Source organism: Dipodomys spectabilis, unplaced genomic scaffold, assembly GCF_019054845.1.
Source record: "Dipodomys spectabilis isolate Male_0828 unplaced genomic scaffold, ASM1905484v1 ptg000061l, whole genome shotgun sequence".
Classification (NCBI taxonomy): domain Eukaryota; kingdom Metazoa; phylum Chordata; class Mammalia; order Rodentia; family Heteromyidae; genus Dipodomys; species Dipodomys spectabilis.
The window spans coordinates 615259-903616 of record NW_024870738.1 but is presented as its reverse complement, the minus strand read 5'-3'; the positions used below and the strand labels follow the sequence as shown (position 1 = coordinate 903616).

Here is a 288358-nt window from a genome sequence, read left to right as displayed (position 1 = left end):
TCAATATTGTCCTCATAAAGACAGAAATTTACAAGAACAATATCATTGGCTGGGCTTTTTAATTATTACTCACTTGCAATCTAGGGCCTACCTTTCTGTTGTCTGTTGGAAAGGTTCCGAAGTGGTTGAAGACAGGATTGTTGATGCAGTAAGTTCCAGAATCTTTGGGTAAGAGCTTGGAAAAAGGCAGATCCACCTGCACCACTCCATCAACTGGTCTTGGAGTGGAACCTGAGAATTGATATGTCTAACAAGTGTACAGATGACACTGATGCTGCTGTTTTGAAGACCACAATTTATAGCACTGGTTTAACATAAGGATGAATGGCTACAATGCCTCCTAGTTTCAGAGAAGAGAGTGAAAGATGATAGATAGGATGGCCGCACCGCCGATAGTGACCAAGGGAGTGAAAAGTCCAATGGCCTCATCTAAGGCAGAAATGAAATAATGGTGGGTTGTTTTTCCCCTTTGGACCATCTGGGAAACTTGTCTGCTAACATTTAGATTTCAGGAACTATTGACTTCTTAAAACTAGCTCAATCCTCTCTCGTGAATACAGTCAACTTGTTAACCATGCAGCTGCATGACCCTCGGGGGCCTGATGAACAGATTTGTTCGCTGTGTTCTCAGGACTTGGGTTTCCAGTTCCCGTGCACACCCTGGAGAATTTACTAATGTTGTCTGCATGTTCACACCTCACTGTCCCTGGTCACTTGCCTGTGCAGTGAGGCAGTTTTTAAATTTTGAGTGACAAAGCCACACGAGGCTCCATGGAGTCAGGCTATGGCAAAGTCAGACCTTTGGGCATTAGCTCACAGTGTCCCTAAGAGCCAAATCAACTTTGCTCCCTCTCTCATGACGAGAAACACCATGTGTCTGGCAGCCTCGGTCTGTAATTTTATTGGTGTACCATGTTCAGATCAGAATACTAATGAGAGAGACAGAAGTGATTTCTTGTCCTAGCTCAATCAGAACTGACCGTTCTGTCTGTGGTGAACAACTCTTGGGGCATCTTTAGTCTAGAATTTCTGGGTCCATAAAAAGAGAATACAAATGGTAGGGGATTCTTAAAGGTTCTCTACTATGGTGGTGTTATAGACTGTTTGGCTGTAATATTTTTAAAGCATAGTTTAAAATATGTGTAAAGGGAATTTTTGAAAAGGAGTAAGTATACAATTACCGTATAGACCAGAAGTCAATGTTTCTTGGGTATTTCTCCTAAAGAAATGAAACATGCACACACAAAAAAATTGTGCACCAATTTCCATAGATTCTTTACTCATGTTAGCCTAAACCCAGAAATGTACCAAATGTTCTTCAATAAAATGAGGGATTAAGCAAACTATTGTACATCTTTTCAGTATAGTATTATGGAGCAATAAAAGAGGATGAACCATTGATATTTGTGGTAATATGGATGAATCTCCAGAAAAGTATTCTAAGTGAAAAAAGTCAATGCCAAAAGGTTATATACTGTATGATTTCATTTACATGCACTATTGAGATGATAAAACAAATTTGAATGAAGAACATATTAGTAGTTGCCTGAGCAGAGGGATGGGGAGACAGATGAAGGTAGCTATAGCTCTAAAAGGGCAACGCAAAAATTCTTTCGGTAATAGAACTAAACACACAGTGCACACACAGCACTAGTAAAATGGAAAATGTGAATGATGTTGGTAGATTGTGTCAATTGCATATTCTGGTTGTGATATTGTACTATAGTTTTACAGAATGTTACCAAATACATTCAAATAGAGAGATGCTTTGCAAAGAGGATAGGGGGGATTTGCTGTATTATAAAACGATATATGAATCTCCAGTTATATTGATAAAAAATCCTATTGAAAGGTTTTCTTTTGTTTGAGGCTTGTTTATTTTTTGTTTCTATACTACTACAGGTCAAATCCAGGGCCTCATGTAAGCTAGGAAAGGAAAAGAGAGTTCTTTTTTTAAGTACAAAACTAATTACAAGGCCAGGTACCAGTGGCTCATGCCTGTAATCCTAGCTACAGAGACTGAGATCTGAGATTCACAGTTCAATGCCAGCCTAGGCAGAAAGGTCCATGAGATGCTTATCTCCAATTAACCAGCAAAAAGCTGGAAGTGAGCTGTGAATCAAGTGGTAGGCTGCCAACTTTGAGGGGGAAAAAAAGCTAAGAGATAGGGCCTAAGCCCTGAGTTTAAGTTTCAGTACCAATCCATAAAAAAAGGAATAGCATTATTTGGTGATTTAAAAAAAAACTTGGTATTAACATGATTTTCATTGTCAAGCCATATTCTATACTATTCACTAATTATCCATGAGTTTTCTGACATTAAACTGTCTAACACTTAAGATAAATAAACTAAAATGTGACCCTCTATAACAGGGATCTCTATAGAAGGGATTGGTAAACGATGGCTTGCCCACTAAGTCCAGGTCTCTGCCTGCTTTTGTGTGACCCATAAACTAAGAAGAGTTCTTAGATCTTTTTCATTTGAAGAACTATTTTATGCTAAGTAAAATTCTGTAAAATTCAAACTTCCATTTCCATAAGGACAAGTTTACTGGAACACAAAGACACTATTCGTTTTTTTCTATTACAGCATAATACTCTCTTCATTTGACATTATTGTCGCTAGCAAATTTCATGCTATAGCAGTAGAGCTGAGTAGTTGCAGCATGAAGGCTAAACTATTCACCACCTAATTCTTTAGCAGAAACTGTTTGCCTCCTTCTGCACCTAGAGGGCCTCCCATTGTCACTTGGGTTTCCTAAGGTAGCCTGACGAATGATTATCCGCAATGCTAACAGCTCACAGCATAAACCCCACAGGAAAATATCCTAACTGTCGCTGCCTAAATCAGTACCATGTGTCTTGGACTGTTTTGCTTGTATACTCTGCCCTTCTGGCATCATCCTCATAAACTCAATTCATGGGTGTCTGCCTATGGAGCAAGAGAGCAGGTGTTTCTTATGGAACACAAGAAAAAAAATGAGGTCTGAGAACAAGACAGAATGGGGCCAAAATCAAATCATCATTTGGGAATTAGCCAGCTATGTAACCTGGGCAAGTTATGCATGTTTCTAGATTTTTAGAAAAATGAAGATAAAATTACTCAGTTGCAGGATGCAATGTTCAGAGGACACAATGAACCCATACATCAAATCCTGTCATGTGTACTACTTAGCAAATGTTAACTCCAGTACAGAAGGCCCCTCATTGCTCTGGTTTTGTTTCTGGTCTCTGTAATTCCCATCCCTCTAGCTAACTCTGGAATCTACAAAGACACATTGGGAGCCTTGTGCAAATATTTCTCCACCTCTATTTTTGCTATTTCTCTGAGTCTATAGAATCTCTCTTTTTTTTTTCAAACTAGTCTATCTCCCTGCTGTTCAGATCTCTCCATCAAGAGACCCAAGTGGAGGCTCTGGCATAATGGAATATAAATCAAATCTATTTTTCAATTATAGAGTGAAATATGACTTCAATTCTGAGAGAAACCTGCAGATTGATGAGATCCCAGTCGGCTGGGCACTAGGCTCCAGGCCTAGGCCAATTCACATTTGAAAATGGTTCTGGCCCTTCACACTGAAATCCTGTAGTCCAAAGGAAACATAAAGCAGACTGATTTCCCTGTGCATCATACATAACCTTCAACTAAAAGTGCTCTTGATTATGGCTAACTCTCCAGCCACACTGTTTCATTAGGGACTTGTGTCTGCTTGGGCCTGGCCTTTCACAGCATGTCAAAGGCAGATAGGGTTCCATGCTGTACATTCTCAGCCAAGGACATAAGATCCATTCTCAGACAGCTTCTCCCACCTGGGCCAGGCCGAAGAACCAAGATCAAAGTCATATTCCAGGATGCCATGATAGAAACACATTTGGACAACTGGAGTTTGAGATCTCTATATTTACACATCTCCCCAGTGGAGAAGAGTGTGATTTGTTCATAATTTTGAAATATCATAACATTAGAAATGTGTAGCTTTTTTACTCTAATGTTTAAAGGGCTTAGAAGTCATCATCTCTGCCTCCTCAACAAGAAAACAGCGGAGTAAACCGAAAAACAATGTCTCATCCTAAATCCACCGGGAAGTTAAGGCAAGACTAACTTTTGTCCCCAAGCTGGACAAATCCACACTACAAATCAGTTTACCTGAAGCAAGAGCTAGTAAGCCCAGTAGCCAATAAGAACATTTAAGTGGTAACTTTGATGAATTGCTGGTAGCCCAATGTTTGAATTTAAAACAACAGGGAACCCCATAAGTGTGGCCCCAACACTTCCATGAATTTATCTAAGATGCCCTCCATACCTACAACAGATTCTCATAGTAAAGATCAGAGAACATTCAGCTAGCATGGGGGAAAGGGAAAAATAGGAACTTAGAAACACAAAACAAACAATTTTTAAATAAACCCAGAGCATTGATCACCAAAGAATATTCCAGGGCCTTATTGACTTGGGGACAGAGGAAATTCCCCATCTCTAGCCCTCTGTCGTTTTTTTTTCCTCTCTCACCTAAGTCAAACAGAAAAATCTGAGAAGTACTCATCAAGGTCACTGTCCAGAGACATAGGCAGAATGAAAGAGGAAGGCTTAATCATGGGATTACAGAATGCTTCTCCTTCCACCCTGCCCACAACAGTAGGGCTCTTGTATAATGACAGTGTATTACAGGTGATATAACTTTAATGCTCAAGCTGTATTTATGAAGGTGTTTCTAAGGAAACATCTGACAACAATGGGAAGGGCAAGGATGCTTAAGGAAACCAAAGCCTCTGACACAGCTAATAGCAAACAGTAAACATAACCCAATTCCAAGTTACATCTTCATAAAACCCATACTAATGAACTATCTACTTCAGCTCCTAGAACTAGTTACAGATACCCAGATCTAAAGCCTCCCCTCCCCCCCCCCCCGCCCTGCAAAAAACATTCTAGAACATTCTAGAAGGCAAGAAAGAAAAAACACAATCTTGAAATGAGAGCCTCTCAATTTCACTCAGCTTGCTTGCTCCTGGCTAGGGCTCCAGCCTTCATCTCCACCTCCAGTCCAGCTGTTTTGGCATTTAATTAGAGATGGACTCTTGCCAACGTTTTTTATCCAGGCTGGCTTCAAACCTTGAGCCTCTCATCTCAAACTCCTAAATAGCTAGGATTGTAGGAGTCAGCTACTGATATCCAGCTAGAAGTCATGTTTAACTACAAATTGAGTTTTGGCTCTCATTTTCAAGCTATTAAACATACTACTACTAGTAAATATAATTGGTCCTGAATTTCCTTTATCTAAGTCTTCACTATTCCTTTATTTAAAAATAAAAGCACTGTAATAATAGGAAATTGCCTAACCGAAAGAATTATACTTAGACTAAATGGAGCTATCCTAACCACAATTCTTTGGGTTAGACATTTCCATTTATTATAGTGCTTTTATTTTTAAATCCTAGCCACTCAAAGTGGTTCCTGACTGAATGACTTAATCATCCTCTGGTTTCAAATCTCAATTTAAGGTTGATATACTCTAATTCCAGCCTGGGTGATATCTAAAATTCTCATCACTCAATATGTACTTATTCTTTGTTCATTTACATTAACTTATTACAGTTCACTATTATATGCCAATACACAATCCAGTTTGGTTTATGCATTCGCAGAAGCCAAGGCATTAGACCTAGGAGGTAATTTACCTGTGTGAGGGGTATGGAGGCATCCATCAACTGAAAACTAGCCTCATTATCTTTCATGGGTCTCACACGGGTGGTTTCCATGAGACAGATCAGTTATATCTACCTAGCCTTTCTCTGTTGCCCATTGCTCCATAACCAATAGCTCCAATCATTAATTTTAAATAATACACATTTCTTATCTCATAGAAGACCTAAAATCTGGACGCAGCTTAACTGTGCCCCAGGCTCACAATGTAGCAAGGCTGTAATCACTGTGTCCTCAGAGTCTGCCAGAGGCTGGATTGGTGAATGTGCCCTGCAGCTTGCTTGTATGAGGGGTGTCAGGATTCAGTTCCCTGAGGAATTTTGGGCTGAGGACACTTGCTGCTTGTTGCTGAACAGCCACCCTCAGTTCCTAAGCCCGTGGGCCTCGAACACGCCAGCTCACATCATCAGACAACTAAGGCGACAGTCTGTTCACAGAATAGATGTCACAGTCTTTATTGATTAAACACATAACATATTCCCCCCTCAATGTGGCCGCACTATTAATAAGAAGGAAGGCACTTCAGGAGTTATGGATCCAGGAAATAAACAACTATTTAGAGCCACCTTAGAAGTATCTACCATAGCAATTATGGTGGCTTGAAGGGCAGCATAATTAAGTAACTGTTGTGCCTGGTTAATCAGGATGACTAGAAAACCAAAAAATCCTTCTTATTTCTTCCCTTCTCTTCTCACCCCTATCTTCAGAAATATGAATGAGACCTTAATAAACCTAGAGAGTTAAAACTGTTCTTCACCATCCAGTGGGCTAGTGACTCCAAAAACAGTAGACTCTTTCCTTCCTCTTTCTAGATCAAAGTAGAAGCTCCCAAAACCAAATTGAATGGCACAGGCAAGGTTGAGTGACAAATCACAGTTGTAAATTGTTGTTGTGAAGTTGTGTATATAATGATTTGATGGCATTTAAAGAATTCCGATGCAAAATTCCAGAGGCTATAAAGCAAGAGGTGTTTGAATGCAAGAGACAAGCATAATCAAGATGTGAACCTAGTGGGGAACTGAGCAAAAAGAGGAATCCTGCAGGGACACATTTTGGGGACGCTTCAGAGAGTAATTGCTTTAGATGCCGAATATGAGTTCACTGTATAGGCCTCAAACGCAGATGGAACATCTCCATCAGCAAAGCCCACTGCAAATGCAATGTAAGCCTTAATCACAAAACAGACTCCTGTTTCTGAACAGAATTTGCAGCTTTCCTACTGTACTTAAAGGCACTTTCAAAGGTCTGCTCCCTATTCCCTGCCTGTTCTTTGTCCATTAAAGAACTGGTAGAGCAAAGAGCAATTAAGACAAGTCTAGAGAAGGAAATAAGTTTGACCATACTGCACTGGGAAGAACTGAAAAGCAGAGCATTGATTTTTTTCATCTTTACTTATCACATAGGGAAACATATACAATGAAAACTTTGTCAGAAATACTACTATTGTCCCATGAGTCCCTTAATATCTTTTGTCTCTCAACCATGTCCGAGTTCACATTAGAACATGGGGGAAAAAAAAACAACAAACCATCCACCCACTGCGGGATCTGCTTTTAGTGATGCTATATTCTCCGTGTCCTCTCAGCTGTCTGTCTTGAGATGATGACTTGCTCTTCTCGATGGAATGAGAAAAGGACCAGCTATGATGTTTTGTGACAAGGCTTGCTTTAATGGGCTAGGGACATAGTTCAGGTAGAGAGTGCTTGCCTAGCATGTGCAAGGCGCCCTGGGTTCCATCCCAAGCACTGAAGAAAAAAAAAAAGATTGATTTCAAAGCCAGTTTCAGTGCCTTGCCGGCCACATAACTTCAGCAAATAAGTTAACCTCAGAATAAAATGGGAGACAGAGGGGCTGGGAAGAAGGCTCAGTGGTAGAATGCTTGCCTTGCATGCATGAGGCCCTGGGTTCGATTCCTCAGCACACATAAGCAGAAAAAGCCAGAAGTGACGCTGTGGCTCAAGTGGTAGAGCGCTCAGCTTGAGCTGAAGAGCTGAGGGACAGCGCCCAGACCCAGACTTCAGGCCCCACAACCGGCCAAAAAAAGGGGAGGGGGGAGACATAGCATCTTCCTTGTTAGGTGAAAAAGAGGTAAGTAAAATCATGTAAATAGCAGCTTTCATTTGTCATAGGCATGTAAATGACTTGGCTCATTATGTAACGAGTTGATATTGAGATTGAAGATAACAAATGTATTGTGTGTTGTCCCACAGATAGACAGACACGCCAAGGTCCTGCTGTCATCATACTAGCTAAACAGTTCACTTTTACAAGGCAGGTGCTAGTAGCTTACTCCTGTAATTCTAGCTACTCAGGAGGCTGAGACATGAAGAATCAAGGCTCAAAGCCATCCTGGGCAGAAAAGTCAGCAAGACTCCATCACCAATTAAGCAGCAAAATATCTGGAGGCATGAGTCAAGTGGTAGAGCCCCAGTCATGAGCCAGTGAGCTGAGGAAGCACCCATCCCTGAGTCCAAGTCCCCCTGCCACAGGCCAAAAACATCACTTCTGGAGTTATTCTACATTTGCAAATAGCAGACAGAATATGGTGAATTCATACGCTTCCAACACATTCACTATATTCTAGTTTGAATATATTTATTTTAGATTACACTCAGATTTTTGCAAGGACGGTATATTGACACCTGTACTTTCATTTCATGGAAGGTACAACACACTTTATCCAAAGTGTACTCAAGTAATTAATTTTCTTGACTTAATGATTACCAGATGCGCATCACACATGATCACTTATTGGAGAAATTGCATGAAATTTGTTTGGAAAACATTTAGGCTCCTTCTCATAAGCTGAGTCTCTCTAATGTCACACCCAAATCACTATTGAAGGATGTTTAAATTGTCATTAATGAAAACTCTAAAGCCCCCTTCGAGCACTGGAATGAGGGCTCAGTCTTTTCCCACACCCAATTTATAGTGAACCACACTGTTCTCAGGAAAGACTCTGAGGTTCAATCCCGTGTCAAGGATGAGATACATTCTTTCCAGCCAATCACCCTGAACAGGGCCTCAGTTAGCTCCTAAAAAAATTAGAAAAGCCAAGGTATTAAGTAGATTACAAGGTGAAGGTTACAAATAGAGGAGTTAGACAAGACCACAAGTTGGATTAAGATGGACTATGTCAACTGATTCTCTTGCCCAAGGCAAGTCATAAACCCATCAGAAAAAAAATCACAAAAATAATACTAGTAGACCTTTGATCCCTCTGAAAACAAATTGCAAATTACAAATTATATCATTCATGCCACAAGATCATCTGGCATAAAATCAGTAATCCTACCCAGGTGCCAGTAGCTCACATCTGTAATCCTAGCTAGTCAGAAGGCTGAGATCGAGGATTGTGATTCAAAGCCAGTCCAGGCAGGAAAATCCACGAAATTCTTATCTGCAATTAATGACAAAAAAAAAAAACCCCTAGAAGTAGAGTTGTAGCTCAAACTTTGAGCACAAAAGCTCAGGGACTGTGTCCAGGCCCTGAGTTCAAGCCTCAGGACTGGCAAAAAATAATCAGTAATCTTAAAATATTATAAAAGGAGTTGACATTGGGAATATAGCTCAGTGTAGATTTATTTATCATGCATAAAGCAACACATAGTATGTGTTATATATTACATATAATATATATATATATTATGATATTCTGTGAAAGCAAACAAAATTATATGGTACTATGACTATGTCACAGAAGTGTGTTACACTGTCTAGCTTAATATCACATAATCGCTATGATTGTCAACAGCTTTTTAATGCACTTTTCCATTAAAATCAATTACGCCTGGGCAAATAATAAAATTTATAGAAACCCTGAAGGAAAACTTTTTCTAAAACTATGTCATCTTTACAAGAGAAAGTTGATGAAAATTTATGTTAGATTTCTTGCTTATTCTTCCTTCCTACCTAGTGCCTCTTGGTGAACAAACTTGCAGCCCCATTCCTCCTTGGGAAAACAATGTGTAGAGATTTGGTTGATGGCCTTTACTTAGTAAAGGCAGATAAGAAGTTTTATGGGTAGTGAGATTTTGACTTGGAGGCTTTGCTCTTGGATTATTACCAAGACAAGGGAATCAGGCAGTTGGAACACATTTTCTTTAGGTTGTCTTTATAGACTTTTTATAGATTTTTGCTGATTAATGGCCCATTTGGAATTGTAAAATCTTTAAAGCTCATACTAGATCTAGTTCTGATCTCTCTGTTGTTATTCTAAACATATTGTCATTAATGTTAGTTAGCATAAGCTTCAAACTAAAACCAGCTCTTTTTTTCCCCTTTTAAAGAACTCTGTAGAAATATTGTGATCTTTAAATATTTGGTTTGAAACAAGTTTTAAAATTGTGCCACTAATTACAAATAATGCCCAGTCTCAGAAGCAATTATTTATGGATCCTAGCTGTTTAAGAAAAGTAGAATCTTGGCATTCAGTATGTGGTGAGGGAATAAAACATTGCAGTGCATTTTAGAGAGTCTTCCTGTAAGTGCAATCCTGGCCTTGAGGCTTTGCAGCAAGATGATGAGCAATACCCAGGGCTCAAACACACCAACAAATGTTAATGAGACATTAACTATACATTCCAGATTGGTATGTTTATAGTGTCTAAAAAAAGAAAAGGTGTCAGCATATGTGGAAAGGGAAAGAGAGAATATTACCTGACCTTTTTTTCCCCTTACTTTTTGAATACTACATTGTCTTGAGCAGTAGTTTTGAGGTGGGGTGGTTGTGCCCTCCACCGTTTATTGAGTGATGTTTGGAGACAATTCTCAGTTGTGACAGGTGCAGAGGACTATAATCTGGCATCTTGTGGGAAGAAGCCAACGGTGCTATGATTTGCAGGTCAGCCTGTACAAGTGACTTCCTTCATTTGAAATGTCAATAGTACTAATGCTGAGAAATGATACTCTATAATTGTCACTAAGTCCATGGAAAATACTCATTCTGGGAAAACGGGGAGGGTGGGGATGTTTTCACTGGCTCAGTATGTGTGTGAATTTAGAAAAGGTCAAGGGTTTGACATTTTTCACCTTTGAGTCTCTTAATGGAGCAATTATTTTTTTTCAAAGATTAATAAGGAATTAAAAAAAAACAGGTATGAGCTGAATTAATAATGAAGTCATGTCTCTTCTTGTGTCTTGATCTACTTCCAAAGAAAAAAGAAAGGAAATCACCCACAGACCGAAAGTAACACTTACTTTGTGCTTGGATTAATTAAACAGAAAGAGAATGGTTATTAATATTAAGGAAGGGTTGTATCCATGTCTTAAGTAATGGTTATTGCTATTAAGGAAGGGTTGTGTCCATGTCTTAATTCGCGATTTCCCCAAAATGCATAGCTCTCTGGGCAGCCAGTTGGTTGGTCTGAGGGCTGTGCAAACTGTCATCTTACCTTTTAATTTATAGGGTGTGTCACCTTCAGTCACTCAGTTCAAGTTCTTTAGCAAGTGAAACTGTTAACTGGTTTCTACACGACGGTTGCTCTTATGTTGGAAGCAGCTGGTTTCTCTTAAATGTCTGTGCCTATGTTTGCTACATTTCTATGACAATGTATTCACGCCAATATAATTATGACTGCATTAACACTTGCCCTGTAAACCACATGATTCAGGGGTTTATGAGGAGGTAATAAAAACTTACTTCAAGCGGAAACTTGTCTCAGGGTGGGGGCAGCTGTAAATGGTCAGTGTTGGTTAGGGCTTTCTGAAGTTTGTGGTCATTAGTCCTATTTATTGGTTACTTCTTTGTAGAGCCAAAACTATGCGCTATGGAATTTAGATCTTTAATCATTTAGCAAAACACAGGACCTTTGCCAAGTTTCACTGGCACTCATTACTTCTTTCAGCCAATAGTTGGGTGCCTACAATGGGCCAGGGGCAGGTGAACAACACATAACTTGTGCTTTCTTAATGCTCATCCTCTAGGAGAGCAGAAGGAGGCAGGAAGGGAAGCAGGAGAAGGGAGCAAGAGGGCAAGGGAAGAGAAGGAGCAGAAGAAACCAGAAACCGGGCACAAAGGATTAAAGGAAAGAGGGGAGGGAAATGTCAGATGGCAAGAGTGAGGGATTAAGCGGGAGTGAATTAGCACCAAAGATGAGCTCTCTGTGGGAGGGGAGCATGTGTAGGACATTCCCTGCAGAGACATTTTGCCAGGATCAGCCCCCAAGACTCAGTGGGCTCACAGGCCGTGGGTTGGTACAGGAAGGGCAACGCAGTGTGTGCTAGCCAGCGTAACCAGGACATCCAAGCCTTCCTAAACTCGGAAGGATGCAGATTCGCCTTTTAAGCAGGGGAGCGGCCCATATGAGTTAGAAATAGCTCTGTGGGCAGGAAAGAGAGCAGTTAGACCAGTTGGGAGGCTATTGTTGAAATCCAGATGGTGGCATTGTAAACGTGTTTGCAGGGCCTCCTACGCAGCTCCTTCCGGGGACAGAAGACAGCTGAGGAATGTCTAGGGAGCACAGACTGTCCCCTTCCCCCTGCCAGAAGCCCCTCCTGCTTTACATGGGAGGTCAGGAAGGATGGAGGAAAGAGAGAGGCCTTTATTAGCTATCAATCTGCTCCTCTGGCAAATAGGCTTTATAGAGCAAGACCTGCAGAACTATGTTAAATGCCAGCCATGTCTGGGAAGCTCCAAGCTCAGGACTATGAAAATCTGCTCTTCAGATAGGACAACTTCCCGTGACTACTCTCCATAGATGTGCAAAGGCCACAGATTACCTTTAAATTGCTCTCAAGACATGAAAAGGTGTGTGTGTGTGTGTGTGTGTGTGTGTGTGTGTGTTTGCATATTTGCCAGTACCAAGGTATTAACTCAGGCCTTCGTGCTTGATAGTTGGGCATCTACCACTTGAGCCACTCCCTTTTTGCTTTTTAGTTATTTTGAGGATAGAATCTCATGTTTTTGCTCAGGCCAGCCTGGTCCATGATCCAACTTACACTTCCCATGGGATGACAGAAGTGTACTCTCATGCCCAGCTTATTGGTTGAGATGGGGTCTCAGTAACTTTTTGTTCTTATTGGGCTTGACCCAAGATCCTCCCTGAGTCCACTTCATGAGTAGCTGACATTATAGGTGTAGACTTTTGCACCCAGTTCCATTTGTGTATGAGTCAAATAGAGCATTTCTACTTTCTGAAATAATTTTTGTTGCTCTTCAGTTTTTATCTTTTTAGATTTTTCTGTTTTCCTTCCCACTTGTGTACAACTGTTACTATAAATCGCCTCAAGTTGCCTTCCAGAAAGATGGTACCAAGTCATTGTGTGACAATGTCTCATTCCCTTTTGATAAAATTCAAATGCAACTTATATACCATAACAGCTATCCTTTTAATGTGTCTGCAGTTCGTTGGTTTTTTTTAGTATATTCACAGAGTTCTGCAAGCATCACTACTAATTCAAAGCATTTGCATCACTCTCCAAAGAAATTTGGTGCCAGTAGCAGTCATTCCCCATTTCCTCCTTTCCCACAGCCTGCGATAACCACCAATCTGCCTCCTGTCTCTATGGACTCACCTCGTCTGGACATTTCATATAAATGGAATAGTGCAATATGTGGTCTTTCCAGCCTGGCTTCTCTCACTTAGCATAATGATTTCAAGGTTCATCCATGTGATAACTAACTACCTCGTATTTCTGAGCTATATATTGATATACATTCAAAACAGGATTTTATTGCATAGTATCTATAGACAGTAGGGGAAAATTGAGCCAATGAATTTACAAGAGCAAAATGGAGAAGGTTAAGTTCTGCTGGTCAAAGATTTTTTTTGTCTTTTCTTTTTTGGTACTGGGGATTGAACCCAGGACGTTGCACTTGCTAGGCAAGCGCTTTACCACTGAGCCACATCCCAGCCCATTGGTCAAACATTTTTGATGTGTCGGCTTTACCTTAGTACATCTTCCAAGTAGAATATTCTCCTCTTAGTACCACTATAGTGTTACCATATTGGTCTTATTTTTCCCATTTGTTATGGAATTATCTCACTTGTTCTTAGTTCATTTTTTTCCCTCTCTCCTTCTCTATAGTCTAGTGAAGGACTGACAAACTAGCCCAATCTGGCTTGCCCCCTATTTTTGTAAGTGAAGTTAGATGGCGGTGTCCATTCATCTACATGTTAGCCACAGCTGTTTTTATATTACCTAACAAGGTTTAGTCCTGGCAACAGAAGTCATGTGTTCACAAAGCTGAAAATTTTCCCTATATTGCCCTTTATGTAACAAAAGTTCACTGATCTCAGATCTAATGTCTCAGTGAGGACAGGGTGCCTCAGTTTTTCTTTGGTTCTAATCACAATGATTTATGACTCATTGTGACTTCTCTGGGCTGAAGCATTGCATTCATAAAACCATGGAAATGACGAAAGTAATACAAAAATCTTTTTTCCTCTATACAGGAGGGTAAAAAAAATATTGTTTCAAGGGAAAAAAGATGTTAGAATATTTCCTAATATTCTAAGATTGTTGGTGAATGTAACTGTTACCTTGAGAATTATAAATGTCAAGCTGTAACCACACATACACACACACACACACACACACACACACACACACACACACACACACAGAGGCCACCCAGTGGTGCACATATGCATATCAAACCTGACAGTGGGTAAATTACTTATGCCTTCTTGAACTCAGGAATTTGTAGATTCCTCAGGAGCTCTAGCTACAAGCTTTGGAGATCAGTGCACTTGAACAGACCATTATGATCAGGACCTACATGTCTGGAGTTTTATAGTAAAACCAGACAATTTTCATGTCATTGCTTCTTCCCCTGCTAATGCCAATTGTATCCTTTTAGCTGGACTGAGATACTACCCTAAACTAACCTGTTTGGCTTGTATATGGCTTCTTTCCTCTCTTCCATGATTGTGAAAGGCAACAGACTTTAAAGTCACATTAACCATCATGTTTCCTGAATGAAGTTGAAAAATTGTCTTGTTGTCAGGTGCCCGTGGCTCACGCCTGTAATCCTAGCTACTCAGAAGCCTGAGATCTGAGGATCACAGTTCAAAGCCAGCCTGGGCAGAAAAGTCCATGAGACTCTTATCTCCAGTGAACCACCAGAATACTGGAAGTGGAGCTGTGGCTCAGTGGTAGAGCGCTGACCTTGAGCAAAAAAAAAAAAATCCCAGAGACAGCACCCAGGCCCCAGCTCAAGCCTCATGACCAAAACAATAAAAAAAATGATTTTGTTTAATTGTCTTATTTCCTGATGTATCTCTTAGACAGCTTCCCCTTTTAATAGTAAGTTCCTTCTTAAGTCCAGCATACCCCTGGCTCTTATTTCTCACGTGATTCCTTCTCTTTGTGACTTATCTTCACATGAGTCTGTGAGCCTTAGACAGAAAACACTATTTCCTTTTCATGCCTGTATTCTCAATGTTCAAGGAAAGAATGCGGTACAAATAAGATGCTGAACAAAGGTTAGTTGAGCTGTGCATATGGGTCCTTAAAGCCTCAAACATTCTCTTGCACCTATGCTGTTTTTCACCCCTAATTTCCTCACATTAACAATGCTTTTTAATAATGTCTGACCTCATGAATAATTCAGTTGCCTGTCTTCAGAGATGATATTGCCTCCCCTTTTATCCATCAATTCAGCTGTCATCAGCAAAATAGCCATGATCCTGTGGAATACATACAATGGTGTCAGGTGAGGTGCAGATATTAAATAATCAAAACATGAACTCATTCAGCCATTTATTAAACTTGATAAGGACTCAGAGGAAAAATGTTTGGGTGTATGAAAGAATCCATGTGAAGGAAAAACTGAAGTCGATTGAGAAATATGAGCGTCAGGGTGCTGACTGGAAACAAAATGCACTTCATCTATGATGAAGGGGCTACTTCCAGAGGTGACGGATGGATTAAGGGAACCCAGGGGAGATCCTGGCTTACCCAGAGACTAGTGAGAGCTAAAGGCACAAAGGGACAAAATAGGGCACTAAGCCTTAATGAGAACTGGAGTTCTGGTGCTACTGGGAAGGTGTCCAACCCAGAATGGCACCACAGTGGGAAAGATTGGGGGTACAGCTGGGCCATTAGTCTGCAGCTTCAACTCTTTTCCTGATGCCTCCCAGTGGCCAATCACAATGCAGAGCCAGCCAGCAATGGTGATGGAGCCACACAACAGCACAGACCAAAGGAGAGAAGGGTTGGAGCAGATAAGGAAGCAGAAAAGGAAATGGAAATGAAGGAAAGCTGTTCTAGGGGTGTGCTGTTGACAGGATGAGATGTATCAGAAGGGTTCAGTGGTCAGGAGAGGAGCTTTTCAGTTAGAGAAGACAGGCTGTGCAAGGTCTCCAGGCTCGGCAAGGAACTCTGGGATGACAGTGGCTGAAACAGTGAACAAGATGGGGATGAGTGGAGGTGGGGTCCGTGTCATGGACATCTGGTGATTACAACCAGTTGAAGTGCTAATCCCATTGCATTTGGGGTCTGGTGGAGTGGATTGAGCAGGAGACAACCTGATGGCAGTGTATAGCAGGCAACAGAGAGCAAAATGATGCGGTTGAGTCAAGGGTTGGATAGAAGAATAGAGAATCTCACACTCTGCATAAGTATTATTCCTAACTCACCTCTAGCTAAGTTATACCTTGGCTTTATGTCACAGACAGGTATAAAATAAGATTAGAGCACTTATTCAGGACCAGATAGCTTCATACTTTGACTTTCCTCTGTTTCTTGGAATTGTAAATTCCTCCATCTAGTTTAACAGGCACTAACTTCTTCATTCAAAATTGGAAAGGGCCAGACACTGGTGGTTCACGTCTGTAATCCTAGCTACTCAGGAATCTGAGATCTGAAGATCCCAGTTTGATGCCAGCCATGTGGCAGGCAAATCTGAGAGACTCTTTTCTCCAGTTAAACAACAAAAAGCCAGGTGTGGCTCAAGTGGTAGAGCACCAGCCTTGATCCAGCAAGGGATTCTTTGCCTTTGCAAAATATTTCTGTACACCCTGATACTGTTGCATCTTGATACTGGCTCTTTGCTCTGGAGAACTCATCCATTATAGGAAGTTTAACACTAGTTTCCCAGGTCTCTGTTATTAGATGCAAATAGCATTCACATACCCAATTGTTGCAACCACCAGATACAGTGCTGTTGAACACTCCTGGGCATCTCAGTGGTCTGTGCATCTTAGCATACACATTGCCATTGTTTTACTGTCTGCCACATATAATTCTCATGTTGGACCTCTTTCTATTGAGGCTCCCTTCCTACAAGGATGATGGCTCCTTCTCTCCAACCCCATATCTTCCACACATAATAAAAAATATACTAAGGGATCAATAGAGATTTATGGAAAAGTGAATGGACCTTATATGTTCTAAAACCATGAAAACTGAATTAGGATTTAAGGCGATTTAAGTCTTCTCTCACTAATGCCTCTTCTAATCAAGGAAAAGATCATGTGAAAAAGTGTGGGGGCAAGTTACTGGAAAGCCCTCAGACTGCAAATATGCTACTATTTCACATATAATTCAAATAAACCGTTAATTGTGTAGGTTGCATTGTTGAAGTTCTCTAGTCAGATTCAGCTCTTCAGTTTATCCGATCTGGATCTCTGTGACTTGAGGGAATATAATAACTAACCTAAGAGCTTCAGAATCAGAATCTGGGTCAAATTCTGGCTGTGCCATATACACCCTGGATACTGTCAGCCACGTGCTTAAAACATGACTCTTCCCCATTCCTCTCTCATCTGTAAGGTGGCAATGGGGTGGCCGCTCTCACTGTTAAGTTCACAAGTGTCACCATGAATGTAAACTGCCATTTCTAGATTGTAAAGTATTGCCGAAGTATTCATTGCCATTAGTGAGAGTAAATCAGAGATCATTAGGAAAGCTTGTTTCATTCTCATTGTGTTTTCCTTAAAAATGTGGTTACTAACTTGCTCTAGGTACACACTTTACCAGAAAAATTCTTCATTAAGAAAAAAAATGGTCTCTCCTTAAATAGGATGCTTTTTATTTTCTTAAAATAATTCTTACTGGTAGTTACAAGTAGTTTATGAAATCATTCTTGTTATAAAACATTCACTAGTTTACACCTGTAATCCTAGCTACTAACAAGGCTGAGATCTGAGGAAATGTGGTTCAAAGCCAGTTAGGGCAGGAAATTCCATGTGGCTCTTATCTCCAATTTACTGCCAAAAAAGAGCTGGAAGTGGAGCTCTGGCTCAAGTAGTAGAACACTCGCCTTGAGCACAAAAGCTCAGGAGAAGTGCTCAGGCCTACAGTTTATACCCCTGACCTGGTACACACAAACACAAAAAAATTCAGCTAGCAAAAATATATGAAGCCAATTATGAAAATATATCTCCCATTGCCCCTTCTACCCTTGTTTTCTAAGGGAAACAGGTTTAAGTGTTTGGAGTTCAAATTCTTTTACTATGTTTAACACATATTTACTTCACTTTAACCTAACTAAGAATCTATAGTTTATACTCCGATGTCTTTTTCTCAGTCTTAAGTGAGGGTCATTATGTTCTAATAATTGATAGATTGTTGAAATTATCTTCTTAGACTTACCAGTCTATATTTTGTCAATGTTCAGTGTGTACCATAATCCTGCATGTTCTCCAACCTTCTTAGGACAGATGAAGACAAATCTTAAATGTGTCACCTGTGGACTTTCAGAGTTCTTTCTTCAATCACATACTCTTCCACTGTGGTGCCAGCAGACTACCTAAGCTTTTTGAAAACCTGATTGGTAAGAGGTGTTGGCATCAATGGTCATGAGTGAGTTTCCATAATGAAGGGCCCACAGAAAATTCTCAATTGTATTTGACATTCCACTTTTCAAAGTTAATATGAATGCTGCCATTGCCCATTGTTGGATAGGTGCATGCAATTCCCATTCACTTGTGTGTGGAGGCATTGTCAAGTATACGTTCTCTGCCGTGCTGAGTTTGTGAGTCAGTATGGGTATGTAATCCCTATAAAACTATAATGAGGTTTACTACATTGATGGCAGAATATACTTAATTATTAACTATCTTAATGTTTGGTTTGGTGTGGTTAACTTCATGTATTTTAATTTTATAGCTATGTAAAAATGAGATCAAGTATAAAACTGAAATAAACCAAAAGCAGTTGCATTTTCTTCTCCCCTTTTCTGTTCAAATAAGTATGATGATTTTTTAATGTGTAGCAAAATATCAATCCATTCAAAAGTGTAAGATCCTTCATGAAATTGATGGGGAAAATGCTTTTATTGAATAAGAAACCATTTCTGCCAATAGGAGTGCCATCAACAAATGCTATAAGTCTGTTTTTAATTTCACATTTAGTTAAGGAACAATTCAGATGGAGGTAGAGAATTGCCAAAGGAAAATGCTTTCCTGCTGCTAAAGAAATGATGAGGCAGGCACTGGGTTTATTTTTATAGCAATGTGTTTTGATCCTGTGACAAATGTTTCACCATGGCTTTAACATTTTTCCTATTCTAAACTAAACTGTGTATGTTAACATTCTGATCTGTCTCAACTTCTAAGAACACTAAGATATATTGTTGGTGTTGAGGACTTTCTCTCTGGTTTCCTGTACATTTAATTCAGTTTCAAGGTTATTGAGTGTCTCCCATTTACAAAGTACAAGATAGTTGGTGTCTAATTAAACCAACAGCCCTCTGTCTGGGTAGAGATGAACCCATTTCTAAGTAACCGAATTACAAAGAAGGGAAGGTTGATAAAGAAACTAGAAAAATGCTGGAAAAGCAAACAAGTTGAAACATCATTTGAAATAAGGAGGAAACTAGAAGTCTCCTTGGAAGAGATAAAAATAGAGACTTACATTGGGAGACAGGTGACATTTAATAGATGCTATGAAAGTGCTGGGGTTGGGAAGCAACTATTCTTAGATGAGCTGAAAAGCTTGAAACGCAGCACCGAGATGGCCCAGTGGCTGTTGGTTGAAGGGTACAGTGTGGGAATCAGGCCTCTGCTGTCCACGATGGCAGTCATTAGCCATGTGTGACTATTAAGAATTATATCCAATAAAAGAAAGCTAACAGTTTCCGTTCTTAAGTCACACTAGCAAATTTTCAAGTGCATAATAGCCACAGGGAGTTATGAGGGAGGGGGGAAGGAATGGTTGATAATCAGTGAATCTCAAAGTTTAGCACACCTGGAGGGCTCTTTTTTAAAACACAAGATTCCCAGGACCCTCTCATCAGTAGGACTGGACAGAACCTGAAATTCTGCGTTTCTCCCAAGCTCCTTCCCCAGTGATGCTGAGGCTGGCCAGACTATGGATTTTGAGCCTCCACATTGTGGAACATTGAATCACAAGTGGATACTGCGGACACTCAGAAGTGGACTCAACTTTTCCATGTATTGTATGTTGACATACAGACTTTCAGCAGTAAAAATGAATGATGAGAGAAAGGGGTTAAGCTTACTTAAGAAATTTAAAGCTATATGAGTAGATTCAATAGGTGTATACAGATGCATTTCAGTAAATGTAACAGAACCAATATAGGGAGGAAAAGAGGAAAGAATGGTAAGGAAGGCTTCTAAATGCTCACTCCCTCCACGGAACCACAACCATTGTAGTCTGAGTACCACTTTGACAATCCTGTTTGTAATCATAATTCCTCAGTGCTTTGGACCAAGTAAATGGTATAATCTAAGGAATAGAAAGAGAAATATGTCAGTGTAGAGAAGAAAGGGTGCTGCCCACGCTGAGGAAACCACTTCCAAGGCCATGGCAAATTCTAGGCAGAAAGAACAAAGGCAGCACACAGGGGAAGTCAGATGCCAACCAAGAATGTTGAGGTCATAGAATCTACAGGACTGCACAAATAATTGGGCGTGCAATGTGAGGAAGAGGAGAGATTAAGAGATGACATGGAAATGTCAATCCTGAGCAGCTGGACGGATAGTGATGGATGGGATTAACCAAATTAGGAAATATAAGAAGCCCTGACTCACTCTACACCGCCGTGCAGATGAAATCGCTTCTGTGATTCTGAAAATCAGTTTTATGCTTCACTCATCTGTGTGGTTTTTTGGGGATCTTAGCAGACTCTTGTTTCAGGGGCATATTGTATATGTCATTTTTACACACATCAGGGGGAAAGTATCACATTGAGTAAATGACTCATGCACAGCTTATTTATCTGTGAGAGGAGCCTTGGAAATGGCACATACAAACAGTGTGCAAGCAACTCAACATAGTAGGGAAGGCATTGTACTCCTTGAAGCTTTAGGAGTAGTCCAGACTTCTCCAAACACCTTGGGAATTTTATGAAACAACCGAGTCTCTTGGTATTTGGAAACTGTATTGTGTTTTATACATGTAAAATCACATCTCCAAGAACAATGAATAACACTTGGAATAAGTTGGCCAGTTACCCAAAAGAATATCCTAAATATCTTTTGTTTCTGTGTGGAAGGCTAATAATGGAATTGATTACATAAGTGCTATTTTAAACCTACTAATGCAATTAGTGGAATTGCCTTTGGATTTGACAAGAGTTGTGAAATATTGGGATTCCCCAATATTTTATTATTTGTTATTTTAATAACAGTAAAGACATATCATTTGATATACACTAGAAAGACTCTGGGAAATATCCTCACATCACTAAAAGGAATTTGATGGTTTTCTTTCTTGTTCAATACCCATAACACATCTTATCAGATTTAAAACTAAAAACAGTAATGTGAGCTGTCCTGCTTTAATTTGGGCATCCTAATGAAGATGGTGGCTTTCAAGGGGAATCACTGTATATCGTAGGGTATGTACTGGGGGTGTCCTCTCCTTAGCTGTTCCGGAAAAGTCCCATAATTCCAAGCAAGGAGATTTTATTTCCAGATATAACTTTTGATCCTTATACTTAAAAAAAAAAACTAGAAAAGCCAGACAATAGTAGCTCACACCTGTCATCCTAGCTACTCATGAGGCTGAGATCTAAGGATCACAGTCCAAAGCCAGCCCAGGCAGGAAAGTCTGTGAGACTCTTATCTCTTCCAAACTACTAAAATGCCAGACGTAGAGTGATGGCTCAAGTGACAGAGTGCTAGTCTCAGGCAAAAAGAAAGTAGCTGTTAGGAGAGGAATACCAAGGTACACTTCCCTGGGTCTCTGGTTACAGAAAATAATATTTATCAAAATGAGCTTCAGGAAACAACTAGAGGGTTTTTTTTCTTCTTCTTTTCTTTTTTTCTTGTTTGTCTTGGGGGGAGAATAAGGAGGATACAAAATGGAGGTACGTAGGGTGAAAAAAACACGCAGTAGAAACTATGTTGATATGGACTATATAATTTGTGTAGAGACAGGAGGGAAAAATTGTGAGAGACCAAAAGAAGGTGTAATATTGTCTAAAAAGGAATGTACTTATTATCTGACTTATGAAACAATAACTCTTCTGTACAGTACCTTTATAATAAGAATTTTTATAAAAAGGTCAGGGATAGAACCCAGGCCCTGAGCCCTAAGACAAACAACAAGTAGAAAATACATGGTTTACTTTCTACGTCATTGAAAAGTCATATGTCCACAAACTAAAGATTTGATATTCTTCTAATTTATCTTGATTAACTCAAGCAAAAACATGATCTGGTTTTTTTTTTTCTGATTCATTTAGGCCATTGCAAACCTGCATCTTCAGCTTAAACTGCATACCCAACCCGATACAGACCGACAGAGGTCTAGAAAGCCATTGCCTGATCTTTCATTCAGCTTCCTTTGAGACTAGTTCAATTTATTGCTTCTCTCTTCCTAATTTTTTCTTTAAAATGTTCATATCTAAAATGAATATTTGAATAAGTTGTTGAGTTTAGGTCCTAAAATACATTTAAAAGCTTGATCTCTCTGATTAGAGCCAGTTGCTTTTTACTTCTGTCTGATGCTCACTGCATTTCATGAAAACACCATCTTGGGCTGGGAAGGTGGCTTAGTAGTAGAGTGCTTGCCTTGAATGCATGAGGCCCTGGGTTTGATTCCTTAGCACCACATAAGTAGAAAAACCGGGAAGTGGAGCTATGGCTCAAGTGGGAGAGCATTAGCCTTGAGCTGAAGAGCTGAGGGACCGCGCCCAGGCCCAGAGTTCAGGCCCCATGACCGAAAAAATTTTTTCAATTAAAAAAATAAAACACCATCTCTACTTTCCATTGTCTTCATCCCTCTTACCACCAGAGCCTTGCTGATGGATAAAAATTAATAGGATAAATTGTGAAAAGCACAAGATTATTTGCTCATTTGCTCAGTTAATTGGCAATTGAGAGTTGAGCTTGTGTTACATATTCATATTAAACACATGAATGAGGAAGGGCTCTTTCAAAATGATCATTTTAAGTTTAATTTTATTGTCAAGGTCATGTGCAGAGGGGTCACAGTTACATAAGTAAGGTAGTGGGTACATTTCTTGTTGAACTTGTTACCCTTTCCCCCATTTTTCTCCCATTTTCCCTCCACCCAGTTGTACAGATCACTTCCAACATAGCGTCTTGTGAGTATCGCTGCTGCATTGGTTCCCCCTTGTCCTTTGTCTCACCATTTTGTTGTTCCCCTTCCCTTCCCTAGTTCAGACACATGTATATACCATACCCAGGGTACCAAAATCACATACAGTGATGAGGGATAAGCCATAGGGGGAAAAATACAAAAGAAACAAGAAATCAGGTAGTACATTAAAAACAACAACAGAGAAAAACCTCTTGTGTCCATGTGTTGGAGCTCATTTCACTTAGCATGATCTTAGGTGGTCATATGTACATAGCTATTGAGCTATTCTGCTCATGTGCTAGGATTATCCTAGACATATGCTAATTATTACATTCTCAAACTGAGGATTCCTGAGAACTGAGTTTGTATCCAGCAATTTCTCCTCCTTATTGTCACAATCCCAAACCAAGTCTCTGTATATCTCTTATCTCAGTAAATGTTCCTCCACTAAGTCAGCCAATGACACTGGAGACTTCCAAATGGTCTCTCACTCCTGCTGTATACTGGACATTACTCAGGTCCCATAGGATCACCACTAGAACAGTTAGTACAATCTTTTCATCTCCATCATCATGGTCTTGATTTAGGCTCTTGACTTTTCTACCCTGAAACCATAAAACACTCCTGTCCAAATGTGCTCTCTTGCCTCCGCTCTCCTATTTGGATGGAATTTCAGATTCTCTGTTTCCAAATTTCATACCTCACTGTTTCCCAACCCCATTGATCCTGCATGATCATGCTTTTGTGACTTTGCTTCTAGTTTCCCATCTGTCCGTGGTGGCTTTCTCCCTTGCCTGCCTGCCAGACTTTACTCAGGCTCCAAGGGCTGTCTCCAATCCCCAGGCCTGCCACACTTCCTCACATGCTCACCAACAGGGAATCCCTAGAGGATGTGCTAGCACGGCGCTACATATTTATAAATACAAGGGCACTCACCACAGTTCTGTTTATATGAATTGCTCTGTCTAAGTGATAAGTTTCACAAAGATAAGATAAGGTCTTAAGTAACTTCTGGAGTCAGATTCCAACTCAATGAAGCCTTTCCTCTCTCCCTAGATGAACTTTACAGCCCCTTTTTCCAGGGTCCCATTGTTCCTTATTGCCACATTTCTTTTTCCTAGAAAAAGTGTCACTACATAGCATTTGCCCTAACACACATGAATATATTTCCTATAGATTTTGGACAGAAAGAATCACATACTTTTCTGTCTACATATTTCCCAGACAGAAGAGCACAGTGGATGGCACATAGATACTAGCAGCATAATGTATACAGCTTGAATAACTCATTGGAAATGAATAAATAAGCTGGTAAAGCAGGTGCTACATTTTCTGTCTGGAAATGCCTAATTTGTGTGTGTGTGTGTGTGTGTGTGTGTGTGTGTGTGTGTCTATGTGTGTTTGAGCCATGTCTCCAGCCTGGCTTTTTGCTGGTTATTTTTGGAGATGGAACTCAGACTTTTCTGTCTGAGCTGGTTTCAAACCTTGATCCTCTAGATCTCAGCCTCTTGAGTAGCGAGGATGACAAATGTAAGCCACTATCACCCAGATTAACTGTTTGTTTCTTTGCTTCATTATCTCCCAGGGTACAAAATAAGCTGAAGTCAGAGTTTGTTTCATTTCTTATAAGCTAACCCCCCAAATAGAATCTCTAACACTTTAGTGGTGTAATAATTGTGTGTGATTGAGCTTGACACTCTTTTTTGAATCACTGTTGCAATAATTTAATTCAAATAAAATGAAATAAAAATTTAGTTTGGGTAGTAGGACTGGCATTGTAACTACTGGAACAGACATCAAACCTAAGCTCTGTCTGGACTCTGTGACTAACGTGTTCAACTTGCCCTAAGGTTAATCAATTAACTATTTAGAACTTCTGGGATTTCAATTTGACAGTGTGCCTGTCCTTACCACATTATATGGTCACAATCCAACAGGATAGTTGAAGAACATCTTGAAGGAATGCATGAACTGCCATTTGAGTGCAATTTATTGCTATGATTCTACCTCGAACAAAGTGCTTTGCTCTGTTTTGTAGGTTAAGGCTCTTAGGCCGTATTCATGAGATGGAGAGGGATTGAGGGCAGGCAGACTACGAGAGGGATGGAGCTACTCTCCTGTTTCATAGCTATATTTTCAAAAGATAATAAGTTTTCTCCATCGTTACTTGACAGGAGTGTGTTGTCATTGCTGTTTGTTTAGAAACAATGTTGAAGAAACTTTGAAGCTATCACTGACTGTGTGTACTGCCTCAGACAGATAAACCTACATCAAGCAGAAGAGGAGCTGGAATTATGACCCTTTAGCAAAGAAAATAAGTGCTGTTAGCCAAGCACTGGTAGCTCACGCCTGTAATCCTAACTACTCAGGAGGCTGAGATCTGAGGACCATGGTTCAAAGCCAGCCTTGGCAGAAAAGTCCATGAGACTCTTATCTCAATCAATCAATCAATTAATCCTACTTAGAAAAAGCTGGAAGTGGTACTATGGCTCAAGTGGTAGAGCACTGGCCTTAAGCACAAAGAGGCCCAGGGACAGTGCCCAGGCCCTGAGTTCATTTGAAATCAACCAGACAATATTAGAAATCACTAAAACTGGTTTCCAGGGTCTTTGGGGTTTTGTGGCATTTTGTTGATTAAAAAAGGATTTTCTTTATAGGACCCTTATACTTACTAATCTGTTACCAGACTTTTTGGCATTTTTTAGGATTCTTCAAGTCTCCTTAGTTTACTTGCAGAAAACACATAGTAGCCATTAAAATCCAACACTCTACTAAAGTGATTAAACTTACAAGTAGGTAAAATCAGTAAATCTGACTTCTTGGAAAATTAGCTTTTGTTGTTATTCCCCTTGCCCAATGCTAGGGAGATACAGTGTATTCTAAGCTTATACCATGTAATATGAATCTTAAGACAGTCAGAGCCACTTTTCACAATTTAAGAATAGATCAAAAGAAATAATTATGATAAAAATGAAAGATATAAAGATTTAGACTAGCTGTGTAGATTAATTTTCTCTCAAAAGGAACATGAATATCTGGCACATCATTGATGAAAAGATCATTTCTCCTTGGTTTTCAAACTGATTGGCTGTCTGCATAAACACTCACCTTGAACACTTTAGTCACAAGACTATGCCATATTTTTTCCATGTGACCTTCCAAAGGCTAGAGTCCTTTGCGTACCTTCTTAATGTGGTCAAATGAGGCCCCTGGTATAGGTGCTAGAACGGCCTTCTGCCTTGCAAATCTTTTCTCTGAGATTTGCCCAGTGTGAGGTCTAAAGTGCAAATGATCCCAGACATCTCATAGAACAAAGAACCCCACAACATGGCGTTCCCCTCACAGGGAGGAAGCCAGGGAACGAAGGTGCTGTCTGAAGCTGGGCCTCGAACACCACGTAAAGTTGAAGTAAGAAATCTGAAAAATGGGATAGAGTATTCCATGAATGGATTCCATCTTAAGATCCTTCTTCATAACCCCAAATTCACTATTTTTAGTGTGTTTGCACATTAATTCATTAGCAATGGCAGGTCTCAGGGAAGAGAAGAAGGCGGGCCTTGGCCGACTCGTTGCCATAGTGATGACATTTGAGCTTCTTTGGAGTGGTGAATCTGATTAGACTGCTCAGCATTTTCCTTCATTACACAGGAAAAAAAAACAGATACTTCCTAAAAAAGACTATTTTCACATGTGTTTATATTTAATTAAATGTAACTATTTTGTGCCAACTCATAGATGGAAATGACAGGACAGTCAAGACTTCCTTCTATCATCTCAGCTAAGAGTTTACACAAAAATTACTTTGCTCTAATGCCATAACAAATTGCAATACAAGCCAGAGAGTAGAAACAAGCGACACGCTTCATGCTAGAGTAGTCGTAACTCAATTATTTTTGCCTCCTCCTGTCTAGGCCTTATGGAGCTTCATTGTAAAGCTTCAGTGTCTCCATATATTTGCCTTGTTACATTGGCAAGCTCGGAGTTAATCTCTATTGAAAAGAACAGGAATAGAAAACCAAAAATGAGGAATTTGAATGTGATCTTTATTTGCACACAAATGTATTTGTTGATGGTCTAGCCAAATGCAAGACATTTGGGGTTTCTTTTGGCTTCTTTGAAAGAAAGGGGAAACTAGGCCCCATTGAAAATGCGAGTTGAAAAAAGCCTTGCCACCCTGGGTTTCCAAGGGCAGGCATCTGACAGGGACTCCCAGTTAGAGGGAAGATGAGGACAGCCAGCGCTTGCTTCTGCCTTGTCTCTTACAAATGCCTTTGTTAGATGGCCTTGGTTGGATAACACATTTAAGCAAATAGTCAGTAGATGGCGCTATTTGGTTTCGTGCTAAATTGAGCGCCTCCGTGTGGTGTGTGTGTGTGTGTGTGTGTGTGTGTGTGTGTGTGTGTGTGTGTGTGTGTGTGTGTGTGTGAGAGAGAGAGAGAGAGAGAGAGAGAGAGAGAGAGAGAGAGAGAGAGAGAGAGAAGGGGGGGTTGCCTCTTATTTTCAGCTTACTAGCCTATCAAAAGGGCTGTCTTAATACCAGTTCCAGCTGTTATAGTGTCAACATGGGTTATGTAGGTATAGGAAAGGAAAGGAAAATAATAATAGCCCTCTTTTAACAGCTGCTTGACATGATATTGTATAACATGGGCTTGTTACCATTTGAAACTTTGAAAATGGTAGAAAATTGAGGAGAAAGCAGATTCCATGCCTTCGTGGTCTCCTCAGAAATATGTTCTGTCCATATACTGTTCTTATCAGCTGAAATGGGGGAGAAGGGCATTATTTAAGATTTTCAGGTGTTACTCCATAAAACTTGGCAAATATTGTGAGATAAACCCTAAAAATTAACAGTGGGGACAGGATGCATGAGTGAACCTACCGGAAGCACCCTAACATGACACTCTGGATAGCAATTTGGCATAGTTCCCAGGGAAGCAGTCATAGCTATTTCTCCCTTCCAGGGAAGGCCTCCTTATCTGGAAGGGAAGAGGATGAAGATGGCAATCTCTAATGTTTCTCCTAGAACCATTCTGGATAATTGAAGTCCAAGGCAAAGGTTGATAGTCAACACTATTGCCGAACCTGCCTAGGGTCACAAAGTCCTTTGTGGTTTGTCCTTTGTAGCTAAATGGAGCACACAGAGTTGTCTCCAGATCCTATGTGGTTTGAAATCCAGTGATACGCGATAACAAAGTCATGCCAGATGCTGTGTCCTCAGTGATCCTACTGTACATTTCTACTATTTCTTGATTGCTAAAAGATAAGGTTGGCTATTCTTGATAAATGTTTAATGCCATACAACACATATTTCCTTTTTTCTTTTTTCTGTTTCCTTCTTGGTAGGAAGGAATATTTATATAGGCTTTAAATGGGTATTAATTTATTGAAGTTATAAAATCAAAATATCCTTCAAACTTTTAAGTTCAGTTTATGTCTCATTTTTCTGCTCATAACTGTATTATCTTTTTTGTATAGATGAAGAACAAATCCTTTACAGAGGGTTTTCATTAACATTGAATCCAGTTGAGTTAAACAACCTAAACTAAACAATTGCTTTCATAACTTAATTAGCTAAAAATTCCTTCTACATTCTAATCTATACATATAAGAACACTAGGTTCAGTTTTTGTTTAACTGTTTAAATATCTATCAAATTCACAAAATACAATTTCAGCATACAAAAATCTCCTTAGTAACTTAAACAATTTTTATAAATCTAATAAATGTATCCATTTATTTAATAAATGTGTATATTTAATTGCATTACTGTTTAAATTGTAAATACTTCAGCTTATTACCATTACAACCTTTAAATATTTAGACTTTTGCCACTTAAACTTTCAAATATTTTATGCATTAAATATTTTAAATATCCATAGTCATTTAAAGAATAGAAAAGTCACTTGAAGAATCCAATATTATTTACCAAACAACCCAATCCTGTTAAACTTTCCAACTTACAATCACAAGGCTAAAATGAATTTCGCATTTAAAACTGGACTCAAAAGGCTAATAAATATAATTACTTCACAAAAATTTGTTGATTAAACGAATATGCCCATTTTCTAGTGTGCCAACATCTTTTCAATACTGAAAATGTTCCCAGTCACTTACCCAGATTGTCCCTATGATTATGAAATGTATTCCTACATTTAAAACAAAAGAATTGATGGATGAAATTCTGAAATCTTCCCTCACCCCTGGGCCAGGCTTCACACTTGTCCTGGGCCTCAAAGCTGGAGGATCCATAGAAGCCTCCTATATATCCTGTACTGACGGGATGACTGTAGGGGATGTGCACGTGTGCATGCGTGCACACATGTACACACACACACACCTATTATGGTCGTGGTATAGGTCTGGAATCCTAGCACTTGGGAGGCTGAGGCAGAAGGATTCCATATTTGGGGCCAGCCTGGGCTACATAGGAAGAACTTGTTTTTTAAAAAAATGTCTCTAAGCTGGGTGCCTATAATCTTAGCTCATCGGGACGCTGAGGTCTGAGGATCATGGTTCAAAGCCAGCTCAGGCAGGAAAGTCCATGAGACTTTTATCTCCAATAAACTACCCTTCAAAAAGCCAGAAGAGGAGCTTAAGTGTCTCAAAGGGTAGAGTGCTTAGCCTTAAACAAATAAAAAAGAAACTCAGGGACAGTGCCAGGGCCCTCAGTTCAAAGCACAGGACAGGAAAAAAAATGTCTCTAGACATTTCCTGATGTCCCTAGGTAGCAAAGTCACCCCCTTACACACATTCATACGTACATTTGGGGACCCATGGCTTAGGGTGACCAGTTGTCCACCTAAAATAGAGGCAAAGCAGTGGGGATATCTGTGATTTGGTTGGTTCTTTATAGTCTGGCTCATCAATGTCTTCACGTCTGCTCTCTCCTGCCTTCCCCCAGTGCCTGCACATGCTTGACTGAATGTCCCCTCACGACACTTTGCTTCTAGTAGCTGGACTTATCTCAATCAGTTTTTGGTTCACCTTTATTTTCTCAGTCTTGGTCTTTCCACGCTCAGGACATTAGGCAGCATACTTTCTAGGCAAAAGAGTTCTGTAACCACTTTTAGCTTCTTATGAACAATTGTTACTCAAATTCTGTTTTGAAAGAATATCTATTTACATAAGGTATGGTGGAGTAAGCTTTTTGTAAGCTGTTTTTGGGGGCTTGGAGGGTTGAGGAGTTGCCAGTTCTGGGGCTTGAACTCAGGGCTTGAGCACTGTCTCTGGGCCTCTTTGTGCTCAAGGCTAATGTTCTACCACTTGAGCCACAGTGCCACTTCTGGTTTATTTGAGTGGTTTATTGGAGATCAGAGTCTCACGAACTTTCCTGACCTGGCTGGCTTTGAACCACAATCCTCATATCGCAGCCTCCTGAGTAGCTGGGATTACAGGTGTGAGCCACTGGTGCCCAGCTTAAGTTTGTAATTGTTGTTATGAAGGAGATGTACAGAGAGGTTAGAGTTATGTAAGTCAGGTAATAAGTGCATTTCTTTTGGGACTATGTCACCCTTCCTGCAGTGTCTCCCAGTTTTTCCCTCCCATCCCCACCACAGGTTGTATAGTCCATTTCAGCACAGTGTCCAGTGAGTACCACTGCTGCATTTTTCCCTCCAATTCTGTGCCGTCCTTACCCTCCCAAAGGCAGGTAAATGAACATACACAACAAAAAGAAAAGAAAAGAAAGCAAAAACATCAAAAAGGAAACAAACCACTTGTTTCCACTTCCTGGAGTTCATTTTGATAAATATTCTCCTGTATGAGTCGATGCATGAAGATATTGTACTTTTCTATTCCTCTCCTAAGAGTATCCTCCTTTGGTAGGAGTAAACTTGTAACACTATAGAAATTTTAACAACATGAAGTAAGCTTTTAACACCATAGTGGTTTCTATATATGCTGGTTTAACCTAGCACTGCAGTTTCTCATGGATTTCCTGACTCTTTTTTCTTTACACTAACAATGATCAATTGGAATTTTCAAAAGCTCACATTGGTGACATTTTTGTCTGTAATGGTTTGAAACCAAAAATCATCAAAAATCTTGGCAGTAAACGAAAATAGTCTTAAAACTGAGAATATAGACAGGCTCCAAGATGAAAGGGACCCTCGGACTTAATCAATCACATGCTGTGCATAAATCATGTCTTCTTAAAGGCAGGGAGATACTGCATCTTGACTCACAAGAGGCCTCTCTTGTGCGGACTAGCTTTATCTTGGAAGCCCCTCCCCCTTTGAAACTAAGTACAGATGAAATTACACGATAAAATCAGCATCACACTGTGAGATTGCTGAAACTCATCTTGGTAAATGAAACATTTTTAATGACGGAAACCTGGAAAAATTTCATCCGGACCTAGTTCACTCTGTAGCGGGCTTGATTCTATCATGGGGTCTTCATGAACCATTCACCAACATCTGCACACCAAATTGAACTTGCACACAAACACTTCCTCAGCATGTCCCAACATCTGGAGGAGTGTGAACCAGGAAAATGTACATGCCTTTCCCGAACGTGTTTCTTCTGAACTGAGTGTGTTAGTTAGCCAGGAATCATAGGGTGTACCACAGTGATTACTGAGCTTGTGCAAAAGCCTGTTAACATGATCAGAGTTAAATTAGCCAGCCCAGCACTGGTGGCTCACGCCTGTCATCCTATATACTACTGGAGAGGGTGAGATCTGAGGATCATGGTTCAAAGCCAACCTACTGAGGAAAGTCCATGAGACTCTTTATCTCCAATTAACCACTAAGAAACCAGAAGTAAAGCTGTGGCTCAAAGAGGTAGAGTACAATAGCCTTACGCAAAAGAACAGCTCAGGGACAGTATTCAGGCCCTGAGTTCAATCCCCACAACTGACCAAAAACAAAAAAACAATGGCATTAACCAACACCTTTGTGACGAGCTTTCAGAAGCCAAGGTAAGGTACCACATGAAAGTCCTTGGGAAAAATAGTATTCCTGATGATTGTTATTTAGGAAGAAAAAAAAAGTGCATAGTGTTGAATGTGCTCACTACCAAAATAGGATGACATAGCATGACTAGAAGAAGTATTATTACATTGCTGCCACGGAGACCCAGTGTTGATCTAATGGTATGACAGAATGAATATCTTTAACAGAACAATTGAAAATAAAATTTATACAAGTCATTATGTCGAAGAACGAACTTTACAACTTTGGAGGGGGATAGGGGGAGGATATGAAGGGATGGGAAGGGGAAACAAAGGAGGAGGCTACAATGCTTGCTAAGAAATGTACTCATTATCTTGCCCATGTAATTGTAACCCCTCTGTACAGTATTTTCACAATAAAAAAAAAGAAAAGAAAGAAAAGAAAATTGAAACAGCCTTTCAAACAGAATTTATTCTAAGAAACTCTGTCCTGTAAAGATTGGGAAACTGGACCATGAGAGCAGCTATAGTGAAGAAAACCTAGCCACTTGGTTTTCCTGCATTGAACTTAACTGAATTCGAGAGTTAATGGTGTGGCAAGTGATAGATAGAGCACCAGCTGCAAGCCAAGGAGCTGAGCAGACTTGAGGCTGAGTGTAAGCTATAGTACTGGAAGGGGAAAAAGAAGACTTTAAATATTTCAAAGGCAAGTTCAAGAAATATGTACAGGTTGTACAGACAAAATACTAAAAGAAACTTTAGTATGGCTTGTATTATATTAACATCATCATAGTTTTGGGCTAATAGTTTATTATTCATACCAGCTGTTTGAAATCTATAATTCACCTATTTTGTATACAATGTACTATTGGAACACAGCCATGTAAATTTGCTTACATATTATCTGTGGTTGCATTTATACTGCAACAGCAGAATTGCATACTTGTGATAGAGATCTCGTGGCCAAAAAAGCAGAAAATAAAGACTATCTGGCCCTTTTGAGAAAATGTTTGCAAACTCCTGGCAAAATCATTAGCCATTCCTTTCCAAATTTTGATTGCTCGTGCAACTACAATAGAAAGGAAAGTAAACACTCTGTTGTTGTCATTGCTTTATCTGCCAAGGATTATAGTTTATATTAGAAAACCTTTATGAAGGACAGGGCAAGAAAGAGAGCATGCATTATTTAAGGAAGACATTTAGTGATCCGGTGTGCCTGATATTCTTTCCAAAGAACTCTGTGTTGGCAAATTTGTCCATAGCATGAAACTTGTGTTGAGGACAGTATAAATAGATCCCTGGGACTTACCATTTTTGGTAAATCATCCCTTCTGGGCCCTAGGCAAAAAAGAATGGCACACTTTATACTCGAGTTTTTCAAGAAGACCTGAGGCATGGAAAAGAGAGGAGCTATGTAAGTGAAACCATAAGAAAATGAGTTAAAAAATGAAAAGAAGACATTAAGAAATAAAATACAAATAATGATTCGAGTAGAAATAGATTTTTCTCTTGCACATTGTACTGAACAAAAATAATAGCTAACGTATATTGTTCTACCACTTGCTGGGAAAATTATGTACTCTACCCATTGCTTCTACTCTTCAAGCAAAGTATTAGAGTTTTGTTTTATGTAAAATTGAAAAATGATGAAACTTCCTCCTCTTTATAAATATAGAACCATCTGCCTGAATTTTGAACCAGTCTATTTCTATTAGAATGTACATAAGAATATATTGAGTAATACAAATGTATAGTTATATCAAATTTAAAACTAAGATCATCAAATGGACCACCATGAATCAGTGCTATAAATGAAATCTTCATAATAGTGATTTAATGACATCTCAGTTCATACCATATAACAAACCACCTCCCTGTAGTGGGGGTTTAGAAGGACTATCATTTATTACATCTCCCAAATCTGTCAATCTTCTGGAAGCTCTCTAATCTGGGGTTGGCTAGAGAAGAGCTCTGCTCTAAATGCCTGTCAGTCAGCAGACAAGCCCAGGCAGATCTTTCTCATGCTAATAGCAAAGCTGAAGACAAGTGGAAACACACCAGTCCTCTTGAAGGCTAAGGCTCAGGATTGTCTAGTGTCACTTCTGCTCCATTCCCAAGCTAGTCACATGACCAAGTCAAGAATCAGAGAAGTATACCTTGCTCAGAAACTGGCAAAAGGCTGGGAGTACTTGGACAGGGAGAGATGAAGAATTGGGGTCAAGCTTCCATTAATCAATTTGATTGACATTAGAGGTATTGTGAATGTTGCAGGTTTGGATTAGCTGAAAGCCAATGCTAGAATTGGATATTTTCCATTGAAATTACCTTGCTACCAAGGAAGCAGCCAATTATTGTTCTGCACCAAGAATTCATGAGAGCAACGTGGCTATGTGTAAGATCGTGGCAGACATTACTGGGTTGGGCCTTTTTCTACCATCTGAGTCCTGTTTTATGCTGAGTAGAGCTCTGATTGACAATAGCCAGCACCACGGATGCATTTCATCAGAGAAGATGACAGTCTATAAGATTGTGTAGATACCTGGCTGAGTACAACATCACTGATTAAATAATTAAATAGTTACTAGTTAGAGAAAGCCATACCTTCTTCATCAATTGAAAATTTGATAGTGCACAGAATGAAGGAACTGAACACAAGATGTAAATAATTAGACTCTTGTAACAATTAACTTAGAGTATTAGTCTGAATTTTGGTAAAAGAAAGTGTCTCCTTGCCATCTGTTTTTCTAAGTGAGGGATAATGGTTGATCTTGGTTATATGATAAAATCATAACTGTGCTCCATTCTCAGACACTTAGAGTCACGAAGAGAAATATAAGTGATTGTGAAGCTGAGACAATTTACGTTAAGGCAGGAGGTATTGATTGGTATAAATAACCTGTAGATTGTACTCACGCTGGGAGAGCAAGCAAGGCAGTTGTGGGCTTTTCTCAATGATTAACAGACATTTACTTAGAGCTAGGTAAACAGCTTTTGTGTCGCAGCAAGTCTTCTTTGTGTTTTGGAGGGTTTTTTTGGACAAGCCAAAGACAACTCCATACTCATATTTCCCTTTCCCAAAATAAAACAGCTGCAAATGCCTACTTGTAAGGGTTGTCTGTGGAAGCTGGATAAACAGGAAATGGAACCATTTCATTTTCTTGGATAGCTAAGAAAATGGAAGTCACTTTGCAGTATGGGGCTGAAGAATGTAAATGAGTTTCCATTCTGGGAGATAAAACCCAGCTAAGCAATAACAGAAGGAAAAGAGAACATGAATGAGCCTAGTATTTGCAGTAACCATTGTGGTGACAATGGTACAACACCCCCCTACCTCCCCTTCCTCTCCCCCCTCTCCCCCCCTCCCCCACAATTCATCAAAGGCAGTGTGTGCTTTTATTTCCTCCTAAAGAAAACCCTTCACCTGCCTCTGGCTGCACCGAGTATTGATCAATAGTCGAGAAGGTGGTAAATTGGATCAGATTGCTGAGGAAAAGTGCACCCCAGAAGGGTCTGAGGATGTCACCAAGGCTGTATGGACCTGGAAAGGGAGGTTTGTGTGAACCTGGCAACCATGCACAAGAGAACACGACGCAGAGCTGCTTTCCTTGGGAATTTCTTTTAATCTGAAACCCCTCCTTGCCTACCTATAGGAAGCAGATGCATCCAATTGTTTGGAATCAGGTTTTTTGTTTTTTTTTTTTTATCAGTCATGGGGCTTGAACTCTGGACCTGGGCACTGTTCCTCAGCTCTTCAGCTCAAGGCTAGCACTCTACCACTTGAGCCACAGCACCACTCCTGGTTTTCTGGTGGTTAATTGGAGATAAGAGTCTCACAGAGTTTGCTGCCCAGGCTGGCTTTGAACCACGATCCTCAGATCTCAACCTCCTGAGTAGCTAGGATTACAGGCGTGAGCCACCAGCGCCCAGCTTGGAATCACTTTTTTTTATATGCCAGTACTAGAGCTTGAACTCGAAGAGGAGGGGCCAGGCATGGTCTCATAACTTTTTTACTCAAGGCTACCACTTGAGCCAGCCTCCACTTCTAGTGGAGGTTTTGTTGGTTAATTAGAGAGAAGAGTCTCACAGACTTTCCAGTCCTAGCTGGCTTGGAACTGAGATATTTAGATCTCAGCCTCCTCCGTAGCTAGAATTACAGGCATGAGCCACCAGCTGGGATAATTTTTATTACATCTGTCTTGAAGCTGTGCTTTACAATCATGCACACACCTTTAATGCTTGGCAGTAAGTGCTGAGTTGTTCTTGAAGAGAGGAGCTGACAATGGAGACGTGTTCCCCTCTAATGAGTGCAGAGATTTGCGTGTGACGTAAGCAGTGCCATACAGGACAAGAGCAGTTTAAGAGGAAAGAGGGTGCACAGGGGAGGTGCAGAGAAAGTTTGCTTAAGAAAACTGAAATAGAAGGATGGAAGGGAAGGAGGTCAGATTACCAGAAGTGCTCCTTAACTCAGATAACGTTAAAAAGCAGTTGGTGTGTCTCTGGGATCTTGTTTTGAACCCCTTCCCACTGAAGGGGAAAGCAGGAACATAGACTTAGTATTTCCCCTCGCCTAATTGAGCACCCACCCAGCATTGCCAACATTTCCTCCATCTCCTTCAAATAGAAAGCATTATGCAAAATGGGATCAGAGCACACACTTAGGAGAAAATGTCTTTGGAGACTCATTCAATAGTAATATCTTCTTAGATATCTCCCAAGAGAAATTGCTAGAAAGATTACAAGAGTTCAGGCATACCTTTATAAGTGTATAATCTGAATAATGTATATGTGTTTTGCCAATTCCCCTTGAAAAAGAGTATTTTCTTTCTCAAAAACTACTGAGAAATAGGCCAGATGCTGGTGGCTCATGCCTGTAATCTTAGCTACTCAGGAGACTGAGATCTGAGGATCGCAGTTCAAAGCCAACCTGGGCAGGAAAGCCTCTGAGGCTCTTATCTCCAGACTACCAAAAATAAAAAAAAATCCAGGACTGGGAAGGTGGCTCAGTGGTAGAGTGCTTGCCTTGCATGCATGAAGCCCTGGGTTTGATTCCTCAGCACCACATAAGCATTAAAAAAAAAAAAAATGCCGGAAGTGGTGCTATGGCTCAAATGGTAGAGCGCTAGCCTTGAGCTGAAAAGCTGAGGGACAGTGCCTAGGTCCAGAGTTCAGGCCCCATGACTGGACCCAAAAAAAAAATCCAGAAGTGGAGCTGTGGCTCAAGTTGTAGAGTGTTAGTCTTGAGCACAAAAAGCTCAGGAATAGTCCCAAGGCCCTGAGTTCAAGCCCCAGGACCAACCAGCACACACACTCACACACACACACACACACACACACACACACACGCACACACACACACACACACACACACACACACACACAGTAGCTACTGAGAAAGAAAGAAGTCTTTTATAGGTCCAAATGGGATGTTACCTTGCAAGAACATCTGTAATCATTTGCCTGTCAGTGCAAAATTAATTAACGCTGCACAGATTTTAAATAGTTTACTTCATCTGCTTGCTATATAGATATAATTTATTATTTACATTCTTTAAATTTTTGCAGCTTTTCTTAAAGCTTGAGAACAAGATGGTAAATCAATTTTAATTATACTTGGAGGAGAATGACATAGCAAAAATCACTGTTTATAAAGATGGTTTTCAAGAACTGTGGAGGGCTGGAGGTGTGGCTTAAGTAGTAGAGTGTCAGCCTGGCAAGCCCAAGACCCTGAGTTCAAACCCCCATACCACTAGGGAGAAGGAGGAAGAGGATCAATGGGAAGACATCGAGTTATTTTGAGTCCTTTTTATTAATGGCATAGATTCACAGAGGATATGGAGAACAAAAAAGCTTCATACCTTGCTTTGATAGACAAACTGGTCCATAATGCGAAGGAGGAAGTAAATTATTAGGACAGTCAATGTATCGCAATATGGTTTAAAACCATCACCAGCTATATAAAATTTTGAGTGGCCCTCTCTAAATTATTCTGTACTTAAATTATTCTTTCTTCTACATTTTAAGTTGGTTAAAGAGAATCCCTTTTTTTCAAAGTAACTGCATTGTTCAAAATAGCATACTTGAGCAGAACAGTTATTTCTTCATTTTGATCAAGTTCCATTTCCTGCTGCAAAATAGAATCCAAGAAAAAGAACAACCAGCTTAAACTCAGTAATACTGTCCTTTAAAAAGTAATAGTTCACATGGAAAGTTTCAATAATTAAAAAGTTCTTTTCTAGTGACATAGTTTCAAAAATACTTAATTTTACCCCCAAAAATGACTTATAAAAATTCCCCACACTTCTTGGAACTATACATGTATAAACCTCAACAACTGCAGCAATTATTCATTGTAGTTTTTTATTGCTGAGACAACTTTTTTAAGGCATTCCATCCCATTGATCTTGCATACGGAGATCATTTAAGCCCGTCTCTGGAAAATTTGTCTAATGGATGCTGTCGATATTTTCCTGATGTCAGTGTTAGAAACTGCTAACATTTACCACCTCCAATATTTACCTCTCACTTCACTACCACTGTTTTTGTGCCAGTACTGAGACTTAAACATAGGGCCTAGGCCCTGTCCCTTAGCTTTTTCACTCAAGGCTGACACTCTACCGCTTGAGCCATTCTCCATTTCTGGCTTTTTGGTGGTTAATTGGAAATAAGAGTGTCATGTTCTTTCCTAGGCAGCTGACTTCAAGCCTTGATCTTCAGATTTTAGCCTCCTGAGTAATTAGATTATAGGTATAAGCCACCAGTGCCTGGTCTCACTATCACTTTGATGTGTAAGTACCAGGCATACACATTCACTATGAGAGAGCATCATTTTGATTTGTAGCTCAGTAATCTCAATTCTGTAAACCTAAATCATGCTTGTAAATGCAATCTGTAGGTCACCAGTAACACTTAAACTTTAGAAATAGAACTATTTAAAATAAGTTTGGGTCCTACATACATTTCCTGAGGTCTGAAAACATGGCTAGCAATCTGTTTTAACAAGCCCTCTAGCTGTGGGAGTGTGAATTCAAGTTTGGGGGCCCCATGCTAGGATACCTGGGTACCCACAGGGAGTAAAGCAAGCACTGTGAGACAGAGACCCTGAATTCTCTGGGTATGCCAGGCAAAGACGTGATTCTCATTTAAGGAACTGCAAGAAGGGAGTGGTTTTCACACTGAGTGCTAAGGACTACAAAGAGGTAGCCTGACCATGCTGTCTGGATCTGACAATCTGCCTATACAAGGCAATCTTGCCCTTCTGGTCAATGTGGTTTTTAGCTAAAATTCCATATTTGCCACTTGAGTTTTCACCCCTTAACAGGAAGGCAAGGCTTCACACACGATCCATTCTTTTTCTCGGCCAAGGGTGTTTTCTTCCCAGAGAAAAATAGCATTGCCTCAAATGCACACTGCCCTGTTTGGCCCATTCTTTCTTTGTCTGTGTCTGCATGCATGTATCTCCCCCTTTGGATGTACGCAGAAATGACTGGATGCATGGCCTTGACCCACGCTTGTGTGTGTGACTTCACGTGGGAGGAATGTCCGTGATCTCAGGCTCCTGTTTCCTAAGCGAGGGAGTTGCAGCAGAAGCTCCCAAAGGCCCCTCCCTGCCTGGAAGCGCTCCGAGTCTGCAGTCCCTACATGTTTGCACTTGTCATCTGTTATTCTGTATATGATTTAGCACATTAATTAGATAAAATCAATCTTATTACTCGGTTCAAAATGTTCTCCCCAGGATGAAAAACTCCTTTATGAAGTTCCACTTTGTTCCAAACATGCAATGCCTTGACTTTTCTTTAATTTCACTGCTCATTTGCGTAAGATTGCATTGCACTTATCACCACATAGTCTGCGAATGTTATTTGAAAACAATTGCATAAATAAAGAGCATGAGATTTTCTCCTCTCCTCCCCAAGAGTTCAAGTGCTGTGTGTACTATAGAAACTTTCTGTTGTACTGGTGGCTGTTTGCTATTCACCGTTAATTTTGCTTCTCTGAGGACATATGTATGCCTGGGGCATATATACAGAAACACAACTGTGTCCTAGATAGCGTATTCATTCATATGTTAACTTAGTATCATGTCACTGAGAAAATTTGGGACAAATGCATATCCCAGAGTTTTATAAAGCATACCACCTTTGTTCTTGCTTCCTTGGAAAGTTATAAGCATGTGGGTGAACAAGCATGGCAAGCATCTAGTACTAGCAAATAAAACATGAAGCCATCTCCCTGGCTCCAGTTTGTCCCACCTCCATATTGTCCTTCAATTTCTTTCCTTCGATGGCCTGGCTGTATTAGTCTGAAATCGCCAGACCTCTTTCTCCATTAACTGAGCTCTTCCTCGTGTGTCTAGCTCTCTGAGAATTCTAAAGAGATGTGCTCCACACAGCAGTCCCTGGTGTCCACTGGTAAATTGTTGACATTCTTTCTCGCTGAAGAAGGCCGCCTTGCTCCACATTTATTAGTTCATCTGGAATTCCACAGCTGCCACCTGAGCTTTTATGCTGTTGATAAGGCCCCCTGGCTTAGGAGGTGGTGGGATGCTGTTTAGCCATGTGAGCTCTGGCTTTTACCAAATGTCTTTGCCATGAGTCAGGGGTAAATCTGTTTTTTCTCTCGTGCTCCATGTGAAATGACAGAAAACTGCCCTACCTACATGAGACAGAACATCATTTGCCTTTTACTTCGTTGGGTTTTCAAATTCATTTTCCCCTGCTCCTTGTCAGGCTACTTGCTATCTCCAACTAGCAACTCCAGAACAAAAGCTATATCAAAATCTGTACAGTGGGCACATAGTCTTCTTTGCATTATTGTATCAGGGAGGAAAATAAATTGTTCTCTACAGTCTTCTCTCTGAGTCTCTTTTACTGTTCTGTAGCCCAATGAGAGACCTGGTTGGGGTCACATTGCTTCTTACTCATTTCTCCAGAGTGTTTCTGTTTGAATCAGCAGTCTACAAACTTCAACTATAACCCACCTTGTACCCAGTTAAATAGGGTTTCCCTTTGCATTTTCATGCTTATTCTCTTGTATCTATGTCATTTTTCCATGACATTTTTATACTTCCTACAATGTCTGTGGCATAATACTTTCAGAATGAGTAACCACCTGGTAAAATCACATATATCTTTTATTTTTTTTTTTTTGGTCCGGTCGTGGGGCCTGATCTCTGGGCCTGGGCGCTGTCCCTCAGCTCTTCAGCTCAAGGCTAGCGCTCTACCACTTGAGCCACAGCACCACTTCCGGCTTTTTTTCTTTTTGCTTATGTGGTGCTGAGGAATCGAACCCAGGGCCTCAGGCATGCAAGGAAAGCGCTCTACCACTGAGCCACCTTCCCAGCCCCCACATATCTTAAAATCAGCTGAGCATGGGTGGCTCGTACTAGTAATTCTGAAAACTCAGGAGGCTGAGATCTGAGGATCATGGTTCAAAGCCAGCCTGGGCAGGCAAGTCTGTGAGACTCTTATCTCCAGTTGATCCCCCAAAAGATGGAAATGGAGCTGTGGCTCAAATGGTACCGCACCAGCCTTGAGCACAAAAGGTCAAGGAGAGTACCCAGGCCCTGAGTTCAAATCCCAAAACTGGCACCAAAAAAATCAAACTAATAAGAAAAAAATGCTGTAGGGGGTGGCATAAAAACAACATATTTACATATTTAGAGTCAACTTCTTGAAATTTGACTACCTGGAAAAAATTTAAATAGGAATTATGTTTGATGTATTCTGTAACTAAATTCTAAATTTTTGGGGAGGGGGTCTCGTCATGGGGCCTAAACTCTGGGCCTGGGTGCTGTCCCTCAGCTCTCAAGGCTAGCGCTCTACCACTTGAGCCACAACACCACTTCTGGCTTTTTTTTCCTGCTTATGTGATGCTGAGGAATTGAACCCAGGGCCTCATGCATGCAAGGCAAGTGCTCTACCACTGAGCCACCTTCCCAGCCCCTAAATTCTAAATTTTGAATAATGAGACCTTTGTGGTGATGGGAACTTCCAAGGCAAACACTTCCTAGACTGGCCATGAAGAAAGTAGCCCTGGCCACGCATTTGCGGCTCACGCCTGTCATCCTAGCTACTCAGGAGGCTGACATCTGAGGATCACAGTTCAAAGACAGCCCAGGCAGGAAAGTCTGTGAGACTCTTATCTCCAATTAACCACCAGAAAACCAGAAGTGGCGCTGTGGCTCAAAGCAGTAGAGTGCTCGCCTTGAGCAAAAGAGCTGAGGGACAGCGCCCAGGTCAAGCCCCAGTGGGTCCAGCAGGCCCTGCACCCTTCAGTGAGGTGAACTTTATCCTCTTCAAATTACAATTTATTCTGGAAGTAATAATTTTTTTGAAAAACATGATAAAGAGGAAAGGTTTTATTAATCTCAGCCTCTCTCTGTTTGAAAATTATCTTCTTTATCAAAGATAAAGGAAATCATGTGATCTCATCTTCCCCAGCTCCTTACTCGTGTCTATTAAGACAATTTGGTATGAATAGACATCAGAGAACACACCTGACATCAAACTGTCTCTAGTTCAGCCACATATCTCCTTAGGAATTCAACACTCAGGCAGATATTTCATATTCCCTCATCACACACAAAGAAAAAAATAAAAACAAAACTCAACTACTCTGTTCTCTCACGGTTTTGACAACCTAAATACCTCTTTAAACAATCTCCATATGTTTATGCACATTAAGCTATGACTATACCACTTGTGTAGCTTTTCAGGAGATTTGCAACAGATCTAGAGGATTTAGATTTCTTACTTGGACATTTAACAACTCCTACTAAGGTTATATGGCATAAAGCTTTGAAAGACTTTGCTTAGGCAAAATTTCTTAGTTTCTTCATAATTGTGATTGTTACAAGAGTATTACCAAAAAGTTGTTTAACATTTTCTTTAGAATCCAATTTGCTATTCAGTAATAGATCCACTCGTATTTTCTAAATGTGACTTCGTATGGGACACAAAACAAAAACACTTTTACAAATTGTGAGTTTTCTACAAATTGATTTTCAAATCCATGCAGAAAAACAGGTCTTTCAGACTAGGTCATTTTTAGAACTTTTGAAACAGGGCTATCTTTTCCCAACATGATATTTTTTTCCTAGAAGATGCTTTAGCACCTTTCATTTCAATGCTTTTTTTAAATATGTGCCTTGGATATGTCTAAAGAACAGTCCTTGAAAACAGAGTCACCTTATTTATAAATTCAATTCTCTTTCCATTCAGATGAGGAACTTTATCCTTCCTCAGGGCATATATTTAATAACCATTAATGAAATCTGAAATTATATATGAGCACCCGAGACCCAAATTTGCTACTCATTTTTTTTCCAGTGGAAATTTCATAAGGGCTTTGGCATGGGAACACAGCAGGCATTTAAGGCAGATGGAATAATATGGTTGGCCACAAGAGCTCCAAAGGAATCCTCACAGTTTATAATCCATAACTTGCTTACTAGGGAAGGCCACCTTTTCAGCCAAATGAACACAGGGCGTACTGGTACACTCCTCTATTCCATACCCAACTCACCGCTGCTCTGCACTCCTGTGATTCCCATAGATTAGCACGTGAAAGCTAGGGGCTCAGCACTCACCGGTTTCATCTTTTACAATTTCCGTTTCCACACAACCTGCCCTATTCCCAGTCCCCAGCCCCATAACATTATAGAAGCCATTTGAGCAAATGCCAGATTGAACAAGCACCTGGGAGAGGGGACGGTCTTATAGCGGAAGCATGTCCACACTACTGTTTGTGGACCAGACACTGTCATGTGGAAGGTGATTTAGGGACCAGGGCGAGGCAAGTGGTCTGGGAATTCAGAGGTGTTGTGGTGAGCATTTTAGAGAAGAGTCCTTTCAAGATATTCTTCTGGAGAGAAGAGTGGCGTGGAGCGGGGGAGGGGGGCTGGTCAAGACTTTAAGAAGTGATGTTAATGAGTAAAGAGCAGAAAAACCTGTCTTCACTTGATGAGCTATGCTATAAAATAATACCCTACTTGCTTACCAGTTTGCTTACAGGAGGTAGAAGACTCTAGACACCCTTTAGAAGATGTCTAGCAATTGGTTCTCACGGGCCTCTGGGTGAAGGGTGTGCTTGGAAGGAGGCTGGAGCGCAGCCTTCGGCATGCTACGCGTGCTGCTTCTCTCTTACGATGCTCGCAACAGCTCTGTGACGCGGGTAGTATGATTATCTCATTTTTCAAGGTGTCCAGTTGAAGCACAAGAACTCAGGCTAATCTACCCAAGGTATCATAGCTTAGAAGAGGACACTAGGATTTGAAGTAGATAGAATAAGCCAGAAACTCACTCTTGACCCTGACACTGTACTTAGCATTGGCATCTTTAGAGAAAAAAGACTGTTTCCAAACTCTGGTGGTCTGTGAAGCACAGTCCCCTGCAAGAGAAGCGAGCTGGCCTCCTATGACTCCAGGAAAGGAGTGGACACAGGGAGGCCGAGCGTTTCTTTACAAGCCTTGGGAGCAAGTAGAAAGAGCAAAAGCTGACAGTGATCAACCATGGGATCTGAAATTTCCTTTTTAAAAAATTGTTTTTCAAGAAGCCAAGCACTGGGGCTCACACCTGTAATCCCAGCTACTCAGGAAGCTGAGATCTAAGAATTGTGGTTCAAAGCCAGCCCAGGCAGGAAAGGTCATGAGATTCTTATCTGCAATAAACCACCAAAAAACCGGAAGTGGCGCTGTGGCTCAAGTGTTAGAGAGTTTGCCCTGAGCAGAAGAGCTGAGGGACAGCACCCAGGTACTTTCTGATGAGGTCATAATATCACAATCAGTCATGACTACAATACTGAGGACACAATGCTGACTGCATCCTAAGTCATGGGCTTCTCCCCTCAGCAAAGGTGTGTCCACAAACACGCTCCAAATCAACACTCACATACTCTCGGATATGAGTAATCCCAAATGTACACCTACAACTCCAACTTTTCATGCTCAGTAAGTCTAAAGAAGGACTAGGATTTAAAAGTGATACTGGCTTACTCAGCAACCAGATTTTGATATTGACAGTCAAGAATTTATAATAGCTGGGCACCAGTGGCTTATACCTGTAATCCTAGCTACTCAGGAAGGCTGAAATCTGAAGATGGTTGTTCAAAGCCAGCCTGGGCAGGAAAGTCTATAACATTCTCATCTCCAAGAAACCACAAAAATCTGGAAGTGAAGCTGTGGTTTGATTGGTAGAATGTTAGCCTTGAACACAAAAATGTTTGGGGACAGTGTTGAGGCCCTGTGTTCAAGCTGCAGTATCAGCAAAAAAATAAATAAATAATGAATAAATAAATAAATAAAAATAAAGAAAAGAATGGCTCAGAACTTGGCAGTAGTGACTTCTAGGACTCATCTGATTTGTATATATCAAGGTCATTCCTTTTTTGGTTGTTCTTTTGTTTGGTTGTTCGTGTGTGTGTGTGTGTGTGTGTGTGTGTGTGTGTGTATAAATCAGACTGGCCTTGATCTCACAATTCTCCTGCCTCTTCTTCCCAAGTGCTAGACAGAGTATGCCACCGTGCTCAACAATAGAAGATTTTCCTAATCTCACAAAAGTTTGAAAACCTCTATGATTTGAGGCAGAAGTGTAGTATGTTGGGACACACAGTTTTCTAGCAGGGATCCAGATGGCAGTCCATTTCAGGAGAATCATCCAGGTGCTTATTCAAAATGGAGGCTGTTGGGCCCCTTTTCAGATTTGGTAGAAGTTGAATCTGTGGAGTGTGGTCCAAACATGTAGCTGTGCATGAAATGAATCAGAGGACTAAGCTGCTTTGGGAACAAGTCTGTAGGATATTACTCTGGAAGAGTTCTGGAGATAAACAGCCTAACTTATCTTTACTCATCTCTTTGGTCACTTTGGTTTGACCATCTCTGACCTTCACAACGCTGCTCCTCTTTCTTCAAGTTCTGTGCAGACTGTACTGAGCACATAAATTGCCCTGTTAAGATACCCATTGTGACTTAGCAGGGTTGAGGCAGGGCTGTGATTTCTACCAAGCTCCCAGGAGATGCCACCACTGGTGGCCCAGGGGCTGCACTGCCAGTAGCAACCCACTATGCTGCTTATCCTCAGACTCACCTTGTTCTAGTGATGGCATATCTGTCTGAACCCCTTATGATTTTCTTCTACATAATGTCTTCAGTTTAGTTATGTCTTAGAGATAAAGCCTTTGTAGGTCCTTTTAATCATCAAAGAAGCTGGGTACCAGTGGCTCACACCTGGACTCCTAGCTATTTACAGGCTGAGATCTGAGGATCACGGTTCAAAGCCAGCCCAGGCATTAAAATCCATAAGCCTCTTATCTACAATTAACCACCCCAAATCCACAAGTAGAGCTGTGGCTCAAGTGGTAGAGTAGTAGCCTTGATCAACAAAGCTCAAGGGCAGCACCCAAGCCCTCAGGACCAGCACACAACAAATAATCATAAATACATTAAATAAAATAGAAAAATAATGAACATCAAAGAACAGCCTCCTTGATGGAAATTTCAGAAATGGTTGAAAGAGAGAATGGGATGATAGCGCGCTACTAACAAGCCATTTCTGGCAATGAAAATAGGCAACATTTTCCATGTTAAATGTTGCTTTTATGCTTCATTACGATGGTTCCAAAGCCTTCCAGAAGAATTTTCTTGGAAGAAATGAGAAGTATGCATCTCCCGGTACACCTCCAAGGGCTGATTGCAGAGGAGCTGTAGGCAAAAAGGAGGTCCTTGCAATTGTAGCAAAGATGTACCGGCCTTGTTATATAGTCCCTGTCTATGCCTCCCATTCCCCGATGGTGCTAACGTAGTGTCCAGGGTTTCTCTGGCACAGATTTAATTAATGAGGCCTTAAGTACTAGAGGTCAGACCCCTGCCTAGCTTCCAGGGCCCCATTTATTGCACGCTGCAAAGGAGGCCATTCTTCTTGTAGATGACATCACATCCATGATAACCCACTCATACACTGGTAACCTTGAAATGGACTCTACATCTCCCTGAACCCTACTTTGTTTTCCATTCGTTCACTTAACTGTAATGATTATAGTTCCCACTGGCTTTCAGGCCTAAGTTTATTCATCAGAGTCCATTTTTCAGGTAATGGCTACCGAACATTATAGTTGGCTCATATAAATTAAGAGGAAAGTTTGTCTTGATGTAAAGTCATCAATAACCTACAAATATGAACGTGTTCATGGATCAGACTTTTCTCTGAGTTGTTCAGTATGAGTGCATAAATCTTTAATGTTCGCTACAGCCAATGGCACTCTCTTGACTTGCTTGCTGTTCTATTTCAGAGTACACAAATGCACCTAGTAGATCAAAGGTGAGTTTTCACATTTAATTGTTTTCTTATCCCAGGAGAATATGCCAGAAATTGAATGTGGACCTGAGACAGTGGCATTCTGGCCGTGTTGCCAGTGCAGGCTTTGTGTCTGTGCATTGTGACAGCCTACTAGATGGGATGGGGCCAGAGAACAACAGGGCTGCAGGAGGGAGGCCCTGCGGACAGCAAGCAAGAGAGAGGCCAACTGGTGAAAGAAACTAGAGCCAGTTGTCAATGGAAATATATTAGCCAGAGCAGCAAGACTGTATAACCTCCTAATGATGTGGGCCACTGAAATCTCATGAACCATCATCATCTCCAGCTCATTAAATGGATCCCAGAAGCTTAAAATTTGGTACGCCTAAAAGAAAAATCCTCGTTCCCTTGCAAGATCAGGCCTCGTTGTTTTTAGCTTGTGGTTTTGAGGGAGTATAGATATTACATGAGGAATTTTTAGGAAGTGTGGGCAGATCTTAAATGCACAAGCATGCTTTCTCATAAAAGAAGTCTCACAAAAGAAATATATAATGGGTAGATTTCAGACACATGCAACAGGGAACTCAATGAGACAGAAAGACTTCCACACAGAAATAAGTGAGGCCAATAGAAAAATTTCGCACACATATACAATATAAAATAGCACCTACCAGGTAAATGGTGAATTGTATCTGTAATAAATGAATAGATCAAGACAATATTGCATTTGCGGTTACAAAAAGTCCTAAGAGTGTTTAATGACTACCTCAAAGTCAAACAAGCTAGACTTGTGAGGGGGGAAAATGACAGCATGTGAAAGAATGATGCAAATGGATTTAAAAGGCACCAGCCACATTTGCTTTGCTTATGATCCATACGCCTTGCTTGGAAGATGAAAATTCAGGTATCATTTAAATGAGGATGACTGGTGACTGCAAGAGATGCTGTCCCCTGAGATTGGAATGAATAATGGGCTGTGAATGGTTTTGAATCCTCTGACTGACAGATTTCTAAAGAACTCACAGCCCACTTGGCACTATGTTCATTCTCAGTCTCATGCTACTCATCATCATCAGCTCGGTCCTCAACTGCTTATTTCCTTTCCTTCCCTTTCTTTCTTCTTTTGGAAGAGAGAATGATAGAGATTGAGCCCAGTTCCTCTGGTACATTGTGAGTGGGGGCTGTGCCATGCAGTTATGCATCAAGTCCTCAAGTAGTATGAAGTCTTTACAATGTTCTTTATTCTTGCAGGCTCTACTCTATCACATCCACCCTTCACCTCGATCCCAGGCTCAGCCACTAGACACAGAGGCTGAGTGTCAAACTCGCAGCCTCCGCAGCCCTCGAGGCCCGCCTCCTTCAACAAAAGCCAGACATCAACAGCACAGACAGTGGCAACCACAGCTGTCCCCCATGCCTTTCGTTCCCTCTTTCCTCCATCCTTCCTTGCCCATAGCACATCAAGTTATTTACACTTAGCAAGTAATGGCTTGTCTAGAGAGTGAAGGGAATCAGATTTCTTACTAAAGAATTTTTTTTGTCAGTTGTGGGGCTTGAACTCAGGAGTTGAGCCGTGTCCTTGAACTTCTCTGCTCAAGGCTAGCACTCTACCACTTTGAGCCACTGTACCACTTCTGGTTTTCTGGTGGATAATTGGAGATAAGAGTCTCACAGACTGTCCTGTCTGGGCTGGCTTTGAACCACAATCCTCAGATCTTAGCCTCCTCAGTAGCTAAGATTCTAGACATGAGACACAAGACCCTGGCAAGAAATATTTTTAATAATCCATGTAGAATTGACAGTGAGATCCAAGATGCCTACTCACAAAACCAATTTTTCTCTGCCACTCAAAGAAAATATTAGTAATTATCCTATACATTCTCTAGCTGGATAGCATGTATGTATGTCAGTAGTGAGCTCTGCTCATTCCAAACAGAACAAACTCAATTTCATTGCTTCCGAAGCAATGTTCTTGGGAATGCTTCTGTCCAGCACTTTTCTTCTTGCTGTTTTCATTTACCTGGATGAACACTAGGGATTCGTTGTCACTGAGGATGAGTCTGCGTAGAGGTTAGGCTATCTGGGCTATTCCACAGCTTGCTTCAGTGAGCCGGGTGGGTGGAGGATGTGTGGCGTCAGTGTGCTCAGCGGCAGGGCGTCACTTTGCAAGTGCCCTGTGCTCCCTTGCCTCCATCCTTCTTTTCATTTTTTGGTCCATGGTGGGTCTGGAACCTAGGGCTTGGGTGCTGTTCCTGAGCTATTTCTGGAAGTTGTTGGACTTGAAATCAGGGCCTAGGGACTGTCCCTGAGCTTTTTTGCTCAAGGCTAGCACTTTATCACTTTGAACTACAGCTCATCTTCCTATATTGTGGTGGTTAATTGGTGATAAGAGTCTCATTGACTTTTCTACCTCGCCTGGATTTGAACCATGATCCTCAGATCTCAGCTTCCTAAGTAGTTAGGCTGACAGATGTGAACTACCAGCACAAGTCGCTTTCCTCCATTCTTTTTTTTTTTCCCCCTTCTGGGGCTTGAACTCTGGGCCTGAGCACCATCCCTAAGCTCTTCAGCTCAAGGCAAGTGCTCTACCACTTGAGTCACAGTGCCACTTCAGGTTTTCTGTTGGTTCATTGGAGATAAGAGTCTCATGGACATTCCTGCCTGGGCTGGCTGTGAATGGAGATCCTCAGAACTCAGCCTCCTAAGTAGCAAGGATTACAGGTATGAGCCACAAGCTCTTTCCTCCATTCTTTATGTGCTGTTTTACAGAGGCTTAGTGACAAATGGAGTGAGAAGTGACTCTTCCAAGAGCTTCTTCATCTAAGCATGAGAAAGAAAGAATGGTATTCCCTTGTTCCACGGTAATAATGTGAACATTTAATAACATCCTCTCTCCCAGGACCTGCTCTAAAGTCTTTACGTGTGCTTCCTCCGCTACTTGTCATTGAGATCTTTGGTAGGATACCACTTAGCAAAGCCTTAACAAACGAGGCCTTGCCAAAGGCTTATTACTCTACATTTTATTCTCATTTTCATTACAGATAGTATATATATACATATACATATATATAATTGTATACATAATTGTGTATACAGGAAATATATATTCTTTAAGTAGTTGTACAAAGGGGTTCAGTTCAACAAATCAGTTTAGTAGTACAATGCATCTTCAGCAATGTCACCCCTTTCTCTTCCATCCCTCCCAACCCTACCCATCCCCTCAGTTTTCCTAGCTCCATTTTTGCATATACACATTGAATAGATGACTGCATTTACCTAAAAATCCCAATGGCAGGATTTGGGCCAGCCTGGTCACAGAATCATTTCCCACACACTAAATCAATTCACTATAACTTTTAAGTGGGTAGATGCGGTGGGGTGCTGGGATTCTGATCGGTAGTGTCCTTTAGAGCCATACATTGGCTTGAATTTTCTCCAAAATAAACAGAGAGGCTCGGTGCTAGATTTTTTTTAAGGAGCAGTGCTGGGCGCCAGTGGCTCACACCTGTAATACTAGTTCCTCAGGAGGCTGAGATACGAGGATCACAGTTCAAAGCCAGCCCAGGCAGGAAAGTCCATGATACTCTTATCTCCAATGAACCACCAGAAAACCAGAAGTGGCGTTGTGGCTCAAGTGGTAGAGTGCTCATCTTGAGCTGAAGAGCTCAGGGACAGCACCCAGGCCCTGAGTTCATGCCCCACAACCGACAAAAATACAAATAGAGCTGTAGTTCAAAGTGGTAGAGCACCAAGACATGAGCAAAAAAGTTCAGGGACAGCTCTTAGGCCCTAAGTTCAAGCCCCACATCCCACTAAAAAAAGAAAAGGGAGCAGTGCTGGCCTACAACACAAGCATTTCTCAAGGTAGTCTACCCCTGTCAAACATGGTTAGTGCTGTAAGACTTAAGGAGAATATGTAACTTACCCCAAGATCACCATATGGAATGATCAGGACTTGAACCCAGGGTAGCCAGATCCCAGACACTGCATTCTGGATTTCTGGGCAGCACCGATCATGCCAGTAGCACCATCTATCTATTTTGTACCTATACGGGGCCAGTTCACTCAGTTGGTCCAAGTTACTATCCTTCTCCTTTGATAGGGTAATTAAGCCAGGGACTGTAGTTGACTCTGAGTTCTGATAGGAAAACTCACAGGACCTAGGTCCTTCAAAGAAGGGCTATTGGCTACCAGGTGCACAAGTAGCAGAAAGACAGTAAACCATTCCAAATTCCATCCACCTTCTTTACTAGTAGAAAGCAACCCAAAGCTTGCATTGGCCCCAGGGTGCCTCTAGCTGCTGCTTTAGCATGGAAAGGGCCTCTTTCATTTCCCTTTCCAGGGCTTCTTACATTTGTCCTAACAAGACTGTCTTCCTTTTCATTGTACCCGCCGCAGTGGCCCCTGCCGAGCTGCTGGCTGATGTTATCTGGGCTCACACCCACTCTGGCCATTAATAAGTGGCAGCCTGTGTTCAGTTGCATGTTTCTTAGCAACCACCATGCTCCATGTCCTATGCTTTCAATTGTGTCTTCCTTCTTTAACCTAAGGGGCAAATTTACTAAGAAATGAACCCCTGCCTTCTCAGATTTCTAAGCCATAGAAACCAGAAAATTGGCAATGATCACATTTACAGGCTCTCAAAATAATGAGCGATTTCAGCACAGGGGAAGCAGAATTCTTGCTCCCCATATTGGCTTTGTAAACGCACACGCGATTTTCAGCATGTGTGAACTCATCCTTGGGGAAATTGATTTAAACTGAGATTCTTCGTAAGATCAAACACATCTACTGTGTCGTAACTTGCTGAAGTGCTAAACATGCATTGAAGCCTAAACATTTAAAAATATGAAGAAGACAGCTTTCTCACAAGTGTGTATCCCAAACAGGCCCATCCGTTCATATGGTACGCACCGCGCATGGCTCTGCTTGAAAAGATGGGGTTTTTTTTTCCCAAGACAGATGCTTCATTTCTCACAGGAAGCCAAATGCTTGCTTGGTCTTCCTCCATGTATATGTGAATAAATAGCTCCACACCCCTCACCCTAAATGCAGTCGTTAAGAACAAAGGCTAGAATTCTTCCTCCCACAAAACTTGGACTCTTGGCTTTCATTTCTAATAATCTGGTTTGGTTTGCTTTTATTTTGCATTTTTAATGCTGCTGTTTTATATTTATCTTTGGCTTCTGAGTCTTCTGTCCATCATGACCACATTTGCCTTGATTCAATCTCATTTTGTTTATAGCTAGAGCCATTGAGATGGCTCATACGCACACACATTCGGGAAGCTGTGAAATAGTTTATCATGGGGCATTCCTAACACAGATCACACCGATGGTCACAAGCCCAAGAACCAGGCTCTGTAATGCCTCATGTTCCTTCTAAGCCGCAGTGGTATTCTTATGTCTAGACAGTCTGTTCTCTAGAACAGATGACCGTAATTGAATATGTCAGTTTGCAAGGAAGACTTGCTTCTAATAAGCTTTTAATTCCGAGTAACAGAATTTAGCAAAATGCAAAGACGGCACATTGTTTAAAGAAGGGCTTTTGGAATGGATATTTTTGGCTTGGCTCTAATAAACTGTTGTATAACCTTTCCTCTAAACTCATCTGAAAAGACCAGAAAAGTCAAGTTCACCTCATTTGTTTGAAATCCCCCAACAGGCTTATCTGGAGACCAAATATTCAAACACACTTGGTTTCCGTTCATTTGATAGGTTGGAGCTAAGGCGTTAGTCATCTGGGCTGCCAAAATCAACCAATTGTTCCAATGACTAGAGATTTGAAATGCAGCAGGCCACTTAGGTTACAATGGGGACATGAAGATCTCATGGACTTGTAAAGAAAATGGTTCTTTTTTTTCCTTCTCAGAATAATTTGTAATTATGTGACAAACTCAAAACACTGGGATAGACTACCTTGCCCTCTGGATATTTAAGCCATGATTTCTCATTTTACCATCAAACATGGTTTTGTTAGGATACTAACAAAGAACATTTGAGCAAAATAGATTTTGTTTGATTAGCTGTTAGAAGGGGTAAATTACACCTTCTTCAATAAACACATGATGCTTTGGGTAGATCACAAGACAAATATGCAGAAAAGGAATTTGGGGGCTAGGCTGGAGTTTGAACTCAGGGCTATGAACTTGCTAGGCAAGCACTCTGCCACTTAAGCCACACCCCCATGCCTTTCTTGGTTTAGTTATCTTTTGGATAAAAGCTCTCATTTATGTCTAGTCTATCCTGGACTTCTATGCTCCTGGCTATGCCTTCTTTTTTTCCAGTCCTGGGGCTTGAACTCTGGGCCTGGGTGCTGTTCCTGAACGTTTGTGCCTTCTACCTAGCACTCTACCACTTGAGCCACATTTCCACTTATGGGTTTTGGTGGTTAACTGAAGCTAAGAGTCTCACAGACTTTCTGCCCGGGCTGGCTTTGAACTGCATCCTTAGTTCTCAGACTCTTGAGTAGTTATGATTACAGGCATGAGCCTATGCCTTCTGAGTAACTAGACAGATTTGTTGGGTCACACCCAACTTGTTGGTTGAGATAAATATGTTACTAACATTTGTCCTAGGTTTGCCTGAACAGCAATTCTTCTAATCCCTGCCCTGGGCAGGGATTCTTATGAGACAGAGTCTTGGTATATAACCTAGGCCTGCCTTGAACTCATGATTCTCCTGCTGTAACCTCTCCACTGCTAGCATTATAGGCATAGACCACAATCTTTGATTTGAAAGGGGATTTTTAAAATGTAGCGTGATTTCATTCAGATTCTTTTGTTGATCTTTTCATCTTCACACCCCCATTTATTCATCTTGCAATTTTCTGGCCACAATTTTGAACTTCAAGTAAAAGGAGAGGTAAAATATAGATATCTTCTATCTGTTGTTATAACTTCAAGATCTCTAGATCCGGCTGGCATCAATGTAATCCTTGCTACTCAGGAGGCTGAGATCTGAGGACTGTGGTTTTGAGGCCGGCCCAGGGAGGAAAATCTGTGAGACTTTTAATCTCTAATTAGCAAGCAAAAAGCCAGAAGTAGAGCTATGGCTGCACTGGTAGAGTGTCAGCCTTGAGCAAAAAACCTAAGGGACAGTGCTCAGGCTCTGAGCTTAAGCCCCAATACTCACACATGTGTATACACACCATACACACACACACACACACACACACAAGATCTCCAGATCTGAGACATTAATCTTCAGACCTTATATGACATCAGGTGTGATAAGAAACACATGAGGGAAAGGAGAAAGAGGAAATTGAGCCACATGGGGATGTAGAAAAGACGGGCACTACCATACCAACTTGAACAGAAAAGGAGAAAAAGGCAACAAGCTGGAAGACTGAGGCCTCCATAGCAATTTCATCTTATTCCAAAGTATTTGGGTTTTGTTGTTGTTTTGTTTTGTTTTGTTTTTGTCAGTCATGGGGCTTGACCTCTGGTCCTGGGCGCTGTCCCTAAGCTCTTCAGCTCAAGGCTGATACTCTACCACTTGAGCCACAGCACCACTTCTGATTTTCTGGTGGTTCATTGGAGATAAAAGCCTCACGGACCTTCCTGCCTGGGGTAGCTTTGAACTGTGATCCTCAGATCTCAGCCTCCTGTGTAGCTTGGATTACAGGTGTGAGCCACTGGCGCCCAGCTTGTTGTTTTAAAGAGCTTTATAATACCATAACATGTTATTGTTATTCTTCTATATAGATCTAGTTTTAGCCACTTATTCCTCCAGATAGGCCATTTAGTTGTTACATTATATATTATTATAAAGTTATTTTAAAAAAACTTTTCAAGAATGACAAAACACTCTATTTCCTAAATCACATATCACTTGTTAGTTTTTGCTTCTGAAATCTCCTTTCTTCAGGAGATATGATTTTTTTCATGACTCACTTTACAAGTTGCTCCTTTGGTTGACTATCTCCCTCCCTCCACCATGGAATTCATTTCTTGCTTGGTTTTATTTTCTAGTGTTCCTATGAAAAAGCTCAGCAAATTATGAACAGTTATATCCTTCCCTCATTGGACAGACTTGAAACAATTGCCTTCCCATGTAGCTTTTTGTGTTTTTCTCTTGTGTGTGTGTGTTGTTATTGTTGTTGTTGTTGTTGGTCATGGGGCTTGCACTCTGGTCCTGGGCACTGTCCCTGAGTTCTTCAGCTCAAGGCTAACGGTCTACCACTTGAACCACAACACCACTTCTAGTTTTCTAGTGGTTAATTGGGGTAAGTGTCTCACAGACTCTCCTGCCCAGACTGGTTTAGAACCTCAATCCTCAGATCTCAGCCTCCTGAGTAGCTAGGATTACAGGCATGAGCCACTGCCACTGCCGCCCAGCCTTGTAGCATTTTTTTCTAATGCCTTGAAATGAATCTGTAGCTAACCCTGAGTAAAGTCTGAAGTGCCATATCAGCATAATGTCATAGTGTCCATCAATTGAATTTTCTCTTTTTTTTTGCTTCATATGCCATATTGCGTGTCAAATTCTTGAAAAGAAAAAGAAGAAAATGTAACAATAGTATGACTATAGAACTCTTTTTCACTTATGTGCCAAAATCACCAAAGATTTATTTTCAAGTACGTAAGCATATGTATAAACATTTTCTAGATCAATATATCTTCTTGGATTGCAATTCAGAGCCTTTCTTGACAGGAGGTCAATACCCACATGGAAAGTGTTGAAAGTATTCAAAACAGATGCGACCCATCTCTAAGTGTTTATCTCTGCCTCTTTTTTTGCTGAGTTCTCAAAGGTGGCTATATGCTCAGCAAAGAAAGTCTACAGCCAGGGCCAGTGGCTCATGCCTATAATCCTAGTTACATAAGAGACTAAATCTGAGGATCACAGTTCAAAGCAGCCCAGGTAGGTAAGTTTGGAGACTCTTATCTCCAATTAACCACCAGAGAACTAGAAGTGGTACTGTGGCTCAACATGGTAGAACACTAGCTTTGGATAAAAAAGCTCAGAGATAAAACCCAAGCCCTGAGTTCAAGACCCACGATGAGCAAAAAGAGAGAGAAGGGGTGAGAAGGGAGGGAAAGTTAAAGTATTTCTTGTTATTTCCTCTGCTTAAGCCTTCTTCATGGCTTGCCTGAAATTCATATTGAACTGGGTGCCCATATGAGTGTATGCTATGTCTAATCATTGTACCCATGATGCTCAGTGACAGCCTGGAGAAAGGAGGCCTAGATGAAGAGTCCTGTTAGCAGAGTCCCAGTTTTTGGTTTTTCTGCCTGGGTCTTACTCCTTCCTGGCCTCTGCTCAACAATGATAGTGCTGTGCTACCACAAGTAAAGCTCGCCTAGGACCTTAGGAGGTGGAATAAGTACTGCTGTGGATGCTTCTACTTTCAGATTACAATTTCCGTGTCTGTAGGAGCCCTCCCTGGCTTTAATATAGCCTTTCCTGTTGGGTGACCTATTCTCTTTTCTCTCTTCTGTATTCATCTTCTTCTGCCCACCCTGAGCAACTTCCTTCCCCTCTATTCCTCCATTTCTCCTTTCTCCTTTTCTTTCAGATTCTTTTTGTTGTTGTTGTCGGTCATGGGGTCTGAACTCTGGACCTGGGCGCTGTCCCTCAGCTCTTCAGCTCAAGGCAAGCACTCTACCACTTGAGCCACAGCACCACTTCTGGCTTTTTCTGCTTATGTGGTGCTGAGGAATTGAACCCAGGGCCTCATGCATGCGAGGCAAGCGCTCTACCACTGAGCCACCTTCCCAGCCCTCAAATTCTTTTATTCTTCCCTTGTTCTTTCTTGATCCCTTCTCCATCCCCTTCCACAATCATCTTTTCTTCCTCTCCTCCTATCTGCCTCCTGCATCTCCATAGTTGTCACACTCAGAGGTAGTGGGACATTTGCCCTTCCAGGCTCTGCTCTTGGCCACCATGGCACATTGGCTTAAGTTTATACTCCACACCTGCTTAATGGGGCCACAAGTTCCATCCAGAGCACAGGAGATTGAAGGGTACAAAGGAACACTGAATTTTTTTGGGGGGGAGGGTCTGGTCGTGGGGCCTGAACTCTGGGCCTGGGCGCTGTCCCTCAGCTCTTCAGCTCAAGGCTAGCGCTCTACCACTTGAGCCACAGCACTACTTCCGGCTTTTTTCCTTTTGCTTATGTGGTGCTGAGGAATCGAACCCAGGGCCTCAGGCATGCAAGACAAGCACTCTACCACTGAGCCACCTTCCCAGCCCAGGAACACCGAATATTGAGTGCATGAATCCTGTATATAGTGAGGGCCTTGCATACAAAAGATCTGGTGTATATGTATGCTGCATTTTGCTTGCCTGTACGGAAACCAGTTTCGCAAGAGTTCTGAGAAAGCCGGCAATCACTCTTTTCCTTAGAGCTTATGGTTGTTCCTAAGCAAAATTTTGAAGGGATCAAAGTAAGGTTTTCATGAGCTCTTCCCAACTCCTTTTTGAAAATGAAAAACAATATTCTAACACTCCTTATTTCCCAAATCCAGACAGGAAATAGAGAGGATTTTGAAACAGGAATATACATGTGTATTTGTGTGGGAATACATACACATGATATAAATATAATAGCTATATAAATGTATGTGCTCCCAAAATACTTATATGTGTGTGAACAGTATCTCAGTATGAATCAATATTGTACACATACACTCAAAAATACTCTAGAGCCCATAGTACTATTCAAAGACTTGATTAGATAAGGAAAGTGTTTATTATTATGAGCAGTATTTAGGGAGAAGGAAGAAGGAAATTGGAAGTTTCTGATTTTATTTAAAGATAATATGTTTTGTCTTTGTTTAAGTTTAAATTTAAGCAACTTCATTTAAAAAGATATCTTAACTAGCTGCTACAATTAAATGAGAAAAGAAATGAGCCACAACTCAAAAATCCTTCAGTTAGTATCAAGGAAGGGAAGGCCAATTTATCAATAGTAAAAATGAAAGAAAGAGGGGGGGGGAAGAAACATACCACAAACCTCAGAATGGAAAAGTATGGAAATTTTTTCATAAGTGTACCATGTCCACATGTCAGAGTGTCCCTTCCACTGTTGGCTATGAATCCCCGGGGGCGAAGACAGCCTGATGACCTTGAGAACAGCATGTGTAAGAAACCATATGTTTGGTTCTCCTTAGGGGGGAGGGCGAGTTGCAGCCTTGAACAAGAAAAACATGGCCAAGGAACGTCACTGGCAAGATGTTTCTTTCTGCTCTTCGCAAATAAATCCTTAAAATCTAGACATTCCAAAGTGTGTTTTACAAGCAGACCCTCCCATCTAGCCCCAAAACATGCTCTGATCACATGTGAGAATACTAATTGAAGACAATGATGTTGCAGGAAGAATATCACCATTCCCTTTTTGACAACTGAGTTGATTTGCAGTGTTCTATGGGAAGGTTAGAGGATAGTATAACAAAGCACACTCATAAGATACCGCAGAAATCATAAATAAGCTGGATGCTTGTGGCTCACGCCTGTCATCCCAGCTACTCAGGAGGCTGCGATCTGAGGATCATGTTTAAATGCCAGCCCAGGCAGGAAAGTCTGTGAGACTCTTATCTCCAATGGACCACCAGAAAACCAAAAGTGGAGCAGTGGCTCAAAGTGGTAGAGTGCTTGCTTTGAGCAAAAAAGCTTAAGGACAACTCCCAGGCCCTGACTTCAAGCCTCACAACTGATAAAAAAAAAATCATAAATAAATGTATGAATTATTTGCAGGAGCTCATTGTCTTTAATAGCAGTCTCATCAAGTTCCCTAGGTCTATTTCCACCCATGTACATAAATCCTATTGTATTTGATAGATTTCTTGGGACTGGGGAATAGAAGAGAAGCATTATTAGAAAAAAGTGGCTTTTATTAATAGTTGATCCCTGAGCTTTATCTGTGTTAAATTTCCGATAAGCAGATAGTGACTGGCATATCAAAAATAAAAGAAAGATACAGCCACAGTCATTTCTCAAAGGGTCTAGGAATTGCCAAAACTTGTTAATTGTGGTAAATCTGATTTTTTAAAAAGTGAATTTCACAGATTCCAAGTACACGGTTGAAGAAGGTGTATGTGTGTGTTTGTGTGTGTGTGTTGGTCCTGGGGCTTGAACTCAGGGCCTGGGCACTGTCCCTAAACTTTTTTGCTCAAGGCTGGTGCTCTACCACTTGAGCCACTGCAGCTGTACTTCTAACTTTTTTAGGGTTAATTGGAGATCAGAGTTTTACAGACTTCCCTGCCCAGGCTGGCTTTGAACTTTGATCCTCATATCTCAGCCTCTGAGTAGGTAGGATTACGGCATGAGCCACCAGTTCCCAGCTGAAAAGTTTTAAAGAGCATATATATATATATATATATATATATATATATATATATATATATATATATTAACATGTCTCTGTTATTTCCCCTGGATAAATAACCTAGAGTAGAATTTGTAGGTCACAGAATAGGTATATATAAATATCAGAAATTACAAAACAGCACTGGGAGCCAGTGGCTCACATCTGTAATCCTAGCTACACAAGAGGCTGAGATCTAAGGATTGCAGTTCAAAGCCAGACTGGGCAGGAAAGTCTGTGAGACTCTTATCTCCAATTAATCACCAGAAAACCGGCAGTAAAGCTGTGGCTCAAAGTGGTAGAACATTGAGTGGAAGAGCTTAGTTTCAGCACCCAAGCCCTGAGTTCAAGCCCTACACCCGACCCCCAAAAAAATTACAAAGCAGGTTTTCAAAGTTCCTGTACCATTTTACACTCTCACCAGCAATGTATGAGAATTATTGAGGTAACTTCACATCCTCACCAACATTTGATGATGTTAGCTCTTTTATTCACTATTCCAATGAGTATAGAATGGTATTGTTGTGGTTTTCATTTACATGTCCCTCACCAACAATGATGGTGAAAATGTTGGTAATTTATATGTGAATTTTTTCACACATCTTGCTCATTTTTATTAGGTTAATTCTGTTTTTATTATTGAATTTTAGGAGTGCTTTATGTATTTTAGATCCAAGTCCTATATCAGATGCGTATAACCAAGTTTTTCCCATGTTCTCCCAGATTCATATCTTGCCCTTTAATTTTTGACGAGAACTTTTAATTTATATGGAGTACAATTTTTAATTTTTATGTTTACTACTCCGCGTTCTCTTTGAAAGTGTCGCCTGTCATAGAGATATAAGATGTTGCCTATGAGTTTTTCTAAAACCTTTGTAGTTTTGGCTTTCAAGTTTATGTTTATAATCTGTCTCAGATTAATGACTGTTTAGTGTGAAACACAAGTCAAGGTTCACTTTTTCTAGCACTATTTGTTGAAAGGACTATTTCCGTGTTCAATCATCTTCACCTCCTCCATTTTGGAAAGAGTTTATATCAAATTGGCACTCTTTCTTTTCTCTTTCTATGGATGGTAACAGTCACTAGTAAAAACCTCTGGTGTTTTCTTTGGGGGAAGAATTTTCAGTTTAATTCAATTTCTTTAATAAATGTAAGACTAATGTTATTTTGTATCTTATCCTGGGGCTATTTGGTTAATATGCATTTGCCTACAAATTTATCTCTTCAAACAAAGTTGTAAAAATCATTGGCAAAATAAATTTATTTTATTATTTCTTTGATACCCATAGAATTTCTCAGAATATCTTACTCTCCTATTTCTGATAGAAATGATTTATACTTCTTTCCCTTCAATGCTAAGCATTTATGAATTTTGATATGTTGAGCTTTCATTTTGCATTCAGTTGAAATTTTTTTCTAGTTCTTATGATCTCTTCTTTTACTCATTAATTAGTTTAGAGTGTGTTATTTTATTTTTCAAATATCTGGAACTTTATGCCTGTTTTTTTCCTATTTGCTTTATCTTTGCTTAAAAAGAGGTATGAGGGCTAGGAATGTGGCTTAATGGTAGAGTGCTTTCCCTGAGTTCGATTCCTCAGTACCACATAAACAACAAATAATAAACATAAATAAATAGCACCATAATACTATGAGTAGCCAAATTTTTAAAAAGAGGTATGAAAACCTGCAATTACTATCATGGACTAGTCTTTTTCTCCTTTAATCTTGTCATCATTTGTTTTGACTCTCTACTAGATACCCACACATTGCTTATTCCTATTCTATCTTCTTGATAATGTCCCCTTGTGTAATTCTGAAAATGTTCTACTTGTTTCTGGAAATATTCATTGACTAACTTATCTGACATTAGTAGCCCTGCCAGTTATTCTTGTGTTGAATATTAGCATGATATATCTCCTTCTATCTTCTTACATTAAATCTGTTTTTCTCATTCTACTTAAAAGTTCATGTCTTAAATAGATTCTGTGGGCAGGTAGAGATTAGCAGAAGTGGAGGGGGATGCCACGGAGGAGAATAAAGAAGATTGAATACTGTCAAAACAGACTATTGACAACTATGGAAACAGAACAAAGAAATCTGCTGGGGACACTATTTGTTAGTCTGAAGGGTGCAGGGTGCATGATAGAGGGGGCAAAATTGTTAACATGTGGAGGTGTAACTATGAAAGCCCCTCCCCCACAAAACGGATATAAGCCAAAAAAAAAAAAGGTAATCTCTTGTATCCATCAGAAATTAAAGTTTGGGTTTTCTTTTCAATACTTGGGTTTGAACTCAGGGTTTTGGGTCTGTTAAGCTCTACACCACCTGAACCATGCTTCTAGCCCTTAATTACATTGTGTTTTGATGTTTATCTAGTCTGACACTCTCTGCCTCTGATGTATAGTACTTGGTCCCTTTATACTTAATGCAATGGCTGGTATTGCTAGGATATGATCTACTACCGCCCTACTTTTTTTTTTTGGTCAATCATGGGACTTGAACTCAGGGCCTGGGCCATTGTCCCTGAGCTCTTTTGCTCAAAGCCAGCATTCTACCACTTTGAGCTCCAGCTCTACTTCCCATTTTCTGGTGGTTCATTGGAGGTAAGAGTCTCACAGACTTTCATGTCTAGGCTGGTTTTGAACTGGACCCCACAGATCCCAGCCTCCTGAGGAGCTAGACATGATTCATCAGTGCCTGGTTGTCCCTACTTGTTTTTTTTTGTTTGTTTGTTTGTATTTTTTTACTCAACTCTGTTTTAGATGCTTTCTTACCTTGCTATTGCCTTCTTTGGGGACAAAAAAAATAGTTACAAATAACTATATATTTTATTTTTATTTTAAATATTTTCAAGATTTGAATGCAATGCTTTTCTTGTACTGTTGTCTGGTTGGCTTATTATATACATTCAAGTTAAGTTAATTATATGTAATGAATTTTAGTATTCAAGGACAATAATAATAGTAGACTAATTGTTATTCTGATTTCAACCGGACTTAAATTTATCTAGACTCACAAAATGGTGTGATTTTTTTTCTCTTAAAAGTCTGATCAAAAAGCATAGCTATTTGTAAACATTCCCAATCTTTGATCTGAGCATCAGTTGCTTCTGTTTGATTTTCTTATAAAAGCAAAGCTTTTTGAGATTAAATCTCAGTTGTTATTTGCATACATTTCCACGTCCTCATTTTGTTCTTACTGTTCATAGATTATGTTATTTAAATGTTCAAATATTAGATGTCAATATTTATATTCAAATCTATGTCCTAACTAACTTCATATAAAATATATATGAGGATAGCTGGATTACACTATGTTAAATGGAAAATCTGACTATTTTTCATCTTTAGAAACATGTAGAATCTCTAAATTCCCTGTCTGCAAATGAAGGAAGTCCTATTATAATATCTATTTTGATAATTTTAAATTGTTCATGTATAAATCCAACGACCTTTAGACAAGTTGGGGTTTTGAAATTAACAGCTTGACATGAACATGTGAGTGATTTAAAGGAGCACGTTATTTTATTGATAATCTCAGCTACCTTTCTGCAAACTAGATTGCAATAACATCTGGATGAGGTTTCATTTTTATAGGTTCATTTATAAAATTCAAAGTTTACGCATTGAAGTTTTCAGTGGGCACACAAAGAAAACCACATTTCCCTTTGCAGAGAGTTGGAGAATGGCATGTATTTAGATAGACACAATAATTGCTTTACTTTTTAGAGCTTCCACCACCCCCCTCCCCCGCCCCAGTTTATTTTCCCTTCATACTCATGACTTAAGTAAGGATTAGCATTCAGTTGCCAAGGTTTAAGAATGCACGGTTGATCTACTGGAGCAGCCATGGTTTGGGAATTTTAATTTGGGCAGCCTCTGGTTTAACAGGACAAAGAGCAAGGAAGGTGATAGCATGCCTGGGAGCCTGCTGCTCTTAGAAATGTGACCCTGTCCTTTCAAGCAGTTCCCAGTTTGTCTGCAGGAGCAAGCCATGAGGACACAGGAAAGCAGTCAGGAGAGGACAGTGAGTGAACACGGATGACAGAAGTGTCTGTGCCACCCATTCATTAGGGACTCACAAAGGGGCATAGAAATTGTGGGCTTTTGTGGGGATGGAGAGCCCCATATCAAATGTCTGTGGGGTAATTTAATTACATGGGCATGGTAGGAATGACACAGTGGTTACATTAATAAACTGAAGCATTAAAGAATAATAGCCCAGTTATTGCTGAATTATGGGAAACACGCTGCCTATTCATTCCTGGTGATGTTAGAAGGGAGAAGGAGGGGGCTTCCCACTTTGCACTTGCAATGCATAAAGGAAACAGTCTCTTGCCTCTCCAGACCTGTGGAAAATCGGGTGCAGCGGAGGGCCCGAAGTCATGCCCAATAGCATAAATCTCGCTTTGTATAAGATGCTTAAAATATCATAAGCTAAGTCTGTTTTTATGGTGCTAAATAAAATTGACTTGGGCCAGACATAGTAATGAGTATGTGTTATACAAACATCTTGAAAGAGCCTTTCCAACAGATTTCAGTCCTGATAATCACCATTCGTTGTCCTGGGCCTCTTGTTAATAGAATCCATTTTATGCGATCATAGACTACTATCGTACTATGGTAGTAGCTTAAAAGAAGCAGCCTGCCATTGAATTGAAGCTAAAGTCATTTTTCATTTTCGCTCATACCTCCTGGCAGCTTGGAGGAAGATGCTGCTTTGCCCTTCTGCAGAAGCAGTGCGTATCACAGTGCGTATCAGGGTCATAGCGCTCCTCGAGAAACGCTTCTTAAACTCTGCCAATATTGTTCCAAACCTATGTTGAGGAAGGGAAAAGGAGGGGAAGGGATGTGTGAAATGTGATCTCGGGGCTGGGAAGGTGGCTCAGTGGTAGAGTGCTTGCCTTGCATGCATGAGGCCCTGGGTTCCATTCCTCAGCACCACATAAGCAGAAAAAGCTGGAAGTGGTGCTGTGGCTCAAGTGGTAGAGCGCTAGCCTTGAGCTGAAGAGCTGAGGGACAGCACCCAGGCCCACAGTTAAGGCCCCATGACCACCACCAACAACAACAAAAAGATGTAAACTCTGCTTTCAGATTCCAGTAGAGGAGTACATTGCTCAGCAATGAACTTTCTCCTATTTAATTCCTGAAAAATCTCTTTGTCTTGTAATTTGAATTTCTTCATAAGACTTTTTAATAAAAGAAATGTTAATTTGAAATATCCATCCTACCTCTAAAATTCTTTGAGCCAATGAATTATGAAAAGTTTGTTTCTTGGGCTGGGAATGTGGCTTAGTGGTAGAGTGCTTGCCTAGCATGCATGAAGCCCCAGGTTTGATTCCTCAGTACCACATTCACAGAAAAAGCCGGAAGTGGGGCTGTGGCTCAAGTGGTAGAGCACAAAGAGGCTCAGGGACAGTGCCCAGGCCCTGAATCCAAGCCCCAGGACTGGCGCAAAAGACACAGTAGATAGTGCATTTGTATAGAAACAAGTTATAATGTATGCAGAATGTCCCTGGAAAGCCATAATGCGATAATATAAATTCTATCCTGTGCTTTGGCCTGGTAGGAAAATCTTCTGCATTTCAAGTTTGAAAACTAGAATGATACCTGCAAGTGCCCATGGCTCATGCCTGTAATCTTAACTACTCAGAAGGCTTGTGATTTAAAGCCAACCCAGATGAAAAAATCTCAGAGATTCTTATCTCCAGTTAACCAGCAAAAAGCCAGAAGTAGAGGTATGGCTCAAGTGGTAGAGTATCAGCCTTGAGTGTGAAAGCTAAGGGACAGCATCCATGCCCGAGTTCAAGCACCAGTACCAACACACACACACACACACACACACACACACACACACACACACACACACACATCTAGAGTGGTATGCATTCATAGACAAAGTACCAAGTTGCAGTGTTTCTGACTACATATGGAAAGCCACACATTTCCCAGAGGAAGCCAACACTACTTATTGTTCCAGAAGTCACCTCCATGAAAATTCTTGTGTATGCCGATCCTGGGGCTCGAACTTGAGGACTCACTCAGCACTGTTCCTGAGCTTTTGTGCTTAAGGCTATCACTCTACCATTTGAGCCACAGATCTACTTCCGGCTAATTGGAGATAAATGGTTCATGGACTTTACTGACCAGACAGGCTTTGAACTGCTATCCTCAGATCTCAGCCTCCTTAGCAACTAGGATTACCGCCATGAGCCACTGGTACCCAGCTCATAAAGATTCTTTAGATCAGTGGTTCTCAATGAGTGTGGATAAAAGCATCATGTGAAGGCTTGTTGAAACGCTGATGGCTGGGCGCAGTCCCAGGGCTGAGTCACTAGAGCTGTGCCAGAGTCTGAGAGTCTCCATTTCTAACCACTGCCTGCTGCTGACCCTTATCCAGGGGCCATTTTGAGAAGGACTGTTTTAGGTCATCTGAAAAACAATGCGCACTGGAGTCTGGGGGGGGGGGTTCAGGGATCACAAAGTTACCTCTAATTTATCAGTTAAGACAAATTTTCTTGTAATTTCTGTTTTTAAGTTAAAAAATATGTGTTGATTGAGTATGGCTTACGAACCAGCCACTGTCCTGAAAAATAGGCACTCGGCTGCCAGAAAGGCAGATAGGGGTCTACATTTCTGAGCCCCTTCTCACTTAAGACTGATTTGCTTTCCGTTCTCACCCATACATGTTACTAGTCCTACAAAGGCCAGAGTTGAGAAGCAGTAAGGATCAAAATAGAAGCACTGGGCAGTGTGGCATGGCATGAATGGATGTGACTGCAGACAGGGTTTTGCTTCAGCTCTTCTGAGCATTCCGTCGGGATTAAGCAGTAGCCTGGTACCACTGGAGACTTGTAGCCCTTCCCAGTATCACTTCATCATGTGTTCTGGGCAAGAGGAATCCAAGTGTTGCCAAGAGGAAGAAGAATCCAAGTTTTGCCCATTGGCTCCCGTGAAGCCACAAGCTGCAGAAAAGGATTAGTCAGCAGCTCCTGGCTCCCTGGCCCACACCAACCACAGTTTGGCCACCAAAAAATGTGGGTCAGCAAGTTGCCAGTGCCGAAGCCTGGTGGTTATGATGACCAGAATCCTCATCTTAGAAACATGTGATGCGGCCCTGTTGTTAAGATGGGGAAGGAGGGCAAAGGTCAGCCCTTGCTGTTCTTGGCCCTGCTTCTGTTATGCCATCGTGTCCTGAAGCCAACTACTGCTTACACAATTTTATTTTTCTCTCGTAAATCCTGCCACACAGTGGTTTCATTCAACGAGGCCTGGCTATAATTTTTAGTGTGTTGTACCTATTATTCTGTTCTCCCTTTCTCTCAGAAAAAGAAACTCTCAATTTTATATTGCAAACTGAGCAACTAAAAATCCTTCACCTTTCGTCATAATCAGAGTTATAAAGCATCTAATGTTAGCAATGTGTCCTTTTTCTGCTGGGATCTTGTCACATATGAAAAATGTGCATTAAACCAGAAGCCAGTGGCTCAAGCCTGTCATCCTAGCTACTCAGGAGACTTATACCTAAGGATGGAGGCTCAAAGCCAGCCCAGGCAGGAAAGTCCAACTAACTAAAAAATTGCTGCAAGTACAGCTGTGACTAAGTGGTGGAGTGCTAGCCTTGAGCACAAAAGCTCAGAGGCCGCACCAGGCCCAGAGTTCAAGCCCCAGGACAGGCAAAAAAAATGTGCCAGGCACTGGGAGCTCACGCCTGTAATCCTAGCTACTCAGGAGGCTGAGATCTGAGGCTGGTGGTTCAAAGCCAGCCCAGGCAGGAAAGGCCCTGAGACTCTCACCCCAATAAACCACTCAGAAAACAGAAGTGGTGCTGTGGCTCAAAGTGGTAGAGCTCTAGCTTTGAGCAAAAAGAGCTGAGGGACAGTGCCCAAGCCCTGAGTTCAAGCTCCACGATTGACCAAAAATGTGCTTTAAACATTTATTGTTTTATCCTTATGGGAATCAGGATGTTGGCTTTTAAAATAATATAGAAGATTTCTATTAATTATATTTTATGGGGAGTGCCAAAAATCCATTTGTAAAGAACAATAATGCTCCTTGGTTGAAATCTAGAGAGAATCCGCTTTCTTATTCTCATCAAAGCAACTAGTAAAATCTATCTTGAATGAGGTAAGGCTAAAAGAAAAAAATCTCAGAATATATTATTTATTATATGCCTTGTTTACATAGCTTTATCCACATAGGCTTAAAAACACATCATGGCTGGGCACCAATGGCTCATGCCTATAATCCTAGCTACTGAGGAGGCTGAGATCTGAGAATCACAGTTCAAAGCCAGCCTGGGCCAGAAAGTTCATGAGACAATCTCCACTAAACTACTCAAAAAAGCTAAAAGGGAAGCTGTGGTTCAAGTGGTAGAGTGCTAGCCTTAAGAAAAAAAAAAGAGGAGAACAACTTAGAGAAAGTACCAGAACTGGTACAAAACCAAAAAACAAACATGGATTTTTTTTAAGTTTCTATGTTATTGCTTTAGGAATGAGACAAGTTAAGTTGTAGAAATTTAGAGTATATTAAGCGTAACCATATCCTGGTACTGATGGCTCATGCCTGTAATCCTAGCTACTCAGGAGACTGAGATCTGAAGATAGCTGGTCAACACCAGCCTGGACAGGAAAGTCTGTGAGACTCTTATCTCCATTAAACAACCAGAAAACCGGAAGTGGCGCTATAGCTCAAGTGGTAGAGTACTCGCCTTGAGCTGAAGAGCTGAGGGACAGTGCCTTAGTCCAGAGTTCAAGCCCATGACTGACAAAAAAACAAAAAGAGTAACCATACAATAGTGTAGAGAAGAAAATATGGTTGAGTCCTTTGCAAAGATCAAAGCACATTAACCCAAGCAGGACACGTGGTTATGTTCACTAATGTACAAACCTTTTAAAATTCATTCTTAAGTTAAGAAATATCAAATCAAAAAAATTCATTCATATGTTAAGGAATAGTAAAACATGGCCAATATCACTTTACATTCATTTTTAACTGTATACATTCAGCCTTTTCCCCTTATAAGTAGAATACTTTTCTAATTTTTCCATCAGGCCATAGAAAATACTATGGTTTTCTTCAAAACCTAGTCTCTGCCGAGGAGTGTTTGCTGGCCAAGCGCTTGTGGAAATGAAGAGCTGAGATCTTGACCTCTGCGCACAAAGAACTAGAGCTTTCCACTGACTGGAGCCTCATTTTATTCATGGTGCTTCTTTAGAGCCCTGAAGCTAACACAGTTGGATTTCTAGATAGCTCTTTGCCACCCTCAGTGTCTCAGTGACATCATCCCTGGGGGGGGGGGGGGGGGAATGCTTGCTTTCCTTTCCTTCCTTCCTTCCTTCCTTCCTTCCTTCCTTCCTTCCTTCCTTCCTTCCTTCCTTCCTTCCTTCCTTTCTTTCTTTCTTTCTTTCTTTCTTTCTCTCTCTCTCTCTTTCTTTCTTTCTCTGTCTTTCGATGATGTGACTGACCCACTTTGCAGAAGAAATGTGCCCTGACACGTACGCAATGCTATAGGTTTCAGGCCCACTGTGAAACGATAACATAATAGATCAACTGCCTTACAAAATGAATACCCCACTGGCTTCGCATGACATCTTGAATGAAGCTGCCAGAGAGGCTCGCACGCTGAACCTGCCTGCTGATTTGGGGCGATTATTCCTCTGGCTTGATGATCTATAACATGGCAGGCATATAGTGTACAAATCAATCTTCCAAAAACTTACATGATTTTCCCCATGGAAGACCTTTGTAAGAATAAAAGAGCTCTGGAATCATGCAAAGGAATCTTCAAAAGCAACTGAGGTGACTAAGAAAAACAGTCCAACCACAGGGTGAAACAGATGGCAAACAGAAAAGCTCATCTGTGTATTTTCCTTGTTTTTCTGTTTTCCTACACAGCAATGTGTACTAAAGAAATCTTCCTGAACGTCTCAGCTCAAGTAACACCCCATTTATGAGGCATCTAGGGGGTTTTTCAGCAGGAAAAGCTTTTGCTCTCATCTCCTGAACTAGGGTATCCTGGCCTCGTATTGAATTAATCAGCTGCCCTCGCTGGTTATTTCCAAGCATGTCTTATCTCCTTTCTGAGACTGTAATCTCCTCCAATACAAGTATAAGACTGTCTTCCCTAGAAATCCCAACATCTCACTCAGTGCTCAGAAGCAACATGCTGGCTAAGCAGATGTAGAACACGAGTACTTAATGTAGTGAACGTGGTGAAAAATCAAACTGTAGGATTCTTTGTTTAGAAATGAATAAGATTTTCAAGATGGTGACAGCTTTACATTAAACTAAGCGCAAAGCCCTTCGTGAGGCACTGTACAAGTTCATACAGCTCATACCTATGAAGCTGCCCTCACGTATGAATAAATGAATGAATGAATGAATGAATGAATTTTAATTCATCCATGATTCACTTAACCAACCAAAGCCATAGTCTTTCACTATGTAGTTATAGTTTGAGTCTAAAAATAGAGAAAAATGATAAGCAGAAGCCAGTGTGTGTGTGTGTGTGTGTGTGTGTGTGTGTGTGTGTGTGTGTGTGTGTGTGTGTGTGTACGCACATGCAAGTGCCCTGGTACAGGGTCTTGACATCAGGGCCTGAGCTTTTTGATACCTAACTGGAGATAAAAGTCTCAAGGACATTCCTGCCCAGGCAGACTTTGAACCATGATCCTCAAATCTTAACATCCTGAGTAAGATTACAGATGAGGCCTGACAACATTTTTTTTAATTCTTTGGAGCAATTACATCTTGTCCATTTCAATGAAATAGACATTGCTTTAATTGTATTGAATAGATTATTACACACCATTGAAGGTAGTTCAGCCAACAGTGCATTTGTTGTTGCTGTGGATTTCTTTTACTAGAAGTCTGATCAGCAGGAAGTGCATGCCCACGGCCTCCTCCTTACTGGCCCTTTGTTATTTTTAGCCACTTGAAGTTATGGGCAGTTTAAAGATTGCAGCTGTAGACCCAGATCTGTGGTAAAGAGGTAAAGGAATGACACCTTTAATATATACTTCTCCTGAATTTTCTCAAACCGCTATTTTAAATTAAATTTTGACCATACTGCGTATTTCAAAGGGGGCTCGAGTGTCAGTGTGACATGCGCTTTTTTGAGATTTTAAAATCATAAAGCAGGATGTCATGGTTGGGGGGGGGGGTCCGCTCTGTAACACCCTTCTTGAGTGGGGCTTGTTTATGCAAATCAGTGAGAGAAGGGCTTTATGAAAGGAAAATGAAGGGGCATATTTTTCCCTGAAAGAAAAAACCCAACTCAGCCACTGGAAATGTGGTCTTGTCCAGATAGTGAGAAAATAATTGCCTCCAGGTTTGATGAAGGCTTTATAGCACTAACATTTTAAGAGGAAATACAGCTGGTTTCAGATTCCACTGTCAACTCGAAATCAAGCTAATTTCATGTGGTTTGGGGTTTTGCAACTCTTTTTGCAGAGCACTTGTTGGGACTTTTTGTTCCAGCAGCATCCTTAAGACCCGCTCCCCACCCTTCCACCTCATTCCTGGAGATTCAGTAGAAAATTTACTGGGCAGCATTACTGATTCATCCCACCAGAGGGCACTATTAAACCTCCGTCAATACTGGAGGTACTTGGACCTTCAGCAAACCCATCAACGGTTGTTTAGATCTTCAGTGTGGGATGCAATATCTCTCTAATAAAAACAGATAGTAATAATAATAAATCTAGCCACAATGAGAAAGTTCTAATCCTCAGAAGCAGCAGTTTCTTCAGGTGTAACAAGGGATCCTAGTGTCAGTCCTTGCTATGGGGATTTGTGCCTGGAACATGGAATGCCAAGATTGATTTGGAATAGGTGTTGGACTGCCTTACCCCCTTTTCTTCTTATCCATTTTCCGAGCTATTTTTCCATTCATCTCGGGGACTGCTTCTCTGTTGAAGTACATACATGCATAAACTTAGTGTAACAAGCTAAATGTAATTTTCCTCTCAAAAGCTGATATTCATTAACCTCGAGAATGAAATGACAGGATATTTCTCAAGCTACTTTGCTACTTTCATAGCTACGTTGGTTGGGGAGAATAATTGACTAATTTGTGCCTTTGATTTTCTTTTCTTCTGCCTGAATGGTCATTTGTGTCCTTGGGGACTCTCTAAAGATTGATCGTGGCTAGTTGATTAACAATAAATAAGTGGTCAGAATTGCTAAATATGCAAAGTATATAATGCATCCCTGGGGTATTTTTGAGAGCTAAAATCCAATAATTTACCATGCGTTTCTAGTAGCCACATGCACACAGATGGGGTAAGTTAATAAGGCAGCACTTTTGACTTGCCAAAAGAAAATTATTAGAGCTAGGAGCTTCAAAGAAATTTATGTCTCCTGGCTTCCCGTGTCTGGATAAGCTGCAGCATCTCTTATGTGATTTTTACCCATCCCTATGCTTACTTTGAAAATTATACTTGGCATAGAATAACATGGTTTCCTTAACCATATATTTACTCAGAAGTATAAGGAGATGGCCAAAGAACTATGTGGGTGGCAATTTGGAGATATTTCTACAGTGAGCTTGCACCTTGGAGAAGAAAGTATTCTTTTCTTTGTTTTTTGTTTGTTTGTTTGTTTTTCTTTTTGTCAGTCATGGGGCTTGAACTTAGGGCCTGGATGCTGTCCCTGAGTTTATTCGCTCAAGGCTAGCACCCTACCACCAGGAGCCACAGCACCACTTCCATTTTTTGAGTGGTTCATTGGAGATAAGAGTCTCATGGACTTTCCTGCCTGGGCTGGCTTTGAACCACGATCCTCAGATTTCAATGTCCTGAGTAGCTAGGATTACAGGCGTGAACTGCTAGCACCTAGCAGAAAATATTCTTCTTTAATCATACATTTTTTGACTTTCTAGAAAGACAAAAATTTAGACTTAATCCCTTTGTCCAAGTAAACCGTTCTTAGATTTTGCTGGCATTGTTTGTTAAGGCTTCTTTTTGTCTCCATGATCATTACATTTTGCTTTGTGCCTTGAATATATTTTGATTGGTGAATGTTGTGAAAATATTAGCAGAAACACATTATATCAGACCTTATATTAATTTATCAGAATTTAAAAACACAAAAATCTTTTATCTCTGTTATTATTCATCTCTGTAAATATGGTATTGGATTAATTGCTCTTTAATTCACACTGCAAAGGCTCTTCTGTGTAGATATCCATATCAACTCATGTGTACACATTTATATAGAAAATATCCTACTTTATGCAAGAAAATCCCTTAACACTTAACTTCATTTTATGAAAAACCCAGCTTTCTATTACACTCTAATAAAATCTTTTCTTCACAAATAGCAATATGTACAGTACACAAAAGAGAATTTTGTGTCTTGATTAGAATGAAATTAGAACAACCATCATGTTCTTAAAAGTGTCGTATGTTAGTGGTACAGGGTTTTTTTTTAAGCTTGACATTGTACGTATTTTCAACTAATTGCTTTGGTCATTATTTGATTTTCCTTTTGTCTGATAATATTGTTCCCTTATGTTAACGTTTTGGCAGGCTTCTTGGATATAAAATATTTTCAAGCTCAACCAGACATTGCTTCATTTTCATTCCTTTTTCATTATGTTTGGAGTATTATCAAACGAGGCTATTGGCATATTTCATGTGGCTTACTTTTATCCATTCTAGCTATAAGCATGAGACACAGTTAAATCAGCAACATCATTAATGCTATTGAAACAAGATCCTGCTAGAATGTTCTAGAGCTAATGAACAGAAATAGAGCTCATGGAAAAATTTAAAGAGGCTGTACTACATAAGATCAGCAACTGCCAAAACTGAATCTGTGGTATTCCTTTAAGAGGAAATGTTGATTTTTATCACAAAGACATTGTGAGATATATAGGCTTCCAGGCTCATTAGCCACAAAACTAGGGAGGCATCTTTCTGGGAAGAAAGGTCTTCCATGCCGTCTCCCATTTGGCTCCAACCAGGGTTTGGCTTTTGGCTTTGCCTCCAGGAAGATAATCTGCTCCAGGGGCCTGAAATGCTGGTATGGTCATGGAAGTTTCTGATTGCAAGGGTTCCTGACAAAAGGAGGCTTTCATCCCAACCCTTCAGGGTTTTTTTTAAGCTTCTTCTTTCTTCTTTCTCTTCTTCTTGTTGTGGGGCTTGAATTCAGAGCTTGGGTGTTCCCCCTGAGTCTTGGTGCTCAAGGCTAGCGCTCTTATCACTTTGAGCTACAGCTCCACTTCCAGCTTTCTGGTGGTTAATTGGAGATAAGAGTCTCTCAAGGACTTTTCTGCCCAGGCTGGCTTCAAACTGCCATCCTCAGATCTCAGCCTCCTGAGTAGCTAGGATTACAGGCATGAGCCTCCAGCACCCAGCCTCCTCCTCCTCCTCCTCCTTCTTCTTCTTGTTCTATTTCTACTTTCTTCCTTTTTCCCTCTCTTCCTCCTCCTCCTCCTGCTGCTGCTGCTCCTTCTCCTCCTCCTCCTTTCCTTCTGCCAGTACTTGGGATTGAACTCAGGGCCTGGGCACTGTTCCTGAGCTTGTGCTCTACCATTTGGGTAACACCTCCACTTCCAACTTTTTGGTAAGTTAATTAGAAATGTGTCTCTTGGATTTGAGTGGCCAGGCTTGCATTGAACCAGGATCCCGTGATCTCAGCCTTGTGAGTTGCTAGGCATAAGCTCCCAGCTCCCAGCTCCTCTTTCTTGCTAAGAAGAGAAATACCTAAGAAGAAGAACGGACCATTCAAAATCAATGCAATTTTATCATGGCTCACCAGAGACATAGCCACAGTCCCTAAACTCCTAACACACCTATTGTATATACGTGGGGTCTGGATGGCTGGGGAGCATTTTAAGGATACTTCACGTCATGTACACTTCATTGTGCTTTATTAATTTATACTTCTTGGAGTGGTTTGTTTGACTTTAGGAATCATTGTTAAAGCCCCAAACATTAAAGAGGTCTGCAAAAGACCTAAAAGCAGTTTGAAACTCACGAACATCTTCTGGGCCTAGGGAGAGCTCAGAAGTTCTTCTCACTAATTGAAAAGCTATTGAGAGCTCTTTAACGCATACAGAAAACCCTCATGAATTGACTGGCTTTCCTTGACAAGACCCCTGCTTATCCTGGCTTCTTACAGCACCACGTATGAGCTTGTTAACACAACGCAGGGTGTAAGAAAGAGAGGAAGGCCCCAAAAGGCTGTACTGCTCCCCAATGCACTCTGTAGCCCTGGGGCTGAGGAGGTGAGGGTGGGGCACAGCACGGGGAGAAGAGCAAGAGGTCCTTAATGAGTTGTGCAGGAAGCTGAGGATGGCATATGGCTACTTTATGTCTCCCACAGTTACAGTGATGGAATTTCTCATCTGCCATGAGAATTTGTGTCACTTCCAGATGCCAAAGCATCTGCAAAGGGAAGATTGCAAGTTGGGGTGGTGGAATTTTTCATGATATTTCCATAGGTGATAGACAAGTGCAAAAGAGAAACAATGAGATTGTTACACGCGCATGCATGCCACTGTTGTGATCACTGTATGTTCCATGCCTGAGCACGATACATGGATTTGCCAGAAGGTGAAGTGGTAGAGCACTAGCCTTGAGCAAAAGAAACCTAGGGACAGCACCTAGGCCCTGAGTTTAAATAACCCCAGGACCGCCACAGAAAAAAAAAATGCTGCCCAATAATATATTTACTAATTTCTATAAATTACAGATTACATAACTAATTAATTTATGTAACTTATTAATTAATATAATACAGTATGATCTTATTCCCCCCCCCCCGCCTTGAAAGAGGACATAGTATCAATTGCTTCTTATTTCAGTGTAACCTCTGGGAAAAATAAAGCCACTGGCTATATAAAATAGGCCACACACTTCTAGAAAGAAAGGCTGGACCCTCCCATTCTTCTAAACTACTGAGCAGAAAACATTGGTTCCAGCAGCCACCTACTTGCATTGAGCTTTTTTTTTGGCTGCCTCCCGACCTACCCATCAATGAACCAAGCCCCAGCTGAATTTCCTGCCCCAGGAATTCTCTTATTGCCAGCAACAAGTTCCCACACCTGTAATAACAATTGACCATGAACGTTGGACCGCCAGGTAGCTTCTTTCCCCACAGGCTCCAGACACATAATCTTCCCCAATGGTTAGGCCCATAAATTTGGGGCAGTTAAATGGAGCTGTCTCATTTAGAAGTGAATAATCTCTTTTAAAAAAAAATAATAAAGAAGAAGAATCTGCTGTCTTCCTCTCCCCCCACATCCTCCCGCTCCCTCCTCCCACCTTCTCCAGATTTGCTTACTTTTTCACTTCCTTTCCTAAAGTTTGTCTTCTGAATAGTCACCATCGCAATGAAAGCTGGGGATACGGAGTTAGAATAAAGTAAGGAAGTTTGAACTGGCTCTTCAGACCTGTCACAAGAGGATTACAGCTTCCAAAATGTCATGCCATCCCAAACTGGGCAGGGTTCAGAAGAAAGAGCCCACTGATAGTTAATAAATAGCATGTGGATTTTGTACTGTGTAAGTGAATCCACTTGTATAAATTTGGACTGGAGTTTAAATTTCAGTGGGTGACAACTATGATGGTGGTCAGAATTTGCTAACTGCCTCTGGCTGCCTTCACTCAAATAATTTCCATCCACTTCTAGACACTTGTCAAGTCACCAGATTTTTTTTTCTTAGACAAATGAGCCAAAAAGGGTAATACTCTCCTCCCTTGCCAGAAGCCTGCTCTTTGTCTCCTCCAGATACAGAAAGACCTGAAACTCTATCATATCAGCCATCAGATCATTGCCACGTGATGTTTCTAACCATGGAAAAGGAAAGATGCCATCAGCTAACAACTTATGTTTTAGAAGGCAGTAATGAAGATATATCATATTTTCTATGTGCTGGTCCTGGGACTCAAACTCTAGGGCCTGGGTGGCTGTCCTTGAGCTACTTTTGCTCAGGATTAGTTTTGGAGGTAAGAGTCTCATGGACTTTGCTGCCAGGGCTGGCTTTGAGCCTTGATCCTCAGATCTCAGCCTCCTGAATAGCTAGGGTTACTGGTGTGAGCCACGGGCACCCAGCTGGATCTCCCTTTTTAAAAAATTATCGTTGCTATTGTTATGCATAGTACAATTATTGGACAATGCCAGCTTTCTGGTTAAAAACTTGAGAGTTTAAAACTCTCCATGCTCATGTTGGAAATCAAAATGTTGGAGATTTTGAATTCCTTAGAAATAATACCCTTTACATGTTTCCCCATGAGATTTATTATAGGATTTCTCAGCAGAATATATCTTACTTTACACTACAGGCCTATTCTTAGAAAGCTAAACCTTAAAGTTAACACTTAAGAAACTGCCATTTTTTTATCAAAATGGTCACATGACTATTTTGTATCATTCAATCTAAATAACTGAAAGCAAGTTTTATAAGCCAAAGTGTTTTTCACTGGCTTGAAGGAAAATGTACTAGCTATTGCATTTTTATAATGACTATCGGGGTATAGCGTGTATTCTCTTTGCAAATGATGGATAATTTGTCCCTCTGATTCCTTGTTCTATTTGCTTAATGTGGAATATACCCATTATTTCTGAATGGAGAAGAGGAAAGAGAGTATTGGTGTATTTCAAATGAAAGGTAGCACGTTCTTCTAAAATGCCTTGGGGGGTTGGAAGAATCAACCTCTTTTTTTTTTTTTTTGGCCAGTCCTTGGGCCTAGGCACTGTCCCTGAGCTTCTTTTGCTCAAGACTAGTGCTGTACCACTTGAGCCACCATGCCACTTCCAGCTTTTTCTGTGTGTGTGGTTCTTAGGAATTGAACCCAGGGCTTCATGCATGCTAGACAAGCACTCTATATCATTAAGCCACAATCCCAGCTCCAGGTCAACCTCTTAGTTGTACCTTTATATTCTTTTTCTCCAGAATTTTTGATGTCTCTCTTATAAGAGTCAATTACAGTTAAGTGGCCTATGGAGAAATTAACCAATGAGTGGCAATACCAATGGCTAGCCTTTGTCCTTTTAGCCTGCTAATCTCTCTGCTCTGAACTTCCATGAGCTTGGAAGGAGAGAGGAGCAATGGGAATATGGTGGTGGAGTTGAATTTTTTCAATATACACTTGATTTTTTTCCATATATACTGTGTGTATATACACATATATATGGAGCTATGACAATGAAACTCCTTCACATTACAAATGGATGTTAACTCAAAAAATTTAAGTGTATGTGAGCTTTAATTTTTTTAATTAAAAAACTTAGAAAAATTGATTCATAGCCAAACTTATATGCAGAATGTACTCAGACTGCTCAGGAGTAAAAGTTATTTTGTTGCCACTCAGTTAATTCTTTTTACTTACTGGTTAAAATAAAACATGAATTATTTATACATGTCTAAACCACCAGCCCACATTTCACTCCCCCAATAATAAAATTACTTTCATAGAATATATATTTTACATAACTGATTCATGTTAAATTGTTGGCGTACATTACCCATTCGGTTTTGTGATTTGAATAAATACTAGAAAAACTGAACCTAATTTATTCATCTTTATCAGGAAGATGATCAGATAATTTCTACTAACCATTTAACCATTAGCTGATTTATGATTATATTGCTTTATTCAATAGTAAGGTCTTGACATTGAAAGATTCATTCACATAGCTCTAGAAACATAGTGCATTTATTTAAACCACACTTGACTCATGGTATATAAATAATCTCCCCCAAACCATATTAATTTCCCAAAGGGAATATTAAATGCTAAATAACTTCACAGATTGGAAGCAGTCCTGTCTCTGCCTTCGTTTTAGATATAATCAAAAATGATGACATTGTAGCTAGCTTATTTTTAATAATTCACACATTGAGAGCAAAAGAAAATATTACACCATTGCTGGGGGACATGAACTCCAGACTGCCAAGCACATTCTCTTCTCTTAATAAATGATAATGGGCTGACCACATCATGTTGTCTGCCATGGATTAAGAATGTGTCTGTTTATAATGAAGCTATAAATTAGCATAGCATTTTATTCTCCACAGATCAGATATATACAGTGGATAGAATCCTTAGGAAGAATATAGCTCATATATCTTTTATTAGTATTCCTCAAATCTTTTTTGTCAGTCACGAAGCTTGAACTCAGAGCCTGGGCACTGTCCCTGAGCCCTTCTGCTTAAGGGTAGTACTCTACCACTTTGAGTCACAGCTCCACTTCTGGTTTTCTGGTGGTTAATTGGAGATAAGAGTCTCACAGACTTTTTTGCCTGGGATGGCTTTGAACCATGATCCTCTAATCTCAGCCTCCTGAGTAGCTAATATTACAGGTGTGAGCCACCAGTACCCAGCCTCAAAAATATATCTGAAGTATATAATATCCTGATTTTATAAAGCACAAATTGGACAATGCATGGCTTCTTGGTCAATGAAAATGATTTTCACTGTGTTGGCAAAGTAAGTAACTAGATGTTCACTAAAGAACTCTCCATTCCTTTCTGGATATACAACTCGATTCCTTATGCCAGTTCCCCTGTGTGTTTATTGATGGTCCTATGAGCCTGAGTTCTTGCCAATGGAATATTAGTATTTGAGTCATGGGCTCTAAAATTTCATTAGCGTCTATACATTCTTTTTTCCTCTTTACCGTGATAAAGGCAAAAACTTCCATATGTTTAAAGGAGGGCAGAGATGTATTTCTGTTCATGAATCTCTGGGTAGAGGGGACCTTCCCAAAGTCCTGAAAAGCCAGGATTATCTGTGTGGGACTGTTCATGAACAAGAAACAAATTTTCATGGTGTAAATTTTGGATTACAATAGTTAACTTGCAAATACTAGAAATATGAGCATGTTGAATGTAGCAAGCTTTGATTCTAGCCTCCTCCAAATCACTGCTCTCCTTATCTACCCAATTATGACCCTACACTTAGTCTCAGCTGTGTATCATCAACCCTTCTGTCTTTATAATGATTGTTTTTGTGCTGGGAGCTGCTGGCTCACACCTGTCATCCTAGCTACTCAGAAGGCTAAGATCTGAAGATTGTAGTTCAAAGCCTGCCCAGGCAGGAAAGGATATGAGACTCTTATCTCCAATTCACCACTAGAAAACCAGAAGTGGCGCTGTAGCTCAAGTGGTAGAGCCTTGAGCAAAAGAGCTCAGGGGCAGTGCCTAGGCCCCAAGTTCAAGCCCCACAACCAACAAACATTTTTAAAATAATTCTATTTTTGGAGCTGGTCCTGTAGCTTGAACTCAGGGTGTTCCTGAGCTCTTTTTGCTTAAGGCTAGTGCTCTACTATTTGAGCCGCAGCTCACTTTCAGCTTTTTGGTGGTTCATTGGGAGAGAAGAGTCTCATGAACTTTCCTGAGGTATGAATTTTGAAACAAAAGAAACTAGATACTAAAAATGCTATGCATCCTATCCAACATCACAGAGCTACTGAGAGGCACAGACAATATAGGAATCACGAGACAACAAAGCCCAGATCCTCTCCATCAGAACACATCCATTTCATGAAACTCCTGAAATCTCACCATCTTCCATAAAAATCAGCAGTGTGAACCAGGCACTGGTGGCTTACATCCACAGTCCTAGCTACTCAGGAGGATCTTAGTTTGAAGCCAGCTTTGGTACAAAAGTCTAAGAGACTCCCATTTCCAATTAACCAGCGACAATCCAGACTGGAAGCATGTGGGTGCAAGTGCCCTAAGTTCACCCCCAGTACCAGAAAAATAAAATCAGCAGTGTGTGAACTTATGTACTTTGGCTTTACAAAGCTCTTTTTGTGTGATATTGACAATGCTTTCTGAGTAAGGTGGGAATAACCCACTTTCGAGAACTTTCATCTAACGTCTGATATACTGGGACCAATACATTCAGCAAGTTTCAGATTTACTGGTCCTATGTTGTGTCTTTCTTTGAAAATCAAAGTTGCAATAAGATTTACTACAAAGGAGGAATGCCACATGTGGCTACTCTGTTTTACCTAGTGGATGTTAAGCTTTTTGTAATCATATACTTTATACTGTTCTCTGTGGCAGAATACGCTCTGAGCCAAGAAGTATGTGTGTGTTTCACAGCAAACCTACCACCGTAGTGCGTTAGGTATACTGGGAGAAATCAATTTACTCATGCACATACAGTTTTTACACTCCTCACAACTATTAAGTTGCCAAAAAAAACCCCACCCAAACATACAACTTCAGAAGACCATAAAAATTACATTGACTTCATAGTAACAAAGAGATTTAATTAAGTCTCAAATTTCCTATTAAACCTTGTCCAACATCCTTCTATCAGTTAGCAAGATTTAGGAAATTAATTGTAATGATGTTTTGAAAATTGAAACACAAAACAAAATCCTAAGGGAAAGAAGGCTACATGATTTCAATGTTTCTTTTTTTTTCTCATACATTTTGTGAATTTAATTGAGCAGTTCATCTCATTTTTTAAGTGACTTGTACAATGACATTTAGTTTTGTTGTAACTTTTACTGCTGTTTTTCATGCACTATACCCGCTTGCATGGTTCAGAAAAAGCAAATCACAGCAACATTTAGAAGAGTCTAGGGGCCCATAAAGGCTAAAGAGGCAAAGTTCCTGGTGATTGGAGGGGTGGGAAGCCATTTTGAATGTGGTCAGTTACTTTTCTACCTTGATACTAACCCCTACACGGGAGCAGGATGAGCTCCCTGGGTTCTTGTTGAACTGTGTTTTTCTTTAGAAAAAAAATTCATAGGGAAACTTTGCCTTGCTACTGACATAAGTGAAGCTTAAAGCTCCATGTCATTTTAAAAGGTCACAATTAAGTAAAAGAGCTAAAATATAAGCAGGAAAGATTTTTACAACCACTTCAAAACACTGAGATGACAAACTGGGCATTGGTGGCTTGTGCCTATAACCCTCAGGAGGGTTATATCTGAGGATTTTGGTTCAAAGTCAATCTGGGCAGACTTTTATCTCCAATTAACCAGGGGGTAAAAAAGCTGGAAGTGATGGTATGGCTCAAGTCATAGAGTACTAACCTTGAATAAGAAAAGCCAAGCAACAACTTGAGGCTCTTGAGTTTAAGCCATAGTATTAGCACACACAATCACACACACACACACACACACACACACACACACACACACACACACAGTGCTGGATAGATCCCTGCACCCACCAGACAAAACGCTGCCTAGCAAAAGGGGCAGGACTAGGTACTTTGTTATATGTTGCTTTAAAATCACCATTCACATCTTCTTATGAAATTGGTATCATATGGTTTGGGTTTTGGTGAACAGGCAATAACTAGTCTATTGGCAACAATAATTATAGCAGTTATCCAAGAGATGTTTTGACAATAGATTTGGTTTAGTGATTTATGCTGAGATAAATCTTAGTCTCACTCATTAGACTTTACAGATGAAACTGCTGAGTTGCTGATTATGCATTGATTTTGAAAGAAAAGAGAACTATTTTGAACTTTTTGCTATACTTTTCAGTCGTCTTCTCCCACTTCTTAGTCTTTTTCGTATGGGAAGAAAAGGCCCAAAGCACCTTAAAATCTGATATATAACTCTATGAATTGTTGCTTGTGTTTATGTTGCAAAAGGATGTACTAAACATTGTTTCTACTGGGCACCAATGGTTCATGTCTGTAATCTTAGCTACTCAGGAGGCTGAGCTCTGATAGTCACGATTTAAAGCCAGCCTAGGCAGCAAAGTCTATGAGTATCTTACCTCCAAATAACTGCCAAAAAGCAGCCAATAGAGCAGCTATGGCTTAAGTGGTAGAGCACTAACCTTCAGCAAAAAATCTCAGGGACAATGCCTACACCCTGAATACAAGCCCCAGGACCAGCACCAAAAAAATTAAAAAAAAAAAAAAGAAAGAAAGAAAAATAAAAAGACTCTCTTCAATAGTTAAAAATCTGACTTTAGATATAATGTTTATATCTTACGATTGCTGAGTGAAAATGCATACACTGGTAGCTAAATGCCATATTTAATTATTTGGATACTATAAACTACAATGTTAGCAAGAAATATAACATTTAAAGATTATAATGAGCCCAGCACCAGTGGCTCACTCCTGTAATCCCAGCTGCTCAGGAGGCTGAGATCTGAGGATCGTGGTTTAAAGCCAGCCCAGGCAGGAAAGACTGTGAGACTCTTTATCTCCAATAAACTACCAGAAAACCAAAAGTGACGCTATGGCTCAAGTGGTAGAGTGCTAGCCTTGATCTGAAGAGCTGAGGGACAGCGCCCAGGCCCAGAGTTCAAGCCCCATGACTAACAAAAAAGAAAAAAAAGATTATAATGATACTGGTTGCATAATTTTATTACTTTTTTTTTCTTTTTGAGTTCTAGCAACCTTTGTGCTTAATCCAGGACTCTGATCTAGTGACAGTTTCAACTACAGTATTTATTTACAATACTAAATTATGCTCTTCATTATATTAGCCAATTCTGAGACTACTATCACAAAATACTACAGACTGGGTGGCTTAAACAACCGAATTCACTCTTTAACTATTCTAGAAGCTGAGAAGACCAGGATTGCGGTGTCTACTGACTCAGTTTCTGGTCATGGCTTCACAGGGCCTTTCTTGTGCATGTCCATTACACTGAAGCCAAAAGCTCTCTCATGTTGCCTCTTATAAGGACACTAATACTATGAGATCAGGGCCACATCCTTATATCTTCATTTAGCATTAATAATTTTCATTTAATCCTATCTTTAAATACAGCCACATTGGGAGTTAGGACTTGGACACAAAAATTTTGGAGAGACACAAATATTCAATCTGTAATATTGTTTACTTCCAAATATAACAAAACTGTCCAATAGAAATTTTATAGCTATAAACTCACTTTCCTGGTGGTTAAATGAGCATTGGAAAAGAATTTGCATTGGCATAAACATGAATTGGCCTACAAGACAAAATACAGTAGCATTGATATCATTCACTCATGGATTCTGATAGCCATATGTACCTAAAGGCAAACAAATACAGTAAGTTGGATGTCTTGATGCATATGTGATTCAAATTATTAAAATGATATTTTCATCTGATCACTTTCCTTTGTCTAATAAAACTATTCATCAGACTCAGTTGGGGGAAGATGTTTCTTTCTGAATAGATTCACCACAAATTTTCAAGGCATACTATAATAAACATTCTTCTCAGAAAAAAACTATTTCAACCCAGAACTCTTGACAGCTTCATTTTCAGGCCAGTCAGCTAGGATGAAAATTGAGCTGCCCAACGAGAGTTGGCAAAATAGTTTACACGCTGTAATTAAAAAAAAGGGAAATTTCTAAACCACAGTCATCTTCATTGCTAATATGAGCAACCAAATGTTATTTCCAGTGGATTTTTTATTTCCTCATTCTTGGCAAGCTGGTACAATTCTGTGCAGTTGAGAACCAAAATTTTTCTTTGAGATAGAAATGTTCCTGTATTAAATATGAGCAGTATAAGTATCCAATGTATTTACTACATATATTATATATTCTATACAGAATCCTAAATTTGATTTTTTGGTGCTGGTCCTGGGGCTTGAAATTGGGGCGTGAGTGCTGTTCCTGAGCTTTTTTGCTCAAAATCAGTGCTCTACTACTTGAACCACAGCTCTACTTGGCTTTTTTTGGTGACTAACTGGAAATAAGAGTCTCATAGACTTTCTTATCCAGAGTGACTTCAAACCATGATTCTCAGATCTCAGTCTCCTGAGTAGCCAGGATTATAGGCATGAGCCAATGGTGCCCAGTGATTATTTTTTGAATACTTAGCTTTATACCTTAAGTTAAAAAAAACTCCTAGCAACTATGTACTTCTGGCATATTCCATGTGGTCAATTTTATTTACTTATACAATTGGAAAATGACTTTATTGCAACCATGTTGAAAAGCTATGCCAAGGTATGAGATTTTCTTACATGGAAATTTTTATGTGAATAGATAACTTCATTTTGTGATTTTCTTTTTTGGTTCTGGTGACAAAATATGGCTTTAAAGGCATACCTCAGCCAAGTGCTAATGGCTCATGCCTGTAATTCTAGTTACTCAGGAGGCAAAAATCTGAGGATTGCAGTTTGAAGGCAGCCTGGACAGGAAAGTTTGTGAGACTCTTATCTCCAATTAATCACAGAAAAAGCCAGAAGTGGCACTGTGGCTCAAGTGGTAGAGGGCTAGACTTAAGCAAAAAGGAGCTCAGGGGCAGAACCCAAGCCCAGAGTTCAAGCACCAGGACTGGCACAAAAAAAACATTTTTTTAATGAAAAAAAGACATAGTTCAAAGATCTTGATAGAAAATCACATGCAAACCTTTGGACTAGAAATCTATGCAGGTGAACTATCATAATAAACTAGTAATGTCCCCTTGTCTTCAATATTAAAGTTAGAATAGCTGCTTGGTATTGGTACACAAAGTAATTCATCAATGACTTCCAGATGTTTTACTTTTTAAACTGCGGCCACATCACCTGAACCTCCCCCTTCTCCTTCTTCTTCTTTAAACCGAACAAAGTTTAAATTCAGAACTCCAAATGAAACATTCTCGTGTTCCATTGCTAATACACCAGTCTCCCAATGGTGTCACTGTGTGTTTCAAAACAGACAAGGAGAATCTCAAGGGATGCTGAGAAAGTGGGAGAGGCCACCTATTCATTTTATATCCCTAAACATGAGACAGGGGTGCTTGGCAAACTTTGACCACTGCCTCTTGTATATATGTCAGTGTTACACAAAGGCTAAGATGCCTTTTGAATAGGTGGACCATTTTTTTTGCACATTTTTCTGGGTTTGATTAACCAGCCTTGAGTTGCAAGTAGAAGTAAGATCCTGAAGCTGATCTCACTAAGATGTAAGTGCCTACGGAGAGAATAACACTTCATCACTAATGGGATTCGCACTTTGTTAAAAAATAGTCCTGTTGCTCTAACCTTTGCTTGCATCAACAGCGGCTGCTTTAGAGGACGTATTTGCTTTTCCTCTTGCCTGTGAGGTTCTATTATTCTCTTTTTCCAGTTTAATAGTCTGCTTGATGTGGAACTTTTTGTTTAAAAAGGTTTCCAGCTTTGCATTCTCAGTGGTTTATATCCAGTATTGCAAGTTACTGTTTTTTCCCCCAAGATGAAATGTACAAGGTCCACACTAGCCTCCAACTTGCTATGTAGCGCAGGCTGGCTTCAACTTGTGATTCTCCTGTTGCTGCCTACCAAGTACTAACATTCCAGGTGTGTGCCACCATACCATGTTGCTTGTAAGCTAGAAAGCTCTAAAGTCATCTAAAGAAATTACTTAGAAATCACTTTCAGTCTTCAAAATCTGAAGAGAAATTTATTTGCAGTTGGCTTTCAAATAGCACTGAAATCATACAAATTCATTTTACCCACTGATGTTACAAAATATTACCATTGCACATATTGACTTCACACAGAGCCGCAGTGGCCTGTCTTTAGTCGAAAATATTCATTAGCTTGTCAGGCGCTGGGGGCTCATGCCTGTAATCCTAGCTACTCTGGAGGCTGAAATCTGAGGATCTCAGTTCAAACCCAGCTTGGGCAGGAAAGTCCATGAGACTCCTATTTCCAATGAACCACCAGAAAACTGGAAGTGGTGCTATGGCTCAAAGTTGTAGAGTTCTAGTCATGAGCAAGAAAGCTCAAGGACAGCACCAGGCCCCACTGACTAAATATATATATATATATACACACACACACACACACATACATATATAAATAAATATATATATATTACATACACACATACATACATGCATATATTAATTAGCATTTAATTCTGTCTTTCCAAGGCAAATCTGGTTCTTTCTCTAAAATGTCTCAAAGCTGCCTCCTTCTCTCTCTATACCACCAAACCTCTTAATCTATCATTTAAAATATTTAAAATCATGCCATCCTAAATGTACATTTTACAAATTCCTATTTATTCTACCTTTATACTAGTACTTTGCATAGTTCATGACATACAAATATATAAAATATATTAAATATAAGGAAAATTATTTTTAAATGTGCTATGTCATAGCATGACTTAACTTTTCAACTACATTATGGTTAAACTTTATTAAAACACTAAGATAAAAAACACTAAGGTACCTGAAGTGGTGCTGTGGCTCGAGTGGTAGAGTACTAGCCTTGACCTGAAGAGCTGAGGGACAGCGTTCAGCCCCAGAGTTCAAGCCCCAGAACCGACAGAAAAAAAGCCCCACTAAGATAGGTACTTTTCCTAGTTTGCATATAATCTATTTACCAGTACCTGTCCATTAACATTGCAGACTCTATCATTTTAATCAAAATATTCCAAATACAGTCCAGGAATTTTAAGGAACTGTCTAGATTCTTTCCCAGTATGCAAAGTGTAGACAGGTACAGGAAAAGGGCATATAATTTACATGTATGTCAGGGACCTCAGAGAAACTTAAATGAAAACCCCCAAAATGTGTTAGACCCAAAGGTTTATGTGCCATTTTAACAAAAAGATGAGAAATTGTGGAAAAGTGTCAAAACCAAGTAAAAGGCTTTTAGATAGAGGTGGTACACTGTGGGAAGGTAGATGTATAAGGAGAACTAATATAGGACAGAGGTTATTTCAAACAAGTTTATGAAAATTTGTCAATACCATCTCCAGTGACAAAAGTTAGCTTCTCTACTTAGTACAAGAGAATGAAAGGGGATAAAGGATAGAAATCTCTCTGTCTCTGTCCTTCTTCTTCTTCTTCTTCTTCTCCTCCTCCTCCTCCTCCTCCTCCTCCTCCTCCTCCTCCTCCTCCTCCTCCTTCTCTTCCTTCTCCTCTTCTTCCTTCTCCTCCTCTTCTTCCTCCTCCTCTTCCTCTTCCTCCTCTTCCTCCTCCTTCTCCTTTCTCTTCCTCCTCCTCCTCTTCCTCATCCTCTTCCTATCCTCCTCATCTTTCTCCTCCTCCTCCTCCGCCTCCTCCTCCTCCTCCTCCTCTTCCTCCTTCTCCACTTCTTCCTCTTCTTCATGATCCTGGATGCTGCTCCTGAGCTTCTTTTGTTCAAGGCTAGCACTCTCAGGGACTTTCCAATATTATCTTTAGCTCAAAACATTCCTTAAGCCAAAGAGGCATATTATGAGATGGCATATTTTGATTCTGTCCAGTGGGGTATGATTGGAGAAGGGAGAAGTAGAAACAATGAGGAGTCTCTCTCTCTCTCTCTCTCTCTCCTCTCTCTCTCCCTCTCCTTCTCTCTCTATCTCTCTTTCACACACACACACACACACACACACACACACACACACACACACACACACACACTGTGTGCTCCACTGACCCAATAGTGAATAGCTGTTAGTAAACACACACACACACACACACACACACACACACACACACGCACACACACACAAACAGAATGGCCATGTGTATTCAGCCTACCTTACTCTCACATGTGTGCATTCTACTCAGAATCATGAGCTTATCAAGATATGAATTGTGCATTTCAATCTATTTGTAGAAAATGAACACAAGTTGTGACTGACATTTTCTTTGATGCGAAGGTGAACGGGCATGGGTGTTATAGACTCTCATTTTGGCTTCTTCTCTGGTTTTCCTGTGTTCTGGGCAGCTGTCACCCCATATCTGAATATCAACATGTGACCAGTTTACAGTCCCTACAGCCCATGGCTGAAATCTCAGCCTGCCTGATAGGGTCATAACTCAGTGAAAATGTATCTTTCTATGGTTGTTCAACTTTAGAAAGATCTTTGAATACACAAGAAGAGTATACATCAGAGTATTGAAGGATAAGAAATGACTGAGGAAGCTAGGCGCTGGTGGCTTGCACCAAGCTACTCAGGAGGCTGAGATCTGAGGATCGCAGTTCAAAGCCAGCCCAACCAGGAAACTCCGTGAGAGTCTTATCTCCAATAAACCACCAGAAAATCGGAAGTGGCGCTATGGCTCAAGTGGTAGAGCGCTAGCCTTGAGCAAAAGGAGCTCAGAGACAACGCCTTGAATTCAAGCCCATCACTGAGAAAAAAAAAAAAAGGGAAATATACACATCAGTAGTCTGAAGTGTGTGTGTGTGTGTGTGCGCGTGTGTGTGTGTGCGTGCGTGTGTGTGTGTGTGTGTGTGTGTGTGTGTGTGTGTGTAAATGGTGCAGCGAAGGCATTGCATCAGCGCTTCCCATCAGAGTTAAATGGGGTGATTTCATCCCCAGGGATGGCAAACTCTGGAGACATTGGTTGCTCTTCACAACTGGAATGTGAGTAATGCTACTGGCATCCAGTGGGTACAGGCCTGGGGTGCTCCTAAACATAATGCACAAAACAGGCCCAAACATCAGCAGCTTGGGGATGGCGAAATCCTGCGTTAGATCACCCTGTACCACATGGCAGTGTGGAGCCAACCATGCCTCCCAGCCACAGCTCCAAAAACAAACCATTGCTGCCAGATACTTTGAATGAGACCAAAACCTTCCATCAATGGTCTTGTGTGTTTTTAAACAACCACATTGAATCAAAAGCAAAGATACTTGATCCATACATTTATTTCTTTTTATTAGATTCCTTTACAGTGTGGAATTTTGATGGAAGAAATGTCATCACCAATGAGTGGACCTGGGCATTTATTTATAAATCATTTTCTTCTCTCTTTATTCTGAGGGCTTCTGACTAATTGGGAAAATTCTTATCCTCCATTCCCCAGCTCCAAGCTTCTGTGGGTTTCTCTCTGGCTTTATTTGGAGCAACTTGAGAATGTTGATCTTTGGATGGATTATTAAGGAACTATTAAGAGCTGGCAGTGGTGTCCCTTTACAGAACAAAGTCAGCATCGTCACCTACTAAGAGCAGCCCTGTGAATCCTTTGTTTCTAATTTTTTGGAGAGAGTAACAAAGTATTGTAATTTTTAGCAAAACCACTCTGATAGATTTCTGGGTTAAAAGAAATCTCTAGCCAGGTGCTGGTGGCTCATGCCTGTAATCCTAGCTATTCAGCAGGCTGAAAATTGAGAATCACGGTTCAAACCCAGCCTTAGCAGGAACATCTGTGAGACTCTTATGTCCAATTAACCATCAAAAACAGAAGTAGATTTGTGGCTCAAGTGGTAGAGCACTAGCCTTGAGCCCAAAAGCTCAGAGATAACATCCAGGTCCTGAGATCAAACCCTAGGACCAGCATATGCATAAAAAAGGAATCTCTAATCTCTCTACTTTTTTGTTTTACAGATGGTATGAATGGTACTAAGATCCTAAAGATTTTGTTGAGGTGCTGGAAAGGTTCTAAAACTGAATTTCAGTGATGTTTGAATTACTTGGTAAACTTTCTAAAAGTCATTAAAGTATGGAGTTTCATGTTATATAAAATTGGTCATCCTGGGGACTGAGCGCAGGGCCTTGTGCATCTTAGGCCTACATTATACCACTTAGCAGCATCCCCAACCCCCTTTATTTTGAGATGTGGTCTTTCTAAATTGCCCAGGCTGGCCTTAAGCTTATGTTCCTCCTGTTCCCCAACTTCCTCCTCCCCTAATAGGTATGAGTCACTATGCCCAGGGAGTCATTTTACCTCAACAAAAATTGTTAAGGATTCCACTGGGGGGCCAGTGGCTCACACCTGTAATCCTAGTTACTCAGAAGGCTGAGATCTGAGGATCAAGTTTCCAAAACCAGCCTGAGCAGCAAAGTCCATGACACTTTTATCTCCAATTAATCACAGAAAAAGTCCGAAGTGATGCTGTGGCTCAAGTGGTAGAGCACTAGCTTCGAGCAAAAGGAGCTCAGGGTCAGCCACAGGCCCAGAGTTCAAACTCCAGGAATGGCACAAAAATATGGTTGAAGATTCCAAAGCAGTAACTCTTAAATATATCATATAAATATGTGCACACTTGCACTAATAACACAGCTTTTTTTAGTGGTTAATTGGAGATAAGAGTCTCACAGACTTTCCTACTTACCAGTGCCTGGCTTAACATTATCTTTATATCTCCATTCTTATACATTGAGCATTTCTTACTCAAAGTAATAAGCTTACAAACTAAAAAAACTATTATTTGGAAAGATTAAGTGCAGTTCATCTCCACAGAGCATGTCCTGGTCTTCCAGATTGGCTGGATCTTGGAGGTCAACACTCCAACAGCATGTGTGATATAATTAAATACTTGCATGTGAGAGATTAATGTTACAAATGAATAATTTGATTGTTAGATGAATAAAGTGCTGTGTGTGTGTGTCTGTGTGTATGTGTGTGTGTGTGTGTGTGTGTGTGTCAAGTGAATAATGAGAGAAGATCCAAATTCACAAAGGCCTGGAACCCTTAGTTCCCAGAAACAAGAGGGGTTGTGTTGATTGGGGTTGTTAGCGATGCTGCATTAGGAGTGGAAGGGAACGTGCAGCGGAGCTTTTGTTTCTAGCGCACTGGCGCTGACTTTATCCTTGTATTCTTTCAGAGGCACTCAGCGACCTTTTAAGGTCAAGTAATACTTTAGTATAAACTATTAGAGATTTCATTTGGAAATCAAAGGAAGGACGTGCCTACAATTGAATATAGCATGCTGAAGTTAACTAAAAGTGGATTATTGCTAAGTTGTTAGAATTCAGTGGAAATCTACTCTTTTTAGTGTCACACAAATGATTCTTGTTAGTTCGTGGCTGTTTAATCCCTTCCCATCAGTCTTCAAATTGGACACTCAGTTATAATGTAACCCTACACTCAAATGTCCCAGGTCAGCTGGACACTGGTGGCTCACGCCTGTTATCCTAGCTACTCAGGACACTGAGATCTGAGGATCATGGTTCAAAGCCAGCCTGGGCAAGAAAGACTGTGAGACTCTTCTCTCCAATGTTATACCCAAAAATTGCAAGTGGAGCTGTGGCTGGTAGAGTGATAGCCTTGAGCAAAAAAAGATCAGGGCCAGCACCCAAGCCCTGAGTTCAAGTCCCAGAACTGGCAAAATATATTTGTTTAATTCCCTTAGATCATTGTTTCTAACATCTTGGTTAAATAGCACTTTCAAAGTTAGCAACTTTGCTTCCCAAAATAAATAGTATTTTAATGTTTTTTAAATATTAATATTCAAGGAAAAGGTACAACTAGCTCAACATAATACATTACATGTACACCATAGTGCTTTTCAGTTCTCCTTCAGGCTACATCTCACTGCTTTGGTGACTTAACTGTTAATTTATTATTATTATCCTTACCTAGATAGGACTAGGTTGGAGTCAAACTATATTTATTTTAATGAGATACCTTTTTACTTATTTATTTATTTTTGAGATAATCTCACTAGATAATCCAGGCACACTGGAACTTTCAGTCCTCCTACCTCAGTTCCCTAAGAGCTAGAATTAGAGATGTTCCCCTACAACGCCCACATTGTTGTTGTTGTAGTCGTGTGTCTCCTGTCGTCCTCTCCTCCTCCTCCTCCTCCTCCTCCTCCTCCTCCTCAACAAAAGCATTTTTCTTCCTCAAACAAAAGCATTTTTCTGGGTGCCAGTGGCTCACACCTGTAATCCCAGTTACTCAGGAGACTGAGATCTGATAATCATAGTACAAAGCCAGCCCAGACAAGAAAAGTGAAGAGAATCTTATTTCCAATCAATCACCAAAAAGCCAGAAGTGGGATTATTGCTGAAGTGGTAGAGCACTGGCCTTGAATGAAAAAGTTAAAGAGATAGCATCCAAACCCAAACCCTGAATTCAAACCCTAGTACTGACACATACAAAAATTACACTTTATGTTGCTAGTGGTATTTTGTTATCACAAATGAAAAAGAAAGTTCTTGTTTTTAAATTCCTTAGATACTTTAGATACTTTGCATCAACTTAAATTCTTGGGACTAGCTAAGTAATAAAATCTTCTAACAAATAATAAAAGGACAATGCACTTTGCCAGGGAACATTCTAATTAGCTTTCAATTATCTGAAAAAAAATTAGGTCAATCTTTTTGACAGTCAACTCAGGTTTTTGTCCTCTGAGGTTTGTTTGGAAATAACTTAGACTTTTTTATGCATGCTCATTATAACAATATTATGAACTCGTTGTCCCTTCACAGAACTGTTACCAATCTTAACATTTTGGTGTAGCTTCTCACGAATACAAAATAAAATAAAGACTTATTGAACAAATGTTGAGTGTATTGAGAATCAGAGTTACTTCTAAAACATGGAACCATATTTGCTACTTTGTCAACTCAACATTTACTGGCCATTCGAATGCTCTTCCTGTCACTTCATTTGGATCTGCTTTATTATTTCCATGGATCCATAATTATGGCAGATTGTTCTTTCTAAAATGGTAACAAGCTGGGCACTGGTGTAATCTTAGCTACTCAGGAGGCTGAGATCTGAGGATCAAGGTTAGATTATCTCTAATAAACAACTTAGAAAAAGCCAGAAGTGGCACTGTGGCTCAAGTGGAAGAGCACTAGCCTTAAGCAAAAGAAGCTCAGGAACAACTCCTAGACCCTGACTGGCAAAAAAGAAAATGGTGACAACAAACTTTCCATTCACACAACGTACTCTTGGAAACTTGTCTCACCAGGAATGAAATCAATGTCTCTTTACTGAGAGCTTGGGTCAAATCTGGAAGATATGACACTATATAAGTTCTAATAGAATTTTTTTTTTTTAGTCAATCATGGGGCCTGGGTACTGTCCCTCAGCTCTTCAGCTCAAGGCTAGTGCTCTACCACTTGAGCCACAGCACCACTTCCGGCTTTTTCTGCTTATGTGGTGCTGAGGAATTGAACCCAGGGCCTCATGCATGCAAGGCAAGCACAACTGGGACCATGAACCTCCTACGTAACATATTTACCACAGAGTTGAAATTACAAACAAGTGGCACCGTTCCTAGCTTGTTTGTTGAGGATCTCACTAACTAGTTTTGCTTGGGTTGCTCTCTAACCACAATCCTCCCTTTTCTGCCTCCTTGGGTAACTTCCTTATTTCCCCCAGCTCATTGACCTCTTTGGTACTTGGTTTTCACTACATGGTCTTTTTTTTTTTCAATTAAAAAAATGTTATGCTAGTCATAGGGCTTGAACTCAGGGCCTGAGTGCTGTCCCTGGGTTCTTTTGCTTAAGGTTAGTACTCTAGTGCTTACAGCTCTACTTCTGGGATTTGGGTGCTTAACTGTAGATAAGAGTCTCACAGACTTTCCTGCTGGGGCTGACTTTGAACTGTGATCCTCAGATCTCATCCTCCTGAGTAGCTGGAATTACAGGCATGGGCCACCAGTGCCTGGCTACATTGTGCACGTTAATACACAGAAATCTCACATCTTTTCTGCAGTCCCATAATTATTTCCTAGGTAGATAAACCACAAATCATATGAGCCTACAGTTTCTATTATATTGAGCACACACATATGTATACACACATCTATATCTATATTTGTATCTATATGATTTCATTATGTAATCTTGAAGGAGTCCAGGCAGGACTTCCACATACTGTTCTCTTCCCTCAGTCTCTTGAATGCCACCACACCCAACTACATGTGACTGCTATCCTGGTGATTGTGTGGAATAGCAGCTAGAAAGGGGAATTGCTAACAAAAGGGTCCATGCATTTGCAAATTTGCTACAGACTGTGAAAGTCCCTCCCGATTTGTAATAGCTACCCTCACCAGCGACCTATGCCAGTGTGTGTTCTCACAGATCTCACTAATGGTATTTGGTTTAGGATCTTTGAGTTTAGTCCATGCACTTAGATAAGGAAGGATACCTCACTGTAGTTTTCATTTGTATTGATTTTATTACAAGTGATAAAGAGCACCTTTTGATAATTTACATTTAATGATATGTCTTCAGTCTGGGAAGTGTTTTTCTCTTAAGCTCTTCAGCTCAAGGCTAGCGCTCTACCACTTGAGCCACAGTGCCACTTCCGGCTTTTTCTGCTTATGTGGTGCTAAGGAATGGAACCCAGGGCCTCATGCATGCAAGGCAAACACTCTACCACTGAGCCACCTTTCCAGGCCTTTCTCTTTTTAAAGGTTACCATTTATTGCACATGAAGTAGACTGGCCATGTGCTCTAGTGGGTCGTGACTTCTTTTCATGTGGCTTATGCTGGTCAGTGCTTGTATTTTTACCATGCAAAAAAATTTTAGACACATAGGTACATATATAAATATACAAGTGTGTATATATATATGTATGTATATATGAGAGATACACTTATATACAATCAACATACATATATGTAATTTAAATATCTTCTGGACTTTTTACCCTCCTTGTGCTGAACATCTGAAAAGAATATTAAATGAGGGCTGGGAATGTGGCTTAGTAGTAGAATGCTGGCCTAGCATGCATGAGGCCCTGGGTTCGATTCCTCAGTACCACATAAACAAAACAAGCTAGAAGTGGAGCTGTGGCTCAAGTGGTAGAGTGCTAGCCTTGAGCAAAAAGAAGATCAGGGACAGTGCCCAGGTCCTGAGTTCAAGCCCCAGGACTGGCCAAAAAAAAATAGATGAAAAAATAAAGATGAGGAGAAGAATTATAAAGATATTAGGGATTTTGTTTACAGATATGTTTGTGTCAAATGAATTTGCCAAGTATTATTTCAAGTGTTAACATATTTAAAATAAGGATGGCATGTACCAGAACAGAGAATAAAGGAAACATGCAATAGAACAACACTGCTAAGTTAATTCAAGAGTACTACTTTATAATAAGGAAAACAAAAATCTTTTACAATCAGGGAAAAATATGAAGCTAGGCCCTATTGGCTCACACCTGTAATCTTAACTAATCAGGAGACAGATCAATGTTCAAACCCTGCTCAGGCAGGAAAGTGTGTGAGATTCTTTGTTGTTGTTGTTGTCAGTTGTGGGGCTTGAATTCAGGAGCTACAAGCACCACTTCTGGTTTTTGAGTGGTTCATTGGTGATAAGAGTCTCACAGGTACTTTTCTCCAGGGCTGGCTTCAAACTGTGATCCTCAGATCTCATCCTCGTGAGTACGTAGGATTAGAGGCCTGAGCCACCCTTGCCCAGTTTTTGTGGACATTCTTATCTCCAATTAACTCACAAAAAGCTGGAAGTGGAGCTGGGACTCAAATGGTAGTGCTCTAGCATTGCAAAACTGCTCAAGGATAGCACCCAGGGCCTGAGTTCAAGCCCCAGGACCTGCACACACCCAGGTACACACACACACACACACACACACACACACACACACACACAAATATGCTAATAAATGCATTCCAGTAAGTCAGAAAGTCTTTATATGCATATGTTAAATATCTTTGCAGTTGGTTACATATATTTGATCATAAGATCTCTTAAATTGCAGGTCACTGGAAGATATAAGTAGTAATACAAAATTGGTAGTAATACAAAAATACCCCTTTTAATAGGAATGCTACCAGATTATACCCTTTTAGCATATTGAGTTCTGTGGGGTTTTTCATCCCAGTGCATCCATACCTCATCTAATTTCCAGTTCCCCAGCAGAGGAAAGCCAGAAAGTCGAAGTTAAGAAGGACAGATAAGTTATAGCATTTGCTGTACACCCTGTTTGTGCTAATGAGAGAACATTGTTGCCAAGCACGGGATAGTTGTATTTTTTTTTCTTTTTTCTTTCTTTTTTGTCAGGGAGGAGAGCCAGGATGGGGTCTGGGGCAGGAGTGGAGACAAAACTGTGATGTCACAAATTGCTTTTGTCTCTTGGAAAACTCATCCATCAAACCGTCACCTCGGATTCTATGCAAGGTCACTATGGAAAGGGGCGGCATGGCCAGTTGGGGCATTGTGAAGTATTAGTATGTCGTCCAGAACTAGCGGTGTGAAGGCGATTCATTTGGTTTCAAAGGCCCAGTAGCGTGCTGTTGAACACAGGCGCTAAAGCACAGCGCGGCTCCTTAGAAATAATCACTCCAAAGCAAACAGCCTTCATTGCAAACTGTAGAACCGTGCCATCTGCCCGGCTCCCGTGTCTGTGCCTTATTCCTTTTGGGGTTTCAAATGACATAGTAAAAAGGTAAGTGTTCTCTTCAAAAGCCTGAGGCGGGGGAAGAGTGGGATTTCCCATTACTGGTAGTGTATCAGAAATGGACGTAAGATGTTTGCTTTTCCGTTAGAAAGAGCTGTGAATGTGCCAGGCGTGGGTAGATCTGCAGGTGAAGGCGTGTCTCCTGGCCTGGGAAGGGAAGAATAAGGTAAACTTTATGCCTTACAACTTAGCCCTCTGCTTTTCTTTCGTATTTTAAAGATGAGCTTTGGAAAAGACGGCGCTCTGTCAAAACGTCCCTCCTGACTGTGTTTGCGCGTGTAGCTGCACCTACACGCACATCCTCATGTTTGCTAGTCGCCTTTCTCACGTGGCTTTTGAATTTCCCCTGTTAAGACAGGTCTCAAAAGAGCAGCTGCGGTCCGCGGTGCAGGTCTCTTAAAGGGCCAGGCGGGCGAGGGCACGTTCTAGCTGAGGAAGTCCTGCACTCGCGTGGAATCTCTGTGCTCTGAGAAGGGGCGTTCAGGGGTGAAAACCTCAGGAAGTTCGAAGCCGAGGCGTTGCTTTTGCATCTTTACGAGACACAAGGCACACAAGACAGAATTCGGGGTTCACCTCGGTGCCTGTCATCTCCCCGAAGCTCCCTGGGACTGCGAGTTCCAGGCCCTGAGCCATGCTGAGAGTTGAGTTCGAAGCCCGGTAGCTATGAACGGGAGCCCCCCCAACCCCATCCCCGCCCCGCGTCCCCACCCTCCCCGCGGGCGGCCCAGCTCCCCGGGAGAGATGCGTTGGCAGAAGTCTTCTTCGGGTCTGCGCTGCTGTGCCTGGCGAGAGGATTAGACGGCAGGAGTGGGCTTTGTGAGCCAAAGCCTAGGGGAGGTTGCTGGGGAGAAAGCAAACAGAGGCCAGGACGGCCTCGGCTCTCCCGGTCCCTTCCCTCCAGTGGCGCTGAGACCTCCACTTGCCCGGCGTGCAGCCCCGGGGAGTTGCCCTTCGTCCACCTTGGCGAGAAGCGGTAAGGCTCTCCTTTCTCTTCTTGCTGCGATCGCCGATTGCCGATTGCCGTTTGCAAGGCTGGGGCTGGGAGGAAGGGAAATGCTTTCGCGATTCTGGGGACACCCTGCATTGTCTCTCGCCAGCACGGCAGGAAACGCGCCGCTGCCTACACAAAGGGCCAGGGGGTCTGAGAGCACTTGTACTTTGCCCCGAACTTGGTGAGCATCACTGATGAGTAATGGACGAAAGCGAAATGCATGCTCACCCCCACGAAGAGACGGGCGCCCCCCTCCCACCCCGTTATAATGCATTTACCTACGGGATGACCACATTTGAAAGCATTTCCATCTAAATTGGATATGTTTGGGGGAAGGTGAGAGAAAAACCAGGGCTTTCTGGAAACTTCCTGATCATGTTTCCTGTGAGGATGTGTTTTACTGTTGAATGGTTCACCTGTGTTGTGAGTGGGGCAGGGCTGTGTGGAGCAGAAGCGTAGCTAATAACCTGAGTAGTCCCAGGAGTGAGCGTCACACCCCCCTCCCCAGCCCCCGGGCCAGGGGAGCTTCCTACGAAAGTAAAGAAAATGGAATTGGGAGGTAGTAGTGAAGAACTTCCTATCCTGCGTTGGTTACACAGCGAGTCCTCGCAGGAAAGAAATGAGCAGCCTGCAACCTGCCTGCGGCGTGGAAGGAAGGCTCAGCACGCCTTCCCTCGGGCATTCGCCAACAACTAGCAGCTCTCGCAGCCTCACCTGGCAAAGGGGGCTTGGATTCCCTTCCCGCAGCCTGTTGTTTTCGAGAATTAACATTGGTATTGCTGCAAGTGTGCATTTGTGCGAATTAGCACATCATTGGTGCTATTTATAGATACTATTTCAATGGGAGTGCGCAGGCATATCGTTTCATTATATCCTGGGAAACTTGAGTCTGAAGAGTTCAGAAATATAGTACTTTAGCTGGATGCAAATGATACAAGTCTTTCTGAAGAGTGTGTTCAGAGGCTGGGTGTGACCTGCCAGGCTGCTCCAGAAGTTTCTCCCAGTAGCTGCAAGCAAATTCCTCACAACTCTGCCCACCCCTCCCCCACCACAGGACAGGGTGATAATCTTTGTTATTGATTCCTGAGAAAGTTTGGGTGCTGCCTAAGGTAGGATCTCTGCATTTCTCCCTTATCAGAATAAAACTAAAATCCTTCCTGTGTGCAAAGTTCTGATACTAGGTATTTTCTTTCTAAACTTAACACGTACCAACGAATCCACTTTGCATTGTGGTTCAATCTGCCCATCATGCAAATACTGATCAAGTAAAATAAACTAATTACCCAGTTCCACAACTTTGACTTCAACTGAAACTAGGTCCATGCAGGTCTTCTCTTACTTAGTTCTGTAATCTTAAAATGCTCTGAGTTTTACAATATTTCAAATTGTGAAAATGTGTGCCACTTAATAACACACTGGGGGTCTTTTGAAAGTATATAACTATATATAACTCTTCAAATAAATTTCTTTGCATACATAGTAATATGAAAGCCTAAAAATAGACTTTCTTTAAAATGAGCTAATTATTTGCCTAAGGTATCTTTTGCAAAAAAGAAAACGAAAAAGTAGAAAGGAGTCGATTCCCTTTCTATTTTGGTTTTCCTTCATCTATCAAACCAAAAAATGCTAATCCAACCAAATGAGTTTATCTTGGCCTTTAGGAGTTGTTTACAGAATTCTGGCAGTTAATGGGAAGGTTCTGATGTGAGATAACCGTTAATCAATTTAACTGTGAAGGGCGAAGGTGCCTAGGAGGTTAGCAGGTTTTGGTCAATGTCATTCTCTGTTCTCTGCCCCAGACTCTTTGCAATTTCAAAGACTATTTACCTTCATAATATTTGAGCCCAAGAGCATAGAGCTTATTAGAATTGATTTTCTTTCCAGATTGATATTTTAAAATCCTTTGGCTGGCCGTTTTTCACGACTGCCTCCTGAGATTTTCATCCATCTGACAGATATGTATTGAGTCTCTGTGTATTGGTGTCACATTGCGGTCCACATTTGTTATGCAAGATGAAGACATTGTTTAGCTGGGGCTGCCGCTGCACGGAGAGCCACGGCCAGAAGCAAAGACCCCCAACTTTCACTATTTTACCAATTGTTTGCCTGCTTGAGAGGCTCAGCTGCAAATGTGCTTTCAGCAATAACCACAACAAAATGATTCCTTTTGAATTATTGATACATTAAAGTGTATGACTGACCACTTCAAACCTGAGAGTTGAGTTGAGTTCATCAATAATCCTTCCACATTGCACACTAAGTTCTGTGTGTTATTCTCATTGCTGGGCATTTGAATAATTCAGAAGAAAGGATTCTTGTGAATTAATCTGGCCATTGTATTAGTTGGAAGTATGGATCAAAACCTTGCAGCCAGCTTGATCTTTATCACTTACAAATTACATTCCTTTTCATTTTTCCCAAGTATTTGAATGTATTGGGGTATGGTTACATGATGCTATATCCCACGGTACATATCCACAGAATAGCAATAGGAAAAATGCATCCTGGGAAAGAAATATTTCTTCCACTCTCCATGTACCAGACATTTCCTTGAGTCCTTTACTAACATGTTATCACTTACTTATCTGGACAACACTGAAGAACACTTTCTTTTTTGTTTGTGTCATCCTGGAGCTTGACCTCAGGGCCTGGGCAATATCCCTGACCTTTTGCTCAAGCCTAGCACTCTGCCTCTGAAAACACAGCTCCACTTTCACCTTTGTGGTAGTTAATTGGAGATGAGAATCTCACAGACTTTCTTGTCAGGGCTGGCTTCCAACCTTGATCCTCAGATCTCAGCCTCCTGAGTAGCTAGGATTACAGACGGGAACCACTGATGCCCAGCTCAAGGGTGTTTAAAAAACAAACATCTGTGGCTCATACCTGTAATCCTAGCATCTCAGGAGGCTGAGATCTGAAGATTGCAGTTTGAAGCCAGCCCAGGTAGGAAAGCCCAAGATCAATCTTCAATTAATCACCAAAAGAGCTAGAAGTGGAGCTGTTGCTTCAGTGGTAAAGCACTAACCTTGAGAAGAAGAAAAAAAAAAGCTCAGGGACATTCCCTAAGCCATGTGTTCAAGTCCTAGAACTGGCTTACCAAAAAAATCAAGATGTTTAGAGGCTCTACAGTAGAATCCAGTTCCTGCTTTTATAGCTTGTAGAAGTCACCAGCATTCCTTGAGTCATGCCCCTTTGCTCTCGGCTTCCTTTGTCACATTGTCTTCTCTGACTCTCATTCTTCTTCCTCCATCTTTCCATTATAGGGACCTCTATTATTATCTCAAACCCACCAAGGCAAACTAAGGAAAACTTCCCATTTCAACATCAACGAATTGAGGATTAGGATGTGGATGCCTTGGGGATGAGTGTTATTTTGACTACCAAACATTTTTTTCCACATTTTTTTAATGTACTTGATATTTATTTATCCCATGATCTTATTGGCAGTAGGTGGCGATGGAAAGATTTCAACTGAAACATTTCAAAAGATGAAATAATTGTGTTTCCAAGTTAGAAAGCTCACTGCGAGAGCACTATGGAGATAGAGGCCCAACTAAGATGCCACATGGTATGGGAGAGCAAGGTCAAGAACATGACTTGTCACAGAATCTGTCAAGGAAAACACAAGGAAGAATTTGAGAGACATTAAAGGTAGTGCATTGGGTTGAGCACCATTGACTCATTCCTGTAATTCCTGTAATCCTAGCTACTCAGGAGGCTGAGATTTGAGGATTGGGATGTGCAACCCACCCTCACATGAATGCCTGTGAGACTCTTATCTCCAATTAAGTGCCAAACAATCCAGAAGTGGAAGTATCGCTCAAGTGGTAGAGCTCTAGCCTTGAGCAAAAAATGCTCAAGGACTGCACCCAGGCCCTGAGTTCAAGCTCCAAGACCAGCACAAAAATAAAATGAAATGAGTACAGAATGGCTGAGTGAAACAAATTTGTCACACGGATCACCAGGGTGGAAAATGGGGAGAGAGAAAGGATGGATAATTCTGAGATGTGTGTATGCTGCTCTTAGAGCTGGGGATATAATACTGCCTAGAAACATCCCTTCTTTCAAGTAGCCCAAAAACCCATTGGTGATGGTACTGAGACAAGTAGTAGTAATGACTCTTGTTTATTGTATTTCTTTTTTTTTTAATTTAATTTAATTTTATTTGTGAACATACTGTACAGAGGGGTTACAATTACATGGGCAGGATAATGCGTACATTTCTTACCAAGCATTGCAGCCTCCTCCTTTGGTTTACCCTTCACATCCCTTCCCAGCCTCCCCCCTCCCCCCCACCCAATCCTTCTCCTTCTCCCCCCTCCCCCTCCCCCCCCCACCGACGTTGTAAAGCTCGTTTTGGACATGACAACTTGTACTTCTCATTGTTGCAACAGGTCCACCTGTATCCTTAAACAACTGGTTTTTCCCCATCTCCTCCACAAGTTATACTGACATCAAATATAGTGAAAGCAGGGGTTATACTGTGGGGGAGGGACATACAAAGCAACAAAGAGATAATCTTATAAATGCGTTAGAAACACATGCATGAAAGAAAAAAACATTAAAATACATATCTAAGGGTTCATTTTCCTAACATCACATTATCTGACCTTTTCCGCTTGACTCATACATATACTAGATATTGCAAATAAGGGAAACCTTGGGACCTATGTTTCTTTGGGCCTGGCTTACTTCACTTAATATAATTTTTTCCAAGTTTTTCCATTTCCTAACAAATGGGTCAATGTCATTCTTTGTGATGGAGGCATAGAATTCCATTGTGTATATATACCACATTTTCTTGATCCATTCATCTACTGAGGAGCATCTGGGTTGGTTCCATTGTTTATTGTATTTCATGAACATTACAATAGTCTAAATATCAACAACCTTAGACAGGTACTTCTCATTATCATCCCATTTTCAGATGAATAAAACTGAGGCAAAGAAGGCTTAAGTAATTGGCCCTGGGTTAACCTAATTTGCAGGAGGAGAGAAGGAACTTGAAGTCAAGCATCCTGGCTCCAGGGTTCATGGTTTGAAGCCTTCTTGTCTACTCTCTTAGTAATCTACCAAGTATACTTTTATATATTCGCACTATCTGGCTATTTCCAAAGATGGCGTTTAAGAACAGCAACTACTGTTGTCAGGATGAACTGCAAATATCTCTGAGGCATATTCCTGTAGGCTTCTGGTCATCATAGGGTGAGATCCATGATGCAGCATTTGTCATAGAACGTTAGAGTGGAGCTAAAGGCAAAATTTTAGAGAGAACTCTTTATTTCTTTGCTCTCAAAGAACTGATATCCATCCATACTGAGAGAAAAGCATATTGCCATCATGAAGAATACATTATCAAAAACTAAACGGTTCCAGATCCTGTGGATGTGTGAGTGAGAATGTCATCTTTTTCTACGAGGGAGGGAGGAAGCAAGAGCAAGGCCATGCGAAGGTCAAGATGATGGGCTGCAGAAACCTTCTCTCCTGTCACTGAGCCACCCAACCTGCCATGCGCTTGCCATGAGTTCTCCCCACAACTGCTCATGGCAAAGCTATAAGGTAACAGCAGAGTGAAATCTGAAGCCCGGGTTCTCTCTCTCTGCTATGTATGGGTTTAAAGAATGTTGGATTCAACACGCCAAACAGAACCTCCACATCACAACATCTTTGAAAAGCTTCAGGAATCTTAAAGTGATGTGTACACTTCTTTTAAGGTCTTGATATCCCCAACATGCTTGTTCTTCATTACTATCAGTCACTAACTGCTGGGTGCAGTTGCCTGGTGTGTGTAAAGGTTTGACTCTCACTCAATGTAGGTGGTCCCTGGAAAGGTAATCCTTGCCAAGAAAGACATATGTAAACTTCATTTTTATCTTCATTAAAATTTTCTATAATCTTTGTAGAAGCTTTAGTGGGTAATTCTAAAACATTTGCCTGTGGGCTCTAAAACATAAACCCCTCCAGTAATTATTAGGTAATAATCTCCTTACCAGATGATATTACTGATTGGAATATGGTAGGGGGTTGTTATTTTATAGCTAACTCACCAGGAAGGTATAAGACCTTGCCAGTTAAATTTGTCTTTAATTTATGTACCAGAAAGATTTAGATTTGCTTAACCTTTTCTACTGAACATATATTTAACAAACAGTTGTTTGTTATCTACAGTGTGTTGAGAGCACATCTGATTCTATTTATTGCTTGAAATTCTTGTAGAAAGTGCCTTATTCCAAAGAACAGCATAGCCACATCTGAATGTCTGGCTTCTGTCCCTTAGCCTAGTACTCTTAATCGACTTAGCCAAGACAGGTGTTCCAAGTCCCTAGGGAGGACTCTGTGACCTTTCTCATCTGGAGCAGCAAACCAGATTCTGGCCAATAACCAAATGACCAAAGGAAGGAACATGTGGTGGGCAGTTATCTATATGTTATCCAAACCAGTATTCGTATTTATCAGGATAATCTGCAGCTTGCTTTAATGTTAGCAAGAAAATTTCAAAGTCTACTTGTTGAAAAGATCGTTATCTGAAACCGTATAATTTGCTTCTAAGTGAGAAATCTTAAAGCTATGAGGTTGACCCAACAGCTTGCCAAGCACTTCCTGAGAGATTTTCGTTCAACATGGCATCTGTTCAGGTTTACCACTGCTTACCTACATATGGGTGAAACATTTTCTGTGAACCTTCCAAATACTCTGACCCTACCTTGACTTCCCCCAAAAGTCAGGACAAGAAAAGGACACACTTAGAATAATCATCCCAGAGCATCTGACCCCATGTTCAACACTTAGAGAAGATTATTATTAGTTTTAATACTATAATATATTTAATATTTAGATAATTAAATAATAATTAAATAACTAATCATTAATATTTAAATATATATTTAATAATATATAATTACTGAGAGTTGCCTTTGGGCATGGGGAAATCACATTTAAAATAATGTTTTCAATGATAGATTGTCTACAGAATGATGTTATCATGCAAACTTACTGGTGATATTTAATGGTGAGAAATGGGTACCAAATTTGAAAGGAAAATTTTGTTCAGTGGATTCATATGTTAGAAAATGAGAAATCTCCTGATGTGTCTTCCATTTGAAAAAGAAGTTAAAAACCCACTGTTGAAACTTATACAAATACAGTTACCAATAAGCCAATAAGACATACAAGTAGTCTGAGCCTTGAAATAGAAATTACTTAACACAATCAATTCCCAACACAAAGATATCTCGGATACCTTTATATCACAATAGCATTGCATCATTCTTCCTTATAGTTCTGTACCACAAGGATCAATTAATTTATTTTTTTCAAACTCGTATTAAGGTGATGAACAAATTTAATTTCAATGTATATGCATATAACTTTATATGCACAGGGGCCTGAAGCTATAGCATGCACAGGCTCACTCCCTAAATTTTATTTGATAATATCTGTCCTGTGCCATGTAACAAGAGGAAACATTCTTGAACTTCTTAAACGCTCTGTCTCTGTTAATGGCATGTACTCTGCCCTGATTGTGATGCATCGTATAGATCCAAGAAAAGTAGAGGAACTTGGAATGTTATAGGGACACAGTAGGCCTTTAAGCTCCCTAAATTTATATTAAAGTGTTTCACAAGTAGATTTGTTTACTAAATGTAAGCAGAAGGACTGTAAAAATATTAATCTATATTAGAATGATGTGATCATTTATAATGTAAAATCTAAGGAGAACTTGATGGTGAATCCTAAGTCTTTAAATGATGTGGGGAATAACAACAGGCTTGCAAAAGCAGGCAGCTGCCACAACTCTGTCTAAAACCCCATTTCTGGAAAGGGTGGTCACACAGTGATGTAGCCAATGGTTGCAAAAATAAAAAGTTTCTGTCCCAAGATATCCAATTGGTGAATTCTAGAGCTCAAGCTGTTTTTCCCTAAAGCCACATGCACTATATCCTCTACCTTTGGAATTGGAATAACTATTTCCTGATTTATAAATTTAATGACTTCTATATTATGGAATCGTTCAGTGAATAGAAAGAATTCTAGGAGCTTCATTTCCTACAATTATTGGAGGACTGTTGCTTTTAATTCCATTTGAATGCATGCTACGGAATAGTTGAGCTTAATCCATGGCATCTCGGTTATTCTTCATGGGTGAGTTCCAGTTCTTTTGGTGATAGAACTAAAAGCTCACAAGATGCTGTGTATCAGCAATGAAACAATTAGTCTTTGAGAAGCTGTGAGGAAATTACTCAAGCACTGAATTAATCATTGTGGTTGCGGTTCCCTCTTCACAAATGCCAGTTTTCCAAAAGGACTCCCTCCAGCTACCTTTGTTCCTGGTGTTCTTATTAAAGATGTAAAATTTCATAAAACTTGAGTAAAACATGATGAAATCTCTTTTTGTGCAGTACAACTGGTGTTTTTTCCAGACATGTATTTCCATAATTAAACATCCTAAAATACAAATCCCATTATTATTTGTTATGTCTAGTCAGTAATTAGACCTCAGCTGGTAGGGCAATTTCAGAACAGAGTTTACCAATTTACATACTAATCCAGCAAAGTCTGATGGGACATGATTAGCATAGATTCAGTCAACATCTTAATTAGCCCTCATCCCAGCATGCACTGTGAGGTGCTCTACCCCACCCCCACCCCTGTGGGTCTTGTTTAGCTGACTTTTTGTTTCCTTCAACAAATTCCCACTCTTCAAACTATTTTTTCAAGAATATTTTTTCGAAAAATGATCCCATCTCAAAGTAATCTGCCAAAGAAGACATTTTATGTAAAGCCTTAGATTGGAGAAATATGGCCAAGCAAGTGATACATGACTAAGGCCACAGAGTATATATTCTCTTAGAATGTTAGACGATACTCACTGCACCCCCCCAACTCTTCAACTCTAAGATATCAAGTCTTTAAAGTAGCTTATACATGTGAGCATCTTGTCTGTTTCCTAAGACCACCAGAAAAGAATATTCCTTATGCCTGTTCATGATCAGGAGCTCACTGCATTTATTTACCAACTATCACAGCATGCTATTTCTCACACCTCACTGAAACCTTTCACAAAGCCTTGCCTTTCTCTACGTCACAGGAGAACGGATAGTCACCTATGAAAAGCTCTTCATCTAGTCGAGGACCATGATTAAATGATCTCCTTAACCTTCTTCAGGTTGAATTTTTCCAGCTCTCTGACTCTTTGCTTTAAAGTCCCTTTTCTAAACCCTTTGATCTTTGTGGTTTTCCTCTGAACTCTTTCCAGCTTCTCCACACCCCTTTTTAATTGTGGCCCACAGATCTAGACAGAGTACCTTTGAAATAGTTTGAATGGCTAGACTTCCTGAGGAGAAATATCCAGTACTCCCGTGTATTTCCATCGTCAGTTTACTTTTAGAAAGATGTGCTTGTGAGAAGCTGCCTGTCTTTGCTTATTCTCCTATTTCACAAAATATTAATTTGATTTTTCTACTGGTATGCCATTTCGTAACCCAGACAGGATTTCTTCTGTTTGCTTTATTGATTTATTCTATTTTATTTTGCAGTTTATCAAGGGCATTTTGAGTTTCAATTTCAGTTTACCAGGCAATAAAATACTGCTATCTCCAGCTAAGACTTGAAACAAATTGCAAGCTCAATTTGGGCATTGCCAATGAATTCTAACACAATCCAAGAGAGTGCAGACCTCCATGGTGTCTGGGAAGGTCCCAGAGGAATATCAGTTGCCAACACCTTCAATCCATGGACTCATTTCTCTTTCCGGCCCTCTCCTACCCTGCTTCTTTTTTTAATCATGGGGCTTAAACTCAGGGCCTGGGCTATGTCCATGAGCTCCTTTGTTCAACACTAGAGCTCTACAACCTTGAGCCACAACACCTCTTCCGATTTTGGGGTGGTTCATTGGAAAGAAGAATCTCAAACTTTCCTGCCCAAGCTGGCTTTGAACCATTGCCCTCAGATCTCAGCTTCCTGAGTATCTAGGATTATACGCATGAGCCACTGGCACCCAGCTTCTTCCTGCTTTTGAGATCTGTGCTGTTCATTTCCTATTTAACTTTTTCTCCTTTTTTTCCTTTGGGCTCATTCTTTCTCCCTTTTCCTGTCTTCTATTATCAATACCTTTCAGCTATCATTACATTGTTCTTCTGTTAAAAAAATTCATCTGGTGGGGCTGGGAAGGTGGCTCAGTGGTAGAGTGCTTGCCTTGCATGCATGAGGCCCTGGGTTCGATTCCTCAGCACCACATAAGCAAAAAGAAAAAAGCCGGAAGTGGCGCTGTGGCTCAAGTGGCAGAGCGCTAGCCTTGAGCTGAAGAGCTGAGGGACAGCGTGCAGGCCCAGAGTTCAGGCCCCACGACCGGACCAAAAAAAAAAAATTCATCTGGTTATTGGAGTTGAGTGACATAGGGAGAGGCAATAGAATAAGAAAAACATCCTGAACAATTTTCCTTTCTAGCTTCATTCTAGCATAGTTGAAATCAGGCCATGCAGGTGACAGATAAGAGCAGGTAAAAGTACTGATGGGTACTGCAAAAATCAAAGTGAAGAAGTCAAATTGGCTACTGCAGCCCTTGCAGCTCAATAGGGTCAGGTCATGAAACATTCACTCTCTTGTAGCTCATCCCTTCTGGACCACACAAAAAGAGCTTGTCAAGATGTTTCTGGGTTTATGTGTCAAAGCAGATACTTGGACTCACCTGCGGATTTTTTCCTTAATGCGTCAGATACTAGGCATGTGTTTTAAAATCCAGGATGTGTTTCAGCTTGCCTTAAAAGCCAGGTTCTGAATTGATCTGAGGTTGAAGAATCCTTGAGATTATAAAAGGTGTATTCATAAGAGCTTGGAGATTTAAAACATAGTGTGCATCTGTGAGCAAGAAACAAGTGTGAGGGCCTTGGCATGGATAACTATTTTTTTTAATGCATGTGTGCCAGTACTGAGGCTTGAACTGCAGGCCTAGGTGCTATTCCTGAGCTTTTGTGCTCAAGGTTAGTGCTGTACCACTTGAGCACAGCTCCACTTTTTCAGCTTTTTGGAAGATAGAAGTCTCATTGGAGATAAGACTGTCAGGCCTGGGCTAGCTTTGAACTTCGATCTTCAGATCTCAGCTTCCTGAGTTTCTAGGATTATGGGCATGACCCAGCTGGCATGGATATCTTTATAGCCCAAAATATCTCTTATTGTGGAGAATTGTAAAAGGAGTTCACACACCCTGTACTATGGCCCCAGTTCTCCAGAAGCTAATGATAGGAGATTAGATGCCAGGGATGGACTTGAGAGGCTTTGTTTGTCTGGTTAATTGATTTGATATATAAGCTTGGTACAATCTGAAGTTCTAAATTTTTTCACCAATAAGCAATATAGAATCGATAAGCCCATCTTGAATTCTTCTGCTTCTGCCTTCTTTTCTTCTTCTTCTCCTCCTCCTCCTCCTCTCCCTACTCCTCCTTCTTTCTTCCATTTTTCTTTTGTTGTAGTTGTTGTTGTTGCTGGTCCTGAGGTTTGAACTCAGGGTCTAGGTGCTATCCTTTGAGCTTCTTTTGCTTAAGGCTAGCATTCTGCCACTTGAGCCACAGCTCTCCTTCCTGCTTTTTTTTTTTGTTGTTTGGTTGTGGGGCTTGACCTTAGGGCCTGGGCACTGTCCCTGAGCCTCTTTGTGCTCAAGGCTAGTACTCTACCACTTGAGCCACAGTGCCACTTCGAATTTTTGAGTGCTTTATTGGAGATAAGAGTCTCATGGACTTTTCTGCCTGGGCTGGCTTTGAACCACAATCCTCTGATCTCAGCCTCCTGAGTAGCTAGGATGACAGGCATGAGCCACCAGCGGCCAGCTTACTTCCTGCTTTTTCATAGTTGATTGGAGATAAAAGTCTCATGGACTTTTCTCCTGCCCCAGCTGGCTTTGAATCACTATCCTGAGATCACAGACTCCTGAATAGTTAGGATTGCAGGCCTGAGCTACTGAGTAGTAATCAAATTTTTCTTCTTTTCTATACTAATTCTTAATGGCTTTTCTGAAATCATGAAGTAACTACACTCTCTCACCTTTTACCTTTTATCAAAAGTGTGTGAGAAGGTACTTTGAATACTGGTAACTGCCAGTTACGTCAGAGTAGCCTTCTGAGCTCAAGTTAAGAAATGGGATTATTATTATTATTATACAGCTTCTTTGGAAAGAGTCTGTCAGTTCTTCAAAAATTTAAAGACAGAATAAACCAGCAGTTTTACTTCTAGATATTTACCCAAGAAAAGCGATGAGTGTGCATCATAGCCAAAATGTAGAAGCATCTGAAATGTTTATCAAACTGATGAGTGCATAAATATAATGTCATATAGTCACACAATATGCTGCTTCAGTCTTCAAAAGTAACATCATGCTGATAAATTATGCGAAGCAAAATAAACCAGTCACAAAAATATCACATATTGTATGATTCCATTTATATGAAGTATCCAGAGTAGGCACATCCACAGAGATATAAAATAAATTAGTAGCTGGGCACCAGTGCCTTACACCTGCAATCTCAGCTACTTAGGCAGCTGAGATCTAAGGATCATAGTTCAAAGACAGTGCCGGCAGGAAAGTCCATGAGGCTCTTATCTCCAATTAACCACCAGAAAACCAGAAGTATAGCTGTGGTTCAAAGTGGTAGAGTTTTAGCCTTGAGCAAAAGAGCTCAGGGACAGCACGCAAGCCTTGAGTTCAAGCCCTTGACTGACAAAAAAAATTTTTTTAAACCCATAAAAATCAAAACAGATTAGTGACCATAAGAATAAGGGGCTGTGCGTGGAGGAATGGAAAATAGGGAGTGACTGTTAATAGGTCCAATGTATGTTGCTTTATTAAGGGGATGAAGCTGTTCTAAAATTAGATTGTGATTGGCATTTGCACAACCCTGGGAATATACTTAAAATCCTATAATTGTAAACACTAAGTGGGATAATTTTGTGGTACATAGAGCATATCTGAATTAAGCTGGTTAAAATAAAGATCATCATACAGAACCAAGTGTGCCTAGGTCATTCACACAATGCATGTCATTCTTTATACACACACACACACACACACACACACACACACACACACACCTTCTGTCATTTTGTAAACTTTTTCTCTAAATGGTACTACTGGAAATATATATGAATGCAAACCAAATGCCAGTGGCTCATGCCTGTAATCCTAGCTACTCAGGAGGTTGAGATCTGGGAATTATAGTCCAAAGTCAGCCTGGGTAGAAAAGTCTGTGAGACCTTTATCTCCTGTTAACCACCAAAAAGCCCAAAGTAGAGCTGTGACCCCAGTGGTAAAACACTAGACTTGAGCACAAAAGCTCAAAGATAGCACCTAAGCCTTGAGTTCAAGCCCCAGGACCATAATTAAAAAAAAAAGAAAATTCCAACATAGTAACTGGTTGTGAGGTAGTGTAACATGATAACTGTGTTGTGTAACATGGTAGTATAGGCTAAAATGAATATCTAGAACCAGAGTAGAATCTGGGCTTTAATCCCTATTCTCATCCGTAGTACAAGGCCAGGCCAAAGACTGGGCATTTTTGGAAGTTAGCTGTTTGTTCTCTCAGAGAGACTAAATGGTAGTGACCTCTAGAAAACTCAGAGAATTGTGTTAGGATAAAAGTATGAGTGGCTTATACCTAGAATCTAGCTGATCAGGAGGCTGAGATCTGAAGATCTGGTTCTGAGTTAGCCCAGGCAGGAAAGTCCAAGAGATGCTTATCTAATCACCAGAAAACCAGAAGTGGAGCTTTGGCTCAAGCAGTAAAGCACTAGCCTTAAGCAAAAATGCTCAGGGACAGTACCCAGCCAGGCCCCGAATTCAAGCCCCAAGACCATCACAGAAAAAAATCAACCAACCAAACAATAAAACAAAAAACAGTTGTATGTATGCTCTGATAGCCTCTTGAAAGAATGCCATCGAAAGGCAAAAAAAAATGCTACATATACAGCAGTATGTATTATAAAAATTGAATATATATGTATTTAACATGCTAATCTTGAAGTTGAATTAGAAGATTCCTATGGTTCTCTTAATCCTGATATTATGTGATTGTATATTCACCTCCCACCACACATATATTCACAAACACACAATCACACTGAGATGAAATATTAATGGACATTGATAAGCATTTTGGCTTGTGATGTTTTATATTTTTAATCTCTGAATTTCTTTTATTTTGGGGAGGAATGTAAAACTGTTTTCTAACTATAGGAAAAAATTCAAAAACAAAAAAAGGTTTAAATCAAGAGGTTCACTTATGCCACCAGATTTATGGGAATTGTAAGTATTGTTTTAATAACTCCTGCAAAAGCATCTAGATCAGTGAAAGCAAATAGATTGTGATTCATAGTTATATACTGACTTTTTTTTGCAAAAAGATTTAAAATGGAAAAGAAATAGAATTTTCACTGAGAAAGTCCCAGACAATTCTGGGGAGAATGTCATATAGTTCTGTAATAATAATTTTCTAGGCTCCACATGAGCAGCACATTCCTTTACAAATAATAAAAGTAGATGTTTATTAGGTACCAAAAATAGATTTTTGAGTAGCTGAAGACATGGCTCAAGTGGCAGAGTGCCTGCCTAGCGAGCATGTGGTTCTAAGTTCAACCCCTAGTACTGACCAAAAAATAGAATTTTACAATAACTTATGTTCTTAGAAGTAGTTTGCAAAGCTACTACAGATAGTTCCTATGCAGCATCCCTGAACCTTCCACCACAGATTTCCTTGATCGTAACCATAGTATATTGCCAAAAGTAGGAAACTGGCATTGATACAATACTGTCAAAATCCAATTTTTGTAGCGGTGAAAATGTCCTTTAGAAATTGGGCTGTAAATTAACACAGCATTTCAAATCTCAAGTAACACAATTCAAAGTGTGTATTTACTTGGTTAGGGCTTTTATTATTTAAGAGTATAATTTAATTCTTCATGTGAACAAATATTGCCTTAAATGTGTTTTTTTTTAATTGTGGGCATTGAAATCTAAATAATACTGCATTTTATCTCCTATTTCTATCCCCAAATACTAATAAGCTCCATTTAAAACTGCGTTACCATTTTTAACTCTGCAATGCTTTCAAACAACACTTAGATGATTAAATCAGATTCTCATTGTTTTCTTGAGGTAGCAGCATTATGAAAATGTATTCAGCATATTTTGTTTCTGTAATTATGTCTAATCAGTTTGAATTGATCCTGTAGCAAAATACTTAATTAAAAACACATATTTGAGATATCAATGGGAAACAAAGGCTAAGCCCTCCTAGTTTGCTTCTGAGGAACGGAAGCTGATAGAGTCTCAATATTAGACAAACCCAACAGCCTGGGGTGGAAATGTGTTTTTAGGTAGAAAATGTAAAACTTCTATAGAAATACCCTGGCCTTAAAACAAAACAAAAAGGGGGGGGGGCTTCATCATTTATTTTATTTTCCCCCTGCAGAATCGGTTCTGAAAGATGTGGACATCTCAGAAATGGCTCCAAGGGCCAGTTCCAGGCACTCAGGGAGTAAGGCTTTGGGATTTAACCCCCCCACACACACACACATACACACACACACACACACACACACACACACACACACACACACACAACCTTCCCATGCCGTGTAAATGGCATGTGTCAATGGGAGAAAGGCCCCAGCCCTGTGGTGAAGGAGCAGGCTCTGCCTCGGCCACTTCCTTTGTGTCCTCATCATTTACATGACTTAAACACAACAATGTGCTCTCCAGTCAATAGCCCAAGATGCTTTGCCATAGCAACAGTTGCAGAATGCGGCGCAGCCTCTGTGGTGTCCGCCTGACATAGAAAAGCGCCCTAAAGAACCGCTCCTTATGAATATGCTCCGAAGTTTCTTTCTCCTGTTAGGACTTGTTTCAGATTCCCCTGGGCTTAGGTTTTCTGTCCCCGGCCCATCTTTCCTCTGCTCCGTGAGAAGGAGCTTTGTGTAAAGTGGGGAGGGACACCGCTGAGAGGTCAAAGGGTGGAAATCCAAACTTGGCTATGATGGAAATGGAATTCTTGAGAACATTCTCCGAAAACTATTAGCACTGCCCAGGAAATCGTGTAAAACTCAGGAATGTAATATACATCCTGAAGTCATTGTGGCTTTCCTTGAAGCTAGAGAGTCAATGGTCTTTTTTAAGTGTTTGCACTTTTTGATTCTTTCTATCACATCTCAATATGTACATCTACCACAACTCACTTTAGGCGATCTGAAGGAAATGAACTCCACATTCAATATTCGTTTCCAAAAGAAACCACACATGTGTTAGCAAACCTGGGAGTAAGCGCCAGTATTTCCCTCCCCTTTCAGTTATTTCCTAACAAGATATATTTTTCCTGTTAAGAAAGTAGCAACCCACCCCACCCCCAGGTCCTTTTTTGAGCAATAATACCCAAAGTGTAAATTCAATACAGTTGTTCTAGTAAGAAGAAAAAAAATCACTGCTGCAAATATAATAGAGAAGAAAAACAAAGAATTTTAATGATCAATGATAGCAATTATACTGTAGTTTGCTATGCAACATTACAAAGAATCTTTACTTTTAGGAGATAATTACAAGACTTGTAGTTTGTGTGGATGGGGTGAGCAAGGAAATTTTTCCCTTTGTGATTCTGATGTTTTCTAATGGCATCTGGGCAATGGGGGCCCCTTTCCTTATCTCTGGTCCCCTTGCTGATTTCTTAGTAAGTCTCCATCTCATGACACGGAGTGCCTATAGTGATAGATGAGACTCTAAATCTGTGCACCTGACTCCATAGTAATCTATAAATTAGTGATGAGCTGGTAATAAAACAATCCTAAATGTCCCTGCTTCCCAGGGAGCCACAGACCTCAGGGGTCACCAAGCAATGAAAGATCAAACTGGACTCACCAGTGAAAACACATTTAATTATTTACACACATCAGCATCTGCCACTGGTCTAATTTGAATGCAGAGATCCTTTGTTTGCTCCATTAATAGATCGATTTTTTTTTTCTCTGAAGACTAAGTTTTGTGGCATTCTTGTTCAGGACAAAAGGAGCTATATAGACAGGGTCAAATTTTATGCACATGTAATATAAAGAAACGAATGCTGGCTATTACAAGTGATGTTTTAAGGAGTTTTGCACAATGTACAGGGTGTAGGAGGGTGCAAAGTGAGAGAGAAGGAGGGGGAGGCAAACAATTTTCATTTTCTCATCTCATTCTGGTAAAGACAAACTAATTTAAACCAAGCTGGGTTAAAGACCCATGGGACTTCTCTGCCAAAGTTTCATCGATACCATCAAGGAGTGGCTTCTGCTGTTGTCAGGTGACTCCTCTGCCACTTGCCCAAGTGCCACAAGTGCCACAGGGCTGCTGAGTTCCATTGCACAAAGTTTGGGCCCTTTATTATAGACAGCTTATATGTGAATGTGCATGTTGTGAGAAGCAAGCACATCTTCCTGGGTTGGGGTGCCTCTACTATTTAAACTACTCAAAAAAAAAAAAAAAACCAACTAGATAGGCCCAGTTCTTTTGTGAGCCTCGGGGAAAGAATAAAACAAAATCTTTATTTTTGTATGTTCTGTTATTTTCAAAGGTTTTTACAGTCCAAGAGAGCTGCCACTTGAATGCTGTGGATTTGGTGAGCCTGTAGCTCAACAATGGGGAAATTTCATTAAGCTGAGCCAAAGCTAATTTTGAAGCAGTTCTAAGACGTTCCCTATTAAGAAGAGAGGATTTGATTCTCTATCCTTCCTTTCATGCTTGAGGAATCTCAGAAGCATTGACAAAGCAATGGCTGCAGTACTGGCTGCAAGCAAAGGAAGCCGTATTCAAATGGTTAGCATTGCCTTCCAGATGACAAAATTGCTAGTTTTTCTTAGCTCATCATTGAGAACTATTAAGATTTTTTTCACTCTCTGTTAGAAGAATAGGTCCCAGATTCCCCCCCCCAGCCCTTTCAGATGCCTAGATTGCTCACTGTTCCAAGAGATAGCGAATCAACATGTGTAATATTTAATTTGTATGCACAAGTCAAGACTTATAATTTTCTGGACCACACAGAATCTCTATGCACGTTTTGGATCTAATCTCTGCTTTTGTACTAATTCCAAAAAAGTCAATGAAGGCTGAAGGCAGTTGGCAATAGAACTAACCTATTTCAACTCTGTAGTTTAGCCTACAATCAAAAAATGTCAATATTTCATAAATATTTGAATGTAGTTATTAGAACACCCTCGAGCTATCTTTTTAAGTTGTACCGTGTGTTTAGATAAATAACCATCTTGAAGCATCCTTCTCTAATAAAAGTCCGAAAATACAATGCTTAACTAGCCCTACATTATAAAAAATTAAATTCTACACGTTTATTGCCCTATGAATACTGGGCAAAATGATGAATGCCTACATTAGAAATGAATTAGGTTATGACCTGAAATTTCCCTTGTATTCATTCTTGGTTCAGTTGCTATCAGGAAATGTTCTCAGAGGGTGAGTTGGGCAGCATAGCAGCTATTAATCTATTCATCATCTGCGTGTCTGGTTCTAATCATCATCATTACTATGCTGCTTTTCCTCCTAAATTATTATCACCACTTTCATAGATCTCGCTCCTGTCACATAAGACATTATATGAGCGTGTTATGGCCTTTGTTTAGGTTTTCCTGGATACAGAACATGAGACAAAATGTTAAGGCCTTGTAATTTATGTAGGAGTGAGAGATAGAGAAATTGAGGAAACCGGTCAAGAATGTATTATCAAATAAGTTATCACTCATTATGGGCAAATGGAGCCTAATGGTGAAAGCCAGTAGAACATAAACTCCTCAGAGCTACCTCAGCTCAGGACAGAGGAGCCAGGTTGTTTATACACTGCAATTTGTCCAGGACTTTTGGTCTGGTATGAGCAAGCAAATTTGGCTCAGTCCCAGAAAAACAAAAACAAAACCACCTCTCTGGTAGAAAGAGGTAGGTAGAGACTGGCAATTGGACATTGGGATATGGGACATAGAAATGGAAAGGGTTATGAGCAGAACATTAGTCAGTTTGGCAAATACCATAGAGAACCCATTTCATTATCTGTAGCCCCAAAGGCAACATACTCCACAAGTCCCTGGGCCAACCTTGCCAATGTTCTTCCAGTAAGAACACACACACTTTCTGATGAACTGTCTTAAAACTTGTCATGGAAGCCAGGCCCTGGGGGCGCATGCCTCATAATCCTAGCTACTCAGGAGGCTGAGATCTGAGGATCACAGTCCGAAGCCAACCTGGGCCGGAAAATCCATGAAACTCTTATCTCTAATTAACCACCAGAAAACCAGAAGTGGAACTGTGGCTCAAAGTGGTAAAGCTCTCAGCCTTGAGCCAAAACAGCTCAGGGACAGTGCCTAGGTCTTGAGCTCAAGCTCCAGAACTAACCCCAAGAGCCACTTGTCTATTTTGACTGCACAATTTGTCATCTGGATATGAGAGCTCAAAATCACTCCCTGGCCTCTGAGGCCCAGAGGATAAAGAAGGGCATGGGAATGAATGGAATGCCACAGGGCAGCTCCGAGCGAGTCCCAATCCAGGGAGGAAACTGGACGTTGGCATTTGGCAGGTAAATAGCTCTCCTATTCGCAGAATAAGGCAGTAGGAACAGCAATTAGTGGACAGACAATCACATCATCAAACTGGTAACATTGAAAAGAGACAACAGGAAGTAGCAGGTACAGGTCGTGGCTAAAGCCATGGGAAAAGGTTCTATCCCGGCAGAGGAGAGCATGGAGAGGAGGAAGAAGATCCTTTGGCAATCTATGAGGACAAAACTCAAGTGGCAAGGTAATAGAGAGGCTAGAAAGGGAAGTTTGGGGTTCAAGGTCATAACTCAAATCACAGAATGAACAAGAAGCTCTGTGATTTGAGTTAGGACTTTGTTACTCCCGAATGACCAAAAGGACATCTGTTTTGTTTTAGTAACAAATGGAAAGTCTGTTTGTATTTGATGCATGAGAGGAGTGAATTGGCTATCCAGTGCCACATATAAACAACCACTGTAAAGTTCGTGGCTAACAGCAGCAGTGTTTACGTCACGCTGGATATAGTGGCACACAGCTCTAATCACAGCAGTCAAGAGGCTGAGGTAGGAGGATCTTCAATCTGAGGCTAGCCTGGTCTCTGTGATAAAACTCTTGTCTTCAAAGAGAAGCAAAACAAGGAAAGGAGAGAGGGAAGAAATCCTTAGCTCCTGATTTTATGGCTTAGCAATTCCTTGAAGTCATCAGGGCGATTGTGCTGGAAGCCTGCAATGGCGTGGAGTCACGTGCGGCAGACCACCCCGGGGGCTGGGTGGTCTGGGAAGCATCAGCTGAGGTGCATCAGTGTGGTGTAACTCGTCTCTGTTCTACCTGGTTGCTCACTCTCCAGATGTCCAGCTGCGACCCCTTTAAATGTTAGTGAAAAATTCTGGGCAGTGTAAGAAAGCAAGTTCTAAAGCACAAGCACTATTTTTGGTTTTTGTGGGGTTTTGGTTGTTGTTGGTGGTGGTGTTGGTCCTGGGGCTTGAACTCAGGGCTGGATGCTGTTTCTGAGCTTTTCCCACTCAAGGCTAGTGCTCTACCACTTTGAGCCATAGCGCCACTTTCTGTTTTCTGGTGGTTCGTGGGAGATAAGAGTCTCACAGACTTAATTTGCCCAGGCTGGTTTTGAACCATGATCCTTAGATCTCAATCTCCAGAATAGCTAGGATTACAGGTGTAAGCCACTAGAGCTTGGCTAGTATGGGGTTTTGTTTTAAGACTGTTATTATGTAACCTAGGCTACTTAATGGCTGCTTCTCACTTCCTCTTCTTCTCTGAGAGAAAAGATACTGTCTTTCCTTAGGCCCCATTAAGAGAATTCTGAGGATGAAGCTGGTTACACTAGCGTGGACATTGGAGGATGAAGATGGATGGTTTTTGTTCAACTTCTGTGATGAGAGACCAGGCCAGTGTTTTTCTTTGCCTTTTGCTGGCTTGATTTCCATGTTTCTCAGATTCCATCTTTTTACTTTTCTCTCATTTTGTTTTTCTGTAACACATCCTGAAAATGGAAAGGTAATTTTCTCTGAGATCTTGTGTATCCATTTTTATATACTCTAACTTCTAGGAAAATTGATCTCAGCATGCAATTTGACAGAATTTGCCTCAATTTTAGCTCTCAACTTTTATTTCCTTGTTTAAGAAGTTCTGTTCACTTTTTTAATTTCTAGGAGACTTTTCTGATTTTTTTGGAACATATTCTTCTGCCACCCTGATCTGATTTCATGGAATATTTTCTCCCATGTCTTATTCTGAAAATATTATTTTAAGTATTTATTAAATTTTTCATCTACATTTAGAGTTTCCTCTTATTTTCTTATTTCTACTTCTTTTGTCTATACTTTTCAAAGTGCCTTTTGGAAAACATACTTACATTTTTCCAATGTTGCATTTTGGTATAATTTTAAACAATATTTGCAAGAATAATATAAAGAATACCATATATTCTTTTTTTTTTTACCACTTGCTTTATTTGTTTAATCAGTTCACTGAAAATACTGATAGTGCCAAAATTTAATTTGTAATTTATGCTTTAAAATTTTTATTGTTATTATAAAACTGATATAGAGAGGTTGTAGTTCTATATTCTCTTTATTTGCATTCCTCAATTGTTTATATTTCCCCCTAAGTTTTATAATCTTATGTAAAATAGATCATCTTTTTCCTTACTTCTGAAAATTAATATTTTAATGTATATTTCCTCAAAGCCAAGACATTCACTTATAAAGCCACAGTCAAAAAAGTTTTACATTAGGCTGGAGATGCAACTCAGTGGTAGAGTACCTAGCATGCACAAGGCCCTAGGTTCTATTCTCAGCACCAGAAAGGAAGGAAGGGAAGGAGGGAGGGAAGGAGGAAGGAAGACCATCCAGTTTCTTCTTGCTTGTTACCATACCTGTATCTGTATCTAAGTATAATTATATTAAGCAGTATATCTAAATGTCCTACTTAAAGATTCAGTTGACCCAGTTGAAATTCCATCTTTGCTAGAGCTCTCTCTTCTGAGAGTAATTTCTGTCCTTTCTCTAATTCTGCATGTAAAATATGGTTTCCGCAAATATGTGTTGTCTGAACGAATGTAGAAATGATATATAGATATTTCTTATGCTTAACAGTGGGGTTAAATTTAGGAGGTTATGAAGATTTTTATTAAAATATTAGTAGACAGTTCTATTAAATATGCTATTTGGCAGGAACTAATTACAAATTACAAATTGGGGTGATTTTTTTTTTTTTGCATTCTTGTAGAGTAAAGCCTTAAAAAGTATCTCTGGGAAACACTTTGTTTTCCAAAAAAGACATTAGATTTCAGCAAAAGGCTCCCATCAAGTCAATAGTATTTCCCATTGCCCAATTCACATTAAAAATTACAATGACCTCAGTGGATCACAGTGGCACATGCTTGCAATGCCAGCACTTGGGAGGCTGAGGCAGAGGATAATGAGTTCAAGGTGAGCCTAAGCCACAAAGTAAGATGCAGTGTCAAAAAAAGTGACATCAGCTTGACAATAAAATTAAATAAAAAAAATATAAAGGTATTATAAATGCTATGTGCTAATTCATTGTAAGGTATTGATCTCTGTCTGACTTTTGAAAAATTAAATAATAAGAATTGTACTTTGTTTTTGGAATGAAGCAAATTAAAAATAAATTCTTGGAAGGATGATATGAATTAGAAATAAAAATCACAAGTAAAGAACAAAATAAAAAAAAATTATAATGGCAGCTTGGGTTCTTTAGAAAGGAGTAGAATCTTTATCTTTTTGATTGCTTATATTGAAATTATTTTCACTGAGAGGTTGCTATAAATATAGGACGAGTCACAAAGCAGAAACCATGTCAACATTAGTGGGCACACACACATTTAATGTGATCCAACCAGGATAGGTGCTTCTCTCCTCTGGCATTTTCCCATGACCTCCCATCTTCCTTTAAGACAGCCTTGACAGAAAGGAAAAAACGCAGAGATCATGTTAAAAACTACAGGAAGCTGGGTACTAGTGGCTACACCTGTAATCCTAGCTACTCAGGAGACTGAGATCTGAGGATCATGGTTCAAAGCCAAGCTGGGCAGGAAAGTCCATGAGACTGTGACCTCTAATTAACCACCGGAAAGCCAGAAATGGCACTGTGGTTCAAAGTGGTAGAGTGCTAGCCTTGAGCAAAAGAGCTCAAGGACAGTGCCTAGGCCCTGAGTTTAAGCCCCATGACTGATAGAAAACAAAACAAAACACAACTACAGAAGAAAATTAGATGTCTAGACCATGCTTGAGAAAAGACCAAAAAAATGGAAAAAGAAAAATGTATAAAAGAAATGTATAAATGTCTCAGGACATCATTTTCTTCACAGACAGTGTATTTAGTAGATATTTGGTGCATGTAATACCTACTTGGAGTGCCACACACATGGTCTACAGAGAGTAGTTGCTTAGCTTCCCTGGAAAGAATTTTCTCAGAAATTTTGCAAACTTTAATATTTTGAAATAATTTCTCATATTTATTTTCATGTAGATTTTGAACTAGCTTTCTTAATTATTAATCTGTGTTTCCCTTTTGAAATGGAACGCTAGAGGCATGAGTGAAAAGGAGATCATTGTAAATTTAAGTAAGTCTTACTAATTTTTTTTTGTCAGTCGTGGGGCTTGAACTCTGGGGCTGGATGCTGTCCCTCAGCTCTTCAGCTCAAGGCGAGCACTCTACCACTTGAGCCACAGCGCCACTTCTAGCTTTCTGGTGGTTTATTGGAGATAAGAACTTTAAGGACATACCTGGCCTGGCTTTGAACTGTGATCCTCAGACCTCAGCCTCCAGAGTAGCTAGGATGACAGGTCTGAGCTACCAGCCCCTGGCTTAAATTTTTTAATAAAATAAAATTATTCAATGTCCATCAAGTAGACAGTCTGAAGATTTGTTCTCAATATGGTATGACTAGACGGGCATATTCAAATGTCACAGGAATGTGACACTGGAAGAGGGCAGCAGAATCACATGGGTTCAAAATAAGAAGTAGGCCATTTGCAGACTTCCTTACTTTTTCTCACATCCCAGAACTCAGTCACATGATCACAGCCTATGGGGGAAGCTGAGTAACACAGGATCTTCCTGTGTTTGCAGAAAGAAAAAACCTAACAGGATACATGGCATTGACTGCCCATAGCAGCCTTGTAATGTAATAGTTCTGTAAATTCTTGTGCATTTACAATCTCAGTGGAGGTAGATACTATTTGAATTCTGTTTAGCAGGTGAAAACAACAATGGAAGATTTGGTATGCTAAAGGGCCTTTTTCACCTTGTATCACTCATCTTATTTTCCTTTTCTCACCATATTAAGTATGACTTTTGGTTGGGAAAGCAGACATTTCAAAGTACTATAGTTCACCTTTTTTGATTACATATTTTAGTTGGTTGATTTTTGTGGCTTGAATAACACAGATTTTTCACACAGACAAAAAAATCCAAACACAATTACAGAATTAATTAATTACTTGGCATAGGGGTGTCATTAAGAACCCTGGTATGTGTCCATTTTCAATCTTGATATATATCAAGCAAGTGACTCGAGGATGGTTGCCCAGCTCCAGGCATCATCTCATCAGGATCCATATAAATATAGACTTATTCTTCACACACACACACACACACACACACACACACACACACACACACACACACACACACACACACACAGAGAAACAGAGACAGAGTCAGAGACAGAGAGAGACAGCTTTTTTCTTAATTATCAAAACTATTATAGAATACTACTACAGATTCTTCTATCTTATTAGTCAAATGTAGAGTCATTCTACACAAACACAGAGAGAGAGAGAGAGAGAGAGAGACAGCTTTTTCTTAATTAGGTATCAAAACTTTTGTAGACTCTTACTACAGACTCTTCTATTTTGTTGGTCAAAATTGATTTCCAAGTCAGCTCTTCAACCACTGGCAAAAGCCATTGGGATTACTATATCTGGCCAATCCCAGTTCATCCCTTGGTGCTGGAAGAAAAAGTACTTTCCCCAGTATATTACTGCCTTCGATCTTTTAGATCTTGTTCATCCAAGGGGATGCAGTGGCAATAGTTCTTAGATGGTCAACAAGCAGAGACTGCCACAAATACACTCTCATCGTTTAATAAGTATTCAGCATGGGCCATAAGAAGCTCTAGAACAGGCATTTCAATCGAAAGATTTCAAAGCTGCTCAAAAAAACTTTAGAAATTATTTTATTTAACCCTCTCACTTAACAAATAGGTACTAGCTCTTGAAGAGATGGGATTAAATTTTTTCAGGTAATACAACTAAATAAAAACAGAGGTAGAAGTAGACTGCTTTTTGTGAGAACCAGTATGGCATATATCTATTCATGTCATTGTCTTCCAGTCAATTGATTACTAAATACAGTATGATAGGTTTTCATTTCTGTTTTGTTTTTTATTGCATAAATGATTAACTCGTTGAGGACAAAGAACATCTTACTAGTGGTGGCTGTCTGGTGCCTACCACAATATCTTATTATACAAAAATAGTTGTTTTCACAGTGTTTAGCTGGTGGTCCATATTAGTAGTTGGTTCCATTTAACTCTTAGAACAGCCCTGGAGGTAGGGAATGAAACTAATGCAAGGGAGTTTAGAGACTTCTTTCTGATCACCAAAGCTTCATGATCACTGAGGCACTGGAACAATACCATAGCTACAAAAATACAAATTAAAGTCAAGCAGTGGTGCCTCATGCCTGTAATCCTGGCTAGTTAGGAGGCTGAGATCTCAGGATTGTGGTTTGAAGTTGGCCCCAGCAATAAAGTTCCTGAGACACTTATCTCCAATTAACCACCAAAAAGCTAGAAATGTCATTGTGGCTCCAGTGGTAGAATGCCAGCCTTGAGCAAAAGAAGCTCAGGGACAGTGCCTAGGCCTAGTTCAAGCCCCAGGAGCAGCACCAATAATAAAAAAAAAAATTAAATGTATAGAGGACAGTCTCATTGAAATCTTTCTTGCTACTGCTCATGGCACATACATGGAATCTATAAAAACAACTTCTTCTAGTAGTGGGATTTTACATTTTTCAGTCAGAGGGGAAGATAAAACACATCACAACTGGACTAGTTAGAACCCGTGACTGCAGATTATTGAAGAATTTTGTTCAGTAATTTCCCATGAAGATGTTAGTTCGATCATGATACATAAATTGTGACAACTAAAGTAAATACTTAAAAATGAGAAGCGAAAATTGTAGTCGAGTAATTTCTATGGTAGTCCCACTCCTTTTTAATCTACTTACACAACTTTTTTTGCCTCTTGGATGATCTCACCTGAACCACATACAAATGGTGATACTGCATCTTCCATGGCTTCTCAGACAGAGGAATTGTGCAGTGAAGGTTCATTTTATGCAAAAAAAACATGTAAAATCAGGTGCACCCTAGGTCCACCATTGATCCTCAAGTTATTTTTTTGGGGGGGTCCAGTTGTGGGGCCTGAACTCTGGGCCTGGGCACTGTCCCTCAGCTCTTCAGCTCAAGGCTAGTGCTCTACCACTTGAGCCACAGTGCCACTTCTGGCTTTTTTCTTTTTGCTTATGTGGTGCTGAGGAATCGAACCCAGGGCCTCATGCATGCAAGGCAAGCGCTCTACCACTGAGGCACCTTCCCAGCCCTGATCCTCAAGTTATATCCTATCCATCTGCTTGTTCTGCTGTGCTTAGGATGTATTATGTATCTGCCATTTTCAAGTTCTCATGTTATATCTTCAGGGTTCTTATTTATTTTTTGACATTTATTATATGGATTCTTCCATATAGTCAAACACTCTATTTAAACTTAGAATTAAAACACACAAAAACTCTTTTTTTATTTATTTTCTTATTCATTCACTCCTGGACACAGTCACATTGTACAGCCCAGGCTGCGCTCAAACTGGTGATCCTCCTGCCTCAGCCTCTTGAATTCTGGGATTACATGTGTGCGCCAACATGCCCATGCCTTACAATATTCTTCATCGATTTCAGATGATGATGTCCCTCTCAAACTCATATGTTTCATTTTCTAGGAGTAATACGAAAAGACCAAATCACTACTAAAGAGGAAAAAGATTCATTTTTATAGGATGGTGTACTAATTAAACTAATACAAATGTAAAAGCCTAGATGTGGTAATGTTCAAAATACTGAAAACTACTATCAGTTTGCCTGCCTCTTCCTCTTTTGTTATTTATGTAGGCAAGCACTGAACTGTTCTCCCAAGTGTGAGAATTCTTGTTTAAATTGAAGGGGGTGGGTGAGGTAGGAAAATGCCTTAGAAACCCTAATTCGCAATGCAAACATTAGGCCCTTTGTATATCTCATCCAGTAGTATTAAATCGGGATCATAGTGAGAGATGAAGCCTCCAGTATTGACCTATTCCATCCTGCAATGAAGACGTTATTCAAGTTGTAACTGAGAGCAATGAGCTTTACGATTTTGTGAGTGCAAAGCCAAAACAAGCACAGCCAAGAAGCAAGAGTGGAGAGAGATGTTATTATCTGCAGCGGGGAAGGAGAGCCTGGGAGTATTTCCAAAGCAAGACCTTCCTTGAACCAAGGAAGCATGGAGATTTTATTAGGGAACCTGTATATATTCATATAAGAAAGCACTTGAGGAGTAGCACATTGCTGAGCATTCTCAGTTTGAGGCCATAGTTAAGAAGGCACTTTTTGGGGTATGTCTTGCTCAAGGTCATGTAAGTACATGTCCAGAATGTTAAAAGTGACAGGCAGGGAACACCTCTGGGTAGCCCTGGCTTTTTCCTAAAAGTTTTAGCTAAGGAAAAGGAAAAAGCGTTTTCACCTGTGTGAATACAGGAGTTGATCCTTCAGGCGCCTGCCTCACTTAGCAGCGAGCACATTCGTGCAAAAGGAAAAAAACAGCCTTCTTTTAATTTCTCGAATGAAAATTCGAGAAAATCCTTATATAAAATGGCCTGTGGGTACACAAATGACATAAACACTGCCTCCTGAGTTGCTCTCAAGGAATCACCAATGTCTATTAATATTTGAAAGGCTTATAGGAAACTTTCCCCCTTTTGTGTGGTGTTGGGCCCCGTGGATGCTATGCAAATACTGCACCGCACCACACTGCACTGCACTGCACCCCCAGCCCAAACTTGCCCTTTCTAAAAAGTATTTTATTTATTTCTCAAATTTACTAGACAAAGAATGCTCTCCTCCCAATGACTGTTAATGTCCCTTAGCTCTCTTCTAAAAGGAGAAATGACATTATTCTCCAATTTTTGGCAACACATGTACAAGCATGTTTCTCCGAACTTAAAACCTTCTGTTTTCAGTAGAATTGGAGGAAAAAACACTACTCTTCTAAAGTTTTTCTTAAGACCAGAGCGTGAAAACAGAAGATCCTGTACATCTTTCTCAGAAGTGTATTTGTTTAATTGCCTTCTGTTATATTTCTTTCCATTTATATCGTTGTTTTGTGATATAGCTGAATTTACCAGAATCTTATACCCACGGGCTTCTTCAAGTCAGACTAAAAGATGGAAGAATTTTCTGTGATCCTGGCTACTCAACCTCTTTCCTAGCTAGCCTATTCTTTTTCTTTTCTTTTTTTCTTTGTTGTCAGTCAGGGGGCTTGAACTCAGGGACTGAACACTGTCCCTGAGCTTTTTCCACTCAAGGCTAGCACTCATCACTTTGAGCCACAGCTCCACTTCCGGTTTTCTCGTGGTTCGTTGGAGATAAGAGTCTCACAGACAGTAGCTTTACAATAAAAAAAAAAAAAAAAAAAAAAGAGTCTCACAGACTTAATTTGCCCAGGCTGGCTTTGAACCATGATCGTTGGAGATAAGAGTCTCACGGACTTTCCTGCCTGGACTGGCTTTGAACCTTGATCCTCAGATCTCAACTTCCTAAGTAGCTAGGACTACAGGCGTGAGCCACTGGTGGCCCGCTCAGCCTATTCTTATTATCATAAGGACTGCTGAGCTCTGCCAGCAGGCAATTGTGGAACCCTCAGCAGTTGGAGCAGGAAAAGGATGAGAATGTTGGTGTTTGTCTTAAGCCTGTGTCTGTCCACAGCAAATCCTGAAACAAAACCTCCTCGGAGGAAGTTTGTATGACAAATGGGCTCAGGGTTCAACCCTGCCTGATGCATGTTGGCTAGTGAACTAGAGACAGTGGAAAAGCCAGGCCAAGGGCATTACGAAGTTGGCTCCTCCCATGAACAGCTTGAGGGAGTTTCTTAAGACATCACAGTCCTACACCCTATCAATCTTGGGTAGCTCTATGAGAATCAACTCCCTGGGCCTCTGGGGGGGTGATCCAGGAGAGGTGGGATTCCTACACCCAGACAATAAAGTCTCTGTGTCGACATGGCAAGTCCTTGTAGAAATGAAAGCCCATCTAGAAGTGATCATCATGGCAGTGGCTGCAAGCGGAAGTGGCAGGGGATCTCTGAGGTGGTAGCTGAAAGGAGTCCAGTGTGATGTTCAGTAAGTCCTCCAATGAAGTCCGGCCTCTCACTGACTCTCTGAGGACCTGAGACGTTGGCTGAGGAGACCATGAGAGCTGGGCTTTCTGACCGGGACTTCAGGCACAGTGCACTGCTTTGGTCTGATGCCAGGTGCAGGGCGCCCTGCTGCCTGCGAAGGCATGTGATTGACGTGCCATGCTCTGGTGCCCACACAATTTAGGCAGCAGTTCAGAAGAGACATCTGGCTTCTCTAATATTAATAACAGGAAATAAATGCACAATAGTATAGAATAGGATCAATATTTAAATGAATGATCCACCGAGTTTCAGTGGAGTTAAGAAGAAAACTGGACTTTGAATCCCAGCTCTTCCAGCACCCAGGGCCTCACCCTCCGCTCTTGCTAGACTTTCTGTGTGTGTCAGTCCTGGGGCTCACTTGAACTCACAGCCTGGGTACCCTCCTTTAACTTTCTCACTCAAAGCTAGTGCTCTATTACTTGAAGCACAGCTCCACTTCTGTTTTCTTCTTAGATGTGTGTTTAATTGGAGGTAAGAGTCTCACGTCCTTTCCTGCCTGGGCTAGCTTCAAACTGCAGTCCTTAGATCTCAGCCTCCTGAGTAGTTAGGATTACAGGCACAAGCCAGTCACCCCTGCTTCTTGCTGGACTTTTTGTTGTGGTTGTTTTGCTTGTACCTGGTGCCTTACCACTTGATCCAGGCCTCAAGTTCAACATTTTGCTGCTTCATTGGTGATGAGACTCAGATTTTTCTGCCAGGGATGACTTTGAACCTTTGTCCTCTAGGTCTCAGCCTCATGAGTAGCTAGGATTACAGGCATCAATGAGCCACCAGCATCCAGTACTTTGTGCTTTTTTTTTTTTTAAAGCAGACACTTTTGATTTGGGAGCATTTTACAGTTTGCAGCAAGTTGCTAAGACTATAAGACTATACCAATAGTTCACATATGCCCTTGCTTCCACATCTTCATGTCAATAGTAGCCATATCCACAGTACAGGTGTCCAGAATGAGGCATTAATGCTGCTGTGTTACCATTGATTCCTCGTACTCCAAAGAAGCTACTGTTTCTTTCACAGGCCTTAATTAGGAACCCAGATCACTCTAATGTTGAACTAGGATGCTAACTTGGTAAATGCGCATTAAGTGGGTTGTCTTAATTCAACACTGCACATCCAGAGATTACCACAGGTGCTTGATCAGATCGATGTGGTCCAATCAGAATTCCATCAGCTCTGGAAGCCCTGGGGATCTGTTGCTGGTTCATTACTAAAAATAAACACCCCTGACCCCTACTGTAATCAATTTTAAAATATGTGTTTGAGTGTTGAGAAAATTACCTTACTCAGTTTGAAACCTTCAAGTCTTTTCTGAGGACACTGAATGTCTGGTTTTGAACAGAACACGCTAGCCTGCCATGTACACGTGATATCCTTAGAACCAGGGTGCAGACGGTGGCAGTACTCTTTTGAACATGACATTCGACACAGGTGAGATGATAAGAATCAAGATTTTGAGCTGGAACTCAGATGAGATGCTCAATGTGGAGCCTACCAAATGGGATGTATGGGCCTCGGTCCCTAACACATGTTCTCCAGCTGGGGAAACTGGAACCAAAAAATGCACCCAGTGCTTTGAAGGCACGGCTCTTTTGCCTTCTAAGGATTGAAAACACTTTGGTTGGTGTAAAAGTATGTAGGGATTAAAAATTCAAATTTCAGGTGTGAGTTACCACTTTCAGGCCATTTAATTAAGGTATTTGCATAGTATTTTGGTGTTTTGTTTTAGTGCTGATCCTGAGACATGAACTTAGGGTCTGGGCACTGTCCCTGAGCTTTTGTAGTCAAGGCTAACACTTTACCACTTGAACCACAGTTCCACTTCCAGCTTTTTTTTTTTGATGGTTAATTGGAGATAAAATTCTCATGGACTTTTCTGCCTGAGTTGGCTTCGAGCTGTAATCCTCAGATCTCAGCTTCCTGAGAAGGTAGAATTACAAGCAAGAGCCACCAATGCCCATAGTTAAGATTACAAGTAGAACCACCAGCACCCAGCCTGTTTTATTATTATTATTGTTTGTTCCAGTACTGAGGCCTGAACTCAGGGCCTGGCACTGTTCTTAGCTTTTTCACTCAACCCTAGCTATAAACCACTCAAACCACAGCTCTACTTACTGCTGGTCAATTGGAGATTAGAGTCTCACAGACTTTACTACCTGGGCTGGCTTCGAACCACAATCTTCAGATTTCCACCTTCTGAGTAGGTAGTATTACAAGTGTGAGCCACTGGTAGCCTGGCCAAATAGTATTTTATATTCAGCAGTGTTGAACAGATGTGCAAGCATAAGGCAAACAACCCATTCATAGACAGGCACAATTTGTCAGCCTAAAGTCCACATTCCATCTGGAATTGCCTTTGAAGCATAAGAATTCACTTCAGTGGCAACCAAGTCAAGTCTGGGCTGTGGCTATGAAGTCAGGCTTTTAAGGACTAACTTTTCATTTGCACAGAATCTGAAGGTCATGGAGAGTGAAGGTCAGGAGAACATGAGTGAAGTGGCCTCTGACTTCTTGAGCTTTTGACATTCAGCCACCAGAGGCTGCTCTGAGACCATCGTCCTCTTTTCCCTCTGGGTCCAAATCCTAGGATGAAATCCATGGACTGATTTCACTTTCATGGCTCTGAACTTTGCTTACTCAATTCAGTTCCCTGGTGGTCTGCTGTTTGGAGCAGATGATTAATTATAGCTAAAGAGGAACCGTTGAAAGAAAGAAAAAAACTACAGATTACTGTTTTGCCCTCGTCTTTATTTTTAAACTCTTAATCTTGTTCAATTTCTTTTAAGTAAAAGGGAATTAGTCAGGGTGGATAGAGGGGTACTTTCCTACTGGCACTGGCTAATTTTTCATCTTTTTTTTCTCCATGTTGCTGTATTTTCAAAGAACATTTCTAGGGCTTTTTTATTTTTTCTAGGAAGAAAAAAAAGAATGAAAAGAAAAACCCTTTATTCCACAATGCTTACATCCACATGGTTTCTATTCTTCCACATTTTACCAGCATTTTATAGTTGCTTTCATGCTAGTCCCTCCTGTTTTATGTTTTTAAATCTTTCCCTTTCTCCCTTAAGTCTTTCTCTTTATCTAACCAAACAAACCCAAAATTAAACGAAGAAGTAACTGTAGTTAAGTTAGAAGGATTAGAAATGATTTTGATGCCTGTAATATACTTTGTATTTAATCTTACACAACTAAGCACTGATTTAAATTGTTCCTTGAAGAATGAAACCAGTTTTCTTTATTAAAATTGCTTTCAGACTTCTCAGATGAAGGCAAGATTGTGGTAGACAAGGACCAGTGCATCCAAAACAGCCCTTTTCCTGTTATTGTTACAATGACTAGTTACTAAGCTGCCATACTGATGAAAGTAAGTCACTCCATCAAGTTTCAAAGTCATGGCAAATACTAAATTAATAGTTTTGTAGCAATGATATTAGTATGTATGGATGACCTGGAGAGTTTCATCATTGAAATTCTTCACTTCTAGGTACAGTGTTTTCTTTAATGGCAAGAATCTATGTCTAACTGGAAAAAAGGTGTAACGTAAGTGTATGTCTCCTTAAACATGTTTTATTTTTATAGATTACCAAAAAGTCAACTAAACTAGAAGGAAAGTTGAACCTCTTATTAACTCTTATTTAGAACAAAACATAAAATGTAAAGATTGCTTTTCCTCTTCAAAAGAAGTTTTGGAGACATCATAAACCGTTCTCCAGTGTTTGCTGGCATTTTCTTCATAAGAGTGGAACTATCATTACAAAGCTATTGCTGGTGGCTCACAGCTGTAATCCTAGTTACTCAGAAGGCTGAGATCTGAGGATCACGGTTCAAAACCAACCCAAGCAGAAAAGTCCTTGAGACTCTTATCTCCAATTAACCACCAGAAAAATGGAAGTGGGGCTGTGGCTCAAGTGGTAGAGTGTGAGCTTTGATTAAAAAGAGCTCAGGAACAGCACCCAGGTCCTGAGTTCAGGCCCCATGACTGACACACACAGAAAAAAGTTTTTGAAATACCTGATATTCTGCATCAAAAGTAATCATAACGATGAAGCCTGTCCCTTACTCTCTGTGAGAACAGTGGGCCTATCTTTTCAATTAGAATAATAGCAGTCACAATATGTCCATTGGAGCATATTTATACAGGCAGCTTTGACAGGAGTAGAATGAAAGTACTGGAACCTTCTCTGTAGCAGGTTATGCTTTTCAACTATGCTTGTCCCTATGAGAGCAAGAGAGTACCAGAAGCCATTTGCCCATGAGTAATACCTTATTAGACCATCATGATTTAATGTGGCATATTCTTCTCTCAATTTCCATGCCTGACAGCTGACTTCCTAAATATCACATTCAAACCGATCCACCGAAGAAAAATAGCCCCACTGAAGTAGCATTAGGTCAGCTTTGTGGGATGCATTAGCGACCTGTCTGAACAAAGACAGACATAGGGGCAGAAAATTGTAATGTGGTCCTGGGCCCTGGGATGCAGCCCCGTTGCTTTCCAAATGTGCTGCATGACTCATTATTAAACATGCCGAGAACAGACAAATTCCAGGCGAGTGAAACATCCACTGAGTGAACTGCAGTTAGGTGGGTCATGTGAGATTTGTCTTACTTGCTTTTCCTTAAGGAACTCCCACGCCATTTCCAACTGCTCTTGAATACTGCATGTCAAATGCACAGAATAACTGTATTAAGATAAAATGGTTAGCATTAAAGACAGGAGCTTAAATTAGTATAACCCTTAGGCCAAGCATATATACTTTCCTGAATTGTACAGGCTTTAACCTACCAGTACTCAATTAAAAAAATAATGTATCCATAGTAACCTCTTTGTTAAAGGAATAATTACCCCAAAAGGACACATATCTTTCCAAAGAAATAGAGATAAATCTATCTTAGTTGACTTGACAGCAGACGATATTACTTAGAGTTAAATTTAACTAGGGACATGATTCTCGAGGAGATGGGACTTCTTAGAAACTTACACAGTTTATGTGCTTTTTCCCATACAGTGTTTCATACCTTCTTTATTAGCAATAGAGTGTTACATGTGTGACTTTTTTTTTGTTGGTCATGGGTGCTGACCCTCAGGTCTTCAGATCAAGGCTAGCTCCCTACCACTTGAGCCACAGTGCCACGTGGTACTGAGGAATCGAACCCAGGGCAAGCACTCTACCACTGAGCCACCTTCCCAGCCCCATATGTGTGACATTTTTTAAGAAAAAAAGATCTTACTATCTGCCCCACATGGGCTTCAAACTTCTGATTCTTCTGCCCTAGTCTCCTAATTACTGGGATTACAGGAACATGCCACCATTCCTGGCTATATAGGACTCTTTAAAAAAAATACTGTGGGACAACTTTGGGTTTTAGACATTTTGAAGAAATACCAACCCCACCCTTATCATGGCTATCATTTTCTTAGAGATTCTTAGGTACTTTGCAGTTTTTGCTATATATGTTCAATCCATTGGACCTTGCCATCACGAAGGATACGGGGTCATTTTTTTAACCCACCATCCTTCTATTGAAGGACATGGCTGTGCTCCGATAGAACTTTATTTATGGACACTGAAATGAACATTGAATTTCATTTACTTTCTACAAAATCTTGAAATAGAATTCTTTGGATTCTTTTTCTCCCCAAACCATTTGAAAACATACAAACAAAACAAAACAAAACAGTTTTAGCTAGTAGACAGTACCAAAACAGGTAGTGGACAAGCTTAGGCTTCAGGTTCAGAGTTTCAGAGGCTGATGAAAAGGAAGCATTTAGCCAGGTACCAGTGGCTGTCACACCTGCCATCCTAGCTACTCAGGAGGCTGAGATCTGAGGATCTCAGTTCAAATCCAGCCCAGGCAGAAAGTCCCCAAGAGACTCTTATCTCCAGTTAACCACTCAAAAAACTGGAAGTGGAGCTGTGGTTCAAAGTGATAGAATGCTAGCCAAAGAGTTCAGGGACAGTTCCAAGCCCTGAGTTCAAGCCCCATGGCTGGCAAAAATAAATAAAATAAAAAAGAAGCATTTCGCAAGGTAGAAGCATCAGACCCAATTGGGAACTTATCAGAAAGGCACATTTCCAGGCCTTCCCTCAGATATGCCCAATCAGAACCTCTAGAGCCAGGCTCTGTGCCAAATATGCACACAACCCATCCAGAGGATCTCGATGTCCACTCCAATCAGAGAACCACTGGGGTAGACCTTCAGTGCCCAGCATTGACTGGCTATCACAATTCCCTAGGGAAGCCTTTTTTTTTTTTTTTTTTTTGGTTGGTCATGGGACTTGAACTCTGGGCCTGGATGCTGTCTCTCACCTCTTCAGCTCAAAACTAGCATTCTACTGCCTGAGCCACAGAAGCACTTCTGGTTTTCTGATGATTTATTGGAGATAAGAGTCTCATGGAGTTTCCTGCCGGGGCTGGCTTTGAATCAAGATCCTCAGATCTCAGCCTCCTGAGTAGCTAGGATGACAGGCATGAGCCACCGGCACCTGGTGCTGGGTAAGCCTTTTTAACTCTCACTCCCAGCCCAGCCCAGCCCGGCCCATATGAATTAAATCAAAATCCCTGGGGTAGAGCCCAGCCACCAATTATCTTTTCAATCTTGTCCAGGTGATTGCGGTGCCTTGTAGCCAAGGCAACAAATGCTTTCAACTGTCCACACGCGGAAACGAGCACAGCCTTGAAGTGACTTGCCCTAGGAGAAGAGGCTGTGTGTAACCTAAGCGCTAGAGCAAGCACCCTGGGGTCAGTCCTCAGGATCACACACACACACACACACAAATGTACACATGCATGCACGCCATACACAACACACAGGAAAAAATAAGTGCAGTAAGCCTAGTTACATTTTAAATGATTAAATATTTAATATTAGATATCTGAACATATTACAATTGGTCACAGGCTGTATTTGGCAGAAACTTCAAGGGTCAGGTTATCTTTTATGTAGTAATGATTAACTTAAAATAACATCTGGAAACATGCCCTAAATAAAATGAAAGCTGTTTTGGAAGCTCATTAGGCCAGACAATGCAAGGCTTATTAGGAGAAGTAAGATGAGAAGACTCAGGAGCATCTGTCCCATGTGAAAGCACTGTGAGCTGAGGGGACTGAGATGAAGGACAAATCCTGCAGCTAATGGCAGGAATCGAGGCCTGCTGTAGATCTACTTGCAAGTGAATGGACCACAGGTAAACATGCCACCGTCTTAAATGCTATTAATAACAGTCGAAAAATCCTAACATGTATATGCTTGTGTGATAGATTTTTCTGACTCCTAAGGATCCCTGGGCCTCAGGAGATGTTAAAGGGACTTTCAAATAATGACTCCTTTGATGTTATTTTCTCAGCAAAGGCTTCGTCCTATCTGTGCATTCCAAGGAGGAAGAACAAAGGCTGTGCGTGTAAAGTAGACGCGGGGAAAGCGAGGGGCAGATGGACACTGACTCACGTGATGATTACAACTGGAGCCATACAAATATTCAAGTGATTGTTGGATGTGGATGCTGTTTTGTTACTGACCTGATGATAAGATGGGCTATTCTTTCTGAGAGTTGGGTGCTGGTTCGCATAGCGCTGTGGTTAAGGATGTGTTTTCAGAGGCCAGTCAGCCTAAACACCCAAACCAGGATTGATAGTCTCCTCGCTGTGTGATCTTGGCAAGTTATTTTGCCTTTTTGTATCTTAATTTTCTTTTCTAGAAAATGGGTATGATAGGAGCAGTTTTCTCTTAGGGTGGAGAAGTAAACATATTCACTAATGTCTGGCGTCTAGTAAGTACTTAATAAATATTGAATAACATTATTTTAAATAAATGACCTCTTTCAATTCTCATATCAACTTTGAGAGAGATTATGCTGATGGGTCAAGTGCACACAGCCTGTGAGTGACAAGATGGAGATTTGCATCAAGGCTGTTTCCAGAAATCAGGGCTTCTAGCCACAGTGCTATACTACTTTGGAAATAGAAATCAGTTATAGCCAGTGGGTTTATTTTTTCGTCATAGGTAAAAATGTTTGTGCTTGATCCACATATCCCTGCCCCCCTTTTTTTGTTGGTCGTGAGACTTGAACTCGGGGCCTGGGCTCTGTCCCTGAGCTCTTCAGCTCAAGGCAAGTACTCTATCACTTGAGTCACAGCACCACTTCCAGTTTTCTGGTGGTTTATTGGAGATAAGAGTCTCATGGACTTTCCTGCGTGGGCTGGCTTTGAACTGTAATCCTCAGATCTTGGCCTCCTGAGTAGCTAGGAGTACAGGCGTGAGCCACTGGTGCCTGGCCACCCTGCTCTTTCTAGGTGGACAGCTTTAGAATGTCTCCAGACGTAGGGCTGGGAAGGTGGCTCAGTGGTAGAGCGCTTGCCTTGCATGCCTGAGGCCCTGGGTTCGATTCCTCAGCACCACATAAGCAAAAAGAAAAAAGCCAGAAGTGGCGCTGTGGCTCAAGTGGTAGAGCGCTAGCCTTGAGCTGAAGAGCTGAGGGACAGTGCCCAGGCCCAGAGTTCAGGCCCCATGACCAGACCCCTCCCCCCCACCCAAAAAAAGAATGTCTCCAGACGCAGCCCCTGGAGGAGACTGAAGCAACATGGTGGCTCCTTCTGTCGGAACCTCGCCCACCCAGCGAATGGCAACTCAATTCTGGAAGGCAACTGTAGCTCCTTCCTCTGTGTGCTACAGCCATGCCGTCAGCACATTACAGTGGCTCACTCAGAAAGCAATATCCAGAAAGCTGGGAACATGGAAACCATGACTTAAGCTCATAATGCTAGCTACTTGGGAAGCAGAGATCAAGAGACTGTGGTTCAAGTCCAGCCTGGGTAAAAAGAAGTTTGAGAGATTCCATCTCAATCATTGTCTCAGTACAGGGGTATGTCTATCCTCTCCAGTGACATGGGGAAGCACAAGTAGGAAAATCACAACCCAAGCCAGCCCAGACAGAAATTGAGACCCAATGCAAGAAGGGACTGGAGTATGTGTAGCATTTGGTACAGCACCTGGCTGCATGCGCGCGCGCACGTGTGTGTGTGTGTGTGTGTGTGTGTGTGTGTGTGTGTGTGTGTGTGTTTCCAGAGACTCCGCAGTATCACCTCTGTTCCAACCCATCATTATCTCCCTTTCGTTCCTGTGTTCTGTCTGAAGGCTGACCTTGAACTCTAGACTGCCTTAGCCTCCCGAGACTGGGATTATGAGGAGTGTACCAAACCCTGTTCCAGACTCTAGTCTTGTGAGAGGCACTCGTCTCTATGCTAGAGCTCTTTGGATGCTCTAGGAGTAAACAGGTATCTCTACGCTGCTAATAAAATCAGTGGCTACGTCACTGATGAACCAATTAGCTCTGAGTAAAGAAAAAGCTCCAAGGCTTCATCTGAACTGTGAAAATGAATCACACACAGAAATGTGTTCTCTGGGGAAATCCATTGGGAAATTCTGAATGGAGAAAGAAAACCTTTATTCACAATTCTAAAGAAATAACCCTAAAAACCCACACCCTGCTCCGCACAGCAGAATGACGTCTTTTTCCATGAGGGCTGCCCTTCCCCATACGCACATGAACTGCTTCTTTCCTGCCTACCAAGGATTAGATGAACATAGCCCCTTGTTGGAGAGCCCTTTAAAGTAAATACAAAACGATGGAAGAAGTTCCATGTGCTTTCAAAGGTAAATGGCAAACCAGCTCCTGGCTTATCTTGAAGGTGCAGTGGGAGAGATGTTGCTGGTTGATTTCAGAGCCATTCCAGAATCGCAATGCTGAATCTCAGCACTTCTGTCTGAAGCACAGGAGATAAGCAAGATGTGTGGCCAATCACAGGCACGCAGGGATTTGATGCCTCATCCCAAAGAGGAACTGCATCTGCCCCTGGCTGGCAGCTCGGCGATGGAAAGAGCACATGCTGTGGAGTCCAGTGGTTTGGGTCTCACTTTCCATAGAGCAACCACACACCTGCGTGATGCGCTGCTGGCCCATAACAGATGCTGGAGTTCTTTCATTGTCTGTGTTTTAATTCAGCACACAAATACCTCCTGGTGGGTTTTACCGTGCTAAATAGTGTGTCTCTCTAGTGTAACTATCCCCATTTTAATTTCATTAGCCCTTGATGTGTGGTGTGTCAGCTGGTTTTGAATTCCCTTAATTGGGCTAGATTAATTTGCCTAGCTGAAGAGGAGCTCACCTATCTGTCAATTTGTTTCTAAAGAAGACGATAACCAAATCATACTATCACCACTCCCACGGACAGAGTTGAGGAGAAATAGGAATGGGACTGTTGATGCAACTTGGATAATATTACAACTAAGAGGAGAGTTATTTTGTTCATTGTCTGATGCTACTACTAATCATTCACATTAAAATAATAGTAAATAGTGTCACTAGTTACAAAATAAAGTAGGCAGTAAAATCCTTTCCTTTTGTAAATTAATAATTCCAAGGAAAATATAATGGAGCATTATTTGAATGCAGTTTCTCAGACATTTAGATCTCTTTAATAAATATGGAAAAGGTAAGGGCACCCATACTAAGTGTTCACATTTTTTCCTCTTGAAATGACTTGAAAAGTTTATCTTGCATTAGGGGAAACTTACAGGAAAGCCCAGTTTATTATGTGTGAATTTCATGCGGTTTCTAGCAGAGGCAAAGCTGTCTAGTTACAAAGAAATGATTTCCTTAGCTTTTAAATAAGAGTAACAAACCAGGATGTGTGGCTAACAAAGGAAAGCGATACATAAACCCGACTTGATAAGTAGTTTTTATCTCTGGTATCATCATAAATCCAAGCATACATATTATGTACGAAGTAGAAGAGGATTTTCGCCAACCAGCAATGTCACTACTCTCCAGGCAATCTTTCTGTGCACTTGAGAACGGCCAATCTAAAAGATAAAGCATGGACTCTTTATAAGTGAGGAGTACAAATCCTGTTCAAAGCTTCTTTTGATTAAAATTCCTATTCACTTTCTTTATATCCACCTGATTATAAATGAACCAGCCTGATTTGCTTGTTTCTAACATACAAAAAAATGAGATCTGATCCCGAAAAGTTATTTTTTAATCTCTAAGACTAATTTAAAAAGCAGCTTTGGGCATTAAAATATTAAAAGTTTGAGGGACTAATCCTTTTTACATAGAGGAAAAGTAAAATAAAAGAATAAGGATAAGAGGGAAAATGGTTTTAATATGAAGAACAGTAACCAGCTATCCCTAGCCACACTTAAACCTACACAAAAGGATTTGAATCCAGAATGACGCCAATTAAGAATGAGATGAAAAAGAAGGTTTTGGTTACGCTAATGAATTATTAAGGCATCTGGGTTGTAGAATCTTCATTCCTGAAGATCTAAAGAAGGTTTGTCTAAAACATTTAGGATCAGGGCTAGTATGTGTATTCTGGCTAAACATGGCAAATCAGTCATAAACCTTCAGCAAATTAAAGCCATGGTGGGGGAAACAGGAAATGCCAGTCATTTCATATGTGCGTGACCTGGTGACATTACACGTAAGAGTTCAGAATAGGCTACCAGGCATGCAATTTCTGTAAAGCTCTCCTATGACTCTTTGGTCCACTATGGGTCAGATAATCATAAAATACTGCTAGTTCACAGGAAGTGAACTTAAGGACAAGAAATTAATCTACTAATCAGCCAGTGTCTTTGTGTTTATTTTCATTAATTTTAATTTGTATCAGCGAAATACATGTTCAAGTACTAATATATTAAAGACTTATAATGAAAACCAGCAATCCCTAACCCTTCCTGCTCCACCCTAGGGGCAATCGTTTTAAACTGGAAAATATTTCCTTTGGTATGTACTTCCATATTCCTCATAAGATGCTTTTACTGCTTTTCCTTGCCTTATGAATTTTATACATTTTCTTTAAACATTGTGGGTATGATCAAAACAGTATTATCCTTTCCTGGATTTGGTCCCCAGCCACATGTGCACAAAAGGAATTACCCTCTTACACTACACTCCTCATCCCCACCCCGCTCTTTTCCTAATATAATTCTATCTAGAACTGTTTTACCAAAGCATTGGCTCAAAGACATTGTAGCAATTCATTTTTTCCCTCCCAGAATCTGAATGCTCCAAGATATCATCAGGAATCCAGGATCTTTCTAGCTTTCCTGTTATCCTGCTCTTTATGATTACAGAATAGTACCAGTCCCTCAGGACCTGCAACTAATTTTTGGGGGGCAGGGGAAATTTGCTGAGGGCAAAGGGCAGACAAAACTTCCCTTTAAGGACTACCCTCAATGCCCTACATAGCTACCTCTATTACCATTTCATAGGCTATAATAGTTTCACATGATCATCCATACTTGCAAAGGAGGGAAGGAAGTGTTCTTCAACTGGACACTTTTCCACTACCAAATAAATGGAGAGTCTATTGTCAAGAAACGGGGAAAAGTATGGATGGGGGAAATCACCTGTTTTCCCAGCGCTCAGGAGTTTAAAGCAGGACGATAGTGAGATCAAAGCCAGCCCAGGTTACATAGGGAGTTCCAGGCTAGCCGGAGCTACACAATCACACTCTGCCCCACAGACTGAGCAAATAAAAGAAAAGATGGGAAAGACAGGCACCAGATTCATTACCAGTAGTCCCTGCTTTATATCCGAGTTCATTGACAACTTAAAGTGTTCTCTGGCTGGGCGCCAGTAGCTCAGGACTGTAATTGTAGCTACTCACGAAGCTGAGATCTGAAGATCAGGGTTTCAGGCCACCTGGGGCAGGAAATTCCATGAGAATTTTATCTGCAATTAACCACAAAAAAAAAAAGCTAGAAGTGGCACTGTGTCTCAAGTGGTAGAGTGCTAACCTTGAGCAAAAGAAGCTCAGGGACAGTGCCCAGGCCCTGAGTTCAAGCCCCAGGATAGGGGGAAAAAAAAGTCTTCTATAACTATGATTTCATTTTGTTCCAGTGATTTGTTTTTCTTGAAGTTCTTAATAACTTCATATTTTGCTTATATTTATGTGCACCTGTTTATGTTCGAATGTAATAAAATCAGTAACTTCTTTCCAAAGACGTACTTCTAAGAGTCTGTGTGACTGCTTCAATGTAGAGTGATAACTTTCTGAGGTGATCCAAGAACTTTGCTTACTTTTTAAAATATTGGTTTCTGTATTTTCTCAGTCTCTCTGGCTTATCTGTACTGGTTTAGCTTCATCATTTTGCTAAAATACATCTTTCAGTGGTTTCCAAAGAATGAATACATGAAATGTACAAGTTTGGTGAATAAGGTAAAATAATTGCATTCTGTCCTGACATTTAATTGAGTTATGACACGGTATACGATTGTCAGTTCAAAATCATTGAATCTCAAAATTTTATGGCTTTTACCTGCCAACATTGCAACTAAGATATGCATAATAAATCTATCAACAAATGTGTGTTACTTATAGATTTTTTACTAGTGGAGGTTTACTGTTTCTCTCCACAAATTTATAGTAAAAAAAATACATGACTCAAATTTAGAATTAATCTTGGAAAGTGGGATACTATTGTCCTAAAAATGAAGCAGAAGGTTCAATTTAAATTACTTTCACTAATCACTTTGGACATAGTGTTCCCTCAGTTCTCTTCTACTCCCATAAGGATGAAAAACCAGATTTCTGAAACTTCTAGGGAAATAGGTATACTTTTTTCATGGAACCCAAAGACTTTGACCTTGTCCTGGGCACAGTTTCTAAGAAACATCAGTTTGGTTCTTTTCTTTCTTTCTTTTCCTTTTCTTGTTTTGCTGTGTGTGTGTGTGTGTGTGTGTGTGTGTGTGTGTGTGTGTGTGTGTGGTGTGTGTGTGTGTGAATCATGGGGCTTGAACTTGGACCTGGGGCATGGGCACTGTCCCTGAGCTGCTTTTGCTTAAGGCTAGCACCCTACCACTTTGAGCTACAGCACCATTTCCGGTTTTCTGGTGGTTCATTGGACACTTTCCTGCCTGGGCTGGCTTTGAACTATGATCCTCAGATCTCAGCCTCTTGAGTAGCTAAGATTACAGGCATGAAGTTTGACTCTTATTTACCGATGATGTTTCCTGACATACATTACAATATGTTACATGAAGTTACTGATATTCAAATATTTTTTTTACTTAAACTCTCATTCCATAGTCTCCCACCTAATAAATCACCGAGAGAGGCGGTAGCTTCACGGTTCGGTTCGTTGTCCTCCACAGGTGCACACCAATGCCCATCAATGTTTTAGGAGCGCTTGTCTGTGGGATTACTTACCTAGGAAACAATGTTAGGTTTGCTGCAGAGGTCTGTTTATAATCAAATGCACACAAAGCTACAAAGGATTACCATGTAGGCTGCTTTTTAAAGGAAGAGCTACCAAGACTTCAGCTAACATTTGTAAACGTTGTTAATCAGAGTGGGAACAGAGCACCCCTTTCTTTGGTGAATCAAGTTTCTCTACTTGCTTCACGTTATTTGCTTACGCTGTTTCCATTAGGTAGAACAAATCTTCAGTCAAGGACAACTCAAAAAGCCCACTTACCACCAGGAGCTGGTGGTGGCTCACTCACACTGTAATCCTAGCTACTCAGGAGGCTGAGATCTGAGGAGTGTGCATCAAAGCCAGCCTGGGCAGAAAAGTCTGTGAGACTTGTATCTCTAATCATTCATCAAAAAGGCCAGAAGTGGAGCTGTGGCTCAAATGGTAGAGTGCTAGCCTTGAGCAAAAGAAGCTCAGGGACAGCACCCAGGCACCGAGTTCAAGCTCCAGGACATAAAAGGCCACTTACTTAATTTGAAAGTTTTAAACAGAACATTGATTTTTATAGTTTTTTTTCTCATTGTTGTTTAATCATTTCTGGAGACAGGTTATTTTATAGCATTGTCCTAGTCCAGGCTACTATAACAGAATACAATAAATAGACTGGGAAGTAAGAGGCTCAGTGTCTGGCTTTCTACAGCCAGTATATGGCTCTCACTTCTCTATTTCATGCACATGCTACCTGTTGCCATGTCCTTAGCATGATAGCAAGGGAAACCAGATTCCTACAGGACTCTTTGTGTGTGTATCAGTTCTGAGGCTTGGACTCAGGGACTGGGCATTGTCCCTGAGCTTTTGTGCTTAACACCAGCACTATACCACTTGAGCCACAGCTCTACTTCCAGCATTTTGGTGGTACATTGGAGACAAGAGTCTCATGAACTTTCCTGCCCAAGCTGTCTTTGAACCACCATCCTTAGATCTCAGCCTCCTGAGTAGCTAGGACTACAGGCGTGAGCCACCAGCACCCCACTTTTCAGGCTTCTTTTATAAGGGTGCTGATCCCATTGCTTAGGGCTCTGTCCACATAACCTCATCACCTCCTAAAGACTTCCCTTTAACTATCATCACCTTGCTGGTTTGAATTTCATCATAGGAATTCAGACCACAGGATTCACAAAGCAGAGAAATTCTAATCTGATACATTTAGGTTTAATTCCTAGCACAGCCATTTATAATGATAAGACTTTCAATAACTATTTACTTTGTCTTTGGCTCCTAGAAGGCAACACATAATGATTGTTTTTTAATAATACCATCATAACCACCCTTGTCCTGATGCATAATACATGATGCATAATAAGAAATGGTGGCAGTAAGCATCAACCATCACTGTATTTTTTGTGCAGGTCCTGGGGCTTGAACTCAGGAACTGGGTGCTGTCCCAGTATTTTGGGGCTCACAGCTAGTGCTGTACCACTTGAGCCCCAGCTCCTCTTCCAGCTTTTTTTTAAATGCCTCATTGGAGATAAGAGTCTCATGAAATTCCTGCTCAGCCTGGCTTCTAACCATGATCCTCAGATGTTAGCCTCCTGAATGTTAGCCTTCTGTAACCCTCCTGTAGCTAGGGTTACAGAAGTGAGGCCTTGGTGCCCAGCAATTTTCTTTTTTAGTTTTAACAGATCAAGCTTTATTGAAGCAAGGTGCAAGTGCACCCTCATAAAAGGTTGAGAACAGGCAGCTCCCTTAAGCAGCCAAGTGCCAACCAACACTAAACTTCCTACAACAACACTTTTGTATGTACCTAGCAGTATCATATGTACTCCTCCTGGAGACCCAGCTTTATAGCTGGGAAAGTGTCTAAGTATATAGATGTAAGGGTATGGGATAATCTCAAATAAAAATACGCTGTCTCACAAAGCCGTCCATGAAGTTGAGGCTGTCTTAGTGGCTGATCTCTTGTGGTTCACTCTGACCTGGATGTAGCTTTTATGTGGGAGTGTTGATATAGGAGAAAGCATTATGCCTATTGGCAGAAGTATAGCACAGATACTAAATTTGGAGAAAAAGAGAACTTCCCGGCATTTGTCTTCTAGAAGATGATGTTCCCTGCTTTCGTGAGGCAGTGGCAGAGGTTGGATTGCTCTGTATGTCTTGGGGGAGGCTGTACATTACATTTTGTTTTCATTCCACAAATATCAGTACATGGCAGATGTGGTGAAGGTAGCTGGGATGACAAAGGTGAATGAGAGACTATTCTTGTCCTGGAGACCTTTCTAGTTTAGGAGGAGGAATATGAGTTTTCAATAAGGCATGGAAATGAAGCAGCAGAGAAAGCAAAACTGCCATGGGGAGCTGACCGGGTGCTTTCGGCTCCTGACTGAGGCAGGCAGCCTTTCTAAGTCCAAATGTACCTCTTCCTTTACTGCAGGAGAGGAGAGAATATTTATATCATAGAAATCCTCAAAGAACATACAAATTTTGGTATTCATCAACTTGTTTATTGGTGTTTATTTTTATTTTTATGTATTTATTTTGAGGCTTTTACTCAGCCTCACGGACAGAACCCTGTCCTCCTTTGGCTCAGGGCTAGCACTCTACCACTTGAGCCACAGTACCACCTCTGGCTTTTTTTTGTGATGAATTGGTGATAAGAGTCTCATCAACTTTGCTACCTGGGCTGGCTTTGAACTTCAATCCTCTGATGTCAGACTCCTGAGTAGGATTACAGGTGTGAGCCACTAGTACCCGCCTTTATTTGTAGTTTTTTGAGGGCTGGTTGTTAAACATTCACCTGCCCAGCACTGGATTTGCATAAACTAATTTAGAAGAAAAAAATATATGTATGTATATGGAGGAAAGAGGTTCTTTGGGGGGGAGGTGGACAAAGAATGTTGACATTTGAGATTATAGGATGGTGAGAGCATGAGTCAGTCAAGAAGAAAAATGGCAGAAATTTCAAATGAGCACAGCCTTGAAAGAGGAAATCCTAGCTCCTACTTACCTTTGACAGCTGTCCATTGTGAGAAGCTCCTGTTCACTAAACAGCTATGCAGTGGTTTTCGCTCCAGCAGCACTTAATTGACAATGGTCGTGGGTTGCTTCCTGGGTTTGGGGCTGAGGCACGTCTATGGCAGGGAGAGGTGTGCTCTTTCAGTGAATCAGTCTTTGGACAAGAGGCCACGAAGGCCCTAGAGACTCCCAGGTTCTCTGACAAACCTACGTAGTCAGAAATCCTTCAAGAAAGGGAGTGAGGATTCACATTTTAAACCATCTTTCCAGAAATATCACTGCCTATTCATGTTTGAGAATCTCTCAAAGCATGGTTTTGCTACATTTAGACTGTCTGGAGACATAAGTAATCATCACAAACAGGGACATGCTCATGGGCATCTCTTTGGCAGAGTCCACTGCAGGGAGCAGCCCCACCATAGGGAAACATCTGTCCCCAAATGCCAGTAGTGCCATGGTTCAGAAAATCTGATGTAGGCTATGTCTTCTGAAGAAAGTCCAAGAATTGGACTTAGGCCAACTTATTTCACTATGGCGGCCCAGAGACTGCTCAGATGAGGAACTGGAATGGGATCGCGGACCTTCAAATGTGGATATGGTTAGGGTGGCCAGATTTTCATTGAACTAGTATCAGTATTGCTCATGCAATACTGGTTCATGGAGACAATACTCAGAAGCTACTGACCAGCAGCTTGCTAAATTGTTTCTTTTCTTCTAATACTACAAAAATTAAAAGTATTCATTAGATTATCCTTCCAAAATTGTTGTCATTTCTTTAGGAAGATAGATAGATAGATAGATAGATAGATAGATAGATAGATAGATAGATAGATAGATAGATAGATAGATGTATATATATATTATTGGTTTTACGTGAAGCTATCTTTGCTTAGCTTGTACTTTCTGGAAATCCAAGAGGTAGATTTATATCAAAATCATATCATCTAAGAGTTGAAAAGAGTTAGTCTTTCTGTAGAGTTAAGAAAGAAGACTTTGGAAATTCTTCTTGAGTCTGGGTTGAGGTTTCCAAGAAGCCAGCTAGTTGACCTGTCATCCTGCTCAGATGATGTCTAGCTTGCCCAAGTTAGTGATTAAGCTAAGCAAATCACTCGTAGGTAAGGCAACTCATACTGAAGAGTGGATGCCCTTATGTTTAACTTTTTTTTTTTCCTTCACAAAAATCAGTGTTTGTTGTTCTTAGGAGAATTTTTTCTTAAATCAGAATTTCTATCTTGGGTCCTCAGTGATGAGATTCTTGTTCACTTGCTTCACTTCAAAATATTTGTGTGTACATAGCCCATTAAAATTTGCTTTGTTTTCTAAACTGGATATACAGTTTATGAGAAGATGAATTGTGTAACAGCCTTCTTGAGTGCTTGTTTCTGTTAAAGAATTTGACTTCTTCCCCAGCTGTGAAAGTTGGTATCTAATGGAAGATACTCTTAAAAAAAATTTTCCTTATGTCTTAAGCGTTGAACTTTCCTGGCTGAAAGAATTCAAACACCTTCCAAGCACTTGGATGCTTTTACGAAGCTCTTCAAAATGCAAGGATGTAGGCCCCAAGCTAGGCTCCTTGAGCTCAGAGCAGACAGTGCTGCAAGATAAGAATAGAACTCATCCTTTTACTTTGGGAGCTCAGGGCACTGTTTCCAGCTGCTTCCAGTCATTTGACTCCAGATAGCTGTCCTAATCCGGGAGGAGGCAGGGTCTCTGGCTCCCAGGACCACCCCCTGCTCCTGATTGGCCAGATTCCTCCATGGCTGGAGCCCGCCGCCTACGACGTCCCTGAGAACTGATTTGAAATAAGAGCCCAGGCTGTCCTGGCTTCCCTGCACCCGACTTTTCATAGGCTGGGAAAGGAAAGGTTGAGAAACTTGACATTGTCTCGGGGCAGAGTGCGTGTAGCAACAGATCAAAGAAAAAGAGGACGAGAAAACGTGCTCTTGGCTGCCTGTGGATTCCGCCGCTTGCTTTTGTCTCGCGGGCTTCTGTTGGCTTTGGTGTCTCTCCCCTCGGAAGACTCCGGCGGGCGCATTGATGCAGCTCACTCCCTGCCGAATGGGTCATGGAATTCTAAACATGAGTCAGGTAAGCCTGGCGGCTGTGCGGAGCCCCGAGGGTGGGTTCAGCGTGGGATCCCCGAGACCTGTTGTTACTCCTGGAGTCTGGGAGTGTGCGCACACGCAGGTACCTGCCTGGATCCCCTGAGCAGAGAGAGGGGCAGCGTTTTCCTAAGGCGACACAGGGACCAAATTCCCTTAGCTCCCCAACGCTATTAGTCCTCACCACCCCACCCTCTCTTTTTGCTTCTTCATGGTGGGTGGTGATGGCAAGCAGTCGCTCTAGGGCTGGAAAGCGGTTTGAAGAATATGTAAATCCATCTCAGTTTTCAGCCTCCGGAATGTATTGTGTGGAATGTATCTCCTGTTCTTTAGCCTCTATGCTTTAGGGTGGAATAAAGACAAACGCTACGCGTATCTTAAAAAAAGAATGGGGCAAGAGGATGGCCTCTCTCAGTTGGGCTTTCCTTTCTAAGGACTTAGTATCAGAGGAGGAGTTACCGGACCAAGTCCAGTAGAACAGCCATTCCCCCCAAAAGGCAGATTTTATTTTTGTTTTGTTTTGTCTTAACAGTTTGGAAGCTATTGCTTCTGGATGTAAGAAGACAGCCTTGAAGTAATGAGCGGAAGAAGGGTTTGGGGATTACTGAAATGAGTCTTTGAAAAAGAATTCTAAGCCAGCAGCTTCTTCCGTGGCTCTAGGGCATGATAATAAAATTCCTTATCAGCTCAGCAGGGGTTTATAGCTTTGCCATTAAGGGAGAAAAGAACAGGAAAAGGTGGATTAGGAAACCAAGAAAGGGTGTAATTTACAACTCAATCAAAGTTATGGAAGAACATGATGTCAATATTTAAATATCAGTATCAGTACTGGGCCAAGGAAGAGTGGACTGGGAGAAAGGGCCAGTTGTTGGGGAAGAGCGTGCTGTGGGGACTAGGGATGGAAAGTTAGCATCTGCTTTACCACAGAAAAGGCTCTTGCTTTTTTCTTCTAAGTGGGCAAGGTATGCTCCATGGGTGTGCTCACTTGGGGGAAGTGAGCCCTTCGTTGAACAGCCGAGGCTAAGGGTTTCGGACTTTTCTGTTGCTTTCCAGTGGCTTTAGGAGGTGAAGCAGAGCCCCCACCTGACTGGTCAGGCGCAAAGACCCTCAGCCCTCTGGTTCCTTCAAACACTCCTAAGCAAGTTTCAGGAGTGCCAAAAAGCCTATGTCGTGCCCTGAGCTCTCAGTAAATTGCCTTCATCTTCCAAGACGCTGTGTGGGGTGGAAGCTGCTTTTATATTTCACACTCCTACAGTCCAGCCACCTTCTTTCAATGTCCTGCAATCAGATGGGGTGAGAAAGAGGAGCAAGAAGGTCAGTAGAATGGACGAGAGAGAGAGAGAGAGAGAGAGAGAGAGGCAGTAATATTTTTGGATTTTTGATAAAACTCTGAAGCCGGAACAAAGAAGTCATCCGATACTTGTGGAGCCACCTGTCCTCTCTCAGTGGCTCAATTTCCAGAATCCTCCTTCCCACACAGTTCCTCTGGGACAGTGGCTCTCCCTATGTGTGATGCCCTCGGAATGCCTTCCTGACTGTGCAATGCTCTTTCCCATGCATAGCTTCATGTGAAGTTGGAAACCAGCCAGGATTGAAGTTTTAAGGGCACAAAGTCCACATGTAGGAGCTCCTGATTTCAGAAGTGAACAACTTCTGAGTTCCACATGTATAGGGACATAGCAAACTTTCTTTGGGGCCTGCTGGGTACTTACTTGAGAAGAGGGCAGAGGGGAGGATGGGACAGAAGAGAAGGAGAAAGGTCCATTGTTCATCAAAGCAGCCCAGACAGTCCAAGATGATGGAGGGGAGAAGAGATGGTTCTATTATTGCATGGGTGAACCCCCCCCCCCCCAGCTTTGTTCTAGTTTCCCGTTGAGGAAACCTGACTGCTACATCCAGGCAGGGCGAGTAGCACCCATCAGCCAATGTGTCACCTCAGCCCCACAGCTCCCAGTGGCTCTGCAGGGTTAACTATCAAACCCGACCCATGTGTCATCAACTCAGCAACGAAATTCAATCTTTTCCCTGGTGAGTGATCCATCCCTAGGGCTGTACCAACGCAACCCGCACAGACTCCTGCCACCCACTAGCCAGAAACTGCGGGGCCAGAAATTGCCAACAGAATCAGAAGGCTGCTTGGCTGGCTGTAAGTTTTTGAGAGGGTCAGGCATTCTAGGTCGGCAGCAAAGGAATGAGGGAAGACAGAATTCTTTGAGGGTAAGGCCACACGGCGGCATTAGGGTAAAAAAGAAAATGTAAACTTGACTTGCCTTTATCAGGAAGTAATTTGTTAAAATGTATGCCAACCTTTCTCTGCACCCTGATTATAAATGAGAAACTTTCCCGAACCTTCCTCAAGGAATGTGATGTGTTCCTAGGCAAAAGGAAAGGCATGGCCACCTGTTCTACAAGCCCAGCCAAAAACAACAGGTTTGCCTGTGCCATTCCCACAACTGCAAATATCCTCCCCCAAGAGCAAGCTACTCATTGTCCTTCTGTGGGCAAAAAACAAATACTTCATTCTTAAGCTAGAAAAAGGTATTCTCCAGACAAAATGGCCTACCAGACATATTTTGTGTTTTTAACATTCTGACAACTTTCAAAAATAGTCATAGGGAAGACATGGGGGCTCTAGTTCACTTTTAGCCACAGAGCGGGGACATTCTTGCAAGGCTAGAGGGCAGCGGCTAGAGGATGCGGTGACTCAGCTTGATTGGCCCGTTTTGCATTCTTTTGATTGGAATTAACATGCCCAAGGACATCTGGTTTAATAATGAAAGTCTTCATAGTAATCTTTTCTCCAAGGATTAGAAAGTCCTTTGCAAACATAATCTATTTATTCTCTGCCACATCCAGCGGAGAGAATGAGGGGCAATTTCATCCCCATTGAACAAATGGTAAGGCGAAGGCAAAGGAAAGTTAAGTCTAAAGAGACAGGAAAGTTACAGACAAGTCTGGGAATGAATATGGTATTCACCCACCCAGAAAGACTACCTGTGCAAGTTGAGGTTCTCAAAGGTTCTCAAAGGAGGAAAGCAACCGCTCCTTTTAGCATCCCTTTCCTTCCCATTTTGTACCCAGCATGTGCTGTCCCACTGTGTGGTATGGCTTCCTTCATGTGAAAGTCCTGTTCTCATTTGTTTCCACAGTGAGATCACGCAGCTTTTAGGACATCTAATAGGAAGATAGTGTAACCGGAATTTTAAATATGCATCTGAAAAAAAAATGTTCCCTTTCAACAGATGTTTTAAGTTTTTGCACATGGCTTAGTGAGCTCAAGGTCTTCAACACATGTGAAAATGTTAATTTCTTGCCTGCTATCTCTTTCAGGAAATATTATCATTGTAGGACTTGCTGTTACTTTCAAGGTCCTTGTTGTTCTGAAGTACATTTTTGAGTTGGCTTTTTCTTGCCGTTCCCCTGTGACTCTTGTTCCTACATTTGCCTGGTTGTAGACCGCATAGGCTGCAAGCAAATCCGTTAATTGGCAGTTGCATGTTATCCACAGACATTCCAGCAAGTTTTAAGTCTAAGTGTGTATATGGATGTCTTCTGGCTTTGATCCCTTGTGTGGTAAATAGACATCCAAGGTAGCTATGGCAACCTGGGCTGTGCTTTGGTGAAAGGGAGGGATTTGGTCACTGGACAAAGAATAATCTGTTTGGTTAGGAAAAGATGCGACTCAATCAGGATATCTTTAACCTACACAATTCGAAGACCCTCATTGATCTATATCATTTGGGTCCATCCTTCTAGATAAGCAAAATGAATTAATAGCTGACCACATCAGAGTATTTTGCAGATGTAATTTAAATTCTTTTAAGTCAAGTGGTTGCAACTCTCTTATAAAATGCTAAGGGTGTCCAGCATATCATTCGGTATCATCAACATCCCTGCTGTGCTTAATAGGAGCGTTTTTATTTTTAGAACTTGGTGTGATTTTAAAAGTAGTACTAGGATCTGCTTGTAGGTATGCATTGCACTTATCCACCTGTAGGGGTCAGACTTGAAGTTCCCATGATGGAAGTCTGGGCAATAGACCGCTGCAGGGGCCAGAGAGAATTACTATGCTTATTCAGAACAATTAGTTAGCAATTCTTTAATCTTGTGACCAAAACTGCTATGAAAATTGAGTTCATTCAAAGAAGAGACCATAAATACACTGTGGTTGAAACCTGGGCAATCAAGCCAGGTCAAACAGGAATCTAAGCTCTATTTAGATACGGAACAGAAGATTCTGGCTTATTGTCAACTTTTATTTTACACCAAATTCATCTTTAGGGATTTAGAAGCATATTTACCTAGTTTTATGAACTGGCGTATTTCTGGAGGTTTCTTTAAACAAAAGGGTAATATTAGGCACCCGTCTGGATTCACAAAAACTTCTTTTCCCTCAGAGGAAAGTATTTAATGACATACAAAAGTTAGGATAGATAATGGCTTGCCCAAGAAATGTTAAGGAGCTCCAAAAAATTAGGGCACATATACAGAGTGCTTACAGGGAACTTTCCACCCCAAGCCCCCAACCCCTCAAAAATGATCTCCTTTGTGCTTTAAAAGAGAGGTTCTAATTAAAAAGGCCACACAGGAAAAACTTTAATATCTATTGTTTGTTTCTAAGTAGATCTTATAGTTTTCATAGTCAACTGTTTCTGATGAGTACAATACCCAAGCTTTCTATTTCTTATACCATCCATCATATATACTAGGTTCCTGAAGCATTCAAATATTTACTAGTTCACTCAATAAAGCTATACAATAAGTGATTATTATATGTCAAGAGACTTTTTGAATGCCCAGACATGATTTTGGTATGTTCCCTCCTCTCAAAGAACTTTAATCTGGGTCAGTTTTTATTAGCTGATAGTACAATGAGGGTTAGTTATTACAGGAGAGATGGATGCTTGTTCAGGTTAGGAATCCATTTGAAAAGTGATGATACCCAAAACTATACTGAACCTGGAGGACGTACAAGATAATGTGTAATTGTTGAAACTTAATTGTTTTTATCCAGATATCCATTTGTAGAGTTATAAGCTTTCCTACTTAAGATGAATTGATCATCATTATTAAATGGTAGCTTAATGTATTTTTCTCAATAGAGAAAAAGAATTCATATTTCCAATCCATGAATACTTTATGCTGTTCTGTCTTTTATATAACATGCTCAAATTTTTATTTACTCAATTTAAAAATAAACAATTTAAATCCTTTCAAGTTTCCATTTATTTTAAACAGATAGGAAAAGTTGTACAATATTAATAGGATACCATGTGATATTTTGATATATGGATACTTTGCATAATCAAGTTTAACACATGTATTTCCTCTAACAAGTATCATGTATTTATAACAAAAGCATTCAAAAATCCTTTCTACAAGAGAGCATTGTGTGATATGCACTACACAATCACTAGAACTTCCAACTCATATCTAACTGCCAGTTAGTACCCGTTGAGCAGCCTTTTGTGTTCTGAGAGCTTGTTGTTTCAAATCATAACGTTTTCCATTGAGAAATAATGCCACTGTTGGGACAGGACAGTTCTAGAATACTACTTCAGAAAAACAGTCAATCTAATTAGTGGAAGCTCAAACTCAAAGCTCTAGTGACACTGCTGGGCTATACAATGCAGAAATAGAAAAGGACAAAGAGTCATCATACTTCTGGTACCAGATCAGTTTGGGCAATATTTGAATGGGAAAAGTTGACACTAGTTTTCACTTTTCTCTGTCTCTCTCTGTGCTTGGTACTTTTGATAGCTTCTGAAGGAAATTCAAACGGTAGAGCCTGAAGCTCCCAAAGACACTACTACTGCCGGGGTCTAGGGGCAGTATTTGGGCACCAGGTCATTACCTTTGTCAGGCAGGACTTGCTGGTATGTCTGCCTGTGGTTCAGACCTCTCTTCATTTATTCTTTGTCAGTAACGTGCTTGAACATCTGCATTCACTGGGGTCTTTGTGAGTGGCAGCCAGAGAACACCAGGACCCAGTGAGAGGGAAAGATGGGGGGATGCTTGGACACTGTCTGTCTACTGAGCACTATCTCTTTAGATTAGAATAGATGGAAGGCAATAGCTGTAGTATTCTCTTACCCACGTGAGCACCCGAGATGGTATTATATGTATTTCTAATCATTGGTCTGCCTATCATGAGACTGAGGTACTTTCATCTTAATTATCTTTGAATCCCCAGACCCAAGCACAGGGCCTGGGACACAATAAAGTTTATTAAATGCTGGATAGAAGACATGCGCAGTACATTTTAGTAGGAAGGAGAAATGGAAAAATACTCTCTAAGGTTCAAGGGGCTATGAGAAAGAAAGGGCATTAGAAAGGTCAAAAAAAAAACAGACTAATTCATCAGAACTAGAGAAAAAAAATAAAAGGAGTTGGAATTGCTTAACTATTCAGTTGTGTCGTGGGCCAAGATCAGACCCAGAACATGGCTGGTAGCTTGATGGGGGCTGGAGAAATGCTTCTGAATGAGACCTGCCTTCCTTCAGCTCAAAGCCTAAGCCATGATAGACTCTGCTGCTTGTGCCCTTGGGGTCCAGCTTGATGTTTTGGGCCTAGGCCCATGTACAGTTGCTTTATTTTGTCAGGTGAGTGGCATGCCTGAGGTCATTGAGCAACTGTGAGGTTGTTTCTGGAAGACCAGAGTCATCCATCCATTCCACGCAGATGGCATGCACGTTTAACACAGGGAAATTCAACACATATGCTAGACCAAGCATTTTCACTGCTTCTAGGCGTGACCAGCTGTGTAGTATGGTGAAAATGGTGAAATAGAAATCTTAGAGACACTCAATGGTTCATGGAGACAGCAGATGAATACATTTTCAGAGTATCCATGCTAAACTATATTACCTGTCACAGAGTGTTGCTTCAGCTGTACGTATTTTTGAGGTGATTTTCTGCAGTTATGAGTAAGGGAATTGTTTGTGGACAAGTGGAATTCATTGAATGCCGTGCTGAGTTAGGAATAGCTAGGCAAATGACCAGGTAAAGCAATATAAAGGTAGAAAGAACCACCAAATAATAAAATTTATAGATCTGTACAGAATAGAGTCTTCTAGAAGAAATATATTAGGAATTCAGAAAAAAATTGCTAGATAAGTTGGGCATGGTTGCACATGCCTGTAACTCTAGCCCTCACCTGTAATCTAATCACACAGGAGGCAGAGGCATGAGAATCCAGAGCTCAGAGCTAGCCTGCGCAACTTAGGGAAACCTTGTCTCAAAAAAAAATACTGGTTAAAATGTTATTATTCGTGGTTGAAGAAGGGTTTTTTGGACCCAGTCTTGCTATGTAGTCCAGGTTAGCCCTCAGCTCTAGGCATGCACCATCATACCTGACTTGTAGGTTTCAATTTTAGCACAAGAAACACTTCACCCTCCATCTGGGAGCAAGTCACCAATCAGTTTGTATCTACAACTCACATCTTAGAGAATCCTCATTACATTTTAATTATGCCTGTATCACATGCCTTCTCTTAAGGCATAATTTGGATATTATGTGCTACAATTTAATGGGCTAATAGATTTGAAGACAATTGGAATGTATCGATGACGTAAGAAGTCCAAGCAGGAGAGACTGCATTACCTTTAGGAGATACTCTGGAAATGCACTAAATAGTCTTTTATTTGGATTTTGTCTTCCTTTTGTGTATCTGTTCTATGCCCAACTTTTAGACCAGTATGAAGATGTCTGATAGTAAAACTGAGACTTGTGTTTATTTCTGGGACTCATGCCTGTGATCCTAGCTACTCAGGCAACTGAGATCTAAGGATCAAAGTTTGAAGCCAGCCTGGGCAAGAAAGTTTACAAGACTTCTTAGGTCCAATTTGCCACCAAAAAGCCAGAAGTAGAGCTGTGGCTGAAGTGGTAGAGCACAAGCAAATCCTAAGGTATGATGCTCATACTCTGTGTTTAAACCCCAGTATCTGCACACAAAAAAAGAAAGGAAAAGGTTAGGGAGTGAAATGAATCATTTTTCACAAATGAATCATCTGTGCTTTGGGACCATAAGGCAGGATATGGAAGGAAGTAAAACGTCTGAGTTCTTATAGTCGGTGTGTGATGAGGGAAAGTAGAAGAGGAAAGCTGGCTATTTGATGAGTGATTCAGTTGAGATTCTTTGCCTAGGTCAATGCTTAAATTTTCGAGGAAATTGATGTTTTTATACTGCTTTTTGTATGGCTCTGAGTGAAAAATGAAAAAAATCACAATAATTAATTGAGAGGGACGTGACTTTCTAAGTAGATGATAGTAGACTATTAAACATGATAGTAGACTATGAAATAATGAATATTTATTGCTTCATGTTTCTCAGTGTTTGGCAGACACTTTGTGACTATTTCTCCCCTTCCCAGCATTTCAGCTGTCAGAATTGAATAGTTCCCATATAAACTACATTGTTTTGGTTTAACTAACAAAGAGTGAGAAGACAGGAATTGTTTGTGACAGCCCGAACATTGATAACAGAAGACATTAATGCCTGCAGACATAGCCTACATGGTAAAAATCTGGAAGCAAGAAATGCTTATTATGTTAGGCTAACGCGCTTTGACCTAGTTTTGCTTTTCTGCTTGGAAATTATGTCAGCATTCGTTACATCATCCTTAAGGATGAGCAATTTCACATTCTTGTTTATCTCAGGGTCCTATTATTCGTCTTATTGTATATTGAGTTCTGACCTGTGAGGAACCGAACTAATCCTAATTGACTTGCCTTCTCCTTTTGAGATGAGACTTCTGCCCGATAAAGAGAGAGGATTTTCTGTATTAACAAAACAATCTGAGGCACATCTTCAAAGGCATTCATCTCTCCTCGAACAGAGCCACTGCCCCCTTGAAAGCTCCACCAGGCCATCCAGTTTTCTGTGGCCTGGAGTGAGCTGAGCAATCCTTTCTTTGTCTTGTGGGAATGGACTGGCGGCTCTGCCCAGCACTGCTGTAGTTGAATAACAAGTACAACGCGGAGGTAGAAGAAACCTGTCTCATCCTGACATCTTTCAGTTTGCCCTTGCTTTTTTTCATCCAGGACCAAGTGACTTCCCAGATTTTTCCCATTTAACATGTTCATTGAATACTTTTCCAAATGAATTGTTTCCTCAGTTGATTTCAAACACATTTTTTCCTGCCATTTAATACTTACTATCACTAAGGGAAAGAACCATTTAATTCTTTCATACATTTATGAATTCTAATCTTCAAAGAGGGAGAGTTCTTCTGGTGATCAACTTACATCAAATTTACAAGTATAATTTGCTACCAAAAGGCCTTGAACGGTTTCTGGTGCACATGGTTTGGCATTTCATATTAACAAATGCAATCAGACAAAAGCCCACGGGAATATATGTTTGCAGTTCCTCTGCAAAAAGAAAGAAAGAAAGAAAGAAAGAAAGAAAGAAAGAAAAATCTACCATTTGCTCTTGTTTTCTAATGAGGGCTTTGAAGGGGTAAGAATCCCTTTGTTGTTGGCTTGGTTAAGAATCCTCTGACTAAATGCAGAAAACATAGGAAGGGAGTGGCCCCTTCAAAGCACTACCAGGCCCACTGGCTCTCAGTCAGGTAAATTGCTTATTAGCTTTGGACCATTTAAAGAAGCAGTATGAAAGTAATTGGGGATTGTCTCAATGTCATCCCAGGGGGCCTTTCAATACTGTTTGAAACAATCAACTCCAAGTATTTGTATTTTGTGTCTGATTCTTACATTGTTTGTGTGTGCATGTGTGGGTGCGCATGCGTGTGTGTGCATGTATGTGTGTGTGTGTGTGTGTGTGTGTGTGTGTGTGTGTGTACGTGCGCATACACACATACACATGCTTCAGTACTGGGGCTTGAACTCAGGGCCCAGATGCTATCCCTTAGTTTTTTTGCTCAAGGCTAGCACTACCACTTGAGCCACATCTCCACTTCTGGCTTTTTGCAGGTTCAAAAGTCTTATGGATTACAGCCTGATGCTAATTGAAATACAATTATCCTGAAGAAAAACTTCTTTAGACTATCTTGTGAATCCCCAGTTGGTTCATAACTATTGCCACTCCTAAGCTTCCGGCAGTTATGAGATAGAGTATCCTGTTCCTATAGTGATAGCCATTTCTACAGTATCTTTTTGGGATTGGTGAAGGCAATAAAATATATTTCCCTCATTTTACACAAATAGGAACCTTCGATATACATTGTTTTGTACTCTGAATTTTTTCCAAATTTACCATATATCCTAGAGATCTTTCCATAACTGTACCAGAACATTCCTTTTTTAAAAAACAGCCATGAGCATTTCCATTGTGACAATGCGCCACAATGGAGTTGACCCCTACCGTTCACATGGGTGGGGTCCCGTTTTTTGCCTTTATAATAATGTGCACAAGACACCTCATGCTCATGACTGAGCTCCACCTGGATATGTCTTCGACAACCCTAGAAGAATTGTTGGGTTCCAGGGTGAATAGGGTTTCTAATTTTGATAAGTAAAATGGTCCAGCAGCATGTATGATAGCGTCCCCCAGAACCTACCTGTTGGGTGCATTGTCCAGCAGGGCTTGGAGGCAAGTATCTAGAGCTTTGAACTAATTTTCTGAGGAATGTGGGGCATGTTTGCATGCAGTATAGGGTCATTTGCATCTGGTGCACTGCCTGCTATTGAGAATGGTTCTTGGTACACATTTAGCTGGTTTTTATAATGATTTACCAGGGTAGTATATCTTGGTGACTGTGTACAGGTTAAGTTTCATAGTAATATAGCTAACTGCAAAGATCTGGCGTGAATAGAAGTTGAGCTGGTTCATAGCAAATGTTCATGTAAGATGCTACTTTTCTAGGCTGTTTTTTGCCCATTCCTCTTATTCTTCATTTTTTTTTTTGCCAGTCCTGGGGCTTGAACTCAGGGTTTGGGTACTGTCTGTGGGCTTCTTTGTGCTATGCTCAAGGCTAATACTCTACCATTTGAGCCATAGCACCACTTCCAGCATTTTCTGAGTAGTTTATGGGAGTTAGGAGTCTCACAGACTTTTATGCCTAGGCTGGCTCCGAATTGTCATCCTCCTGAGTAGCTAGGATTACAGACGTGCACCACTGGCCTGGGCTTCACTTTCTCTTCTTCTCCCCCACCCCCCACCAGTCGTGGGGCTTGAACTCTGGGCTTGGGCACTGTCCCTGTGCTCTTCAGCTCAAGGGGAGTGCTCTACTGCTTGAACCACAGTGCCACGTCTGGCCACGTCCGGTTTTCTAGTAGTTTATTGGAGATAAGAGTCTCACGGACTTTTCTGCCTGGGCTGGCTTTGAACTGTGATCCTCAGACCTCAGCCTCCTCAGTAGCTAGGATTACAGGCTTGAGCCACTGGCGCTCAGCTTCGCTTCTCTTCTTAATGAAATAGAATGGTCTCTTCATGAGTTCTAGCCTTTGATTATCATCTTTACAAAAATACTAAAACATTAAGAAAAAATATCTCAACTTGGATACCAAATAAGAGTGTAACATTTATGAGACTGATTTTAATATTAGTGCACAATGGGGTAGTTCTATAATCTGCCTTTTAAAGACTAGGGATATAATGTTTGGTTAAGATCAACTAGAGAACAATGGCATGGGTCTAAATTTTCGATGTATGCTTATCCTATCAATAAGGAAAATCGTGTTTAGAAATATGACACGCCTGTCATCCCTGCTACTCAATAGGCCGAGATCTGAGGGTCGTGGTTCAAAGCCAGCCCAGGCAGGAAAGCCCGTGAGACTCTTATCTCCAAATGAACCACCAGAAAACTGAAGCTCAAAGCGGTAGAGTGCTAGCCTTGTGTGAAAGAGCTCAGGGACAGCACCCAGGCCCTGAGTTTAATCCCTGTGATGGACAAAAAAGAAAAAAAGAAAAAAGAAATATGATACATATTTTATGAGTGATCCACCTAAATCATGTGTGATTGTCATCTCGCCTCTACAGGTGTGTGTTAAATAACTTGTAGAGTGGTACTTGTCAAGAATTGTGAGGATCTGACACTTTACAACATGTTCACTCTAACAATTTGTCTTGCCACTGCTCCTTGGATATTGGCAGAAGATATGAGAGTTCTGCCAACAGAAAGGTCTGAGACAAAGAGCTTTATTACTCACAGCGTGATCTTTCAACAATTAGGTACTTTTACACTATGACATACTTCATATTTAAAACTATAATCAAATGATACCACATTCATGCACATTTATGTATTTATAACCTTTAAACTGAAAAATCAAATAAAAGGCAAGCAGAGTAGTGAATACAAAAGCTAGAAATGGAAAAGAATGTTTTTTAGAGGATTCTAAGAATATAATTCTGGTCACCTCACCATTGCATAGAGAACTGTTTCGATAATGTTATTTCTCAGGGTCCTGTTGCTACAGACATTTTTAATTTTTAAATTTTGAACTAATTATACATGGTTAGGGACTTGAATAAAAAGATAAATACAGGGGAAGGAGCCTCGCACCTTCAGCTCTCTTTGCACCCCTTCCCTAATCTCAGGAATCGGGCTGGGAAGGTGGCTCAGTGGTAGAGCGCTTGCCTTGCATGCTCGAGGCCCTGGGTTCGATTCCTCAGCACCACATAAGCAAAAAGAAAAAAGCTGGAAGTGGCACTGTGGCTCAAGTGGTAGAGCACTAGCCTTGAGCTGAAGAGCTGAGGGACAGTGCCCAGGCCCAGAGTTCAGGCCCCATGACCGGACCCCCCCCCCCCCAAAAAAAAAAAAAAGCCCTAATCTCAGGAATCCAGTCATCTTTTTGCCACTTCTGTTCATTCATCCATATATATAGTATGTGTATGCATGTGTGTATGCTTCTATGTGTGTGTGTGTATATGTGGTTGTGGGTACATGCATAAATAGACAGACAGACAGACAGACAGACAGACAGACAGACAGACAGATAGATAGATAGATAGATAGATATGGAACTGGAGACTGATATGTGTGTATACATATTGGGAGTTGAGGATTGACACATGTGTATATATAATTATGTTTGTGTGTAGATATTTGGAGCTGAGGACTGAAACCATAGCCTTGCACATTTTAGGCAGGCTCTTTACTACCACAAGCTACCACACGATCAATTTGTATAATTTTGTTATTTCAAGAATATTGTATAAATGTATTTAAATAGTGTATAGCCTTTTTTTTTCCTTTGGTCAGTCATGGTACTTGAACTCTGGGCTTGGGCACCCTCCCTGAGCATATGTGCTCAAGATTAGCACTCTGCCACTTTGAGCCACAGCTTCACTCTGTTTTGGGGGTGGTTATTGGAAATAAGAGTCTCATGGACTTTCTTTTCCCAGCTGGCTTCAAACCGTGATCCTCAGATCTCAGCCTCGTGAGTAGTTTAGGATTACAGGTGTGAGCTGTAATCCAGGGGCTGGGTGATTAGTCTTTTTTGAGATTGACATTTATTTCATTCAACATAATTTTCTGAAGATTCATTCGACTAGTTGCACCTATCAATGGCTATTTACCTTTCTTTTGCTGTTGTATCATTCCATGATACAGCTGTACCACAGTTTGGCTATTTGCTTTTTTGAATGATAGGTGGCTTCTGGTTTGAGGAGGTTACAAATAGAATTGATAAGAGCATTTGTGTGCTAGAGTTTGTGTGGCCATTATCATTCCTTATTTGAGTTGCTGCATTTTATTTTATTTTGTATTGAATTGCTCAAACTGTTCAGCAGTGGCTGAAATATTGTCCATTCCCACCAGCAATGTATTCGTGATTCTGTGTTTCCTCATCCCTCCTGGCACCTGAGTGTGTGCTCTCCTTTAGTTTAACCATTTCGGTACTACGTGGTGATGCTCATTTGCATTGGCATTTTAAAAGGTGAAGAAGACACTTGACAATCCAGTCTAGGTGTGTTCAATGAACACATCCAATGGGTCAACGTTGGGAGAGGAATAAACTGTTCAAAATACCAGTGATTGGTAGGTCTTTGGTTGAATCAAATCGCAAAAGATGACCTAGCAGTCCAGCTCATACCTGTAATCCTAGCTTCCTCAGGAGGCTGAGATCTGAGGATCACAGTTTGAAGCCAGCCTGGAAAAGAAAGTCCATGAGACTCTTATCTCCAATGAACCACCAAAAAACCCAGAAGTAGAACTGTAAGTCAAGTGGTAGAGCACTAACCTTGAGCCCAAAAGCTAAAGATAAGCTAGCCCTGCTATAGAAAGTAGATCTTTAAGTGTTATATTGGTCTTCAGTTAAAGACATACATGTGATACTTGAGAAGACATGGCTGACCCCCACCTCTAGCACATTATCTTTTGGAAATAGGTATATTAGAAATCAGGGGAAATTGCCCAAACTATTTAATTCTCCCTTTGCCGCAACATATTCCTGTGCCTTTGCAGTTGCTTCTGCTAAACAGCCGTCATGTGACTGCACCCTCAGCGAGCATCCATTCACAGACGTCATGTGGCGCAGTCATGTGACTGCGCCGTCAGCGAGCATCCATTCACAGGCTCTTTGGCTTGAGTCCCCGTTGTTTCCCACCATCCAGTCTGTTATTCCATGACAAGACCATTCAACTTTAGAACTATTTATTGACATTGGTGTTTAATCATTCTTCGTGGGGGCTGTTCAGCATCCTTGGCCTCCACCCACTAGATGCCAGTATCCCCAAAGAATGCCAGGCAAAAATGTCTAAAGATAGTAATAAATGTCCACTGAGGGGACAAAGTAAGCTCTCTACCCCGCTTTGAGAATCGCCGCTCTGTAGGTAGTTGCTGAAACTTCAGAATCTCCTCACCACCAGGGGGCAGCTTTCAGTACCTACCTGGCTACCTCTTTAAATTCGGTCATGGAAAAAGAGATCAGCCTTTATTTAAAGTTTCCGTTTAATTTTGTAAAATGTAATTTTAACACAGGCATCTAACAACAAAACTATAAGCAGGTTTTACTTTTGTGTTGATATTTTATTGCTTCCATTGGACATTGTGACTATTTGGACAGGCATTAAATTTAATGGATAATAAAATGCCTCAAAATAGGGAATAGCTAGATATGCATACAGAATTTTATGGAGAAATTTGCATGACTCTTGGATCTTCCTTGGACTTAGTGTAATTGTGTATTTCTAATAGAAGAGCTTTTAACAGACACTTAAAGAACTCTAGAACAGGAAAGAGAAAAATCATAGTGTTTTAAAATGTAAATTATACTTATATGTTAACAACAGTTATAAAACCATAGAAAGTACTCTACTTTTTGGTAGGACAAAATGAACATTTTACTTTTTCTGTATTTGATATATTATCAATGTATTTTCCTATCTTAGAATTAAAATAGGTGGAAAATCGTTATTAGTGGAAGTATTACAAGCAGCATTAGAATTAAAATGTGTGTGTTATATTTATATACAAATTATAAGTTACCTGAAAGAATACATTTAACCTCATGAAAAAATCTAGTTATCAGTTATAATTGTTTTATCTCTTGGTGACTGCTAAGCACCACAGAGGGAGATCTCTAGGTTTTTGCTTATAAATTTAAACTAATTTCATTAGTAACAGAATATGTGTGTGTGTGTATGTGCATGTGCGTGTGTGTGTGCGCGTTCGTGTGTGTTTGCTGATACTAGAGCTTGAACTCAGGGCTTAAGCACTGTTCCTTAGTGTTTTTTCTCAAGGTTAGCACTCTATCACTTGAGCCACAGCTCTCCTTCCAGATTTTTTGTTGGTTAATTGGAAATAGTCACATGAACTTTCCTGCCTTGCCTGGCTTTGAACCATCTTCCTTAGATTCCTGCCTCTTGAGTAGCTAGGATTACAGGGGTGAGTCACTGGTGCCTAACTCATTAGTAATTGCTACAATGTACTCCAAGATTCAGACAGTTGTTATCATTAACTTAATGCTATCAGGCCCTGCCTCACACATGCAGTGGAGTTGTATTGCAATTTTAATCTCCCAGGAACACCAAAGCAACTGGGAATGAACCGTTTTGTTTTTCTCAGAAGTGGAGATGTATAAAGTGCATGTAGCTGTTGCTAGCTTTAGGTGGTTTACTTTGAAGTGTTCATGTATTTATGATCCCAGTTGACTAAATTCAAGTGGCAGCAAAGCCTCTTGGGATGGTATGAGTTTAATAAGAAAACTATCAAAAAATACACTGGAATGCACTTTGACTCCTCCCTTACCATATTAGAATACATTTGTAAGTGTATTAATTTTATAACATGACAAATAATACTCAAAGTATTTTTGCAAGTGCTTGATTCCATTTAAAAACTATCCAAAGGGATCTGTAGATTATATTGAGAAAAGGTTTTGGAAGAAACATAATACTAGTCAAGAAACTGATCTTCCCTCATTTATAGGATTGTACAGAGGACTTTGTATGTATGTATGTGTGTGTGTGTGTGTGTGTGTGTGTGTGTGCGCGCGCGCTGCTCTTGGATTTGAACTCAGGCGTGGATACTATCCCTGAGCTTTTTTGCTCAAGGGTAGTGCTCTACCACTTGAGCCACAGAGCTATTTGTGGGTTACTTGGAGATAAAAAAGAGTCTCATGCCTGAGCTGGTTTTGAAATGTGATCCTCAGACCTCAGCCTTCTGAGTCGCTAGGAAGATGACAGGTGTGAGCCACTGGCTCGACTAGTGTCGAAGTTCTTCCTGATAGTTCATGATTACCTTCTAAAATGTCTACTGCTTTGTGTTTGAAGACTTCAAGTTTTATCCTGAAACTCTTGCCAAATGATTGAGCAACTTTGAACATATTATACGCGTTAAAGATCTACATTGGGTGCAGGTGACTCATGCCTATAATCCTACCTGCTTGAGAAGATCATGGTTTGAAGTCAGTCTGGGCAAAAAAGTCCATGAGACTCTCTTCTCGTATTAACCAGCAAAAAGCTAGAAATAGAGTTGAGGCTCCAATGGTAGAGCTCCAGCTTGAGCGAAAAAGCAACAAAGAGCACAAGTTCCTGGGTTTAAGTACTGGCAAGAAAAAGAGTATATTTCTAGCTATCCATATATTATATATTACATTTATACATTAAATTATTGTTGGCCTTTGGGCCCAAATATTTTTTTTTTCTTTAAAGTAAGTATATAATAGCAAAGCCAGGTGCAGTGGACCATGCCTGTAATCCTAGCAAGTCAGGAGGCTGAGATCGGAGGATCCTGGTTTGAAGAAAGCTCAGGCAGGAAAGTCCATGAGACTCTTATCACCAATTAACTAGCAAAAAGCTGGATCCCCTCCCCGCAAAGAAGCTGGAAGTGGAGCTGTGGCTCAAGTGATTGAGCAAAAACGCCCAGGGACAGGTCCCAGGCCCTGAGTTAAAGCCCTAAGACCAGAAGCAAACATGAAAAAGTATACAATAGCAAATATCTGGCTAGTTAGAAATATCCAACACTTACCTGTACATGTTAAACTAAAGCTTCCTTTCCTTTACTAAATTGTGGCATACATGCTTCAAAAACTATGTTCCTGCTAATTAACATCTAGACATCATAGCTGAGCTTAAAATCTCAGCACTGGGGAGAATGAAACTGAAGGATCCTAAGTTCAAGGCCAATCTGGGCTACATTGTGCGATGCTGTCTCAAAATGAAACAAAACAAAAATCCTGGAATAACCACTTACAAAGTTAAATAAAAAATGTGAAAGTGCGAGAGTAGATAGAATTTAGTAGTTTAGCCTAGCACAGGTGAGCCCTTGGTTCAATCTGCAGAAGACAGACAGCTAGACAGAACAATAGATTCCCTTTCCACTTACACTGGAACAGCAGTCTATAACGTTGAATCATCATAGTTGCTTTAAATCCTGATACTTTGCCAAATCAATTAATTCCTTATTATGCTTGCTACAGATTCTGCATCACTGGTAGTTGAAAGTCTTCAGTTAATAGTGTGTGTGTGTGTGTGTGTGTGTGTGTACGTGTGTGCACGCACGTGTGCACACGCGTGAACATGTGCCGGTCCTAGGGCTTGAACTCAGGGCCTGGGCCCTCTCCTTGAGCTTCTTTTGCTCAAGGCTAGTGCTCTACTACTTGAGCCAAAGCTCCACTTCTGGCTTTTTTTGTGATTGAGAAAAGAGTCTCAAGATGTTTCTACCCTGGCTGGCTTTGAACCAGGATCCTCAGATCTCAGTCTCCTGAATAGCTAGGATTACAGGTGTGAGCCACTGTGGTGCCTTTGTCCTGTCTAAATTTTGACCATGTTAGCAACTCCTTTCTAATGATCCCTCAGGAAGGCTAGGACCATGGGGGAGGGGGAGTCTCTGGGTACCCATTCCAAAGATGGACAAGAAAGGGCAATATGCTCCCTTTGACGAAATCCGTATCTGCTTCCTTGTGTTGCTTCTTCTGGATTGCTTTCCCCCACTTGGCCCTCCTTACCCAATAAAGAACACGGTGAAGTCATTCTGCTCTGTGACGGCCCTTCACAGACAAGCTAACACAGCCTTCCTGGGGCATTTTTCCAGGCTAAATATGCCCAGATGTGTTTAATTTTGACTGTATCCTTCAGGATCAAGCAATGTTAGTAAGTACAAATGTTGAACACCAAAAAGATCTATCCAGGAGAGAAACAGACTCAGGTGACTGGAAGATAGATAGCACTCAGTTTCTAATAGCCGTGATCTGAATGCCACTATTTTAGCCTCTCTACCTGGATTATGGAGATTTTTGCCTACCTCCTTTCTGCTAGTGGTGCAAGAAAATCATGACAACAAGTATCTAGATACCCAAGGAAAATGAGTATGGAAATCGTGCTTTTTTTTTTTTTTGCTTGCTTTGTTACAGGTGAGTAGTGCAATATTGTTGTGTTATGTGTTATAGGACTCAAAATATTGATCAAATAGAGGAGTCCTAGGGTAGAAGAGGAGAAAAATGTGATAAAAAATGTAGAAGAAAAAGGTAGGGAAATTAGGAAATTTCTTCAGACATTTGGAAAGCTGAAGACTACATGTAATTTTAGACATCTTCAGTATTTTCATTAGAAGACAAAAACATTTTCATGTAGAAGACTAAACCTCTTGGAAGTGAATTCAACAATCGGACAGCATAAGACCATGTTCAAGGCTGACAAACCAAAGTAGTAACGAATGAAAAGCAAGGTTGAGCTAACTATATACCTGAAGCTCGGAGGCATGGCGGGTTCCTTGCCTTGTACAGCACTTGGCATCTGCTCCATAGATATTTGTTGGCTGAATGATAGAATGTAATGTATGGCAGAGTGATGGCCCAGGCGGCGTGCCCAGATTCATAGGCATCTCTCTGGACAAGAAGAAAACTATGTGTGGGCTTTTTATCAGCATTTGGAAAAACCCAAAGGATATTGAACAATCACTTTTCCAATGATGGCTTCATCAGTTATTTCTAAACCTAGGGCATTGTGAAGAGTTGAGAGGTTTGAAAACACACTGTGCAAGGTGAGAGAAGCCAGTCACGAAAGGCCACATATTGTCTGATCCGTTTATGAGAAATCTCCAGAAGAGACATCGATAGAGACAGAAAGATTAGTAGTTGCCAGGAGCTGAGTGTGCTAATGGGGTGATGAAAATGATTTGGAATTCGATTGTGGTGATGGTTACACAACTCTGAATATACTAAAAATCACTGCATTGTATTCTCAAAAGTAGTGCTTATATATATGTACACACACACACACACACACATATATGTATATACACATACATATATGTGTGTGTGTGTGTGTATATATATATATATATATATATGTATATTACATCTCAATACAGTTGACAAAATTCTTTTAAGAACCACATGCGTAATTTTGTGAGATTTGTATCCTAAAGTAAAATACTCTTCTGTGTTTCTAAAGGTAACAAACAAAATACCCTCACAGTCCTTGGGGGTGTCTTCCCGTTCCCAATAGTGGATAAAATATGCGTGCTCATGCTGTGTATGTGAATGAGAGACAGAGACAGAGAGAGACAGATGAGAGGGGAGGATGGGAGACATTCAAAAGAGGATCATGTCACTTCTAAGATCTATGGGTTAACCCCTTTGTATTAGGGGATAACTTGTGGAGCTGTTTATACTATTCTTTTGAATGGCACACACCACATGCATCTAGGCTGAAGTCAGCATCTATGTTCACAAAACATCAGTTAATAAATACTTTGGCCTTTGCAGTTGCTTTCAAGCTCTGGAGCTCAATTCTAAAGCATTGGATATAGCCATGCTCTAACAACTGGATGTTTATGGATATTGACGGTTGATGTTCATGTAATCCTTGTGAGACAATCGCTTTAAGATGTAAGAAACATTTTAAGCTTATGTATCACACTAAACCAGGCCCCGTTTGGGTTTGGCACACTAGCTGCCTATTGGCTAGTTTTCAGACTCTGCTCTAGACCAATGACTTAGAGACTGTACTCATCAGCGCATTTTTGGGAAGTCTGTTAGATTCCTTAAGTCTGTACACAAGGGAAAACAATAGTGTTCCATTATGTTTAAGGCTAAGCTGTTTGGAGGCCACATTTGAACAGTTAATTTTTTTAAGCAAATTTTGAAGAATTGGTTAATAGATACTTTGAAAATAAGTATTCAATGTATAATAATGCTACCTTGTATCTTTTTTTAAAATTTTTTAAGTCAAAGAAGCTAAGAATATCTTGAACTTTGCCCATTAAGAAGTCTGCCAAGGTTGTGGATTGTAAAGCCCTGGGAATTTTTCATTGCCCCTGGCTGCGGAATTTTTAACAGCAAAGTTATTCATTAGGTCCACATTAAAAAAAAAAGATCAACTGTGCTTCTTTATACTGTATCTGCATTTGATACAATTCCAGAATGATGATCTTTAATTTGGCTATTGAGTGTATCCATTGTTATTTTAATGACAAGTAATTGAACAGAAAAGGGCTCTTCAAGGGAGCAAGGCTCTTAAAGCTGGAAATGAAAGACCAGGCCATAGGCACAGTAGGTGTTAAGATGGCTCCCAGACCACTCAGCCTCTAAGATTCTGGCAATGCTTCCTGAGTAATGAGCCAGAAATGCAGAAGGAAGAAAACCTGGGAAACATGGTGGTTATTTTATATTACTTTGGGGTTTATTTTTAAGCATAGGTCAGAAGTTGAGGAGCCTGGGGATTTGGGAGAGTATTTGCCCCAGTCTCCTCAACCTTGCAGTATCCATCTTGGTCCTCTTAAAGGGAAGTGTTATGCTCAATTAATTTGAAGGAAAAATAAGAGAAATCAGGAAAATATCACCACCGTGTAGGGCACAACTTTTTTCTCTGACTTTACCGTGCATGCATTAATGAGTTAAGTAAGGACTTAATGAAGTCACAGTTCTCAGATCCTGTAGGTATTCAAGACAAATATGGACCTGACCTCTTGGGGCTTCCAATGCACTCATCTTTACAGTAAACCCCAAAGAAATCTCCTAACAAATATGGAAACTACAGAATTTTCTTCCTAATCCTGAAACGTACTTTTCTCTTTCTTGGTCACAAAATGGCTATAGCATTCTAATATTAAATAATGTATATAAAATACTTTAATCATCAAGGCTAAAGCCTGCCTTCCAAGGAGACAATGACAACTCTGTTCTAATGAAAATAGGAGAGATGAAGAGATTAGGATGATTTCTCTGAAAAATTAAAAGTATTTCCTGCAAGCCAGGTGATGGTGGCTCATGCCTGGTCTGTAACCCTAGCTGCTCAGGAGGCTGAGACCTGAGGATCATGGTTGGAAGCCAGCCTGGCCAGAAAAGTCCTCGTGAGACTCTTTATCTCCAATTAACTACTCAAAAACTGGAAGTGGTACTGTGGTTCCAATGGTAGAGCATAAGCCTTGAGTGCAAAGAGGCTCAAGGACAGCGCCCAGACCCTGAATTCAAGCCCTACAACTGACAAAGTATTTCATGCAAATGATTCTCACAACCCTCACAGTGACTTGGATATGCTACTTCTGTAGGGACCTTTTAACATTTTTGTCCTTCCTTCTAGCTGCATGAGTTATATTACTATTACTCTTTTACAAATGTGTGCAGTGGGGCCTTAGAAGATATATTAGATATCATCAGAAGCCATTATATTATTGAAGATAATATTAGAAGATATAGGCAGTTTCAAATGGAACAAAGGCCTATTTCTAATCCCCTTCCTTCTCTTTCCATGACATCAGCTTTACTAATTACTATTTCCATTTTTCCAACAGAAAATTTAGGAAAATTCAGACATACAGGATACTCAGACTTCTACTTACCATTATTGACCAGTCCATTATAAGACGGGGACATTGGAGATGTGGCAGTTTGGATCAAATGTTCTAGACATAGAAAAGTTTTAAGCAAGTAAGAGGCAACCTGAGTAAAATATACTAGATGGATGTGTGAGCTGAAAGCACTAACTGAGCAAACCAGGTAGTGGAAAGGTGAAGAGTTTCCAGAAATTAATCATTAAGTAGAACATGACTACAATTTTCCTAGGGGACTGAGCCAGAAGTTGAGCTAGGACTTGTCTGGCAGGATTCTGTTGATTCTAGAGAGATGAAAGAAGTCAGTCAGGCCCAAGACTGGCCACTTTCCTTAAACTGATGGCCATTGATCAGGATTTGTGACCTGGGAAGCCAACATTGCCAGGGGTAGCTATCAAGAAATGAAGGTGTCTTAATTTGCTGTTGCTGTGTAAGAAAGGACCACAAATGTGTATTATCAGCTCATGGTTCTGCTGGTGGCCTCTGTTCTGTGCTCAGGGTCATACAAATCCAAAATCAAGCTAGCAGCCAGAATAGGCTCTTATCTTGATGCTCTGGGAAAGAGCTTATTGATGGCTGTCAGCCGCCCCCCGTCTTTCTTCCTGGAGTCATCTGCATTCCTTCTTATGTGGCCATTTCCTTCCATCTGCACAGCAGCAGCAGTAGTGTCTAAATACTTCTGCCACCAGGAACCAACCCCCTTTCAGATGGAAGTCCCATATGATCATTTGGACTGTCTCAATTTCTAGTATCATTTGTGCATTTGTGACCCAACAGAACTCAGAGAGAGTGATAGATCATCATATTTACAGGTTCCAGAACATCTTTGGGCTTTGTTTGAGGAATCTTGCCTGTGCCTTATGAGCTGTGTAGCCTGTGAAAACAGCTTTGTAGATAGTTGGCTATGGGGCACAGGAGGAGCTTTGTGTGTGTGTGTGTGTGTGTTTGTATGTATATATGTGTGGCTTTTCCTTCTTAGACCATGGCTTAGTTCTACAATGAAATTCACTCATTTTGGCATTGTCTTCTCCCTGAGAGGCCAGAGGACCTGGGTTGGATGGTCCTGTTAGCGCAACTGAAGGCTTTGGGGAAGCAGCACAAGAGGGCAGCACAGAGCAAAAGCTGGGAAATGCTGAGACTGCAGACTCACTGGTTTTAGCCCTTTGTGAGATAATCTGTTCACTGGGGCTCAAAACACCCTTTCAACCACCACATGCCTCTTACCCCAGATCCTAGTGAATCTGGTGCTATGGCGCCATGATTCATACCAATTTCATTACTTATTCCACTCCTAAGGGACCATTTCAAAGCTTTTGTTCCAGCTCTACTCCCGTGAAATTTTAATACAACTATATTACACATCTATTTTCTTCGTTTATCTGTGCTTCATATATAAAGCGAGTAAGATTATTTGCCATTAAGCTACTTTTATACCTCTTGGGGACAACGTTACCCCTATTGACAGTATACGTTGTAATGGAAGAAAAAATATTCATCTTTAAGTACTTAGTAAATCTTTGGCTTGTATGGTCTATTTGATTTGGCATAATACCATAATACTTCAGTTGTACTAAAAGGTACTTAAGATTAATCTTGAAAGTCAGAAGAGTCTTTGAACATGAAAAACCACTCAGTATATTATATTTAAACTAATAACTCACCCAACAAAATGCAAAGAATGATCCCATTTTTTTTTTGTGGCTAAAATGTATAGAAAAATGTCTGAAAAGATCAGCCTAAGGAATGCTGCTTCTCAGTGAGTGGTTAGACCATTTTCTAGGTGACTTGCTTTGGGGGAATGTGACAAATGAATATATATTACACTTCCTGTCAAGAAAAGTACTATTAAAAAGTTAGCCACTCTTCCTTTTTTTGCCTTCAACATTTAAGATGAATGAGCAAGGCAAATTCAATCATTCATGTGTAGCAAAGCAACTATTTCACATGGTCCATTCATGACTCCTGTAGATCTCTAGAGGGCTTCAAGCCTCTAAGTTTATTGTTGCATTCTTCTTAATTCTGGTTGAATGCTTGTACATTATTTTCTGAAGAGAACCTACCAGAGACTGTTCATTCTTTCTTTTATAGCAGGGCTTTGGGGTCTCCGGGGCCCCTTTAGTCCTGTTTACTTTGGATATTTCAGGAGTTACTGTAGGGCTTAACTGTGATGAGTCTTTAAGCCCTTTTTTTAAATTCATAAACTATCTCTAATCTTAGGAAAATGTCAGGTTACACTTTTTGAGAGACTTGGGAACTTGACATTTTGTAACCTAGTTGGGGTGTAGGCTGCTTCCATTCTGAGCACCTTGTTCCAATTTACGCCAGGAGGAATTATGTCCAGGTCAGGGCTGAGAGCAGGTTGTAATTAATGGGGTGGACAAGTGGATTTTGAGTGTTTCGTAAAATGAAATGGAAATCACATGTGCTTGGAACTGATGTGTGTTTTTAAATATTTACATTTACTCTAGTAAACATTAATTATGACTGATATATTTCTCCTGTGAACTTGCTAACTGGGAGGTCACAAGCCATTGTTTCCCAATTGGAAAGGATGGGGGAGAAGCTGGCTACAAAGCTGCCAGAGTACTCGGGGGGAATATCTGTGAGAGGACTTGTGGAAATAACCCAGTCTTAGGCTTCTCTACTAATTTTCCCTCATGTTTAAAGAACACACTTGCCAATATGATCCAGATGTCCATCCTTCTAAGAGAACTGAGGGGAAATTCCTGAATGGCTCCTGGTGAAGAAGGGACGGTTGACCAATGCTGAACTGTTGTCTTTTTAAATTAGAAGTGTCACCAGAGTCTAGAGGCCAAGTGTTCTTTAAATTCGTATACCAGAAATTTCAGATTCATTGAGAACATAGCTGAAGCATGTTTTACGACTCCTAAAAAATATCCTTTTAAGGGACTGGGAAGGTGGCTCAGTGGTAGAGTGCTTGCCTTGCATGCATGAGGCCCTGGGTTCCATTCCTCAGCACCACATAAGCAGAAAAGGCCGGAAGTGGCACTGGGGCTCAAGGGGTAGAGCGCTAGCCTTGAGCTGAAGAGCTGAGGGACAGCACCCAGGCCCAGAGTTCAGACCCCACAACCGGGGGGGGGGGTATATATATCTCTCTATATATATCCTTTTAAGAGTCATCAAAACCCAGCTTCATCTGTGGTGCCCTGGGCAAGCTTAGTTTACTCCTCTGCAGAATGGGAGAAATGATCCCTACCACGTACACTCTGGCTAGGGATTAGTGTCATTTTATATAAAGTGCACAACAAATTGTAAGTACTGAAAATGCTCACTATGTTTATTTGAAAGACTAGTCCAAAACAGGAAATTCAAAAATAGGCTTATAGAAATCATGTCTCATGACAGCCATTTGGATGATGGGTATGTTTATGCCTTCTTTATTTTGCCAAGAAATAGCCACTCTCCTAACAAATATGAATTTTGGTAAATCACTGTTTCTTTTTCTTTTTGTGCTGGTCCTTGGGTTTGAACTCAAGGTCCTGGGCACTGTCCTTGACTTTTTCACTCAAGGGTAGTGGCTGTACCATAGCTACACTTCTAGTTTCCTGGTGGTTAATTGTAGATGAGAGGTGCATGGACTTGCCTGCCCAGGCTGGCTTTGAACCATGATCCTCAGATCTCAACCTCTTGAGTAGCTAGGATTATAGGTGTGAGTCACTGGTGCCTGAGTTTGTATGAATAAGACAAGGAGAAGGAAAGAAGAGAGGAGGAAATAGGGAAAGAGACAGGGCAGGTGCCCTTAAAGACAGTATACACGAAGCCCACTCCTGTCTTTCCATGTATAATACAAACTACTTGGAGTTGCAGAGTTGAATATGATGTCAGCTACATTTTTCTAGTCTTCTACCTTGCACTGGCAGGGATGTCCTCTATAATAATCTTCACAAAGGGTAGGACACCTGATGGAAGTCTAGTATCTCTTTTCCTTAACAATAGTTTGATTCAACATGGTATTTTTATTTGGTAACTCAAAGTGGCATAGGCTAAATGTCTGAGGGAAATTAGAATGGGAAGCCGAGGAAGAGCCGGACAGGCTGCACTGCACTGTGAAAGGACACTTGGGGCCACACTTGATCTGCCAATGATGATCCACCAGGAAACCTGAACACTAGCACTTCCTCAGCAAGTCTACATAGATGAAATATTACTTATGTGCATAGGTACTTGTATATATATATATATATATATATACAGTATATATAGATAAAACATTATGTGTATATACAAACATATATTTAATACATGCATATGTATTTAAGTTGTGCTAATCAAATTGATTAGAATTAATGTATTAAAATTATTCACTTTTAGCTAGGCACTGATGGTTCACACCTGTAATCTTAGCTACTCAAGAGGCTGAAACCTGAATAATCCAGTTATAAACCAGCCCAACCAGAAAAGTCTATGAGATTCCATTTTCAATTAATCAATAAAAAGCTAGGCTGGAAGCATGGCTCAAGTGGTAGAATTCCAGCCAAACAAGATCATGAGGGCCTGGGTTCAAATCCCAATACAGTTAAAGAAATAATTTTTATATTTATTGAACAGCAAGAAGAGAAGAAGGAATTTTATCTAATACCTTTAGCATGCAAACACACAAAAGCCTCACTGTACCCAGATTTTTGAAAAATGAAATAAAACCTATTTATTATTAGGATATTTAAAACAATATCCTAAATCTCTGTGTGTGATCAACATTTTAAATGATCTTTATACCAATGATCTCGAGGAGCAGTAAGATTCGTGTTTGCCAAGAATCTTTAAATCAGATCCAGCACATGGCTTGAAGTTATGCAAGTGAAGTGGATTGAGTTGAGCATTTTAGAAGCATTTCAATGCGGATTTTTTTAAAGGTTCCTATTTGAGGTTCACTTAACCAGAAAATTAAATTAACCGGAACTCTCACATTTCCAGAGAATTTCAATTAAGTGAGGTTTCACTGTACTTTCATTGTTATCTTGGTTCCCACGTGGAAGTTAATTCCATTTTCTGACATTTCTTAGTGAGTGTTTAGTATAGTAATCACCTTGAATGGGCAGGGCAGCAGTGTTTTTAAAAAGTTTTTGGATGTTCCTTATTATTGCACATATTTCTGTATATATGGAGAGAGGGAGGGAAATTCATGCGTCTGTCGATAGATGTTTAAAGACAAATGAGTAGTGAATGCTGTCAATGTGATCTAAATTCCATCTTCTTCTTTCCAGTCATTTCCCCCCTTTCAAAACTTCTATTTAGAACAGAGAAGTTATTTTCCTAGATAGGAAGCAATATTATCCTTGTACTTCTTTAAAGTAGTACACACGAGGAAATACACTAGGGGCTATGGTAGAAATAATTCCTATATAAAATGATAAGACATTACCAAGTAAGTGAGAAGAATAAGCTCTCAAGTACAGGCAGAGGCCAGATGGTCTTGGGGTCCCTGCCCCCCTCCATATAGTCACTAAGCAAGAAATTTTGCCTGATAAAGAAAATACTAGTCTTGATTTTTATTCAGCAGTTTTGAGAGACTTCTTTTTAATGAACACACGCAAACACACACACACACACACACACACACACACACACATATCATTTGCATTTGGGCAAATGGTCATTTGTGCTATTGTAAGCAAGATTCTGCTGATGAGAATGTAAAGTCTTAATGATCAAGAAGAAAATGGGTTCCCAAGTCTCAGCTCTAAAAGAACTTGGAATTTGCCCACTACCCCTAAAGACCCTCAATCATTACCATATCCTTCATATTGTTGTAGGGTCTGGTGTTTTGTTTTGTTTTCTTTGAGAGCCTAGAATGGAAGAAAAGCTGTGTACCACGGTGGCGAACTAGGGTTTTGTGCAATACAGGGTAGGCCCAGTGGTAGAAAATAGAGGTTTTGGAGTTCAACACCCCAGGGGGCTAATGTGCATAAAGCGACTGCTCCAAAGGACCTGAGTTTAATCCTCAGAGCTGCCAGTCAGGATCAGGATGGAGACTCATCCATGCAAAGAATTGCTGCTGGATGCTGATAGGCAGGGGGCAGGAGGGGAGGAGAATTGCTGCTGGATGCTGATAGGCAGGGGGCAGAGGGGAGGCATGGGAGCTCTCTTCTTGGGACCAGTGATGTTTTGGCAGCTCATGTACAGGGAGGTTAACTGGCAGTGGCGCTGGGGCACAACAAAGCTACCATGTGGGAAGTCACCAGCATTCCTGCCATCATCTGGCGCCCTGTGCCCAGAACCCCAGGAACGAGTGATTTCTTTTTCCAGTCTGCATTCTAAGGAAGGAAATGACTAAGGCAATGAAACTAAATATTTTCAGCCATTTAAAATAGAGAGCCACTTGGTAGAATTTGGGATGCAAAGAACAGGTTTCCACAACTGGCAAGAGATTGTTTGAAATGGGGCCTTAAGTCCAGCTCCCCTGTTGTCTTAAATAATGACAAGCCAGAGAAGTTACAGAACAAGATACCGGGCTTGTCCTTACCGGGATGAGCAATCAATTTAGACATCCACATTTCTACTTTTCAAAAATCTTTTTTCTCATATAATTATGTGATACACTCTTCAATTAGAATTCATATTTATGATTAAAATAACTATGATGTTACTTTAATGTAGCCTAGCCAACTTGAAAGCTGGATATTTTTATAGGTGAATTGTTTGGTTGCATTTCAAATTTGCCTTTTCTTATATTTTAAAAGCAGCTTCTTAACAAATTTGATTCAATGGAAGGATAAAATATACAGGATGAAATGTATTAAGCATGAGTTGCAATGAGTGGATAAAATCTTAAAAGAGATTTAAAAAAAATTAAAGTTCTAAACAAGCCCTCAAGTAAGACTCAAAGCAAGACTAACAAGCAAAAAGCCCATTAGCCACATCTTTAAGCCCAACTCCCTAACTTTTGATAACAACTGATATTTTGGTATTATTGTCTTGTATTTGTGTTTTGCAATTTGCACATACGATTTCTTTTAACCACATAGCAAGGACAAGTCATTGGATAACTCAAGAAATCTGGCAAACTTTAACCTGCCATGAAAATCTATCTAAAAGAAAGTCATCGGCAACCTCACAGCTTTGGTAGGACTTAATCTCAAAGATGATAAATTTGCCTATAATTTGTGCACAAGTATTGGTTCTCCAAATAAACAGCTTCAGTGTTGTGTATGTGTGTGTGTGTGTGTGTGTGTGTGTGTGTGTGAGAGAGAGAGAGAGAGAGAGAGAGAGAAACAGAGACAGAGACAGAGAACACAGAGATAGACAAAGAGACAAAGAGAGACAGAGACGATGCTGGGTTTGAACTTGGGTCCCTGCCACTTAAGCCAAAGCTCTACTTCTAGCTTTTTGTGCTTAATTGGAATTAAGAGTCTCTTGCATTTTTCTTGCCCAGGCTGTCCTCAAGCCATTCAGCCTCCTGAGTAGCTAGGATTTTAGATGTGAGCCACTGGCACTTGGCTTCAATATTGGTTTTTAGTTCAGAATGTCATAGGTTAGAGACAAGTCATTCTCAGGAGATGGCTTGCTTTTTAAGCCTCCTCTATACATCTACTGCTGGCCTCCCTGCTTCACTGGGGAGGAAGCTCCCCTCCCTCCAAGGGCCCCAGCCTGTGCATTTGCCATGGCTCTACCTGTGGCTCTTCGCTCTCTCACACAACAGTCTCTCTGGTCATTTTCCTTCTGGCCCATTCGAAAAGAGATGTGCTCTAAAAATCGTGATCCAACTGCCGTTGCAGCTTTGCCTAACCAGTGAAATGATTTACTTGGACATATTTCCTTTGTCATTGTATCATTGTCAATAAGACAACAAGTGGAGCTCTCAGGCACTAGAACCTTCCAGTTCCAACTCATATTTGGTGCTCATTAGTCTTGAAGCCCTGGTCATACATATTCATTCATTTTCCCCAGAACTCTTCCCTCACTTCTTGCTTGCTTGCCCTCTTTTCCTTCCTTCCTTCCTTCCTTCCTTCCTTCCTTCCTTCCTTCCTTCCTTCCTTCCTTCTTTCTTTCCTTCTTCCTCTTTTTTTCCAGGGGGTGGGGGAGGTCAGTCATGGGACTGAACTCAGGGCCTGGGTGCTATCCCTGAGCTCTTTTACTAAAGGCCAGTGCTCTACCAAGTGAGCCAGAGCAGCACTTCTGGTTAACTGGAAATAAGAGTCTCATGGAGACTTTTCTTCCAGGGCTGGCTTTGAACTGGGACCCTCAGATCTCAGCCTCCTGAGTAGCTAGGATGACAGGCGGGAGCCACCGGCACCCGGCCCATGCTACCCTTTTTATTCTTTTTGCTTTATATATGAGTCTTTGGAATTATTGTGGTTTCTTTCCTTAAATATGAACTTTCTCATACTTGCTACCACATTCTTGGTGCCCACAGTAGCTACTGGAACGTACAGGCTTTCCCTTCAAAATTAAAAAAAAGTCTTTAAAGGAAGCCCAGTTCATGTACATATGTTCTTCAATCTTGTTTAAAGGCAACACAAGCAGCTCACCCTTCCCAACTCTTAAAACTACTTACTCACCAAGTGGAGGCCATCCAGGGAATTCTTTTCTTAAAAAAAAAAACAACTGATTATAAAGGTGATGTTCGGAGGGGTTGCAGTTCTGTAAATCAGATAATGAGTATCCTTCTCTTGGGACAGTGTGACCCCTTCCCTCACTCTCTCCCAGGTTTTCCCTCTCATTCCCACCCACAAGTTGTATCATTTACTTTCACCATAGGGTCTAGTGAGTACTTCTGCTAATATAGGGAATTCTTGAGAGTGCCTATTTATCAAGTCTATGGGTGAGACTTCCTTTTTCTCTGCCAGTGTTTCTGGGAGATAGATTTGGGATAGATGAAATGTGTGGAGCTGGTGGTAAAATAAGTCTCATCAATTCCTTCCTTATGAGTGGGCCCACTTTACCTCTGGTCTTCTGTAACTCCAAGGTCATACAATTCCAAGTAAAACTGCCTATTCTACAACCACTGGAACACTAACTAGTGACCTGACGGCCAGTTACCGCTTTTGGCCTCATCTCCAGGAGGAGATGGCAGCTGTGTCTGCTGAGAAAGAATTCTCGGTAGATCTCTCATGTGTCTGTGCCTCTTGCTTGCTGAGATGCTGACTGCTTTTGTTGCAGACTGTTTTCTTAAGGATGTTTATATAGCAGACAACCGGAGAGGGTTGAGATAGCCTTTTCCTCCATGGCTGGGGAGGCTTGCTTGCAGTTTACCTAGAAGATTCAGGTTTCCTAAGCTTTGGGTTGCACAAGCTGCATATGAGACTTGTTCCTGGGATAGTCCCTGGAACTTGGGAGATGGGACGAGGTGAACCAACAAGAACATGAGACACTTTGCAGTTGTTGTGCCTTGGTAACCATCCTTTTATTTCTTTTTTTTTTTATTGTGAATATACCGTACAGAGGGGTTACAATTACATGAGCAAGGTAATGAGTGCATTTCTTATCAAGCATTATAGCCTCCTGTCACACAGGATTTTCATGGCTTCTGCCGTGCAACTAAACTGGCAGGCTGACTGCTGAACTTACAGCAGTAAAAGAAAAAAATCAGTAACTTCTGTCCTCAGTAGTCTTTGATGCTCCATCTGTGTCAAGGCCTCAAGTTTCCTGCAAAGTCAAAAAGGTTGGAGCCAGGCACTGGTGGCTCACGCCTGTAATCCTAGCTACTCAGGAGGCTGAGATCTGGGGATCATGATTCAAAGCCAGCCCGGGCTTTAGGCAAGCGCTCTACCACTTGAGCCACAACGCCACTTCCACACTCCGTGAATATTATCAAATAAATAAATGGGTCAATATCCTTTCTCCTTCCAAAATCGGTTCAAAGAGGTTTCCAATGAAAAAATACAGGTCATGGATTTATTCAGTGACAAGTGGAAAGGTGATTTGGTGACGAGAGGAAGGATGTGAGAGTGACAGTTTTGTCAGCCACGTTAAGAACTTTTCCTCACTTAATCCTCCAAGGAGTTGGAGATTGCTCTCATTGTCCACATTTTAATGATAAGGAAGCTGTGAATGAGATACAAAGAGCATGTGTGAGTCTCAGATATGGCTTTGCAAGGAAACAACAGAGCTGGGTTTCAACTGAGGATTATCTGCTTTCAAGGCACACATTTTTTTACATGATACCACATTGACGACATCAGCCCAAAATCACACAGAGCACTTGAGCCCACATTTTCCACAGTACACCAAGGAGAAATGAATACGTAAGCAAAGAACTTGCAGTAGTCTATCAATCCCCTTGTAGAAAGGACAGGAAGAAAAAAAAGAGAATCGAGAGAAGAGAACAAGATGAAAACTTGTAATACAGAACTAACTAGGGTAGACAGTTTACTTTTTAGAATCCCTTTAGCTTAGGGACTACTAACCAATTAAACTATGTTAAAACCAGTAAGTTCATGCTTGTAATCCTAGCTACAGCTGAGATCCAGAGGATTGCCATTCAAGGGCAAACCAGGCAGAAAAGTCTGACTCCATCTCCCAAATAACTTAGCTAAAAGCCAGGCTGAATGTGTGGCTCAAGCGGTAGGGTGCCAATCTGTTACACAAGCAAGCAGCTGGAGTATGAGGCCCTAAGTTCAAACTGAAACCTAAATACTGAGGCGCACACACACACACACACACAGATACATTATTAAAGTCAATTAAACTATACTGACTGAAATGATGATCAAATATATCATATTAGAAGGTTTGGAATTTGCATTAGTGTTAATGACTTTGTTGTTGTAATTGTTTTCTAGCACAATTGTTTTCTTCTGTGAGTGATGCTTTTCTTTTCTTTACCCATCTGCACAGTTAATTGAGAAAACTTCTATGGTATTTTAGATATGGCAAAACAGACCTAGAAAATTTCAAGGAATGAACCATCGGTTGAAAGGAGAGTAACTTAATGTGATTTGAAAGCATTTATGATTGTGTTCATCCTTTAAATTGCGTGCTTTGTGTGCTTGTATGTGTGCGTTAATGATAATCTACTTTTACTGCCCCAGGTGTAAAAGATCCATGCAACATGGAAAAACAGCATTTAAATCTGCTAAAAGTAGTTTTTGCTCGAATTTCTCCAAGAAACCTTCCTCCCAGCCTTTGTTCTATACAAATAGTCAGTGCCAACACTGTTCTTCATATCCTGTTTTCATTCCACAAAGCTGTTGTCCTTTTCACCGCCATGTTCCCATCACCCGGCTGCCTTCTTTCATGTGGAGCTTTACAATAACAATTGCAAACAAAAGAATCGCTCCTCCTTTGGTTGCCGTAAAAAAATACAAAAAAAAAAAAAAAAAACAAAAACAAAACAAAGAAAAAAAACTGCGGTTCCCTTACCGTAGGCCTCGGTGATCACAGGAAATGTTTAAAGCATGTTCTCAATAATAGTTAACCAGTAGTTGTGAAGAAAGATTCATTTTCATTATTTTTTAAGATCATTTATAAGTTGCCTCAGGGTATTATGAGCAGGAGTTTTTTGTGTGTGCGCGGCTGACTTTGAAGCTGAGAAGGAAGAGTGATTTTCTTTGAGAAAAGACACTATCATATTTGGAAGAATTTCTCAATCTGCTCAGACAATAAGAATCAGTTAATCTATAGCCATCGTTACCTCTGAGTCACACACAGGAGTGTTTGTTCTTCCTGTTTGAGTATTGAGCTTCCCATGGTATAGAGAACAATCGTGAAATGCCACATCAGCCATCATCAACAATTATGTATTGATAGCTTTTGCTCCGGGTGGATAATTGAGAATGAAGTAAGAAAAGTTTCCCCAAGTGACAGGTGTTTCCTCAGGATGCAATCTGCCTGGGGCAGAAATCTCAGTTGGCTGGTGTGACTTTTAGAGAATAGAACTCACATAGCGTTTGCTCATTTTCAGGTAACCCCTGGCACGCATGAGCAGGTAGATCTAGAGGTGTGATTGGCAAGTCTTCTTGATAGCTAGTTCAGCACAGACCTAGAAAACATCAGTCATTTTCAATGTAAGCTAAAATGGGTTTTATTTGCCTTAAAACTGGCTGCTGTAGCAGGGCATGGTGGCACGTGTGAGGCACTGTCTTAGCAAAGAAAAAGAAGGAAGGAAGGAAAGAAGGGGAGGAAGAGATGAGATGATAAGTGTTTTGTTGGTTGGTGTGTACCATTTCTTTGGAGGGGTTACTGCGTGCTGTGTCTCCTGACCCTGCAACGTCACCTGTTCAGGCTGTTGTTCCACTACAGTCCCAAACATGGACAAGTGAAGCTTAGCTTGCAGAAACATTGACAATTTTAATGTTGTCTTCACATTTTGGTGAGAAGTTCTTTAAAATTCTGTGTGTGTGTGTGTGTGTGTGTGTGTTTTCATGGGGCTTGAACTCAGGGCCTGAGTGCTGTCTCTGAGCTCCTGTGTTCAAGGCTAGCACTCTTATCCCTTTGAGCCACAGTACCACTTCTGAATTTCTGGTGGTTAATTAGAGATAAGAGTCTCGTGGACTTTCCTACCGGGGCTGGCTTTGAACCCTAATCCTCAAATCTCAGCCTCCTGAGTGGCTAGGATGATAAGTGTGAGCCACTAGCATTCAGCTAAAATTCTCTTTGTCTGTGTGTGTGTGTGTGTGTGTGTGTGTGTGTGTGTGTGTGTGTGCGCGCGCGCGCGCACGCGCATTTGTTTGGGGGGATCTTCCCTGGACAATGAGAACTTCTTAGAAGGTTATCTATATTGAGTAATCCCTGCATTGTTAAAAAAGGCAAATGGAGTTAGAATTTGGTGAGGCATAAGCGAAGAACACCCGCTTTTATGTCCTAACATGAAGCACACACTGGATGTTGCAAAGGCATAAAAAGTAGCTGTTGCAACACTCAGACTGCACAAGCTTCCCCTTTATCAGGAATGCCCCTTCTACACCTGTGGTGGAGTCCAAATGTCTCAAGTAGAAACTGAACTGTGCAAAATTGTTTTTACACTTTCCTGATAATTTACCTTACTTGCAGTTTCTTGTCTTGGCCATTGATAAGCAACATCCGTCAAAAAACTGCAGGGTATGGCACATTTTCTTCTTGCATTTGGGAAAACTGCTTCCTTTCCTTTAAACAATCAAGTTTTATGTGATTACTGTCCATTCTCAGTACACTTTCTTTAGCATGCTGGAGACTTTTGAATACTAAACTCAAGATTTGGGATATATGATAGATTTGCTGTTACATATTTCTATATCTCTATAGTCACACACACACACACACACACACACACACACACACACACGTTATCATGCTAGTTTACATCCAGATGGGCTTTCTTTGAGGGAGAGGGGAGGGGTAAGGAGGTGGTCCAGAGCCTTGAACTCATGGCCTAGGCACTGTGCCTGAGTTTTTATGCTCAAAGCTAGTGCTCTACCAATTTGAGTCACAGCTCCACTTACGGCTTTTTGGTTGTTAATTGGAGATAAGAGTCTCACAGACTTCCCTGCTTGGGATCACTTTGAACCTCAATCCTTAGATCTCAGCCTTCTCTGTAGCTAGGCTTACAGGTGTGAGGTCCACATTTGCAGTCAACCATCTTCAGGTCACAAATATTCAACGAAATATTCACCTCTGCTGAACATGTGCAAACTTTCCTTTCTTACCATTTCCCCTAAACAAGAGTATAGCAAGTGTAAATATGGCATTTTATATATATAGTTATACATTACATATATATATATATATACACACACACACACACATAGATTTGGCATCAACAGTGTGATAGGAATTATAAGGCATCCAGAAATGATTGAAACTATCTGTGAGGCTGTGTGTATTTTGTTATTAAGATGATCCATTGCATTTTTAATCTATTTTTGGAAGGAAATATGACTGGGTTATTTAACTGTACAGGAGGTTGCTCTTCCCGATGCATGTAAGCCTCAAAAAATTCTCCCACAAATTACACTTTAATTCAGAATAAGGGCAAAGTGCTGAATGTGTTATTTTCGAAATGAACAAACCAGCATCTGGAATATAACATGATGATAGACCCAGTAAGATGCCACAAGGGCAGCGAGTGCCAGTGCCGAGCTCTTGATCTGGGCAGGATATCTCCCACTGGCAGCCCGGAGCACCGGCCCCTAGCCTTTGAGTCGAGGACACGGTTCAGTCAGCTGAGCCACCGCCAGTCCCCGCAGACAGGGAGACTGCCTATTCCAGCGGCAGGACATCCTATTTTGGACCGGGCCAGTGTGTGTTAGGCTGACCTGAGCTGCCGTTTCACTTGGTTTCAGCTGGGTGGGTGAAGGGACAGGGAAGTTGTGGCCGGAGACCGTGGAAAAGGCAGCTGATTCTTCAGCTCGGCGACCCTGGCGGAGTGGATGAGGTGGAGCTGGCCTTCCTGGAATTGTTGGGTCGATTTTCCTGTTGTGTTTCACTGTCGACATTCTCCCAGACACACACAGGACCGCTCCAGCGCTGCCTGCCACCCACCATCTGGTCTCGGTGGCCTGTCGATCATTCTGTGGGTCCCCATCCTCTGCCAACGGCGATGTTTCTTCAAAAAGAACTAGTGTGCAGTCCATTGGTGGGTATTCAAGGGGGTCTGTCTATCAGAATCTCGAGAGGTGCTCAAAGAACTCTTAAGGACCAGTGCATGGATTCTCGTCTCTAACCTGTTTCCCAGGCTTTGGGATGCATGACCTTGCTCAGGCTGGCTAGGGGCTGTCTTCACTATTAAGATGGAGTGGGAAAGGAGAGTCGCTCCTCCAAGCATCAGGATCACGCTTTTTCATTGTCATGTGTGTCTTTTGCTTGTCTGCTTATGTAAATCAAACTCCAGCAGGAGTACTTAAGCATTCTGTTAAGTAAATTTGGAAGACTAGGTTTCAATTAAAATAACCAGACCGTGTGACCCAGCTTCCCATTTCCCCTTAATTTTGATCATTAAAACCTTCATATCCCCACAGACATCTGCCATGCTTCCAAGTGATTCTTTGCTGGAATGTTCATTCATTATTAATCAGGTTGCATGGTCAGACAAGTATGTGATTATTTTAAAGAATGGCCTAGAGATCCAATGACTAAAAATGAGCATATTATAGGCAGACAAGAAGGTACAGGAAAAGACTTGATTCACAGTTTATTTGATTTGTATGAAATGGCACCAGGTGGGTGTTTGTAAAATTAAATCTTCCCTAGTTCTCATGTCAGATATCAAAGTGATTTCAGTTTCAGCACTCTTTAGAAGAAGGAAGTGACAAATTATTCAAAATGTGTAGTGTATTAATTAGTTGTTATAAAACTTGAAGCTAGCATCTCAGCGCTCATCTGGTCTTACCTGCTTGTGATTTTTTTTTTCCAATCAGTCCCTCTGGTCCTTTTCAATTTGGATAGCAGAGAATTTTCATGGTTACCAAGTGAACAAATGGATTTGTGTGTGCTGAAAGTCAGGTGTTCATGGAAGTAATATTTCACAGTAAACCTGCATTGCCTATAGAAGGTTATCTCACCAGTTCTTAGTGTATTGTTTATATTAAGATCCAGTTTTCATATTTACTGCACTCTGCTATAATTTCAGATAGCAAATAGCCTATATTGTGATACTGATCTTTAATCTTTCAGACTGCCTTCTCTATTTCCATCATTTTAACACTGTGCTTTATTGTACGACTCTTTAACTCCCATGTCTGTGGATTAATCAGTAAAGCAGCATTTGAGTAGTGTGTGTACTTGATGTATGTTTTTTTTTTTGGGTTTGTGTTTATAAATCAAGGTTAAATACATGATCAATTATGCAGATGTTGAGTACTGATACTATTTAAAATATTCTATGTATGATGAATTCATCTTGGATGTAGTGGCCAATTTTTATTGTAGTGATTAGATAATTTTTACAATTGAGAAATTAGGCTTCTCTGACTGGAGTTCCCTCCAAGTCACTCTGTTACTGTCTCAGCTTTATAAACTCAAGTGGATTTCCAGTGTTTTGCAGTTTAGTGGTTTCCAGTCCTCCCACAGTCTGTATTTCTGCTACTCTGGGACAGAAACATTATTCTACAATCTTTAAAAGCTATTCAGCCTGTATTTTAATAATCGGGGGATGATCTCATACCAAAAATCCAAACAGTAATAAGTCAACTAACTCTTCATTCGCCTGCGACACAGGGGATAGAAGATACAATGAAGTAAAGAGATTTCATCATATTTCTGAACTGTATGTCTCTGAAATAATTAAGCCAATTCATACTATTTTCCATGCTGATAATTGTTGGCAGGACTTTTAGGAGCTTCCTTTAATGAAATCATTTTTTTCCCTGAGGCCCAGGGTAACTTTCTGTCATGTTGAAGTGTTTTTGTTATCTTAGTTGTGTTTTGGTAAATTTAACAAGCTTAGTTTCCATAGTCCAGAGGATATTTGGAAAAGAACGAGAGGAAGTGCCTTGGGATCATCCAGGAAGTGTCTGAGAGCCACCTGGTATGAACAATTGATCATAGGCCACCCAGCATTGGTTTGCAAGTTTATTCCTTGGTCTGGTGCCTCATTCACTTCCCTGACTGTGAAGGATTTCAGAGCTATATAGTAACATGTAAAGGTAAAATTATTGGTGGGTAGCAAGTGCGCGCTTTCTTATAGACTCTGAAAAAGATACTTCAGTTGTGTGGAGTATTCAGACGTGACACAGATCATGGCTGGGAAACCACTGAGATCAAAATGCCAGTGTCTCCATTAAGAAAACTTTTGAAAGGAAAAAAAATCAGAGATGATATGTGCAGTAGAGTGTGTCCTTATTCAAATAGGTGATTCATCTCCTAGAAGGCATTTACCCTAGAGCTTTCTAGTTCTCCATGCAGTTCTGGGGCACACAGGTGAATCTTCTTCCATCATGGACTTGGCATCAGAACCAGTCCATTTGCCTACTGAACTTGGCTGTGGCTTAAACCTGGCACAGTACACTGTCTGCACAGAGATCCTAGACATTTCCTCCAGGTGTAGTTTACCTCGATTGCCTCATCATGGAAGTCTTGAGAGTCTGCAGGGAATACAGTTGTAAAATTCTAAGGTGAGCTATGGAACACAGTGGTAGCAAGAGTTGCCACAGTATAGGCTGGGCCTTATGTGGTTTGTCTGCATTGATGTGCTAGGTCAATACAGTGTTTGTGCCTTTGATGTGACCTCAGAAGACAGGAACCGCCTTAGACTTCTCTGCCTTGAGCTATAGCACCAATCTCAAAAGAGTGCCCTTCCTGCCTTCCCCATCCTTCCTTCTCAAGCTCAAACCCTGTATCTCTGAGGAGGGGCCTATGTCTTCCTTCTTGGAAATTCTTTCTTTCAACCTATATTTTTCCCCATAGCCTACGCATCGGAAAAAGAAAGGCCTTATTTTGCTGAGAGTGCTCTTCCTGGGGTAAATGCTACTTTGCCGATACTTGATAAATGATAAGTGCTACTCTAATGATACTTTGAGATGAAGACTTTAGCCATTGCCTGGCTCTGAGGCTCTATCATCCTCCAGCCTCACTGCTAGCTCTCCTTTCGTTGATTCGTTTTCCTTATCTCCACAAGGCATGAACCTCTCACACCCAGATTATATCACTGGGGGCTTTAAAGGTAAGATGCTCATTGGGTTCAGGCCATACATTTATGATAAGTCTAAATGATTATTATCTGCATGGGGGTTTGTGGTCGTGTGCTTGCTCCCATTGAGCACCTGTTGTATGTACCCTTATCAGCCTCCTTGTGTGTCTGACCACACTGAAAGACATGAATCATTTAACTTTATTGTTTGTCTTGAACTCAGAACTCAGAGCCTGAGCACTGTCCCTGAACATTTTTGCTCAAAGCTAGTACTGCTCTACCACTTGAACCACAGATCCACTTCCAGCGTTAGTTGGAGATAAGAGCTTTGGACTTTCCTGCCCAAGCTGGCTTGGAAAGTCGTGATCCTCAGATCTCAACCTCCTGAGTAGCTAGGATTACAGGTGTGAGCCTCCGCCAACCCTCCCTACCGGGCCTGGCTGAATCATGCAGCCTTAATCCTGGGTCCTGTTACTATTCTGTTGTGAATTAGAAAACAATAGTGCGTGCGTGCATGTGTGTGTGTGTGTGTGTGTGTGTGTGTGCACGCGTGCGCGCGTGCGCACGCACATGCATGTGCATGTGCACGCGTTTACATGCCAGTCCAGGGGCTTGAACTCAGTTCCTGGGTGCTGTCCCTGAACTTTTGTGCTCAAGGCTTGCACTCTAGCACTTGAGTCATTGCTCCACTTCTAGCTTTTTTGGAGGTTAATTGGAGATAAGTCTCACAGGGAGCTCCAGTGCTGCAGTCGCTTGGCACAGGGTCCTAATAAGAGAGTCTCATGGGGTTTCCTGCCCATGGACTTTCCACCTGAGAAGCTACAGTTACCGGCATGAGCCGCTGCTGCTCAGCTTAGGACACAATATTTTTTAATAAATGCTTTAATTATTTTGTAAAGATGATATGTATATCTTTGTGTTTTTCAGCTTACAGGGTTCCTTTGTCACCCTTTAATGTAAACATTTTAAGAGACATCAAACAATGTAGAGCAGTGTTTGAAACAGTTCTTTGTAAGTTACCAAAAAGAACAGTGGTCAGGACTCCTTGGGCCTCTGGGAGTTCCAGTCTTAAAATTAAAAACCTGAAAACAGAAACAAAAACAATCACGAAACTGAATGAAAATCTCCAAGTCAAATGATTGGTGGTAAGAAGAAAAGCAAATGCAATTCCTAAGAGCAGCAAATGGTCCCATGTACTGGACCTCTGGTTTAAGAAGTGAGAGGAATTACAGTGGAAGGCATACTTTGGGATAAATTTGGGCAAGGCTTTGCAAAAGGAGACGAGATGCCAGACGCAGAACTTACTTTGGGCAACAACTTCTTTGTGTTTTATCCTATTTGTGGCAGGACAGTCTGTGGTGCTTGGAAGCATGTTACAGCTGAAGGAGGAAATTGGTCCCCCACCAAATGGGCTGCAAATGTAGCAGAGAGGGTTTTAGCAACACAGAGACAATGAGAACCGAGAGAAGGAAACCAATAGGAAGAAAATAGGACTGACATACCTGTCTTAGCCAAGGATTTGGTTTTTAGAGAAGCAGAATACATTCATTTTTGTTAATGCTGCAACAAGTTAGTACAGATCTGATGGCATTAAACAGTATATTATAGTTCTGGGAGTTCTAGGAAGCCCAACACAGAATTCCATGGAATTAAAAATCAAGCTATCTGGAGTGTTATCTTTATTTTGGGGGAGGCTCTAAGATAGTGTCCATTTTCTTTCCTTTTCCAGTTTCTAGAGGTTGACTGCATTCCTTGGCTAGTGGCATCTCCCTCCATGCAGTTCTAGTTGGTTCAGCCTTCCTCCCATCACATCACTCTGACTCTGTATGTTCCATTTGGTCCATTTGATAATCATAGCTACTTTCTCCTCAAAAGTCAGCTGCTTAACAACTGTATATCTGCAACATTAATTTACCTTTGTCCTTGTAACCCAGAATCTCCAGTCTCTGAGGGCTGCCTCATGAATAGCTTTGGGGCCTTTATCCTGTCTTTCTCAGAGAAGGAGGAATAAAATGTGGCAAGTTCCTGACTTCTGACAGTCAGGCTAGAGGCACATGAGGCGATGCTAGGAATAGCTCATAGTTGAGAAGACAAGTTTGGGAGGAAGTTGATGGAGTCCTGTGGAATGCTCATTCTGAGTCCCAGGCATTTGTAGTATATGAAGCAGAGCACTGTCAGTGCTGCACTATGATTCCAGAAGGAGTGGGCGTGTGGAGTTTCGAGCTTAGGAGCCATGCTTGCAGAGACAGTGTGTGAAATGAACAAACTGGCCTTTTGGAAGGAAGAATAGACTAGAATGCCTAATCTTTGATGAGCATGAAGAAGTAGTCAGTAGCAGGTTGAGAGAGGAAAACTAGAAAATAGTGATTTCAGTGATACACAGACTGAGCATGCGAGGGAGGGAAAGGGGAAAGAAAGTGTCAAAACATTTACACAATTATTTTCCATCCTAACATCCACTTATTAATTTTCCACTCTAAACAAGTGCTTTCCTTTAAAAAAAAATTCCTTAAAAAGAAGTTTTGTGCAGGTACCAGTGGCTCGTACTTATAATCCTAGCTACTCAGGAGGCTGAGATCTGAGGATCGGGGTTCAAAGCCAGCCTGGGCAGGAAAGTCTGTGAGACTCTTATTTCCAGATCACCACCAGAAAACTACAATTGGCACTGTGGCTCAAAGTGGTAGAGCACTAGCTTTGAGTGAAAAAGCTCAGAGGGCCCAGAGCCTGAGTTCAAGCCCTACCACCAACAAACAAAAACAAACAAAAAAAGAAAAAAAAAGCCTTGCATCCAGACACTGGTGGCCTGTAAATCCTAGCTACTCAGGAGGCCGAAATGTAAGGATCATAGTTTGAAGCCATCCTGGGCAGGAACGTTAGTGAGACTCTAAACACTAAAAAGCTAGAAATAGAGCTGTGGCTGAGCGGTAGAGTGCTGGCCTTGGGTACAAAAGCTCAAGAGACAGTGCCCAGGTCCTGAGTTCAAGTCCCAGGACAGTCTCTCTCTCTCTCTCTCTCTCTCTCTCTCTCTCTCTCTCTCTCTCTCTCTCTCTCTCTCTGTCTCTCTGTCTCTCTCTCTCTCACACACACACACACAATCTAAGAGTTAAAATCACTCATTATTAGAAAACAAAATGTTTACGACAAAAAGTTTACCACACAAATATAGACAGGTATGCAGATAGAGACAAAGCTAATAATAGTAGCACACTGAATGTCCTCCATTTTTGACCACCTATCCAATTTACTGTTTACTCATTACTCCATGTGTGTTCTAGACAGCCCCATGGGAAGGCAGAGGCGTGAGCTGTGAATTATTGCCTTTCCCAATGTGTTGAAAGGGGTTCCCATGATTATCCACATCCACATCCTCCCCTGAATGAAGACCAGTCAGCCCATTCACAAAAATGTTGAGCTATAGAATTTCTGAACAACAATGTACACATGTGATTTCCTTCAATTGTAGTGAAGGCTAAGTAGTTGGTGGGGGTGGGGCATGGTTAAGAAAAGTCAAAAGAATATTTGGCACAGACTTCCTACCTGTCCACTCACCAATAGCTTGGTGAAGCCCTGGTCATCTCTTTAAAACCCACCATTCACTCTTTTCCCAGAATGTCTCTCCACTTCCCCTCTCCAACATGGAGGTGATTGTTCTCTTTAGCCTCCATGTTTTGTTATTCTGTACAATAATTTTTCCATTCCCCTCCTCCCAAATGAACTGTACGATCACCAAGACAGGGTGCTAGTATTACCAGTGCTTGTTGCTTGACTCTGGATCCAAACACGTGGAATGGCATTTTAAGTTCTCCAAAGTTGTTTTTTTTTTAAACCTTTATCTATGTTCCTCTTTTCAAACTGTTGTACAAAATAATGGGTTACATTATGACTTTTTGTCATATATGTATATCCAAAAGGGTGTTTAAAGAAAGGTAGGCTGGGTGCCAGTGGCTCAAGCCTGTAATCCTAGCTTCTCAGGAGGCTGAGATCTGAGGATTGCAGTTCAAAGCCAGCCCAGGCAGGAAATTCCGTGAGACTCTCAATCTCCAATTAACCACCAGAAAACCGGAAGTGATACTGTGGCTGGAGTGGTAGAGTGCTCACCTTGAGCTGAAGAGCTGAGAGACAGCGCCCAGGCCCAGAATTCAAGCCCCATGACCAACCTTCCCTCAAAAAAAAAAGCTAGAAGCTGGGTGCTGATGGCTCACACCTGTAATAAGATGTTAGGATCAAGGTTTAAAGTCAGCACAGGGCAGACAAATCTGAGAGACTCTAATCTAAAGTTAATTAGCAAAAAATGGAGTTGTGGCTGAGGTGATAGAGTGCCAGTCATGAGTGAAAAGGCTGAGTAAGAGTGTGAGGTGTGAGTCCGCAGCGGGCGCTGGTGGCTCACAACTGTCATGCTAGCTACTTGGGAGGCTGTGATCTGAGGATTGTAGTTCAAAACCAGCCACGACAGAAAGTGTGTGAGAGTCTTATCTCCAATGGATCACTAGAAAACCAGAAGTGGACCTGTGGCCCAAAGTCATAGAGCATTAGCTTGAGCAACAGGGACAGCACCCAGGCCCTGAGTTCAGTGCTCCTCCGCCCCCCCCCCAATAAAAAAGGTGTGAGCCTCGGACTTCAAGCATCCATAGCAGTACACACATCAAAATAAAGTAACATAAAATAAAGCTAGAAAATAAACCGTGCCAATTGTTTGGGAGAAGGGAAAGGCATGCACACAAATAGGATATACCACGGCAAAGTCTGGATGAAAGTGGACAAAATAGAGCCCACTAGAACCTTTGTCTTTTTTCTTTTTCTTTTTTGGCAGCGTGCAGGTCAAAGACTTAGAAAATTGGCCGAAACTCACTCACCACATCTAGGTATTTTGTCATCAGTTAACATAGCTATTTACAATGTAGACTCTTGCACCGGGCCAAGTGCTATGGCAATAAAAGACAAAATTCCAGATCTGAGCAGCTGCTATTAAATCATTCTTACACGAATGGCCCCAAGCATTCCACTCACCTCATTTCCATTGATGTCAGGGAGAAATCCCATTACATCTCATTTCCCGTTAGCACTGGGAACGTGCTTGCTCTTGTCGAAGTCTGGCTCCGCCTTCTTTTTCCTTTGTTGCCCCCACAGAATTTGGTCCCTACCACTCTGAGGGTGATTTTCATTTTCTGTTCTGGCGAGCTGTCTGTGTCACTATCCTCTAATTCAGAGGTCAGCGAAATAAGATCTTCAGGTCAGATCTGCCTCCTTAGTACCTATTCTTCTAAATAGAGTTGAGTTGGAACACAGCCACACTCGTTGCTTTTAAGCACTGGCTATGGCCGCCTTCGCATCACTTCAGTGGAACTGAGAAGAGGCAATCCTGTGGTTTGCCAATGCCCCAAATGTCTCCTATTCTGCCCTTAAGCTTGCTAATATATTCAGAGCTCTTTCAAGTTGTATTTTATTCTACTTGACTTCAGCCCAAACATCAGTCCATTCAATGGAATCAATGAGGGTTTTAGACCTACTACATGGGGGCCACTATTTAGGCACTTGGGGTACATCATCCAAGCACAAAGCAAAATGGGGAGAGACAGCATTGGACAAAGGAACAGAATATGTTGGCAAGACATGTTCTGGCAAAGAATAAACTTGAGATGGGGAGGATCCCCATGATGGGTGGGTGGCCATGGTGGTAGTAGGAGAAGCAGTTTTATGGGAGTTCAGCAAAGGTGACATTGGAGCAGAGCTATGTGGATTCCAAAACCTGCAGGGCTGAGCAAAGGACAGGGTGTGTTTGGCATGCTTAAGGACTCCCAGGGCACAGCCAGCAAGGGGTGGTGTGGGAGAAAATGAGCTCACTCTCCGGGGTTGATTTTATTCAAGTGAATTTCTCTTTGACTGAGGTGGGAAGCCCCCAGAGGGCACAGCAGAGGAGAGATTCAGGATCGGTCATGTTCTAACAGGCTCTCTGGGATCTGAGGAGAGGCTGTAGATGAGGGACCAGAGTGAGCAGAAGCCAGGAAACCATTTTCTGTGGTCTTTTGATAATCTAGATTTTTCTTTTTAAATGATGCCAGCTTGGCCCAAGATAATAGAGATGGGGTGATGAGAATGCTGGATTCAAGCTTCTTGAGCCAGCTCAGAGCTTGGCATACAGTATCCATCTCTTGAATGAGTGAATGAAAAGCTGGTATTTCCATTGGGTGACCAGTAGAATCCCCTCTGGAAATTCTAATGGTGTCACTTGTGTACTAAGTAGAATCCTGGCATTTGCACTAAAAATACAACCATTATTACCTCTGGATATATATCGCCAGTAGTGAGGTTTCTGGATCCTATAGTTCTTCTATTTTCAGTTTTTGATTAACCTTTGCACTAATTTACCATCTATTGCATTAGAATACTGTCCTTGAAGAACACTTATGTACAAATACTATATGCCAATTGAACATCCAAATTAAGAGCTAGATGTGTTGGCATATGTCAGTAATGATAGCATTTAGGGGTGGAACTATTACAAGTTCAAGGCCAGCCTGAGTTGAGATAATCAGGAAATCCTGTAAATAAATAAGGAAGAATGAGAATCAAACTTAGAACCATCCTAGATCTCCTGATATTACCTCCTGCTTCTTCATCTGTTGCCATCCCCCAAAACACATTCCTTTTCACATGAGAACAAAACAAAGTCAAAGAGCTGCATTTTTTCTTTTAATTGTTATGCTTCTGATGGAAAAGGTGAAGACCTGTGATTTTTGAGTTTTCTTTTGCCATGATTAACAAAAATAATGTTTAAGAGGTAAAAACGTTTCAGTTTCTTCTAAGCTATCTACAGGAGGAATTCACTGGCATCAATTGCTGCGGGATGATTAAACAACCTTTGGGTTTTCGTTCCAGGCTGTATGCACACGTGCCAACATTGGAGCTTGAACTCAGGCCCTGGTGCTATCCCTTAACTTTTTTCTCTCAAGGCTGAGAGACATGACCCCGAGCTCCCCTTCCAGCTTTTAGGTACTTAATTGGCGATTCAAATCTCATAGACTTTTCTGCCCTGGCTGGCTTTGAACTATGATCTTCAGATCTTAGCCTCCTGAGTAACTAGGATTACAGGTGTGAGCCACCAGCGCTCAGCTCCTTTATTTATTTTAATTTGTGAAGAGTTGTAGGTTTTCCTTGAGCTTTTACAAAGCCAGTAGCTCTTTTCTTTTTAACAGGCTCTAGCCATACTTTATACATTTTGTGGTTTTGCCTTTTTTTAAAAAATTATCTTTAAGTAGTTGTCCAAAAGAGTTCATACTTTTAAGGATCCTTCTATTGGCAGTGAAATGAACGTTCATTTTGTAAGGCACCACATGGTTATTTTCCAGGGATACTATTTCAGAACGGGTCAGAGTATTCTAGAACTGGTGAATTTTGTAAATAAGCAGAGGTGTGAATACAAGTAACTGATTGTCAGAATCACTAAACGTAGCTGTGGAAGTGAAGCCTTCCCATAAATCCAGCTAGCCCCCCTGCCCTTCTGAGTGATTTGAATCTGCCCACCACTGGGTGAACTGCTATTCTCCCACAGCTGGCAGTGGGCTGCGTCTAATATGGCCATCAGTGTTCAGCGGCCCTCTGCTAATAGCCTTGAAAGGGAGAAGGTTCAAAGAGGTTTGGTTCCCAGGCCTGCTAATGAGGATGAGGCCTCTTCACCTTAATGAACCAGGGCTTGTGTGGGATTCTTGGCCCTCCCCTTTTGGAGGGAAGGCGGGCAGGAGTTCACAAAAGCAGCCAAGCGCTTTATGGTGAGGGGAGCGTGCAGCTGGACCAGGCGAAGGTGGCCTAGACGGGAGCAACAAAGCTGGCGGAGGTCGTGGCCAGGCCAGCACTGCTGAGTGTGAGTCTCTAGCACTGCTGGGTGTGAGTCCCAACCGCCTGCCACCCCGGCCTGTTGCTGACATCAGTGATGAGCTTGTCATGGGAAATTTTCGGCCCGGAGAATTAGACGGGGGCTTTCAGCAGCCTTTGCAAGCCTCCTTACATTGGCTCCTAAGTTCTTCATTGTTCTCGTTGGAAGCACCTTAGCAAATGAATATGATAACCACTAACTCCTTGTCCTGTTCAGCTAAAGGGTCATCCTAAATATTCATCATGTACTCTAGCTCATTACAGCTGCCCAAAGATTCTCAGATTTGTTTCCCACTTCTCTCTGCCTACCTGTGTCCCATTCCTAGATGAAAGAATAGAGCAATTCAGAAAAGTCACAAACACATGTCCCCCCAAAATGTCTCTGTCATTATCTTTATGGAAATTAATGGGTCTCTCCCTCCAGGACTACATCTTAGACAAAGAAAATGCCTGGTCAAGCATGTTAATTTCTACTGCAATCCATGCATTTGATTTCATCTATGGCTAATGCCTATTTCCACAGCAATTGCTCTACTCTCTTATTCGAAGGTCTCGTTTGGGTCTCAAGAATAAAATCTCCTCAGACACATAGAGACAAATACATGGAAGTTCATAAATTCAAAGTCTGAAATCACTGTTGTTCAATAATAGAGGTTTCTACATTTTAATTCCCTCCCCCTCCCCCAGTTAAGACCCAGCTGTGACGGAAGATGATGATGATCAAACACGAATGATAGAAATTACAGCTTGAATTACTTGCTAGTTTGGAGTGAGCCCTTAAAAAAAAGCCAAAAAAAATCAGAAGAAAATCTGGCCAGTTTTCATCCCTTTGGAACTTTGGGCAAAGGTTAGGTTGTTTTCTCCCCCCACCCCCTTTTTGTCCCCAAGGAACAGAGAGCCGCTGGATCAGGAATGTAGACAAGTTTGCCCTTCTCTGACCTGTGTTTGGAATGCCTCTGAGATGCGCTGCGAGCTGACAGCCCCCCATGGCTGACCCCCTGGTGCCTAATCAAATCTTCCCTTCTGTTTCCAGATAGCTGATCAGCTTCCTGGGATTTTGCTGATGACTCCGGAGAGCTTTGCCTGAAGATGGAAACGCTCGAGTCGGAGCTGACCTGCCCTATTTGTCTGGAGCTCTTTGAGGACCCTCTCCTGCTGCCCTGTGCACACAGCCTCTGCTTCAACTGTGCCCACCGCATCTTGGTGTCGCACTGTGCCACCAACGAGCCTGTGGAGTCCATCAGCGCTTTCCAGTGCCCCACCTGCCGGCATGTCATCACGCTCAGCCAGCGAGGTCTAGACGGGCTCAAGCGCAACGTCACCCTGCAGAACATCATTGACAGGTTCCAGAAAGCCTCGGTGAGCGGGCCTAATTCCCCTAGCGAGACCCGCCGCGAGCGGCCCTTCGACGCCAACACCATGTCCTCTGCCGAGAAGGTGCTCTGCCAGTTCTGTGACCAGGATCCTGCCCAGGACGCTGTGAAAACCTGTGTCACTTGCGAAGTGTCCTACTGCGATGAGTGCCTGAAAGCCACTCACCCGAACAAGAAGCCCTTCACAGGCCATCGTCTGATTGAGCCAATCCCGGACTCGCACATCCGGGGCCTGATGTGCCTAGAGCACGAGGATGAGAAGGTGAATATGTACTGTGTGGCCGATGACCAGTTAATCTGTGCCTTGTGTAAACTGGTTGGGCGGCACCGCGATCATCAGGTGGCAGCTTTGAGTGAGCGCTATGACAAATTGAAGGTTAGTCCGATCCGCCTTAAGCCAACCCTTTTCTGCCAGCCAATGTCATGGAAATAAGAAGCGTATTTACTGCTAGCTACGTGGCAGGTGAAGGTTTTCTCTTCACCTTTGTTATCTGATTAGTTGTAGCATGTTTTTGGCAGCCTGTAGATGTTACACAATAAGGCTATCTTGTAAAAGTTGACTGCTGCTTGTGATTTTAGCGTTGTCAAGGTGAGGGCAAATTCAAAGCCTCTGGATCGTTTTCAATCCTTGTAGTTTTTCTGGATCATTTTCAATCCCTGCAGTTCTTGCAAAGAGAATGCTGCTGTCTCTATCCAGGAGACAGGGAAAAGAGAAAGATGGGAGAGGGGAAAAGGAGGGACAGGACCGCAAGCAAAAATAGCAGATAAAATCTGGCTGTGGGCATTGAGCAGACATTTATTTTCTTCACTCATCCAGGAAAGCTAATTCACTCTCATTGTACCTGTATCTCGTTACTGCACAAACAAAAGACTACAAGAAGGAATGTCTATAGTAAATGTCTGTAGCAAATGTGGGATTTTACAGGACACGTGACCCTTTTCTTCCTTGTGAAAATGATATGCAGCTTATTGGTGAGCAGTCACGTTCTGACAATCTCAGGTTTCAAGAAAGAATTCCTTTGCATGCAGCTTTCTTATTCAATAAGATTATAGGCAAGCCTGTTCAAACTTTTTTGTTTAGCATGAAATTATTAACCTAATACCAGCTTGGGATAGTAATTAATATGACTATATATCAGGTTTTAAAAACCATTCTCCAAATATGGCTAGGAAGCACCAGGGAAGAAATCAAAAGTTGTTCCCAGATGTCTGTTCAACTTCAGGCAATAGGGGAGCTAATTATTACAAAGTCAACTGAGAGAGTTTGAATGAGATACTATGTTCGTCAGCTAATTTTAGATCAGAAGCCATTGATTAAAAGGAAAGGAAATATGAATTAAAAGCTCTAAGTAAATATATACTGAAGTCTTTCCTCTCAGGAAAAACACATACCAAGTGGTTGAGCAAACAAACCGATTCACATGATTCAAAGAATATTATCACTCAGAGAGCATCTCACCTTTAACAAATGGTTCCTATCACTTCTCCTTAGCACTAATGGGTACTTGTGTTTACTTGGGTCCGATAGTTTATTTTGTGACAGCGGGATTAATGAGCCACATCTGGGATTCAGCTTTGCTATTTCTTGACCATGCTGGGGGAAGTTGACATGCTGAAATGAATTCCAGCTTCTAAATGTCACTTGGGCAGCAAATACATCACCTGGGTAGCATGCTTCACTTAAAGGGTCCAAAGAATGACTGGCACCAATCCATCTTTAAGCCCTGTAAAGGAAGTTAAGCACAAGGATTTAAGTGACACAGACAAGGGAAAAGGAATGTCGACTAGGTTTTTTGTACATCATACTGCAGTAGCAGAAAAAAAAAAAAAAAGTACCATGAAAGTGAATAAAACCAAAGGGAATGCATGCGTGAATTCTTCAGAAATCGATACGGCTGTCAATTTTTCAAGGCCAAGGTGATCTTTTGTAACCTCCTTTTCTTGTTATGGGGAGGAGGGAGAATGTTCAGGATGATTGAACAGAGATGTTTGATCTCCATTTTCCAAATGTCAGCATGTCAGATCTTTTCTTCTTTTATAAAGTTTGAACTAATACTTTGATTGAATTAATGCTACCATTTAATGATTGTTTGTTGAAACACCGTAATCTCAGTGATGCTTCATATTCAGCAAATCACAGACTTGATATTTAAATCCACTCATCAAGTTCTGCTTATTACTTGTGTACTGTCACAGCACGGTTTTTAATTATTTACATAACATCTTCAAATTTGTGAAGAAAGATTGTCGTGCTACTCTAGCTCTTTTGGTGATGAAAATGAAACTCTTCAATCAGCTATCAGCCAGTGGATTATCGGTCATTGGTACCACCGCAGAGAGAGTCTGACAACTAAGCGAGAATGTATTTTATTTTATAATTACAGAAATACGAGCAGTATCCAGTGCACCACAACAGATATACAGCTGTTCAACAAAATATGCTTATGAGCAATTATTTACAGCCATTGAACAAAATGTGCTTATAGGCATTTGAACAAATCTCATATTAGCATAGAATGTTTGTTCTGAAACATGTCACTTACGTTAGTGAAAAAAAATCAAGAGTTTATAAGACATTTGGGTGTCTGAGATTTCAGTTATCACAGATTTATGAACATATGTACGTCCCTGTTTTGTTAAAAATCTAAGTATAATAAAAATGTCGATATTTGAAGGAAGCAATAGCATACACAAAGGACCCCAACCAACAAAGTGTGGTTTTGTTAATTAGAACTTTAATCTGAAAAAAGTAAATGAATCTTCTCTGTGCACTTATTTTCCAGTAGCTCTGGAATCTCATATTGTATAGCTTTATGGTGGTGCGGGAACACAAGTTATGGAGAAATTTGAAGATGCTTTCATCACAGTGATGGCTTTGCTTTACTATATGCACCTGGAAGGATCTGGACAGCTTCTAGTTGAACATACGTTTGTTCTGTTAGTAAAAGTCCATCAGAGGAAGATGGGTATTACCAAATTTGGGTGGATATTTTTAAAGTCATATCAGGTATCCATATAAAAGATGTTTGTTTATGTAAAGCAGTGGAATATAATTCTGTACATTATAATCTTTTCCTTAAACGTAGAAGAGAAGGACATTAAAAATTCCAACAATTAGAACTCATGCAAATAAAATCTTCTGCTGAGAAGTCCTCATGAAATATTGAAATAAGAAGAAAATTAAACTTGCATTTCCGGAACTCTTATTGTAAGATAATAAGAGAAAAGCCTTCTTGCCAAATGTAAGGTCTGTAAATGGAGCATATCATAGTACAGACCCTTTTAAATAAAATTTTAATTGAATTTTAAGAAGACTCTCAGCCTTCCAAATTTGGATTACTTTTTTTGACTTGTGAACCATATAACTAACATACAGGAGAATTTAATATAATAGGTTCCAGAGTTTTCAAGTAGTTACAATGAAGTAATTCCTCTTTTTCTGTTCCAATATACCACGTTGGAGCTTTTGTTTTTTTCCTCTGGTTACACCTATAACAATAGAGCAATTGAGAAAAATTGACCTTTCCCTGCCCTTCAGTTATGGCTTTCCCTCTTCAAATGAGCCGCAACTGTAGGTCTAACTGTAGTTAAAGGCAGCCTGTGGAAGATGGTCTGCAACAAGATAACTTCCAGTGGATCAGCCCTTTATAATTTTAAATAGTTTGACCAAAAGTTCCAGTTAAAGTTTGCTCATCCTCATGTAGCGCTTATCATCTGGAGGCGAAGATAGGAGACTTTATTCTTAGGTTTACTTTGTAGATTGTAAGGTTTTCTGTTTCGGAAAGTCTTTTCCAGTTATTGTTGCAAATGGACACTGAGTTCAACTTCTTTCCTTTATTCTGTAGAATTGCTGGGACATGGTTCTTTGAAAATGGTAGTAGATTGCTGGGAAGGTGGCTCAGAGGTAGAGTGCTTGCCTTGCATGCCTGAGGCCCTGGGTTCGATTCCTCAGCACCATATAAGAAAAAAAAAAAAAAGAAAGAAAGAAAGAAAAAAGCCTGAAAATGGTAGATGTTTGGCGCATGCACATATGTATGATACACATACATATGCATACACATCTATGTATATGTATGTATATATCTTTTTGCTTATTTTAATATTATCCTGAATTTCTTTACTTTCAGCTTGAATCCACATTATATGGGAGCAAATTTAAGTAGTTGGTGTTTCTTTAGAAGTACTTCATTCTATAGGCAAGAGATGGCAAAAGACAGCAATATTAACTATTATTTCCATTGCCTTAGTCATCCCTTGAATATTTGCTAGATGACCGCAAGTCAGTTTTGGACATGGTAGATATCTTTTGTGGGACTTTTTTGAAGTTCCAAATATGTGTATTTTTAAACCTGTTTTTAACTTGTTGACTTTCAATTTAAATGCATATTGCTATATAATAGCAATATGCAAGTCTGGGCTGGGAAGGTGGCTCAGTGGTAGAGCGCTTGCCTTGCATGCATGAGGCCCTGGGTTCAATTCCTCAGCACCACATAAGCAAAAAGAAAAAAGCCGGAAGTGGCGCTGTGGCTCAAGTGGTAGAGCGCTAGCCTTGAGCTGAAGAGCTGAGGGACAGTGCCCAGGCCCAGAGTTCAGGCCCCACGACCGGACTCAAAAAAAAAAAATATGCAAGTCTTATGGAAGAAGTATTACTTATCAGATATTAAAGGTAAGATTGTGTATTGTATCTTCAAATTTGCCATAGGCTTGCTAATTGTTTTTTTCATAAATTTTTATTGTGAAAGTACTGTACAGAGGGGTTACAGTTACATGAGCAAGGTAATGAGTACATTTCTTATCAAGCATTGTTGCCTCCTTCTTTGTTTTTCCCCTACTATCCCTTCCCTCCCACTTCCAATTACACTCCCCTCCCTTCGCTAATTGTTTTATTCTACTTATTTAGCTAGCAACTAGGAGAGGTACAGTAAATCCTTCCATTCAGAATAAAATATTCAAGTTCTTGTCATCACAGTATTTTTATTTTTTTGTTTTAGGACTTGTGGAGCTGTTTTTAGGAATGTACAAGTTTATACAGGTATTTTGAGATGTCATGAAAAAGGAATATATGTTTAGGGAGTGAAGGGAATATGAACAGAAACAGTCACTACCTACACGGAGAATTTCATTCCCTAGTAGGGAATTCTGATAGCTCATATGTTCACTGTTGGTGGAACAAGGGGCATTGTGCTCAAATCAGTGACAGTGACCCCTGCCATTAGGGTCTAGGAGGTTTCTAGAAAAGAGACATTTCACCTAACATTTTTCCAAGGCTTATATTAGAAAACAATGCCCAGCTTACTAAATGTCTATAGCATCCCCTTTACCAGTCATCCAGTTTTACTTTTAACCACCCATGTATAACCCTGTGTAGTTTTCCAAGATGGCTCACAATAATTCTAAAGTAGATTTTCATGAGAAGTACAGCTATGCCCTAGGATGTTGCACCATGGAACGTGTGAATAAGTGAGATCTCCGTCTCCTACATGGTTGAGCTATAGGAAATCGCACCTGGTCCATTGACTCCTTCAAAATGTATCTCTGTGTTCTTATTTTGTGACATTGCTTTCATCTGTAATGCCTATGTTTATAAACATTCCTATGTGCTGATAAGATTTTCAGATATTTGATAATATAGTCATTTTTATTTTTGTAGTTTAGTCGAAAAACGTTTCAGACAAGAATGAAAAGAAAGCATCTCCAGAATATGCTTAATGCTAAGTTCAAGGCCATTGCCTTGAAGGCCTCCTCCTCCTCCTCCTCCTCCTCCTCCTCCTCCTCCTCCTCCTCCTCCTCCTCCTCCTCCTCCTCCTCCTCCTCCTCCTCCTCCTCCTCCTCCTCCTCCTCCTCCTCCTCCTCCTCCTCCTCCTCCTCCTCCTCCTCCTCCTCCTCCTCCTCCTCCTCCTCCTCCTCCTCCTCCTCCTCCTCCTCCTCCTCCTCATCCTCCTCCTCATCGTCCTCCTTCTTCTTCTTCTTCTTATTCTTTTTCTTCTTCTTCTTCTTCTTCTTCTTCTTCTTCTTCTTCTTCTTCTTCTTCTTCTTCTTCTTCTTCTTCTTCTCCTTCTCCTTCTTCTCCTCCTCCTCCTCCTCCTCCTCCTCCTCCTCCTCCTCCTCCTCCTCCTCCTCCTCCTCCTCCTCCTCCTCCTCCTCCTCCTCCTCCTCCTCCCATCTGTTTCCCCATGAGAGCTTCTCCCCTTATCCCCTGCACAGGGGATTGCATTATTGCCTGACAATATATCGTGATTGGAATCAGGTTTTTTTTTTTTTGGTCAAGCTCAGGGAGTTCTGGAAAATGCATAGACAAGTACGCAAGGTACCTCTCAGTTATGGGGCTGTGTAAACAATTGCTTCATGTTCCTGTGCTACATTTTATACTCCATAAAACAGAGCTAATAATATTCTATTCTTACTTTCACAAAGCACAAGAGAACAAAATACAGTGTTTCATGTGAACCCTTAGCACTGTGTCTGGCCCAGAGGAAGCCTGTGAAATATGTCGGAGCTACTGTTAGAAACCAGCAGACAGAATGTGTATGGTTATGGGTAATGGTTGCGGGTGTGGACTTTGGCAGTGGACTGGCTGCCACATATTTTTTGTAGTCACTGCTTGCCCTATTTGCTTGTGAGATAAGACTCCCTGTTGTTACTTTAATGTACTTTGCACTTTTATTTCTAAAGGACCTGGCCAAGGGCAGAAGCATGCTGGTGAATAAGCACTTGTTGACGGGCGTGTTCAGAGTGGATGCGTTAGACAAGTGCTCTGGGATTCAGAGGAGGAAGGGTTGGCTCTGGTTTTGAGTAGACAATAAACTTCACTTCAGGGTGGTGGAATTTAAGCTCCTTTGACAGATCGGTGGATTAGGCATCAGGGAAGCAAAGTTAGGTGTTCCACGCACGCACAAGGCCAGCAGAGACCTGTCTGGCAGCAACAGGCAAGACAGCCTGGGACTCTGGACAATGCTGGCTACAATGTGTGGTGCTGACTGAGGGGCCAAGAGGAATAATGTTGGAAGACTTGCCTTAAGGGGGCGATTTTGCAAAGTTTTGAGTGCTAGTTGAGGGGTTAGATATTTTTACCCTTCTCTGTATGGTAGCAGTGAAGTCATTAATTTTCTTTTTGAGAGAGTGGCTGGTGCAGTCTATACTTTCTGTTAGATCAAAGGAGAATATTAGAATGGCTAGGTTACTGCTTTTACAGAAGAAAGAAAAGAAGGAAATGCCATCACAGGATTTGAAATCTCAATGGTGGTCTCTTGATTGGCAAAGAAGTTGCATCGTAAGTCAGTCCCCACTACCCCATCCACCAAAGCTTAAAAAGGACAGTCAAAGTCTTGTCCTTGAACACTAAGAAGACATAGAATATAGCTGGGTGCCTGGGGCTCACCTGTACTCTGAGCCACTCAAGAGATCTGGAGGATCACAGTTCAAAGCCAATCCAGCAGAAAAATCTGGAAGACCTCATATCCAGTTAATGAGCAAAAATGCCAGAGTGAAGGCATAGCTCAAATGGTAGAGCACTAGACATGAGCAAGCAAGCCAAGCACAGTGCAAGGCCCTGAGTTCAAGCCCTGGTATCTGCATAAAAAACAAAGACGGGGTAGGGAGGGTGGGAAGGAAGGAGGAAGGAAGAAGGGGGGAAGGAAGGAAGAGAATGGGAAGGCGGGAGAGAGGAAGAGAAAAAAGGAGAAAGAGGAGGTGCTGCTTCTGGATCCAGGTGTAAGCACAATTCTTTCTTTCCATGTGTTCCTGTCACAGCAGACCTAGTGATGGCGATGTGTGTGTGTTTCTTCTGGCTGTTCACTCACCCTAAGGAGAGTGCTGTTCCAACATCTGTTTGCCTACTGCGGACTGTGGTGACATTTTAGAGCATCTTGAGGCCCATGTTTTTCCATCTCTACTTCCTAGTTGCAGAAATTGGGGAGGAGAGTAGTAAACACTTGCCCCAAATTACCTAGACAGCCAGCCACGTCCTTGTGGCCTGATTTGTTCTGCTTTTCCAGACTAACAGATAAAGTATAGGTAACATCTCCTTCAAGTGGTTCAGTTACTTTGGGGGGGGGGGGGGCTCTTGAGATTTTTGGCAATCCATGCAGTAGCCTTACAGTTGTTTAAAACCAGCCCCTTAGTCTGGTGGAAGTCCACCATCATGAGTGGACAATGACGTCTTTGAAATTACTGAGCAAATGTAGCTTTAGAATGATGCTTGCCTCTTAGGCCATCAAAAATAATTTTCTCCATGCCAGCATTCTCTGTCATTGTGCCTACATAGATGGAGTTAGGTTAAAAGTCAGCTTGAAAGTTTAGAGCTCACACCCACATAGCCTTAGGAGCGCCACAGAGGGACAAGTTAGGAGAATAATGGCAGTTTCTATATAGTTGTAGGGTTTAGCTGGAAGCATGGCTCAAATGATAGTACTGCTCCCCCCAGGTAATTTGATTTAAAGATGCAAAGTGAGGAAACGTGTTGGGAATATCTGTTTGTTCGGGGCATTTGAATTTCATCTGAAAAGTTTTGAAACAACCAAATTCCTCTAGACCAGTTACAGTCTTAAAGCTCGTTCGGATTTGCTGAAATTATAGTGTCATTTTTCAGCTGTGATGATCAAACTTCTCTTCCTGATATCATTGACATCATAAATTCATTTATTCCCAGGAGCCTGGTAAAAGTTTTACACTGACTATATGTAAATAATCGAGTGAACATGAATGCCTTGAGACAATGAACCTGGCTACAGATTTGCTTTAGCTGCGGTATGTGATGTAAGCATGCTGGGAAAATCTGATAACAACTACATTTGCAAAATCTACTTGAAATGGATTCACTTTCTGATCTGGACTTTTTGGCGTGGTGCTTTTCAGGTCTTTGCACGTCTATGAGGTATGGCTCTTTAAACTAACAGTAGAAAACACATTTTATAATTCTCATCAAAAAAGAAAAAGAAAATGCGTGTAAAGGTCTGAGTCTAGTGATTGGCACATAGTAAGCATTGGATGAACATGAGGTATTATTTTATCTGCACTTTACAGTTATAATAAAGGCTTCATGGGTGTAATCCAATCGTGGGTTTCTTGACAGTATCGTATATTACTCAGGGTTCATTTGTGTTTCTGGTTCACATGGGAAACTGAACAACCCTCAAGGGAACTACATGGTGTTAATATCTGGAAATTGTCTAATTCCAAAAGCTGAGTGGAAACTTTGATTTTTTTCTGTCTTCTAAACTAAGTAGTAAAATGGACTTTTTAAAGCAGCAGTGAGTGGTGTGCAGAAAGGAAGGGCTCTCACAAACAGGTGCTCTTCTGAAGACCATGGGGACAAGCTGGTCTTTCGTGTTACTGATAGACTTGACTGAGTTAATCTGCAGTTGTTTCTTAGCGAAGAGAAGCTAGCATTAGGGTTTTGGCAATTGTACTCACATTTTGATGCATCTAAACATGAAGAAGAGGGGCTGGTGGAGGGGGAGGAGGATAAAGCAGAAGTGAAGGAATTTGACAGGAAAAGACTTATCTGCCACTGAAAGGTTGTTATCTAGACATTCTTCTTTTTAGTTCTTGTACAGACGGCACAGAGTAGCTTTATATCTTTTGCTGTCTGTAGGGTAATTTATGGAATGAGGAAAACACAGTGTGCTATTTGCGTTGGGATAAACTTGGTTTATTCTTTTTTTTTTTTTTTTCCTGTGAAGGCCCTAGGGCTTGAACTCAGGGCCTGAGCATTGTCCCTGAGATTCCTTTTCTCAAGGCTAGTGCTCTGCCACTTGAGCCACAGCACCACTTCCAGCTTTTGTTGAGTAGTTTATTGGAGATAAGAGTCTCACAGACTTTCTTGCCCAGGCTGGCTTTGAACAGCTATCTTTAGATCTCAGCCTCCTGAGTTGCTAGGATCACAGGCGCGAGCCAAGGTTTTAGTCTTGAAGTCATATGAAAACCATGAAATCTCTGATTTCTTTTGTGCCTTTGTAAGAGATCTTTTCCCCATTTTACCCAGTCTTTCTTTTTCTTCATAAGAAAAGAAACCTTTCTTATCCACTCAGGAAGATTTTTATGTAGCTACTGTGAAGAGAAACCCTGGGAAAACCCTGGGAATGCAAAAATGAATAACAAAGATATGCCACTGCTTTCATGGTCTAGAGCTAAAGACAACATGTAGTAAGAGTGCATTAAAGGGCTATGGAAAGAGTTCCATGGAGCTGATTTCACAAAACCATTTTTAATGTAAGCACTTATCAAATATCGTTGATGTGGGTGTTGATATCTGGAAATTGCCTAATTCCAGAAGCTGAAGTGAAAACACATTTCAGGGGAAAGCCACAATCAGAGAGGACAAATAGTGACATTCCCATTATTCATTTCTTTGGAATTCCAGGTAAGGGCACATACCAGGGCACTGTTCCATGCGAGAATTGAAGCTGAATGCTTTTTTTGGTAAATTGAAAGTCTAGTGTTCACAGCTGGCCTGTTGGCTCTTCTCACTCAGAGGTCTCATTTCCTTCCGGAACAGGGCACAGAGGTCAGGTAAATAGCCAAGCTCCAAAGCAGTTGATGTGATTTCCATTCTGAAGGACTGGCCTCTAGAAGGCAAGAGATGGGAGGCCAGCTTGCAGAAGCACTGCTGTGTTAATCCAGCCAGCTGGTGGGCTGGCCTTTTCTGTTAGGGATTTTTACACACTTGGGGGTTAGGATGAAGATCTTCTCGGGGTGGAGAGGGGTTCTGTCCCTCTCCTTCGACCCACTGACAAGGCTGTGCACAGCTCAGTTGCTGTTGGTTGGTCTGATCAGATTTGAAGGTAACCGGAGTGAAAGGGGCAGGATTAAGATGTCCTCTTGGGTGTGGCCTATTGTTTCTGGACGTTCTAGGAGACCTGAGGAGGCTGAATGAATCCCACACTAGGTGCTCAAGGGAAATGAAATTCCTTCTTGCCTCTTGGAATATTCAGGTCTTTTCTCCAAGGAATTGTATTTGCTCTTTTCTTTTAACAAGCCATCCAGAGCTGGGCACCGGTGGCTCACGCCTGTCATCCTAGCTACTCAGGAGGCTGAGATCTGAGGATCGCAATTCAAAGCCAGCCCAGGCAGGAAAGTCCGTGAGACTCTTATCTCCAATAAAACCACTAGAAAACCGGAAGTGGTGCTGTGGTTCAAATGGTAGAGTGCTCGCCTTGAGCGGAAGAGTGCAGGGACAGAACCCAAGCCCACAGTTCAAGCCCCATGACTGACCCCTCCCCCCAAAAGGCATCCAGAGGCCCGATGCTGATGGCTCACACCTGTAATCTTAGCTACTCAAGAGGCTGAGATCTGAGAATTGGCAGGTCAAAGCCAGCCTGGGCAGGAAAGTCCATGAGACTCTTATCTCCAATAAACTACTCATAAAAAGCTGGAAGTGGAGTTGTGGCTCAAGTGGGTAGAGTGCTAGCTTTGAGCAAAAGAAGCTCAGGGATAGCACCCAGGCCCTGAGTTCAAGCCCCAACACTGGCAAAAAAGAAAAGAAAAGACAGACTAGCCTTCCCTCACAGGAGCAGTGACTTTCTCTCAAATCTGCACACTAGCTGCAAGGCTTGCAGGAGCTGGGGCTTTTATCTTGCAGCTAGAGTGAATGGTCCCTCTTGCCTTGCGATGGCTTCTTTGGCTTTCCCTTCCCTCCTGGGAGGGGAGCAGCGACTTGGACATGGTTGCTGCGTTTCTCAATTACTTTGGTCTCCTGGGATTTTCCCACTCCCTTGCTACACACACCTCTTTCATGGCTCCTGATGTCCCAAAGTTCTGAGCAAGGCAGGCTTTTTCCTCTTGTTCTTGAGAATAATTTCCTGTTACCTGGCTCTTCTCATTTGTGGAGTCAACATAACATGGTGGACAATTTCAATCCACTTTCTAGCCACTTTTTTCTTCTTCTGAGATTTATAGTATATTGTATTCCCAGCTACCTCAGAGCAAAGTTAGCTTTCGTTGCCCCTTGAGATAGACTGGCAAAAATCCTTGAGAACAATAAGATAAACTTAATTATACACCTTTAGCCAAACTTGGGAGTGGTGGAGGCTGCCTTTGGCATTCAATGGATTAAAACCAGGATGGCCTGAATAATATAAAGGACAGCCCTCAGAGCAGAGAATCATCTGGCCCTAAGTGTCAATGGAACAGAAGATGGGACCCCATTCGTTGAACCCAAGCATTGGTGCCAACACACAAGAGAAATGGTCAGTTTCCTTCTTGGAGGCATATACTTGTTTGTGTGACTTCAAAAATAAATCAACCTATTTAAGATATAGAGGCCAGAATTTATAGAGACCACCACCACCACTACCACCACCATCTGCAGCCACCCCAAGTGGCAAGCTGGCAGCCTGGAAACTGTCCCAAAGTTCTAAGCAAGGCAGACTTCCCCCCCCCCTCCCCTCCCTGCCTCCATGCCCTCAGCCCATCTCTGAGCAGTCTGGGCCCGCACATGCCATCCTTCAGGCTGTTGCAGCAATATTTAAACCTCCAAAGGCTTAGGAAATAGTCTTTAATCCCTTCCCCAAACATGATTTAGAAGCATTTGATATTATCTACCATCCTGCAGACTTCCGAGTGTTTGGCAGCTCATCGCCAGGACAGTCTTCCAGGTGTAGGTGTCTGAGGCAGACCTAGGAGAGCCTGAGGCTTTCTTCCAAGAGGGGAGTCTGGAAGAATTGGCTGGCAGCTGAGATTGTCACCCCAATGGCTTATAATTTGATGTGCTCCAGTTTTAATTGTGATATATTAAAAGTCAATGATTTCCATAGATCAAAAGTGAACTCAATTCATTCAGTTAGTCTAATGTAAATCTTTCAAAGGAATGCTTTGTATTTATATAGCTGTGCATCTTTAGCCTTGCAAATCCAGAGTCTCAACTCCTCTGTTCAGACAGAGACTTGGAAGGGTATAAATCAAATGTGAGTCTTTAATGCCAAGGCTGAATTGATTTAGGCATAATCTCCAAGTGTTTGTTTGTTCCTGTTGGCAGATAACTACTTACTTCACAAGAAGTTCATGTCGTGAAAGCATGGAACTTGAAGGGCCTTGGCAATTGTCTAGTTCCCAAATTTCCCAACCTGGCTACACACAGATTCACCTTGGGCAGGAGCCCAGCCCTGCTATAAAACTAGAACTTCTGCTCTGCAGCTCCATGCGGGGACTTCCCTCAACCACCCCAAAGGATGCCAGTATGTCAACCTGCTGGACCGTCTTCATCCCTGTGTAGCCTCTCAGTTACAAATAGGGAGACTGAGGCCCAGATGAATCCATTAAGGTAGGAGGCAGTAAACACTGTAAAAGGGTCAGCTACTCTTTCTGACTTGGCAGGCCATATGGTTTCTGTCAGAACTGCTCAACTCCACTGCAGCACAAAAGCAGCCCTGGACCATACAGAAACAAATGGTCATGATTATATTCCAATGACACTTTATAAAAACAGGTGGCTGGCCAGATTTGGCCCATTGGCCATCATTTGCCAGCTCCCGGCTTAGGTCTCACAGTTGGTTAGTATAATCCGTATGGTAGACAACAGACATTTGTCTTCGCAAATGTGCCTTCCACTTCATGAAGTCTGCATGTTGGAGACAGAGTTTGTCGCATACCCAGTTACTGGGGAAGTTCAGTAAAGACCTTATAACCAATACTATTCTTGTACAAGAGATATTTTTTGCAGCCAGAAAGACAGAAAATGAGGCCAGGTGTGGTGGCACATGACTGTCATACCAGCATTTGGAAAGTAGAAGCAGAAGAATTACAAGTTTGAGGTCAACCTGGACTTACATAGTGACACTCTGTCTTGAAAAGAAAAGAGGAAAGAAAAGAAGGGGATGGAAGGAGAGAGGAGGAAACCAGAAAATTGAGATGATGTGATCAAATCTCCAAAGCAAGAAGGAGAAAAAAGAAAAAAAAATTCTCCTAAGAGAAGCGGAGCTCTGATTTTCTTCTCACTTAGTAAACATAATACTTATAACTTTTTAAATAGTTTATTATTGTGCTGATGACCCAAGGGGGGATATTTTACTCTGATTCTACTGACTATATCTGACACCATCCCCCCCATGTAATCTTCATTCCACAATAGCCTCATAAAAACAGGTTTCCCAAAAAGTTAAAACCCATTGACTCTGCCAGGCGCTGGTGGCTCACAATCATAATCCTAGCTACTTGGGAGGCTAAAATCTAAGGATTGTGATTTGAAGCCCGCTTAGGCAGGAAAGTCCAAAGAGACTCTTATCACCAATTATCTGCCAAAAAAGTCAGAAGTGGAGCTGTGTTCTGTTTTATGTGTTATGTGACCCGGTTGAGATTTTGCTGAAATGTTGGAGCTTGGCATTGAATAGAATGAAGCAATTCAGCAAACATTTATTGATCCTTCCCACTGTTTAGATGGGAAGACACTAAGATAAGCCCAAAGATACTTGTGTCGTTAAGGAAGTTACAATTTAGTAAGCTTGGCTAGTACACTCAATTCTTGCTTATTTACAAAATTTCCTTTGACATGCACGTTATTACATCCCTTTCTTCTCAGCTCGGAGGGAAGTGGAGGTAGGAGCATTATGGCCCTACACCATCTTAGGCACAAGTTGAAAAATAAATGGAAGCAAAAAGGACTGTAAGGGTGGCTCAAGGGATAGTGCTTGCCTAGCAAGTGCAAGGCCTGACTTCAAACCGTCATACTGCATTTTATTTTTCCTTATAAGCTACTATAATAATTGCAGGAAGGAGAGCATTTCGAGCAGCAGAGGTTTAACTTCAATCCACTTTTTTCTTTCCCTTTTTTGTTTAGACAATGTTTCTGACATCACTTCCCATTCCACTTAGGCCTTAAGTTTACTCCCTGCTCCCCTCTTCAAGACTGTATTTCTTACACTGGGCAGACATTGGCAAGTAATGAGCTATAACATTTGTTTAAGGAGCCAAGCATTTACTCCAACAGCAAAAATTATCCTATAGAGACATTGTGTATTCTAGCAGTAATGAGCAAATGCCTCTTTTATTTTTATAATTGCTTTTAAAAAACCGCATGATTGCCAAAGACAGCATATGCATGGTCAATTTGGATTCATCCCAACCTTTAAAAATTCTGCAAAACACATTAATAGTTGTAACATAGAGATTTGATGGTTGTTTTGTTTTGTTTTAACATACCTTCCCTTTGTACACTGGTAGTGTTTAATTTAGGTTAGAATTCTATGAAGGATGTAATCGATAGGTTAACCAGTTTAAATGGCGGCTATTTTGCCAAATTCCATTCTATGCCGTAAGAATGTTGCCCACATTAGATTCTGTAAGTAGAAATAAAACTCCCTTGATCAATTTGACTCAAGTATGGCAAAAATGGCTGCCTAGAAATAAATGAGCTAGAGTCTTGGGAAATCCAGTGAAAATATGTAGCAAAGCATTGTTTATTGAAGCCACACGTCCTTGCGCACCCGCATTCCTCTAGAAAACATGCTCAGACAATTCACATGTGCGACTCTTGAGTTTTGTGATTTGAACTCCTTTTTGTAATTTCCTTTTACATTTCTAGAAGGCGACTTGAAATTAACATCAAACTGCAAATCTAGACTTACATTGTTTATGCTATACCATACACTGCAAAGAATTTAAAAGTACTGTAGAGGCTGGTGTTGGTGACTCATGCCTATATTCCTACCTACTCTAGAGGCTGAGATCAGAGGATCTCTATTCAAAGCCAGCCTGGAGAGGAAAGTCTGTCAGACTTTTTTTCCCCCCAATTAACCAACAAAACACCAGAGGTGGATCTGTGGCTCAGTGGTAGAGTATAAGCAAAAAAGCTAAAGGCCAGCACCTGGACCGGACAACACCTGGACCCTGACTTTTAGCCCCAGTACCAGTGCTCGCACGCACGCACGCACGCACGCATGCATACACACGTGCGTGCACACATGCACATACACACACACACACACACAGCACAACCAAGAGATTGGGTTTTTTGTTTTGTTTTGTTTTATGTGTTATGTTGTGGGATTTTTTTTTTTTTTTTTTTGGTACCAGTTCTAGGGCCTGAAGTCAGGGCCTGGGTACTATCCCTGAGCTTTATTTGCTCAGAGCTAGTGCTCTACCATTTAAACCACAGCTCCACTTTCAGCTTTTTTTTTGGTAGTTAAATGAAGATAAAGTCTCGTGACTTTCCTGCCAGGCTGACTTTGAACCACAATTCTCAGATCTCAGCTTCCTGAGTTGCAAGGATTACAGGCATGAGCCACCAGTGCCAAGCCTAGAGTTCTCACTTTTATACTCTATTGTGCTTAAGGACCAGAGAAAATACAGTACTTGTCACTTGATAATTTAAACTTCATAGTTTTTGGTCTTCATACATGTAATTCATTTTCAAAAGAGAGGACAGGCCGTAAGCCTACTTCAGAGTACTTGGAAAATCGTTTTCTTCAGATACAAGTTTTAAAGTTTGAGAAATCAGATGTTGAGAAGTTGTAACCACAAACTGCTTGGAGGGTACTATCTATTACCAGCCCCTGAGCCCAGCACGGTCCATCATCCAGAAGCAAAACAGATTCCTTTGATACTATGCAGCCCCATGAATATTTTCGGGCAAGGAGTAGACAGTAGCCCTTTCTTTTTACTTAGTTCATGTAACAGAGGATTAGGTTTGGGGACAGAGACAGACATACTATTACCAAATTTAGTGACTTCCATGGAATGCCAGAACTTTCCAGAAAGATCTCAATTTTTTTTAAATGCCTATTTCAGAGAGGTGGAAAGACTTGAATACCTGAGAAACATCTGAGAATTTTTGAGCTCCCTAAATGAATTCTCATCGTTGGAGACTGAGGTCCCAGGTTGTTATTAAAGGACCACCTTTGCTGATGGCCTTCTTGCTTGCAGACTCTCTGAGGCATTGTAGGGTGTCATAAGAGACGGAGAGCGTTAGAGGATTGTAGACTTTGCCAGAAAACCACGCAGACATCCAGGTACAAAGAACAAAGAAAAGGTTTATTGCCGGGAAAGGGGCTGGCAAGACCCCTTCTCACAAGAGAGAAGAGAGAAGAAGCGGCTGCTATTGTCTGGGGTGACCTATATAACCTAGAGGTTTAGGAGGGGCTAGAAGGGGCTAGGAGGCAGAGATCCTGGTGTGGACATGAGGGCCAGGGGCTTCATCATGGCGGACTAGGATTTACGGCTGCTGAACAAATAGCAGGTAAGGAGTCCTGCAGCTGCCCAGACCTGAAGGCCACTCTAAGGGGCTCTTGCTGCCTTCTATGGTGGTAGCTGCCCCAGAGAAGTGCCATCCCAAGGTACAGGGGAGTTGGAGGCTGATTATTTACTGTCTTTACTACATGGGCCTAGTGTTGCCTAGGAAGGGAGCATGCTAAGCTGTGGAGAGGGAAAGGAGCGTGCTAAGCTAGGGGAAGGGAGCTCATTGGGCTAACAGCGTGCATGTGTGTGTTAGTCTCTCTTCCTCTTCTTTTAAAATAATATATTATTTTGTTGAAAAATATAAATTATGATAGAATCAGCACATAAAACTTTGTTAGTACACTGGAGATACTTTTATTGCACATGTTCTCTTCTTCTTCTTTTAAATAAAGACTTTAGGAGTCACTCCTGGGGACACGCCTTGATGATTTATCTAATTTCAGTCACCTCTAAAGGCCCATTTCTAACTGCCATAATCAGATTACATAATCAGTTTTCATCCTTTCAATACCTCACAGTAGGGGATTCCATTTCAACACATGAATGCTTAGGGGGAACACTCAAACCATACTCCAAGCTGGGTGTGGTAGTTCATTCCTGTAAATCCAACACTTAGGAATCTGGGACAGAAGGATCATACTAAGTTCAAGGCCAGCCTCAGCTACATCTTGACACATTGGCTTACACAAAAAAGAGCATATCCAAACCACAATAACACATCGATGAACAGAGGGCCATTCATACTATTAGCTCTATGCAGAACAGTAAGCAAAATACATTCTGCAGTTATTAGGTCAAGTAATCACTGGTCTGGGCCCGCTCTGTTGTCTTAGGAACTAAATAGTTAATGCAAACACGTTCATTCATGCAAACAACTGGATTCTCCAAAGAATAGGAATTGACCTGTCTTTCAGCCCCTCTCTAATCCCAAAGGTTCCACTAGAGTCAGAATTAAATTCCTTTTGACTCCCGAGCTTAGAATAGGCTCCCAAATGGCTCTTTTCTATACCTAAAGTTTTGTGCAAAACCAAGATACTACTTGGGAATTAGAGACCCAAGAGTGGGACTAATGTTAATTTTTAGGAAGCTTTTAAGATGAAACTCAAGACCATTATACTCATATTTAATTCAGAATCATATTTAAGTGTGTAGTGCTTGTGTTTAGCTGATTGTGTTTTGGTAGTAATTGCTTTGAGTTTAGAAACAGCTTTAAGAATCTCAATTTAGCAGGGCATTGCTGGGTCACACCTGTAATCCTAGCTACCCAGGAAGCTGAGATATGAGACTCATGGTTTGAAGCCACCCTAGGCACAAAAGTCTGTGAGACTCTTAGCTCCAATTAATCAGTAAAAAGCAATCAACAAAACTATAGTTCAAGTAGTAGAACACCAGCCTTGAGCACCAAGTTCAAGACCCAGTACTGGTGTGCACGTGCATGTGCGTGCGCACATGCGTGTGTGCACACACACGCACAAAAAAACAATTTCAACTCACAGTGAAAGTTTATTTAACTTTTCTTTATGTAAAATACAATAACACTGCAAAGAAAAATCAGAAGACTAAAATCTAGTGCTAACTTGATTGAAGCAATATTGGAGAGTACAGGTAATGTGAATTCTCTGCTTATTAAAAGATGAGTTTTCTTACAGAAAGATAGATCATTATTAAGACATTTGTCTGATCTAAAGCCAACAATAACATCTAATGATTTCATTTCTGGATCTTTACTATGTAGAATTAGAAATGGATGAGAAGAGGTGGCTATTATTTTAATAGTATAGTTCCCTTCTAAATTGCTTGTGTTAAATAAAACAACGTTGCATGGGAAGAGAGTGTGTATTTCTTAGTAATGTCTTACAATCCCTTGTCTCACGATTCAATAAATCATCTTACACCTGTCAACACATATAGTCTAAGATTTATTGCATGGTCCATTGTGTAGTGGATAGCTCTCTGGCCACAGAACAATTTCTGAAACTAATTTAATCAATGTTTGTATAATACAGTGAACTGGGGCTTGATGTCTTAAATATGTATTTGATGTCTCCAGAACTATATGATTTAATTCTATTCAATTTTGAAATGGAATTAACATTTGGCTTTCTGTGACTTCTGTTATAGTCAGGAAATCTTCAGTTACATTACTATTAATGCACTCTTTTATTGAGCAAGCCTCAATTTGTATGGCTAGCCCTGTCTCCAGATGCTAGATGCTGTGTGAGGGGGGAGTTCTAGGTGGATGGAAAGACACAACTGAGGGCTCAGAAGGAACAATGGACAGAGCAGTTACTGGCCAATTGCAGAATCCACTTTCACTGAAGTTGAAGGTTCATTTCGCAGTGTGGTGGCAATTATAGCTGGCTGTTACTGGGGAAATTCTAAACCCAGTAGAGTTTTGAGGATTTCTGCATGCCAATTCAGAAATTTGAAAACATGGAATCCTTTAAGAATGGACCAAGTTTGCAGTTTTGAGAATGGAAAGTCTAATAATGCAAGCTTGCTGAGAAGATGACTTGGTTAATCTTGTGCCAATTCTGTTGGCCCGTCAAAAATGGGGAGAATGGAAAGCAAGATTTTGGGGAAGAAGATTGTTTGGATGGTAACATAGGGAAGAAAATAAAATGCTGATCCAAGTGTGGTGGAACATTCCTGTAGCCGCAGGCACACAGCACACAGGCTGGAAGACCGTGAGTTAGAGGTCGGCCTGTAACTCACAAAAAGAAAGGGAAGGCCCAAAGGGTCATTTTAGATAAACACCCCCTCCCCCCAAAAAAACTTAGAGAAGTCCAATTCTATGATTATGTTGGGATTTTAATCTAAGGAATGACAATATCCTTTGTCAGGCTAGAAGATGGGAAGATACTTCAAATGGACAAATTGTGCAGTTAAGGACATTGAAGTGTGGGAGGCAGAGGTAGAAGGATAGAAATCCAAGGCCAAAGTGAAAGACCTCTATTTGAAAAAAATAAGCCTAAGCAAAAAGGGCTTGTGTGTAGGATTGAATCGTTGGGCCTCTATTCAAACTCTGGTACTACCACAAAAAAATGTTGAGTTTCAAATAAGGCAGCATCAGGACTAACAGGTGGTATGAAACTGGGAATGAGAAACAAAAGCTTATTTCAGAATTGAGGTGTAAGGTCAAACTGTGAGCATTAGCCAGGTACTAGTGGCTTCCGCCCATGGTCCTAGCTACCCAGAAGGCTGAGATCTGAGAATCAAGGTTTGAAGCCAGCCCAGGCATACAAATAGAGGAGACTCTTATCTCCAGTTAAATTGCAAAAAAGCTGGAAGTATAGTTTAAGAAAGAGGTAGAGCACCAGGCATGAGTGGAAAAGCTGAGCAAAAGCATGAGGCCCAGAGTTCAAGCCTCAGTACTGGCGTGTGTGCACGGGTGCATGTGTGTGTGCGCATGCGCGCGCACACACACATATATATATATATACACACACACACAATGTCAGTATTATCAAAATAGAGGTTGAAGCTGTGCAAGGGAGCATGTTTGCTGAAGGGTATAGATAGCTCCTGACACTTCTTTAAAATCAGAATTGGAAGTGAAAGCATGTTCTGGTACAAAACTTGCTTGTACTCAAAAGTATTGTCTGATATTTTCCTTCCGTGTGTTTGTACCAGTCCTGAGGCTTAAACTCAGGGCCTGGGCGCTGTCCCTGAGCTTTTTAGCTCAAGGCTAGTGCTCTACCACTCCAGCCACATCTCCTATTTGCAGCAGCTTTTCTTGTGGCTCCTTGGAGATCATTCTCACAGACTTTCCTACCTAGGCTGGCTTCGAACCACATCCTCAGATCTTGGCCTCCTGAATAACTAAGATTACAGGTGTCAGCCGCCAGCTCCTGGCATATTGTATGGTTTTAATTAGAGTAGATGTGTTTTATTTAAAAATTTGTTCACTATACTATAAGTAATATTGCATTCAAAGAAAAATCACACATTTAGAAAGATGATTTGAGGGAGGCCAGAAGTGCTTTATATGATTGATTACCCTGTTTTCAGAGACGGAGGTCAGAGTCCCTACTTGTAGGCCCAGTATATCAGATCTTATACCAGAGTCGAATGGATAAAGTTAATGTTGAAAAACCTAAAAGGAACTTTAGTCAGTACAATAGGGGAAAAGAGGACCAGAAGCTTGCGTAATGTTAATCGGGCTTGGCTAAACTGTGATCTGGTTGATCATTCTTTCAGATTTCCCTTCAGAAGGGGCTTGCTGATGATCAGAAATTCGTTGGTAATCAGAGAATAGTCTGGACTCTTGTGTCAGGCTGGTGGTGGGACGGACCTGTTGTTTCTGGGCTCCAAGGTGACCTCTGCAGAGAATAACTTAGAGGAAAGGAGGGGTTACAAGCTGGAGCAGAGATGCTAAGTATGTATCCTTAGTCCAAGCAACCTCTTAAGTCCTTCTTAGCCTGCCATTTAATTACTGAGCTGTCTCCAATAGCATTCTGCCTCTCCAGAGTGTTCCATCCTACGGTGAGGAACCAAGGTCACAGGCACTGGAAAATCAAATGATAAAAATCACACCAAAATGTCCTCAGAGCAAAGTCTAATGTGCTCACTTTCAGCTTTATAAGTCTGAGTCAAGCTGAATTTTGAAGAGGTGAACTGGCTTCAGCCAAGTTGGGGGAGGGGTTCATTATTGATTTTTCATCGTAAACAGATGAGTTTGGTCCTCGCTGGCTGGCTGCCCCCCCCCGCCTTTCAACACCACTTAAAAATTTTTTTAGGAAAAAAAAAACAACACAACATTTATAAGTAATTGAGAATACACTGGGGTAATTCGCTAAAGCTTTTTTTTTTTTTCACATTCTGAACATCTGAGTTCTATCTTTGGTTTTATAATAGAAAGCAATTCCGAATGGCTCATGGTGATAGGGGAGGAAAGTTCGGGTGATGGAGGAGCACCTCCATGCGTGAACCTCCTTCCAACGGTCTCTCTCCCCACCAAGTTCCTCAGACTTGCTGTGTTTGTCCTTGTACCTCAACTAGTACCCACTGCCTTTCTGCTTCCTGTTCCCTAATGGAGTCCCAGGAAACAGGGGACGGCCTGAGGATGGGACCTGAGGATAGACACTGAGTGAGAGGTGGCTCGTTTGTCATCATTGGATAACTGCTTAGTCTCCTTCGGGTCCCTGAATACTGGCACATTCTATCACTGCCTTCATAGCAAATGTCAGTTTGTTTTGTAAATGCATAAATCAGTAACCTAGCTATTGACCGAAAAATGGCACTTTTTAAGAGTGACATTGATTCTTCGATTTTGACTTAGAGCGAAACAATGTATATGCAAACTAAAACACATTTCAGAGAACCAGCAAATAGTTCATCCCTTCAGTTGTGTTTGGTTATCTATATGCAGATGAACTTTTGGGGGAGAGTAGCTTGATAATTTTTTTGTAAAAAAATAAAAAACTTTTTTAAAAAAAAACAGTGGCCACTAATCAAGGAAATAACACTTACCACCTTGGTTTCTATCATTAAAAGATATTTGCATGTTACCTTTTAGGCTACCAGGCTTCTAAATTTCAGGGCAGAAATGTCTGAGTTAGCTGAAGTGAATCTATTCTTTTTTAAATCAATGATGAGAATGCTTTCCTAAATCTTTGACAGTGGGTAAAAATTTTGTTGAAATAATCCAACATCTGTAATATACTACATTTCTGGTGAAATAATTACTGTCAAAATGAGCAGACCAAATTCATATGATCCAAATATTTTTGCAACATATAAAATGAATTGACCACTCAGGAGTTTTCTTTGGGTATTGGGAAAACTTGACTGATCCAACAAAGCACTCTCTTGTATTTTTAAGTTAAAAAAAAGTCCTCTTAATTTCTTAACAGCAACGATCTGTTTCCTTGTTGAGGACTGTTTTAGCAATGTTCTAAGACTTCTTACGATAAGTTCACATGAACTCATCCTTCTAATATGCGTCAGTCTGTAATTTTACTTATCCCCATACTTATAAACATAGGCTGCATGAAAAATATTTTTAGTTTGACTAAATCCTAAAGTTGAAAACTAGTAAAACAACACTTGTTGTTGTTGTTGTTGTTATTTTGTTGTTGTTGTTGGTCATGCTCAAAGCTAGCACTCTACCATTTTGAGCCACAGCACCACCATTAGTTTCTTGGTGGTTAATAAGAGTCTCAGGAACTTGCCTACCTGGGCTCTCTTTGAACTGAGATCTTGAGATCTCAGCCTCTTGTAGCTAGAATTCCAGGTGTGAACCACAGCACCTGGCTTTACTTTTTGTTCTTGATTAGCAAACCTATGCTTTCTTTTTTTTCATCCTGCCAGTCCGGGAGCTTGAACTCAGGGCCTCGGTGGGCAGTGTCCCTGAGACTCTGTGTTCAAGGCTAGTGCTCTACCACTTGAGCCATAACATCACTTCTGGCCTTTTCTGAGTAGTTAATTGGAGATAAGAATCTCACAGATGTTTCTGCTCAGGCTGGCTTCAAACCACAATGTTCAAATCCCAGCCTTCTCACTAGCTCAGTTTACAGGTGTGAGCCACCAGCACCCAGCTCTGTGCCTTCATTTTGATCAGTCATGTTCAACCTTATCTGCAGATAGAATCTCCTGGGGGCCTTCAGAAAATGTCACTTTCTGGACCCATCCCCAAAGCAGATTGCAAAGGATCTGTTGGAGACCAACCATCATGTTTTACTGCTCTTCAGTGTGTAACTTGGGAGGGAGGTGTTTACCCAGTGGACAGTCATCATCTCCCTTACCTTCTTAATTTCAAAGCAATTCAAATCATGGTGAGTGGACAAAGGCAGCGTGATGCCTCCTAAAGGCTAAAGGAGCAGATGAGCAGAGGTGGGAACAAAGGAATGAACAGAAGATGCAAGGGATTGAAAGAATTTCGGATTCAAGCTCTCTGATTCCCCAGGCAAGGGTCTGTCTCTGAAGGTTTCTAAAGTCTGCAAAACAATGACATGCTTTCACATTTGATTCTGTAGAATGTCCCAAATGGGGAATTCTCTTACATAACATTGATTTTGTAAATTCCTAACAGACCAGATCTACTTTGAATGCAATGGAATTTTGATCTGCTTTTGAGCCAAAGAGGGTAACCTCCTTTGGCTCTAAAATGCTTTCTTGCACATCCATGTGGAATATGAATATTGTGAACATAATCTGAGTCCTTCCTGGGAATGCTATAGATTCAACAGCAAAGCAGTCTATGTATTAAGTTATTATTATCTTTTTCGATTGTGGGGCTTGAACTCAGGGCCTGAGCACTATCCCTCAGTATTTTCATTCAAGGCTAGTGCTCTACAACTTGAGCCATACTGCCACTTCTGGTTTGCTGGTGGTTAGTTGGAGATGAGAGTCTGCAGGACTTTCCTGCCCAGGTTGACATCTAACAGTGATCCTTAGATCTCAGCTTCTTGAGTAGCTAGGATTACAGGGGTGAGCCACCGGCAACAACTGAATTTTAAGAATGACTTTTTAACAGGTGATCCAGAAGAAGCAAAATTTGGGAAGATAACCATGGTAGCAGAAACAAATCATAGTTACTGCTGCAAAATTATTAAATCAAAGATTGTTTACTAAACTGGGTGTGAGTGGCTCACTCCTATCATCCTAGCTACTCGGGAGGCTGAGATCTGAGGATCAAGGTTCAAAGCCAGCCCAGGCAGGAAAGTCCGTGAGACTCTGAACTCCAGTGAACCACCAGAAAACCGGAAGTGGCACTGTGGTTTAAGTGGTAGAGCACTGGCCTTGAGCTGAAGAGCTCAGGGACAAGCATTCAAGGCCCATGACTGACCGCCCCCCCCCCCAAAAAAAACCAAAAAGATTGTTTACTATTTTTTTCAAAATATATTTAATATATTCATTTCAACTGACACAAAGTACTTGCAGAATGTGAGGTGCTGGCTTAGGGAAAAATATGATCTTCTCATAGTCCTGAAAAACAAAAATGTGTTTTCATCCCTCCAAGGCTATGTGAGCATCCACTGTGAGTCTACTTTGACATTTAGGTCTGGTTAAAAAAAACTGTGATGCTATCAGTTAAAACTCTTAAATAGAAAATCCAGAACATGTTCATGAATGAGTATCTGGCAATGTCACCATCCACTGAAGACACAAGAAAAGGGATGCAGTCTGCATTATTTGACCCCCAATGATGTAGGAAGCACAGCTGTAAATGGTCGGCACAGACAATGTGCATGGTGTCCGTCAATATCAGGGGTTTTTTATAGACGAACTAACCCCTGTTTTAAATATTCCTAAGTACAGTCCCAATTTGAAAGCTTTCACTTAAGCAAAAGTAATGAAGTCAAGTACTGTGTGCCAGTGTTGCAGGATTTCCTGCACACCATGATCCTTAACTGACAAGTTAGTTGCCTTTCTTGGCAGGCTTTAGCAGCCTGGAGTGCAGCGTTGACAAGGGTGCAGAAGTTGAACATAGACAGTGGTGCAAAGAGCAGGAAGACAGCCTGATTAGAAAGTCCAGGCTTTGATGCGTGTGCTGTAATCTTAGAAAGTATTTTTCATAGGTCCCACCGATCAAGGTTATTGTCATATTCTTAGGAACATTTGGCATACATTTTACAAGGGAGACCATTATTTCTAAGTTGGTGAATTTCAAAGATTCATTCAGTATTTAATCCCTAAACTGACAATATTGTGCTAGAGAGGGAGCTCAGTGGGCGAGCACTTGGGTTCAACCCCAGTGCCTTACACACGGTTACATGCACGCATGCGCACATCCCTGCAGATGCACATCCTTACAAGTGTATGTATTAGCTAGTGCTCAGCTCCTCATTATAAGCAGAAAGGGTGGTAGGAGTGACAAGTGAACAAAAAAGGCCATTCAGATCTGCAATGCCTGCAAATAGCTAGTTGCCACTGGCTTTGCTAAGGTTATAACTAATAACTAAATGACTAGATTTATACAATGGTATTTTTTTTACCTCCATGCAAATTTGAAAGTACTTCCTGACCAAAAAATACTTTTCTTTAAAAGTTATTCTCTGTATATTATTGACTACCAGTTAGAAAAATAAACAATGAACTCCTGGCGATGGGATCTATAAATATATGGAACAGGTTCTGAGGTGTTAATACAGAAATTTCCAATAAAACCTGACAAGGTAAATACGGTATCACATATCAAAATGACTTAAATTGTAGTCTGTGGAACATTAGACTTAAATTTGAATGCAGATTGTGTTTTATTAGGTTTTTTTGAACTTCCCCAGGCAGCCTGTCTTGCCAGGGCATTTGGAAATGGTAACTATCATAACCAATGAAAAAAGGCATTAAGAAATGAAACCAACATACATCACATATATTTGTCATCTGTTGTGAGTCAGACCAGAAGATAGCCTCAGACTCCTGCAAGTTAATTAAAACATCTCAAGAGTTTAGTTCCATATAAAGAATTTATGCTTTTATGCAGGTGACATGTGTTAATACAAGGGTGTTTTCATATTAAAGATAGTAATTAAAGTTCCTTAGAAGAAAATACATGGGTTGCAGCACTCGACGTGTCTATATCCTCATGGTGTTGGAGTGGTGGTATTAGGTGTCAGGGCTGGGCACACAGTTCCTGAATGTCACTCTGAATATTAGGGAATGAAACAAGCCTGATCTGTGTTTGCCTTGAAAGGTATCCAGACCTAATATTATACTTTAAAGACTTTCTGAAGTATTGACTTCAGAATAAGAGCAAACATTCTTTAAGGCCTGGACAACCCCAAAAGGAATTACTGAAATCTCCTATTTCAGGCATACATTTTAATAGTAGTGTTCAATGACAAGTCATTAATTCCCAGCAACCTGACTCTTAGGTACAGATCTCCAAAGGCTAAAATTAGGAGCATTTGTCTGCTTACTTTGCTATTTGATTGAGTATGGCAGTTTGTAGGACAAAGCTCATCTGTTAACTTGGACTTGCTATTCTCTGCTAGTGTCTATACCCATGCCTGAAGGCTTGTATTGACATTGGTATAAAATCAACTGTCTCACCATGAGTCGTTAAATGATCAAGGCAAATAGATCTCACTACAAAACACATAACAGAAAGAAGGTTGGCTATGTATGGTTCCTTGAAAATGTACTAGAAGCATATAATACATTGAAAATGAAAATGATAAAGAAAATGAATCTCCTTTTTTTGCATAAAGATAAGCAACACAAACCGGGTGCTGGTGGCTCACTCCTGTCATCCTAGCTACTTAGGAGGCTGAGATCTGAGGATTACAGTTCGAAGCCAGCCCAGGCAAGAAAGTCTATGAAACTCTTATCTCAAACTTACTTCCAGAGAAAGGGAAATGGAGCTGTGGCTCAAAGTGGTAGAGCTCTAGCCTTGAGAGAAAAAGCTAAGGGCCAGTGCAGGGGCCCTGAGTTCAAGCCCCATGAGAACCAACAACAGCAGAAACATAAGCAATACATATTTCATAGCTTTAATATTCTTCCGATAGAATTGTTTGGACTCCTCTCAGGTGGTGATGGTAGAAGGTAATGTTGAACTCTGTCCAGTAGTTACTCCCTTACTAAAAACCTTATTGGATTGGTCAGCTTGTTATTTCTAATGAAATAAGTGAAGTAGCCAGCTCCTGGCTTTAAGCAACATTTAAGAATATATGCACACAAGTCTCAAACAGAAACTGAAGCCTAGGTAGAAATTCTGACAGTAATCATAAGCTCATGAGAATATCAAGCAAATTGGGTTCAGTGTTCCTACAAAACATAATGGGGGGGTTGTATACTATTCTAACTATTGGCTATTAAATTGAAAATTGAGATATAGTTTACTAAATGCATAAACATTTTATTTTGGTGATGGTATAAGTGTTAGAAATTAAGCCTTTATCAGTATCAATTCCAAACATGGAAAACAAGTAGTTTATTCTGTCTTAACAAGCACTGATTGAACCCACCATGTGGCAGGCAGGCCCTCTCCCAAAGGCTTGAGTATACTGCCTCCTCCAGTCACCTTGGCAGTACCGTGATGCAGCTGAGGCACACAACGCAGAAAGGTTAAGAACTGTTGAGGTTCTTAACACTCAATATTTGGCTGCAAGCCGACTGGCACCAGCTTCTGTGTGCCTAACCAAAGTACTCACATTAAGATGTTGATGTTCCTAATACTGTTCTTTAATTTTCTTCAGATTGCTGTAAGGTTTTTCAAACTAAGCTTTCCAGCTGCATGCAAAAGTTCTCTTAGTCTTCCCTTTAAAGAATACTCCTGAGGTCCATATGATTGCATCTATGTCAGGCTTGCATAAGTGTGTGTGTGTGTGTGTGAGAGAGAGAGAGAGAGAGAGAGAGAGAGAGAGAGAGAGAGAGAGAGAGAGAGAGAGAGAGCATATAACCCAGAAAATTGTCTGAATTTGGGGTTGCATCTTCTAGATTCAAGTTTGGAAAAGAACAGTTTTGAGCCAATTCTTACTCAAGACTTGTCTTTATAATGAAGTTTTATTAATGTACAACCCTTCTCACTTACACTTTGTGGTAGCTTTCATGCTGAAACCTCAATAGAATCAAATCATAATGACAAGTTTAAGGCTAACGAAAATGAAAATATTTACTACAGTACTGTGTGTGTGTGTGTGTGTGTGTGTGTCCCAGTTTGAGGGCTTGAACTCAAGGCCTGGGCACTGTCTTTGAGCTTTTGTGATCAAGGCTAATGCTCTACCACTTTGAACCACAGCTCCATTTCTGGCTTTTTGAAGGTTAACTGGAGGTGAATCTCAGACTTTCCTACCCAGACTGGCTTTGAATAATGATCCTCAGATCTCAGCCTCCTGAGTAACTAGGATTACAAGCCTGAGCCACCGGTGTGTCCAGCTCTTTACAAAAAAGAGTGGCTCTTCACAGGAGAAAGAAACATTGCCTATCCTCTTGTAGACTCCAGTGCTGCAATGTCCAATATGGTAGCTACAAGCCACAGGTAGCTGCACAGCCCTTGAAAGGGACTGGCATACTCTGGGATACCTAAAACACATTCCAAAGACTTAGCAATGTAAAACATCCCCATGGTTATATGCCAATTATTTGCTGAAACAATTATGTGATTAAAATTAGTTTTACTTGTTAAAATGTAACTATTTAAAATTCAAAAATGCGTCTCAAATGGGTTTCTCACATTAGATCTATGGTGACAGCTGGTGTAGAGCATGGAATTTGGAGGCTCTGTGACGTACAGAAAAGAAAGAAGGAAGTATGAGAAACAAACTCTTGTATTTGCAAATATCTACAGCAAGTAAATCTTTTAAAGTCCAACTATCCCTCCTAGGAATAATCAAACAGAATTGCTTAGAATTCCCACAGAAGTAGTCATAGGTGGGATCTCACAGAGCAGACTCTGATTGAGAATTGGAATTGGGAGGTGATCCAGGAAGCACCTGGAAGGAAGAGGAAATGGAAAGGAAGGAAGAGGAAAGAGGGTGTGTTAATGAGCCCCTTGTCACTTTGGACTCATGTGCTTTCTCCCAGTGGGGCCCTGGGAGAGATTTTTATGGACTGAGGCTCCTAGTGGTTCCAACTAGAAGAAAGTGAGTGAGCTGTGCTGTTTTTCCCACCAATTGCCAGTAGTTTCCATCTGCATAACTTGACTGTGCCTAGCACCACAGCCTGCCTGCCCTGCCAAGGTCTGGGAGCAGCTCTTAGGCAGATGGCACAGGGGTTTTCAGAAAGTGACCACCAGCCATATTGGGAATGATACCTTTCAGAGACATTGAATTGGTCTTGCTCTTAAATCAGACTATTTTAATCTCCTCACATTTATAATTTCAACAAATACCTGTGGTGTTTTTGGTGCATGTGTTCATTTTCTCATCTGGTCTTGATGATAGCATTGATGGGTGGATCATTATCCTCTCATTATGAGTGGGAAAAGTGAGCTCACGTATGTCATTTGTTCAAGAGAGTCTGCCTGGATAGTGGCAGAGGTCTCCTTTCCTCCCTCATCCATGGCCATCCCCGCCTGATTCCTTGGATTTCTATCAAGTCTAGCTTGGTAAGAAGATGTGACTCTATTGATGTTTTCAGGTGACAGTAGAATTGATAGACTTCTGTAAAGATATGAACAGGAATGTAGATACTTCTATCTACTTTAGGGCCCTAAAAATGTTCTCTCTCTGTTATGCAAAGTACCATCAAATCAAGAGATTATAGGGCCTGCAGACCACCACACAGGATGTTAGTGATAGAGTTAAATTGCAGAAAATCCCCAGAGAAGTCTCTGCAGTGGAAGCTTATGGACACATGGCTTTTTGACGACTGGATTTTGTTACCGTTCCATTACCCGTGTTCTGTTCAAAAGTGCTGTCAGCCCCTTTGGTACTACTTGAAAACAAGTCTCTCTCCTGGCTTAATTTCCCTGTATTATACTTCTGACCCAGTAATTCTTTGCGGACTTTGGTAACACTTGTACTATTTAAGTTTGAATAACCCCATAGGAATGAGATAGGTCAAAGTGTTTAAATCACAAGCTTAAGTCTACGTATTAGATGATTAAAAACAGATTTTATACATGAGGTATATTGAAGAAAGGGAGGGGGCAGCAAGCAGATGTTTGCAGAATTGAAATGTGTTGGATTGCATTTTTTGGCTCTCTTACTGACTAGCTTTAGAAAAGTCATATCTATGACAATTGAACTGTAAACAGTTACATGATCTATTTCCCTAGAATTTTCCTGCTACAAAGGGTCAGCCAAAAAAGAAAAGTAAAAGGATTCCTTAAGATTAACACACTAAAAGGAGCTGACTAATATACCTTGTAATCATCATAGCTAAATCAAGGATATGGAATAATGAAGAGCCTCAGAATTGTTCATTGGTCTCTGACTATAATGTGATTCTCAGTTGTAGTTCATGTAGTGAAAATATCTTTTGGTATTTCCATAGAGGGGAGGGAGGGTTGTTGGGAAGAGCTTTGAAAATGAGTCTTTCTGTGGAATTACTAGATGGTCTTTAAGTCAGTCCAACAGGCTCACTGTGTGACTTTGGCTTTAAATGATGAATAGTTCCACGTCTCTCTTAAAGTAGCCATATTTGAGATGTGTTGAAGATTTCAAAGACAAACATGGAAGGTTTCTTGTTGGTGTTTCAATCCAGATGACAAAAGCATAAAACGTCCCTCAGAAATGAGAACACCTGAGGTTTAGAAGAAACTAGGTTTTCAAGTGTATGGTGAAGAATGCAGAACCCAGCTTACACATGCGTGGGAAATCCCTCTGGACTAGAAATAAAAGTACGTGCTGAGTGGTGGTGGGGCGGGGGGGAGGATCTGGGCAACTCTAAGAAGTTTGGGGCGGTGCCGTGGGGAGCGGGAGCAGGAGCGGAGTGTACCCTGCTCACTAGCAGTGAGGGCAGAAGCCCTGCGCAACAGAAAGTGAACACTCCTCATGCACGCTCTTGGCTCAAAGGGCAGCTCTCACCTTCCCTGGAATTAAAGCCAGACCAGGAACGCTCGTGGAAGGAAACCGAGGCATGGAGCCAAGCCATGATCTGTGCCTCACGGCACACAGTGTCTTGTGGGAATGCCTTCTTTGGAGGAAGGAACTCAAGTCCTGACCTCAGCGCCTCAAGTCCTGACCTCAGCGCGTACTCCTCACCTGGCTGGGCTAGGTGATCCCCAAATCATAGCGTAGGGTACAGAGTTCCTATCAGATACCAGAAGAATGACTTGACACAGATGAAAGCAGATTCTCAGGAAGCGTTCAGCAAAGATCGGTACGTGGAGAACTGCCATTTTTCAAAAGCTTAAGAATGAGTCGATTGAGTTCACTTGGAATTATGGAGAATAGAACTGTATTTTTGGAACACGGTTCAAAAATAATTCAATAAGAAAAAGCAGGTGTGTCCAGGTGCCAGTGGCTCACACCTGCGACTCTAGCCACCTGCAAAGCTGTGACTCTTTATTGCATGTGTCTTCCAGTTGCCCGACCATTTCCTTGTGAACAGGGAGTAGAGATTTTTGTTCTGGCTTCCCAAGTATCTCTCTCGGAATCTGACACATAGTAAAAGCATAATAACATTCAGTTGTATGGGTGGATAAGTGAAAGAATGAGGGCTAAAAATGGGAAAGAATGGGGATATTGGAATGACAATGCAGCACACTAGACTAAAAATAGGATTAAACGTTCATTCAAGGAAATTTCAATTTGATGCCCTATAGGAATAGGAAATAAGTCTATAGTCTTACAAACCTCTGTGATATAAAACAGTGTTAAGGGAATATTATCTTGCATAGGTAGAAAAAGAACAGAATCATGTACACTGAAACAAACTGAGGAAATATATGTGACAAGGATTTCTAATAAATGTTTATGAATGGCCATGTTCTCAGCAGTAGCTAGTCAAGTCAAACTAGTTTCCAACAGATTAACCTCGGCTTAACCATAAAAATCGTAAATCCTAAAATTAAATACAGGCTAGAGATATGTTGGGATATCTTTCCTACATTATTGCCATTGAAAGAAAGATATTTCTGATTCAGTTAAAGGGATAAAAAGTTGAATCACTTTCTTCTTAATAACACATAATAATTATTCAGTTAAATGTGCATTCACACAATAAAGAGGAACAAAATGATGAAGTTTGAGTATTTCTAGAAATTTCTTTTACAGTGAGACTTTGAAGATGGCAGTTTCAGTCTATAAATACCTGAAATAGTATCAAGTTATTGACACTTCTGAAAAAAACTGCTGATTTTCCTGAGTATGAAAAATTGTGTCTATACTAGAGAAGTGTACATAATAGCATTTTCCCCCTTTTCTTTTTGAACAGCAAAACTTAGAGAGCAACCTCACCAACCTTATCAAGAGGAACACAGAGCTGGAGACCCTTTTGGCTAAACTCATTCAAACCTGTCAGCATGTGGAAGTGAGTATATCTCTAGCTGTATGTACTCCATTGCGGGATTGTAAGTGCTAGATCAGTGTTTTTATGTCCTCACCATTTCTAAGTGAGAAATTTTTTTCTTCTTAAAATTAGCTCCTCTCCAGAAGCCACGCTTGTTAAGATAGATGAAATGGAGAACTAGAACTCAGAGACTTTTCTTTCTTTCTTTCTTTCTTTCTTTCTTTCTTTCTTTCTTTCTTTCTTTCTTTCTTTCTTTCTTTCTTTCTCTCTTTCTCTCTCTCTCTCTTTCTTTCTTTCTTTCTTTCTTTCTCCTTCCATCCCTCCCCCCCCATCTTTCTCTCTTTTTTTTTTTCCATGATGGCACTGGGCCTGTGTGCTGTCCCTTAGCTTTTTCATTCAAGGCTAATGCCTACCACTTGAGCCACAGCTTGGCTTTCCTGCTTGGGGGGTGGGGGAGAAGGTTAATTAGAGATAAGAGTCTCACAGTCCTTCCTGCCTGGGCTACTTTCCAATTGTAATCCTCAGATCTCTGCCTCCTGAATACTTAGGATTACAGGCATGAGCCATCAGTGCCTAACTTCCGGTTTCTAAATATATTGCCATTCATACCATTGCAACTATTATTTTGGAAGATAAAATTCAAGCCACTACAGATCTATATCAAATGCTTCTTAGTAGTCATATATATTTCCATGAAATCAACCACCGTTACTGCACTAACAAAACCTGCAATGATTCAACACTGTGCAAGGGAAAATGTCCATTTGAACTTTATTTGAGTGCTTACAAGTTAAACTCCCCAGATATTCCCAGCTGTAGAAGCAAAATATTTTGAACATATAATTAAAATTTCTGACAAGAACTGGTTGCAAGATAGAAATTATAAGTTCTTTTATCATCTAATCAGTAATTATTAGTTTATGATTTTATGTGTACCCCTAGCAGCAGTTGATGCACAATAGAGTAAAATGAATAATAAGCGCACAATGTATTCAACAACCACACACTCAGTTGAAGAACAGTGCGGGATCTAGTCAGGTGTGACTGAAGTGGTAGAATCTATCGCATTTTTAAAAATCTGAAGTCTATGTATATTTTGGCATTGGTGGCTCAAAACTGTAATCCTAGTTACTCAGGAAGTTGAGATCTGAGGATTGTGGTTCAAAGCCAGCCTGAACAAGAGAGTCTGTGAGACTTTTTTTTTTGGGTCCGGTCGTGGGCCTGAACTCTGGGCCTGGGCGCTGTCCCTCAGCTCTTCAGCTCAAGGCTAGCGCTCTACCACTTGAGCCACAGCGCCACTTCCGGCTTTTTTCTTTTTGCTTATGTGGTGCTGAGGAATCGAACCCAGGGCCTCAGGCATGCAAGGCAAGCGCTCTACCACTGAGCCACCTTCCCAGCCCATCTGTGAGACTTTATCTCCAATTTTTTTCTAAAATGGCAGAAATGCACTAAGTGGTAGAATACCATCCTTAAGCAAAAGTTAAGGGACAGTGCCCCAGCCCTGAGTTCAAGCCCTCATACTGGCACATATTTTCACTCTGACATTGGGATACAACTTAAAAAATAATGATGAGTTTAAAGGATCAGACTTTTTTTCATTCTTGTGATGCAGAAAATAATAAGTGTGACATTTTCCCGCACCCTACGTTAGACAACCATAGACTAGTTAAATGATAAAGAAGTGAGTACAGTTTGCCTGAAACTTTATAGAGGAGCTGTGACTTCAGCCAAGCCTACAGATTTCAGAACTACTGTTTGTAAGCATACTGCAGCTATGGGATGCCATCTTATTTATTGAATACAAAGTTACTTGCCAAGGATTCATTGCTCAGCACAATAAAATTTAGCAAAGATGATTTCGGATCCTCTCAGCTTAACAAACTGGTCCACTGTGCGAATGCTAGTTCTTTAAAGTAAGGTTTAAAATAATTAATGTTCATAAAGTTGGTACTGTTCCTTATTTCTGATTGGAAATGTAAAAACTGGTTACTATGAACCCTGTCCGTTGGCAACTTTTCTAAACTCTAGATCAGTTAAGCAATGGTGTCTAAGGAGTAAAAGGAAGGTTGTTCCCCTTCCCCACCTGACCCCTCTACTTCAACTACTCGGCATTGGAGTGCCATGGAGCAGAGTATGATAAGTGGAGGAGAAAATGACATTCAAGAAAGCAAGAGAGGAAGAAGAGCAAAATGGAGCTGAGAGCAAATTAGAACTGCTATCCAGTGAGCTCATAGGTTCAAACCATAGGTCCTGTTTCTTTAAGAACTACAGGATTCTGTAGGTAGAACCATCTTTCATCATGTTGGATGCAGTTGGGAAGGCCAAAACAGCAACTACAGCAACAGTGTGCTGCAGAATTCTTTCTAACCTTGTGCTTAGACTGGATTCACTTGTGGCCATCATCTCCCCGGGGATCAGGTTAAGCCTTGTTGATTAAACAACATGAGAAACACCAGTGAACAAGCATAATGTTTTCATTATTGCAGAGTAACGTGACTATGCATTATATGAATGAGTGGATGAACAAAATAAGAAGATCCGTGTGCTGTATTTTATTTTAATGATGTGATGGCATTTGATATTTAGGATAATAAGAGAGAATTATTTCTCTTTAGTGAAAAAAAATTACCTGTGGTAAATCTTATGCTTTCTGGATTAGGTGATTATTTCATTCGATTTCAGCTGGTTACTTCTTAAAAGCATTAGTGTCTGGTTTCTATTATGGCTGGTAGTGATTTCAGAAAAATGCCTTGTTCTTAAATATAATATTAATATGACTTGTATTTACAAAATTCTAGTCATCCTAGCATAATGTAAAATTGTGATCTATCATGTTCAGTAATTTCAGATAAGAGATAAATTTTAAAAAACTGACAACGGCCAACTATTGTAAGGAATCAGTTACTGTTTTAATGGAGATGCAAGCTTTTAAAATAAAGCTATTCCTGAATCAATTGTGGCAGACTTGTAAGTAGACACATATATGCAATTAGACCTTACTATAGAAAAGAAGAAAAGAGTATTCATTTATTTTTCTATTGCTTTGTATAAACCCTTGGGAATGACAACAAATGATGGGTGAGTAAATTTGGAGTGTCATGAATTTATTCATGGTAAATAAAATAGAAAATTTTAAAAATCAATTAAAATTAAAGAAAAATAAAGAATTAAAATTAAATTGATTAGAGAAATAAAGATCATAGCAGTACCTGTTTTGATATTTATCCTCTTATTCCTAATTATTAGTATTCTTGAGGAAGTGTGTGTGTATGTGTGTGTGTGTGTGTGTGTGTGTGTGTGTGTGTGTGTTTGTGTGTGTATGCACACATGCATGTGCCTGCCAGAACTGGGGCCTGGAACTCAGGGCCACACACTCTTGTTTGTTTGTTTGTTTTTGTGCAAGTTTGGCACAACTACCTTTTGAGCCACACCCTTGCTTCCAGCTTTTTGCTGGTCAACTCAAGATAAGAGTCCCTTAGACTTACTGCCAGTGCAGACTTTGAACCTCGATCCTTAGATCTCAGCCTCCAGAGTAGAAAATTTGTTCTGGAGACTATTGATCTTGAGCCATGTTTTGCTAACCAGATATTTCTGGGTGCAAGTGTTAAGCTTTGCATAGTGAGATATTTGCATTTATTAAAGGGTTGTATTAAAGGGTCGCCCTTAGTATGAATGGACTGTGAACCTTTCTCCCAGGGGGCTTGCTATCTTCACTAAGACAAAAGATCACCTACAACTCAATTTTCAAAACAATATACAAAGTGTAATTTCCATGGGAGGAAATTTCAGAGAAGTGAGAAATTACTCTCGCCGACCGGGTCGGGAAGGAGGCACGTGATCGAAGCCTGCCTCCAAGTGGGAGCTGTGGGCACCGTTTGGATAAACGGAGGAAGAGGAAAGACACTGTTTCCAGGGCTAACAGGGCATTGGGATGAGAATGGAGGAGTGCACGCACTCACTCAGTGAGCACTTCATTCTGAACATACGCAAAGTGAGTGGGAAGGATAGGTAAGTCTTTCATGTTGCATCGGGGTTCAAACTTTCCTCCTGAGGGTTCATGGACGGCTATCTGAGCATGTAATTCTGGATATGCTTCACAGTTAAGCCAAGAATCTGTAACTCTTTTCAAGAAACGATTTTTGTAGTTTTTAGGAAAATAAGATGTATATCTTCAGGCAAACAATTACTCATCCAAGGCCCAACTAAAAGCTCGAGGAAAACTCCAAAGAAGTAGTGTGATGTGTTAGGCACTAGGCATGTTATTTTTTTAAATCAGTGCAGTAGGAAAGTATTTCCTGATTGGCATCCTAGGTTCCTAGACTCTACTTCCTTTTCCTCTTCCTGATGGTGTCCTTGTATTTGAAACTGAGCACTCCTCAGGGAAAAGAATCCCCTGGCTCGGTGGAGTGAAAACAAAACAAATAAAAATTTAAAAAAAACACCACACAGCACCGAGGCAACTCCTAATTGTTGTAAATTAAGTCAATGAATTCCTTCCCACGACTCAGAAGAAAATGCCACTTCCTTACAAGTCCACCCCTCCTCCTGGGGTTTCATTTCTGCTTTTCTTTAAAAGTGAAAGCATTTGAAGGTCTTCCCTCCCCCTCATTGTTTTCATCGCTTGTTTTATAAATGAGAGTTAGCAAATGAAATAGACTTTTGATTACATAAGTACCAAATCTTTTAAAAATGAGAAAAGAGAGTAGGAAAATCAAGATTGTTCTCCACTCAGGACAGATGCTTTATAAGAGCAATACTGGGAAGACTCCCAGGAAATGTTTGTGTAACTTGATGGTTGGGATTCTAGAAACTTAGTGGGTTATCACAACTCTCTTTTGTTTACTTCCAGAGAGGAGTTCAGTAAAATGTTCCCTTGAGTGAGTTTAGAGTTAATGTTATTGGGAATAGAAGACAAGCTCATGAAAAGTAATCAAAATGTAGATCAGGAACAAAACTTGGTTGGGCTCACCTGTAATTCCAGCACCCAGGAAGCTGAGGCCAAGGGATTCAGAGTGCAAGGCCAGCCTGGGTTTACATAGTGAGCATCTGCTTGATCGAATAGTAGCACTGACAACAAAAAAAAAGGAACCTAGCTACAAAACGTCCCTTATTTATGTTCTGTATAAATGTATCTCTTCATTTTCACACCCTCTTCTTCATTTGCTTTAAAAAATTAAACATCTGCTTTATCAGCTAAGCAGTTAAAAACCACTGACGCTTATTAAATTCTATACACATTTTGAGAATCAAGTCTTACACAGCAAATTCAATTCCTTGACACACAACAGATATCCATTTGGGGAATTTTTTTTTTTTTTTTGGGTCCGGTCGTGGGGTCTGAACTCTGGGCCTGGGCACTGTCCCTCAGCTCTTCAGCTCAAGGCGAGCACTCTACCACTTGAGCCACAGCGCCACTTCCGGCTTTTTTCTTGTTGCTTATGTGGTGCTGAGGAATCGAACCCAGGGCCTCAGGCATGCAAGGCAAGCGCTCTACCACTGAGCCACCTTCCCAGCCCCCATTTGGGGAATTATAAGTGATGGAGATTATAGGTCCATACTGAGACAGTGGTAGTGATCAATTGGAAAAGTGTAACTGATGACCATAGTTGCTTAGCAAAGGAAGAGGCCTAGCCTATTGTACTCTCCTTGTCCCAAGGTGATCTGGACGGTCGTACTCTAAATTCAGTATCCTGTCAAAATCTTGGCCGTGGTCTCTTTGGTTTATCACCCTTCTTTGTAGTCACTTAAAAAAAATTTTGGCACTATTTTTTCTTTTTAAACCACCTTTTTTTCTCTTTTATTTTAATGGGACGTCTGTGCTCCTACTGACTCTGTGAGACTTTCCTGTGTTGGCATGTGGTGTGACAGACTTCTTGGGGGTGAATTAAGTGCCATTTTTATTAGATTTCTGCTCCAGTAATGTACTCTGTAAGTTGAGAGGTTTAACAAGGATAAATTATCTTGGGTAATATGTAGCTTTGTGAGAAACTGTAAAGAATAATTTGACAAAACAAATGGGGGTCTGTAGAAGAATTGTTAAGTCACTGATCAAGCATTCTAAATTTTGAAATGAGGAAAAGTCACTTTTTGTTGAAATGCATTTTGTCGAACAGTTTTATAATCACATAGTATTGTCTTACTGGGAGACCTTGCCAGTTCCTACATTCAGAGCAAGCAAGCAAGCACACAAGCACACACACACACACACACACACACACACACACACACACGTCTCATGGACACAATCTGGGTGAAGCAGATTCTGTTACTTGGAGAGGGGTAACATGAATGTCTAAATGAATGTCTAAAATTATGACTCCTTGTCACTTCAGATAAGGATCCGATTCCTACACCATTTGATACCCTATAAAAGATGATTTGGATTTAGATTTTAGGCTTTCTAAAGCCCTATCAGGTAACCCCCGTTTAGCTATGGTTCTCCATGTAAATAACATAGGGAAGATGAGGCAGTGGGACACACATGAGAGCATTCAGAAAGTGGATTATGGTAACTGCTGTGGTAAAGTTGAATTCTGGGGTTTGGGATTCCTATTATGCAGGGTGAAAGGAACTGTTGGTCTATACTGAACTTCAAGTCAGGAGAAGACTTTTTTCTTTTGCTACTACATGTGTATAACGGTTGTATATCTTTGTTTATGTCACCAAGTTTGCTAAAGGTGACAACTTATGATATCAACTTATTTTATCTCAGTGGAGCTAAAAATTTAATTCCTCATAAAAGTAGTGAGTAATACACACTTGAATGTCTCCCCTTAGATTCAGTATCCTTGCCTTAAAATTACTGATTCATAGCAGATATTGGATCCTTTTTTATATCGATGAGTTCTACTGATAGATTATTAGTAAATTTTCCAATATTTTGGAATGAGGGATTAATCTTAGAAATGAGTGAGTATAAGCCTTAATTGATTTTACCTTCAGAGTAACATTCTAAAGAAAAAATTTTAAAGCATTATCCAAAGTTTTCATTTGTTCATCTTTCTAGTGTAGATGGGTCAGAGTTGACTTGAATCGCTTGTACCTGCCTCTGAAGACAGATTTCCAACTTTAATTCTTATAACTGGCAGCCCAATGGCCGGAAATGGAGAGATCATGGTTTCTCTGATGGATTTTAATGTGATCTCTCCACTGTGTAAAAGAATTCTACTACTCCACACACAATCTTCTTGTCTTGAAACAGTGACCAGTGACGTACTTGAGTGGCTGGACAATGGAAATGTTTTTGGCATATTATAAAATGGCACGTTTTTTAAATGGACATTATAGTAATAGCTCTAACTCAGGTTTCTTAGGAGATGACTTTAGCTCAATGTATCCCAGTGAACATGTCAAAAGTGAGAGAATAGCTCCAAGTGAACAGGTAGAAATCTGGGTTCTCTTATGGTTCATGTTCATTCTGTTCAGAGATAAGCATGATACCAACTGTCAGCCATGGTTTTGTAACTAAATCAAACTTCTTGATATAATGTATAGCTAAAATTATTTCCTTCAATAAGTAGGTATAAAATTGTCTTCTTTGTACCAATCAAGCCCAAACTATCCTTTTGTATAAAATCATTATAGATTATGTGAGAAACTGGATATATCATCTTTTACCTTCATTCAATTGGCTTCTATTTTTAATTGCTAAATGTGGTAGGAAAAACTAAAGACCTTTGTTCTAATTGTGAAATTCCACAGCAAAATAATTGAGTCATGCATATAAAATTTCCATTAACAAGAGTGCAATTGTAGTACTGGTTATTTTCATTTTAAACAAAAATATGAAAAATTTAAATTCAGCTCTTTGGAAGGCCTGAGGCTGCCACTACATGTAAAAGGCTCTCAGCAAGGAGCAACACATAAAAGATTTTTACAGCCAAATGAGCTAACTTCTCAGCCTGGGAATTTATTATAAAGCTTTTACTGTACCTGCAAAATCCTTTTCACCATATATGACATCAAATTCATGTATATGAGGTGATGAACCTATCATGACTCCCTAATTCTCTGACTAGGCAAGGTGGTTATTGGGCTGCTATAAGTCCATGCAGGGAAGTCTCTAGTCAACTTCCACAGGATTGGGAAGATGGTTCCTCTTTTTTGCTTGCAGGTAGCAGGAGAGGATTAGTGTATAAAGATGTTACAATTCCACAACCACGTAGTAGTAGTGGAAGGAAAGCAAAAATGGTGGCACTTAGGCAAATGTGCATGAAAGACAATTATGACCATGTGATAATTATCCCAACAGTCATTTAGTGTAAATGTCTTTCAAATGATCATACATGTATGGCTTGAAGCCAGATATAACTAAAATCAGCAAGTAAAGAAAATGAGTTTGAGCTGGGTGTGATAGCTCATGCCAATAATCCAGCACTCAGGAGTTAAAGCAGGAGGATTGATAGCACAAGACCAGCCTGCTCTATGGTGTGTGTGTGCCTCTGTGTGTGTGTGTGCCTCTGTGTGTGTGTGTACTAGTCACTGAACTTCTACCCAAGTCAAGTGGCAGAATTTAAAGAAGTAATTAGAAAGCTACATCCTCAAGGGGAATAGGGAATCTCTCACTGAGTTATGTAGAAGCCACCATTAACAAAAAAGCTCACTGAGCTTTACAGTTGAGACAGGGAACCTTGTGGTCTTATGAACTGTTCTTAAATCTTTGACCATTAACTGTTGACCTAGTAACCTCAACTTCTTGGAGATGACAAATTCATTTCCTCTAGTAAAACGGCTAGGGGCATAGCTCAAGCACAGAGCACTTGCCAAGCAAGTATAAGGCCCTGAGTTCAAATCCCAGTACCATTAAAAATCCTAGAAAATCAAATAAGGTTCTTGTGTTCTGCTTCTCCAGGAAATTTGAGGTTTATATATAAAGATTAACACCTGAACTATACCACAGAACCAGTAGTTTATATTATAACTTCGCACTAAAATATATGTTTGTATGTTAATAATTTCTAACATTTAAAGAGAATATGACATATTACAAATTTTGACATTTGCTTTAAGAGTCTAGCTTCATACCTAGAATTTATTTTAGGCCTGAGACTTTAGATTGGAAATCAAAACAATATTGCAATGTTCGGGAGAACCTGAGTTCTATGTACTATGCACTATTTGTAAGTTTAATTTATTAGATTTATAAGAGCTACTTAAGGACTTAGGAAGGATTAACTGGTTAGGGCTTTAATTTTATCCTGTGAGGGATTTGAATTGCTCATAAAGTAAATTGAACATGTTACATTTGTAAATGTAGTTTAAAATACCGTAGGAATTTGGTGGTAAAACTTGGAAAGATGACACCCAGGAGGAGAGGACTGAGTGGAAGAAGTGCATGAGGGTATTTTCAGAGCTAGAAAAATGTTTTATATTTTCACTGAGCTGTTCATAGTGTTAGTTATCAAAATCCGTGCAACAATCTCTTGATACAGTATGTAAATATATGTAAATTTGCCTCAACTTCAAAAAAATGTGTTAAGAATTTAATTAGCTAATTTCTGTATAGAATTGATTGTCCAATGAAGTTGAGTTTATTCAATGCGCATGAATCAAACATTGATTCACTCAAGGACCTCCTCTGAATGATTCTTCTTGGTTTTATACAATTGGTTGAATTTATAACTAGACAGTGAGATTCGTGATTTGACTTTAAAAGCTTGAGGGAAAATGCAGTTAATGGCTCATATAGATGTGGTCCTTGGGCAGATATCCGGGTGTAAGTTGGTATCTTCTTGGTAGAGCAAGTAGCTTCTGACAGTTGGTGATCACCTGGTTCCGGCTCTCCTCCAGCACTGGCATATTTGTGCATATACACAAATTCACACATCAGACAAATTTTCTATCCAAAAGACTGAAACACCCCTCGCCCCTTTAATGCAGGGATGGCACTCTACCACTTGAGCTGCAGTTCCACTTCCAGCTCTTGGCTGTTTAATTGAGGATGTCTCAGAGACTTTTTTGACCAGGCTAGCTCCCAGTCACAGTCTTCAGATGGCAGCCTCTTGAGTAGCTAAGATTATAAGCTGCTCAGAAAAAATTCCCTTCCTGAGAAGATGTTCCCCAAGACAGTGTTTCTGCAATGGCAGATTTCAGAAGCCACATATCCCTAGGGGTACTTTGTAAGTGACAAAGACAGGGAAACCTTGCCCAGGCTGAGGGCTCTGCCATTAGACCAGGGTAAGAGGATGGAGGTGGCAAAAGGAAGTAAAAAGGAGAGAGCAGTCTACAGAGGGAGAACATCATTTCTGAGCCCTGAAAGAGGTCACAGAAGGGCTTCCCCTCCCTCATTATATCCCCTTTCTTTCCTTTTGATTCTCTAGGATACTCATTTCTATCCTTTGTGGGTTGTAAAAGAAAATATGAGCCAATAGCCACTTAGAATTAAGTTGGAAAAAAGACTTAAAGCAGAACGATTTGATAGATTTTGAGGGACTTAGTCAAACTAACTCTGATATCAGACTCTTATTGCACATGCGTGTATATGCATATACACACACACTTCACATTCTCAAAAATCAGCAATGAGAAAACATCTGAAGTCCTTAAGTTTTGCTTCATGTATTATTACTGGTACACTGGTAGCATCCTCCATGTTTGTGGAACAAGTCAACTTCATTTCCTCTTACTTCTATTCCTTAGCTGATAAGGTTATTCAAAAAATCTCTGGAAACCAATAACTTTGATTTCCTATACTTTAACCCAGGGTGGGGAGAGAGGGAGGGAAAGAAGTAAAACTTACAACTAAGAAGCCGGTACCACATAGCAAGTTGGCCTTTTGGATTTTGGTGCAAACTATTTCCTTTTTTAGCATGTTATCTGAAGCTAATGAAGCCAAATGGATGCTAAAGGAAGATAGTTTCTGGGCAGTTCCTTCTTAATGTCTGTCATGAATATGAGCTCATCTGATTGAAAAACAGCCATGCAGATAGTGTCCACAGATGTTCCTGTAAAGAGGACACATGCAAATACTAATCTGGAATCAGCCTCTGGCTACTGAAACAAAGGATCACTTTAATTTTTGCAGAATAAAGTACTTTTTCCTTCTGTTTTTCATGAAATGGCCTTAAAGAATTCCTCTTGTTTGTGGTTTCAGAAAAAAAATCAGAACTATGCCAATGAGGCCCGCCTTTCAGGGTTCTATTAAACAATAAGAAAGCTTTGTTCTTGGCAATAAAATTAAAGCAAGCAGTGTTTCCATTACCTGGCAGGATGCCCTACCCAGCCCCCACCCGACCCTAAGCCTGACACATGAACAGTCTTCTGTTTCCCAGGTAGGAAAGTGAGAAGGGAACATCTGTCAGGCTTGTATATAGAAATAGACAGTGACCTTTCAGGTAATGAAGGAAGGGAGAAAGTGAAGGAAGGAAAGCGGGTGGGGAGGAGGGAGAGAATTTCTTTTTCAAGTGCTCCTTAACTCAGACTTTCAAAAGATAATGTTATGCTGCAGAGGCTTAAAGCTCTAAAACCATGGTTTTAGAAAGTCAATAGTAATTTCACCGTGAGGTGAAATGATGGAAGCAACAGGTCTGCAGATAAGGAAATATCTCTTTGAGTCCAGCTTTCTGGAGTTTTATGTTTTCTTTCCCAAGCAACTTTACCAGCCATTGCCGAAATCTAGACGAGTTCCGGTCTGTTAGGTTGCAGGTTGCCTGCGGTCCTGAAGTCAGGAATGGTCAAGGCCAAGAGAGGAACAAACTGCCGATGCAGGCTGTGCCTAGCCTCACAATTAGTCCTCAGGCGCTGCAGCACAGCAAGCGGGCTGACCAGAACACAGCCCTCCCTGGCCTTCACTGGAGCTCATCTCAATGCGGTCATCTCAGTAAGCATGTGTGAACTACCACAGCCAAACGCCTCTGTACAATTAATATACACTGGTAACAAATGAGACGCCCATATTGTGGTCTTAGCGCTGTATCCTTGGACTTTTTGTCCCTTGGCCTGAGGGCTTTTTCTGTCTCCAATTCCAGAGAAGAGTGGATGTTCACCTCAAGCTCTGCAGCTCTAGCTGTCCCCTGTGGATTAAGTGTCCCACTTCCTCCCTACAGTGGCTTACTGGAATTGATCTCCAATTGCCCGAGTGTCCTTAGTAAGGCTCATGTCACTGGCTTCATCCCTTTCCCTGCTTCACTCCGCTACTTCCTATTGGTGCTTCTTGGCAACTGTCTGTACTTCCTTCCTTGTCTTCTAACTTTCTTCAATGAGAACAGAATCACCAGCCACCTCCGAAATGAAGTGATAGCACACATCCCTTTCCTGATCATGACCATGTTCAGTTTCTAGAAACCCTCCTCTTTTTTACTGTATTTAGATGAACATAAATATTAAGTACTAGGCAGAAAAGATATTAAATAGCCAGTTTATGAGCATCTGCTGATATTCTGAAGCAGTAACAACTAGGCAAGATTTGTACAAATCACTTGTGGATGCATCATAAAGACAGAACAATCCAGGCACCCTTGGCTCACACCTGCAATCCTAGCTACTCAGGAGGCTGTTATCCGAAGATTGTGGTTCAAAGCCAGCCACCCCAGGCAAGAAAATCCACGAGACTCATCTCCAATTAACGAACAAAAGTCCAGAACTGGTAAAGTGTTCAAGTGGTAGTGGCTGGAGCAGTAGAGCATTAGCTTTGAGCAATAGAAGCTCAGGGACAACACGTAGGCCCTGAGTTCAAGCTCCAGGGATGGCACACACACACAAAAAAACCACAATAAAGACAGAATAAGACTTAACATTTTCCACTTGCACTTCTAGGTTTCTGTTTAATAAGTGATATAATCAAATATATTTCACTCAGTGAATGGAATAGCAAAGACGAGGGATATGATCCTCATTTTCTAGAACTTTGTGGAAGACCAGATGACATCTATATTTAAATAACCCAGCCTGAATTGGAGTTTAACTTAGTATTTTTCCAGTGCAACACTGTTCAGGAATCATGGCACAACAGCTAAAAAGAATGCCACTTAATGAGAAATGACATGTAAGATTGCAAGTAATTAATATAAGGCCATGGAATAAAAGTTTCCTCTTTCCATTAGAAACAACTTCCTCTCTTGGAATATATCACCACATCTTCCCTGGTACTTTATCAGTGATCATCCTAAGTTAATTTTTCACCCTCAAAAAAAAAAGGCTGATTTTTACTAAAGATTTTTTTGAAAATTACTTAATAATACATGACTATGTTTGAGAAAATATATGAAAACTAGAGATAAGTGCTCATGACAGATTAATAGATTTAAAAAAAAATTCCGTGTGCCCAGCCCAAACGGAAGGGTGTAGAGCATTTGTTTTATTAAGTGTATAATTAATAAGAAAAAGGAAGGGAGGAGATTATTATTTTTGAATGAATTATGAGTAACACCTTCCATTCTGCTTCTTCATTTCGGAACAGCTTTGAACAAAGTTACCATTACACACAAAAGGAGAAATCTATGGTATTAACACCAAGGTAAAGCTGAAGTTAGCTGAGTGTATAGGAAAAAACATCTCAGGAAGGACAGCATTTGTTAAAACTCTGACAAATCGGCATCAGGGAGATGCTAAGAACCAGGTTGCAAGTATATCATTTTTAAATTGGAATCCTATTAATTCAGTAAGCATAGCAACTATTCATGCCTGGAAGGAAGATAGTTAATACTGATGGAACACCTATTATGCCCCAGATTGTACAAAGATCTTATTTTTGAGAATAAGCAAACATTCTCAGATTCAATATATTTTTCACATCTATAGCCCTTTGACTCTGAAGCCCTTGATCTGTTCCTCACACTAGAGGTTGGCAAACCACGATCCTCAGACTAAACCTGACCTATGTCCTGTTTTTGTAAGTACAGTTTTATTGGAACACAGTCAGACCCATTTGGTTTCACATTGTCTGCAGCTGCTTTCTCGTTCCAACAGTGGAGTTGAATAGCTGAGGGACCATATGGCCCATAAAGTTAAAATATTTATTGTTTCGCACTTTGCAAGGAAAGTTACCCAACTTCTAGTCTACACCATGGAAGACTCTCCTGCCTTCCCTATCCCACCATCCAGTTGTTTAAAAGGCAGCCTTCACGGGATCTATTTGGGATTTAAAAATGTCAAAGATTCTAGAGTTAGTTCAGCTTCTTGTTATAACGTCCAGCATCATTAATTAATCAGATAACCAGCATAGGCTGGCGGATCCAAGAGTCTGTAACTTTAATTGTACATAAACATTCCAGATGAACAGAGCTGATGAACAACAGTGATTTTGAACATAGTGTTGTAATTGCCATGTGCCAAGCATGTTTCAATGGCTTTCCATGTATTCATTCATTAGTTCTTGCCAAGGTTTCTGAGCCTTGATTCTAGTGACACTTGTGATGGCCAGTTCTCTTTTGTGAGATCCTGTGCATTGTGGGATAGTTAGTAGCATCACATTTGTTCTGCTAGGCAACAATTCATATTTCCTTATTATGTAGATAAGAAATTTAAATGGTAGGTAGTATAGGTAAACATCTAAGAACATGCAGCTAGTAAGTAATAAAGACCTAGTATTTCAATCTGAGGAAAACTTCCCAAGGCCCCGAGCTCTGAACCATTGCCTCGTTTAGCTCTAGTTCTCTCTAAATTATTTTACCTTATTTGAAAATTTTGCTTGGCTGATGATGAATTAGCAACAGCATAACCAACATCTTGGGTGGCCGTGTTCTGTATGCAACTCATGGGAGTGAAACATCTTGGTTTGAAAGTTTTAGGCACTAGCAGTAGCATTTTTGCTAGGCAATTGTATTGCCTTTTAATTCTTTATAAGAATTTTATATGCTGTTCACCGCAGTGTGTCACTATTTCTAATGGGATAGCAATGCCTTTTCCAACATAATCTTGGAAACCTCAAGAAAAAAAAGACATATCATGAGGTTCCTGGGAGTTGTTTTTATCCATAGCAGCTAGGTAACAGATTCCTGTCTTTATAGTTAGTCAGTATGTGGACCTGAACTTTTTTAGACTAAATTATTTTCTACCATGGTGCTCTGCACTAAAGACCAGATTTCACATAGCTTATATCTACTGTAATACTATGATCATTTCCTACCAAAAACACTTTACGTAGGGATTCCATATTTTATTTTTCTGAAAGCTCAAAAATGTTCATCAAAAAGGATTAAATATTGATCACTAGAGATATAGCTTAGGCATGGGCTGGGCCATGTACAAGACCATGGGATTGATTCACAGCACCGCAAAACAGTTAAATACTAAATGAATGTACTGAACATTAAAAATTATTGTCTTATGCTCTGTTTTTTCCTTCAAAGGCAGAGACCTGCCTCCTTTGTCTGTCTGTCTGTCTGTCTCTCATTCTGACTTCCTCTACCCTACCCACTTGAGTTAGGTCCTCCAATATTTGATTTTGGTATAAGAGAGTTTCAGGGTAAAGCTCTCTCTCTCTCTCTCTCTCTCTCTCTCTCTCTCTCTGTCTGTCTCTGTCTCTCTCTATATACACACACACACATATGTATGTATTAGATGAATTACAGTAATATTTCTGCTCTGACTCAATTCTCCTTGGCTCAGTTTTATATACAAACCAAAGTATTAGAATCCCTTTCATTGTTCCTTCTGGCAGCTCTGTCTGACTTCTGCCTCAGGGTCTGGAATGTTCATCACAGCTGCCTTTGGCAATAAAACGCAAAGCACCCTCAGATCCTCATATTTCTCTTTGCACCTGGTCAGCTGTGCACAGCAGGGGGCAGGGCCCACGTGCACACAGCGTTCCCGCCCACCCTCTGCTCCCCTTGCTGGCCAAGTATCAATCGGCTTATCCATAGCTCACTTGGGTTTTGGTTACTCCAGTCCTGGCCAACTTAATTAATCTGGAAAGAAGTCCTGTGGTGTGTGTTTTTGAGGATGGTGAGATGACTTTGCCGTGTTTACAATAGCACTAATCCCTTCAAATTTGAGTGCGGGATCAAAGTTGTATATGCTTTGTAATAGAGACAAGTACTTTTGAGCCCAAACAATAACTACAGCATACATAACAGTATATGTAAATAAGCTTCGAATTTTCCCAAAGCCACCTTAATTTAAACCAGTATAGGATGGCCCAGCGTATGCTTTCACCATGCGAATGCAATCTAGGCACTCTTTACAGAGTTAACGTTCGCCTTTTAAACCCACAGAATCTTTGGTAGTGATTTCAAAGAGAGCAAAGTTCAGAGTCTTGAGGATCATGTTTGATGTACCATTTCAAGACTGCACTAATTGTAAAGAAATTTGGTACAGGCCTCCTGGCTTGCACAACTCTGGGGGGTCACCATTCTTGTGGCATTCCAACCGAATTACGTAACAGAGCAGCTAGCTTTCCTCAACCCCCTGAAATAAGATTTCCTGTCTCCAGCATATTGGGCTTATCCTGTCTTGAGGTCACTCGAGCCTTTCTATCTGTGTACAAACAGGAAGTGATCTATCAAGTCAGTGTTTCCTTTTCAAAGGAGGAATTAGGAAGTTCTATTTGGAAAGTGTGGGCGGATAGTGGCTAACCTATTTGAACAACGCATTACCAAATGAGAAAATTAAGTTTTCACTAAGATACTTTAGTCCACTTTTACCTGTGAGAACGGACTACATCCTTCCCTAACTGATGTTCCCTGGAAGAGTTTCATAAAATAATTCTATAGATTTCACGTGTGTCTGAAATCTAATGATGTTTATACCCTGCAATGAACCTCTCATTTTGCAATTGAATCTATGTCAAAAGAGCAAGGTTTTGGAAATTCTACTTAGAAACCATTGGCTGCTAAAGCACATTTCACAAACACGTAGTCCAATTTTTAGTGTGTCTATGTAATTAAATCTCTTTAATGTTTATACATATTTGACAAGGAAAAAAAATGTGCCCTCTTTACCCCACACCTTCCACAAAATCCTGTAACACTATTACACCATAAAACTTAACAGCGGGCACACTCATGGTATTATTAACTAATTATGTGTAACTACATCTCTAGAAAGGAAGGTAAACAGCGGGACTGTCACTGACTGTTGGTGTCCAATATAAGCTTTGCTAGAGCAGAACACACTTTACTGTTGGATTGGATCTGTGGGATCTGTGGGCCACAAGGGCCAGGCCTGAGTGCTCCCCTTTTGCGCCCACTTCATGATTCAGCTTTCTCCTTTCATTCACACTGTAAAGGATCACAATGTCACGGTCTGAGGAGCAGTAAAATCCCCCGAGGAATAGCAGGAATTGGGTCGGCAACTCCCTACAGGCAAGACTTCTGCTGTGTCCTCCTTATGTAATTTCCCTTCCAAGTCTACCCTTCCCCCTCCGAAAATACTTCAGTCAGTTACGGACATAGCAGACAGCTATGTTTGTGATTTACAGGAATTTTAGACTATAGAGTCTGTGAACATGGACATAGCCCATCCCGAACTATTGCCTCTAGAGAATATGGGTGCAGACCTCTATCTTCCCGCCTACCCTATGTGCAGCACTTACTGATCCACTGTGAAAACCCACTAGCTATAGTGACTAAAAGAACACTAGTCAGTGCTGAATGATAGACTGGCTGGATGATAGTGCTGCCCTTTCCAAGAAGAGTTTGAAGTGTTTTGTAAAAGTAGGCAGGACTTGAGCTGGTGTGGGATTGGCTAAGACACTTCAACCTCAGATAATGTGTGAGAGTCAGTAAAAAGAGGTGAGAATACATTTGCAGTTGAGAAAGAATAAAGATTGGCTTTTAACTGTAACAGCATGAACTAGAGTATGTGCAAAGAGATGAAGTTGGTACTAAGGAATAAAAGATAACCCTGAGGAGATAATGATGCATTTCAGGCGAAAAGAAGCTGTTTATAAGATGGAGAGAGAGTGCATGCTCAGTACATATCAGAGGCCCAAAGAGGAGCAAGACAAAAACAACTGAGTGTCAGAACGTGGGGCTGATGTGATAATAATATTCATCTCTATACTTGATAGAAAGCTAGCCGTGAGGGCGCTGACATGGACAGAGGTCCATTTTCAGCTGTATTTTGTCCTGAGAAGCCATGGGCTCTGAATGAAGGAGTATTGCCCCACTTTTAGCATGTTTCAAAACTGGGATACAGTAGTCACCCATAGCTAGGCATCATTCCTAATTTTTTCTGTCCCACTACTGCCTTTCATTTAGACACTAAGGAAGAGCTGGATAACACAAACTTGGAAGTGTAGGAGGAAGGGTTATTTCATGCATCCTTAGATTGGCCCTACTCAGAGCATGTCTATCATCACAATTTGATTTCTGATTCAAAAGTTGTGAATCCAAAATGAAAGGAGCTGCAACCTTCTAAACCAAACCCAAGAACCTGGAACACCTGAATATATTGCACGAAACCCATAAACTGTACTATATTTGAATTAATGCTTTGTATAAGAAATGAAATCCAATCAGATCGTTAACACTTTAATGATACTATGAAATATCAAAACTGAAAAACTTCATCGTAGTTCAGTGACATTTTTATAATACAGAATAATACTTAACTTCTATTATTTAACCTTTAGGGCTACAAGAATGCTAGAGTTAGCAAAAATTTGGAGGCTCATCAAAGTAGAAAAAGAGATTCAACTTTTCTGGTTTCAAAGTAAAGTTCAGTCTGTATTCTTTGAAAAATCTAGGGACAATACTTGGCTAAAATTAACAGATCATGTTCCTAAATTTCTGAGATTTTATGTTTTGAGGTAATGGTGATTATGGTGTCACATTTCCCAGAATATATTTGCCTCAACAAAGTAGATTTAAATCTACTTTTAAAAAATGAAATCAGCCTATCCAGTCTAAAAATCAAATAGTGAAAATTTGGACTAAACTAACTGTGTCTGAAAGGCAACTAGAACACTTTTACTACCATAGAGGAAGTCTATGTGATATTTGTTGTGAGAGTAGAATGAATCCTATTAAGAGGGAACATCAAGAGATGGGTATTGGTGCTCATGCCTCAAATCCTAGCTTCTCAGGAGGCTGAGAGCCGAGGATCACAGTTTAAAGCCAGCCTGGGCAGACAAATCTGAGAGAGTCTTAACCTGTAAAAAGCCAGAAGTGGAGGTGTGGCTCAGATGGTCAAGTGCCAGTCTTGAGTGAAAAAGCTAAACAAGAGTGTGAGACCCTGAAGTCAAATCCCCACAGCAGGGAACAAAGGGACAAGGGGAGAGTCTAGCCAAAAGTTTCGTCAAAGAATCTTTGTGCTACTTTCCAAAAGTATCAGTATTACAGCCCAAAAATTGCTCCCATGTGCTCATGTTATCAATATGATCAGTCATTAAATTCATTTCATGCTCAAAAAGAAAGATAACTTTATTTAGTGTGTCAAACCTTTGATAGCTAAATTTATTTGAGAAACCTCAAGAGTCGCTAGAAGTGATAACATGATAGTAACAGTAGGAGAACAATTACTGAGTATAGCGATTATCTTCCTTGAAGCCTTAATCTGGTGTTGTGTGTGTGTGTGTGAGTGTACACATGAAAGTGCTCACATGTGCTAATATTGAAGCTTGAACTCGGGGTCTTTCACTTGACATTTTCATTCAAGGCACTCTACCACTTGAGCCACACCTCCAGTTTTTGAGGCATTAGTTTGAGTTCTCCATGCAAGTCAATGCATCTGTCATTTTGCCTTCATTATTCAGACAGCCCTTTAGCAAATAACCTCTGTGTACCAATTGAGAGCTTAGAACAGAGCCTCGTCTCTACGAGATATGTTAGACTAAGCAGTGTCATTCTTTGCGATATTACAACTTTCATAGATGTGCTAAAATAATAAAGCGCAGGCATGTTGTGTTCTTCTCCCACAGCTGTGCTTTTTTTGAGTTTCTGTTTGTGAAGACAGATTTCAGATTGTCATGTGGTAGAGGAAATAACACGTACAGAGTATTTCCCAAGCCTAGTTGCCAAGAATGAGCTAATTGTAACTCTGCTTTGCATACAATGAGTCTCAACATTTTCAAGTATGGACTGTTGTATACAGATATACCCTTGCAGGAGAAAAGAGTGCCTTCATTTGTACAATGTTGCTCTTTCTCTTTACCGAGAGTAAAATTTAAAATCATGTCATAAAATTAACACAACCTCAAAATTATCTTTGTATATTTTCTGCTATCATTATAAATCTGAAACTGATGGCTATATTTAAAAGAAATTTTGCACGAAATATGATGTAAGCTTGGAAATTGTCTTTAAAAGTCATTAGTAAATGTCCTCTAAAATAAGATTAGCTATTTTTAAAAAAAAAAAAAAAAAAGTAGGACAGACTTACCACGTTTTTTTTCAAGACATAAAGGTCAGAATTACAAATATATTTCACTTGTCAATCCCATTCTGTTTCCAACTAATTGATAATGGCAGTGAACTCGTTGTTTGGAAATGCTCTGAGGCTAAGTCTAACTTAGCAGACAAGATTGTTGTCATTAGTTAATAATGGTTTCTAAGGATGGAAGTCCTACATTTGCTATCTTTGGGAAATAATAAGAGTTGACATTTAAAAAATACTTTTAGCTAGGCACTGGTGTCTCATGCGTGTAATCCTCACTAAGCATTTGGCTGAGATCTGAGGATCAGTGTTCAAAGCCTGCCCGGTCAGGAAAGTCCATGAAACTCTCTTCTCCAGTTAACCACCAGAAAACCAGAAGTGGCGCTGTGGCTCCCAGAGGTAGAGTGCTTACCTTGAATGAAATAGTTCAGGGACAGCACTTAGGCCCTGAAGTCAAGCCCCATGACTGACCAAAAAAAAAAAAAAAAAAAAAATAGTTTTAGAGCCGGCATGGCAGCATGTAACTGAAATTCTGGCTACTTACCAGCGTGGAGATGGGAAGTATCTTAGTTCAAGGCTAGCCTAGGCAAAATGTTCCCGAGGCCCCATCTCAACCAACGACAAACTGGGGTGTGATGATGCACATTTATACTCCAAGCTATACAGAAGGCAGACATGGGAAGATCATGGTCAGAGGCTAGCCCTGGGCAAATTTGAGACCCTATCTGAAAACGAAAACTTGAAGGGTTGGGGTATGGCTTAAGTGGTCGAATGCTTATCTAGAAAATGGGAGGCCTTGACTTCAAACCTCAGTACTGCCAAATATCTATGTTTAGACATTGCTTGAAACACAGTAGTCTCCATTAAAAATAACACTTACCTGAAGACAAAGACTAAATTCACTTCATTAATTCTCTAGGTTAATGCAGCACGTCAAGAAGCCAAATTGACTGAAGAGTGCGATCTTCTCATTGAGATCATTCAGCAAAGACGGCAAATTATTGGAACCAAGATCAAAGAAGGGAAGGTATGATTTCTAGGACAGATTTCCCATTCTCCACCTGGAGGAAACATAGTTCCATGTACTTCAGTGACTTTGGAAGCATTCCCCATTCTCTCTTTCTATACTTGCCCCAGTTTCCTCTCAAGTCTTTATCTTAGTCCGTTTTGGTTAATATCACACAACATCTGATATTTCACAATACATAAAGAAAAAGAGCTTCATTTGTCTTCATGGTTCTGGTAGCATGGCACCCATATCTGATGAGGGCCCCTCGTGATGTTACAATATGACTGAGAAGCAGAAGGAGACATGGGCATGTGCAAAAGAAGCCAAGGACTTGGGTAGACTTATTTACAACCTGTTTATGGGTAACTAACCTAATCCCACCATATTGAATCTACTTTTTGGAGTGGAGTGCCCATTACTCAAAATGCCTCTCAAAAGCCTCACCCACTCTTAACACTATTACACTTGGGACTAAGTCTCAACATGAGCTTTAATGGGGGCAAACCATATTTAACCCACAGCATTTTTTTTTTGCTGGTCCTGGGGCTTGAACTCAAGGCCTGGGTGCTATCCCTAAACTTTTGTGCTCAAAGCTAGCGCTCTACCACTTGAACCATAGCTCTACTTCTGGCTTTTTTCCAGTTAATTGGAGACAAGAGTCTGGTGGAGCTTTGTGATCTGTGTTGGATATGAGCTGTGATTAACAAACTCAGCTTCTTGAGTAGCTAGGATTACAAGCATGAGCCACCAGTGCCTGGCTTTCATTTCTACATTTTTAATGTTTTTGTATTGCCAGTCCTGGGGCTTGAACTTAGAGCCCAGGTGCTATCTCTGAGCTTTTCTGGTCAGTGCTAGAGCTCTACCACTTGAGCCATAGCTTCACTTCTGACCTTTTCTGGTTGATTAGAGGTACAGAATTTCAGACTTTCCTACCCAGGCTGGCTTTGAACTATGATCCTCAGATCTCAGCCTCCTCAGTAGCTAGGATTACAGGCATGAGCCACTGGTGCCTGACTAAATTTTTACATTTAATTCTAAACTGACAAATTACAGTTGTATATATTGTATGGTCCAAGGTGATTTATGTCTCCAATATGGAATAATTAAATCAAGTTGACTAATATATCCCTCATCCCTCACTTCACTCATGGGGGGGGGGGGTTGAAATTTAATCTCTTAGCAAGTTCTGAATATACAGTTCATTGTTTTATAATGTATACCAAGCTGTACACTATACATCTCAATTTAAAAAAAAATAGTAAAAGCTGGGTGCTGGTGGCTCACAACTATAATCCTAGCTACTCAGGAGGCTGAGATCTGAGGATAATGGTTCAAAGCCAGCCTGGGCAGAAAAGTCTGTGAGACTCTTATCTCCATTAGCCACCAGAAAACTGGATATGGCACAGTGGCTCAAGTGGTAGAGTGCTCGCCTTGAGCTGAAGAGCAAAGGGACAGTGCCCAGGCCCAGAGTTCAAGCCCCATGACTGACCAAAAAAAAAATAGTAAAGAAAAGGACTTTTTTCCTATTTGTGGCTTTGTAGTACTATATTCGTATTAGTGCCTTATTGCTGCTGCAACAGATTATTATAAACTTGGTTCCTTAAAATAACCCAGATGTATTATCTGTTCCCCAACTCCTCTGACACTAATTTTTCTTCTTCTGGTTTTACTAGAATCACCCACTTACTCCAATATCACTTCCTTGTCTCCAGAAAACACCATCTGCAAGGTCCCTTTTATGTGGAGACAATCTCGTCTCCAGAAAACACCATCTGCAAGGTCCCTTTTATGTGGAGACAATGTATTCAAAGATTCCTGAGGTTACAGTGTAGACATCTTTCAGTATCCCTTATGCAACTTGCATTGACACTCCACCACAAGTTCCCAGCCCAAACAACTTCTTTTCGCCTTCCTCGTTTGTACTCCCCAGCATGAGTTTCTCAGACTACATCAGAATCATGGAGAGTGACCCAGTGTCAGTCACAGTGGTACTTGGAGTTCATGCTTGGATGCATACACAATAAGATGGCAAAGTAAATAGGAGACAGCTGGACTGAAACAAAATCATTATCTCCATGGGGACAGAAAGAAGACAAAATTGCAAAGCTGTGACGGTGTCTAGAGACACCAGCTAGTGCCTTTTGGTCTAGAACAGACCAAAGTAGCTCTAGCCTTAATAGTTGTGGTTAAATCTTCATGAAGCTTTTGGGGAAAAGATGTAGAAGTGCTCCAGATAGGCTAGGAATGGAAATCGGGTTCATTGCTTAGCGCCATGGACTTTACAAGATTTGTTAGTTCATTAAATCAAGATCTTTGCCCTTGTCTGCCCTGTGGGGTATTTTTCTAGTGGACTTTACACTCAGGATTCTGGAACAAATCTGTTGTTGGATTGAGGCTTATATGACAGTCCTTTCTGATATTCTGCGAGAGCCCCAGAAACAGAGAACTAAGACAGGATTCATGAGTACTGATCTAGTCAAAACTCTTGTGGTGTGGAAACATTAGATAAGGCAGGCTGCACAGTGCAGAGTCAGCCATCATGCTCCTCCTTGGAACTGAAACACTAAGCTCAATTCCAAAGCAATGAGTCTTAAACGTCTACAAGTACAGCCAATAAAGTCAGCAGGCAACATTAGAGATTCGTTTTGTGGGAGAATATGAAAGTGACTTTTAAAGAAATTGTCTTAAGATGTTCAAAGAAGTAAGTGAAGAAAGAACTTTGATTTTAAAAGAGGGGAACAACAGTGAGGCCGTGAAAGAAGGAATGAAATGTAAGAAAATACATCCAAACACACAAATTAGTCGTTTTGATGATCACTATGTACATATGTAAATTAAAAGGAACCACAAAAGAAATTTGGAAACTTGAGTTTGGCCCTCCACCTGGAGAACTCCAAAAATACAGAAAGGCACAGCAGAATCTGAATGACAATAAAGCAGGACAGATGTCCATTGAGTTTGAACTCAAAGATTAGGTTACATTGGTTTTTTACACTCTGGTCCTGACCGAAGTAATGATTCACCACTTGCAGGTTAAAATATTTATTGCTTGTTAAAATGCAAATTCCTGCTGTTCTGCCAATTACAGCTTCTTTACTAGAATGTTGGAGGGTGTGCCCAGACATGCACAGTTTTTCTTTAAAAAGATCTCCTGCTGATTTACTCTTTGAGATTGTTTTATTAGCATACATTAGTTATACAAGGGAGGGGTTCATTGTGACATTCTGATACATGCATGTGATGGACTACAGTCCCTCACCCCCCTGTCTTAGTCTCCCTTACTCCCCTCCCCCCTGCTGATTGTGCACATAATTTTGGTAAAACTCCAGTGGAGCCTATCAGATGGAATTGTACACAGACTTATAGTTGAAATCATGCCCCAGATTGTTCTCTCTAGAACAGTTTGATATTTTGTCCCATTTCAATTTATGCATCACTTACTGCTTTTCTTCCCTTTCCCTTTTTCTTTTTATCACTTTGAACTTGAGTATTGTAGAAGACAAAATTGGAGTCATTGTCACATTTGGAATTTGTGTAGTCTCTACTAGACATATCCATCCCCATGAGAAATGCTTGACCTGAAAATTATTTTAGAGATACTGGAGTTTAAATTTGGAGCCTCAGGCTTCCTAGGCTGGCACTCTGCCATCTGAGCCATGCTTCCAGCCTGGCTTTTTGCTGATTATTTTGAAGATGGAATCTTGTAGATTTTTCCACTTGGGCTGCTTTCAAATCTCCATTCTCCAGATCTCTGGCTCTTGCATAGCTAGGATTATACATGTGAACCACTGGTGACCAGAGGCCTGAAAGTTTTCTAAAGGAATAATCTAACGTTAGTTTTTGTTAGTTGTATTAAGCGTCTTCACATTTTCCATGTCATTTAAATTACTCTTTAAGTTGTGCTTAAGCATTCCATTCACATGTACTGGGGACTTCCAAGTTCTTTTTCCTTCTGGAATTTTCCCTTCCTCTGACAGTTTCTAATGGATGTATTCTAATATCCTGAATTGGACTGGATGGCTTCCTTGGCCTCGCCTCTGGATATAATGATGCCAAAAGTTCAGTTCCATTTTGGTGTAAAGTAAGTGGTATTTCACTCAAGCAAGGTCCACAGTTAACCTCCAGGGGAACAGGCACCACACTTAGACCGAGCAAAGCCTTTTACCACGCTTGAGAACAGATACTGTTTGCCCCAAATTTTTAACATTTCTCTTTCTAGCCCTTCATTCGAGATTTTTCTCACCTGCCTGTAATCTTGTGTGTAGCTCGTTAATTGCACATTAACTTCCTTTGTTTGCTGTACATACTTGGAATGGGACGTTCTTTAGAAGCCTCCGGTTCTGACATCTCCTTCCTTCCTTTGCTTCTATTAGCGCTGTTCAGGGATGATAATGATGACTTGGCGAAAGCAGGAATTTCTTGGACTTAGCAGGAATTCTGGAGGGATCCTGAGCCAGCCAGCCTTGTCTGTAAGACAGATTAACCGGCCTCCTCCCTACCCTTTCACCCAAGGCTATTTTCCATTCCGGAATTATCAGAAAGCCAGCCAAAACCATCCCCGGAGTGTGTAGATCGGGGCAGTAGGTGCAGGGCGATTCCAATTAGCAGTCTAATTTTAACTTGGCTCCTGGCCGGAAGGCTTCAGCTCATAGCACATTTCAAACACCAGAGCGACGATCAAGTCGGTTGGTTACCTTGGACTTCATCTTGGCCTGCCTGAGAGGTTATGGTCCATTACACTTGAGGGTCATTTTCAAGCAAGACAGAGTCAGGAATTGGAATGGAGATTGCGAAGCAAGTATGTGTTTTATCCCAACTGGGAACTGCTTATCAAAATAGTTCTTAGTTATCAAGTAAGCACAAAGTGCCTGGAAATGACGTTCCTAGCGAGGGGAAATGACCCAGCTGTGCTTTTTTTGGCTTTCTCTCCTCTGCTCAACAGGAAAAATATTAATCAATGGGGAAAAAAGGCTCCCTTTCTGTTAATTTAACACATGAGTTTTAGTGTGGGAAGTAGCAATACCTAATGCTTTTACATTGCAGTTTTACTACAGTGGATTATACAGAACTTTTTAGAAAACGGTTTTGACTTAAGCTTCAAATTTGCACCTCTAGAATTGCTTTCTTTTCTGGATAGTGCAGCTGAAAGTCCGAGATCAAGAAAGTTCCAGGGTTCCCTATGGTCCTAGGATACTGATGTCAGAGAGTGGAGGAAAGAGGTGTGGTGACCCTTGTGTACACACCACCCGGCGACACCTTTTCCCCTCCATCAACAGGGTAGCAATTAGCAATCCAATGTTTCCTCATAAAACAAATTAGCAACTCTCCTCCAAGGAGATAAAGCATGTCTAAGGATTTAGTCCCGCAATGGGGCTTTGCAAGTTTCCACCTCTCGTGGTATTTACTTTCTGAACTGGGATGGAAAGGCAGCATATGTACAACAAAATGCACGCACCTCAGAAGGGCCCGTCCAGCCTGCTGGCTCTTTTCCCCAAGATTGTGCTGGCCATGTATTCGGTGCTTCTCTGTGCCAACCACGTGTCTCTGTGTCTCTTCTTGCTCAAGGTGATGAGGCTTCGCAAACTGGCTCAGCAGATTGCAAACTGCAAGCAGTGCATTGAGCGCTCAGCATCGCTCATCTCCCAAGCAGAACACTCTCTGAAGGAGAACGACCATGCCCGCTTCCTGCAGACTGCCAAGAATATCACTGAGAGGTTAGTGCAGGTGCCACCTTGGGGGGGGGTTAGTTCCGATCTAGGCACTGGGTCACGTGTACCTGGGGTGTCACTAGTTGGCCTTGCTCTCACCATGCTTTGGTTTTCATTGTCAAGGCCTGAGAACCAGAGAATGGAAGCTGAACTGTGGTCCAAATTCAAGATGCTTCCCTTTGACATGTGCAAAGCCCTTTCAGTAACAGCCCTGAGTTCAATGCCTTTGGAAATCCAGCCCACTGGTTCGAAAGAATCAAAAAAAAAAATCAACCTGTATGTGATGGCATAGACTGTATGGTGTCCTTCACACCTGATCTTATCACACACTTGTAACAGGGACTCCAAGTGGAAGCAAACAGACAAAAGGGAATCTTATCTTTCATAGTAGGCTTCATCTGTCTGAAAACAACAGCCCGTATGGGTGCTGTTCTCTGTGAGGCCCGCTGATACAGATTAAGAAGCCTGGCTTCACCTGAAATGATCAAGGTTGACTCATGTTGGGAGAGAAAGGGCCAAACCATCAACCTCATACTGCCTTCTTTTTAAAATATCCTCTAAGGGTTGGCAAATGCAGTCATATTCAATGTACATATGTGAAAAATGGAACTAGCAAGGCTGCAGGGATAGGTCGGCTTGGGAGAGAAGAAGAGAATGACGAAAGGGGTGATATCGATCAAGAAGCAGCACACTCAAACTGACATGTTGACTTGAAACCCCTTAGCACAAGTATGGAAGATAATCAAAAATACCCTCTATTCCAGTGGTGGGAAGATTTTAAAAAAGTTATCTGATTGGTCAGCCCAGTGGTAAGACTGGCAAGGGTAAATATTCTCCCATTCTATTTGCCTCATTGGCGTACAAATTACTTGGCTCTACAGGTGCAAATACCTGTAAGATCACTAGTGGATCCAAAGAGAAGCACTAGTTAAGCTGGGTGTAGGCAACTCCACATGAATGACAGCTCTAAGCAATGTCCTTAGCCTTGACTTTTCATTCATTTGAACTTTCACAGTCACACATCCTTTAGGCAAAGCAATAATAGAATTCTGCCGTTAAAAGACCTCATTCATGCTAGCAAACTGTCTTTTTATCAGTCATGGGGCTTGAACTCAGAGCCTGGGCACTGTCCCTGAATTCTTTTGCTCAAGGCTAGCTCTGTACCACTTTGAGCCACAGCTCCACTTCCAGTTTTCTGCTGATTGATTTGAGTCTCACAGACTTCCCAGCCTTGGCTGGCTTTGAACTGCAATCCTCCAGATTTCAGCCTCCTGAGTAGCTAGGATTACAGGTGTGAGGCACCAGTGCCTAGCTCTTGGAAACTCTCTTGCAAAGGATCAGAGAGTAAATTTGTTTGGCTTAGTGGGCTAGAAGGTCTTGATCATAACTACTCGACCCTGCCTGCAGAGCCCCACAACAACCATAGATGAATCTGGGAACAAATGGGTGTGGCTGTGTGCCAGGAAAGCCATTTCCAGGCTTCCAGGTGTACTTTGCCAACCTACAGTCTAAGGCTGCATCATCTTATCACTTGAGTTCCATCAGAGAGACATACAGAAAACTTAAATTTATTGAATGCTTACTTGGGTTGAACACTGTGCTAATTCTCAAACTATCATTTAGAGATGAGCATTGACGTTTCCATCCATGTGTCTTTAAGAATGTAGTATGCAGTATTTTCATAACTCGGGTGTAAGTTCTAGCCAACCAACTTCATTGTGTCATTTTCCTATAGTTGGGAAATATTCCCTATGCAGCTGATTCAATACTTATCTCTCCTAAGGTCACAAGTAACAGCTGGCCTGCATCACTTTTATATCTTTAAAATGCTTTCCTCCCTGTTCTAAGAGACGCCAGTTTCTTTCCTTGTGACTCCTAGTTTCCAAGGGCTTAATTGTTTGCTCCGCTCTCATCTGGATCATGTCCAGTTGCTCCATATCCATTCCAGTGTTAAACGCATATACCAGTAATTTTCACTAGACCCAAATGGCATTTACAACTAAGGCCAAGGTTCCCAACTGGGATCCGAGAGTCCACTTCTCTACCCATGACCTGGACAGTCCAGATGAGGTGGCTCCTAGGACCTTGAATTCCTGTGTAGACCCCATAAATTCAACCGCAGGGCAAATGAATAAATTCTCATCTAGCAGATGGGAAAGAAAGTGGCCCTCTCACAAATTGCGAAATTGCACACACGTGATTGCCCGAAGATGCGGCGGCTCCTATCTGGTCCAATTATTGTAGCAAGCCAGTCTCATTACAAATGAAAATGTGCCTTTAATTTCTTTCCAGAAAAGAATATACTTCTGTCATATGAATATATAGTGCCTATAAAAATGGCTTAAGTCCTTGTCCCTTTGTGTGTGAGATTTCTTCTCTACCTATCCCTTATTTTATTATCTTCAAGTACCTGTACAAAGTGGTTTCCATTCAACATGTCAGTTTGTGAGTACACTGCCTACTCTTCTAACTTACCAGTCTTTTTGGGTAATTCCTAAACCTTTGTCCTTCCATTAGTGGCCCTTTAGTTAAAGAGCACTGGGCTGGGAAGAGGAGCAAGAGATTTGAGTTCAAATCTCAAACTACCACTTTTCAAATGTGGTTCTCTGAGTGATTTTCCACTTGGAAAATGGGCCATAATAGTTAGCTCTATTGTAATAACATTGCCTCAGACTCCTCAGAGCAGGTCATAACATGATAAGTACTGTGCATCCTGGCTGTTGGATGTTTTCATGCTTCAATGTGTGATCTACCCCTCCTTGTAGGTTTATTTCAGTGCCTTTCTCTGCTTGCTTCTGTTCTTCAACCCATCATTTAACGTGCTTCTCTAGGTCATGCCTTCCTAATTCTGTCTCCTATTGTGTCTTTCTTGGGTTTTGGCTCCTGTATATTTTCAAATAACCTTTACTCTTCTATTCAAATATGAATGCCAGAATAGACTTTCCATTTTTCAGGGATTCCTGGTGAGACTTAGATAAAATTGTTGTATATCAGTTGAAATGAATATGTTCTCCTATAAGCTGAATCAAAACTGAAAAAAAATCCAATCAGAAACATTAAAAAAAAACAGGAAGAGAGAGAGAGAGAGAGAGCTTCAGTCTTTATATTGTAGGACACACATATGCTGTGGAATCAACCATTATTGGCTTAGGACTTATTTCTTGTAATTATGGACAATTAACACTTGTCAGGTTCCAAGAAGGTGGGAATCCTAGTCATCTTACTTTCATTACAAAGCAATGAGTGAGTGAATAAACACATGTATAAGCAAGACACTTGTTTCTATCTAATGTAACCATAAGGCTATAAGATGTTAGAAAATATTATAACAGTTCTTGTCACATGGTTAATATGCAACAAATACTATTTTGCTCCTTTTCTACTTACTAGGTAAATGCAAATGTAGCACACTGGATTCTCAAGTACAATAACACATAGGCCTTTATTTTGATTGTGTAGGCAACTTTATAACATGTTAAATGAACAAAAGTATTTGCTAAATCCAGGCATAAGAAAGTGATGTGCTACTTGGAAAGAATCTGAAATTACCTGGGCACCAGTGCCACACACCGATAATCCTAACTACTAAGGATGCTGAGATCTGAGCATCTTAGTTTGAAGCCAGCCCAGGCAGGAAAGTCGGTGAGACTCTTATCTCCACTAACCTACCAAAAAAAAAAGTGGAGCTGTGGCTTAAGTGGTAGAGTGCTAGCCTTGAGCACCAAACCTCAGGGACAGTGCCCAAGACCCAGGAGCTGCACCAAAAAATTTAAAAAACTCAAAATGGAGCTATGGTTCAAATGGTAGAGCCAAAAACTCATGGACAGGGCCCAGGTCCTAAGTTCAAGCCCCAGGACTTGCACAGAAGAAAAGAAGTAGGAAGTCAGTCTTTTTCCATTTTTAGAATCTCATTTAATAGTAACTATCAGTATGAGATGAAGTTTTTGTAGATTAAGTACAATCAGGACAATCTTGCTAGGTCTAAAGCTCCCCTAGCCTCTGCCAGCCAGCTCTCTGTCTTTGTATTCATAGACATTCTGATTTTAGAAAATCAGTAATAAATTTAAAGTTAAATCATTTCAACATTCTTTGCACAAAAAATTCCCAGTGCTAGCCGGGTACCAGTAGCTTATGCCTATAATCCTAACGTCGAGGCCAGCCCAGGCGGAAAAGTCCCAGTGAGACTCTTATTTCCAATTAACCACTCAAAAACTGGAAGTGGCACTGTGGCTCAAGTGGTAGATCACTAGGCTTGAGCACAAAGAGACTCAAGGGCTGCACCTAGGCCCTGATTTCAAGCCCCACAACTCCCTCCCCCGCCACACACACAAATCCCAGTGCCTTAATGCTTTTGCAGTTTAACAAAACATCATACTCAATAGTACAAGTGTGGCATCCTTTGTTATACTCAGAAGTGGTATTCTTTAGGTGGCAACTTTCTTAGTTTTAAGAGATTCACGTGCAATTTTGAATCACTCAAAGTATTCTGCTATAAATAGCTGAAATTTCCAAGTCAACTTGGAGCACCAAGGGGACTGGCACATACCTAGCTTTACAGTCTATATGTGAGAACTTTAACCAGAAAACCCACATGAGGAGGAGAAACAGTTCATCCACTGAGGGATGAGCTGTGGCAAAGCTCATGAATATTTTCCATGGCATCTGCTTGGAATATGGTACCAAAAAAAAAAAGAACCAAAAAACACAAAAGAATACAAGGAGACTGAAAACAAGCCAGACAAAACTCCTTTTTAAGATTTATTTTAGAGAGAGGCTAGTAATTGATTAAACTAATCCAATATCTGGAAACATTCTTTTTTAATCTTTGCTTTGCCTTTCATGGAGTTTGAAATTTGGGAGACTCCCCTTTGAAGTAGAGTAGTGGTGAGTCTGAAAGGAACAAACCATTTCCCAGACAGATGTGTGAAGAAATGCCTGGAGCTATGTGCTTCTCGCTGGGGTTGGATGTGATAGGGCTAGGCTCTTAAATGGGCAGCAACAGGAAATATTCTTTCGCCTCTATAGGCATTTTTTCCCTCTAGTCAAAAGGAGGCTGGTAGAGGGGACCCTGTTGTTTTTCCCATACCTTTGCTATAAGCTTGCATTCATTTGCTTGGCATTACTAGATTGTGCCACCGATTTTCTTCTGAAGGCCTTATGTGTAACAAGAACACTTTTTAAAAAGTGATATTTCTTTTCCTTTTATCCATTCCTATGCAGCGGCGTTGGAAAGCACCTGGGCATCTCTAAGAAGTTGTTTTGTTGTTCTCCTTTCAGGGTCTCCATGGCAACTGCGTCCTCTCAGGTCCTCATTCCTGAAATCAACCTCAATGACACATTTGACACCTTTGCCTTAGATTTTTCCCGAGAGAAGAAATTGCTAGAATGTCTGGATTACCTTACAGGTATTGTCTTTTATGTTATCTTTAGCGTTGTGTTGACTCAGTGTTATATTTTGCCTCCAGATCAGTTTTATTCCCTAAAATCCAAAAGTATGTTCTTTTGATTTACCATACTATATAATATTCCCATCAACAACTTCTGTGTGGGTTTTTGTTTTTTTGTGTGTGGGTTTTTAAAACTGAACTAACATATTGTGAACAAGAGAATATAAAGAATCTTAATCATTAGAAACAAAGTTGCTGCCAGGTGCCACTGGTTTAGGCCTGTAAATCTAACTGCTAAGGAGTCTGAGATCTGAGGATCACAGTTCAAAGCCAGCCTGGGCAGGAAAGTCCGTGAGACTCTTATCTCCAATAAACTATCCTCTAAAAAGCCAGAAGTGGAGCTGTTGCTCAAGTGGTAGAGAGCAAACCTTGAGTAAAAGAAGCTCAGGGACAGCTCACAGGCCTAGAGTTTTTTGCCCCAGGACCAGCAAAAAAAAGAAAAAGAAAAAAAAAAGGAAGAGAAAAAGAAAAAGAAAGACAAGTTTTCACCAAAAATTATTATCTTTTGTATTCTTCCATTCTAGTGTGCTGTTCCTATTAAGGAGCAAATGAAACAATTGGAAAAACATTGATAGTAAGGAATCAAACTTGGTATCAAATATTTATGATTATAGTGTCATTCTTCAATTTTTGGAGGAATGGTATTTGAACTCAGGGCTTCATGTATACTTGGCCGCTTGAGCCATCTCCTACCCATGTGCATCTGTCCTTTAGCTTTTAATTCTGAGATTTATTTAAACTAGTACCACCCAATGCAATATCCTACAATGATAGAAATTTTATATATCTACAATATCTGACATATTAACCACTTGGACTGTAAATTTAATTGAAATTTAAAGAGTCCTATGGAGCTCATAGGTACTACGTTTTTCATCATTGCATTCTGTTAAAATTTCTCTTTTCCCTAATATTATTTGGAATGAATTTGGTTGTAAGCAAAAGAAATGTAACTGGCCGCAACCAATGCCATCAAGGAATATTTGCATCACGGAAACAAAACAGTGGCATGCTGTCAAGAGGCGAACAGTGGCTCAATGCTCACTTCCTACCATAGGCTCTTTTTCTTTTTCTGGCCAGCCATCCTCATTGAGTTATCTTTATATTACCATGATTGTACCATGACTACTCAACCTCCCAAGTCCTAAACAAAAAGACCAGGGCCAGAGGGAGAATGATGGGAAAGATATTCTGCCAGCCAAGTTTGTTTTTCTTTATTTGAAACCCAGAAATTATGCTCAGAAGACCCACGTAGCAAACTTCCACATATATCTCCTATGCTCGCTTCAGTAACAATACAGTAACAATTCAGTAACAATACAGAGCAGATTAGCACATAGTTCCTGGACCAGATCCATCTCACAAGGGCTTTTTCTAGGTCACAGAAGACTGGAAAAGTGACTATATACCTGAACACATGGGCATGATGGCCCAAGTCAATGCCAAGGTTGTTCTACTCATTCTCTAAGAGTTATTTAATAGTATTGAAAAATTGCTATCATTTAAAATTCTTTACATATGTGTGAGGAATTGCAAAAGTAGTCTTCACTGATTGTCATTTGCATACCATATATCATCCCGATGGCTGTTTATGCCAAACTAAAGGCCATATGGAGTACCTGGTATTATGCCTTCTTACGTGTCAACCCTAAAGTCAGTCCTTTTCTAGACATAACAGCAATCCTGGCCATAACATAGGATGCTTGGCTGGTACTGCCATGTCCAAATAGTTTACCAGACATTTAGAAGCAGGAAACGAGGTGTTTGTAGAGTATTAGCCTACCAGTCCTCATTTGGTGTTTGTCATGAAGGCAAGAAAATAGCAGTTCTGGTACACATTTTGTGCGTATTGAAATTGGCAGTGTGCTGCTGTTCTCATTTGCAGTAAATTAGATATTGACTTTTCAGCACAAACCCATTGGGTTTACAATCAAAACAGGGTTAGCCTGCCTGGCTGTGAAAACAAGATTTTTTTCCCCTCTATGACATGCCTCTAAGTGGTATGTCAAGTTAATAACCCATAGAGGTGACATTTCCTTCCTGATTGTCGCTACTGCCATGTGTCTCCCCGCTACTGGCCTCTTTCGAACTTAACATTTTCTTCATATTTAATCGTATGTTGGACCAGAGGAAGGACCCAATCTTTCTATAATAGTTGATGGGGAAATAATTCGATAAACTATTTAAATTGGGAAAGAGTAAGTATTTCTTCACCAATCCATGCAGGGTGATCCCACACAAACGGAGACCACACAGACAACAGTAAGCATATTTTACTACACAGCTGGGCCTCATTGGTATTGCTGATTCAGGCATATCCGAGTCACACCACATGATACTAATACTTCAGAGACAGATGTACAGATATTTTGGAAAGAAGACTCTAAGGGTTACATAGAGCCTCTCTTTGTTTCGTCCTTTTTCTGTGCTGAAGACAGAACTCAGCACTTGCCAGGCAAGTGCTTTGGCATTGTTCTATGGCCCCAGCTGGCGCCCTGCTTTCTCAGTACACAGCTTGATCTTCCGTGCAGTGACTGTTACATTGTAGGTACTCCAGATTATTTTGGATTTAAACAGCAAAGCAAACCTCATTCACTGAATTCACGAGACTTCACTGTTCATGATATTTGTCCTAGATATATTTTCAGTGAAAGAAATGACCAAAACAGCAAAGTTTTAAGTTTACCATTTCCATAGATTTTTCTTCTTTGAACTTGTGATTCATTAATTTGAGTCAAAATTTAGAGCCAAGGTCAGCAATAGTGTAAGGAGAAATTGCTCTGAATTTGTAAATGCAAACATGTTTCTTTTTCAAGTTCAGTTCTAGTAGACAGGAGAGTAGAAAGACAGACCCTGGATCCGTTTTCGAAACCAGAGGTCAGTGAACTTTGACTGCAAAGGGCCAGGTGGCAGATGTGTTAGGCTTTTTAGGCCATATGGTCACAACTACTCAACTTTGCTATTACGCAGAAAGGAGCTACAGACAATACGTAACTGAACGAGCCTGGCTGTGTTCCAATAAAACTTTATTTGCAAAAACAGGCAGTGGGCCAAACTTGGGCCTACAGCCATAGTTTGCCAACCTCTGCTCTAAAAATTATTGCCAACACAGAACTCATTGCTTAGTCTTTTTCTTGCTCACATACTCTTCTCATAAAACCAGTTACTGCAATCAATGCAGTAGAAGTCATTTTAAAAAATCATTGTTTTGGTAGGATTTAGGCTTCTCCACTACAAAATATGTCAAAGAAATAAAACAGCAGCCGTCTCTCATGATAAAGTTAAGCACATGCCAAGAAGTCATGATTTCCTTAGAGAACAAAAACGTATTTCTTAGATGTGATTTTTGTCGGTCATGGGGATTGAACTCAGGGTCCGGACACTATCCCTGAGCTTTTTCACTCAAGGCTAGTGCTGTACCACTTTGAGCCACAGCTCGACTTCTAATTTTCTGGTGGTTTATTGGACATAAGAGCGTCATGGACTTTCCCGCCTGGGCTGGCTTTGAACTGCAATCCTCAGATCTCAGCCTCCTGAGTAGCAGGATTACAGGTGTGAGCCACTGGCACCAAGCAGATATGATTATTAATCATGGTTTTACTTTGAAGTATCACCTATAAACTGAGATAGAAGAAATATTGCTATAATAATAACTTTTAATGGCATCAGAACATCTAATGAAAAAAAGTCAACTATCTGACTTGCTATATGATAACAAATATTGGTACTGTTCCTGTTGGGTACCTAACTCTAGAAACAAATGGTGCCATATAGATCAGGAACTGGCAAACTTTAGGCCATAAACCAAATCCAGCAATCCACCTATTTTTGTAAATAAAGTTTTATTGAAATCTGGCTATACCCAGCTGTGTACAAATGGGCTACAGCTGCTCCCATGCCACAATGGCAGTGTTAAGCGCTTGCAATAGCAACTGGCCCACAAAGCCTAAAGCATTTACCATCCAGCCCTTTCAGGCTTGCCATTCCATAAAGTGAACAAAATGTAAAAATTCATCTTCCTTACTTTCATGCACAAGAGACCATTATGTGCTTAATCTTCTGACCCTATCCTCACCGTGAACTGAAAGTAAGTAAGGCCCTACTGGCTGGCTCTAGCCATACTCTTTTGAAAAGCAAAAGCCGTTACCAGCCAGCTAACTGTTTGTTAGATTGAGGTCATTTCTAGGATAGTAGTCCTCATGGGCTTTCCTATTTAGAGAAGCTTGACTTCAACAATCAGATGTCTCAGAAATATTATCTCAGGGGTGTGTGCTGTTCTACTAATGAGCATTGTTGCTATTCATAGCTCCCAACCCTCCCACAATTAGAGAAGAGCTCTGCACAGCTTCATATGATACCATCACTGTCCACTGGACATCCGATGATGAGTTCAGTGTGGTCTCCTATGAGCTCCAGTACACCATATTCACCGGACAAGCCAATGTCATTAGTGAGTATCTCATGGTCTATTTATTTCTCAATTTGGTAACTGTTTTCACATAGATTGCATGTTTGAATTTAAACATCAAAGAAAGACAATGAAGAAAAAAATATACCATATTTATTGCCTAGTCTTTCCTGCTCAAGAAAATGATAGCCCTCACATGTACTCTAGTAGTAAAAATAGCTGGTCAAATGTCAATACAAGTTAATGACCTTGGAAACCACACAGATGAGTCTCACAAACCTATTATTAAAGGGAAGAAGCAGGAAACAAGAGTATATGCAGCGTGAATGCATTTACTGATGAATAACTTAAAGACCAAGCTACATTATTTTGCGTCAGGATGCATTCACAGGTCTCAAAAGTATAAATACCAAACCAGATGATGGTTACCTTTGGAATGGGAGGGAGAATTGGTGTCTTCGGTAAGAAAAAACAGGACTAGCCACGGTTTCCGGGTAATTGTTCTATCCTTTAGTGATTATATCATACATTTCACTTTTTGTACTTTGCTGGCTGTTATTTCACAATTTTTAGAAAAGGAAAGGACTTTATAATAATAGCCAAATCATAACTAAACTCACTGTCCCATTCAGAGGTAATCTGTGGCCCTTAAATCAAATGTGAGTAGCCCGCCCCACCTGGGAAAATTTCTAGACTTACCTGAAGTATAGAGGGGCTCTTCTCTTGCTGAGGCTTGTTGCAAATTTAGCCTAGTGGATAATATAGGAAGCACTCCTTCCCACCCCACCCCCTACAGATCATAATTTAGAGCAAATGGCAAAGGACCAGAAGAAATGGCTTTGGGGGGGGGGGGGAGGAGCAAGTTTGAAATTTCTTTAGCAAAGAAAAATAGAATATGTCAAAGTATATCAGACTAGAATAGCAGCCACTTTTCAGCGAAGAGATGTTTTGAATAAATTCATATCAACTTACTGTGCTTTTGTTATATAAACCTATTCTCTCATGACTGTTCTATTCTCTGACAGTACAAGTAGTTCTCTGAAGCATGTGAGGCTTAAAATAGAAATTTTGTTTAAGATTAATGAAGAGTAATGCAAAAAGACACTCGCTTCTAAGTGACAAAAGTGTAAATGGCCTGTACCACACAGTGCTTCCTCTTTCCTCCCTTGTAACCACTTTTCCCAACTTCCTATCCCCAACCCATTCACCTTTCTCATCCCAATTGATTTATCTTAGAAGCTTTCATTAATACAGTGACCATACACACTATCCCACACACTCCTATTTGGAAGAGAGCTTAATATCATTTTGTCTTCACAGAAGAATTTATTTCTTCAATGTTGTAAGATGAAAATTACTACTGTAGTAGGTACATTGAGCTAGAAATTGAATCAAAGTTAAGCATCTAAAATTCAAAATGGTGAAGTCATGAACAGTGTTGATAAGTGAATCATATAATGAGAAAAAGAAAACATTTGAAGTCATTTCCTACTAAAAGAATAGCTCTTGGCCAATGTGTGAGCAATGCTATATTTCTCCGAAATCTGATCAAGTGATACCAGTTTTTCATTCCCTGTGAAATAAATTTCCTAAAACTTAGCAGCTTACAAAAAAAAACACCATTTACACCAGGGTGCCAGTGGCTCACACATGTAATCCTAGCTACTCAGGGGGCTGAGTTCTGAGGACTGTAGTTTAAAGCCAGGCTGGGCAGTAAAGTCCATGAGACTCTTAACTCCAACAAATTACCTAAAAGTCAGAAGTAGAACTGTGACTCAAGTGGTAGAGTACTGTCCTTCAGCAAAAGAAGCTCAGGAACTGTGCCTAGGCCCTCAGTTCAATCCCTAAGCAACACGTGTGTGCATGCACACACATGCACCCACGCACACGCACATGCACAAAACACTACCATTTACAGTTTTGATTTTCATAGGTCAAGGATTCTGGGTTGAACTGTTTCCTTTTCTTAAGGCTTCAAAGGGATAAATTCAAAGTATTGCCTAAGCTATATTTTCATCTAGATGCTCAACTAAGGAAGAGTCCAGCTTCTTGCCCTATCTGTTCCTTGGCAGAATTCCTTTTATTCTGGTTGTAGAATTCTTGACATTTACTTCAATACCACCAAGTAAAGGAGGAGGAGATGAAGTACCACTTCAAATCCCCGAACCTAAATGACACCAAGCTGAGGGGTGAAGCAGGTCTCTCACTCCCAAACCTGCCTAGAAGGGCCTCCCTTGAACGGGACAAACCCATTCATGAACTCAATGTCACCTGATTATGGACTCTTCACCCTCACCTTTGTCATATAATGCAGTACAATCACATAAGTGATCAAGGTGCCATATTCTATTAGTTATGCAAAGCTATTATTCCCACAAAAAACATAGACTTTACTCACCCACTATTGTATTTATCTATGTATATATGTATTTATTTATTTTGGTTATGGGACTTGAACTCAGGGCCTGAGCATTATCCCTGAGCTTTTTCACTCAAGGCTGGCATTCTACCACTTGAGCCACACCTCCACTTCCAGCTTTCTGGTGGTTAATTGGAGATAAAAAATCGCATGGACTTTTCTGCTTGGGCTCGCTTCAAATTACCATCATCAGACCTCAGCCTCCTCAGTGGCTAGGATTATAGGCATGAGCTGCCAGTGCCCAGCACTATTGTATTTTCAAAGTGAGGCTATTATTGTTGTATGTCATCAAATGGAGGTCAGCTTTAAAATTTGGCAAGATTATTTCATAGATTTTCACCCCATCTCCATGTCAAAGGTTGTCACATTGAACTCTGTCCATCCTTCCTATCATTGGGAAGACTATCTTTTGCAGATGTTGTATCGAGACACAAGATAAAACATGTTGTATTGAAGCACAGTAAAACCCTATTGGAAATGAGAATGTATGTTGAAACCCTTCCTAGAGCTTCCTAAGATACTAGGACATGTTTGACTGTCTCAAGGTCACAGTTTTTTCCCTTGTCATAATAACTTGTAATTAATTGCTGTTCAACTGGCCTTAGCAAAGGAGAATTAGATAATATCCATGATTTTTTCCAGTCATACAAAGGATCTTGCTACTGTACACATCCAAATGCAAAATTAATGACATTTATTTTTTTATTTTTATTGAAAAAATTAGAACTCCAGTTGTTAATGAATTGCTTATTAGCATCTAGATATGTATTTAATTTTCTAACACTTTCTGTATTTCTAAAATTACTTTTAAAAATTTTATTAGCGTACATTAGCTATACAAGGGGGATTTCATTATGGTATTTCCACACACTGTACAAATGTGTTCCAGTCAATCTACTCCAATCTACTACTTCCCTTTATCACAATCAACCCTGAAAAACATTTCACAAGGTTTCCTTGTTTTATTTTCATACTTGCTGACAATCTCTTTTACAACATCCATCATCTTGCATTTTCATTGGCCCCACTGTTTCTCTGGTACCCAATTCCTGAACAGAACTTTTTTCCCCTCCTCCTAACCCCCCTATGGATCAACAGCTTTTTGTATGTGTGTGCTGGTCCTAGGGCTTGAACTCAAAACCTAGGCACTGTCCCTGAACTACTTTTTTTTGGGGGGGGAGGGGGTCAGTAGTGGGACCTGAGCTCTGGGCCTGGACTCTGTCCCTCAGCTCTTCAGCTCAAAGATAGCACTCTACCACTTGAGCCACTGCACCACTTCCAGCTTTTTCTGCTTATGTGGTGCTGAGGAATCGAACCCAGGACCTCATGCATGCAAGGCAAGCACTCTACCACTGAGCCACCTTCCCAGCCCGTCCCTGAACTACTTTTACTCAAAGCTAGTGCTCTATTAGTTGAACTACAGCTCTACTTCTGGCGGACATTCCTGCCAGGGCTGGCTTCAAACCATGACCTTCAGATCTCAGAAACAGCTAGGATTACAAGCAGAGCCACCAGCACCCAGCAGCTTTTTTGAGGGTTTTTTTAAATACTGTTTTCATGTATGGTTATGGAATATCTCAAAAGTATTCACCCTCAAAATTATTCTTTTTCCTTTTTCCCTTCCCCTTCTGAGTATTCCTTATTTAGACTCATTCTATATGAGTCTCTCTCTCTCTCCATACACACACACACACACACACACACACACACACACACACACACACACACACACACACACACACACACACATCTTTAATACTTGGTCAAAAAATCTTAAATTAGGGGGGCCGGAGGTATGGTTCAAGTAATACAGCAGCTGCCTAGCAAGTGTGAGACTCTGGGTTTGATCTCAACACTGAAAAAAACATCTTAAAATTGGGGCCTTTCCCAGCAGGCTGTTTTTATTATAGCAAAAAGTAAGAGCCATATTTCTTCAAGCCATCATCACAGAATAGTTATGTGTATTTGTTTTAGTCATTTGGAAGCATTCATGAAAGTCCCTAAATACAAACTATTTATACAGAGAAGACAAAGCGTGTGAGAAGCCGTACAGGATTCCCTGAAGGATGTCCATATTGCATTATGTTTTCCAGCAAGATGACAGTTGCCATACTTAGGGCTCTGAAATTCCCAGTGTAATTAAAGTCTTATAATGGACCACATTATGCAGGGAAATATTTCTGATCCATTGCAAATAATTTTTTTTTATTTTGTTTTGTTTTTTACCGGTCGTGGGACCTGAGCTCTGGGCCTGGACTCTGTCCCTCAGCTCTTCAGCTCAAAGATAGCACTCTACCACTTGAGCCACTGCACCACTTCCAGCTTTTTCTGCTTATTTGGTACTGAGGAATCGAACCCAGGGCCTCATGCATGCAAGGCAAGCGCTCTACCACTGAGCCACCTTCCCAGCCCCTCTATTGCAAATGAAAAACAAAAAAGAATACAGAATCAAAAGGCCTCAAATGAGGTGTTCTTAGGGGTTAATTATCTTCTAATTTCTATTGGGTTTTTTGGGGTTTTTTTGCTTATTTTGTGCCAGTACTGGGGCTTAAACTCAGGCTTTGGGCACTGTTCTTTATAGTTTTTTGCTTAAAGCTAGGATTCTACCACTTGTGCCACACTTCTACTTCTGGCTTTTTGGTGGTTAATTGGAGATAAGAGTGTCTCATACACTTAAACCTGAGATCCTCAGATCTCCTGAGTAGCTAGGCTTACAGACATAAACCACTAGCACTGGGTTCCATTGTTGTTTTAGTACTTCATGCTAAGCTAGGGTTGGTGAAGATTAAAATGCCCTCAACAAGTTTGGAACAAAGTTAAGTTTTGGTCAGGATGGTCCAGGTGTTTCATTAAAAAAAAGAAAAAGAATAAAAACTAGTCACCAGTCCTAGCACAGTGGGGTGTCAAGGTAGACAAGTTTTCCGTGAGCAAACCTGGCACTCTGCTATACGCAAGCTATTAGGTGGGACTGGCCTAAGACCAATACTAATAAGGCAATAATGTGCTCCCAGTCCCCCAAAGGAACTTTCCAGGTCCCCCAAAGGAAATTTTCAACATTGCCTCTCCATTGTCTTCCTAGCAATAGTGATGATGATGATGATGATGATGATGATAAGAATAATATGAAAGTAACCCCAAATAGCAGTAATTGTTAGCATTCTTCAGTATAAAGCAATGTAGTAAAATTTTTACTGCTCCATGAGCCTTTTGTCCTTTTACTATTCAAGGAGAATTCAAAATATTGCTATCTGAAATAATGAAGATAGAGTCCCCTTTTTCTGTAGAAAACATTTCTGAAGGGCTGGGAAGGTGACTCAGTGGTAGAACGCTTGCCTTGCATGCATGAGGCCGTGGGTTCGATTCCTTAGCACCACATAAGCAAAAAGAAAAAAGCCGGAAGTGGCACTGTGGCTCAAGTGGTAGAGCGCTAGCCTTGAGCTGAAGAGCTGAGGGACAGCACCCAGGCCCAGAGTTCAGGCCCCACGACCGGACCCTCCCCCCCCCCAAAAAAAAAAGAAAGAAAGAAAACGTTTTTGAAATGTGAAATCTCTGTCAATTTATGGTGCTGAGTCAGAGGCCACGTTGTAGTTTGCAGCAATTTCTGTCGTGTACTTCATGCTATCACTGAAAGCATTCACCCAGCACACTAGACCCAGCTTCAGGTTGTACAGTACTGAAAGTTCATGGAGCTTTTTTTACATTTGCTTTCTTTGACCACAGTAGTCATATTTTTGTAAACTATGTACTTAACTAAAAACAAGGTAAAAGGAATGAAGTTGCTAAAACTATCCTTTCAATCTACTAAATGCTGTTATTGTTTTCATTGACCTATTACTGACTGCTGTTGACATAGATCTAGACATATAAGTGAGTTGTCCAAGACAATAAGAAAAGCAATTTTTTTGCTTATTACTATTATATTATTAAGTATCTTAGTAAATTGTAGGCATCAGGGATCCCAGAGTTCAAAATGACCCTTCCTACATTGGAATGAAACCTAATATTTTCCCATTGCAATCTCCAGAAGTATGCAGTTTATTATAGCTAGAAAAGGTAAAGCAAGGAAAGGTCAAAGAAAATGTGTGTTGAGGATACTCATGTCACTGTGGTATTTGTGGCTGCTTCCTGCATCTTGCACAAGTAAGCTTTTGGAGGATTAAGAGTTCTAGAAAAGATGCTGGGCACTGGTAGCTTAAGTCCTAACTACTGAGAACACTGAGCTCTGGTGATCATGGTTTGAAGTCATACAAGACTGGAAAGTCCATGAGACAGTTAACTCCAGTTAACCAGCAAAAAAAGTTAGAAGTGGAGGTGTGGCTCAAGTGGTAGAGCTTGAGGGGGAAAACATAAGCTGAGACATAGTACCCAAGCCCTGACTTTAAGCTCCAGTTCTCTCTCTCTTTCTCTCTCTCTCTCTCTCTCTCTCATACACACATACACACACACACACACACACACACACACACACACACACACACACGAGTTACAGGCAGTTGTAGAATACATGCTGCCTCCTGTTGCATTACAGGGCCTCCAAACACACACTCGCTCCAACTCTTCTGAGAGTCTTTATTTTCAAGCCTGGTATTCCTCTGGTAGAGATGTTCACAGGTGGCAGTGAAAAAAAAAGTGACAGAAAATTAACAAGTGTGTGTGTGTGTGTGTGTGTGTGTGTGTGTGTGTGTGTAAAACCTGACTGGTACATGCCTGGAAATGCTATGAACTTGACACAGTCAGCTGTGGTGGATTTTCACAACCGATCAAATATAAAACGCTCTTCTTATCCATGTCAATAGCAGAGGAGCCTGTGACTATCTTGCTATACAAATATTAGTGATTCTGTGTGTGCATGCATTTGTGATTTTCTTTGTACTGAAAGAGTTTATTGGCTTCTGGAGGGGGGAGGGAAGAGGTGATCAAGAAATTGTTTCTTAAAAGTCTGAGAAGGTAGAAGTTGCCTTAGGATCAAAGAGACTGAGCCTTTGACTTGCAAATGAACCAAAAGGGAAGGAGAGGGGAGGTGAATTTGGAGCCCCTCAGGAAGTGAAGGGGTCCAGCCCTCTCCCAGGGACGAGTGAAGGAAATCCAACAGAAAGGAAACTTCTTGACAGCTCAGTCACCAGGGGTCTGGAAAAAGGTTCTATTGGAGTAGAGATTGATGGCTGGAGAGAGGAGAGAGTTGGGCTTGATACCAAAAAGATGTTTCTAGCATCAGCCAGCTGCAAAACAAGATGGGCTTCCTTTTAACTACATGTACTTCCAAGCACCATAAATCCTCAGCCTGCTCCTCAGCCCCCACATCCTGCAAGATGCAGCCAGAGAAACAACCTCAGTTCAATCTGGAAGCAGACATCCTAGGATGCAGCTGCTCAGTCCCTGGGGAGACTTTCCCAAGCTGCCTGTGGGTGCTGCTACTCCTAAGTTGCTGTCATAGAGGATCACAAAGTAGCATGAGAGTTATTTTTGGAGCATGGTTGGGGTTGGCTGGTGCCTGCGGGGCTTGCTCCTGCCCTGCCCTGGCAGTTAGACTATGGTGTCTCCTTTGTTTGGATGAACAGTCTGTCCTAAAAGATGTCGTCTCTGTGGTAATGACAGAAATTCCATTGAGGGGTCTACAGAAACCCACAAAGCCTTGTAATACCTACTCTTGCGACCACCACATTCTTAGTTTAGCTTCATCCTATTGGTCAAAGTATATCACAAGCCCAGAGCCAAACAAGGATCTCTCTAGAGAGAGCAACTACAAAGTCATTTGGGTTTGGACACAAGACAAGCTGAAGAATTAGAGGCAAGAACACACTGTGCTACCTTGGTGTTCATGAACTTGGATTTTAGTACATGACTCGGGTCTCTGCCATCTGTGAATCTCAGAATTGATAGGATCCAAAACTTGATGTTCAGCAAAATACAGATGGGAGTGAGGGTGGGGTGGGAGGAACCAGTGATTGCTTTCATTTCATTTTTACAGCAGCTAATAACATACCAAGTGTATATTCAGTGTTTTAGGTACAGCCAAGCCCAGCACTGGTAGTTCATGCCTGTAAACTTAATAACTCAGAAGGCTGAGATCTGAAGATCATGGTTTGAACCAGCCCTGACAGGAAAGTCCACTCCAATTAACCATCCAAAAACTGAAAGTAGAGCTATGGCTCAAGTGGTAAAGCACTAGCCTTGAGCTAAAAAGCCAAGGGACAGTGCTCAAGCCCTGAGTTCAAGCCCCAATAGAGGCATACAAAAAAAAGAAACTCAGAAGGTAATTCGTCCATAATGAATCCAAATAGAGCTAAAGGAGAACTTGAGGCCCTGAATTTAAGCCCCCGTATAAAGCACACAAAAATGCAAATTAAAAAAGGTGTGGACAGAGGCACTTTTGCTATTCCTAGTAACACAAACCAAAATTTGCGATAGAAGAAGTTTAAGTCTAAGTCTTATTCATCTAGAGCAAACAGTAGAAGCATACAATTGACCTCTGTTAAGACAGAACACTGCACTCATGTGTTGTCCCTGATTTTTTAAAAAAGTGCAAATTGATGAATTTATCAAATCTTATGATAAACAAAAATTCTGCAAACATCGTCCATGCTTGCACTTGTCTGGTTGGCTTTGCAGGTCTGTGTAACTCGGCTGATAGCTGGATGATTGTGCCCAATATCAAGCAGAACCACTACACAGTACATGGTCTGCAGAGTGGCACCAAGTACATCTTCATGGTCAAGGCCATCAACCAGGCAGGCAGCCGCAGCAGCGAGCCTGGCAAGTTGAAGACAAACAGTAAGTGTGGTGAACTCAGCGGAGCTGTCATCTCCCATTTGCTCGCCTTTCGGCTGATTCTATCCCCTTCCTTTTCCTTGTTTCTGTCTTGGGCATTGCTGACAGCCTAAAAAAATTGAAAAAAAATTAAAGAGCCAGCATGCAATAGTGGAATTTGATTCAGCTGTCCCCGCATTCCAAAACCAGCTCTTCCTTCAAAGCTAGGAGGCTTTTAACCTTTGAGGACTTGAATCTTCTCGAAGAGTTCTGATGAGAAATGAGTATGTATATCTGAAGCCTGACATAGAATAGATGTTCTGTGAATGAGGAATAATATTATGTTCCATATCAACTCTTTACTTAATCATTTATTTTATTCCACGTATCTGTCTGGGTCTTTGGGTCTGAGTTGGAGGCAATTTTGCCCTTTCTCCAACCCCCGCATACCCAAAGGATATTTCCAATGTCTAGTGATGTTTTGGGGTGTCACAACTAGGGAAGGGCGACTAGCATTGAGCAGGTAGAGCTGAGGATGATGCTCTCTTCTTTCTTTATATCCTTTTGTGTCTAGAAATATTATGTGATGTAACGCTAAACAACAGACTACTAACCAATTTTGACTTGTCTAAGAAGTAACAGCTATGACAGAATGGCCAGGGGTGACTCATAGTTAAATCTCCAAAACAAAATAGGAATAGTGAAATAGAAAGGACCTTATTCATTGTATATGTGAATACAGTCAGGCATAAAAAAAATCCTAGATATCACCATCATATTTTTTTTCTGGATTTTTGTGGGCTGGAAATTTTTACAATTTTGTGGTTCTTTTAGCTCCTCAGTGTAGTTGCTTTAATGTTTAAGAATCTCAGTATAGCTGGGTGCCAGTGGCTACTATAATCCTATAATCCTTGTGAGATTGAGATCTGAGGATCAAAATTTAAAACCAGCCCAGGCAGAAAAGTCCATGAGACTTCTATCTCCAAGTAACTAGCAAAAAAAAAAGCCAGAAGTGGAGCTGTGGCTCAAGTGATAGAGCACTAGTCTTAAGCAAGGAATGCTTAGAACAACACCTGGGCCCTGAGTTCAAGCCCCAGAACAGGCAGACCAAAAAGTACCTTTGAATAGTGGAAGCATTTAACAAATTCTACATGGTAAGATCAGAAATCTGGATTTGGTTGGTTTCTGGTCTGAAGTCTATTGTGCACATGCATGTGTTTAGGCCTGATTAAATGTGGTCATGGTGTAAAAGAAAGTCTTTGTTTTCTCCTCCTTTTCAGGATACTCTCTAGCCAATATTTACCTGTGCTGGAATCCTCCCAGATAGCTCACCTCTCATGGCGTTGAGCCTTGCCTATGCTATTATTAACCAGTCAGCACAGCCCCTCTGACCTGCTGGCCCCTGTCTTACAACAGACTGGGGGCTCATGGAGGCCCCAAAATGCTCTTGTACATGTGTCCTGTGTCTAGCGCTGTACATAGAGTTGCAATTCCTTAACCATATATTTTGCATATGATGAAAACTGCAAGCAAATGGCTTCATAAGTTGGTTATAAAGCTTATATTACTGTTAAAATAGAAGCTACTGCTTTGTGATAGAGGAGTAGGTTTTTTTTTTTTCCTAGTCTTTTAAAACTGTCTCTGAAAATACACCCTTGGTCATGCATGTTCAGATAAACAGTGCTTCTCACTTCTTTTTTGCTTTGTGAACTTGTTTCCAGGCCAACCATTTAAACTGGATCCTAAATCTGCTCATCGGAAACTGAAGGTGTCCCACGATAACCTCACAGTAGAACGTGATGAGTCATCATCTAAAAAGAGCCACACGCCTGAACGCTTCACCAGCCAGGGGAGCTATGGAGTAGCTGGAAATGTGTTCATTGATAGTGGCCGGCATTACTGGGAAGTGGTCATAAGTGGAAGTACATGGTAGGCAACTTGTATCTATTGTCCTCTGGTTCTGAAAAGGCACATCTCACTGTGTACTTTGTCAGAGTATCAGTCCATAGCAGAATCCTGCAGAAAAGCTGTAACAGTCAGCTGTGGCTACGTGACAAATACCCCAAAAGTCAGTTCCATCAAATATTCATTTATTGTTGCTAACTAATATCCGTATCTATGGGTTAGTTGATCAAGGTTTCTCTTAACTGAGCTTGCTTTAGCCTGTTTTGTGCCTCTTTGTTCCCTTGAGTCATCTAGGGGTCCTCTCAAGGACCCCAAGAAGGCAAATCCATTTGAAAACCTCTGCTTACAACCTATTAATTAAATTCTTATTGACCAAAGTGCTATGACCAATCCCAAAGCCAGTGGTACAAGGAAGTACAGTTCTATTATGGAGGTAGGACGAAGGTGTAAACATTTGTCAATCATCTAATCTAACTCTTGGGTCAATAAGAAAAATACCAGAAGCCCATGCAATATTTTGTTCTTGGCAAGAATTAAAGACAAACTCTACAGTTATAGTAATACCTGAGACTATGTGAACACTGCCTATTCATGCTTTAAGACACAGGTAGGTAGGCAACAGCCTAAGAGCAAGACCTGGTCTGAGGCCTGCTTTTTAAATCAAGTATTATGGGCATGTTCCTATTCCTTTTGTTTATGGCTATCTTTGGACCATGATGGCAGCTTAAGCAGTTCAGGCAGAATCATGTGATCCATAGTACCAAAACATAGTTAATTATATGCCAATTACTACTCCAAACATTATTTGTCTTTTTTTAGTTTATTTTTAAGCTAGCTATAGTGATGTACTCCTGTAATCCCAGGTAGTTGGTAAGCAGTGGTGAGAGATTGCCATTGGATGCCACCCCAGGTTAAAAGTAAGAAGTTAAAGAGGGCCCTCCCGTTTTTGGATTGGCCCTGGGGTTTGAAGGTTGTTGCATTCACCCAGCACCTGCTCTAGCACTTTAGCCACTCCCTCGGCTCAGCCTCTATACCCACCTCCTCCCCCCACCCGCAAAAAAAAAAAAAAAAAAAAGCTAGGAGTGCTGGCACATACCTATAATTCCAGCAACAGAGAAAGCAGAGGTAGCAGAGGTAAAAGGATTGCAGTCCTAAGTAGGCCCCAGGCTAAAAGCACAGATACTACATGAAAAATAAAGGCTAAAGCAAAAAGGGTGAATGGGCTGCTCAAGTCATAGACCCTAACCCCGCCCGCAAGCAAGCCTAAGGCCTGAGTTCAAACCCCAGTACTGCAACGTTGCCTTGTGTATTTTGTAATTCAAGACATGGCCAATTTGCTCAAAGAGTGAAGGACTAGGACCAAGCAGTGACTGTAGACTGGAAATAATCTCAATATGTGCAGTGAACTCTATGAAGGGGAGCATCCCTAATCACAGCCCCAAACTGGACTTTTTGCTGTCTCACAGATGCCTGCCTACTATTGATGTGAAGGGTACCTATTTTGTTTTTATTGAATGAGCCTTTATATGGCACAATCAGGTGCCAAGCAAGACACTGATCACAAAGTATTTTGTAGATACTAACTCATGAATTCATCACAACAGTCCTACGCAAGTAGGTGCTGATACCTGACTTTGCAGATGAGGTAACTGGCTCTGTGCTCAAAGATCCCAAAACTCACAGATGGCAGAGTAAAGAATACTGCAATCAAGGATCAGGCTCTTAAGTAGCAGTCCACAAACACCATCTGTACAAAGACCAGAGAGTTAATTTCCTGATTTTATGGGCCAGACGATTTTTGTCCCAACTCAACTCAGCTGGTGTATTGAGAAAGCGGATACAGACAGCACTTTCTCTCTCTCTCTCTCTCTCTCTCTCTCTTTCTCTCTCTCTCTCTCTCTCTCACACACACACACACACACACACACACACACTCACACACACAGAAATGGACATGGCTGAGTGCCCATAGAACTTCATTCGTAAAAGCAGGCAGAGGGCCAGAGATGAGCAGTGTCGTAGCTTGCTAAGTAAGCCTTGCTCTTTACCACCATGCCAGGCCGCTACTCACAAAAACGATGATAGCATTTGAAATGCTAGAGTTGTGACTTGTCTTTGAGGCTTTCTGTGGTGTATTTAACAAGTAATATGTTTCTTCAGTTTAACAATAAAATCAACACTTGAAAAATGCTTATACACTAAAGATGGTGAATATTATGACATATGCCTTCCTTGTGCATATGCTTAGTTTAACAAAAGACCTCTTTTCCTTTTTGGTGCCTGACCTAGGGCTTGAACTCAGGAGCTAGGGGCTATTCCTGAGTTTATTGTTGCTTGAGGCTAGTGCTCTACCACTTGAGCCACAGTTGTTCCACATCCAGCCTTTTGGGTGCTTAGTTGGAGATAAGAGTCTCATGGCCTTTCTTACCCCAGCTGGCTTTGAACTGTGATGTTCAAATCTTAGCTTCTTGAGTAGCTAGAATTAAAGGTGTGAGCTTCAGGTGCCTGGCCAAAGACCTTTTGTTTGAAACCCATGCAAATAATGCAATATATGTATGTCTTCTCATAGGGCAGGCACAAGTTGATTCAAATCTAAAAAGTGAGATTACAAGTATAGGTGACCCCGCTGTCCCAATAATGCCACCTATATTGGCTGAGTAATTGCCATCCTCACAATTCTCTTTGCCTCAAATATTTTCCTGTTCCAGCATCTTGTCAGAGGATAAATGAAGGACAAGTCTTTCATTCTGAGCTCTGGACTAGGCTGATATTTGCAGATTTTTGTTGTACTGGGGCAAGATAAAATCATAAAGCAAAACACACTGAATGCATGCAAAAAAGTAAATGTTTCTAGTTAATTAATGTGCTGTATTAATCTGGGATGGAATCCAGTGTCTAAATGATTATAACTACATTAATAATTATTTATGATAAGTGATACCCAGTCGTTATGATCTCATTGCCATTGATGAATAGCACGGGAAATTCCACCAGACCACTTCAGTTACATAAACAGAGATCAGCATTACCTTTAAAACACCCTCCAGATGTCAAAACTAACTCATGACGGGGGAAAGAAATGCTACGATTAATTGCTATACTTTGGGTCTTTATGAATCTGATTGGGTCAGTTTCGGAAAGAAATCTTTCATGTACAAAGTAGTTCCACATTTCCTGGGAGGTATTAGCAAGGAAAGGGAACCCCCCTCCCATCATTAAATGCTTGTGACACCTTCATTTGCAACAGCTAATGACCGAAATATTTTTTTTCATGGAATACGGTCCTGAAGTTATTGATCCACACAATGAGCCATGTTAACAATGCTCTGAAAAACATTTTTTATACCTTTTGAATTCTGCATGTCTCATTGGATAATTTAATGGAACGTAACAGTCTGCTGCCTGCCCCTTTCAAATGCAATGGAAATATGTACATCGTTTTCCAGATTAATGGTGATATAATGGTATTTACCTTTGCTTAATGGATTATACCTTTGGTTGTTTTCTTACTCTTGAACTCTGTTAATGTTAATGTGTGCTCCGTGTTTTATGAAATGGTGTTAACTAGAGCAGTAATAATGGATTTGTGCATTCATTGCTGGGCCAGAAATCAAGGCATCAGCATGAGATTTCCGGATTTTCCTCCAAATTTTCACTTTGCCTGTGATTAAATGAAATCAGCCATTCCTGCTGATGCTGCTTCATATGGTTCAGTTTGGCTCAAATGGGAAATAAACATCAGAATTCTGAAATTAAAAAAATAAAATGGTGCCGGGCGCTGGTGGCTCACGCCTGTAATCCTAGCTACTCAGGAGGCTGAGATCTGAGGATCGCGGTTCAAAGCCAGCCCGGGCAGGAGAGACCGTGAGACTCCTATCTCTAATAAACCACCAGAAAACCGGAAGTGGCGCTGTAGCTCAAGTGGTAGAGCGCTCGCTTTGAGCTGAAGAGCTGAGGGACAGCGCCCAGGCCCAGAGTTCAAGCCCCACGACCGACAAAAAAATAAAATAAAATAAAAAAATAAAATGGTATGCTACAGCAAGAGGCGAACAATAAAGACAAGGTTATTTGTGTGATATAAATGCAGGTCCCAAATTATCCAAAAGATGGAAGCAAATGTTTGTCAACAGAGAACCCCCTTGTGGAGTGATCTTTTAAATTCTAAATCACAAACTTCCGAAGTGTGTTGGTTGGAACTCCACAGATAAACAAAAATCATTCAAATCCTCCCCCATGGAGGAAGGCAGCCCAAAGCACACCGGACCCTCGGTGGAGCGGGGAGTATAAGTCAGTGTGTCTACTGTTCTGGTATTTGGAGTCACAAAGCTTTGCTGCCATGGGAAATGTAGCCCAGAATTCTCTGCGTGAGTGAGCAGGACAGGACTGGCGAGAGGGAAGAGAGGATGCTGTGTTGACAACAGATGGCCAGCATGCTGTTTTAATGGATTACCCATTCCATCTTTATTTTTTTCATTCAAATATAGCATGTTATATTAATTTTTATTTTTGAAGTATCACTCTTAATTGATTGTATGTGTTATCGAACATGTGATTTTTTTTTTAAGGAATACCATTTTAACAAAGACCAATGAAGTCTTTCCCTCTGCACTGGGTAAGGTACCCTCTGTCAATATCCAATTACCCTGACTTATGCTCTAACATATTTAAAGTGGAACTAGTAGTGATTGAGACTGAATGATGACAAGGGACTTACTCTCATCAATGGAAATAATTCTCTCCACTTACCTTTGGCAAAGTCAATTTGGAGTCATTGAAAACAGATATGGTATCAATTGAAAAATGTCCAGAAAGTCAGAAGGACAAGTCAAGAGCTGCCCAACCAATATGGTATCCAAGAGCCACATGGAGCTATTTAAGTAGTTTAATTAGAATTAAATACAGATGCTCCTCCACTTACGATGGGGTTGTGTCTTGATAATCCCATGGTAAAATGGAAATATCATAAGTGAAAATGCATTTACTACATCTAACTTGCCACACATTGTAGCATTTCTAGCCTACTGTAAAAATTCCCAAGATACTTATATTAACATGCAAGAGGGTAAAATCGTCTACCAGAAAGTCTAATTTCTAATGAAGGGTTGACTATCTCCTATAACTCCCTGCTTACAGTACTCTATAGAGGAAAGTGCTGTTTACTCTGGTCACATGGCTGGTTGGGAGGTATGGCTGCTGGCCACTGCCCAGTATCAGAAGCAAATATTGGATGGCCAAGCACAAACCTAGAACAAAACAAAATTCAAAATTTGAATGCATTTTGTGATTCCACGCTATTACAAAGTAGAAATATCCTAAGTCTGGCCATCTAAGTCAGAGATTGTCTATAAATGTATAGTTAAATTCTCAATAGCGATATGTGACTTGGGGCCACCATTTTGAACAGAGCAGAATTCATTCAGAGTGGGCTGGAATCAAGAGAAAGTAGATAAAACCACAGAAGTGAGGCTCAAATTCTCTTTTCAATGTATGCACTGGAAACAGGACCACAGGCAAACACACTGGCCCCTTTCCACCTACTGTATGTCTGTGGAGGAGAAGATGAAAAACACAGGGGTTGGGGTTCTTGCCAAGCTCTTCACTCAAAGAGAATGCTCAGGAACAAAAAAGAACCATGTTTTCATGACCCCAAGGACCAGCGAATGGACCTAACACACGTGTACAGTGTGACCCATTGTTTCTATCATTGCTCTTTTGTCTCTGCAGGTATGCCATTGGCCTTGCTTACAAATCAGCCCCAAAGCATGAATGGATTGGGAAAAACTCTGCTTCCTGGGCCCTCTGCCGCTGCAACAATAACTGGGTGGTCAGACACAACAGCAAGGAGACCCCCATTGAGCCAGCCCCTCATCTCCGGCGCGTTGGCCTTCTGCTGGACTATGACAGCGGCTCCATCGCCTTTTATGATGCTTTGAACTCCATCCACCTCTACACCTTCGATGTGGCATTTGCGCAGCCTGTGTGTCCCACCTTCACTGTGTGGAACAAGTGTCTGACGATCATAACTGGTCTTCCTATCCCAGACCACTTGGATTGTACAGAGCAGCTGCCTTGAGTGTCTGATCACATGCACCTGCTTTCTAGAGGAATGAATAAGGTTGAGGCCATTATTTAGGGAACCGAGAGAGCAGAGGCTTTGAAAATCTGATTAAATCTCCCCCAAAGTATCCAGAAATGAAACAAGATAGGGCTCAATATGGGAGAGTGCTTTCCTCTTACTGTGTTTTGTATTAAGTACAGGCTTTAATAGTTTCTTTAATTTTTTTTGTATTTAGAGGAAAATCTATAGAATTATTTATAAAAGAAACGTAATCGGAATTACAACTCTTAGGAATTACTTGGTTTTGCACAAGGAGAGGCCCATAAGTTTACCAGATCTTTACGCCTTTTAATTTCATCACCATTTATGGGTTTGCAAAAAAAAAAAGTTTTTGTAGATTTCTACGTTTATTCATCTTCTCACATACTATTTCATACTGAGCCCATGGGAAGTGTTATCACTTTAACAGTGCATAACAAAACATGCAGCTATTTTAAAAAATATAAAGTAATTTTGAACTAATTAGGGATATAAACAAGTTTTCTTATAATGATTTGATTTGGAAGTGTTTGTTAACTGTGATGTCAAATCTCTTGTTGGATCATCTAGAATGGAGAAAGAGAATGTTCAGAATTGACTGAACTTTAGACTTAGCTATGGCTTATCCTTTAACTTCCTTCTGATGACTAGAGGAATAATGTTAGGATGAAAGGTTCTGGAGCTTTGGTTGTATGTTACCCCTCTTTTCTAAGAGATTTGGGGCTAACATTATGAATGAGATTACAATTGAAAATAGTGACTTTGATTTTCTGCAGGTTATTAAAAAATACAGGCTGATTTGTCTTTTATCAGAAGTAGGATACTGTTTCATGCTTTAATAGTTTTATCTTTAGGCCTATGAAAATTCTTCATTACATTTAATAGTTGTCCTATTTCCCCCTCCACAAGTCATTTTTTTCTTTTATACCTGGGACTCAGGAAATAAACCTGTTATTTCATGAGTGAAAACTATACTTTGAATTGATTTTGCTCTCTGGGATCAGTGTATGTCCCAGACCCCACAACCACATCCAAGTATAAGAAGGAGTAATAACAAGGGACATTGCAAAGGTACAATTTACTACTGTATATCCTTTAAAATATTACAAACAGAATCTTATTAAACACATCTTGATAGATATAGAAGTTCCTCTATTTTATAGTGTAGCTTACCTTAGAGTTGTATGACAAAAAAGAAAATTTAAACTCTTCATATGCAGGCACTTTATTGAACCTGCTAATGAAATGTCAGATGAGTGTTTTATTTTATTATTATTTTTTGCATGCCGATCTGATACATCAGAATGGTCCCTGAATTAAGGCTTTTTTGGATGGTCTTTAAGCTGGGATGTTAGCATAGATTCGCTTCTGCAAAGAACATGACCTGTATACATGGTTTTAATTGCTAAAATATTTATCTGGGCTACTGGGTCAGGCACTGACCGAACATACTTATAGGCTGAGGTATTGTTTTTAGTGGTTTTGTTTTTTAACAAAATCATCCATTTTTCCCCTGAAATAAATCAATAAATCATTGTTTCCTCATCACATGGCCATTGCTGATGTGATTGTCAATCTAGACTTCAGGGAAAACCAAGCTTCCTATGTCTTTATAGCTCTTCCCTGGCAGTCGCTGTCCTTTTTCTTAACAGAAAGATTCTATATATTTACTATATTATTTATACCCAGATGGATATTTTGATAGCAACTTGAGACAATTTCACGTCTTAAAAATTGACACCTCATTGGAAAATTATTCATCATTTCTCTGGAAAATGAATGGGACTTTTTTTTTTTTTTAGCCAATACCAAAACGATGTATATTTGCCTTCCCTAAATAAACTGAAAGGGTTGCCTCAGTAACTTACATGTTTTGGGTAACTGGATAGTGGATATTTAAATGCACTTTGTACACTTACAGGTTCTAAGTAATAGGGTCTAAAACTCAGTTTCTGAGTTTTTAAAAATCATGATCTCCAAATACCAATAAATGTTACAGTTTGCCTTATGATGTTCACGTAAAACATTTATTAGAAAGACACTATTTCCATGAATATAATGTTTTTTCAGGATGAAGATATTACTACTCAAATTTTCACTGCAAGTTATTTAGGGTATGTTTTGGCTATTTTTCTAAGGATACGACAGATTATGTTATAATTTTGTTGTGGAAGTCTCACTCTTGGCTAACTTAAAAACATTGTGGATGTAGCAGTTACTATTTCCAGGTTGTCATATTTACAGGAAAATATGTATATGGTGAAAGGCTACAGTGTTTAATGACTGTAATGATGTAGAAAGGATTTCCATGTGGATTTTTTTGAAAGTCTAAAAATACATGCTGTAAACATTTGCTGCAGTATAATTGTGTATTCTCTTTAAATGGATTGGGGTCACAATATTTTATTCTTTGAGGTCCTTCACAGGAAGCATTTCCATATGAGACAAAAGAGATGGCAGTGCCAATTATACTAATATAACAGAACTGATTTGACGCTAACCAAGGCTACAAGGGCTGGTATTGTAAGTGTGCAAATGGCTGAGTTGCTCAGAACTCTGGCTTCCAAAGGGCCTCAAAGCTTGGTATCATGTTCTGTCACTGTCATGAAATTCTTGAAAGTTTGAACAAAGGGCCTGCATTTTCACTTTGCACCGGGCCCTGCAAGTTATGCAGCCAGAACTTTGAAACATGGCACCTCTCTTCCTAGTGGATTGAAAGAAAGAAATCAGAATCTAAAGTTGAAAGTTACTGACTATGCCATTCAAGTATGAATCCAAATGGTGGACTGAGCTGAGGATGAGCCTACAAGATTTTCTTTTCAGCTTTGAAAGGAGGCGACTTCAACACTTGAATGCAGATACTCCTGGCGGTTTCTACTGGAGAAGAGGAAATGGCCTGGATACTTCCAGGCTTTTATTATGGTACTGATATATATTGACTTTAATTTCTTGAGGAACTGAACTAGTGCTTTCTATTCAATATGGAATTCCATCTCATCTTCAGGCACACATGCAGATGCCTGCAGAGACATATGCCTACATACTTATGCACACATATAGTGGTGTTGGGAAAGTGACAACTGGTCTACCTTGATAAAAAAACATGAAAAAGCATATAAAGACAATGATGACAGCTGGATAAAATTTGTGAAGACAGTGCTTCTCATCCAGGGCTTGATTTGGCACCCAGGCAATAATGTATGGAGTCCATTTGGGTTGTCATAACTTGGGGATGTGTTGCTAATGGCATCTAGTGGGTAGAAGTCAAGGATGACATTGAGCATCCGGCGGTGTGCCACAGCTCATCACCACAGTTATCTTGTAAAAGGTGTTATGTCCCAGTTCAGGCACTTGGTTGTTGGCTTTTTTTTTATGTGCAAAAAGAAAAAAATCTGGAGCTGGCCAAAATCTTCATTGTGGTGACTCCTTAGCTTCAAAACTATTTACAAAATACAGCAATCTAAACTCTGTAAAGCAATCCAAGCCTGTGAAAATGAGAATCCCAGATAAGCAATGTAACAAGAATGAGCTCCATTGGGAGAGGAAAAGCCATTTGAATGCCTCTTTGTACTAGGACAAATTCAGACCCAGCCATGAGTGTCACATTGCCAAGCCCACAGTCCAGACACTTCGCTTGATTGTTATTGCTTCCTGGTTCAAAATAAAATCATTTTTGTGACACCAAAACAGATCTCGGCCTGTCTCTGTTGTCTTCCTCTATCATTCTATGTTCTACCATCTATGATTTCATCAATATTTATTCAATTTGTTTCCCCTATTTTGTGACAGACAATTTATTTTCTTTGACACCTGAAACTGACTCATATCCACCATCCACTCTTTTCCATTCAAAGTATTGTATAAGAATACTTTGGGAATTTTAAAATACAACACAATCTGATAAAGGATTGGAAACCCAGAGTGGGGATTTCTTTAAAGTTTTGTGGGTGAGGTAAAGGAAGGGGGGAGAGCACAGGCTGTGTGCATAGGAGTATTGGCCTTTACACTGTTGTCTAACCTCTATAAGTATATGCTCCAAACCACCCCAAGATGCACAGGAAAGCCCCTTTGGTCTAGATCAGTGTTCTTTGGTGCCACAGCATCAGGATCACTGAAAACTTGGTTGAAATACCCATTTTCCCTTCTCCACACCTGCTGTCCCAGTGATCTGACTTCTAACAGGACTTGCAGGAGATTCAGATACTAACAAAAGTTTATGAAGCACTGCCCTGCAGTTTTCTCCCAGTCTCAACCCAAATAAAAAGGTGTTTATGACATGTACAACTTTCCAAGATGAGTCACTTTAGAGGCAGTGTGAAGTAGTGCAGGGATTCTTTACCTGATGGCATTAAAATCAACTTTGCTGTACATGTTAACTCATGAAATCTCATTCTGGAAGACCAGGGATAAGAATTCCAGTGTGGCTCAACAGCCTGTACTTTTTTTGGGGGGCGGGGGGTCTTTTGTTGGGCTCAAACTCAGGGCCTGGATACTGTCCCTGAGTTCTTTGGCTCAAGGCTAGGGTTCTACCTTGAGCCACAAGGCCACTTCCGGACTTCTGGTTGGGAGATAGGAGTCTCAGTCTTTCCTGTCCAGGCTTCCTTCAAACAGCAGTCCTCAGATCTCAGCCTCCTGAGTAGCTAGGATTACAGGTGTGAGCCACCAGTGCCCTGCTCAACCTGCACTTTTTAAACTGGTTAGGAAATAATCAGTATTGGCAACAAATGGTATAGACACAGGACTGGACAACTTCAAGGGTTTGATGGTGAATATTTGACTATTTTAGGGCTTGCAGGCTACACAGGCTGCAACAAATGCTTCAGTCTGTGGGAGAGCAGCCCAGAGAATATGTAAATGAGTAGGCGTGGCTGTGTTTCAATAACTCTTGGCCTACTCGCTATAGTTTGCTGGCCTGTGCTGTGGAAGACACTGGAGAGCCCTCAGGTGTACTCTAGTCTTTTGTCCACCCAGCCCATGCCCCTTCATGCCTCAGTGAGCTCTAAAAGTCCTTTCAAACACTAAATTACATCAATCCTGTGAAATCACAGAATTAAGTATGGAGTACTTAAGGCCACTCAGTAGGATTCCTTCATGTGACAGGCCAGGGAAGTGTGCCAGTGTCCTAGTCATTCGCTTTTACAGCCTTCATAATTTCACCTCAAATGCACCCTTCTCACAAGTGGCAAATGTGTAAAATATATTCCCTTTCATAAGCATTTTGAAGTACATTTAATTTGAACTTTCGGAACTGAGCAGACACCACTATAATGAAGCAGCTTCCGTGTTAACTTGAAGGGCATGTCTCCCACACCACAGGGGAGCCCGCAGCCCCTCTGCTTTTCTGTAGATAGAACTACGGTATGGTGGAAAGTGCCAAAGCTTATGAATGAGTAGAGTAGGAGCACAAAAAGAGGAACATGCGGACCTTGCAAAATCCTTTGCCTAAGATTATCATGGTCACGACTATGGATGTTCATTTTAAGAAGGTAAAAATAAAAATGGGGTCTGGGACTTAGAGAAAACCCTGTCCTATGGTTGTCCTAGCTTCATATGTGCAATTTGTGAAAAGGAATTCAGGTCTCTGAATCTTTTTAGCCATGTCCTCCTAAGAGAATTATTAAAGCATGATTAAACAGGAAGTAAAGCAATTAACGAGCAAATATGTCATGGCCAAAAACCAATTACCAATTAAGGTACAGCACAGAAAAAAAAAATGATTTAATGAACATTGGTTCTATTGTGCAGTCTATTCTCAAAGCTCAATTTTGATTATGGTCATTAAAAGCTGTTCAATTTCATTAAAGTATTTGAAATAATAATGCTGATCTTCCCCTTCACTAATCATAGTCTCCCGCCAACTACCACCCTCCCTCTCCTGCTCTTCTCTGTCAAGCTTCCCAAAGAAAGGGCTCTTCACACCTGCTGCTTCTGATTGCAT

The 288358-nt window shown here is 40.8% G+C and overlaps 1 protein-coding gene across 4 annotated transcripts; it reads left to right on the top strand.

Moving 5' to 3' along the window:
- The first annotated feature begins 146194 nt into the window (after positions 1-146194).
- On the top strand, positions 146195-282431 carry Mid1 (midline 1). Of its 4 annotated transcripts, none has more exons than XM_042680528.1 (10): positions 146195-146480; positions 195082-195683; positions 228353-228448; positions 249600-249707; positions 255255-255403; positions 260675-260802; positions 265151-265294; positions 274281-274442; positions 276140-276347; positions 282048-282431. In XM_042680528.1, the coding sequence occupies exons 2-10, from the start codon at positions 195138-195140 to the stop codon at positions 282394-282396; spliced, it is 1890 nt and encodes a 629-aa protein (XP_042536462.1). In that variant the 5' UTR covers positions 146195-146480; positions 195082-195137; the 3' UTR covers positions 282397-282431. The 4 variants fall into 4 exon arrangements, with proteins under 4 accessions (XP_042536462.1, XP_042536459.1, XP_042536461.1 ...); XM_042680525.1 differs by having other exon boundaries at positions 195082-195797; XM_042680526.1 differs by lacking the exon at positions 146195-146480 and adding an exon at positions 183097-183188 and having other exon boundaries at positions 195082-195797.
- Positions 282432-288358: the final 5927 nt, after the last annotated feature.

Coding starts and splice junctions, on each gene's coding strand:
- Mid1 (XM_042680525.1), top strand. CDS start 195,138: ATGGAAACGCTCGAGTCGGAGCTGACCTGCCCTATTTGTCTGGAGCTC. Junction 274,443..276,139: donor TGGCAAGTTGAAGACAAACA/GTAAGTGTGGTG, acceptor ACTTGTTTCCAG/GCCAACCATTTAAACTGGAT. Junction 276,348..282,047: donor GTCATAAGTGGAAGTACATG/GTAGGCAACTTG, acceptor TTGTCTCTGCAG/GTATGCCATTGGCCTTGCTT.